General features: G+C 37.2%; 3 protein-coding genes across 13 annotated transcripts; 2 read left to right on the forward strand and 1 right to left on the reverse strand.

The window, feature by feature from the left end:
* Window positions 1-30293: 30293 nt before the first annotated feature.
* On the forward strand, window positions 30294-81605 carry C9H2orf88 (chromosome 9 C2orf88 homolog). 2 transcript variants are annotated; one of them, XM_037850659.1, is made up of 2 exons: window positions 30294-30380; window positions 74706-81605. In XM_037850659.1, exon 2 carries the CDS (start codon window positions 74876-74878, stop codon window positions 75161-75163), a length of 288 nt encoding a protein of 95 aa, XP_037706587.1. In that variant the 5' UTR covers window positions 30294-30380; window positions 74706-74875; the 3' UTR covers window positions 75164-81605. The 2 variants fall into 2 exon arrangements, with proteins under 2 accessions (XP_037706587.1, XP_037706586.1); XM_037850658.1 differs by lacking the exon at window positions 30294-30380 and adding an exon at window positions 53006-53345.
* On the reverse strand, window positions 78352-219435 carry HIBCH (3-hydroxyisobutyryl-CoA hydrolase). Of its 2 annotated transcripts, XM_037850656.1 has the most exons (15): window positions 219169-219429; window positions 207509-207551; window positions 202459-202599; window positions 200900-200984; window positions 196706-196786; window positions 181825-181877; window positions 166032-166110; window positions 144230-144375; window positions 136416-136502; window positions 133783-133841; window positions 132983-133064; window positions 94645-94764; window positions 82809-82842; window positions 80211-80327; window positions 78352-79134 (listed from the first exon to the last, which is right to left on the reverse strand). In XM_037850656.1, exons 1-14 carry the CDS (start codon window positions 219201-219203, stop codon window positions 80212-80214), a joined length of 1161 nt encoding a protein of 386 aa, XP_037706584.1. In that variant the 5' UTR covers window positions 219204-219429; the 3' UTR covers window positions 78352-79134; window position 80211. The 2 variants fall into 2 exon arrangements, with proteins under 2 accessions (XP_037706584.1, XP_037706585.1); XM_037850657.1 differs by lacking the exon at window positions 80211-80327 and having other exon boundaries at window positions 219169-219435.
* An 18872-nt stretch (window positions 219436-238307) lies between these two features.
* On the forward strand, window positions 238308-271507 carry INPP1 (inositol polyphosphate-1-phosphatase). 9 transcript variants are annotated; one of them, XM_037849765.1, is made up of 8 exons: window positions 243384-243870; window positions 244123-244174; window positions 245078-245124; window positions 255782-256049; window positions 258354-258414; window positions 267170-267370; window positions 268973-269147; window positions 270722-271507. In XM_037849765.1, the coding sequence occupies exons 4-8, from the start codon at window positions 255846-255848 to the stop codon at window positions 271281-271283; spliced, it is 1203 nt and encodes a 400-aa protein (XP_037705693.1). In that variant the 5' UTR covers window positions 243384-243870; window positions 244123-244174; window positions 245078-245124; window positions 255782-255845; the 3' UTR covers window positions 271284-271507. The 9 variants fall into 9 exon arrangements, with proteins under 9 accessions (XP_037705700.1, XP_037705698.1, XP_037705693.1 ...); XM_037849770.1 differs by lacking the exons at window positions 243384-243870; window positions 245078-245124 and adding an exon at window positions 238319-238463; XM_037849764.1 differs by lacking the exon at window positions 245078-245124.
* The last annotated feature ends 16851 nt before the right edge of the window (window positions 271508-288358 follow it).

The following is a 288358-nucleotide window of genomic DNA, read 5'->3' on the forward strand; positions in this document are numbered from 1 at the left end:
ATTTTTAATTATAAGTTTAAATTATAGAGTTAACTTCTTCAAAGTTGTAGGATTATTCATACTTTCTTTTTTTTATGGAGCAAGTTAGTAATTGTATTTTTCTAGTAATTTGTCTAGTTCATCTAAATTTTATAATTTAGTGGCAAGGAATTGTTTATGATATCTTCTTATGATCATTTGAATATCTGAAAACTCTGTAGTGATGTTCCTTTTGCATTTCTGATACTAGTTTTTTTGGTTTCTTCTTTCATTTTTTTCTTGGCCACTTGCAAATTTTATTGATCTTTTCAAAGAATCAACTGTTAGCTATATTGAGTAAACTATTAGCTATATTGTATTCTGTGTTCAATTTCAATAACTGATAATTTTACTATAAAGTTTCCCTTTTTAATCTCTTCTAATACTTTTTTAATTTAAAATCTACTTTGTCTGATAGTAATATGGCTTTACTTTTAGGTTAGTGATGTGTGGTATATATTTTGTATCTTAATTTTCAACTTTCTACTTCTTCCCAGAGGAAAAGAACCTTTGAACAATTTGCCTGTATTTACCACCTTCCTAACGCATATGGTTTTTGTGGTATAATTTAATTCTCTCTTTATAATATGTGTGCATGTATGTGTATGCATGCATATCCATTTAAAAGATATTACTATTATGTTTTCTGCAGTCAATTTTAAGTTATTTATTTAATTTTACGAATATATTTATTACATATTTTTTTGCTTTTCATTCCCTCCTGCATTCCCATGCTTCCATCTGGAATCATTTTTCTTCTGTGTTTAGAACAAGTCGTCTGGTGACCAGTTCTCCCAGATTTATTTATCTGAAAATGTACTTCTTTGACCATCATATTTTAGCAGTTTTGTTGGTTATAGATTTTTCCTAGCACTTCTATTGTCTTCTGGCTTCATTTTTTTCTTTCTGTTGAGAAGACAGTTGTGAGTTTTAAAGCTTTTTGGTTTTTTTTGTTGTTAGGTAATCTGTTTTTAAGATTATTATACAACTCAATGTGTTTCCTTTATGTTTACTCAACTTAGGGGTCATAATACTTTTGAATCTGTGTTTTAATGTCTTTAACCATTTTTGAAAATTTATAAATCATTATCTCTTCAAATATAGCTTCTATCCAATTTTCTTTCTTCTCTTTTTGGGACTGTAATTACATATATATCCCTTTCTCACTGTATTTTCTTTTACACTGTTTTTTTCTATTTTCCATCCCTTCTCTCTGTCCTTTATTTTGGATATTTTCTTCTGATATGTGTTATAATTCATAACTTCTGTCTTCAACTGTGTCTAACCTGCCTTAAATCAATCCATTGTGTTATTAATTTCAGTTGTTTTACTTTTCAGTTTTGGAATTTCTATTCAGCATTTTTGTATAGTTTCAAGTTTTTTGCCAAAATTCTAATCTTAAATTTAATTCCTTTAAGATACTGTTATTATTTTAATTACCCATATTGGATAATGTCCTATCTCTATCCCTTGTATGTGTCTTTGTGTTTCTATTACCTGTTGTTTCTCTTAGTCTTTAGTATGTCATTTTTGTCTCCTAGTATGCCTGAGTGCTTTAGACTGAATGCTGGAATTGAATATGAGAACTTGTAGAAATATTTTGAGGACCAGGATGATGCTGTTTTTCTTCCAGAGAGGATTTGGTTTTGCTGACAGGTGTCTAGGGGCACTAGCAGTTCCAGATTATTTTAATTCAGTCTGTTTATTGAGGTGATTTGAAGTTGGCTGATCTAATTTAGTTCACTTTCCTCCTAGAGTGTAGCACTTTGGGATACCTGAACCTAGTGGTACCACCAACCCCACCTTACCACTTAGTTGGTCCTGAACTCCAGTTTTTGCTCTGCTTACCCGATGAGTCTGTGAAAAGCCCTGCTCAGCTTTTAGTCTATCAGCTGATTCTTCAGGAATCAATAGATATTCTGAGGAGTAAACAGTCCCAAATATCAGGCTCACCTATTGTTTCTTTCTTCTCCTGGACCTTGGCCCTGTATTTCTTCACAGGCACTCTGATACCAGTTTTACCACTTGTTCTCAGCAGGTGAATCGATTGGAATTACCAGGTTCACTATTACTGGATATATGTATAATTTTAAAACCATACAAGATATTATTATTAATGTTTTATATAGTCAGTTGTTTATATAGGTTTACATACGTATTTATCATTTTCTTCATTCTTCATTTCTTCTGTAGATACTGTAGGACTTTCTTTACTGTGAGTATGCTGGTGGCAAATTCTTTCATTTTTGGTTTGAAATGTCATTATATGGCCTGTATTCTTGAAAGATACTGTTGCCAAATCTAGTTTTGCTCTTACTTTTTAGCACAGCAAAGATACTATTTCACTTACTTCTAGCTTAATATGTATCATTGCTGTAGAGAAATCAGTTGTCAGTCTGTTTTCCCTAATTAAAGATAATCTGTATTTTTTCTGTTTGTTTTTCAGATTTTCTCTTTGTGTTGGTTATCTGTGGTTTTATGATAGGTATAAGTGTGGGTTTCTTTATATTTATCCTGCTTTGGTTGTTTTGTTATGTTTTGTTTTAATTTATAGAATTATGCTTTCATAAATTCCGTAAAATTTTCAGCAATCTTTAAAAATATTGGTATCTCTTTTCTTTTCATCTGAGACTGCAGTTAATTATGTTAGAACTTCTAATCTCATCCTCTAAACCTTTTACCCCCTCTTTTATATATTCCGTCTTTTTATCTCTCCATGCCACATTCTGGATATTTTCTCCTTATTATCCTCCACTACACTAATATTCTCCTCTGGTGTATGTAGTCTACTATTTAACCTATCCATTGACTTCTCAATTTGGGACATTGTACTTTTCATTTTTAGAGGTTGTTTTTTGTTCATGTATATGCTATCACATTTATAAGTTCTTGTTCACTGCAGAATTTTTTCAAATTTGTCTTTTATTCATTCCCATGGTTGATAACTCTAGTATCTGAAGGTTTGCTGGTCTGTTTCTTTTGTCTGTTGTCTCTGCCAGCTGGGTGATAGGTCATTGTGCATCTGTTATTCACATCACACACAGCAAAGCGTGTAGCTTTGTGGCCTGCTTGGCTTCCAGAGATGAATCCATGCAACATTTTACAAAGGTGGAAAATCAAAAGAGGAAATTGCCTAAAAAGGTGAAGTGCAGCAAAGAAACAAACAAATAAAAAAAAAAATGGTAATGCTGGAAGTGAAATTTGAATTGAACGTGGAGTTATAGAAGAAATAGCTGACCGTGGGAATGTGGACACTGCTGCCATTCGAGAGACTCCCAAGATGCAGCCAGAGGAACTTAATGAAAGCAAACATCAACACAAATGAGGAAAATAGTTGTGATGAAACAATTAAGATGTCCAAGGAGAAGTGGTGCCAGTGAAAATCTTCACATTAAAGTTGCTCTTGGAGATAGTTCATGACACTGAAAGCTCAAAGGATAAAATGTTGTAAGCAGATCAAAATTTAGAAAGGAGTACAAATTGTCAGGGCATAGAAAAGATGCTGGCTCTGTATTGTATGTTAAATGATGAGATGAGAAGGAGGCAAGACTTGTTCAAACTACTATTGATAAAATTTTTTACAAGGAAATAAAAACCCTTTAATTATCTGTGCCTCTAATGTTTTAGATTATAGTATACTAACTTAATAGTATTGCTAGTTTTTATTACCCTATAAATTTATAATCAACAAGATTATTTTCAAGGTTTTAATAAAATTTTTAAGTAATAGAATGATTATCATTTTTCCCACTGATTATTAGGATATCTTTGCACAGAAACACTACAACATTTATGGCACTTCTATTAGAAAAGTATTCAAATGCATCACTAATAAGACATTATTGTTTCATTTCCTTATTTTATTTTTGTCTATCTCTGGGTTTTCCCTTTAAAATTAAAAAGTGTTAAGTTCCTTTAAAAATATGCCTTTGGGGATTAAAGAATGAATATTACATGAACCTCGTTGGGGGAATACTAGTGAAGATGCTGACAATGACAACCGAAAGGTAAACTTTTCAAAGGAATCAGTACAGCAAGAGCTGATTCTGACATGGGGATTTAGGATCCAAGAAATGCAATGGACACGAAGAGAAAGGTAATTATGTACTTATTTTTTTTAATATTGATCTTGTATTAAAACTATAGGCTTAAGAAACCCAAAGAATGTTTTTGTTGTCCACATGATCATGTGCTCTATAATAGAAGAAAGCTCTTAAGAGGCTGCTTGCTGGTGAGTGAGACCTTTGAAGGGCAATTTTTGAATTTGGGTGCTCTTGAAAAACACTGTATTTGCTGTGGAATCTAAATAGGCTAATGAAATGATTCATAAACTGAATATGGCTTGGATCAGCTCTTGTCAGAAGGGAGAAGTACAATTTTTGTAACCATTAATAACATAAACTGCTTTTGAATAGATGCTTTTAAAGACGCAGTTAAACTAAGACTGCAACCTAGTGGTGAGTTTGTTATTGGGAAAAAAATTTTTTTGTTGTTGTTCATTCTAAGTCATTGATAAGTGCTGCTTTCAAATTCAACATAAGAATAAAAATGCAAGAGAAGTGTGCTTGTGCCTTCAGATAATGTTGGAGGTGAGCTAAAAATGGAGAGGATGGCTGTAACTGGATCCCTGAAGTTGTTAATTTTATGTAGTATTTTCTACCTTATTGAAGCTTCTGCTCTTTTCTCTCAGTTGCTTTGCCTTTTAACAAGCCCACTGTAGCTTATTTTTTCACAATAGTTGCACTAATTCTTTTTGTTTACTTGTTTAATCAGTTCCACTGTAGGGCATAATTTACTTTTATTTTTGTGATTGAAGCGTTTCATATATCACACTATTCTTTCATCTAAGTGTATTTTTCGTATAATGTGATTCTAAATATCATTCTCATTATTCTTTGCCTTGAAATTTGCTCAAGAATAGTGTTCAGCTTTTTTCACTTTGATGTAGCCTTTATTCATTATAGCTGCTTATTGCTAATTAAATCGATTGCTCTTTCACATTATATTGTATTATATAGAAAAATATATTGACAAGGTAATACTCAGCTTTGTTCTTTTTCAGATGAGCACCTCTCTTACACAAAATATAGAATATTCCAGAAATACTTCTGCATAAGTATTCAAAGCTCTTAATTACTGTATATCTTAATCTGATTTTTAAAATTTACTTGTAACTCATCTCAGTTTTCCTCATTTCTCATCAATCTTGTTTAAGGCAAACACTTAAAAATTACTGTAATCAATGTTTCTTAATTTTTGTTGTGAAATCATCCTTGTTTCTAATACTGTAATTTTTAGTTAACTTATATTAACTTTCCTTTTATATAATCTTATTTTACTTGCAAAATGTTACCTGTGATTTTTGTTTCTTTGCTCCTCACATATCTATATTCCCTGGTGAAACTTGGTATTTGAGTGTGGAGTCTGGTTATTCTGTATGCAGTAAAATCGGTCTTGGACTTTCATAAGGATTACAAAAATAAAATACCATTAGCTTTTAAATTGTCTCTTCACTTCAGGTCTCCCACATTGATTCAAGTTCATTTTCAGGAAATGTCTTAATTCTCTCAAGTTTACATGCTTCTAAATTTTGGAGTATGTGAATACATAACATTGCCGGGTGCAGATAGTTCATGATTACAAAACTTAATGCAATAAATTGACTGCAGGAAGCCCATCCCTGTCAGTGAAATGATGCCCTTTACATCGTTTAGGAGATTGTTTTTGTCCCCAGTGTCACTCTAATGAAACTGTTTTGGATTCTCTTATACTCTTCCAAACAGCTTTTTACAGATGAATTTGGACTTGATCTAAATGGGGTGAACCAAGAAATCAACCAGTCTGGAATCAAGGCAGAAATCAATGCTTAAATAGGAAATCATCTGAGAGAGCTTTTTCTTTTCCTACCACTCCATCTATGAAAACAGTTCGGGAGATTTGTTGGGAAACCTGTCACACAGTGATCATGGTGGCTGATATGACACTCTAAAGGTAATTTATACTAAAATAAATGTTCACAGGGCCAAATGCCTTTCTATAAATCCATGAATGTAATACTGAGGGAAACAAAATAAATCTCCTACATAAATACAAACACACGTAATTAGATTTTGGACAGAGGAAGCAAATTAATGAAACAGCATGGCAAGTCTCAGAGATAGATTTTCATCAGATTACTTATATAAAGTTATGAAAAAGAAATAACACGAAATATTTTAATGACCCTTAAAATCTTTTTAAAATCACTAATGTCCTTACATTCAGATTTATTCATTACTTGAGAAGTGAAGTAATGTATTGAGATTGAGGATACATTTATACTTGTAACTATCATTAAATAATTAAAATTTTATGAACAGAAAATTGTTATGTAAATATGTATAAAATACTGTAGTGATCTAAAAGTATCCTTTACAGTATCTTTGAGAAATAACTTAATCCTTGAATAATGCCTTGATTCGCACATTTGAGAGAAACCTACAAGGTTTATTTTTCAGATCTCAAAGAGCTGTTTTATGTGACATTCTAAATATATCTAAAAGAAATATAAAGATTATTGTTTTATTTTATGTCATTCTCTAACAGGAAAATATCTTCTGTTGGTGGTTACTATTACTTATAATCCATTATAGAAACTCCTGGATACATAATTCTTCAGGAAGGGCACATTAAATTGCAGAATTAGGGCTTGAAGCTAAGAAAAGATAAAGTATATAGATTTAGGCCCACAGAATCACAGATTTGTGGAGAGGAAGCGTGAAAGGAAAAGAGAAAAAAAAATGGATGGTTTTTACCTACAGTGATAGACATAAATAAAAGACATCAAAATAACTGGCATACTTTTTTTTTTTTTTTTTTTTTTTACTTTATAGGTTTAAATAGACTATAGATGGATGGAATGAGAATGTACACACTCACCACCACCACCGCCCTACCACCCCACACACAAGTTTCTGCTGTATTTGGCCAACAACACACAGGCTTTGTGGACGCCAGCTGGCCATAAATCTCATCAAATCTCTGCGCAGCTTCCCTTGCCATCAGAGCCTCCAAAGAACGTTATAGAGCAGTTAACCCATATCACAAGGTAAGGTCTTTCTAGATTTGAGAAACTTAATATCCTCTACTTTTTATAGTATGGACATACATCACTGTTTAGAAATAACTTAAACAATATATGTCCTTACTGGAAAAAAAAGTTAAGACATTTGGGAATCTTCTGGTTCTCCAGTCAAATTTGGCATTTACAAGCTCATAAAGAGGAAAAAACAGAATGGATGTCCAGATTTTCATAAATGGTGTCCTACCCAGCTTTCTGGGATCTTGGTAAGCTTGTTTCTACCCACTTACTCTTTCCTTCCCAAATCCCATACCTCCCAATCATACCCAGTGCAATTAGCCAATAGGATATAGAGAAGTAAATAATTAATTTATGGATGATAAAGCTTGGACAAGCTCAATATTTGTGCAGATTTGATAGAGGTGGCAACACGTAGAGCCATATAAATGTAGCTCTTATTTAACAACAAAATAAAAATATGCAATTAAAAAAAAAGCACCATAAAGTTTATTGGCCACTGAAGATCTGCAAGAAGAGGTTGTATTTAAATATTAGTATATCACTAATCTGTGAATCTAAACTTGAGTCAAACCATATCAAGGAAATAATGCTTATTGCCACTGGAATTATTTTTAACATCAAGTTAGAATATTTTTGTAAACATATCAGTATCATTTTTGTTTTCTGTCTTTTTCATTGAGTCCTTCTCTAGCCACTCCACCAGTAGCCCCAGGTGGTCTTAAACAATGTTTCCCAAAGTGTAGTGCATACACTGCTAATAGCACATGAGAGGCTGGTTTTATGTCATCCCATTTAATTACTTTAAAGTGAATTTAAAACAATATGTTATGAAACACATCTGCCTGTGAAACACATAGATATAAAATTTAAATAAGTGTTTTTGGTCAGTTGGAATAAAATATTAAAGAAATAACGGGGTGGTACACAGAAGGGGGAAATGTGAAAGTGGCACTCAATTTATAGTGGAAAATACTGCTTTACATTTTAAGGAAAGAGAACTCTGATTCTTAATATGAAATACTCTTTTGTGTCTTTTTTCTCCTGTGGAGAGAAGTGGAATAGCAATTTGCATTGGGGTTTTAGAGAACATTATTTAGGGATTTCACAATCCTTATCAAATGAGACTGGTAAAAAAACCACCTGGAGTTCTAAAAAGAAACCAGTTAGTCTAAGGAAACTAAAAATGTTTGGAATGTGCAGAGGGTATTTTGCAGAAAAACTAGACTTGGTGATAACCAAAAGTGTTTGATTGGCTACAGAGTAATCAGGAGTCCATTCAGAAAGCACAAAAAGTGTCCAGCCTCCTTTGGGCCAGTCTGTCGTCTACATACAGGCAGGTGCTACAGGGTTTAAGACAGGGAAGGAGAGTGGAGTGCAATGGCACTAGAGTTCCAAAGCTGGCTCTGCCAGGTCATAAGGCCTAAAGCAACCTGTTTAAGTTAGAATATTTTAAAGGCACAAATGATAGATTTTTAAAATTACTTACAGAGTGCCTTCAATGATTACTGTATAATTGTATTGCTTTCCTTCCCATTCAAATTTGCCATCATGGATTTTTTTTAATTAAATTCAGTTTTATTGAAATATATTCACATACCATACAATCATCCACAGTGTACAATCAACTGTTCACAGTACCATCATATAGTCATGCATTCATCACCCCAATCTATTTTTGAACATTTTCTTTACATCAGAAAGAATCAGAATAAAAATAAAAAATAAAAGTAAAAAAGAACACCCAAATCATCCCCCCATCCCACCCTATTTTTCATTCAGTTTTTGTCCCCATTTTTCCACTCATCCATCCATACATTAGATAAAGGGAGTGCAATACACAAGGTTTTCACAGTCACACTGTCACCTCTTGTAATCTACATTGTTATGCAGTTGCCTTCAAGAGTCCAGACTACTGGGTTGGAGTTTGTAGTTTCAGGTATTTACTTCTAGCTATTCAAATACATTAAAACCTAAGAGATGTTAGCTATATAGTGCATAAAAATGTCCACCAGAGAGACCTCTCAACTCCATTTGAAATCTCTCAGCCACTGAAGCTTTATTTTGTTTCATTTCGCATCCCCCTTTTCGTCAGGAAGATGTTCTCAATCCCACAATGCCGGGTCCAGATTCATGCACGGGAGTCATATCCTGCATTGTCAGGGAGATTTACACCCCTGGGAGTCAGCCATCATGGATTTTTGATTTGTTTACTTGCTTACGTATGTGTCTATGTGTGTTCATAAAGTTTGCATGATATATGCTTTACCAAAAAACCAAACCACCACCAACAAAAAGCCCTCAATATAGAAATGTGTAAAGCCCAAAGTAAGTCCTTAATAATATCACCACCTAAAGATAGTGTACTAACCTTAAGAGTATATGCGTCTTTATAGGATTGCTGTGTTGCACATCTCCAGGGATGTAACTCACATGGTTTATCACGGTAGACTATTAATGGTATCTCCTTGAGTTGTACAGTAAACAGCCTACCATGTATGGTGGCTCTGTTTCTGAACTTGGACTTTTTTAATTTATATGACAAGTAATTAAATTTGTAGGTACGTATGTAAATTTGCCACAATTGGAATCAAATGATGCATAGTGTTCTGCACCTGGCATCTGTTTTGGTTTCTGCACAAGTCAGTTACATGACTACCTCAGAGTAGTCCATTTTAGGATGTATCATAATTTGATTAATTCCCTATTTACAGACTTCTGGGTTATGTCTAAATTTGTGCTATAATAATGTGGTTGCAACATTGAAAAGGTGTATGTGACAGTGTTTCCCTTTTTCATGCAGAAAGACTTCTATTAGACAATTGGATCCAAAAATTATTTGCCCAACTAAAATATGTTCACTGACAAAATAGAAATGATTTCCTGAATATCTTTATAAAACATCTGGTAGTCACAGTCACCCCCAATCCTCAACATACTTATTAGAGAAAAGAGAAGCTTATAAAATGGTTTTAAAAATGATTACTTGCTATGTGTCATGCGTTATGGCATATATTTAAATATATTAGCCCATTTTAATTTGTCTTTTTATTCTTTCAAAAAAAAAACAGCCCAAACTCACAGTCATCTACACAGTGCTGAAAAACCAAAGGCTTTCTAAGGTAATAGGGAAGAAAGTGATTCATGTATTCATAGTATATTCTAATTTTAGTTGGTCTTGATGAGGTGCTGCATCTGTTAGGGAAGAAAACAGAGACAGTAATGTTAGCAAGTAGCCAAATCAGAAAAGAGGTGGGAAGATGTGAGTCGTGTAAATCACCACATTAAAAAAAGCCTATAGCTAGCAGTCCTGTCGGAATGACTACACAAATAGTCTCATAAAGAGAGCCCTGTCCCTGAGGAGAGCTGGCTCTAAATAAGGTTGTAGAGCTGGTGAAAAAGGTCATCTCTGCCCTCCTTTCTCCCCCTTAGAGTCCTGCCTCCTTCCTGAGGCACCTCTTGCCATTCGTCCTAGGATATGTTTTCTCTTTGCTGGTACTTAGCTCCTAGGAGCCCTCGTCTACTTTTCTACCCCTTCATGTTCTTTTAGTCTAGGGCCTGGGCTCTGGGCTCAAGAACAGTGTGTGTCAGAACAGGAATGGACCTCTAGTCGAATACTTTTCTTTTACAGATGAGCAAACTGAGACTTAGGGAATTAAATGACTTGCCCAAGCTCACACAGAGAGATTTTTTAAACTCTTTTACAACTAATACTCCATCACCTATGCCAGATAGTTGTTTTTCCTCTCCCCTTTCTACTGAAATCTCTTCTCAGCTAGCTGTTAAAAGGGAATGGAAAGATTCATAACTAGTTCTGAATTAGTTCTTAATTGCTATTTGTAGTTGTTAATGACTAGTAGCATGATGCTTTGTATCTCTCTAGGATATTTGAATTTTAACAGGGAAAAATACCTTAACCTGAAAATTATACAATGTAATGAACAAAAAAGAAGGGAGAGATCTTGAGGAACAGAGACCATCAAATTCTCTGTCTTCATTCATCACACCATACTTGAACATAATAGTATTATTTTGGTCAGATTCAAGTTTCTAATCTATTTTTCATATTTTATTAGATTAATATAGCAGATGCAAAGTGAAAAAAAATAAAGCCTGCTGACTTCCTTCTCCTGCCCCGTGACATCTAGGTTTATGGAGAGCCACATGACCTTGGCATTGTCCTCTGGCAGCAAGCTGTCAGATAATTTACTTGGCTCTGTGGCTTACTCGGTGTGTGTAAAAGGTAAACACGAAGGAATTTTCATCCGTTTGTGGACTGACCTGACCCAAGCTTTTTTCAGGTTCTTCTGGGGTGGATTGTTTCAAATCTGACTCCTCAGATCTTCCTTACAGGTCAGGACCATTTCAGATATGACTTAGTAGGAATATTTGAAGCATACTTGCCATTTGTACTGAAGGTTTTCATGCCTCAAAATACAATAAATTGTTTTAACCACCGCCTGCTCCCCAAAATATTCCTTGAAACCAGACCGTGCTTATGCTGAAGGTTTCAAATAAGAGTTCCAGAAAATCAGAGGACTGTTAACAATTGATGCCACGCCATTTCTGATTGTCTTTTTCCATTTCTATCTTTTCTTCTTCCCTATTTCTCTTTCATGTACCCCTGCTTTCTTCTCATCTCAGGGGTGGGGGTGGGGCAGAGTAGGGCTGAAATCATGTGATGATTCCAGATCTCAGCTGGTGAAAGAAAACCAGTGTAGTACTGTTTTTGTAGACAGTTGAATGATTTGCAGCATTTTGAAAGGAAAGCAGGGGAGAACAAGTTTAAAGCTCCTACAGTAGCATTTTTTTATGTTTTTAAGGGAAATTTAGAAAATCAGAGAGAAGGAAAAATTTTATTCTTTGGTCCGTCAACCAAGCCATGTAATGTAAAGCTTTTGGTGATTATTTTAGTGGTCCTTTTTCTTATGCATAAATTCATTTCTTCAAAGTTAATTTAACTGAGAAATGTGATAACTAAGAAAAAATGAAAAGCTTGGCTCTTAGTCTTTTATTTTTAAAATGGACTTTCATCCTGTTTTCATAAAAATACTACAAGTTAAAAGTCAAAATTGATTATAAGATGTAAAGGATTGTCACCCTTTGATGACAATCTTAAATTTGCATCAAAGGATGCGAAGTTTAGAGTTTAATATATTAGCATTTAGTTATTTCTAAATATAAAAGAAATAATTTGGGGAAAAAAATTTTAATTTGGTAGAAACTGAGCTATATTTAAAAGCTACAGGTACTCTTTAAAAGCTATATTAATACTCTTTCAAGTTGTTAAATGAAAGCAGGATTCCTTGACCAAAATAAATTTTTATTTTTAAATTACAAATCATGAATCAATTTTCCTCTAAAACAAGAACATTACACCTAAAGCTCAAGTCCCCTTAACGAGTCTGGCGTGCCTGCTCCCTCCTGCGTCCTCAGAAACCACTATTAGGAGTTGGTCTTGTCTTCTTCCCAAACTCTTTGTATTTCAACATCATATGTGTACCCATAGAAAATACATTAGTATTGATTTCTCACAATTGTATCTTGCTTTTAAACATTGCTAAGTACTCCATTATATTCCATTACATGAAAAGACTATATCTTATCAATTCCTCTAAAACGGGTATTTGGATCATTTGAAATTTTTTTCTATTACAATGCTACAAAGAGCATTAATGTGCATGTCCCCTTAAACATGTGTGATTTTTTCTCTAGGTAGTATGCTGGAATGGAATTCTGAATCACAGGATATTTCCGTTTTCAATTTTAATAGATTACCATCAAATTGTGCTCCACAGCAGTAATTCTAGTTTATATAGCTAACAGCTCATTTGAGAATAGTTTCCCCACAATCTCACCAACACTTGATGTTATCAAGTTATTTAATTTTCTTTCAATCTGATGGGTGGAACATAGTATATTTTATTTTGCAATTCCCTAATTAGTAGAAAGGCTGAGCATCTTTTCATGTATTTATTGACTTTTTTGTATTTCCTCTTCTGTGAATTGCCTGTTCATATATTTTGCCATTTTTTTTTCATTGTAAAGTGTTTCAAACGTTTTGCCCACTCTTCTATTGGGATGTTCTTATCTTTTTCTTATTATCTGGTTAGAGTTCTTTATATTTTTTAGATATTAATGCTTCATCTGTTGTGTCTGTTGCAAGTATTTTCTCTATGCCTGTCACTTGTATCTTAACTTTGATTATGGTAAATTGCATCATACAAAAGTTGTAAATTTTTATAGTAAAAAAGAACAGGCTTTTAATTTATGGTTTTCACTTTTTGTGTTTGTCTTGTTGAATATGGCCTACACTACCCCAACTCTCAAAGGTCTTAAGGATATTCTCTAAAATGTTTTTCTAGGAAGTTTTTAAAAAGTTTACTTAAGGCCACCCAGAATTATGAGTTGGGGATTTCTTAGTTTTTGCTTCATTACCAATCACCCCAAAATTTAGTGGCTTAAAAAACCAACACTTTTATTTTTTCACAATTCTGCAGGACTCCTACAATCAATGAGAATGCTATCCACTTAGTCTCTCATCCTCCAGTAGGCTCGCCTGGGCTTTTTACTTGCTGGCCTCAGGGCTCTCAGCAGCAAAACAGAGCAAGTTCCAAAGTGATAGCACTTTTCAAACCTCTGGTTGTGTCACTGTTTGTTAAGGTCCCTTTGATCAAAGCAAGTCATCTGTCCAAGCCCAGAATTAAGAGGTGGAAAAATAGTCTCATCCTCTTATTAGGAGGAGCAGCAAAGGCACATTGTTACAATATCAAACTTACAGCTAAGTTGCAAATACATTACAAATAACTTTGTGTGTGTGTTATTTGTGAACCATTTGAGAGTATAGTTGCCTCATCACCCTGAATACCTTAAGGTGCAATACTACAAGAATATGCTTCTGCATAACCAAAATACAACCATTAGCATCAGGATATTGACACTGATACATTACTAACAACCCCATCCAATTTTTGCCAGTTGTAACAAAATGTCCTTTATGCCATTTAGTTGTCCTACCTGTTTAGTCTCCTTCATTCTGGAACAATCCATCTCTCTTTTCTTTACTTCCATGATCTTGGCACTTGAAGAATACAGACCAGTTCTTTTGTAGAATGCCCTCAATTTAGGTTTATGTCATGTATCCTCATAAATTAAATTTAGGTTTTCATTTTTGTTGCCAGGAATGTCACAAAATGATGCTGTGTTCTTCTCATTGCATCCTATCAGATAGTACATAATGTCAATTGGCCCCATTACTGATGAAGTTAACTTTCGTTAACTGTAAATTATTCTTTTTTTGTTAACTGTAACTTTCTTTAACTGTAAATTATTCTTTTTCATTTGTAATTATTTTCATTTGTATTTTGTGGGAAGATACTTTGAGAATATGAAATATCCCTTTGCTTATCCAACTTTTTATGTATGTATGTATATATGTACATCAGTATGGATGCGTGGCTTCCAAATTATTCATTGGAATATAATCATCCATTATTATCACTATTTTAATGCCCAGATTTTGCCAATGGGAGCCCCTTCAAGCTGTCTCTGTGTCCTTTCAAAATGTCCCCATCATTCTTTAGCATTTCCTCAGCTTTCTGGCCCTATAAGAAGTTCCAGCCTATTTTATACTTGCCCTGCCCCAGCCTTGAAATAAGCCATTTTTACAAGGAGAGCGGTATTAAAGACCAAGTTCTGAGCCCTATGTGTATGAAAGTGTGTGTGTGTTTGTGTGCATAACACATGCACACCTGTATTTCTCTCTCCCTCTCCCTCTCCCTCTTTCTCTGTATATATGTATGTATCTCCAATTTCAATACAGCACCAGGCATTTCATTCCAGTTTTCTCCCTTTCCATATTTATAACATTCTTTTCTGATAGTGAAAAATCTAGCTCTCATTATTTTTCAAAGTATTTACTTATTTGACCTGGATATAACCAATTTCCCTTTGCCACTATTGCCTCCTTCCCTGCAAAGATGCTTCTATACAGACACCTTCGTCACCCCACTTGCACCAGGTCACCCTTCTGTTAGGACTCCTCAGGCTCCTACATCCTGCACACATAATGAACACACTTCTACAGTTTTGCACAACGTGTGGTAAACACTGTTTTAAAAGGCATGAATTTGAATTTTGCAAACCACAGGTGAATGACCTTTGGATTTCAAGAATCCCCTTGATTTGTTTACTGAGAATTTTAGAACATGAATAATCCTCTATTGAAAACATCTGCAATTCTAATTGTCCAAGTATATAAAGATTCGAATGTAATGCCACAAAATAATGCTGATTTGATTTCACTGAGTATCAGGAATTATATTATCACCATTCCACAGTAATAATGTTTAGAGTACCTATTTTCATTTTAATCTATATATAAATGGTTTCAATGTTCGTTGTGTATCCATTCATTGCATAACTTTTACATCCCATGAGGGTAGGTATTTGTAATATATATTTCTCCTTCTCATTAGTATATACCCTGGGCCTTATCCAGGGTTCAGAAAAAAGAGATCAACACATATTTTTAAATGACTGAAATTATTTGTTGGATAACTAGAATATATCTTCCAGAATTTCTTAGGAAATACTGTATGGTTGTTATGACTTATAAATCCTTGCGTACATAAGATCTTTTTGTTGCTTTGATAGATACAAGACAACTTGGTTGTTACATGTGTTTTAATTTCTCTTTCTGTAAAAGATGAATAAGAAGATCTATTTCCTTAATCTACCATTTTCCCAAAAAATTAAGTTATTTCACTTCTAGTTTTCATTTCTTGAATCTGTGAAATAGGAGTAATAAAAATATTAATAAGTATAAATATAGGATTGAGGATTGAATAATACATTTGGAAATTTATGATAGTCTCAGATGTTAGCTGCCATTACCACCATTGCAACTGCCATCATCATTACACAGCTACTAGTAAAGAGACCCTCCCTCATATAGGATTTTGAGACTTCAGAACATGAGGTTATAATTTAGATAAAATCTTACTCTGTTCATTGCTTTAAGTTCTTCAATTAGGTTTATTATCATTTAAGATGCTGAAAAAAAGCAGAAGCTTCCCTGTACAGCCTGCTGATTACATGATCCTTGGCTTCAACTTGTTTATCATTTGCCTTCACTCTTATTTATTATCAAATTTTTACATTTTTATTCAAAATAAAAATTTAAAGTCATCACTTATATTACTATGCATACAAAGATATCTTGCTTTTACTTATTTTCTTCTCTATATATAAATGTTTCAAAAATAATTTCAATCATAGCATACATATTTGTTTATTTAATAAACACCTCCCCTTTTTTTGTATGACTTTATAATTATTTTAATGATGGAAAAAACTCTGTTATGTTGCTAATTTATTAAACCATTCCCATAATGTTGGATATTCAGGTTCTCAAAATTTAATTTTACACAGTGCTGCATTGGGGATTTTTCCACCTGTACCTTCTGCTTCTGCTGAATTATTTCCTAAAAATCATTCTTAAGAGTGCAACTAGTCAAAGCATATGGTTCTTAATAAGCATCTGTATTACTTTTTGAAAAGGTCTGAAGGTAATTTATTTGAAAAAATGAGTAAAATAAAAATATAAAATGGCTATAAACATTCTTATACATGTCTTTTTGTGGATTTTTTTTTAAGTCTCTTGTTTGACAGTATAGATGTAGTTTTACTCTATAAGAAACTGCCAAACAGTTTTCCAGAGTGGCTCTACCATTTTGTACTCCTACTAGCAACATACAAGAGACCCAGTTGTTCCACATCCTCAGCCACTTTTGGTATCAACAGTCTTTTTAGTTTAACTTACTCTACTTGGTGTGATTAGTATTGTATATTATTTTAATTTTCATTTCCTTGATAACTAATGATGTCAAGCATCTTTTCATGTTCTTATTGGATATAGGTGCGTCTTCTTTGGTTAAGTGTCTGTTACTAATTTTCTAATCGGTTCATTTATCTTACTGACTTGTAGAAGTTCTTTATATATTCCAGATACAAGTCCCTCATTATTGTATTTGTTTTGTTTTTTAATTGTGGTAAAAAATATGTAACTTAAAATTTACCATTTTAACCATTCTAAGTGTACTATTCAGTGACATTAAGTACTTTGATGATGTTGTGTAACCATCACCATTATTTCCAGAACTTTTTCATCATAGCAAACAGAAACTTGTGCCCATTAAGCAATAATTCCCCTGTCTCCTCCACCGCCAGTCCCCAGTAACCTCTAGTCTACTTTCTGTCTCTATGAATTTGCCTATTCTAGTTACCTCATGTAACTGGAATCATACCATAATTGTCCTTTTGAGTCTGGCTTATTTCACTGAGAACTCTGTTTTCAAGGGTCATCCACATTGTAGCATGTATCATTTATTTCTAGACTCTCAATTCCATTCCATTGGTCTATGTGTCTATCCTTGTGCCAGGACCACACTCTCTTAATTCAAATTGCTTCATAGTAAGTTTAGAAATCCGGAAATGTCAATCCTCAAACTTTGTTCGTCTTTTTCAGGATTATTTTGGCTATTCTGGGTGTCTTACAAGTCCATATGAATTTTACAATCAGCATGTCAATTCTATAAGGAAATCAGCTGGGATTCTGATAGGGATTGCACTGACCTTGTAGATGAGTTTGGGGAACATTGCCGTCTTAACAATGTCATGTCTTCTGATACATGAACCTGGGATATTTTTCCATTTATTTAGATCTTCTTTAATTTCTTTCAACAACGTTTTATAGTTTACAGAGTGTAAGTTTTGCATTTTTAATGTTAAATTTATTCCTAAGTATTTTATTCTTTTTGATGCTTTTATGAATGGAATTGTTTTCTTAATTTCATTTTCAGATGTTTCATTGCAAGTGTATAGAAATATAAATGGACTTTTGTAGATTGATCTTATAACCCACAACCTTACTGAACTTGTTTATTGGTCTTGATAGTTTTTTAGTGGACTCCTTAGGATTTTCTCTGGGCCCTTGATTTCCTCATTTGAAAAACAGGGATAATAATAGTCCCTACTTTGCGGAATTGTTATGAATAATTAAATATATGTATAGTACTTAGTTTGCTGTTTGGTATAGAATAAGCACTATATCAGAATCACTCGTTATGATTTAGGATTCTTGATTGACTAGCATTTTAGAATACATGGAGATGCCAATTGACTGACTTGAAAAATCCTAGTGTGTTTGAAAAATTGAGGAAAGCTTCATGAAGGAAGTGGGAGTTTAAAATAGTTTTATGGTATAACCAAATTTTAGAATGACTGGAGGCAAACACATTAAAAGCATTGGTGATACAAGACTTAGAGGCAGAAATAAATAAATATGTGGGTGTCTACTATGTGTTAGGAATTTTGAGGAAGGCATGTGGTGATTAGAGCAGAGGCTTGTATTAGGCAGTTAGGGACTAAGATTGGATATTCTTAATTCCAAACTGAGAAATTCAGCTTTAACTGTGGGAAATAGAAAATAATTTTTTTGTTTTTTTTGTTTGTTTGTTTGTTTTTTGCAGGAAAGTAGAATAAAGTAATACAGGAAAGCATTGATGGATAGGATAGCTTCAGAGAAAAGAGAGTTTTGAAAGGAACAGTAACCAAGATTTAGTGATTAGATATTGGAGATTATGAAGGCAAGAAGGCAATTATGGATCCAGGATTTTAAGCCTGAAAGAACTTGGATTGTGATGGTGCTTTTGATAAAAATGGGAATACTGGCAACAGAGCTGCTTTGAGGAAAGCATAAATTTGCTGTGGCGGAGTATTGAGTGTAGGTGATGGCAGTACATACAATAATAAATGATTGGCAGATGCAGCAGAAAGAGCTCCATCCAGAAAAGGGTCAGTCATACTTTGCATTCTTTAAATTACTGAGCAGAGGACTCACACCAAGCTTTTTAAATTATCGTTGTGTGTAATTCATATTATCAATAAACTAAGAAACCCAACTTTGCTGAGCCTATTAATGTCAATTTAGTGCAGAAAATAGTTGATGGTTAATTTAGTGCAGAAAACCATTAAATGAGCCTCAAATCTATGATGAGCAATAAGAAAATTCATAAGAAAATTCTTAAAATTCTGAAATGATAGGATCTTGATTTCTTTTATATATTTTAAATTCTCAGAATCCTTCCACTAAACATTTTTTAAAAATCAATTAAATTAAATGAATCGCACTATTGGGTTTTGATGAATCGATGAAAGAACTTAAAAGAGAATAATTCTCAGTTTAATTATTCCATATTCTGGTGCCTGGCATTTATACTCGACTTGAAAGAAAATAAGAAAGAATGAAATGCGTAGCTTTCAGACGTTTCAGACCCAAAAGGCAAAGATCTTCATCTTTTTGTCCAGGAATAGCCTAGCACAATTTGTTGTTCATGAGAGATTAGGAAACTTCAGTAAATTTTGCTAGTCTCTTGCCTTTACATGAAATTGGTTGGGAAGTGGCATGTGTGTTATCATAATACTGATCATTGAGTAAAAAATTGCATTTGTGAGCTAATCTGGTCCTGCCTAGCAACTGTTTCTAGGCAAAGGGTGGCTGGGAGTCAGCTGCTGTTGCCTTCAGGAGTCATAAGTCTATTGCTACAAACTTTATAGGATATCTGTTTGGGATTATTTGGATTCCAGTTTTAAGGTACAGTTTTTCATAGCCACTCCTAGTACTAAATATTTTGGTTTTAGTGATTGACAAAATAAACCTAATATTATTGCTTTTTTATCTATCTCTGAATATAAGTATACAAATTTTTAACTATAAAGGAATGTATAAATTCTGAAGTAAAAGCTTAAACAATTCCTGTCCATTCATTTCTGGCCTGAGCCCTGCCACATTCTTAAGTGGTCATGGACTACACCCAGATGTGTCCCCACTGCTGAGTGCATAAGATGTGATATTAAACATACCCTAGAAACTTAACTTTTACCTCATCTCCTGAAAAATATATCCCTGGGCTTCTTGGTGTTGTCACTATTTATATCAACACTACTAATCCTGACTTTCTTGCCCCTGGCCCTTAAAGTAGAACCTAGCTCATCTAATAGCCGTGAGGCTGGAGTTTCTGGAGTAACTAGAGGTTTTGCGAGAACTCAATGAGGGGCAGAATAGGCCTTATTAGTGGAGTCAAAGTCTCTCCAGGGAAAATGGTGCTCAGAAAAAATGGGTGAGGGAGTGTGGGATGTAATAACAACCAGAGCACACTTGTTAAGTACTCCTGAGCCATTCAGCCCCTCTAATCCTGTCCATGCTTCTTGTTCCCAGAGTCCCCAAATACTTCTCAAAGTATACACTTGCATTCAAACAACCAGCAATTTACTCTTTTATCCCCATGGCTGCTTGGAAGCTTCATCCCCTTTCCTCACTCATTTTCTTACTGCTGTCCAGTCTCTTTAACTCATTCCACTGGGTCCTCTGGAAGCCCCATTCCTTTGCAAACCCACTCCCTCCATATTCCCAACCTCTTTAGAGAATGTTCCTCCACATATTTAATTGAAACCCAAGGACCTCACTTCATTTTCAGACCCTGCAGATAGAGCCTGCTCTTTGTCCATACTTCATAAACCAGGCCAAGAGATAACTTGTCATCTTTAGATTCCTCTGCCACTTTAGGACCTTTCATCCATTTTAATGACATACCCCTCCTCAATTAAAAGACAATCTAGCATTTTTAAAATTTAAGAACATGGAATTTTGATTCAGGCTTAGATTTTGGGATATGGCTAGATCACCCAACCTTTCTGAACGTCAATTTGCACATCTGAAAAGAGGAGATAATATCATTTTACAGAGTTATTATGAGGATTAAATTTGTTCATTCTTTTCATGAATCTTTACTGGTTACTATGTATCAAACATTTTTTAAGTACTGAACAAAACAAACAATTACTACTTTTGTGGTTTTTGTAGTCTCATGGGGAAGAACATCTTTAAGCAAGTAGATACATAAACATAATTGCAAAACCTGATATAAAAGAAATAATGATGCTGTAAAAAAGGTTTAATTGGAGGTATAATTTAAATGGTAGACAAGTGGGGGGGTGGGGGCAGCAGGAAGTCCTGAGGAAGTGACATTTAAAGTGAGAATTGAAGAATAAGTAGGAATTAGGCAAAGGAACAAGGAATGGTGAGGGCATTCCATGCAGAGAGGCAGCTTAACACATTCCAAAGGCTGAAAGAAGGCCAGTTTGAGAGGAGGTGTGTGTCACAGAGTGTCAGTAGAGATGTAGGCCAGGGACAGAACTTGTGAGGTCTGCATATGAAGGTCGGATTAGGGAGTTTTAATTTCATTTTAAATGCAACGAGAAGTAATGGTTTAAGCAAAGGTGTAACATGATTTATATATTTAGAAGCTCTCTCTTAAGACAGTGCTTGGAACACAGTAGTTACTTGGTAAATGGAGTTATGTTCATCTGGGCCTTACTCTCCACCATTTGTCAAGTTTCATGCACCTGAGTCCAGTTTTTCCTCTGCCCCAAACTCTTGCTATCTCCCTTTGATTAGCTCAGCCAACACTCCTGCTACAGAGTTCTTTGACATCCACAACTGCATGGGCCACTCTCTGAAGTTTCTCTGGACTAGGAGCCATATTACCTCTGAAATCTTGTAAGCCAATAAACTTCTCTTTGACCACAATTTCTGCCCTCGTTCCTACCACATTATTCCTACCTATATAGTTTAGGCCTCCAGAGTGGTAGGAGTGGTAGGAGATGAAGGTGAAAGATAGGCAAAAGCCAAGTTGTGAAGAGTTGCATTGAAGCTAAGGAATTTGAAATTTATCCTGTAGGAAAAGGGAAGGAACATTGAACATTTATAGTTCACTAAACACACCATGGAGCATGCTGTTCTGAGTACTTGAAATACCTTCTCTTCCCAGGATCACCTCCTCAAGTTTCTGGTCATCCTTCAGAGTCTAACTCTGCTCTCATTTCTTCTAGGAAGGATTCCTTGGCAATAGAAGAAAGCCAATCACATTATGTATTGCATATAGCTCTTAATGTTCTTATGCTATATAATCACATGCTTATTTTTTTTTTTTTTTTTTGACCTCTATTACTTGGAACTCCTTGAAAGCAGGAACTTGTATCTGAGGGAGCCACAGCTTTAGGCTAAATTAAGAGAGGAGAGAAGAGCCCCAACCATCAGAGTTAATGTATTCTTGATGGTTGAAAATGACTGAATGGCCATAGAAACTGACCGAACCTCTACAGAACAGGAAAGAGGTAAATTAACAGAGCACAGAGTATAGATTTAGGGGAGAAAAAGCAGAAGCAGGAGGAGGATGCAGGAGAGAAGGGTTCATGACTAATGGAGCAAGGTCCTAGAGGGAGCTGATAGGATTGCCATCAATGGAGGCTGGTCTTAAATGGGGGGGGGGAATAAACGTTATCCTCTAAAACGGGAGGAAAAGGAGTTAAGAATGGGTATGATCATAGGTGAGTGTGCAAACAGGCCTCTGGAAACCTAACTTCATTTTTTTTTATGAAATAGGAAGTAAGGATGTCTGCTGAGAATGAACGGGACTTGTATAGTGAGAAAAGTTTAGAATGGTCATTGGAATTCTAATGTTGAAATTGAACTAAGGTGGATAGATAAAAATGAATTGCTTTTTTTCTGTACTAAACAAACAAGCTATGAAAGAGAAAATTAATACTAAGGACTACATTAAAAATAATACTGTTACAAAAGAACATTAAATAAGATCTGTCTTTGATAAAAAGATTAATATTATAAAACTTGAATTATCCCAATTTTAAGTAAATGTAATCTAATTTAAATTTGAATCAGATTTTGGAGGAACTGGGATAAAGTGATCTTAAAGACTGCATGAAATAATAAATGAAAAATAGAAGACTCATGAAGAATGGCTTGTTTTACCAGATTAAAATATATCAATGACCTCCTTACTGGCTATGGTTTTGGCTTAGGAAAAGACAAGTCAGAAGTCAATAGAGAGCTTGGAAATAGATCCCATTAATATATGGATATTTGACATATATCAAAAATGGTATTTCAGCTAAAAGGTAAAAAGATGGGTTATGTTTTAAATTATTCTGATTCAACAACCTATTCATCTGGGAAAAAAAAGGTATAGCAAGATAAATTCCAGATCAAGGAAAAGAAATAAGAAAAAAATAGGTCTGATATACACTCAAACATCTTCCAGTTGTTGATTAACCAAGATTGGAAACCTAGATGCTGTAAAGGAAAAGATACACTTAATGGTAAAAGAGTAGACAAAAATCAAAAGGAAATGGTGTTATGCTTCGATTAAAACTTTACTTTGAAAAAGAAAATGATAAATTAGGGGAAATTATTTGAAAAGCCTGATAGAGAAGATTTGAACTTTCAAAAAGAGTTTACAAATTGATAAAAACATAAATAGCTCAAAATAAAAAATGGGCAAATGCAACTTGCAGAAAGCAAATCCAGATGGCCAATAAACATGAAAACATGTTCAACCTTGCTAGAAGTTAGGGAAATACATATAAAATAATATTTTATAACCATTAAATTAGAAAAATTTGCATGTGAAAATACCTGTTGCTGAAGAGATGTGGAAATGTTCATTGTGTCAGCCTTTTTGAAAAGTAATCTGGTATTATCCTTTGAAATTAAATATACATTTACTTACCTCATTCTAAGGAATCTACCCTCGGGAATAAAATCACTAGTTGGTAAGGTATACAAAAAATTGTTTATTGTAGCACTGTTTGTACTGGCTGAAGATGGAAAACAAAGTAAATGCCTCTCCATCAGCAAATGGCTGAATAAATTATGACACACCCATACTTTGTAGTAGTATGCAGCCATAAAGAGGAAATGAGTTTGGGTTTTTATTAAGCACTGCCCCTGAGCTAGGCACTCATTTGATCCTCACAACAACCTTTTGAACTAGGTGGTGGTAATTTTGCAGGAAAGGTAAAGGAAACCTTGAGATTTTTTTAAGTTACCTGAGGTCACACAGAACCTGTACTCCAAATCATTATATTTTCTCTCTCTGATGTGGAGTGATTTTCATACTATACAGTTCAATCTGAAAAGCTTAATATAGAGAAGTATATAAAAAAAGATCATATTATTATAAAACAAATGATCCTCTAAAGTTTGTTTAACATATGACACAGCATGCTATATATCTAGAATCTATTTGTATTCCAGAAAAGGGGAGGTTATAAATGAGGTTGCCACCTTTATTACTTAGAGGAGAGGTAAATTTACTATTCGTTGTAAAAAAAATATGTAGGAAATAATCTCATATAGCCATGAAAGAATGGCCACCTTTCATGATAATTTGGGGGCAGGGGTGGATTCTACATTTTTATTTTTATCTTGGTTTTTAATTGTGTTATTTTTTAATGAGCATGCATGATTGAGGAAAAGGGAATCTAAATCCATTGTGGTAAAAAAAATTAATGGAGACAGAATAATGATGATAATTCAATAAATTTACCTTGAGGTGATTTCCCCATGTCTCTAGAACTTAAAAAATAATGCTAACAAGAGAAGGAATAATGATTACCTTCAAAACTTAAAATGTAAGACTCTAAACATAAAGTCATGATAGCAGGATATTTTAGCAAAAGTAAAATGTAGTCCACATTTTAGTATATGTGCAGATCCCTCAAACGAGGAGTGTCATTTAAAAATTTGGTGACATACTGTTTCTCACATAATTAATTTGAAGTAAACTAAACAGTGTGCTTCACTTGTTGAATAGGAAATGGTAAGAATTTGTCTTTAGAATCTTATATAAATATTTATGTATTTTAAACTTTTATATTAAAATTATATATTTGAAGTGAACTTTAATCACATGAATTTTAATGTTATAGAAAAATTACAAATTCCTAAGGGAATTCATAGTATTATATCATCACTAAAGAAGTTTATTGTCTTTTTATTCTGCTCTCCAGCATTATGCAGACACTGAGGTAAAGAAGTAGAGTACACTCAGGCCCGAAGTTCTCAGTGAACAAGGGAGTGCTTTAAGACATCGATCCAAAAGGGAGAAAGCCTCAGAGGAGCAGAGGAAACACCCATGTTTGGAGCTATGAGAGGGATGGAGAAGAATCTTACAGTTGCTATCAACTTTGGAGGGAGGGCTGCAGGAGAAGGGCTATTCTAGGGGTGGGCCAGGTTTCCATTAGGACCTGGAAGCAGAGAGATTTCTGTGGCGAGGTGAGGTTGTAGGAGATTGATTAGAATGAGATTAGGATTCCAAAGGCCACAGTAGAAGAGCTGAGATGCAGGATAATAGTAGGACTCACCATAATGAGAAAAACAGAGAAGAAAAAACCTAAGGGGAACTAGAGAAGGTAAGCAGTCTGAGTTGAGATTTAGCACTTGCCTTTCTCCTTGTGTGAAATTATGATTGGCAGTATTGGCCTGAACATAATTTGGTACAAATTTTATTAGTGCTATAACTGTCTAAGGGTCCCAGGCAGTTTGGCGTGACTCAAATATTTGTGCATAGGGACCGGACAGGTGGTGGTGGAGCTGAAGGACAAGGTCTTCTGGGAGGCTCATGATCATTCTGGGTTGATGGGCACTGTTGTGCTGAACTTTGTTTTTCTACTTTCTATATAAAGCACTATTAATCATGGCATTTGGGGGAGTATAAAATACTCATTTTGGTTAGAGACTAAACTGTATATACTCAATTTCTGGGGATGTTTGATTTTCTTCATTGAATTCAGGACATGCCATATTTTGATTTGTGAAGTAGCACTGCTAGAGTGTTGTGGTTCTGTCATAATTGACTGTAAGTGGGACTCATTTCTTTAAACTTCTTTTGTTTTGTGATGCTCAATGTTCTGAGTTCTTTTGTCCCTAAGGTCCTTGGCAGATGACTGTTTTGTAATCATATTCTTCTAGCCTACATGATGTAAAGTAATAGAGCACGCAAGTAGAATTCAGTTTCTCAGATTGAGAGATCACTCAGAAAAAACGGCTCAATTCATTGACTCACAAAATCAGACTTTTGGCATACCTGGGAGGGAAATATACCAACCAAGTCAATAAAGAAAGAGTGCACAAAGGTTCAAGTTGCAAAAATCTATTCTTAAGAGCCATTGTTGCCCCCTTCCAAACTTCTGATCTTTAACTTTTGAAACTGCCGTCTTTTTATCTAAAAACATTAAGTTGTTATAAATTAGAATATGCCAATGCCAACTGGAAGTATTTTATGAGTTTAGAATTTCATTGCAGATAAATGGTCTCACTTTCTTTTAAAGCTTCAGTTTAGAAAGTTGAGACATTTCTTCAGATCCAGGCAGTTACACTGGAAGTGGAAATTCATTTTCAAAACTATAATTATGAATTTTTAAGAGTGACAATCAGGAGCCAAACTGAGCTCTTTCATGGATCTAGCTTTGATGTGATTTTCACTCTCAGGTTGCTATGATCTTTTTTGGTTTCTTTTTCTTGAATCAAGTTGCTTTGCAAACAACTACATATTCAAAGGTAGTATCCTCATAGTGGGTTGGTGAAATGGTCATTTTATGTACTGCCATTGGACATTGTTCTATTATCCCCGAGCTTTATTCCCATCCAGTTTTTCCTACTTGCCTGGATGGCAGTAGACCTAGAAGATTTTTTTCTAAGCTGTGGTCGTAAGCACATCAGTCCATTTCCTTCTTTGGGGATTTTCCCACCTCAAAATGCCAGACCCAAAATATTAGTTACTTGGTCTTTTATTTACAGTTCTTGTGTAAACTGCGTAACCAAGTATATCCTGTGCTGAAAGGACATACTCTGAAATTTTTTTTCTCTCATGATGTTTACAAAATTTGACTAAATAAAGCCTGTGTTTTGACTCAGAATGGGATATACTTCTTTCTCATTTAATACAAGTATGACTAGGCTTTGTATTTGACTTACACTGACCACTTAAAGTAATGTTAAGGCTAAATGTTTTATGCAGTTAGCCCTCCTTTATTTTGGACTTTTAAAAGAGGAATAGGCTTTGAAAAATTAGAAGTAGACATTAAATATTAACCACAAAAGGATTTCAACATGAAGAATGAATGGTAAGTGTTTGGAAGATTCCAAGACAGATAAAGTGAATTAGCTACATAGATAACTAATTTTTAACTCAGTGCCATTTTCTTAATGATGCCATATATCCATTTGCAGTTACCCAAAAGACTAGTCGTGCCTACCTTAAATAAGAAAGAAATATATCATATTCCAGATTGTTTCCCTGAATGAAAGCGGTTTCATGCAGTTAAATTCTGTAAATTTATATTCAATAATCATAGAAAAAAATGAATCCTATTTAATGTTACAAAAATAAAAATCAGGTGATGGAACTGTATACATAGTCTACAAACTATATAAAATATGAATGTATTTTATATTTACTATAAAATATATAAAAGATTGAAAGGAAATGTACAAAAATGTTAATAGGTTTTATCTTTGAGAGAAAGACATACCTATTTAAAAAATTCTGTTTCATCTTAAAAGAACCAATTGTTAGTAAAATTAATTTAGCTTCTGGTCAATCATTTATAGTCTTAAATGAAACGTAAGCTAATAAAGTGTCAATATATGAAAGATACTGAAATGGTAACCTTATACCAGTGTTAAATGCATTCCTCTGTTCTGTCCAAATAGTACACCTATTAATTTAGGAGACATTTCATCTAAAATGATACCAGATTTATTCTCCATAAACAAATCTAACTTCACAGGCCCATATTCTAAACAAATAAAAGTGTACTCTAGACGTAACAAGTCCAGATTTAACTACTGTCATGTCATATTGCAGAGAGGTCTGTTAGGCTAAATATAAAACAGATTATTATTTATTGTTGTTGACCTTTCATCAGCCTTTGACTCCTGGGGTAGGAATCAGCTATAAGATGAAATGATCAGCCCAATATAGATCCCCCAGTTACAGATGCTGTTGCAGAAGCAGGAGTCGGGGAGTAGAAATATATATATTTTTGATAAGAAAATATTTGCCTGTACATTAAAATAGGAATGTGTTCTGGACTGACTTTTTGGATAAACTGGTTACTTTTTTCTTTCAACCATCAAAAAGACCTATTATCAGATGATAGGGGTTTATTATCAGGAATCAATAGAAGACTGTTGATTCTATTCGCTAATCACTGTCAGAAAAACAAACAAAAAAACGATGGCTTCAGATCAACTATTCCAAAACCAAGGTTCTTATTTTTGGTAGACATCTCACTTGGTTTGTACATGACAACCTATTTATCAAGTTTCCTCAAATTTATTGCTACCTGAGATACTCCTTTCTGGTATAGAGGATGTGAGATTTAAATCCAGAGCATACCTCTAGTTCAAGATGGCTTACTAAGTACACATGTTCACTTCCCAAAATCCCACTGGAAAGCAGTAAAATTAGGAATAAATCCAAAGAAATCCTGGAAAACTGAGAAGGATATCAGTAGTAGATCAGAATATTGAAGGATTACTAGTGGCATTAGATTATCAGCAGAATTCAGTAGCGCTTAACAACTCTCAGTTTACTAAAATGGAAAAGATAGGACTTTGGAAAAAGTGGGCTTTCCCAAAAGGATCACGAAATTACCCAAGAAACAGGGGCAGAAGAACCTGAGAGTTAGTCTTGGAGCTATTGGTAAGAGAACTTAAGGACTACATAGCAGCTATGCCAGTCCTGATCTCAGAGCTTCACTGTTACAACCCAGTCCCAGAAAGCAAGCTCCCCATACCCTCAAAAGGTATGGTACTCAGCCATATGCTCCCTGCCTTCCAGGTCTACTCCATCCCTTCTATCCAAGCAGAATGTAATCAGAAGCTACACTTATTACTCTAAGAACATAGTTCTTCACTGGTTCTGAGGAAGCACCCATCTACCAACCCTGATCAGTCCCCGCTATTGATACATGAGCAGATGACAAAGAATAGCCAGCATAGCTGATAATTAAAGTAAATGGTTCCAGACTTAATAAAATATCCATCCTCTAAGTACCTATCAGTAGGTAATTTTTGTGTCTTCTCTAATTTGAAAAGCCAGTTACTCTCCTTATACCCTACTATTAGGATTCCAAGGAAGAGAGCAAAGCAAATGCCTTCTCAGTAAGGAAGAGGCTGTAATAGGAAAAAATAGAAATCTTGCTCTTTTGGTCTCTGGCATATTGTGAGAAGGAGATAGACAAGAAGATCAAATATCAGTGTCCTGATTCTTCTTTTTTCTTGGCGTTAGGCCTGGACATATAGGGACTAAGCTGCAGAACTGTGATAAAGGAATGCAGGCTCCCTGAGAACATGGGAGCTAGTCCCTGAGAGAGATTTCGGGCCTGTAGGAGCCCAGCATTTTCATTGGCCCCCAAATCTAACATAGTACAGAATGCCCACAAGTAAAAGTGGAGGAAGATGGCTAGAGAAATATACCTGGAAGAGCTCCTGGCTTACTGCATTCTGCATGAGACATTTGGGAGATCCTGAGGTTTCTACTGGCAAGGTTAGTGGACTAGCAAATACCTGGGGTTAGGACTAAGAGACTTCTGTGTGCAGGGACTTTACAACTAGAGGTAAAATCCTGTGTTGGCTGGTGGTATGTTACCTCAAAGGCCAGCAAAATGAGTCATGCCTTAGCAGTCACCAGGTCAGGGGCCAGTCCAGGTCACGAACTCCAGCAGAGACCAGTGAAGAAGCAAAATAAAATGTGGGGGTCTGATACCCTTCTCCCCTGCTGCCACAAGGACATACAGGTTCAACACCATCTGGCAGAGGAGCAGGTGTGGTAAAAACCAGAGGAAAAAATGTGAAAGAGCATTTACCTAAGATTCATTCAAAAGAGATTTAAACTGGAAGAGCAGACACCTTAATTGACAGGTTGAACTTCACCCTCACTTTTTCCCTCTCTCTGTCTTCTACCCAATGGAGTAGAGAGTTCAGAAACAAGTTAAGGGAAACATAAAAGTTATTTTCTTTGCAAAGCTGAGTTAACAATATGATTAAATTTTTTATTCTGCTATAATATTTTTTTAAAAAATTGCTTGTGCACCTTTGGTTTTATGATAACTTTTCATTTAAGCAGAATATTCTTCTCCCCAACCACTCTAGGTAATAGAAGTGGATGGGGAAAATGGAGTGGAAATCTTTTGAAGAAATAGAAGCCCTCAATGTGGAACATATACAGAAGAGAAACTTGTAAGAAAAAAAAGCTTTGGGAAACAAAAAAGAGAAGTGCAGATAGAGCCACAAAAGCAACATCTGAGAGAAACAAGTTCTACTATAATCATTACTGCTACATTTATGACTAATTAGGTAAGGGAGTAAGACTTTATACCTTTTGTTTCTCTAATAGAAAAATTAAGATGGTAATATTCCCGGGTTTACTTAACAAAATACCAGGAAAATAAATAAGCTTACTATACAAAAAGCATTTTAATGCTTTTTAAAAATGGGAGCAATTTTTTTAGGAGACATTTTGAAGATATTTCTTGCCTAGAACAAAATGAGGGTAAATCTGTAAATGTGAGTAGTTACATATTTGTCTATATATTTTAGGGTAAATTTATTTTTTCGTATTCCACCAGAAATAAAAAATTCTTATCCAGACAGTTACTATTAGAAAGTAGGCAGAAGAGTGCATTATAACAAATATGCCCCAGTATGACTGTGTCAGGGTCAGCCTTATCAGGATACTGGGTTATCTTGAGGTAAACATCATCCAAGTAGTGTCTTTCTCAACTGCAGTTTTATAAATTTGATTTTTATGAGGTCTTCCAGGAGTGATCAAGTCCTATAAATTGAGTCTTGCCCTATGATTTACAAGTCTGAGGTCTTAGCCTGGGATTCACAGGCCTCCTTTACCTATTTACAACTTTCTTTTGTTTTCATCTATTTAACAGACCTATCTTGAGTTCCTACTAGGTGCCAGGCACTCAACCAGGAATTAGGGATACAAAAATGAAAAGAATATTTCTGCTGTTCAAGTGAGGATACAAAAATGCAACCATTCATTACAATTATGTATTCACTATTTTGGATATATATACAAAATATAGTGGGAAGATAGAGGAACCATCTTCTAAATCAGTGTTAGACTATGACTAGATCTCTCGCCGTAACTAAAAAACTCCTGTTTTTCCATTTTCAGAAAGAACATGTATGTATTTCAACCAATAACATTATAGACAAGTTTCATGAATACTTGCATGTGTATATGTGTAATTTTTTTAAAAACCTATGCTTTTTAGGAGTAGGATTGCATTTGTTAAATATTTCAAATGAGGCTTTGAAAAAGTCCAGTAACTGTATAAAAGCCATACAGTTGGGTTCACAACTACTAACTGAAGATTGGTGGTGATAATACAACTGGAAATTTCAGTGTTTTTTTTTTAATTTTTATGTATGAGAGAGAATGGGTTAATTGGTAATTCATAGTGAAATAATAAAAAGCTCACTTTGTCTTCTTGCAAGATATTTGAAAACCTCGTTCTGCAATTTAAGAGAAGGTAGCCTTATTCCAATATAATAAGTATATAATTAGCATATAATTTATGTCTATTCTTAGAATTCTGGTACTTGAAAGTTAAAACAAAATGTCACTGATCAAATCTGTACATTTTTAACAATCTCTTAAGTAAGAGTTATTTTATTTAGATATTTAAATTATATTTAATTAGATATTTCTGGGCAGAGTTTTGGAATCTTCAAACTATGAAAAGACTTTCATAGGCTAAAAAGAGTAATAAAACTTACATCCATTGAGTACACAATATTTGCCAGATTTGATTCTAATGTAGATGAATATTTGAGCTGTTCCCAGTTTGGAGCTACTATAAATAATGATGCTTTGAATATTCCTGTCTTGTGTGCATTCATTTTTGTTGAATATATAGCTAGGAATGTAACTTCCAAGTCATATAATAAGCATATATTTAGCTTGAGGTGATAATGCCAAACATTTTCCAAAGTGGTTGTATAATTTCTGCCGTTTAAGTGAGGATATATATATACAACCATTTGCAGTAAATGAGAGTTCCAGGTGCTTCTCATCCTAACTAACACTTGGGTTTTCGCTTTTCTGGTGAGTGTATAGTGGTGTCTCATTTTGGTCTTAATTGGCACTTCTGTGGTGACTAATAAGCTTCAGCATCTTTTCATGTATTTATTAGGCATTTAGATATCTGCTTTTGTGGCATGCTCATTAAAGTTTTATTCCTCGTTCTCTCTGTCCTCTCCTTTTAGGACTCTTAATTTCACCTATGATAGACATTTTCATCTAGTCCGTATGTCCCTCACACTTTTAAAAAATTTTATGATTCGGTCTGGATGTTCTGTTGTCATATCTTCTTCAGTATTCCTCTCCTTAGTTGTATTTAGTTTGCACTCAACCTATCTGAGTTCTTAATTTGAGTCATTGCATTTTTTAGTTCTCAAATTTCCATTTGATTTTTTTAACTAGATTCTATGTTTTCTAATTTTTGGACATATTAATCAGTTATTTTATAGTTTGCCTTTGAAATTCCAGTATCTAGATCTTCCATTTTCCTACTAGGTGCCAGACACTCAGCCAGGAATTGAGGACACAAAAATGAAAAGACATCATTTCTGTCATTACTATAAGGATTCATAAATATAAACTATTCATTACAATTAAGTAGTCACTGTGATGGACACATAAACAAAATGTAGTGGTCTCCAGAGTACATGCTGTAATTTTTGATTGTGTGCCAAATATTGTGAATTGAAAATGACGGCAATAATTTGAGATTCTGGATAATGCTTTTGCAGTCTGTTAGTTTGGAGGGATTGAGATAATAAGAGATTGGGCTTCAGTCTTTGTGAGAATTGATCTACTTGGAGTTTGTTCCAACCACCCTTGGAGTGTACCTCTTCAGTGGTTCCAACTGAAAGTAGGGGTGTTTGCTTGGGCCTCTCCACTACGGTGGGCCCTGAATTCATTTTTTTCTTTCCACATGCCAAGAGATGGCTAAAAGCCCTGTTCAGCTTCTCAGCTTCTTGGCTGTTGCTTGCAAATTGACAAAAGCCTCAAGATGAAATGCTGCACAAAATATCAGGCTTAATTCCCAGCATTTGTGTTCTAGTCAGGATCTTGGCTCCTTCATTGATGCCTTCAGTCTCATTATTTTTTAACATTCTATCCAAGTTTTATACTTGTTCTGATTGGGAGAGTTGGTGTGTACAAGCTGGTCTTCTATAATTGGAAATGGAAATATCTTGTTATTTATTTTTTCAAGAAATATTTTTAGTGCCTGCTGTATACCAGGAAATCTAGGCACTTGGCGATACAGTGATTAAATGCTATATAAAGTACTCTTTTTGTGCTCAAATTCTAGAGAAGGTAGATAAAATATAAACAAATAAGGTAATTTTAAGTTGTAATAAAGGCTGTGAAGGAAATAAACAGTGTGATGTGTAAACAAGAGAAGCTGGTTATGGGGAAAAGGCTACTTTAGATAGAGTAGCCTGGAGAGTCTTTTACAAGGAGGTTTTTTACAAGGTGGCATTTGAACTGAGACACAAAAGATACGAAGGGGCCAGTTGTGAAGAACTAGAGAAAAATCAGAGGAAATAGAAAGTGCAAAGAGGCAAGTGTGGGAGAGGGAGCTAGTGGTATGAGATGAAATGGAAGATGTGGTCCAGGTAATAGCTAGTGAAATATATATAATAAAAGAAGGGAAAATTTAAATGGGAGAAACTAAAAATGACTCCTAAGTTTCTGAGTTGAGTCACTAGTTATTTTTATTAAATTGGGGAAGACCAAAGGAGGAGCATATTTGGAGAATGGATATTTAGAGTTCTATTTTCAGCATGTTAAGTTTGAGATGCTCGTTAGGCATTCAAGTGGAAGGATCAAGGCAGGAGATAGAAATTTTGGAGTTGCCAGCATACAGATGATATTTAAAGCAATGCAAATGGATAAGCTCATCTGAAGAAAGATTGTAGAGAAAGAAGAGAAAAGAAGATAACCTACACCAGAATCCGAGGATGACACTATTTAGGGATTAAGCAAAAGAGTAGGTACAGCTAGAGACGTAGGAAGAAAACCAGGAGAATGCAGCGTCCTTTAAACTAAAATTGGAAAGTGTGTCAGGAAGAAGCACTCATGTCAGTCCTCATGAATGCACTAAAGAGTAAAATATGAACTGAGAAGTGTCCATTGAATTTGATGGTACAGAAATCACTGGTGACTTTGACAAGAACAGGCGTCTTTGAGTGGCAAGGATGGAAGACAGACAGGAGTATACTGAAGAGCAAATGGGACTTCCAGTTCTAGAAAATGTGGATTGAACTAATACACAGTTCATCACCCTCTAAACTCATAGACATGGTGAATTCAAATAGCAAATTAAAATATTGTTTCTTTTGCAAGGAAAAAAGTAAAAATTCCCAGATACCTCCAAAAGGAAGAAACTGAAAACTGGAGGAGTATGTCCAGGAGCTGACCCCAAGGAGGGCTAGGAGGCAAGAGGGCAGGGGGTCACCACAACCAGAAGTAGACTCTAAAGCCTAGAGGCTTCGATTTTAATTTACTCACCATAACAGATATATCTCAAGCACATATTTGAGTGAAAAAAAAAAAAAAACGAAAAGTTTAAGTACACTATTGTAACAAATGCTTTAGTTTTAAAATCACACGAAGTACAGATCCAAAATCCCTAATCTGCCATTCTGACTCTAAAAAGATGTGAAACTAATTTTTTTTTTCCCAACTCATGGTAAAAGCCAACCTGAACTTTTATGACATGAAGCTATTTTATAGTCTGTGTTCCTCTTTATGTAAACATTGTTGCAGAAATATTAATGTGTTAGATTACAGGGCCTGACTCATTCCCTGCTGAAAAATGTTATGATACACAACATAGGCTCCCATATTATTTTCTAAAATCTGAAAAACTCTGAATACTAATACACATCCAGCCCCAAGGGCTTCAAGTAAAGGATTATGGGCCTGTAGTATTAATTTATGGACATATAGACATGTAATGAAAGAATAAAATCATGCAAGGGAATTGTTTACAAACACATCAAGATAATGGGTACCTCTTGATTAGGGAGGAAAGGAAAAAGGCATGGAATGGTGGGGAGAGAAATGGGACTCTAGATACATCTTAACATATAGTTTCTTTAAAAGAGAGAGAGAAAGAGATACTTGAAGCAGATTTGGCAAATTGTTCATGTATGTTAAATCAATGTGGTAATCAATGTGGTGACTACTTAAGAGTCTGTTGTATTATTTTCTTTATGTTGAAATTGTTCCTAATGTTAAAAAAACAAGTTGATTGGTAATAAAATGAAGACAGCAAATATCAATACCTATTTGAAAAAGTTTTGCCAAGAAGTGGACAGGGAACAGGAACTGGAGGAGATGTGAGGTCCGAGTAAGTTTTCTTGTTTGTTTTTTGTTTTTATTTTTGTTTTTGTTTTTAAGATGAAAGACCCTAGAGATATTTGTGTGGTGATGAAAATGATACAAAGAAAGAGAGAAAGTAATGATGGTGCACAGAAAGGGGAACTTCAGAAGTCAGTCCTTGGAGGCAAGAAGGCAGGGAATGTAGAGCTCAAGTCAAGGAATAGGTGTTTATTGGGTGCAAAGATTCTTCTTCTATTGCTGTAGGGTGAAAGCCAGAATTTGGGTACAGAAGCATGTCTGTTAAATGAAGAAGGTGGTCTTATTTTCCATAGTTTCAAATAGGAGACAAGGTCACTAACAGTGAAGTGATCAAGGGAAAGAAGTAGGAGGTTTGCAACCTTCATTTCTGAAAGTGGGAAAGTGAACTTATTAGAGACATACTATAGTTTTGAAACATACTGAATGCAAATTAAATGTTTGTGAATAAACATTTAAAGGGAACTTTTCTCCTCAGTTGTGGGCTTTTATCCAACATATTAGATGAGTTGGGAGAAAGCAGCCATAATTTTGACTACTGAATTTTAACCATAATTGAAGTTTTGCCAGACAAATAAAATGGAATCAAGAAGGGCAAGGGAATTGAGGGTTTGTTAAGGAAGTGACTTAGAATGATAGAGCATGTAATTTAGACTGTCTAAAGGAAAAAGTGATTGGAGAATGAAAAAAGTGGTGAGGTCAATGGATTCAAGGTGTCAGAAGTCATAGAATTGTTTGAGTAGGGGTAATAGAGTGAGTGATCTGAAGGGATAGGAGATGGAGAGGTTTAAGAGTGAAATCTAGATTTCAGAGGATGTGCAATTACTGGTAATGATAAAAATCTAAAGTGTTTATCATGGGAGTGGGTGGCTGAGGTGTGGGGCCAAAGAAAAGATGGTTGAAAATGAGGATAAAGGGAAGGAGATGGGATTAGTTTGTAATGTCATCTAGAATGGTGGCTTTCAAGCTTCAGGTCAGAATCTGTTAATGGATTTTATTATGTAACAGTTTACACAATAAAACATATTTATTACTATGGACTGTGATCAAAAGTTTGAAAAACATTGTCCTGGGAGCAAGTGGGCAATCAACTAAAGTTCAAGTCCCAGAACGGGGCCTCAGGTAGTATTTCCTCTTGCACCTTGGAATGGTGTAATTGAAGCATAAGAGGCGGTGAGATCCTATCTCAGGCAGTTCAGGGTGGAAAGGCAGTCTCACTATGAGCATAAGGCACCTGATAAAGATGCAGAAGATCAGGGCTGGGCCAGCGTTCTCAGTTTCACTGAAGACAAAGTGCTGATTAACACTTGCTGTGATTTAAAAATGGAGAAAATGTCTTGAGGTTTAAACATTGGAGAATTAAGTAGCCAGTCCTCTGGTGAGCAGATAATGTGGAAGCCAGATTGGAGAGTTGCATTTCCTATCCTGCCACATTCCAGGAGAGAACATTTAGGCGTTAAGAAATGTGATCCTCCCTCAGCGAGGTAATATACAGTTGCCTTTGGGGACTTGGGTTTGCTTGACAGTGCTGTGCTAACACTTGTCAGGCGTAGCTTGTTTTGGGATAAGATGCAACATATTAGCTGGATAACCTAAGAGGAGGAGAAATGGTTTTCAAGTGGTGAGACTGTGATCAGTTGAGGCTCCGTGGGAGGAATATTAATAGCTATCAAGATGACAGTTTGTTCTGAAATATATCAAGCCTGCCAAGGACACTCTTGTTTGTCTTAAAAACGAGAACATAAGAAGATGGGAGCTATTCAAAAGAAAAGTGTTAGTCCTAAAAACTGAATCCTAGCTTGGTTATTTATGATGATCAGATTTGATGTGTTGATTTTTCTCCACCAATTGTATTTTGGAAAGAGCATTGACTTTGGAACTTGGCAGAGACTTATTTATGCTCTCTAAACAGTTTCTTTATCTCTCTAGATGCGTATCTACCTACTTCCCAGGATTTTCAGGTTTTTGTTGTGAGAGGTACAATTCAAGCAGTATTAGTTTCCTTCCGTTTCTGTGTCATGTCCCCCCCACCCCCACCCTACTAGGATCCATAGATGGGGCTATGCCATACTAATGAGTTTTATTTTTGCTTTTAGAAAAAGGAAGAGAACTGATATTAACTATAGAAGGGTCCCTGTAAAACTTTGCTTTTGATGAAAGAGCAATCTAATTGTACATATCTAGTTCAGAGGTGAGATGTTGTAATTGGAGCAAAGTTGTCCTTTTGTACCTTAGCTTCCTTAGACTCACTATTTTCTGATCCCTTTACTTAAATTAGACTTACAGAGGCAATTTCAGTTCTTAGATCAGATTGGTCAGGGGTCTAGGAAATTGACAGGAGACTACTGAACTTCCTTGTACATAAAGACTGGGTAGTCTTTCATCTGATAAAGTAACAAAGTTCTAGTAACTGAGTTATCTAAATTCTAGGATTCCCAGTAAGTATGCCTTTAATTGGAGGCTAGTCCTTTAAATATTGAGATGGGCATTTTTAGTTCAAAAGTGGGAATCTTGAAGACATAATGGTGAATGAAATAAGCCAGACACAAAAGGAGAGATATTGTATGTTATCACTCTCTGTGAAAAATATAAAATAAGTGTCTTATATTGTAGAATATAGTGGACCTAGAGATAGACAGCAGCTAGTGAAGGGCGAACGATAATCTAATAAGGACAAGATATTGAGGCTAATCTTAATGACAAGGGAATGCTCAGGTATGGTTCATTAATTTTCTTTTGGTATGGTAGGAGTATATTGGAAGGAATGAAGTTATTTCAGGATATTTCTTTTTCCCATTACTTTGCTTTGTTTTGTTTAGAAATGTTTGTTTGTTTGATAAATAAAGTAATTTTTTTTTAAAGTGGGAAGTATATTTAGGGATCTTAGGTCACCCTGTGGGAAGCCAGTGATTTATAAATCACCTTGTCTCCTTTTGTTTAAGGCATGGATTATCCATAAATTGCCCTTGTATCAGTAATTCCAAATCTCCATTGCAAAATGCAAATAAAATAAAATAAAGGTAAAAAGAGAGAAATTCTCATCCTGTCTACAGTGTTTTACTGACGGTCAAGCAAGGCCTGAAAATAAGAGTAAAGTAGGTGGTAAAAATGCATTAGTAGCTAATTCCTGTCCAAGGACTCCTTGAAATTATGATGAGTTCTTAAAAATATTCCAAAACCTTTCTATTTTATCTTTCTTTTCAAAATGGAAATCATTTTGTTTTTCACTCTGATTACAAATAAAGTCAGTTCATTGTAAATTTTTTTTTTAAATTCTAACAATATAAACTTCTCTCTGTAAATTCTTACTTCCCTCCATCTCAGTTAATAACCTTGCCTCTTATTTTGCTGAACAACCGAGTGTATTAATCAGGGTTCTCCAGGGGAAAAGATATATATATATTATGAGATTTATTATCAGAATTGGCTCATGTGACTGTGGGAATGGGCAGGTCCAAATTCTGTAGGGCAAACCGCAAGCTGGGAATTCGGATGAAGGTTTTCGATGAATTCCCCAAAAGCTGGCTGGCTGAAGTAGAGATGGAAATTCTTCCTTCTGGCTGCTGAAATCATCAGTTCTTCTTTTAAAGCCTTCAGCTGATTGGCTGAGACTTTGCTCATGGTTGAAGACAATCTCCTTAGTTGATTGTAGATGTAATCAACCATAGATGCAATCAACTGACTATTTAAATCCATGAAATGTCCTCACAGTAACAGTAAAGCCAGTGCTTGCTTGACCAAACAACTGGACATCATAGTCTAGCCAAATTGACACACGAACTTAACCATCACACTGGGGTAATTCAGCTTTTCCTCAATTCGACTCCCCTCCAATGTAACAATTTTTTTAAAAATACCTTTGTCCCTTCTATCTCTGAAGAGTATATAACCTTCTTCCTGTCAAGTATTAAGCATTTTATTCATTGTTTTGTTCCCTTCCGTTTTTTATCTGTTAGGCAATGTAAGTATAGCCTGCAGCCCATAATATTTTTAGAAGCCCATAAACATGTTTTACTTTCTTTTGAATTCAGAAGAAAAAATGAAGTTTCAGATTAAAGAAAATGTTTTAGTATATAATATTAATATATTTGTCTTTGTATCAACAGAGCCAAAAATATAATTTTTAATATTTTTTAATAGAAAAAGGGGTGCACATAGACAAAAGTGCCTAGGGCCTATGGAAGTCATGTATTATGGCCCTGCTTTTCACCTCCTCCAGACCTCTAGACATCATTTATCCCCATCTCATATCTTTATTTTCCCCTCTCCTCTTATTTCTTCCTTTTAGCCTAAATATAGATTCAAAATAAACTCCTCTTAAAAACAAACTTTCCACTGCCCCTATTTCCTCCTTTCTGAATGACTGGACCTGACGCCTCTCCTGAATAATAGGCCTAAACAATTGTGTTGATGCTCCACTAATGCTACAAACAGCTTGTCAGTTGTCATAACCCCAGGCCATCGTTCATGCTCCTTTCTCAGCCCAGATTGTACAACAGCCCTGTTTGTCTAATACCCAAAAATCCTGTATGTAGAGTCTTAATTTCCAATCATTTGGGGCTTTTCTGGCTATCTTTTTGTTACTGATTTCTAACTTGACTCCACCCTGATCAGAAGACATACTCTGTATAGAATCAATACTTTGAAATTTATTGAAACTTACTTTATGATGCAGAATGTGTTCAATTTTGGTGAATGTCCCATGGGTATTTGGGAAAAAAAGTATCCTCTAGTCATTAGTTGTTGATGCTGAGTCATGTTTATTAAGTATTGTGCTCCAATCATCTAAATCCTTAAAATAAGAAGACAGAAAATATTCTGTCAGCTGTTGAGAAAGATATGTTTAAGTCTTCAACTATGATTGTGGATTTTTCTATTTTCCCATTTGAATTCTGTCAATTTTTGCTTTATATACTTCAAACTATATGATTAGGTACATATAGACTTATAATTGTTATCTTCCTTGTGGATTGACCTCTCTACTGTTATAAAAGTTCCTCTCTACTAATTCTAATGGCCTTAAAGTCTGCTTTGATATTAATGTGGCTACACCAGCTTTTTATTTTTTACTGTTTACATGATACAACTTTTCCCATCTTTTCGCTTTCAACTTTCTTTTGTCCTTGTATTTAAGATGTGTCTCTTGTAAATGGCATGTACTTGGGTTTTGGTGCTTTTTGTTGTGATGTTTTTTAATCCAGTCTCATGGTCTTAGACTCTTACTTGGAATATTTAGTCCATTTTTATTTAATGAAAATAATATATTTGGCTTTATATATATAGGCACTCTTCAAGGTTTGATGTCTGCTTATCAAAGTTTTTGGATGTCTGACCACTAGAAAATTAGAATGTAACCATAGATGGGTTGCTTAATCACTTATCATTTCTGGTGACCATTGCTTTCATTGCTAATATTAAGTTATCAATTCATATGTCAATGATATAGAGCTAAAGTGTTAGGGAAAAAATACCCCTAATGCTACATTTTGAGAACTTGGGTTATCTTAACAGAAATTACTAAGTTATTTTACACTAATGTAAAAGATTGCATTATAAAATGATTGTTTTGCTGTTTAAAAACATTTCCTTTGGTATTTATAATCGAGAGTGTTGTTGGAATAAGACTAATGAGCAAGTCAGGTAAAGGCCGTAAGTTATGAGGGACCTGGAGAATTGGAGAGATGACAGGAAACCAAAGGATGCAGAAAACACAAGCCCCTTCTTCAGGTGCCTGGTCCTTGTTAAAAGTGCTTCCAGGTGTCATAAACAGAAGGGGCTCACCCAAAGCTATGGAAAGTGAAGGTTATGTGCTGCTACAATATTCATTGAAAGATATCAGAATCCATCTCACTTCCTCTGTCTCTCTTTTAGTAATGAACTATAAATACCTAAGTGATAGGTAGTTCTTTCTTTTTTATTTTTTTTCCACAACAAATTACTTGAAATACTTAAACTCAACATACTATGGTGCTATTAAGTTCTAAAATCCTCAGATTTTGGTTGGTGATGGCAGACAGACTGAGTTTATCGGGGGGGAGAATTAGCTGCTGGCGGTGAAAAACATCTTATATGAATCATTTTTCATTTCCTCAAGAATTACACTAGAGGAGGTCATTTTGTCCTTTCATCTGGATTTATGCAGCATATGGTTGGTTTGTGCCACCAGTCTCTACCCACATGTTCAGAGTTGCCAGATGAATCCTAATTGTATTCTATTCAGGAACAATTTTTATTACATTATTATCACAATTTGAGCACATAAGGCTGTTTTCCATTACTTGTCTAAACAAATCATCCTAGCTTGGCACTGGTGGGCCCCAAGCCTTGCTACCTTATTCTCTCACAGATTCAGTCCTTTTCTTGTCACCCTTATTTGCTCCATGCTCATTGCCACCTGTTCTTTAGCATAGGCTATACACCCATCCCCCTACTTTCAACAATTTAAATCTATACTTGTCACATGTGCCTTGTGATTTGCATTCTGTATTATATTCTGTCTTCTCCCACTATTAGGCAATTACTGGTTGATTTGCTTATAACTGTTCTTTAGTTATTTCTTGACTATCTTATCTCTAGAGCTGGTCCTATTAAGTACTACTTATGTCAGGTGAAATATACTCCATGGAATGGACTCTTGCTCAGATATACAGAGGCTACAGAAAATATCCTTGCTCAGAATATTGTCACTATAAAACTGTTCAAATCAGTTATATCACCAGAGGTTCATAAGTTTTGGTAACAAACCATCTTCCTTCCAAATCTTGATATTCTTGGCATTCTGTCTATCAGTGTAAAGGGATTAGGACTGCTGCCTGAGACTAGGGTAAGATTTAAACAACCACTGTGTGGACAGCTGAGACTTTGGAAAGCAACATAGAATAACAGAAGGAGCACTTGCTTTGGACTCAGGCCTGGGTTCAAATTCAAGTGTTATCCCATATTGGCACTCATCGTTTACATTTCCTCATAAGTGAAACAGAAACTGTACATTCTTAACAGTGCTATTATGAGGATTAAATCAGATAGTGTGAGAAGGGCAGTTGTGCTTCCCAGCTCAAAGTAGGTGCTCAATAAATGGTACTCTGAACTGGAGTAGCTCCCCACTTCATTAGATGAGGTTAGCAGTTAGGTGGAATATCACAAGCCATAAAATATTGCTATATGGATACACAGTTTCTTATGTCGAATTAACTGGAATTCTTCTTTGCCTACCAACTTCTTCAATCTTTGGAACAATCTGCATTGCATGATAAAGACAGAGAACTGTCTCCTCAGCCAAGGACCACAACAGCAAATCTCTCTGTCTTTGCAGAGGGCACACAGAGTAAGACATCAGTGATGCCTGAGTGCTGGAATGGATGCAGTCCAAAGGCCAAGCTCTTATGTATTCATATTACAAAACAATTTCTAAGATTGTAGAATCTTGACTTTGGAGAAATTTTCTTAGAGAGTATGGAATTTTACCATTCTTTTTAAAAATCACCATTATAACATTCTATATAGATCACCTAACTTCTGGTTGAAATTTTCATGAGAAGGGGAAACTCACTGTTTCACAAAGTAGTCTGTCCTGTTGTAGGCTCTAACCAATAGATCGTTCTCTCTTAATTAAGTCCAAATCTGCCTGTTATGATTTCTTCCCTTCTAAGTATAGTCTTTCATCTGTATGAATACCTCTTCAAATATCTGTTGATTCCCCTTTACTTCAGAATAAATATCTTAATGTCTTTAATTATGTAGCTATGCCCATTTTCAAGTTCTTTGTCAAATATTTTGCTTTAATTTAAAAATTATAAACTAGTAAATAAATACATGAGAACCTAGAATTCCAATGACAAGCTAAGCTATTTTGATCAAATTGGGACAGATTGTTGTTAACAACCAGGATAGTGAGATGATGGAAAATGAGTCATAATGAAAGTCACATATGCCCTAAGTAAAAAACAAAACATGCAATACAATTTGATATGTGCAATAATAAACTTCAAAGCTTATTTGTGCTTATGATTATTGCAGTGTTTATCTGCTTTTTACTTAAATCTATTGATGCAAATTTGCATAACACCAAGCATATCCATTGTAAGTATATGATTTTTAGAAAATTAATAGAGCTGTGAAATGATCTCCACAATCTAGTTTCAGAACATTTCCTTCACCCCTAAAAGTTCTTTCCTACCCATTTGCCATCAGTGTCTGCTGCTACCTCCAGCCCCAGGCATCCACTGAGCTGCCTGCTGTCTGTGTCTATAGACTTTCCTTTTCAGAATGGCATGATATGGTATGTAATCTTTTGTGTCTGACTTCTTTCAATTAGCATAATGTGTTTCACGTTCATTGATACTGTGGAAGCATCAGCACACTCATTTTTATTGCTGAATAGAATTCCATTTCCTATATATATCATACTTTTCTTATCCATTCACCAGATGATGGGCATTTGGATTGTTTCCAGTTTGGGGTATTATGAATTGTGCTGCTATGAACATTCACATGCTTTCATTTCTGTTTGGTAGATATCAAGGAGTGCAATTGCTTTCTGGAATTGGACGTTTATGTTTAACTTTTTCCGATATTGCCAAACTGTTTTCCAAATTGGCTGTTCCATTTTACTTCCCCTCCAGCAATTATATGAGAGGTCTAGTTTCTCCACATTCTTGTCAACATTTGATATTGCCAGTAATTTAAAATTGTACTCATTCTAGTAAGTATGCAGTGGTATCTCATTGTGGTTTAAATTTACATTTCTTTAGTGACTTATGATGTTGAGTATGTTTACATGTGCCATTAGCCTTTCTTTTGATATGTTGCTGGATTTGGTTTGCTAACATTGTTATGGATGTTTCTGCATCTGTGTTCATGAGGAATATTAGTCTGCGGTTTTCTTGTGACACCTTTTTCTGGCTTTGGTATCAGGATATTTCTGGCCCTATAGAATGAGTTGAAAAGCATTTACTCCTTATACATTTTCAGGAAGTGTTTGTGTAGAATTGATCTTAGTTCTTTAAATATTTGCTAGAATTCATGGTTGAAACTATCTGGGCCTGGGCTTTTCTTTGTGGGAAAAATTTAAGTACTAACTCTATTTCTTTTCTTGGTATAGTCTGTTTAGATTATCTGTTTCTTCTTTAGTCATTTTGGTAATCTGTATCTTTCTAGGATATTGTCCACTTGATCTAAATTGTTTAATCTATTGGTATGAAGTTTATAATTTTCTCTTACAATGTTTTAATTTATGTAGGATCATTAGCTATGTCCCTACTTTCATTCCTGAGTCCGGTAGTTATGTTCTCCCTCTGTCTCTAAACCAGCCTTGCCAAAGCTTCATCAATGTTGTTGATCATTTTAAAGAGCCAGCTTTTTGTTTGTTTTGATTTTCTTTTCAGTATTTCTCTTTTCTATTTTATTCTTGTCTGTCCCCATCTTAACTATTCTCTTCCTCTGCTTGCTTTGGATTTAATTTGCTCTTCAGTTTCTAGTTTTATTAAGGAGGAAGTTTAGATTATTAACTTGAAACTTTTCCTTTTGTCTAAAATAGGTATTGATGCTTTAAATTTCACTTTAAGCGTTGACTTACTTGCATCTCGTTAATGTTTACTATGTTGTTTTGTTTTCATGAAGTTCAAAATTTCACATTTTCCCTGTGATTTCTTCTTTGACCTATGGGTTATTCAGAAGTATGCTATTTAACTCCAAGTATTTGGAAGTTTCCGAAGTTTCTCTCGTGTTGATTTCTATTTTTATTCATTTTTACTGAAGAACATAATTTGAATGACTTTTAATCCTTTTAAATGTATTGAAACATATTTTGTTATGAGTTATACTGGAAAATGTTCTATGTGTCTTGAAAAGAAAGAGTATTTTGTTTTTGTTGGGTAGAGTGTTTCATAACTATCATTTAAGTCAAGTTGGTTGATAATGTTCAAATTTTCTGTATCCATGGTGATTTTTGTGTAGTTGTATTATTAGTTTTTAAGATGAGTTATTGAATCTCCAGCTGTAATTGTTTAATTATCTATTTTCCTTTCAATTTTGTCTGTTTTGCTTTGTGTGTCATGGGGCTCTGTTTTTAATTATTTATAATTTATAATTATTGTATTTTCCTGATGTATTGATTTTTTATTATTATTAAATTTTCCTTTTTAATCTCCAGTAATATATCTTTTGCCAGACTCCAGCTCTTTGATATGCAAATATGTAAACCATAAAGTTTGCATAGTATATCTTTTTCCATTATTTTACTTTCAATCTAGCTGTATCTTTGAATCTGAAGTATTTCTCTTAGACTAGCATATAGTTGAATCATGCTCTTTTTTATAGTCTGACAATTTCTGCCTTTTGATTGGAATATTTAGTTCATTAATATTTAATGTGATTATTAATTTGGTTGGATTTATGTCTTTCTTTTGTTTTCTATATGGCTCTTGTTATTTTTCTTCCTCCCTTCCCCCTTTACAGCTGTCTTTTGTATTAAACAATTACTTTTAGTGTTATATTTTAATTCCCCTGTAGATTTTTTTTTTTTTTGCCTATTCCTATCCCTGCCTCAACAATGCCCAATCAAACCCCTTTCTCCCTTTCTCCCTCCACTCCCCTTGTTGATTTTTTAACTATATCTTGGGGTTACTTTTTATTGCTTGCTCTGGGAATTATAATATACATTGTAATTTATCACAGTATACTTCAGATTAATACTGACTTAACGCCAACATTGCTATAACATAGTTCTAGTTCCTTGTGGTATAGTTTTCAGATGTATTATGGTAAGTATAAATCCAAAATAGAGTGTAATAATTACTGCCTTATACAATATTGTGCCTTTTAAAATTTTATAAGAAAAGAGAAAATATATTTATGCATTCTTTTATATTTACCTTTATCTGGTTTTTAACAATTTCTTATATCCACATTGACAGCAAAAAAAAAAAAAAAAAAAAAATATAGAAATCAACACAGAGAGAAACTTGGGAAATTTCCAAATACTTGGAAATTAAACAGCGTACTTCTGAATAACCCATAGGTCAAAAAAGAAATCACAGGGAAATCTGAAATTTTGAACTTCATGAAAACAAAACAACATATTAAAAATTAATGGGATGCAAGTAAGTCAATGCTTAAAGTGAAATTTAATGCCAGAAATACTATCAAAATAAATTTAGATAATGAAGACTTACAGAAGCTCAAACTTATGAGCCCAAACTATAATGTTTTAATCTTGTTAAATTGGGATGAAATAATATACATCATTAAATAAGAGAAATAATGTTTGCTTCAACAAATATTTTTGCCTTCTATATGCCAGGTTCTAGAAATAAGTAGATAAAATACATAAAAGTACATGGTTCCTACCCTCAAGACACTCAGAATCTAGTGGGGAAAACAAATATAGGCAGCCATAAATGACAACAACACTAACAACAAGAAGGCCAAATACTCATTTATTTCTAGACATTTCTACCTCTTTGAGAAATGTTAAATCTACTTATCTAAGAGAAATATAGTGTTGATGGTGATTTAAAGAGTTCAAAATGTATTTCAGTAGAGGTAAACATCAAAACAAATTGCTTTAGACAGACCTTGTATAGATAAGATGAGGCTTATGCACTGACAAATGAAGATCAGTAAATTTAAAGACCAAAAAGTCAACACAAGTATGGAATACAGAACTTTAAGGAAAAGAGTATGAAAAGATGAAATAGACTGATAGTATAGTTGACCAGATACATGTGAGTTAATATAATGGACCAAGTTGGATTATACAATACATGGTCAGGAAATATTTTTCCATAATGCTCTAAATTCTTTTTTAGAACTTTTTCCTAGTTTAGGTTGCCAGGCATTTAATTACATCTGGAGAACCAGAATGGGTCTAGAGAAGCCTGACAAATGTGAATAAAAGAGATTCTGTGAACATTGTGAATCTGGCTAATCCCACTGGATGGTATGCTTGGGAGTGGTTGAGATGGAAACATTTATGTTGTATATATGTTTCAACGATTTAAAAAAGAAAAGAGTAACTAAAAAGATAATAACAATTAATTGCAATACATGATCCTGAACTGAATCTAATAATGGAGAGAAAAGTTCCGAAAGGACATGATTGGGACACAAAAAAATTGACATATAAACTAAACATTTTATATCAATGTTAAAGTTCTTGAACTTGATAACAGTACTTAAGGTGATTAAATAAGTAAATATGTAATCTCATGATGTATATACAACCTACTCTCAAATGTTTAGAAAACTGTTAAATAGATATACATAGATGAGAGAGGGAGAGAGGAAAGACAGAATGATACAGCAAATGTGGCAAAATGTAAAAATTGAGTATGCTGGAGTTCTCTATTATTTTTGCAACTGTCCTGTAAGTTTGAAATTATTTCAAAATAAAAAGTTAAAGGGGACAAAAAAGAGAACCTGTGAGAAAAAAACTTTTTCCCCCAAGAAAAATATTTGAGGGGTGATTTGATTCTCGCTTTCCACATGAGGAAGATGTTAATCGCTTCTCTTTTCAGGGACATAATGAGTATGACTAGTATGGCCTCAAGCACAACTTGAAAGTTTTGGGTATAAGAACTTTTAAACATATCGTGATAAACGTTAAAATATAAGAAACGGAAACAGTCATTCCTGGTAGGTTTAACATTTTTACCTGTATGACTGATCAGATAATCTGATGATTTGCTCTGTGATTCTGGGAAAAATTCAAATGAGAAAAGGTCTTTCACAACAGCGTGATCAAGGCTTACAACAAGGTTCTGAAGCCTTTTATGGTGTAGGAACAACTGGGTGTAATACAAAGGGTGTGGGAAGAGTTTCAGGAGCAAAGGATAATATGCCATTTTCATACCTACAGCTAGTTCTTCATCCAAAAAATATGTTTAGGTGTTTGGACTACAGAAAATGTTAAAGAATCAATATGCCATTTCTGCTAATGAATTTTTTAAAGTGTTGTATCCTACAATCCTATTCTAGGGCTTTACATGAAAATATGTCTGTAGCTTACTCAGAGAAGATATCTGGGTCTCGCAGGCAAAACTAAAAGAAATCTTAGCAGGTAAAAGTTTTGGAGAGAGCGTTTCAGCCTGAATACATTAAAAAAAAAAAAAGCACATAAAACCTGGAGCAGTGAAAAATATTTGTGAGACACAGCCATGTTTTTCAATAACCATGAAAAGGTTCTTTTACTAGACCAGTGGGTTAATTATCAGAGAAATGAGAAGGTGGAATCTCAATTTTTAATATACATAAAAATTATCTTTTTATCTTAATGTGGCTTTACTATTTAGAAAGTCAAAATGTATTTTTTCATAGGTCAGACCTATATGCTATTATATCAGGGTTCACACCCCCAACTCCATCATGATATTTTGTTTTGTCTCCTCAGTAAATTTGCCTTGTTAGTATTTAAATTTTCCTCAACCTGCCCAGCTAACTTTGACTTCTTTTTCATGGCCTGTAATGCTGTCAGTGGGTATATGTGGTGAGGGAGAAGGGTCATATTCTATTCTTAGTAAATCTTTTCTGTGACTTTATTTCATTTCATTACTTAAGACTTCTTTTAGAGAGGAGGTTCCTATGGCCTTGCAGGCATATCCTCCTTTGCTTATCCCAGAAATGCAAGCCTGGACTGGTCTGCTGAATCAGAAATGGAAGTTAGAGGTATTCAGTGTTTATGTGGAGAAATCAGGGGGAGAAAGTCTGGAACCTACATCTTTCTGACCTGTCTTTCTGAAGTTTAGTGGAAGTTTTAAGGATCATGGGGTCGAAATGGGAGTTCTCTATGAGGGAGAGGGCATGGCAGTGACTTAATTCTATTAATTTAAAGTTTACTATTTGGCATACGCTCCTCAATCCAGCTCAGTTCCTCTTTCCTTCATCAGCATGGACTCTCAGGTCAGGTTATGTTCAGATTTCTGCTCAGCCATTTACTACTTATAATCCTGAATGTATTCATCTATTTGTGCCTTCATGTCCTTAACTGTAAAATGGAGGATATTACCTGCACCTTACGAGTTGTGGGGAATTCAAGAGTGTGCAAAGTGCTTAGCATGCATGGTGCTTCCTACAAAAGCTCAAAAATTTGTTTTTTATCATTACTATTTTTATTATTTTTACTTTCCATGTCCTTTTGGCAAAAAGAAAACCCACTAAACCTTAATTATAGCCCAGGCACCCTCACCCAAACCAGGGGAGAGTGAGTTTAACACTTCCTAGGGGTTTTTAGTCTCTGGGGGTCCCTCCTCCTCTCTCTCATTCCATTTCCCAGCTTTTAAAGTTGTATTAAGCACTTTCAAAATCCTACAGTGGTTCTCTGCCACCACCAGTTTGAGAAGCTCAGGGTTCCTGGCCTCCTCCATGCTTGTTCAAGCCAGGAAGGCAGAAATGCTAGGCCGTGACTAACAGTTACAGGCTGGGGTGGCTGTTAGGAAAGCAAGTCCTCCCGAGCCCGGCAGCAGAGGGCGTCACGTTCGCCGGAGGCAATTTCCCTTCCGGCTTTAGGATGGTGCCATCTTGACCAGAAGTATGGCCGGCTACGGTACTGAGACGAGGCCAAGGCCCCGCTCACCTTCTTCCTTGTCTTCATGCTGGGGCAGGTTGCCCCTCGAAGGCGCCTGGAAAAGCAGCTGCTCCGGCGGTGCCGGGCGTGCGTGCAGGACGGGCAGCCGCCCTAGGCTTCTCTGGGCTGAGTCGCGTCTGAAGCGCCAGGTAAGCCCGTCCGCGCCCGGCAGCAGCAGCGGCCGCACGGGCAGGCCACGAGGACCGGCCCAGACAGGATTCCGGTGACAGGCCGGGTCCTGAGGGAGAAAGGGCTGCTCTATGGTTGCAGGAGCCCTGCGCCACGAGGGTCTCCCGGTGAGCCCCAGGCCTGTGACTCCTGGCGGGCCTCTCCAGCCTATACCTGTGCGGGCATTTGGCGGAGGCCTTGGTCTATGTTTGGCCGACATGGCGGAGGGAGGCACGAGCCTGAGTCTGGCCAACCTAGCAGAGGAAAGTCCCAGGCCGACTCTGACCCAGACGGCTCTAGACTGGGTCTAGTCAAGATGGCAGAGGAAAGCCCCTGCCAGGGTCTGGCCAAGATGGCGGAGGGAAGTCTCCAGTGGAATCTGGCGGAGCCGCCGTCAGAGTCAAAGGTGCTGACCACAAAGAGCAAGTGGGGCCCTGTAGAGTTGCTCCAGGTTGTTTCCCCGTCGCCTGCTTATTTCCTCGTCGCCTGCTTCATTCTTTAGAGGAAAGGGGCACATGGAAACTGATGCTCCATAAAAATGATCCAGATGTTCTTGATCAGCATGAAACAAACGAATGTTAAATGTACCTAGGTTGTTTCTCCTCTGGTTGCGACCAGAGACTGATTCTTCGCCCCTTTTTCTTTACCTTTGCTCTGGTAACTGAGAAATTTAAACACTCTTCTAAGTTTCTCCTGTCTTGCCTTGAGCGCATCAAGGACGGACACTCATCTCTCAGCGTGGAACTCAGTCTCTTTGGGATTATCATCCCAGCACTAGGGTGGTAGGACCTTAAAGCTGGGGAAGGGAGCGGGCAGGCAAATGACAGAAATTAGGTGAAGAATTAGGCCTAAAGGTGGAAACTTGCATTTGATCATAATTATTTAGTATGATATACCTCAGTTACATAGCACTAAGTATTTGCTTTATTTAGGTGTAATCAAATACCATACCCTAAAGATTGATACTTATTAAAATCAGTTGATATCAGTAAATACAGTCACATTCTATGATTGTCAGAATGTACCACTTCAGAAAAATAAATTACATTTCTGGGCTACCGTATTTGTATATAAAAGTTGCCTTAATTTAAGCATAGTAAAAATTAAGAATGTTTTATTCATTTAAAATCTAAGATGCTGAGCTTAATTTTCTATAACTTTTCTTACGTTTCTTAACTCCTCTTCTATGTAGATATATTTTTTACCGTGTAATACCATCAAAGAGCTAAAACGTATGTTAGTCTGCAGATTCTAAGCCTTTTGAGTTCCAATCCTTCTTTTTCACTTTTAGTTTTGTAACTGGATTCTAGGCCTCAGCGTCCTCCTCATCTGTTAATGTGGAGTCAGTCTCGGTTATAACTAAGGTCTCCGTAGCACGAATTTTACATTGACTAATGCATTGTAGAACATAACTAAAATAATGGAGCGTTCAACTTGGCAGATGAAATCACTGCCCTCCCCTTTACGTGGGATCCGACACCCAGGGGTGTAAATACACCTGGCAACGTGGACTGTGACTCCTGGGGAGGAATCTAGACCTGGCATAGTGGGATGGAGAACATCATCTTGACCAAAAGGGGAATGTGAAAGGAAATGAATTAAGTTTCAGTGGCTGAGAGATTCCAAAAGGAGCAGAGAGGTTACTCTGGTGGGCACTCTTAACGCACAATATAGACAACCCTTTTTAGGTTTTAATGAATTGGAATAGCTAGCAGTAAATACCTGAAACTATCAAATTACAACCCAGAACCCTTGAATCTTGAAAACGATTGTATAAAAATGTAATTTATGAGGGGTGACAATGTGATTGGGAAAGATGTGGATCATACTCCCCTTTGTGCAGTGTATGGCTGGATGACTAGAAATACGAGGGAAAAAAAAAAACAAAAACACTAGTGTTCTTTTTTACTTTAATTGTTCTTTTTCACTTTAATTTTTATTCTTAGTACTTTTGTGTGTGTGGTAATGAAAATGTTCAAAAATTAATTTTGGTGATGGACGCACAACTATATGGTGGTACTGTGAATAATTGTATGCTTTGTATGACGGCACGGTATATGAATATATCTCAATAAAATTGAATTATTAAAAAAAAATGGGGCTTTAACTTCCTGGAAATCATGCTGGACAGATGCAGGCATCACATGGAATGTGTGGGTAACTATAAATAATGGCCATGCTTTGAGATTGTGGCATTCAGTGCTTTCAAGGAGAAGATGTCCTTTAGGATGTTTTGTTTTGTTTTAAGGAGAATATACGCTTAGAAAAATATTCGTATTTTTGAGTAGAGAGGTACAAACGTGTAAGTACTTCAAGCAGGTTTTTTTTTGTTGTTTTGTTTTTTTGGTCTGAATACTCACGGTGCAAGCGAGTTAGGAAGGGCAGAGGCGCTACAATGTGAGGTTTGAGTTCAAAGCTGGTTTGGGACCGCGAGCACCTGTTCTCTTCAAGGCATCCCCGTGAAGGGGCTGTGGAGACCGGTAAGGCCAGCCCCTCCTCCTAGCTGGGCAGAGCTCAGCACATTTCTTGGCCCAGGTGGGTCGGCTGAGGAGTTTGTTGCCAGGGGCCAGACAAGTGAAGTCACTTGCTCGCGTTTCTTATCGTCGGGCGTTTTGGGGTCCAATTTCTGATGGGGCAGCGGCAGCATTTTGGGCTGTGTATTGGTGGTGGGTAGAGGGCGTTGGCCGGAAAAGATCGTTTCACACCCCCGCTCCGCCCTTACCCGACCTGGCGCCTGTGGAAGTGTGGGTGGTGCCGCCCGGCACTCGCGCGTAGCCTGCGAGGGCGCGACCCGCGGCTGCCACCTGCGGGGCTGGCCGACCGGGTGCGGGACGCGATCCCGCGCGGCGGGCACGGCGGCGGCGGGAGGAGGGGCCCCGAGCGTGTTCGAAGGACGCCCTGTCCTCCAAATGCTGGCACTTGGCAGGGCGCTGGCGAGAAGGCGGCGCTTTGCCCCTGCAGGACCTCAGCTCCTACCCGGCCTTTACGCCAGCTAGGTCCCTCCCAGAGCAGCGCCGTCCCCTGGAGCTGAGCTTCGGGGACCGGCCCGGAGCATGCAGCCTGCCAATCGCCAGGTGCTTCCTTGGCCCCCAAGGCTGTCCGGATGTGCGAGAGAAGTGCAGCTGCCCCGGCGGTGTGTTGTGTAAGTGAGCATCTGGAAGGTGGGAGCGTGTGTGTGTGTGTGTGTGTGTGTGTGTGTGTGTGTGTTGGGCTTTGCTAGTCAGCTTTGCCCTTTTGATTTTTCAATGACAGAAACCCATGGGTTACAGGCGGTTTTAATTGAACCAGACCTTTCTCAGCCGGCTGCCTCTTAACTCTGTCCCCTACTTGAGGAAAGTTAGCCCCCACCCCCTTCCATTTTGTTGTGAGTCCCCAAATTAAAGGTGTTTCATTGTGAGTTGCAGTTTTACCCTCTGTTTCCTTCCTACCTGCAGAATGAATGAAGATTCTCAGGTAAAAGACTGGCCCGTGAACATTTTATTTCTGTGCCAAGATGTCAGGCGTGTGCTATGAATAGCATATAACGAACAAAATACTCGCCTTTGTGCTTTTTTTCCCCCCCGTGGGAGGCTGTTTTTTGAGGTGAATTATGAGAAAAACGGTAAATAAGTGGAGTAGATAGAGAAGATCCTTCAGCCATTAGGGAAGAAATTTGAAAAGCAAAGCAGAACAATTGGAGTTGTTTCTCTTGTGTTTCCCCTTCACTATCGTCTCCCCCCACCCCCTACCCGCATTTCTTTATGGAGATAGGTTAACATAAAACTATAGACTAGTAAATGTTCTTATCAAAGACTCCCATCTTTTTAGGATCTGGTGTGTTTGGTGTTTATCTTAGGGAAATTTCCAGTTAAAGATTCAGAGGATTAAGGAATCTATCTTTATTATGACAAAGTAAAAATCACATGAAGATCAACAGTTGGATGTTCCTTCTTTCCTTTGGATGGAGTTGTTTTCGAATATCTGATATAGCTATCATATGTAGAGGGGAAATAACATTATTAAGGTTTACTGCTTGATATATTCAAGCTTGATATATTCAAGCAGTACGGTCTGGAAAAAATACTTGTTTTTTACTTTTGTGTTTTACCATCAAACAAATATTAATTTATGTAGGCCCACAGTCTTACAGCACAAGGGTACTTTAAAATCATAGACAAACCCCCAACCCATTTTAATATCTTCTCTGTAGCACTCCTGACAGACCAGCCACATTTTGATTGAACATTTCAATGACAGGGAGCTCACTAGTTTTGAGATTTCCTCTTCTCTGTTATTGTTAGCAAGGCCTTGTTTACACTGAACTGTTGAACTGACAACTGCTTTTTTGAACTGATTTCTGTTAGCCCTACTTTTGCCAGTAGTCCTCTAACTTATGAATTTTATGCAGGATTTTTCTGCAGAGAAGATCATAAACTTTGATGTGCCTGAAAAGGGTCCATGACCAAACATAGTTAAGAAATGAAAAATCTAAAGTGATACAAAGTAAAACTTTTGTCTTTTTTTCTTTACTTGGCAGCCTTTCAGAGCCCTGAGCCTCAGTTACCTCCTCTGTGTAAAATGGGAATAATAATATTCTCAATCTCATTTTGTGAGGATTTAAGGGGATAATCTCCATAATGTATTTAGTTTAGTTACTGTTTCAGTTTCTTGGCTGCTAAAACAAATCCAATACGATAGTTTGGCTTAACAACAGGAATTTGTTGGTTTACGGTTTCTGAGGCTAGAAGTCTTGCCCCCTCCTGGGATTGGTATCTTTTGGTTGGCCAGCAATCTTGGGGTTCCTTGGCTTTTCTGTCACTTGGCAATGACAGAGGTGACATCTTCTCCTTTCTCTTCTGGGTTCTGTTGACTTCCAGCTTTTGGCTGCTCCCTGTAGCCTCTCATTGTGTGCACAATTTTCCTTTGCTTATAAGGGCTTCAGCTATATTGGATTAAGGCCCACCCTCATTCTGTGTGGGCACATCTTATCTAATAACATCTTTAAAAGTCCTATTTATAAATGCATTCACACCCACAGGATCAGGGGTTGGGACCTGAACATCCCTTGTGGGAAACATGATTCAATCCTCAACAGTTGCCTAGAAATCAGTAAATGTTAGTTATTTTCAGTAGATAATAGCTTTTATGTCTCATCCCTTACCTAAGACCTTTCTCTTTGTTAAAAATCCTTAGTCCAAAATTGAGTTCAGTAATTCAATCTAATTTGACAGTGCAGAGTGTAATGAGTTCCTATTTCCAAATGAAATTGCATACTACTTATTTGATTTTTGTAGTAAACATACCAAAGTTGACAGAAACCCCACCTACCCACCCACACACGCGCACACACTTTACTGCAATTAAACTTTTCTTAATCTTAACATTGTTTCCTGTTGACTTGTATTACTTTAAGCCTTTCTCCAATATCCACCTTATTAGATATGTTTTCATCTTGATTGTGGCATTCATCATGTTAATTCTACCTTATGGTTTTGTGTTAACCTGCACATTTGGTGAGTTTGTTCACCAAACCTGCAAATCACTGATAATCTATAGGACAGTCCTGTTGCCATCATGGCACAGCTAGAACTGTGGCAAACTAGAAATGGCCCTGAAGTTTGGGAGCCTGATTTTGTAGCTTGGCCCTGAAACTAACTAGTTTTGTGATGTTGAGAAAGTTCTTTCTCCGTATCAATAAAAGGGATTAGTGATGGTTACCTTCCAGGGTAGTGGTTAGGTTTCAGAAAGTGCCAAGTACAGTACTGGCTGAGAATCTAGTTGGTCCTTGTATCTATTGCTCAAACAAATGAATAAATCAACTGACTTTAGTTAGCTCTGTCCTTCCTGTTTATCAAACTATTATAGCCCATAAATCAGTCTTCTCCATAAGCACAGCATGAGATTTTAATGAAATACCTTGCTAAAAGTAAAGCTCTTCAGTATTCCCTGATCTATCACAAAAGTAAATGATATTAGTTTTAAAATGACTATTAGTGAACTGCTAGTTCTTAGAAATCTCCAATCTTTTTTTCCCTAATTATAAGTCTTGAATTCTGCCAGAGATTGGGGTTAAACTAACTGGTCTGTAATGCCTGTGATTTCTGTTTTTCTCCTTCATTTAAAAATACTTTAAAAAATTTTTAAACACTGGGGGAAAAAAAAAGTTGTGGTTGAGTCTCTAGCCTCTTGAGATGTTTTTCCCAAAGTTGTCAGGTTATATCTGTGCTCACATCTGTGGGTTCCCTTGGTTTACCCTGGTATATAATTCACCAGAATTTGACTGTTAATCCTTTTAAACTAACCTCTTCTGCTTATAATTTGGTTCTCTCTTAATAAGGTTTCTTCTATCCTTTCCAGTTTGAAGATAATTTGCTTTAAGAAAGCAAAACAGTTGCTGAGCAGTTCGGTTTTCTTTCTCTAATTAATTAATATACCATCTGCCCTTGGAATTGGGAATTTTCTAACTTGAACCTCTTTTACATTGTAAATGTACTACAAACAGCATGCACCAAGTCAACGGTGGAAAAATAAAACCACTAATGGTATTATAATACTGAAAGTTTGGAGAGTAGAAATAACCCTACGTAGTCAGTATCTGATATGGGAAGAGTCTTGTATTTTAAGCATTCATTTATTCCTTAAAGAGCTGTGAAATTAAGGATGTTTCAGGGGCTAGAGGTAACATAAATTAGCGAAGCTGGAAGGGTGTCATACACAAGGGATGACTGGAGCTAGACCTGTGAACTGGAGAGTGAATGCCCAGCTACATAGTATCTAATTCAGAACAGTTTATTGCCCTGGCCAAACAAAATACTGGCCCACTATTGTACCATCAATTTGAAGCCTTTGGTTATAAGCTCCTTGAAAGAGGTAGTACTATGTCTATATAGTTCACTGTTTTATTCCTATCTAACATACTTCTGGCATATGGCAGGTAAATATTTGATAAATGACCACACTTTAATAAGCCTTTGTTAAGTGCCTTGATGGGGAAAACCATTTTGTGCAAAATAGAAGGAAAGGATTCTTGCCCCTGAGAAACATTTGATCTCATTTGGAAAGACAGCATTTATAAATTAGATAGATTGAAACTCAGTTCAAGAAGAGAATTCCAAGTAATGGTTGAAAGAATTCTGGAAAGTCTACAGAAAGATGAGGCTTCCCTTGCCCTTGGAAATACTAGAGACTTAGGTTAAGCAGGGAACAAGGTAAGGGTGTGTCTTAGTTTTCCAGGGCTGCTATGACAAATACCACCCAATACATTGGCTTAAATTACAGGAATTTATTGTCTCATGGTTTTAGAAGCTAGAAGTCCAAAATCAAGGTATTGACAGTCCATGCCTTCTGCCAGATTCTGTAATTCTGATTGCTGACTTGCCACCATCCTTGGGGTTCCTTGGCTTATATAGCTGCCGCTCCTTCTCTGGTTCAGTCTTCTGTGTCTCGGTCTAGATTTCCTCTCCTTATAAGGACTTCAGCCATATGGATTAAGGCTTACCCACTCTGATTCAATTTGGCCTCATCTAGATAGGATCTTTGAAGATCCTATTCACAAATGATTCCACAGGTTAACAAATAGTAACGTCTTCAGAGGTCCTATTTACAAATGGGTTCACCTACAGGAACATGGATTAAGATTTGAACATGTCTTTTGTGAGGTACGTGACTCAGTTCCCAACAGGGTGGTTGGTGGAGATAAGGGATAGGTGGTGTGTTTCAACAGAAATGAGGACTAGAAGGAGGAAATGAGCGTGGGTGTGGTAAGGAGAACAGCTTAATGGGAGAGGAAATTTTCTTGCAATATTGAGAAATTAAATCCAGTGGGTAAAAATAATGTTTAAATTAAATGTACCCCTTCTCCCCTCAAAATACTATACCGTGAGCTACAGAGAATAAGAGTTCTATAATAATCCTTAAGGAAAGGAGTGAGGTATACATAGGTATCATGAAAGAATTATTAACATTTAAATAGCAACCCTTCTTGAATCCTTGGTCCTTTGACCTAGAATCCAAATGGATTTGAACACTGTTGTACTCCAGCGTTTTTTGATCCTTTCTCTGATGCTTTTAATATGACTCCATAGTAAAGTGACGGTTCTTTTCAATGTCCAAACATACATGTACTGCTACTTGGAATTTAATTCAATGCATAGCACTTAAGAGTCTTTATTTTTTGTGCCTCCTACTTGTTCCAAAATATTTGAAATGGCTTCAGTACATAACATAAAGATTAACTACACTTGAATTCTGTAATGATACTTGAGGTAATTAAAGTTTAGTGGCTCAAAAATGTCAATTAAAATAATTTGATCAATTAAAATGATTAAGATTTAGGTATTTAGATCAATCTAGAATTACAAACTACTTATTCAAGTTCAGGTTTGGGTGAGACAAAGTCTCTACCCTCCATTAACTGACAATATGCCATCTCTCCCAGTGGAAGGGGATATGCATTCATATTGTAATGTAATTACAAAAGGATCTACACATTTTTAGGATTGTTTTGGGGGTATATGGCTCCCCTCTTTGGGAAGGATTTTTAGATTGGGGGTATGTGATATGTTTCTTGTGGGCTAGATTTTTATGAAGGGCATTGGGAGAACTGTTCAGTACCAGAGAGTGTGAACTACCAGAGATAATCTCCAAATGTCACCTTTTCCTCCCTTTTCACAGGTTTTTCCTTTGTCCCTTACCTCATTATCAGTTTAATAATGGTCATGTAATAACAGTAGCAGTGCAGTTCTAGTGGTGCTTCATGGTTTTCCTTACCACTGTTCAAGGAATAATTTTGGACAGGCATGTTACCCTTATTTTAGAGGAAATGGAGTCTCAGAGAAGCAAAGAAAAACACAAATGTCACATTGCTAACTAAATTCCAGAGCTGAGATGAGCAGCCAGGTCTACCCTTATCTACTCAAAAACTGTCTGCCTTTGACCTTGTTGTGTCTGAGTCAGTTAGCCTTTGAAGAACTCCCTTTGTGCAATCTATTGGGATTTCAGACTTTGAGCTCTAAGTGATGCAAGTTTCCTGTACTTATTTGTCCATAGGCCCAGTGTAGTTAAAAGCAAATACTATGAGAAGTTTAAAGATTTCATGCACTTGATTTTGACTATAAAGTCATTTTGTTTAGCAGAGCCTTCTGAGTTCAGTTTTTTATATCAAGGTGTCATTTTTAAAAAGAGCCTTGATCAGAATGTTGGATGAACTACAATACAAATATGCAATCAAATGAGAAATGACTTGACAAAAAGTAGTTTTGTTTACCAAATCCTACAATCTGACACACACAATTTTTCCTGTCTTCATGCACATGTAGTTTCACAATTAATAAAATTTTGTAGAAAACCCTGTCCTCAAAGTTGATATAGGCTAGAATGTACATTCCAGAATATTTAGGTAAATCAAAGGTGATGAATAATGGGTTTATGGGGAAAACAAGAGTTTCTCAGCTTTTTAATGTTTTATCATTATTTGTAAACTCTTACCTTTTGAAATCATTGCCATGGAGGACATCTACTGTATCCCCTCAAAAGTTAATGTTAGTAACTGTTGTTGTATCATGAACTACCCCAAAACTTAGTATTTTAACAAACATATTAATCTCACAGTTTCTGTGGGCCAGGAATCTGGGCATAGTTCAGCTAGGTACCTCTGCCTCAAGGTCTATCACAAGATTGCAATCAAGTTGTCGGAGAGGGTTTCATCTTATATGAAGGCTCAATGGATGAGGCTCCAGTTCCGCACATTACTGCTGTACAGAGATTTTCTTAGTTCCTTGTCCCATGGGTCTCTCCACAGGGCAGCTCAGAACAGGCAATTGGTTTCCATCAGAGCAAGCAAGAGAGAATGTGCAAGACAGAAGACATAAGTCTTATTAAAGCCTAATCTCAGAAGTGACATCCCATCACTTTTGCTATACTCTATTGTTAGAAATGAGTCATTAGTCCCATAGTCAAGGGGTGGGGTTTATGCAAAGGGCATGAATACTAGGATGTGGGGATTATTGGGGCCATTCTAGAGGGGACCTACCAGAGTTATTTAGCAGTTCCATATTCCAGGATATAGACATCTAAATAACAGATCTTTTAGTGTCGGACATTTAGGTTATTTCCGATTTTTCCTATTACAAAAATGCTGCAATGAACATTTTTATATAGAAGTCTTTTCTGCAACTCTGATCATTTCTTTAGAATAGATTCCTGGAAGTGGGATTTTTGTTTAGGACGTTCAACATAAACTGCTATGATACTGTCCAAAAAACATTGAACCAAATTACAGTGCTAACAGCTGTGTTTGACAGTGCTCATTGTATCTACACCCTTTAACACTTAATTCTTTGTAGAATAATTTTGTAAAATAAACTAATTATGGAATCATTCATTTGAAGTAGCAAGAAATGAAATTTGAAAGGGAGGTAGTGGGATGTAGCAGCAAGATCCCTGGAACTGAATCGGAAGATGTGGGTTCCAGAACAGGCAGTGCAATTAATCTTTCATGCAGTGCCAGCAAGGGCACATACTTGCCCAGGCAGGATATTTAACCTTGTTATATATCAGTGTATTTTTTTCATATGGGGGAAAATTATAGTTTATTGTCTAAAATAATATGAAAACCCTTTTAAAAGAGAAAGCATTTTACAAATGTGAGGTAGGAGTTTATCATTTGGCTTAGCAGATAAGGATGATTCAATCATGATTTTCAGATTGCAATAGGGAGTAGGGTGTATATATCATGTTCCTTGAACACATAATACTTCCATGTACATTTCCTAAGAAAAGGATATTCACTTATGTAATCACCTTAAGTACAGTTATCAAGTTCAAGAACTTTAACATCGATATCAAGTTTTCAGTCTGCAGTCCAGTTTTTCATTTGTCCCAGTAATGTCCTTTGGGGCCTTTTCTCCTCCATTATTTAATCCAATCCAGGGTCATGTAATGCATTTAACTGTCAGTGTCTCTTTCGTTGTTTTTTGTTTTTTTTTTTTTTAATTGTGGAAATGAGCATTCATTTCACATTAGTTTTGGTTTCAAATCCTTATTTACTCTCAGACTGCTACTTTCAGCTACAGGATTTGTAGTACAGTTGTAACAAGCTAAACAACAAAGACAATACTATGACTTTGTTATCCAGTTCTTTATTTTTTCCGTCATTGAAGAGCAGTAGCTTAAGGAACATATACAAATGGCCACCTCACCTATCAGAGCAAGGATAAAATAAAATAAAGACCCTCTTCTGGTATCTACGCTACTTATAACTGATTTTATTTTCTTAAATAAAATTTGAAAGCATGTATATTCTGATGGAATACACAGTTGGGACTTAATATACACAGTTGGGACTTAAAGACTGAATACACAGTTGGGACTTAAAGACTGAATGGTTAAGAGATGTTTTCACGAATAGCTCTTTAAGTATCTTGAGATTTTCTTCGGTGGTGCACAGGTTTGGATTATAACTGCCTTTTATGATGTCTATCAAATATTTGAACAGCTGCTATTATGAACAGTAGATGCTACGGATAAATACTTTTTTTGGCACAGACTCCTTTAAGAATCACATTTCCTTTTTCATAATAAGTTTTAAGGGGCTTCTGTGGGATGGAAACCACAGAGTTAAAATCTGATTAATAAAAATGTGGAGCAGTTTACCAGTCACATTCTATCAGTCAGGGCTGTACATCTTCTCTGAGCATGTGATGAGCAATTCCATTAGACAGTTACTGGACCACTTGGTTACCTAATGACATGAATATATCAGTGTCCTTTTACCAAGGCTGGACCTGAAGGCCAGAGTTGACAGCTAGTGCTGGAGTAGTGACCACACAGACCTGTTTGGAGCCTAGGAAGGAAGGTGGAGGCCAAAGTGTCCCTGCTGGTGGTCTGGAGCCAGGTTGAGGACTAGGGCAGTGAGCAGCAAGTTCCTGGGAAGGAACTGCCTTCGTCTTCACTGGCAGGAATTAACTTCAAAGCTGAGGTTGGGAGAAGCCCCATAAATTAAAATTTAACACCTAAAATAGAAGCTATGATTGGAAAAGTATTGTTGGCACAATTATTCCAGGAAGAGCCTAGAGTTAAGAGTAGGAGCTCCATGCTTACTGGCCACATGACCTCTCTGTCAGTTTCCTCATCTGTGAATGGGACTAATAAGGCCCTATCTGCCTGTTTCACCTTTTAGTGGGGAGGAGGTGGTAAACATGGAATAAATCAGTAAACTGGAGTGATGAACAACTGAAGGACAGTATCCTTGCTATCCTTGATGAGCAGCTATTCACCCAAGCCAGCTGGAGGTTGACTGACGTAAACATTTTAATATCTAGGTCCCATAGATATGGCCATCTGACACCCTTAGCAAACAATCTAGAATGTGGTTGAACCAAAGAAAGTGTTGTGGTGGATGGATTTTTACTAATCTACTTTGGGAAGGGTTGTCTATTCCTTTTCCCACTCCTAACTGTTCTGTTTAACTACAAGTTCAGGAATATCATGGGTAGGGACCAATGACATATCCAGTTTCCAAACTGATTTCTCTTTTATTGACAACACTCCACATTAAAGTAGTCTACAAGTTTCCAAGGGAACAGAGAAATAAATTAAAGTACTTGAACTGGCAGCAAAAAAAAGTTTCTTGCTCTTCCGGAGGACCAGAAGAATATGGCCAGTGAGTTTGGGCTGGTTTTTAGGTCAGTGTAAGAAGAAAGGAAACAACAGCCTGGTGTTAAGAGGCATATAGCACTAAAGGTGGCCCAACCACTTAAGAACTGGAATTTTAAACTGATTTTAAAGACTTGGTGTGTTTGATTAAGATGGGCAGCCTTTTTCAGGAATAAAAAATCAGTCTTATGTTTCCCAGAACATTCTCAAAAACTGTTTTGTATGTTTTTACTGAAGTCAGAATTACTATGGTGAAATACACAGATCTTAAGTATACAATCTGACAAGTTTTGACAAATGTATGTATCATGTAATCATCACCCTAGTTGAAATATAGCTTTTCATCATCCAGAAAGTTCTCTCATTCCCCTGCTTGGCAGTTGTTACCACCCAAAGGGAACCCATTTTGCTTTCTGTTCATGGAGTAAATATTGTTTGTTCTTGAAATTCATATAAATACGATCATTCTTTTGTACTGGCTCAACATGTTTCAGAGATTCATCCATGTTGTTGCATGTATCAGTAGTTCATTCTCTTTGAGTGCTATTATTTCCATTTTATGGATATCCTACAATTTTTTTTTTTTTTAATCCATTCTCCTGTTGACAGCCATTTGGGTTGTTTTTAGCTTTCGCTATTGTGAATAAATATGCTTTGAACATTGGCACACAATTTTTGTTGTGGATATGTTTCAATTTGTCTTAGGTAAATACTTAGAAGTAAAATGAGTAGGTTCATAGGTTAAGTACATGATGAATTTTATAAGAAACCACCAAACTGTTCTTTAAAGTTATACCATTGTATATTTCCACCAATATATGAATTCTATATCCTTGCCAATACTAGGTATTGCTGGGCTTTTTAACTTTAGCAATCATAGTGGGTATGTAATGGTATTGCATTGTCGTTTTTGAAAATACATTTATTTTTAATTTACTTACAGGGAAACTGACTTTATTTTGGTGAACAGTTCTGAGTTTTAGTTCATGTATAGATTTGGATAGTCCCCACCAGTCAGGATACACAGAACAATTCCATCACCCAAAAGTTCATTCCTGCTGCTCTTATAGTCAGTCACAATCTTCCCCTACCCCTTCACACTGATCTCTGTCCCTGTAGTTTTGACTTTTCCTGAATATTTCATAAATGGAGTCATACAGTATGTAACCTTTTAAGACTAACTTCTTTTACTCAGCATAATGCCTTTAAAATTCATCCATGTTTGTGTGTATATTCACTCTCTTTACTGTTATTTGCAACTTTTTGGTGTTTATAAATAAAGCTGTTATAAACATTTGTGTATAGGTTTTTATGTGAGCATAAATTTTCATTTCACTGTAGGGTAAATACCTAAGAGTGGGGTGGCTGGGTGGGTCATAGATAATTGTATGTTTAACTTTATAAGAAACTGTCAGGCCATTTTCCAGAGTGGCTGTGCTGTTTTATGTTCCCACCAGCAATGTATGAGATTTCCAAGTGTTCTGCACACTCACCAGTACTGGTATTTTTTTTTTTTCCCCAACCCATTCTAATAGTGTGAAGTGGTATCTCATCATGGTTTTTAATTTGCATTTGCCTAATGGCTAATGATATTAAGTATCTTTTCATGTGCTTAGTTGCTATTTATAGCTTCTGTGGTGAAATGACTTCAAATTTTTTGTCCATTTTAAAAACTGGGTTCTTATTTTTTTCCTTGAGTTTTGACATTTATATGTTCTAGATATAAATAATTTGTCAAATATATGATTTGCAAATATTTCCCCCCAGTCTGGGGCTTGTCATTTCATTCCCTTGAATGTGCTTTTCTCCTAGCAAAAGTTTTTAATTTTGAGGCAGTCCATTTTATCCATCTTTTTCTTTTGTGGATGCTTTTGGTGTCATATCTAAGACACTTAACCCAAGATCATGAAGATTTCTTGTGTTTTCTTGTATATTTTTACAGTTTACAACTAGATCTATGATCCATTTTGTATAAAGGTAAGGAGTAGGTCTGTGTTCATTTTCTTATAAGGTTAATTTTTTTAAATTCAGTTTTATTGAGATATATTCACATACCATACAATCATCCATGATGACCATACAGTCATCCATGGTGTACAATCAGCTGTTCACAGTACCATCACAATCAATCTATTTTTGAACATTTTCTGTACACCAGAAAGAAACAGATTAAGAATAAAAAATAAAAGTAAAAAAGAACACCCAAATCATCCCCCCCACCCCCACTCTATTTTTCATTTAGTTCTTGTCCCCATTTTTCTACTCATCCATCCATACACTGGATAAAGGGAGTGCACTCCACCAGGTTTTCACAATCACACTGTCACCCCTTGTAATCTACATTGTTACATAATCATCTTCAAGAGTCAAGGCTACTGGGTTGGAGTTTGGTAGTTTTAGGTATTTACTTCTAGCTATTCTAGTACATTAAAAAGCGTTATCTCTATAATGTGTAAGAATGTCCACCAGAGTGACCTCTCAACTCCATCTGAAATCTCTCAGCCACTGAAGTTTTATTTTGTTTCATTTCGCATCCCCCTTTTGGTCAAGATGTTCTCAATCCCATGATGCCAGGTCCAGATTCATCCCCAGGAGTCATATCCTGTGCTGCCAGAGAGATTTACACCCCTGGGAGCCAGGTACTACGTGGGGGGTGGGGGGGATAGGGAAATCACCTGCCAAGGCGGCTTAGTTAGAGAGAGAGGACCACATCTGAGCAACAAAGAGGCACTCGAGGGAGACTCTTAAGCACAATTATAAGCAGGTTTAGCCTCTCTGGATAAGGTTAATTTTTATATGATATAGTTGGATTTTTTTTTTTTTTTTTTTTTGCATATGGATTTCCAGTTGTTCCAACCCCATTTGTTGAAAAGACTATCTTTTCTCCATTGAACTGCTTTTGCACATTTGTCAAAAATCATTTGACCATAGTTGTGTGGGTCTGTTTCTTGACTGTAATTTGTTCCATGTATTTATGTCTGTCCATCCTTTCACCATTATGGCACTGTCTTGATTACTGTAGTTTTATATTCATTCTTTAAATTCTGTGGTTTGAGTCCTCCAACTTTGTTCTTTCTCAAAGCCGTTGTAGCTATTCTAGTTTCTTTGCATTTCTATACAATGGTTCCTATACAATTGTTGAAAGCTTTCTCTGCATCTATTAAGATGATCATTTGGTTTTTCTCTTTTTTGTGTGTGTTGGGGAGGCAGATAAAGCATAACCAAGTGGCATTTATACCTAAAAAAATACAAAAAAAAAAAAACAAAAAAAAAGAACAAAAAACCCCACCAATAAATCCTACTTGATCATGATGTATTCATGCTGGAATCAATTTGCCATTTTAAAAAATGATTTTTGAATCATTTTTAAATTTTAAATATTCAAAAAGGATATTGGCCTTTAGTTTTCTTGTACTGTCTTTGATTTTCATAACAGGGTAATCCTGCCCTTATGTAAAATGAGTTTGGAAGTGTTCCCTCCTCTATTTTTTCAGAAGTGTTTGATAGAATTCTCCAATGTAGCTCTTTGGGCCTGAAGATTTCTTTTGGGGAAAGTTTAAATTACAAATTCAATTCCTTTTATTGACTGGCCCCTCAGATTTTTTATTTTCTTATGCCATTTTTTTTGTAGTTTGGTATTGGCATACAGTTGTTCATAATGTTCCCTTGTTAGCCTTTTAACATATATAGGATCTGTGGTAATGCCTCTTTTTTTAATCCCATAATTTGGTTATGTGTATTGTCTTTCTTTTTTCTTCAATTGTCCAGATAGATTCATCTCTTTTATTAGATCTTTTTAAAGAATTGGTCCCATTGATTTTCTCTGTTTGCCCTTTTTGTTTCTTTTGTTGATTTCTTATCTACTTTATGTCCCTCTACTTTGGAATTAATTTTAACTTTTTCTTCTTTTCTGTTACAAGCACTTAAATCTATAAACTTTCCTCTAAGCATTAAATGCATTCCAAAAATTTTGCTATGCTGTGATTTTATTATTTACCTGAAAATATATTCTAATTTTCCTTGTGATTTTTTCTGTCCTGTAGATTATTTAGGATTGTGACATTCAATTTCCAAATAGTTGGGTGGGGCTTTTCTGTATATTTTATTGTTGCCTATTTATAAATTAATGCTGTGGTGGCTGGAAAAGTCTGAAATCTGTTGATTATTTATGGTCTGACATGTACTCTGTCTTAGTGAATGTAAGAATGGGAATCCTATAGTTATTAGGTATAGTATTCTGTGAATGTCAGTTAACTCATGTTGAATCATACTGTTGTTCAGAACTTGTATTCCTTATTTTTTCTTTTGCAATTCAGAGCTTGTATTCCTTATTCTGTCAGTTACTGAGAAAGTAATGTTGAAATCTGTAAAAATGATTGTGACTTTATTTCTCCCTTTAGTTCTGTCAGGTTTTTTGTTTTTGTTTTTACTAGTTATTTTTAGTAGTAAATGGTATATATTATTTATACTTGTTTAAATTCAATTTTATTGAGGTATACTCACCATATAATCCATCCAAAGTATACAGTGGCTCACATATCATATAGTTGTGCATTCATCTCCACAATGAATTTTAGAACATTTTCATTACTCCAAAATAAAGATAAAAAAGAACACCCAAAACATACCATACCCCCTCTCCAGCCCTATTATTTATTTATATATTTTGCCATTATTTTATTACTCATCTTCCCATACACTGGGTAAAGGGAGTGTCAGTCACCAGGTTTCACAATCACATGGCCACACAATAAAAACTATATAGTTATAAAATCATCATCAAGAATCAAGTCTACTGGATTACTGTTCAACAGATTCAGGTGTTTCCTTCTAATACACTAGAAACTGAAGAGGAAAAACTATATAACGCGTTTAAGAATAACCACCAGATTGATCTCTTGACTCTGTTGGAGATCTCTCAGCCACAAATTTTATTTTGCTTCATTTTTTTTCTCCTTTTGGTTAAAATGGCATTCTCAATCCCATGATGCCAGGGCCAGGTCATCCCTGGGAGTCCTGTGCCTTGTTGCCAGGGAGACTTACACCCCTGGGAGTCATGTCCCATGTAGGGGGGAAGGTATTGTGAGTTTACATACAGAGTTGACCGAGAGAAAGAGGTCACATCCAAGCAACAAAAGAGGTTCTCTAGGGTGACTCTTAAGCATCATTATAAGTAGGCTTAGCTTCTCCTTTGCAGGAGTAAGTTTCATAAGGACAAGCCCCAAGTTGGAGGGCTTAACTTACGAGAATATCAGGAATTCCCCAGGTAAGGAAGTTTAATATTTCCACATTTTTCCCCAGTCCCTCAAGGAGACTTTGCAAATACTTTATTTTCTGTCCAAAGTACTCTGGGGTGCATCAGGGTATCACATTAACCTGCACAGAATAACAAGACCTCATTCCCCATTCTAGGTTTCATGCAACCATGTTGTTTAATAAATTGAATTCTGTCAGTTTTAAATACACACTTATGATTGTCATGTCTTCTTCATTGATACTTTATTATTATAAAACATTTCCCTATGGTGACATAACTGGGCTTTATGTCTCCTTTGTCTGATATTAATATAGCCAAAACAGTTCTAATGCTTTCTGTTTCCATGGTATATCCTTTTCTATCTTCTTTTGCCCATCTGTGTATTTGTATTTAAAGTGCATCTCTTTTATAGATACCATATAGTTGGATCTTATTTTTTAACTAGTCTGATCATCTCTGCCTTTTCATTGAAATTTTTAGTTCCCTTCCTTTCAAATAATTTTTTTTTATTATGGATGGGTTTGTTTCTGTCACCTTGTTGTTTGTCTTCTAATCATCCCATTTCCTTTTTAGTATTCCTGTGTTCCCCCTTTACTGCTTTATTTTGGGTTAAATGTATCTACTTTCCTTTTTTTGTTTTTTTAAGCCATACTCGTTTTTTTTAGTGGTTGCTCTAAGTTTTTAAAATTATTTTCCCCTCCTGTTCTTCAGATTCGATAAATCTATGTTTTGTTCAAAACCCAGTACCATTTAAAAAGGAAAATGACATACTCCAGACTACCTACAAGGTATCCACAATTTCCATTGTACAAGAAAAAACTACTAGACATGAAAAAATGTGGTCTAGAATCAAGGAGAAAAAAAGCAATTTTTAGAAACAAAATGACCTGATACTTGAAATGAGCAGACAACAACTTTAAAGAAGCTGTTTAAATATGTTCAAGGACATAACATGGAAAAGGAAAAGAATGAATCATAAAGACTGAAAAGAGAATCTCATCAGATAAATAGAAAACTGTAATAAAAATAAAAATTAAAAAGAACCAAACAGGAACTCTAGAACTAAACATACAATATCTGAAATGAAAAAACTGCATGGGCTAAAAAGATTGTACATTGACAGAAGGGAAAAAACAATTTTTAAAAATTTAACAGAGCAACCACTAAAAAAATTATACAAAGCTGAGTTTTGTTCTTTGTCAGAGTAGGGCGATATATGTTTCAGCTTAGTACAAGAGAATATAACTTTTACTCTAGGGTAGGGGTAAGACAAATGTCATCTGTGAACTGCCTGCCTGTTTTTGTAGATGAAGTTTTATTGGAACACAGCTGTGTCCATTTGCTTTGATATTGTCTAAGGCTGCTTTTGCATTACAACAGCAGAGTGGTTGTGACCGAGGCCATATGGCTTGCAAGCCTACAATATATACTATCTAGCCCTGTTTAAAACATTTGCCAATCCCTGTGTCACTTTTTTAAGTAGAAATTAAATGCCTAGAATTTTCAGTGAAGTCTGTCTAATGTAGCTGATCTATTTTTACTTCAAGGATTCCCAGAATATATATTGGTACCACCATTCAACTCTAGGCCCTTGAGCAGGTAATCTTTTGCTAGGTTTTATAGATCCTCATCATGCACATGTACATCCCAGCACTTAGACAAAGACACTTGAGGAGCTCCCATGCAAATTTCTGCATCCTTACCCACAGCCTCTTCTCTTGAACTCTGTCCCATAAATTCCAGCTGCATCAGTAACCCAAACCTCTGTGCCTCCTCAGCTTAGTAGAACTTCACTGTGCTTGGGCTCAACGTCTCCATAATGCTGGCAGATGCCCCCAGCAGAAACCCTGGATGATCCATAGTGGGGCTGAGCATCATGTATTTCCCTTCTCTTAAGGATCACAGTCTTGTGCTGCCTATGTTTCGAAAGAAAACAGTGGTGGCTTTGACAAGAATAACCTGTGTTTTTTTGCTGTTTTTATTTGGGGGGCTTGGGATTTTTTATTATTTTTAATTTTGAAATAATATGAAACTTACAGGACAGTTGTAAAAATACAAAAACCATCCAGAGAACTCCTACTTGCCCTGCCCCCACCAGACACCCAGATTCACCAATTTTAACATTTTGCCATTTGCTGCATAATACTTCATGTACATTTCCTAAGAACAAGAATATTCACTTTGAACCATGTTAACATACAATTTTGTAACCATGTTAACATACAATTACCAAGTTCAGGAACTTTAACATTGATATAAAAGTCTATATTTCAGTTTTTTCCACATATCATAATGTCCTTTTTGGACTTTTCTCCTCCACTATTAGATCCAGTCCAGAATGATATATTGCATTTAACTGTCATTGTCTCTTTAGGTTTTTGTCTTTTTAATTGGAGAAACACATATACAACATAAACTTTCCCGTCTCAACCACTCCCAAATGTACATTGTTTGATTAATCACTTTCACTATGTTGTACTACCCTCACCACCTTCCATTACCAGAACTTTCCCACCACCCCAAACAGAAACCCTACACCCAATATACATTAACTCGCATTCTGCTCCACCCATGTCCTTAGTAACCTTGTACTCTACTTTCTGCCTCTCTGCTTTTATATGTTCCAGCTGTTACTAATGTAAGTGTATCTGACCCTTTGTGTCTGACTTATTTCACTCAGCATTTCTTCAGGGTTCATCCATGTTGTTGCATGTATTAGAATTTCATTCCTTTCTACAGCTGAGTATAGTCTCTAGTATGTTGTTTTAGCTTCTTAGGCTGCTCAAAGCAAATAAGATGAAATGGTTGGCTTAAACAATGGGAATTTATTTGCTTATGGTTAAAGTCTAGGAAAATGTCCAAAACAAAGCATCATCAAGGTGATGCTTTCCTCTCAAAGACTGGCTGTTGATGATTCTTGGCTCCTTTGCCACTTGGCAAGGCAGAAAGCAACATCTGCTGGCTCTCCCTTCTCTTCTGGGATTTGTTGATTTCAGCTTCTTGCTTCTATGGCTTTCTCTCTGAATTCATTCTGTTTATAAAGGACTCCAGTAATAGGATTAAGACCCATCCTAAATGAGGTGGGTCACACCTTAACTGAAGTAGCCTCATCAAAAGGTCCTACTTTATAATGGGTTTACACCCAAGGAATGGATTAACTTTAAGAACACTTTTTTGGGGGACACATACAGCTTCAAACAACCACATTTGTTTATCCATTCATCTGCTAATGGACATTTGGGTTGCTTCCACTTTTAGGCTATGAACATTCATGTACAAGTACCTGTTCAAGTCCCTTTCAGTTATTTTGGGTATATACCTAGAAGTGGAATTGCTGAGTCATAGGGTAGTTTTATGATTAACTTTTTGAGGAACTTCCAAACTTTTCCACAGTGATTGCACCATTTTATGTTCCCACTAACAGTGAACAAGTGTTCCTGTTTTCCCACATCTTCTCTAATAATTTATTATTTTCTGTTTTTTAAATAGTAGCTGTTCTATTCTAGTGGGTATAAAATAGTGTCTTGTGGTTTTGATTTATACTTCCTAATGGATAATGATGCTGAGCATCTTTTCATGTACTTATTGACTGTAAATCTTCTTTGGAGAAATGCTATTCAAGTCTTTTGTCCATTTTCAGATTTTTTTTTTAATTGTTGAGTTGTAGGAGTTCTTTATATATTCTGGATATATGTAATTATTCCTTATCACACATAGGGTTTCCAAATAATTTCTCCCATTCTGTTGATGGTCTTTTCATTTTCTTGATGATGGACAACAGATTTTTAAATTTTGATGAAGTCAAATTTATTTATTTTGTTTGTGCTTTTGGTGTAAAGTCTGAGAACCTGCTAATTACAATGTCCTGAAGGTGTTTCCCTTTGTTTTCTTCTAAGAGTTTTAAAGCGTTAGCTCTTAAATATTTAGGTTGTTGATCCATTTTGAGTTAATTTTTTATATGGTGTAAGGTGTAGGGGTCCACTTTCATTCTTCTCCATGTGTTTCCTGGCACTGTTTGTTGAAGAGACTATTCTTTCCCCATTGAGTGGACTTGGCTCCCTTGTCAAAAATCAATTGACCATACCAAAAGGCACATGAAAAGATGCTCAGCATCACTAGCTATTAGGGAAATGCAAATCAAAACCACAATGAGGTATCATTTTACACCTACTAGAACGGCCACTATTAAAAAAAAAAAAAACAAAGCTACAAGTGTTGGAGAGGATGTAGAGAAATAGGAATACTCATTCACTGCTGGTAGGAATGTAAAGTAGCACAGCTGCTGGAAGACAGTTTGGTAGCTCCTCAGGAAGCTTACAGAATTGCCATAAGATCGGGCAATCCCACTACTAGGTATATACCCAGAAGAACTGAAAGGACCCCAACGGACATTTGCACACCAATGTTCGTAGCAGAATTATTCACAATTGCCAAAAAGTGGAAACAACTAGAGCATCCATCAACCAATCAATGGATAAACAAAATGTGGTATATACGTATGATGAAATATTATTTAGCATTTAGAAGGAATGAAGTCTTCATGCATGTGACAACATGGATGAACCTTGAGGACATTATGTTGATTGAAATAAGACACAAAAGGACAAATACTGTATGATTTCACTTAATATAAACTTAAAATAAGCAAACTCAGTAAAGTTAAAATCTAGAATATAGGTTACCAGGAGATAGAATGGGGAGCTGTGCTTAATTTGTACAGAATTTCTATTTAGGGTGATTATCAATGTTTGGAAATGGATAGAGGTGATGGTAGCACATTATGAGTATAATTAACAGTGCCAAATTATGGATGAAAGGAGTAGTTTTAGGTAATGGACGTTACTAGAAGGAAAGCTAGAGGATAAAACATGGGACTAAAACATAGTGAACCCTATGGTGGACAACGTCTGTGGTGGTAAACAGTATAAATATAAGAATGTTTTGTCATAAACAATAACAAATGTACTAATACAAGGTGATTATAATAGGGTGGTATATGGGGAAAAATACACATCACAAACTAGAAACTATAGTTAACAGTAATATTCTAGTATTATTTAAATATAAAATCTATAGAGACAAAATTAGATTAATGGTTATGTAGGGCTGGGGAAGGATAGAGGAAGGGGTTGAGAGGTGACTACTAAGGGGTTTGGGGTTTTTCTTTTTTGGAATAATGAAAATGTTCTAAAATTTGTGATGATGAAGGCACAACTGTGATTGTACTAAAAGTCAATGATTGTAAACCTTAGATGGATTGTATGGTATATGAATATAGTTCAGTAAAACTACAAAAAAAAAAATGACCATAGATGTGTGGGTTTATTTCTGCACTCTCAGATCTCTTCCATTGATCTGTACGTCTATATTTGCACCAAACTGTTTTGATTACTTTAGCTTTGTAATAAGTTTTGAAATTGGGAAGTTTGTGTCCTTCAGCTTTCCTCTTCTTTTTTCAAGATGTGTTTGGCTATTCATAGTCCCTTGCCCTTCCATTTCAATTTGATGATTAGCTTTTCCATTTCTGCAGAGGTTACTGGAATTTTGATTGCTTTGAAACTGTGAATGACTTTGGGTTGTACCAACATCTTAATGCTATTAAGTCTTCCAATCCATGAGCATAGAATATCTTTCCATTTATTTAGGTCTTAATTTCCTTTAGTAATGATTTGTAGTTTTCTGCATTACAAGTCCTTTACATCCTTGGCTAAATTTATTCCTATTTTATTCTTTTAGTATAAACGGAATTGTTTTCATTTCATTTTCAGATTGTTCATTGCTAGTATATAGAAAAGACCATAGATTTTCGTGTATTGCTCTTGTACACTACCACTTTGCTGAATACATTTATTAGGTGTAGTAATTTTTCTTTAGATTCTTCCAGGTCATCTGTGGTTAAGGATACTTCTTCCTTTCCAATTTGGATGGCTATAATTTCTTTTTCTTTCCTAATTTCTCTGGCTAACCTGTATTTTTTAGAGTTGGCAGTAATGTAAAGACCATCATTTTCTGCCACTGTTTGTAAACATTTCACCAGGAAACAAAGCCTGACTCTGATAGCAGCCCAACATGAGTAGGCTTCTGAAGTTAGTTTGAGGCAGGATCAAATTTTGATAGGCTTGTTTCCCTTGGGAATATAGGTCAGAAGTTGGCAGCATTTTCTGTAAAGAGCCAGATAGTAATTATTTTAGACTTTCCAGGTCACAGGGTCTTTGTCCTACCTACTCAATTCTGCCCTTGTAGCACAAAAGCAGCCATAGACAATACATAAATGAATGAGTGTGGCTGTGTTCTAATAAGCTTTATTTACAAACCAGGCAGCTGGGATTCAGCCAATAGGCCATAGACTGCTGATTCCTGGTACAGATAAATTAATCTAATTTAGCAAAAGTTTAACTGTATATTCAGTTTTATAGAATTTTCAAGATAATAAATATTTGTAAATTGCCATTTTTATTGAGTAATTATCTTTTCCTTTTTTTGCTAAGATAAAACTGTTTCCTTGAGGAAATATGAGATAACAACAAAGTGTTAACTGTTTCTACATGCCACCTAATCATACAGTATTTTGCATTCTGTAACTTCAAAACAAAACCTCCCTTCTCTTGACAGATAAACACTGCATGTGAAGAGTAGTGAAAGGGAGCATTGATTCCTGACGTGGCCTAGAGAAAAAAATTACCGGTCAACATCGCGTGGATGGACTCTTCGTGTTTTCCAAAGATGCTCCTGAAGTAGACTTTACTATTGGTTTCCTCTACTCAGTTAAAGCTCTTTATACCATGGGCTGCATGAAATCAAAGCAGACTTTCCCATTTCCTACCACAATCGACACAGAGAAGCGACATGCAAGTGAAGAAAGCTTTATGCCAGAAGAGAGATTTCTGCCTAGGATACCTTTTCCAGTTAATGTCAGAGAGGAAGTGAAGGAACCATCAGTGCCCAATATTGTAGTTTTTGAATATGCACACCGCCTGTCCCAGGAAATCTTGAATGATGCTCTCCAGCAGTGGGCATGCAATAACATCAAGTACTGTGATATCCCATACATTGAGAGTGAGAGGCCCTGATGCTGTAGGATAATGACACTTGAACTGTGGATATAGTTGGTGCTAGTTTAAATACATGAAACAAAAACAAAAACTGATGTGAATAAGTACAGATAACTCCATCTGGATGTAAGTCTATGATAACTTTACTAGTATAGAAATACCTAAGAAATTTCTAATGTGTTTTAAGCAGCTTTATGTTAATAGCAATTTCTGTCTGCTTGGTCTCAGATTTTAGTAATTTAAAGGGCTGAATGGAAGTTCTCTGACACCACAGTAATCAGCTGTATGTGACACCACTTTTGTCTTGAGGCACTAGCAGCATCACCAAAGAAATTAAGAATAAAAAGTGTTCCCAAGTTCCAAATGGTTATTTTAAAGGCACTCCTTTAAAACAGCAATTTCTATTAATTTATACAAAATAGCTAAAGATGTGAAAGGACGTTTTTCAAAACATTCTCTTACCTTGGCAAGAGAATGGCACTCGAGTCATAATAATCAACAGTGGGTCTTGTTTGTCAAAATCACTGTGTGTCTTTTGTGTAAAGGACTCCCACTTGACACAAAGGATCAAACATTAGAAAGCAACCCGTTTAAAAGAGGTCCATCTTAAACCCTTTCCTTAATAAGATACTTATTTTTGTAAATGAAAAGTATAACTACCACCTTGAACCTCAGGGCCCTAACCACAGCTGTTATTGGATGACTCAGACTTTGTGTTTAAAGGCATCTTAAAAAGCTAAGATTTACAGAAGCCATGACATTATATCCGCGTTGAAAACAAGTATGAGTACCTTTTATAAATAGCATTCCAGAAAATCTTAAAATAACAGAAGCCTAATATGCAAGGTAGAAGGCAGAACCTGGTCTTTGTGCTAAATGTGTATTAAGTCTAACCGTCTCAGAGATGCAGAGGGCTGGTATACTAAGCCTTGTTCCCAGATTTTTTGTTGACTAGTGGGCAGTCAGTCACCATTGAACCTACATTGGCCCAGATAATGCATGAAGATTTATGGTTGCATTACAAAATGAAGAAATAGAGTAATCCTGCCAGGAAACAAAGTAAACACAATGGCCACAGGACTTTATAGTCATATACTATACAACTTTTTAAATAAATTTGGCTGCTTTTGAAGCTTTTTTTTTTTTTTTTTTAGTGTCTCTCACACTTTTTTCTTTTTTTTTAAGATTAGTACTGTTTGAGAATTCAATAACAAATTTTGCGGGAGAAGATACTGAGGAGACAATTTATAGGAAAATTGGGACTGAATCTCTAGATTAGAATTATCTTTTCATTAAGATTTGCTATACATGGAGTTTAATTGGAAAGGAAGTTATTTAAGCCCTAGTATGTTGGATTCTTTCATTAAAATACAGTAGATCCTTATCACTGAAATCTAAGGGAAGACAGAAAAAGACTTCTGACCTCTTTGATGAGATAAATATGCATTTGGCCTTGTAAGCTGGCAGAAAAGCTACCTCTAAATTTAACCATTATACTTTGTAACTCACAATTAAACAGAGTGAATTCTCTAGGTTATATCGGCAAAGCAGCAGCTCTTTAAAGAGAATGATGTGCCATTTTCAGTTGCCTTGGGAAACCTGGTCTTCAAAATGACTTTCACCTACTGCCAGGATCTGTGCTGTCCTACTGTATTTATAATCGAGCAACTTATGAAACAGAAAAGCAACCACTCCTGTTCGTTCAAGAATCTGAAATTGTAAGGCTGAGGGCAGAAAGTTTCACATAGGTATAAAACATATTTCCAACTCATGAAGAGAAGTTTCAGTTTTTGAGTGTATATTCTAATAACTTGAACAAAAGCCTTACCTGTTGCTGTTTTTTCATTCATTTTACATCTCATTTTAGGATATTTTCCACTAGGTCAATTGCTATTTAAAAGCTTACATAGTTAGTAGGAGATGTAAAATAATACATCCTATGGTGAGAAAACAAAGCCATATAAAGCAGCCTGTCACTAAATTTTTCAATATACACAGGGATATAGACTAGTGGGCTTTGGTTACTTCTAAATATTTTAACCTCAGGTTCCTTCTTTTCCATGGACTCCTGTTTCCCATGGGTATAACAGGAATGCCTTCCAGATCCATATCTAGGTTGGAAATGTAGCCTAATCTGTCACTACCCTGTCAGATACTATGCGGTACAGTTTTGTTTGCCACTGAGCACCACCCCCTCAACCCCTGGATCTCATTTCAGTGCAGCACAATATCTTGTGACGTAAAGAGACTTAACTGGGAAATATATGTCAAACCATGGATGAGAGACAGAAGACCTGCATATAATACAGTGAGTCAGTGGATAAACCAAGTTGGGAGCAGTTGGGAGAGAGAAGGGGGCTAGATAAACAAATTTGTACTGTAGGTGATAGTTATCAACATACAGTTTGGCCTTGATAACAAGAGGAAGGAGAACATCTTTGATAAGCTAATTAGTCTTCTTTCATGCCTTCAAATTGAAATACTGGCTTTACTTCATTTTGAAGGTCTTTCATGAACAATAAAAGAGAATACTGACTGTTTGAGAGAGGAAACACCACAGAGCAGAAGACTGAAAGAATTATTAGCTACCGAAAAGGGAAACATCTGGTGCCAATTTGTGCCATGAATACCAATGATGCAAGGATAGTGGCCAGACGATGAGAGAGGGAAAGTGGAGACAAGGGGGGAACAAGAAAGAGCACTAATGTCAGACTCCATCAGAAGAAAGCATTGCAAAACCAAGTTTCCAATGTTTTAATAAACACAGTAGCAGTTTCTTTTCTTTACCATATTGATATGTGCCAAACCACTGAAACTTCCCTTAGGAATATCCAGTGTAGGGGCAAATGAGCCCCAACCAGTGACAAAGAACCTCCAGGTAGCAAATTGGGGAAGCAGCAGAGTAGTAGAGGAAATGTGCCAATTCTTTACTTAGCAAAACTCACACAACCCTACAAATATACTTCACTGATGCGTATTTGTTAAATGTATCTTACGTACTATTATCCTCTGGTTTCATGCCTTTGATCTTACAAGTTCTCTACTTTGGGTTGCCTTATCACTTCTTTGCACACTGCCTATGGATGTTATTAGTACTTAAAGCACAATTCTGAAGGGGACAGAAATGATTACCATCTTAGTTCCAAAAGAATAATTCATGTCAAATTGCCTTATCAGTATTATAAAGAGACACTGAATGAATAAAGTAGCATGATACTCATACATTTATTCAATTATCATTGGCATTTTATGAGATGGGAGGGAGATACACGTTTGTATTACATAGTTTTAGAAATCAATTAGAGACTCTATAACATATAGTGTCATGGAACAGCAACTTAAAAACAAATCTGAAGACTACATTGTTTTCTTAATGTCCTCATACTGTATTTGTGTGACTAATAGGATAAATCTTCCTTGGAGCTGTGGGCTTGGCTAAGAATGGTTCACTATATCTTAATTTGCAGAACTCAAATTGTGTTAGCAAATTCTCTTCCTTATTAGACTTAGCTATGAAATGGTATATTTTTTCCATATATTTTTGTGAAAACATTTTTGTAACTGCACAATAAAGTCCAGTTGCAATTAGCTAGCTGTGAGTTCTTATTTAAAATAAGCAAATGCTTTTCAATCTTAGGTATTTAAAAATTTTTAATACAAAGGAATTCAACATTTTCTGCATTTCTAACAAATAAAAAGTGAATAAAAATCAACTTACACAAATAATTTCTTGGATCTTTCAGACCTAATTTTGCTGCTTCAAGAATATAAATGTAAATTGTCCATTATCATGCCATCTTTATTCCAGATCTGTTCTCTGAATTCTTTGGAAGGAAGATGCTTCATCCCAATAGATTAAGAACTGAGAAAATGTAATACCTTTTGGACTGCAATTTCCTCATCTAGGAGAAGGGAGATAATCTTTGTCTTTTGTGGTCCTGCCATTTTGTGTTCTTAGAAACCTGAAGTTTTCTTAGTATCTGAGGAGTCTGGAATGAAGGAGAAATTATGCCAAGCTACAAAATAAATGATAAGCTAACATTTAATTAAAAATTATTCTTACCTAAAACATTAAGGTTTCTGAGTCTAGAATACCTCACAGTTCCTACATACCTTAACAAAGTGTTTTGTCAGTAGTGCCAATTACTGAAGGCATTTACATTTTGAACAAAAACCCTCTTGTTTTCCATTATTTTTTTCCTCCTGTTTTGAACCTTCTGTAAGGACAACTGATATCACACAAAAGTATTTTATAAATTGTAAAAAGTGGAGCGTCCCTGTCTTAGAGATTGGAGTTTCCTAAATCCTCATTCTTCAGATTAGCAAAAATTGCAAATAAAGAATAGTGCTTGCACCAGAGGATGGGTTATGACTACTTTAGGGAAGGCTAAGGCTGCATTGATAATACTGGATAGATAATTTCATAAAAACCTTCTCTCTTTGCCTTAAATTTCTAATATTATAAAAGGAATACCTGTGTTATAGTAACTCATTTTAAAATAGATTAATATGTGGAGAAAATTCTGACACTAATATCTAAAAACATTTTCACTGTTTTTATTTTTGGTAATCTACACATAAAAGTTATTTCATAAACATATAAACCACTACCCAGGGCCAAAACAAAGTTCCTACTTCAATTACATATACTTAAGAGAATTCTAACATCCTTCTAGGTTTTCCCATCTTCCGAATTCTAACATCCTTCTAGGTTTTCCCATCTTCTAAATCAGAGGTTGGCAAACTTTCCAAAAAGGGTCACACAGTAAATATTTTAGGCTTTGCAGGCCACGTGGTCTCTGTTGCAACTACTCAACTCTGCCATTATAGCGCAAAAGCAGCCATAAGTGATATGTAAATGAAAACAATGTTTTTTATGTTCCAATACAATTTTACGAACACTAAAATCTGAATTTCATAATTTTCATATGTCATGAAATATTAGTCTATCATTTTTTCAACCATTAAAAAATGTAGAAACAACTCCTGTGGGCTGTATAAAATCAGGCAGCAGGCTATAGTTTGCGAATCACTGCTCCAAAGTAACACCTTAAAAGACCATCACCTCAAAATTTTAGATCATTGCTTCCCAGAGATTTAAAGTGATTATTCAAATCTTCATCTGTAACTTCTTTTAGATCAGCTGGTTTCCACTTCGGACTCTGGTCTTTATCTATTAAAACTGTCAAGAGAAGACACAGATGTTGGGTACATGTCTTCCTAGTATTACTAGATTTTATTTACTGAATTGACAGAAACTACCTTGTATTAGGCATATTTTTCTATAGCACATTTTTTCCCAAAGTTTAAATTTTAGCATGTGCTCAGTTTTCTAAATTAAACTCCAAAGAATTTGTATTCTTAGATAGCAATACACTGATGATGACTGGGGTGGATATTTTCTAACCATCTGATTGACTCTAGCTTTAATAAAGCCTACTGAACTAATCCAGTGGTTTAAAGAGAACTTTTTTCTTCAAACAGAATCATAAATGAAATCTCCATGGTATAAAACATGTGATGTCGCTTAAAGAGAAGGCAGAGGAAGAATGTAGAAAGCCCAGATCTGCCTCCTTGACCTCCACATTGAGTTTAGAGAGGAAAATTAATAGCTCAAGGTAGAGGGAAGGGGGCTTTATGCATAATGAAAAGTGGATATTGCAGTTCTGCAGAATCTTCTAGTTCAGACAGCTCTGAATTAAAAAACAAGACTACCTTCCAGTTATCATGAAACCCTCTACTTTTCCTGTTTCAATGTAGTCATCACTTAGTGTAGTCACACAGTATCCCCACAGGATTGTAAGTATGAGGCAATCTAACCTCTCTTAAAAAGGGGGAGAGGATGTCAGTTTCTACTTGAGATATTGTAGTTACGTAAAATGTTACCACTGGAACAAACTGGGTGGAGGACAAATAGTATCTGTATTATTTCTTATAACTGCATGTGAATCTATAATTATCTTTCAAAAGAGAGAAGAGGGATACTTGGTATGGTTGTGATAGGGAATTCCAACCATGCTTAAAATAATGCATAATTCTTGTGAAGAATGGAAATATTTAAACACCAAACTATATAGTGAACCTTAAATGTAATTTAATATAAAAAGGCAATCTGAGAACAAAAGAAAGACTGCATAGGGACGTAATAAGTACCCATCACTGGAGGTTTTCAAGGTTTGCTGCCTAAGTATGGGATTCCAGTATCAGATTAGTGGTGACATAAACACTGATTAATGTTCTATACTTGCCTATTCAAAAAGCTTTTTATTCTTTGGACAGCATAAACAATGAAAATGGGACTTTTTTCCCACAAATCTCTTCCCCTTTAAGCCTGGCCAATACTGTCTACCTCCTGAGATACCACTGAAGGGCAAAAGGAGAGAGAATATGAATCAAATTTGTGTGTTATTTTATTCCAAACTAAAATTAAAAAAAAAAAACAAAACAAAACACCAAAACCCCAGAATAGATGTAACTTAAGTTCTTGCCATGTAGGCAGCTCAAGTTTTTCAGAAGACCTCTTAAGGTACTCCCTTTTCCATTAGTTCTCTAGCTCTGCTGAGATAATCCTTTTTTTTACTTCTATAACCAGGAAGAAGTTTATTCTGGATGTTAGAGTGAGAATTTAACAAAATATTTCCCTAATTTGCTAAAACATTTTATAATTAGAAAATTATAGCAAACATTCAATTATGCAAAAATACTAGTTATTACCCAGTATGTATAGAATCTATAATATAGCCATCCAGCTCAACCCCATGTGAATCAAGTGCTTACTTCTGATGATTTTATACCATGCCAGAAATTAGGAAGATTCTAAAACAGTGGTGATTGGTCTTTATCAAAGTTTAGAGCTTAGATAAGAAAATAATGTTTTACTCAGTTAAAGCATATCTAGGGTATACTTAGGTTAAAAGAATTAATAAAAAATTATATATGCAAAATACACAGAGATGGAAATTCACTGTATACAACACATAATGGCTATTGTTCTTAAGGATAAGAGATTATATATATATTATATATATATATAAAAGGATTTGTTGCATTTCTGCTAAAAAAAAAACAAAAAAAAACAACTATTCCACTTGCTTTTTCTAAATATGCTGACTTTGGTGACGGTAAGCAAAAATGGAAAGTATTAATAAGAATATTAGCAGATGTTACTAATTAAGTCATGGTTTATCTCCAGCAATGTTTAACTCCTTGGGTACAGGAGAGGAGGTGGATGGTAGGATATGGCCACAACTGAATTTTTGCCAGGCAAGTACAAAAGGGAGAGGAGGATGAGGGATGAGGGCTTTTTGCAAGGGAATGAAAGCAGGTTTCAAAGGATTCAGCAGTAAGATAAGTTTATAAGGTCATATTGCATTTACCAGGGGCAGACCATATGACTTTAGGAGCAGGATTACCTCTTACATATAAATTAGGGAATAGTGACCAAGTTATGTAAATTTTTTAAACAATGTTAGTTTCAAAGATTGACCTCCCCTTATATCCCAGTTGGTAATATTTTTAAAAAACCAAAAACAACAAAAACCCTTCGCAATCTTTATAAAAGATTTTCACTAGTAAAACAACTATTTTTGATTAACAAGAATATACTCTCACAAATCCTATTCCCATAATAGCCAAGAAAGAAACATAACTATTTGTCACTTACCTGCTCTAACACCTTCATCAAAGTCATGACCTCCCTGAAAAAAAAAATCGAGATTAAATGGGATAATTTCTGGCATCCTTACTCCCAGTGATGTCTCCACTCCATCCTTCCATTTCCATGGCCATAACCTGAACCATGACATTCAGAGACTGCACCATTTCTGAAAATTCACTCTGATCGCCACCTTCCATTCTTACTTGCTCAAGTATCTCTACTGCTACAATCACTTGATCTTACTGAGATACAATGATTCTACACCTTGCTCCCCATCTGTGCTGGCCTCACTTCCGACTTCCCATTTCATCTGGCCCAGTTTCCCTAGGGCTTTATTTTGGTCACTCTCCTTTAGAATGCCCTCATTTCCCTCAAACCTTTCTCCCTTCCTCATACTACCCTGGCAAAATCTCAGCACTAACTGAACCCTACCATTTACCCTACACTTGAGAAGCTCTGTCTTGCTGCAGAAAATACTACTAACATGACTGGTTTCATTTAAAATTCATTATCATAAACCTCAAACAGGTGTAGAAAACTGCCTAACAATTCATGCTGTCTTTCCCACTCCCCAAGATGATTTCAACTGTCTCCTGTCTCCTCGACTTCTACCCCACCACACACTCTCTTCTCGCTACATTCTAGTGAATAATGACTAGTGCTAATAACTTCACCTCCTACTTTATTAAAAAAAGAGAAGCCCTCCAGAATTAACATCCTCATTTTCACACCACTAAAGCCTGCATCCATTTGCAACTGTCTTCCCTTTCATGACAATAGAGGAAGGGTCATTCCTGTTCAAAGGCTGGGTCTCCCCTTCATTCCAATTCACATTCCCTCCTGCCTTCTCAAGGACTTTGAGAAGGTTATCCACCTCTCTTTTCCTGGCATCACCAATGTAGGCAGTTTAACTTGAGGGCATGCAATTCAACTGTCTGGGTTGAACTGTCTTGGTTCTACTACATAGTAACTATGTAACCTTGGGCTAGTAAATTCTCTAAACCTCAGTTTCTTCATATATGAAATAGCAAGATCAATACATGCATTATAGGATTATTTTAACCCACATCCCAGCACAATGCCTGACATGTAAGTGTTCAGTATTTATTAGTAGTATTATCAATATTATCTTCCCTATTGGATCTTTCCCAGTCACTTATAAACACGCTCTAGTATTTTCCATCTTAACAAAATAAAAAAGAAACCTCACTTGATTCCAGTTATAGCTTCTACCCTATTTCTGGTTCAAGAAGAAAGGGTTGTGAACACCTACTGTCTCCACTTCTGTATATCCCATTTACTCATTTCCTCTACAAATTACTACAATTTCTGTCCCCACTACTCTCTTTGAAACAACTCATCAAAATCACCCATAACTTCAATGTTGCCAAATTTAAAACATGCTTATATCCTCATCTACTAGACACTTTGGCAGTATTCAACACTGTTCATTACTCCCTCCTCCCTGAAACTCTCCTCTCTTGCTTTCATGACTCCATTCTCTCCTGGTTCTCCTACCTCTGTGGCCGTTTTTCTCTTCCCACTGCTTTCTCCTCTAGCCCACCTGGAAATGCTGGCGTTCCTTTGGGCGGTCTTTTATTTTCTTTCTATATGATCTTATCCATTCTATGTTCAGTATAACAACCTGAATGATCAATACTTTAATATAAAATCATGTCACTCTTCTGCTCAAAACCATCCAGTGGCTCCCTATTTTACTCAGAAAAAAGCCCAAAGTCCTTATAAAGACCTTTAGGGCCCTATATGTTCTGCACAGCCCCTCCCTACCCTATTACTTCTGACCTCACCTCTCACTGCCCCCACCCCAACCCCACTCCATCCTCTTGGCCTCCACGTTGTTCCCAGAGCAGGCAGGCACACTCCGGCCTCGGGGCTTTGTACCCTGCGCGTCCCTCTGCCTGGGATGCTCTTCCTCTAGAGACCTGCGTGGTTCGCGCTCTCACTTCTTTCAGGTCTTCACTCAAAGAACATCTCAGTGACATCTTCTCCAGTGATCCTATCTATAATTTCAACCCCCTACATTTTCTATATCTTCCTGTCCTCCTTCCTTGCTTTATTTTTTTCTCCTTAGTACAGATAACTCAAATACTATATATTTTATGTATTTATCTTCTTTACGGGCTATCACCCCCATTATAAGGTAAGTTCCACAAGGGGAGGAATTTTTGTCTGTTTTATTTACCTCTGTATTCCCAGTACCTCTAACAGGGTAGGCGCTCCTATTTTTTAGTAAATAAATAAATCTCCAAAGCTTTTTTAAAAACGTTAGTGCTAATATAATTCAGACTTAAATCTCAAACCCAAGCCTCAAAGCTCTAACTCCTAAATGCAATCTTTCCCTCATTTCCATCAAGTCCTGGAAATTCTATCTCCACAACTGTCTCAAACTCATTTACTTTTGTGTATCTCCACTACCCTAATGTAAGCCACTATCATTTCCAACCTGGATTACTATAATAAACTCCTATCTAGTCTCTATATCCATGTTTGAAACCCTCCAACCCTGTCTCCATTCAGCAGCACTCATTTCCTTCTTAAAACAAATCAAATTGAATTAAAATCAAATCACCTCCTGCTTAAAACCCTGAGAGACTTTTCAAGAAACTCATTTCTCATTCTTCAGGTCACAGATTAGGTGACATCTCAGATATGCCTTCTCAGACTTACTTATTCAAAGTAGGTTTTCCTTTGCTCCCCCCACCCACCATTCCTGCATCATTCTCTTCCATCACCAACTCTGTTTCCTTTAGAGTGCTGTCTACAATTTTAATTGTTTTGTTTATTGTGTTTACTTGTTCTTTATAGTCTCAGGAGACTATAAACTCCATGAGTAGAAGGGCTATGTCTTCTTATTCAACAGTGTAGCTCTAACACTTGGCACAGTGCCTGACACATAGCTAATGCGTTTGCTGGAGAGAACAGAAAGGAAGGAATCAATCAAATTTCACTAAGTGTATGTGAAAAATATGGACCCTGTGAGGTATACAATAGGGTGGTGGTCAAGAGTGCAGGTCCTGGTGTGAGACTGCCTAGTTTCACAGACCATGTCTCTGCCACTTAACTAGCTCCATGACTTTAGGCACGTTACTATTCTATGCCACAGTTTCCTTCTCGAGTCAGTGTTAGATTTAATGGAGAGAATGTATGTCAAGTGCCTAACACAGTAGTTTCTCACAGGAGACATTCAACAGATGTTAGCTGCTATTTATATCCATAAGGAGTCACTTTAAGATACAGCTAATGGAGCTTTATTTCTGGTTAAATGAACTACTTTGAATATATCAGTAACTATTTTAAGATATTAACACCTATTAGTAATTTACTACTTTCTGGTCATTAAATGAAATATTCCCTAAAAGTGAATTTATTCACTCTATAATATGAGGTTTCTTGATGCTCTGAACATAACAAAAAGGGGTGATTTTTCAAGAATTAATCATCTGGAAAAAGAAATCACTAACGCTCTGAAATGTTTCATTAAATCAATTATATGGCATGTGATTACTGTCTAATTTAAGTGTATCTACAATTGTACTTACAATGCTAATTAATTAAAACATTTAAACAACTTTCATTTGTGCATTTATTGTATGTCGAGCACATACTAAGCACTTTATATCTGGTGGTTCATTTAATTCTCACAACTACTTGATAAGTGATATTCCTCATCTTAACAAAATGAAGGAATTTGGATTCAGAGCTTATGTATCTTGCCAAGGTCACAAAGACCATGCCTGAAAAATGGTTTGTTTTTATTTTGGATTCCAGGTGAAGTTAGAGATCTTATACTTACATGCAAATGTAACTGCTTGTTTCATAAAGACTTAACAATATAGGGAGCAGTATTTCCACACATCTAAAGGTACTATCCTGTTATGTTTTCATAGATAGGTTTACAGGTAATTTTAATTTTCTTCTCTGTACTTTTCTACAACATACACATTAGTTTTTTTTTATTCATTTTATTGAGATATATACACATACCACACAGTCTTACAATTTGAATGTTCACAGTACCATTACATAGTTGTACATTCATTACCAAAATCAATCCCCGACACCCTCATTACCACACACACAAAAATAACCAGAATAATAATTAAAGTGAAAAAGAACAACTAAAGTAAAAAAGAACACTGGGCGCCCTTGTCTGTCTGTCTGTTTCCTTCCCCCACCTTTCCACTCATCCATCCACAAACTAGACAAATGGGAGTGTGATCCCTATGGCTCCCTCAGTCCGACTGTCCCCCCTCATAAGCCACATTTTTATACAATTGTCTTCAAGATTCATGGGTTCTGGGTTGTAGTTTGATAGTTTCAGGTATCCACCACCAGCTACCCCAATTCATTAGAACCTAAAAAGGGTTGTCTATATTGTGCATAAGAGTGCCCACCAGAGTGTCCTCTCGGCTCCTTTTGGAATCTCTCTGCCACTGAAGCTTATTTCATTTCCTTTCACATCCCTCTTTTCGTCAAGAAGATGTTCTCCATCCCATGATGCCAGGTCTACATTCCTCCCCGGGACTCATATTCCACGTTGCCAGGGAGATTCACTCCCCTGGGTGTCTGATCCCACGTAGGGGGGAGGGCAGTGATTTCACATTTCAAGTTGGCTTAGCTAGAGAGAGAGGGCCACATCTGAGCAACAAAGAGGCACTCGGGAGGAGGCTCTTAGGCACAATTATAGGGAGGCCTAGCCTCTCCTTTGCAGCAACCGTCTTCCCAAGGGCAAATTCCGTGGTAGAGAGCTCAACCCATCAAACCACCAGTCCCCTATGTCTGTGGACATGTTAGCAACTATCGAGGTAGGGCAGGCCAATACCCCTGCATTCTCCACCAGCTCCTCATGGGGGCTCTGCATATTTTTTTCCTCATTTTTTTTTTTTTTAAACTTTTTTTTTCCTAAATCAACTGTATGAAAAATAAACAAAATTAAAAAAAAATTAAAACAACATACAATAAAAGAACATTTCAAAGAGACCATAACAAGGTAGTAAGAAAAAGACAACTAACCTAAGATAACTACTTTACTTCCAACATGTTCTTACTCTACCCCAAGAAAGTAACCTAATATAGCAATATTTCTGTGAACTTGGTCCTACTATACCCATCAGAAATTAACAGACCATAGTCATTCCTGGGCATTCCCAGAACATTAAATTTACCCATGATAGCTTATCTGTTCTTCTTGGTTTATTGTTCCCCCTTCCTTAATTGCTCTCTATCGCTAGTTCCCTTACATTCTACATTATAAACCATTTGTTTTACATTTTTCAAAGTTCACATTAGTGGTACCATATAATATTTCTCCTTTTGTGCCTGGATTATTTCGCTCAGCCTTATGTCTTCAAGGTTCATCCATGTTGTCATATGTTTCACAACATCGTTCCTTTTTACTGTCGTCTAGTATTCCATCGTGCGTATATACCATATTCCATCGTGCGTATATACCACATTTTATTTATCCATTAATCTGTTGAAGGACATCTGGGTTGTTTCCATCTCTTGAAAATTGTGAATAATGCTGCTATGAACATTGGCGTGCAGATACCTGTTTGTGTCACTGCTCTCCATTCTTCCGGGTATATACCGAGAAGTGCAAACGCTGGATCGAAGGTTATCTCTATATCTAGTTTTCTAAGGAACTGCCAGACAGACTTCCAGAGTGTCTGAACCATTATACAGTCCCAACAACAATGAATAAGAGCTCCAATTTCTCCACATCCCCTCCAGCATCTGTAGTTTCCTGTTTGTTTAATGGCAGCCATTCTAATTGGTGTGAGATGGTATCTCATTGTGGTCTTAATTTGCATCTCTCTAATAGCTAGTGAAGCTGAACATTTTTTCATGTGTTTCTTGGCCATTTGTATTTCCTCTTCAGAGAACTGTCTTTTCATATCTTTTGCCCATTTTATAATTGGGCTGTCTGTACTATTGTCATTGAGTTGTAGGATTTCTTTATAAATGCAAGATATCAGTCTTTTGTCAGATACATGGTTTCCAAAAATTTTTTCCCATTGAGTTGGCTGCCTCTTTACCTTTTTGAGAAATTCCTTTGAGGTGCAGAAACTTCTAAGCTTGAGGAGTTCCCATTTATCTATTTTCTCTTTTGTTGCTTGTGCTTTGGGTGTAAAGTCTAGGAAGTAGCCACCTAATACAAGGTCTTGAAGATGTTTTCCTACATTATCTTCTAGGAGTTTTATGGTACTTTCTTTTACATTGAGATCTTTGGTCCATTTTGAGTTAATTTTTGTGTAGGGGGTGAGGTAGGGGTCCTCTTTCATTCTTTTGGATATGGATATCCAACTCTCCCAGCCCCATTTGTTGAAAAGACCTTTATGACCCAGTTCAGTGACTTTGGGGGCCTTATCAAAGATCAGTCGGCCATAGATCTGAGGGTCTATCTCTGATTCTCAATTCAATTCCATTGATCTATATGTCTATCTTTGTGCCAGTACCATGCTGTTTTGACCACTGTGGCTTTATAATAAGCTTCAAAGTCAGGGAGTGTAAGTCCTCCCACTTCGTTTTTCTTTTTTACAGTGTCTTTAGCAATTCGAGGCATCTTCCCTTTCCAAATAAATTTGATAACTAGCTTTTCCAAGTCTGCAAACTAGGTTGATAGAATTTTGATTGGGATTGCATTGAATCTGTAGATGAGTTTGGGTAGAATTGACATCTTAATGACATTTAGCCTTCCTATCCATGAACATGGAATATTTTTCCATCTTTTAAGGTCCCCTTCTATTTCTTTTAATAGAATTATGCAGTTTTCTTTGTATAGGTCTTTTACATCTTTGGTTAAGTTTATTCCTAGGTACTTGATTTTTTAGTTGCTATTGAAAATGGTATCTTTTTCTTGACTGTCTCTTCAGTTTGTTCATTTCTAGCATATAGAAACACTACTGACTTATGTGCATTAATCTTCTATCCTGATACGTTGCTAAATTTGTTTATTAGCTCTAGTAGCTGTATCGTCGATTTCTCAGGGTTTTCTAGATATAAGATCATATCATCTGCAAACAATGACAGTTTTACTTCTTCTTTTCCAATTTGGATGCCTTTTATTTCTTTGTATTGCCGGATTGCCCTGGCTAGCACTTCCAGCACAATGTTGAATAACAGTGGTGATAGCGGGCATCCTTGTCTTGTTCCTGATCTTAGAGGGAAGGCTTTCAGTCTCTCAACATTGAGTACTATGCTGGCTGTGGGATTTTCATATATGCTCTTTATCATATTGAGGAAGTTTCCTTCAATTCCTACCTTTTGAAGTGTTTTTATCAAAAACGGATGTTGGATTTTGTCAAATGCTTTTTCAGCATCTATTGAGATGATCATTTGATTTTTCCCTTTTGATTTGTTAATGTGTTGTAATACATTGATTGATTTTCTTATGTTGAACCATCCTTGCATGCATGGAATGAACCCCACTTGGTCATGGTGTATGATTTTTTTAATGTGTCTTTGGATTCGAGTTGCAAGTATTTTGTTGAGGATTTTTGCATCTATATTCATTAGGGAGATTGGCCGGTAGTTTTCCTTTTTTGTAGCATCTTTGCCTGGTTTTGGTATTAGACTGATGTTAGCTTCATAAAATGAGTTATGTAGTGTTCCATTTTCTTCAATGTTTTGAAAGAGTTTAAGTAAGATTGATGTCAATTCTTTTTGGAAAGTTTGGTAGAATTCTCCTGTGAAGCCATCTGGCCCTGGACATTTATTTGTGGGAAGCTTTTTGATAACTGATTGGATCTCTTTGATTGTGATTGGTTGGTTGAGGTCTTCTGTTTCTTCTCTGGTCAGTCTAGGTTGTTCATATGTTTCCAGGAAATTGTCCATTTCCTCTACATTATCCAGTTTGTTGCCATACAGTTGTTCATAGTACCCTCTTATAATTTTTTTAATTACCTCGGGATCTGCAGTAATGTCACCTTTCTCATTCATTATTTTGTTTATATGGGTCTTCTCTCTTTTTGATTTTGTCAGTCTAGCTAGGGGCTTGTCAAGCTTGTTGATCTTCTCAAAGAACCAACTTTTGGTGTTATTTATCCTCTCTATTGTTTTTTGTTCTCTATGTCATTTATTTCTGCTTTAATCCTTGTTATTTCTTTTCTTCTACTTGGTTTAGGATTGGTTTGCTGTTCATTTTCTAGCTTCTTCAGTTGATCCATTAGTTCTTTGATTTTGGCTCTTTCTTCCTTTTTAATATATGTGTTTAGTGCTATAAATGTCCCCCTCAGTACTGCTTTTGCTGCATCCCATAGGTTTTGGTATGTTGTGTTCTCATTTTCATTCGTCTCTATACATTTAGCAATTTCTCTTGCTATTTCTTCTTTAACCCACTGATTGTTTAGGAGTGTGTTGTTTAACCTCCAGGTATTTGTGAATTTTCTAAGTCTCTTAGGGTTATTGACTTCTAATTGTATTCCATTGTGGTCAGAGAATGTGCTTTGAATAATTTCAATCTTTTTAAATTTATTGAGCCTTGTTTTATGCCCCAGCATATGATCTATTCTGGAGGAAGTCCTGTGAGCACTAGAGAAGTATGTGTATCCTGGTGATTTGGGATGTAATGTTCTATATATGTCTGTTAAATTCACTTCATTTATCAGATTGTTTAGGTTTTCAATTTCCTTATTGGTCTTCTGTCTGGTTGATCTATCTATAGGAGAGAGTGATGTGTTGAAGTCTCCCACAATTATTGTGGAAACATCAATTGCTTCCTTTAGTTTTGCCAGTGTTTCTCTCATGTATTTTGTGGCACCTTTATTGGGTGCATAAACATTTATGATTGTTATTTCTTCTTGTTGAATTGCCCCTTTTATTAGTATGTAGTGGCCTTCTTTGTCTCTCAAAACATCCCTGCATTTAAAGTCTATTTTATCTGAGATTAATATTGCTACACCTGCTTTCTTTTGGCTGTAGCTGGCATGAAATATTTTTTTCCGTCCTTTCACGTTCAGTTTCTTTGTGTCCCTGTGTCTAAGATGAGTCTCTTGTATGCAGCATATTGATGGTTCATTTTTTTTTGATCCATTCTGCAAATCTATACCTTTCAATTGGTGAGTTTAATCCATTTACATTCAACGTTACAACCGTGAAGGCATTTCTTGAATCAGCCATCTTATCCTTTGGTTTATGTTTGTCGTATATATTTTTCCCTCTTTCTATTAATATCCTTTAATGTACCCATACCAAATCTCTTTAGTACTGAACCTTTCTCCATGTCTCTCTCTCCTTTCTTTGTTTCTCTGTCTGTAGGGCTCCCTTGAGTATCTCCAGTAGGGCAGGTCTCTTGTCAGCAAATTCTCTCAGCATTTGTTTGTCTGTGAAAAATTTAAGCTCTCCCTCAAATTTGAAGGAGAGCTTTGCTGGATAAAGTATTCTTGGCTGGAAATTTTTCTCACTCAGAATTTTAAATATATCGTGCCACTGCCTTCTCGCCTCCATGGTGGCTGCTGAGTAGTCACTACTTAGTCTTATGCTGTTTCCTTTGTATGTGTTGAATTGCTTTCCTCTTGCTGCTTTCAGAACTTGCTCCTTCTCTTCCGTATTTGACAGTATGATCAGAATATGTCTTGGAGTGGGTTTATTTGGATTTATTCTATTTGAAGTTCGCTGGGGATTTATGATTTGTGTATTTATGGTGTTTAGAAGATTTGGGAAGTTTTCCCCAACAATTTCTTTGAATACTCTTCCTAGACCTTTACCCTTTTCTTCTCCTTCTGGAACACCAATGAGTCTTACATTTGGACGTTTTATATTATCTATCATATCCCTGAGGTCCATTTCGATTTTTCAATTTTTTTCCCCATTCTTTCTTTTGTGCTTTCATTTTCCGTTCTGTCATCTTCCAGGTCACTGATTCGTTGTTCAACTTCTTCTAGTCTTGTACTATGAGTATCCAGAATCTTTTTAATTTGGTCAATAGCTTCTTTAATTTCCGTAAGATCATCTATTTTTTTATTTAGTCTTGCAATGTCTTCTTTATGCTCTTCTAGGGTCTTCTTGATGTCCTTTATATCCTGTGCCATGGTCTCATCGTTCATCTTTAGTTCTTTAATTAGTTGCTCTAAGTACTGTATTTCTTCTGATCTTTTGATTTGGGTGCTTGGGCTTGGGTTATCCATATCGTCTGGTTTTTTCATGTGCTTTAAAATGTTCTGTTGTTTTTGGCCTCTTGGCATTTGCTTAACTTGGTAGGGTTCTTTTAGGATTTGTAGACCAATCGAAATCCTTATCTCTAATTTGTCAGGTCTACAGCTTCGTGGAGTACACTTTCTGTGACTAACCAGCAGGTGGCTTCCGTGAGCCACCTGTTCCCCTCAAGCCAGTTCTCCCCCGCTTTGCCTCTGTGGTGAGTGGGGGAGTAAGTCTTGTGGAGTCCAGTTGGTGTACCAAGCTTGCATGTGTCGTTGGTGTTGCCCACCCTGTATAAGGGGCGTGTCTAGGCAGTCAGGGAGGGGGGCAGCTCTAACAACCAAATCTCCCTGGTGTTCCTGGAGTTTTAAAGCTGCTGCAATAGTCTAATCCTTCAGTTCAGTCCTGCCACAGTTTGTCTCTGCCACTGACCCACAAGTCCCTGGTATTGGCGTGTGGCCCCTGAGACTTGTGAATGGGTCCCTCTTCCAGGCCTTGCACCCCCTGGTGCTCTGTTGAGGGATGACTGTGCTGTGTCACAGGTGAGTGCCGTCCCCCCAGGGTGGTTCTGGGCTGCCGGTCTGTGTAGGGAGGCTCCCAGTCTGCTGAAATGATGGCTGAATGGGGCTTGTTAATTCCCACTGCTCCACCTTCCCAAGTCTGGGACAACCAGCTGAGGGTGCAGGGAGGCTAATGTCCACGCCCAATTTTGTGGTGTATGCGTGTTATTGTAAGCACTTCCGTCACATTCGGTTGTCTGGGGCAGCTCTGGGCTATGGGGCCTGTGACGGGCAGGAGTGTTTCCTGTCCACCAGGATGATGGCTGTGAGAGGACACTCCCCTTTTCTTGGGAAGTTGTGGTGTTTAGTGAATTTTCTCAGCCACTGGATTATTGCCTTTTGTCTCAGAGCTCTCAGTTCTGCTCTTGTCTTGACCTGCCCAAATTGCAAGTCTTTGAGGCTTTCTATATTGGGCTTCTTAGAGTAATTGTTTTAGAAAATGAAAAAAAGATTAAAAAAAAAGAAAAAAAAAAGGGCCCTCCCGGCAGATCTAATGCATTATTGAAATGCTAAGAGACAAAGCAATTAGGGCTATTAAGGAAAGATCCGGGGGGCAGAGCGATCAGTTTTTCTTTGGGTTTTGCAAATGAGCCTGCGGGCCTGAGCTCTGCCCTTCCCCTTTCTAAGTTCACCAGAACTCCAAAAAGCATCCACTTTTATTTTTGAGTTTGTCTTGCTGTTTTTTTGCTATGCCTATCTCCTCTCTGCTGGGCTGGCTGCTCCCAGATTCTCTGGTGGCTGGTCTCAGTCTATGTATGGTTGGAGTTTGAATCAGCAGAATGAGTTTCCGATAAGAGCTACCACTGCAGTTCTCCCTTCTCCTTCCCGGTGCTGATGGCCCCTCCTCCCACGGGACTGAGCCTGGCAGGGAGGGGCGCAGGTCCCCTGGCTGCAAAAACTTACAGATTTCGCTGATCTCAGCAGTTCCACGTCTTCATGAGTGTTGTATGAAGTATGCCCAAAGTCAGATTGCTCTGCGTTGTCCAGTCCACGCAGTTCCTGGCTTTCTACCTACTTCCCTGGAGGAGTAACTAAAACATACACCTCACCAATCCACCATCTTGCCCTGCCTCTACCTACTTTTTAACTAGAAGATAACAATAATTTTGTTTTTTAATTCTTACCATACAAGCTTGACTTAGCCGATATTCCATAGTGAACACTTCTTGCAAGGATTTTGAAGATCCCTCCATGAGTTGCCTTAATGTGATCTTCAGGGATGTTGGAGACATTTTATTAATTACCTATTGGGGAAAAATACTTTATTAGTTTCAGCCCAACAGTTCTTTTACTGTTTTAGCCTAGTTTTGATATATAAAACTTTCATATGCCAGTGTCTCATGTAAGTAAGAGTATACCTTAGCCTAGTCCTCCCAAAGCACCAAAGTTTCTAATCTATTACAAAACAAAACAGAGCATTCCACAGGTGGAATAAATTCTATATTTATAAATTAAAAGTAATAAAATAAGTCTACATTTGTAGCTTTCCTAGCAAGAATTACATCCTAACTAGGTATGCAAACAGCAATTACACTTGGATAAATTTAATATACATTTTCAAACAGCTAATATACCATAAAGGACATTTCATTTTATAATATAAAGGAGAGATGATAGAGTAGAAATAGAGTAGCTCTCCCTTCCCACTTTATGATGCTAGAGAAGTGTCTTAACTGAACTATAGTCTTCACCTATAAATAAACCTACTTACCTTGGAAATAAGGGAAGAAAACAATTCATTACTATAAGACACTCCTTTAAAGTATTTAAATATTTAATAAAATGAGAATTACAGACCTGACTCCCTGGTAACAATGCTATTCCTTTTGAATTTAAAGATGCTATTTCTAATGTTCCAGTCTATGTTTATGACGACTGTGACAACCATGTTTGTTTTAGTAGGTCCAATGCATGCTGTATACATGTGGTACCTGCCCTTTCCTTTGTAATCACAACATACAGTTTCAAGCTCTGTTACTGAATGACTGTCTCAAGGGTTTAACCCATCTTTTTTGAGTTCAAAGGATTCCCAGACTGCTTCTGGACTCTCTGTAGCATCCTCAAGTCTAGCAAAGAGATTCAGAGAATAGGCTGAATGGATAGACAGTATCTTATTTAGCAGTTTTAAGAGACTACTGCACAGGAGAAGGTCAAGGAACATAAGTATTTTACCTACAGCCATAATATTGCTGAAAAGAAAGAAAAGATGGGAAGAAAAGATAAATGATTAAGGGCTTTTATGAAACTGGGTCTTCATGAGAACTCACTCTTCTGCCTTGGGTACTTTCTGGACATTATTCCACTTAATACCCTGATGGCAATCCTACACCATGCCTTTCTGGTTGCAGGCAGTAAGGATGATGGCATGTCTATAGCAGTCTGTATACAGTGCTAAGAGGTCCCTTCTTCCCATAGGCAATGAGACAACAGGTACATCTTGCTAACCAAACCACTAATTTCCGGCCAGAAAAACACCCACGCCATCACAGGTAAACATCTAAAACTTAATGCACAATGTGAAAAGCTGAGTGTGAGGAAGTGATGAAGCAGCTTCTCTAGTCTGCAAGGTCAATGAAGGTACAGTTCCCTTTTCAACAGTGCTGGGGTGTGCAAGCCCACAATCATTCCATAACCAGGCCATAATCATGATGGTTAAGTGACTATGGTTTTCATTTCTTGGTCTAGCACTTTATGTGCAATCTGAACTTCTCAAAACACAAAAAATCTCTCTCTCACTATACTTCTGCAGCTGACTAGCATTAATTTCATAAAAAAGGCCACTTAAGGGCCCATTTATTTATGCTGTCATACACACACACACCCCCCCACACACGCACACACACGAATAAAATAGGAAAAAAATTTTCATTCAAAAAGCTCTATTGGTGCAGCATCTCATAAAATATTATTTAAAGATATTTCATAAGATAGGCATCATATAATAAGAAATAGGTATAATGACAACCCAAACAATCCCTATGGTTTCCAAAAACCCTCAGTAAAAACAGGGTGAGGGTTTGAACTCTAAGGTCAGATAGCTCCAGGCTGGAATCCCAACTCCACCACGTCCTAGATGATTCACCTTAGTTTCCTCATTTGCAAAATGGAGATAATATTACCACACATTTCCTAAATGGTATGGCAGTGTAGAATAATGCAGTGTGTCTGAAGTCAAGCAAAACAGGGAAAGAATATTTATTGAGCACATTTCCTTAGCTCTCAAGTAAATACTTTCACACGTTTAATCACACCTTGGGAAAGGGGGTAGTGGTATGCCCTTTATACATAAGAGAACACTCTCCCCTTCCCTCCCTCCCTCCTTCACTTCCTTCTTTCAGGGTAGGAAAAGCCTTGAAAATAATAACAGAGGAAAATGTACCACTAACTCAAAAAGGTAAAATTGAAGACAATGAAAGATGACTGATGTAATTAGTGCCTAGAGGAGGCAGAAAAGGATAGAATTGAGAAATAATTGGGGATGTTCACCTTGGCAAGTAAGTATGACCCATCTTAGAGAAATCAGAGAAGGAAAGATGGACAAGAGTTAAAGGAGCACATATAATATGGCTTTAATCATTAAAAAGGGAATATATAGATTGTTTTAGAAAATTTGAAAAATGATATGAACTTGTATCTTTAGCTATGCCAGAAATGTACTGATACGATCCTGCACTGAAATGACCTCAAGCACACATTTTTACTTCTTTGGAGAACACTGATCAGTGTTCCAACCAATTCTGACGCTTTAAAGATTGTCTTCTGTATGTCAAAGAGCCAACTTCTTTTTTCCTTTACTTTAATCAAATGATTCCTCTTCTTGTCTCAATTCAACAATACTACTGAGAATCTGTTATGTACTATTGTATTAGTCAGGATTCCCTAGGGAAACAGAACCGACAGAAGATATCTGCAAATATTATGAGATCTTTATAAAAATTGCTCATGTCACTGTGGGGATGCACAAGTCCAAATTCTGTAGGACAGACTGTAAGCTGGGAACTCTGATGAAAGTTTTAGATGAATTTCTCAGCAGAAGCTGGCTAGATGAAATAGAGATGGACACTCTTCTCTTCTGACTGCTGAATTCACCGCTTCTATTTTTTTGTTTGTTTGTTTTTTAGGTACAAAGAGACTTATTAGGAATGAGAAAATAAATCAAAACACATTTGTAGAGACTTAGATATTGACATTCCATTTCTTTTGAGATCTCTGTAAGCAATTAATCAGAAATGTGAACCTGGAGGTGCTTCATTCTTATTTTTTTAAATTCAGTTTTATTGAGATATCTTCACATACCATACAATCATCCACGGTACACAACCAGCTGTTCACCATCATATAGTGCATTCATCACCCTAATCAATTTTTGAACATTTTCCTTACTCCAAGACAGAATAAAATTAAAAGTAAAAAAAAAAAGGAAAAAAGAACAACCAAAGCATCCCATCCTCCCCATCCCACTCGTTTTTCATTCAGTTTTTGTCCCCATTTTTCTACTCATCTGCCCATATCCTGATAAAGGGAGCGTGAGCCACAAGGTTTTCACAATCACACCGTCCACACCGTCACACCATATAAGCTACATAGTTATACAATCATCTTCAAGAATAAAGGCTACTTACTGGGTTGCAGTTCAACAGTTTCAGGTACTTCCTTTTAGCTATTCGAATACAATAAAACCTAAAAAGGGATATCTATATAGTGCATAAGAATGCCCTCCAGAGTGACCTCTCGACTCAGTTTGAAATGTCTCAGCCAATGAAACTTTATTTTGTTTCATTTAGTTTCCCCCTTTCGGTCAAGATTTTCTTAATCCCACAATGCCTGGTTCAGGCTCAGCCCGGGAGTCATATCCTGCATTGTCAGGGAAATTTACACCCCTGAGAGTCAGGTCCCACGTGGTGGGGTGGTGGGGGGGTGGTGGTGGTAATTCACCTGCCGAGTTGGCTTAACTAGAAAGAGGGCCACATCTGGGCAACAAAGAGGCACTCTGGGGGAGACTCTTAGGCACAAACACAAGTAGGTTTAGCCTCCCTTGCAGTAACAAGCTTCATAAGGGCAAGCCTCAAGATCAAGGGCTCGACATACCAAACTATCAGTCCTTAATGCTTGTGAAAATATCAGTAATAACCCAGGTGGGGCTGTCCAACATTTACACATTTTCCCCCAGCTCCTCCAGGGGGCCCTGCAAATATATTTTTATTCTCTGCCCAAATTACTTTGGGATGTATCACTATTTCACACTAGGCTGTACAACATACCAGGTCTCACTTCCTATTCAAAGTTCCAGGTGATTATGGTATTTGAATAAACCAACCATACAAGTTGAATTATTTAGTGTGCTGCAGAAGATATATATCCTGCACCAAATAAACATCTCTTCCCTTGGTCTCACACAGAAGTTGAAGTTTTAAAACACAGTCAATATTATCCTTTACCCTTTGGCCTGATTTGCCTTAGTCCTAAAGATCTGCTTCATTCATATCTCTAATCAAAGTCTGGACTCTTTTTCAGCTTTTTTAAAATAGATGCTTTATGTGCTAATACATTCAGAGCTGCCAAGCTCTAGCTCTGAGTTTCAGGTGTCACACAGACACCCAAAGTTCCACGCTTCTCCTTTTAAAAAGCTTTCAACTGATTGGATGACATGTCTCTCACTGTTGAAAGCTATTTCCTCAACTGAGTGTAGATGTAATCAGCCACAGATGCAATCGACTTACCAATCATTTAAGTTCACGAAATATCCTCACAGTACAGTCAGGCCAGTGCTTGCTTAACCAAACAACTAGACACCACCACCTGGCCAAGTTGATACATGAACCTAATCATCATGACTATATACACTTCAGGGGAAACAAAAATAAATATGACACAGTTCTTGCCCACCAGGAGCATTATCAAGGCTTCAGTCGCTGCCTATTGGGTAAGTATCCTAGGAACTCTTCTTCTGAAGGAGTGTATTATGTCCTTGGGCATTGCCAACAAAAGGAAAATTCAGAAGGCTACCTCTGCCCTTCCCATAAGGGTTCTAGCAGACCACCCAATAATATACTATGTGACACACTTTAACAAAAGAAAGCAATATTCTATAACCTTACTAACAGAATTAGAAGAATTCTACCAAGTAAGACTCAGGATTGACTGAAGTACTATAAAGAAAAACCCCAATTCTTTCTCTGATTCATTATGTGATCTAGAAAATTACCTTTTGAGTTTTTGCCTTTATAAAAAAGACATCGATGAAACTGGAAGGTAGGAAGAAATGGCATAGAGAGTAGTGGAAGTTAGTCCCCCTGGAGCAACTAATAAACAACCAGGAACAACTAGTAAATGATCTGGAATAACCACTGGGGGACAACCATGACTGTCCACACATCGTGCATCAACCTGGATTGGGAGGAATGCCTGAGATCGCTGCATGGAATCTGTGTGTAGAAACTGCGGATCCAAGCTGGGAGCCCCCTCCACCAACAGAAGCCTGACCAGCAAAGACTCACTGTGATAGACAGCAGCACTCTCTGAACAAGTGAATAAACCTCAGTCCAGCTCCAACTGGGGTTTTAATTGGCAAACGTGGACTGGTCAATGCAAGCTGCACATCCCTAACAGGCAGACAGAGGCTTTTAGTGACAACTGACCTTGAAGAGCCAGGAGACTTCCCTGTTTCGGGAGGGGGAGACCAGAGGACCAGGTGCTATCTCTGGCTGATGGGTGAAACTGGGAGTAGTGGACTGACCCTAAAAGGGGGCTTTGTGCCCCTTTTTCTCTCTCTCAACTTGAGCAACTCAGTGGAGAAGGCCTCAGCCATTTTCAGTTAGCAGCGCTCTGCAGTAGAGAAAGCCCCGCCATTTTCAGCTGGCAGCACTCTGACCCTGACAGGGGTAGAGATAGCAGAGTCAGAGAGACAAAGAACCTATTTAAATGTAAATGAAAACTTCCTAGGGGGTGTATATTCCCTAAGAGGAAAGAGGTGGTGCCCAGCTCCACTACCAGCCTTCCATTCAGAACCAGACTCCAGAGGCTGGGGGAAAACAGCCACGGACCACACATCCTTACACCAGTCACGAGCTACAGACTGACAGGTGCCACCTGCTAGGCAGGTTAGGAAAAGCACAGCAGCTTGAGGTCTCACAGGGTGTCTCAATCTCCTAAGACACCCTCAGGAAAACCGCAAACTGAATATATCCTCGTTCTGGGACCTGAGCCTGTTCTGGTCTGGGAAAACCTGATTGGGGTAACCAAGGAAACCAGATGCCTAGAGAACAGAAAACTACAACATACACTAAGAAAAATGAAGTTATGGCTCAGTCAAAGGAACAAACTTATACTTCAACTGAGATACAGGAATTGAAATTAATGCTAAATCAATTCAAAAAGTTTAGGGAAGATATGGCAAAAGAGATGAAGACTATAAAGAAAACACTGGACGTATATAAGGTAGAAATTGAAAGTTCGAAAACACAACTGATGGAATCTATGGAAATGAAAGGCACAACGCAAGAGACGAAAGATACAATGGAGACATACAACAGCAGATCTCAAGAGGCAGAAAAAAACACTCAGGAACTGGAGAACAAGACACCTGAAAGCCTACACACAAAAGAACAGATAGGGAAAAGAATGGAAAAATATCAGCAATGTCTCAGGGAACTGAATGACAACATGAAACGCATGAATGTACATGTCATGGGTGTCCCAGAAGAAGAGAAGGGAAAGGGACAGAAGCAATAATAGAGGAAATAATGAAAATTCTCTTATGAAAGACATAAAATTACAGATCCAAGAAGCACAGAGTACCCCAAACAGAACAGATCTGAATAGGCCTACGCAAAGACACTTAATAATCAGATAATCAAATGTCAAAGACAAAGAGAGAATCCTGAAAGCAGCAAGAGAAAAACGATCCATCACATACAAAGGAAGCTTGATAAGACTTTGTGCGGATTTCTCAGCAGAAACCATGGAGGCTAGAAGGAAGCGGTGTGATATATTTAAGATACTGAAAGAGTAAAACCACCAACCAAGAATCCTATATCTGGTAAAAATGTCCTTCAGATATGAGAGAGAGTTTAAAAATTCTCTGACAGACAGACAATGAGAGAGTTGGTGAACAAGATACCTGCTCTACAGGAAGTATTAAAGGGAGCACTACAGACAGACAGGAAAAGACAGGAGTGAGAAGTCTGGAACACAATTTTGGGTGATGGTAGCATAGCAATGTTAGTACACTGAACAAAGATGACTCTGAATATGGTTGAAAGAGGAAGGTTAGGAGCATGTGGGACACCAAAGGAAAGAAGAAAGATAAAGATTGGGAGTATATAATTCAGTGAAACCTAGAGTGCTCAACAACTGTGATAAAATGTACAAATATGTTTTTTCATGAGGGAGAACAAATGTCAACCTTGCAAGGTGTTAAAAATAGAGAGGTGTTAGGGGAAAAATACAATCAATGCAAACTAGAGACTAATTAACAGAAACATTGTATCATGCTTCCTTTACTGTAACAAAGGCAATATACCAAAGCTAAATGGCTGTAAGAGGGTGGCATAAGGGAGACACTGGTAATGTCGTCTGACTCTTTATTCTACCTTAGTTTAATGCTATCTTTTCTTTTGTTGCCTCCTAGCTGTCATGTTTTGCTTTTTGGTTGTTTTTTTTTCTTTCCCTTTCTTTTTTTTCTTTTGTCTCTCTACCTTCTTCGACTCTTCCTCCTGCTTTGTGGAAGAAATGGAGATGTCCTTATAAAAAAAGTGGTGAGGGTGGTGAATACATAAATACGTAACTATACAGGGAACCATCAATTGTTTACTTTGGAGGGAATGCATGGTGTGTGAACAAAAACGTCCTTAAAACAAATGGGTTGATGAAGAAACCCTGAAGGCCCTATACTGAGTGAAATAAGTCAGACACATAAGGACAAATATTGCATGAACTGATATGAACTAATTATAATATGCAAACTCACAGACATGAAATATAAGTTACCAGGATACAGAATGAGGCTAAAGAATGGGGAGCAGTTGCTTACTATGAGCAGAATGTTCGACTAGGGTGAACTTAAATGTTTGGAAATGGACAGAGGTGATGGTAGCACATTGTGAGAATAACTAATAGTGCTGAATGGTGCATGAATGTGGTGGAAAGGGTAAGCTCAGATCACATCACATATGTCACCAGAAGGAAAGTTGGAGGTTAAAAGATGGGAATGAATAAAACAGTGAACCTTGTGGTGGGCAATGTCCATGATTAACTCTACAAATATTAGAAATCTCTTTCATGAACCAGAACAAATGTATGACACTATAACTAGAAGTTAATAATAGAGATGCATATAGGGAAGAAATATACGTATTGCAAACTATATACCACAGTTATTAGTATTTAACGTTCTTTCATCAACAGTAACAAATGTATTATACCAATACTATGAGTCAACAATGGAGCGGGGGTGGTTAGGGGTATGGGAGGATTTCAGTTTCCTTTTTCTGTCTTTATTTCTTTTCTGAAGTCATGAAAATGTTCTAAAAATTGAAAAAAAATATTAAGTGTGGTGATGGATGCACACCTGTATGATGGTACCGGGGGCAACTGATTGTCCACTTTGGATCTTTGGATAACTGGATAATTGTATGGTATGTGAACAATCTCAGTAAAAAAAATAAGACATCATTTATAACAGCTTCTCTAAAAGTCTAGATTCTTCCAGATTTAATCCCCAAAGAAGGGATGTATATTTAAATCATTTTACTTTTTTAAAAAATGTGTAAATAGAGCTTCTACAGTAAGGGTAATGACAAAAAAAAAAGAAGGCTTAATAAACTAAATATTAATAAACTAAATGAAACAGATTGGCTTGCTCCAGCTCAAAGGTGTAGGATAAATGTAGTTCTGTGTGATTTTCTCTTCTCTGAAGAAAAGCTACAGCATATTTCAAATCTGCTAACATGCTGTGAGATGCCTCCACCCAGAAACCGAAATTCACTATTCTTAAAAAAAGTTCTTTGAACTGCTAAAAATGTCATTGAGAATAACGTGTAAGCAAGCCACAGACAGTTAACCACTTAAGAAATGTTCAGTGTGGTTTCTACATTAGAGAAGTCAGACAGGAAGGATCGATCATTCGCTTATATTATACTACAGAAATTGTATAATTTGAATAACAAATATTTTTAAACACTTGCAAGGCATGAGAGAAAATATTCAATGCAAAACAGGTTAAACCACAAATGACCTGAAACAGTATCAATATCATTTTGAGTAGAAACGTTTTCTACAAAGGCAAATGATACTTACAAAAGAACAAGAAACATACTAAATGGTTGGATTTTTCATTTTAATACTTTTAAGAAAAATCTAAAAGTCTATCCAATTACTTTTTAAGAATGTCATAAAAAGATAAAAGTTAATCCAACAGATATCAGAAACTCAAAATAACAAACTTCTGTTTTACATTATAGTTGGCTAATGTAAAAAGTTTGTAATGAATGTCTCTCATTTATGGCTCCCCAACATGTTCTGAAGATTTTTTCCACATTTCAATAGTTCCCTTCAATTTAAGTTCTCGTCTTCTAATGGGAATAGGTAAACAAACAAACAAGCTGTTTCTTGAGGTCTCCCAAAGCTTTTGTGAGCTATCTATCTCTAATCTTTAATCTTTAAAGCTCGAAGATGAAGGCTAGGTGAGACAGGGCAAAAAAACACCTCCGTGAAAAACACTAGATAAAAAACAGAAAGTGACCCAGAATACTGGTTACAGCAGTGCGCCAGCTGGATGAGGTCTGCTAGTTCCACAGGGGCTGTATACTTGGTGAAACTGGGAGTCTGCATTCTGAAACTAGTGAGTAAGCTGGCTGGAAGACCCGCAGCCGCGCGGCGGTCTGCGAAAGCCAGGGTTTGGCGTTTGGAGACCAACTGGCTCTTTTAAAAAAAAAAAAAAAAAGGAAAAGAAAAATCCAGGAGCGGTTGCAGTTGTGGGAGTGGGAACCACACACTAAAACACAGCAAGAGGGGGCTGGGCCGGCCTCTCGGTGTCTGGCCTGGAGGATACTCCGCTGCAGATACCCTCGGGGCCGGGGGAACGGAGGGGAGAGCCGGAAGCAGAAAGAAACCCCGCGGCTAGCAGCTGGCTCCCTGGAGGGCTGGATAAACTCCGCAGCCCAGAGCCCCGCCAGTTGTCCCGGAGCTGGGAAGGAGGAACTGTGCGAGGAGGGGGGTGTTGAGACGCCCTATTCGGCCATCTTTGCATCAGACTGAAAGCGCCCCTGCACGGCCCGGCGGCCCAGAGCTTCGCTTGAGGGACGGCGCACACTGGTGACGTAGTACGGCATTCCCTCGGCAGAGGTCCTGGAGGATTGCGGCTGGGCAGGGGGACCTGCTCGGAGAACCCAGGGACACTACGCCAAGTCTGGTGGTTTGTGGGACAGCGAGAGAGAGGGTCTGGGGCTGAAATGAAATGAAGGCTTAGACTCTTGCGGCAGCCTTGAATCTCCGGGAACCTGGGGGATTTGAATATTAAAGCTATCCTTCCTCCCTGCCCACCCGTACACACACCCCACATTCAGGGCAGACGGCTCCAGCAACACACCCTAACTGAGTTCTCCAACTGAATCCCACAAGAATCATTTCCCCACACCCCGTGGGGACAAGGTGGAGAACTGACTTGAGGGGTATAGGTGACTCACAGACGCCATCTGCTGGTTAGTTAGAGAAAGTGTATGCCACCATACTGTGTTTCTGAAAAATTAGATTGGTATTTTTTTTACAACTTGAAAGAACCCTATCAAGCAAAGCAAATGCCAAGAGGCCAAAAACAACAGAAAATCTTAATGCATATGATAAAACCAGACAATATGGAGAATCCAACTCCAAATACACAAATCAAGATATCGGAAGAAAGACAGTACCTGCACAATTAATCAAAGAACTACAATCGAGGAACGAAAACATGGCAAAGGATTTAAAGGACATCAAGAAGATCATGGCCCAGGATATAAGCGACATAAAGATGACCCTAGAAGAGCATAAAGAAGACATTGCAAGAGTAAATAAAAAAATAGAAGATCTTATGGAAATAAAAGAAACTGTTGCCCAAATTAAAAAGACTCTGGATATTCATAATACAAGATTGGAGGAAGCTGAACAACGTCTCAGTGTCCTAGAAGTCCACAGAACAGAAAATGAAAGAACAAAAGAAAGAATGGAGAAAAAAAACAAAAAAATCAAAATGGATCTCAGGGATAAGATAGATAAAATAAAACGTCCAAACTTAAGACTCATTGGTGTCCCAGAAGGGGAAGAGAAGGATAAAGGTCTAGAAAGAGTATTCAAAGAAATTGTTGGGGAAAACATCCCCAACCTTCTACACAATATAAATACACAAAGCATAAATGCCCAGCGAACTCCAAATAGAATAAATCCAAATAAACCTACTCCAAGACATATTCTGATCAGACTCTCAAATACTGAAGAGAAGGAACAAGTTCTGAAAGCAGCAAGAGAAAAGCAATTCACCAAATACAAAGGAAACAACATAAGACTAAGTTGTGACTACTCAGCGGCCACCATGGAAGCGAGAAGGCAGTGGCATGACATATTTAAAATTCTGAGAGACAAAAATTTCCAACCAAGAATACTTTATCCAGCAAAACTCTCCTTCAAATTTGAGGGAGAGCTTAAATCTTTCACAGACAAACAAATGCTGAGAGACTTTGCCAATAAAAGATGTGCCCTACTTCAGATACTAAAGGGAGGCCTACAAACAGAGAAACAAAGAAAGGAGAAAGAGATATAGAGAATCTTAACAGACATATATAGTACCTTACATCCCAAATCACCAGGACACTCATTTTTCTCTAGTGATCACGGATCCTTCTCCAGAAGGGACCATAAGCTGGGACATAAAACAAGCCTCATTTAAAAAAAAAAAAAAAAAAAAAATTGAATATACTCAAAGCACATTCTCCAACCACAATGGAATACAAATAGAAGTCAATAATTTCTGAACTGTAACTCCACTATTTACTTCCTACATGATATAAAATACACAAACTCTAATGACAAATCAGTGGTTTTGAACTCAATGTAAAATATGTAATTTTAGACAACTATATAAAGGTGGGGGAATGGAGAAGTACAGGAACACAGTTTATGTGTCCTATTGAAGTGAAGGTGGTATCAAAGAAAAACAAGATTGTTATGGATTTAAGAGGTTAATTTTAAGCCCCACAGTAAAGACAAAGAAATGATCAGAGAACATAACCATAGAGATGAAAAGTAGAGTATGGGTTAAGAGAAATGGGGGAAGGGGCAATGGGGAGTCAAGAAATGAGTGTAGGGTTGCTGTTTGAGGTGAAGGGAAATTTCTAGTAATGGATGGTGGGAAAGAGCATTACAACATTCTAAATGTGATTAATCCCACTAACGGAAGGCTAAGGCAGGGGTAGAATGGGAAGATTTAGGATGTATATATGTTTCCACAACTGAAAAAAAAAAGACAGTCTAAACAGATGACAACTGAATGCCAAGGATGAACTTGGATGGGATTGGAGGATCGAGGACAGGTGGCTCAAAGGGACACAGTTTGAGACATAAGGAAAAGGAAATATAGAATGTAAGTTTTGTATCATTGTTGAATCTCTTGTACTTCTTAGCTGCGCTTAATGGGACTGCATAAAAGAATGTTCTTGTTCATGGGAAGTGTATACGTGAATTATAGTGTATGTTCAAGGATGTGTGCAGCTAGCTCTCATATGTTCAGAAGACAGCAACAGGTGATGGATGATAGGGAGGAAGGGAGGGAGGGAGGGAAAGAAATAGCGATATGACAGCATGTTAAAGTTGATGGACTGAGCTATCGGGAGGGGTGTCAGGGTATGATGGAATTCTGTGTATGGGGTTAGTATTGTTTTTGCAACTGTTCCTATAACTTTGAATTTATTTCAAAATTAAAAAAAAAAAAAGAAAATCTTTAAAGCTCTTTCTGCTTAGAGACCTGGTGTGGACACTTGTTTTCTACAACTAAGAATTCTAACCAAAAAGAGACTCAAAATATGTAAAAGGAAAAATAAAGTATGGGGATAGTGGGGGGGGGGGGAGGGAAGAGGAAGTAGAAGTAATTTAAAAAAAAAAAAAAAGGAAGTCATTACAGACCTTAAAAGAAAAGATACTATGAACTACTTTGCCAATAAATTTTACAATTTAAATGAAAGTGACATATTCCTTGAAGAACACATAATACTTAAACTGATTCAAGAAGAAAAAAACATCTGAATAGTACTATAACTATTACAGAAATTTAATCCATAATTATAAGACTTCTTACATAGAAAATTCCAAGCCCAGATGGCTTCACTGATTAAGTCTCTCAAACATTAAAAAAATTGAAGTCAATTTACATGAACTCTTACAGGGAACAGGAAATAAACAAACACTTCCTAGTTTGTTTTAAAGGTGTAGCATAACCTTAATACCAAAACCTGACATGGAAATTATAAGAAAAATTATAAGCCAATGTCTCTCATAAACATAATGCAGAAATCTTAAGCCAACACAAGCAAGCTGAATTCAGCAAAATGTAAAAAAGATAATATAACCAAATGGGGCTTATTTCAGGAATGCAAATTTAGTTCAATGTTCAAAAGTCAATCAACGCCCCTAAAATAAACTCTTACCTTTATGGTCATTTAGTTTTCAACAAAAAGCACCAAAGCAGTCCAGTAAGGAAGAAGGAAGTCGGTATAAAATGGTGCTTGAATAGTATAACAATATGGAAAAAAATTAATTTGGACCCCTATTACTCACAACATAAATAAAAATTAATTTCAGATGGATCTAGAGTAAAACAGTCACAAAGTTTGGTTATAAATTAAGTCACAAAGGAAATATTAATAAGTTCCATGAAGTAAAGATAGTACAAACAACAATTTCTAATCATGATGCAATAAAATTAGAGACACTATTAAAAGGAGTTAATAATAGAGGGGTATATGAGCAAAAATGTACCTATTGTAAACTATGGACTATAGTCAGTAGTAATATTTTAATACTCTCATCAATAGTAACAAATGGACAATACCAATACTATGGATCACTAATGGGAGAATTTGGGTTCCCTTTTTTATTTTTATTTCCGTTCTGGAGTAATGAAAATGTTCTAAAATTGATCATGGGGTTGTATTCACAACTATGTTATGATACTGTGAGCCTGTGATTGTATATTTCAGATGGTTTATATAGTGTCTGAATATATTGCAATAGAACTGCATTGAAAAAAAGAACTGTAAGTGGATACTATGAAACAACTGTAAGACAATAAAGCAGATAATCTCAATGAAATGGAGAAAGTTTTAAAAACACACAAACTACCTACACTGACTCAAGAAGAAACAGAATATCTCAATCACTAGTAAGAGAATGAAGGAATCATCAAAAACTTCCCAACAAAGAAAAGCCCAGGACCAGATGGTTTCACAGGGGAATTCTATGAAACATTCAAAGAAGACTCAACTCCAATTCTGCTCAAACCCTTCCAAAACATTGAAGAGGAGGGAACACTTCCAAACTCATTCTATGAGGCCAACATCACCCTCTACCAAAGCCCAAAAAAGATACTACAAGAAAAGAAAACTACAAACCAATGTCTCTTAGGAATATAGAAGCAAAAATCCTCAACAAAATACTAGCAAAACTAATCCAACAGTGTATTAAAAGAATTATACACTATGATCAAGTGGGATTTATCGCTGGTATGCTTCGTTGGTTCAACGTAAGAAAATAAATTAATGTAATACACCACCTTAACAAAATGAAAGAAAAAAACCACATGATCATCTTAATTGACACAGAAAAGGCTTTTGACAAAATAAAACACCCTTTCTTGATTAAAATACACTTAGAACACTAGGAATAGAAGGAAACTTCCTCAAAATGATACAGGGCATATATGAAAAGCCCACAGCTAACAAACTATTTAATGGTGCCAAGACTGAACACTTTCCCTCTAAGATCACAAACAAGACAAAGATTCACACTGTCACCACTGTTATTCAACACTTCACTAGAAGTTCTTGCCAGAGCAAATCGGCAAGAAAAAGAAATAAAAAGCATCCAAATTGGCAGGAAGAAGGAAAACTTGTCCTATTTGCAGATATGATCCTATATACAGAAAATCCTGAAAAATCCACAACAGAGCTCCTCGAATTAATAAATGAATTCAGTAAAGTTTCAGGCTATAAGATTGTTCTAGTTTGCTAATGCTGCTGGAATGCAAAACACCAGAGATGGATTGGCTTTTATAAAAGGGGGTTTATTTGGTTACACAGTTACAGTCTTAAGGCCATAAAGTATCCAAGGTAACACATCAGCAGTCAGGTACCTTCACTGCAGGATGGCCAATGGTGTCCGGAAAATCTCTGTTAGCTGAGAAGGCACATGGTTGGTGTCTGCTCCAAAGTTGTGGTTTCAAAATGGCTTTCTCCCAGGACATTCCTCTCTAGGCTGTAGCTCCTCTTCAAAATGTCACTCACAGCTGCACTGAGTTCCTTCTGTTTGCCAGCTCATTTATATAGCTCCAGTGATTTAATTTAGACCCACCCTGAATGCGTGGGGCCACAGCTCCATGGAAATGATCCAATCAGAGTCATCAGCTATACTTGGGTGGGGCACAAAGAATTACAATCTAATTAACACTGGTAGTTCCGCCCACACAAGATTACATCAAAGATAATGGCGTATGGGGGACGTAATACATTCAAACTGGCAAAAAGATCAACACCCAAAAATCAGAAAGTGTTTATATACACACACAATGAACAATTGTAACAAGAAATCAAGAAAAAAATTCCATTTACAATACAAACTGAAAGAATCAAATATCTATGAACAAATTTAACCAAGGATGTAGGGGACTTGTACACTGAAACCTACAGAAATAGCTAATAGAAATTAAAGAAAACCTAAATAAATGGAAGGATATTCTGTTTTCATGGAATGAAGACTAAATATCATTAACAAGTCAATCTAATCCCAATCAATATTTTAACAATCTTATTTGCAGAATGGAAAAGCCAATCATCAAATTTATATGGAAAGTAAAGAGCTCCAAATAGCCAAAAATATATTGAAAAAGAATGAAGTTGGAGGACCCACACTTCCCAACCTTAAAACTTATTCCAAAGCTACACTGTAACAGTGTGGGACAGTGTTCCGGTTTGCTAATGCTGCCATTATGCAAAATACCAGAAATAGATTGGCTTTTATAAAAGGGGTTTATTTGCTTAAAACTTTACAGTCTGAAGGCCATGAAAATGTCCAAATTAAGGCATCAACACAAGTATACCTTCACCGAGGGAAGGCCAATGGTGTCCAGAAAACCTCTGTTAGCTGGGAAGGCACATGGCTAGCATCTGCTGATCCCAAGTTGTGTTCCAGCTCCTCTCTCAGCTCCTGTGCATTCTTCAAAATGTTGCTCTTTGGGCATTTTGTCCTCTCTTAGCTTCTCCGGAGCAAACTCTGGGCTAGCATAAGTTTGCTTTCCATGGCCGTCTCCAAAATGTCTCTCTCATTTGCTCTCCAAAATGTCACTCATGGCTGCTCTGAGGTCCTTCTGTTTGTGAGCTCTTTTACAGGACTCCAGTGATTAAATCAAGACCCACCCTGAATAGGTGGGGCCCATATCTCCATGGAAATAATCCAATCAAACATTTCACTCACAGTTGATTGAGTCACATCTCCATGGAAACACTAAAAAGATTCCAACCTAATCAACACTAATACGTCTGACCCCACAAGATTGCATTAAAGAACATGGTGTTTTGGGGGACATAATACATCCAAACTGGCACAGACTGGCACAAGGACAGACATATAGACCAGTAGAATAGAACTGAGAGTTCAAAAATAATCCCACCCATCTATGGCCAATTGATTTTTGACAAGGGTGCCAAGTCCACTCAATGGGGGAAGAATTTTCTCCACATCAAAATGTGCTGGGAAAACAGGATCTCCATTTGCAACAAAAAGACCCCTACATCACACCATGTACAAAAATCAACCCAAAATGGATCAAACCTAAACATAAGAGCTAGAACTATCAACCTCCTAGAAGAAAACATAGGAAAGCATCTTCATGACCTTATGTTAAATAATGGTTTCTTAAACTTTATAGCCAAAGAAAAGCAAGAAAAAAATAGATAAATGGGACATCACAAACACCTTTATCATGAAAGTAAAAAAACAATCTACACTTTGAGAGAAAATATTTGGAAACCAGCTATTTGATAAAGGATTAATATCCGGTATATGTAAAGAAATCCTTCAATTTAACAACAAAAAGACACCTAATTAAAAAGTGGGCAAAAAACTTGAACAGATATCTCTCCAAAGAAAATATTCTAATGACCAGAAAGCACAAGAAAAGATGCTCAATATCATTAGCCATCAGGGAAATGCAAATCAAAACCACAATGAGATCCCATTTCACACCAATTAGAATGGCTGCTATTCAAAAAATGGAAAATAACAAGTATTGGAGAGGATGTGGAGAAATAGGAACACATTCATTGCTGGTGGCAACATAAAATGGTGCAGCTGCTGTGGAAGACAGTTTGGCGGTTCCTCAGAAAGCTAAGTACACAACTACCTTATGAACCAGCAATCCCAGTACTAGGTTCTAAAAAAAAAAAAAAAAAAAATGAAAGCAGGGGCACAGAGAGATATTTTCTCACTGATTTTCCTAAGTAATATTCACAATTGCCAAAAGATGGAAGCAACCCAAGTGTACATCAACCAGTGAATGGATAAATAAATGTGGTATATACATACAATGGTATGTTACTCAGCCTTAAAAGGACTGAAGTCTTGATACATGCGACAACATGGATGAACCTTGAACTCACATTGAATGAAATATGCCAGACAGAAAAGGACACACATTGTATGATCTGCTTTAAAATAATCAGAATAAGCAAACTCATAGAGTCAGAGTCTAGAATATGGGTTACCTTGGGATGGGGTGGTGGTAGGGAATGGGAAGTTAAGGCTGAACATGTACAGGGTTCCTATTTGGAATGATGGAAATGTTTTGGTAATGGATGGCGGTGATGGTAGCACAATATTGTGAACACAATTAATGGCAATGAGATATTTATCTGAATATGACTAAAAGGGGAAATGTTACATTACATATATGGTAACAGAATCAAAATTTTAAAAAAATTCATGGAACTACATTAGACAGCCATGGAGTTTAATGAACAGTACAATTATGAAAATGTGCTCTCATCAGTTGTAACAAATGTTCCACACCAATGCAATGTGTTGGTGGTGGGAAGTATGGGAATCCTGTATTTTATGTACAAATGTTCTGTAAACCCATAACTTCTCTAAATAAAGGAAAAACAAAATAATACACTGGTTATCCTATGGGAGAGGTAGTGACTGGGAGGAGAGACTTGGGGTGCTCTATAATTTATTCTGGGTGTTGGTTTTGTTTATTTTGTGAAAAGAAATTTTAGGCTATCTGTGATTTCTTTGTTTTTCTGTAAGTTATACTTCAATAAACTAATTTCTTAAAATAAAGACATGAGGTCTCGGGCAAGATGGCGGCATAGAGAGGAGTGGAAGCTAAGTAGTCCCCCTGGAACAACTACAAAAAACCAGAAACAACTAGTAAATAATCCAGAATAACTGCGGGGGGACAAACAAGACCATCCACTCATCATACACCAACCTGAATTGGGAGGAATGCCTGAGAACACAGCATAAAATCTGTAAGTAAAACCTACAGAACCAAGTCGTGAGACCCCCTCCCCCATAGCCCGAGCTGCAAAGCCTCATGGTGCCAGAGAGAAGCTCTCTCCCAGCAAGCGAACACAGCTCAGCTGAGCTCCAACTGGGGTTTTAAGTAGCGAGTGTGAACTGCTCAGTACAGGTATGCATCCCCAAAAAACAGACAGAGGCTTTGGGTGACGACTGACCTGGGAGAGCCGGAGGGTCGCCTTGGACTGGGTCTGAAGGGGACTATCTGTTTCTTTTTTGGCTCAGTGGAGAAAGCCCCAGTCATTTTCAGTTTCCAGGGCTGTGACTCTGGGAAGGGTGGAGACAGCACAAGCAGAGAGAGAGAGACCATTGAAATGCTAATGACCTCCACCTGGGGGGTATGTCTTCTCTACGAGGAAAGGGGTGGGGCCCTCTCCATTCAGAACCAGACCCCAGAGCCTGGGGGAACACGGCCACACCTCCTCACACCAGTCAAGAATTATAGGCTAACAGGTATCACCCGCTGGACAGAAAAGCACAGTGACCTGAGGCATCACAGGGTGGAGCAATTTTCTAAGACACACCCACAGGGAAACCAGATACTGAATATTTCTTCCCTCTGGGACCTGAGCCTGTTCTGGTCTGGGAAAACCTGATTTGGATAACCAAGGAAACCATGCCTAGACAACAGAAAATTACAACCTACACTAAGAAAAACAAAGTTATGGCCCAGTCAAAGGAACAAACGTACACTTCAACTGAGATACAGGAATTGAAACTAATGCTAAATCAATTCAAAAAGTTTAGAGAAGATATTGCAAAAGAGATAGAGGCTGTAAAGGAAGCACTGGGCATGTATACGGCAGAAATCAAAAGTTCAAAAAAACAACTAGTAGAATCTATGGAAATGAAAGGCACAACACAAGAGATGAAAGACACAATGGAAACATACAACAGCAGATCTCAAGAGGCAGAAGAAAACACTCAGGAACTGGAGAACAAAACACCTGAAAGCCTGCACGCAAAGGAGCAGATGGAGAAAAGAATGAAAAAATATGAGCAACGTCTCCGGGAACTCAAGGATGAAACAAAGTACAATAATGTATGTATCATTGGTGTCCCACAAGGAGAAGAGAAGGGAAAGGGGGCAGAAGCAATAATAGAGGAAATAATTAATGAAAATTTCCCATCTCTTACGAAAGACATAAAATTACAGATCCAAGAAGCGCAGCGTACTCCAAACAGAAGAGATATGAATAGGCCTACGCCAAGACACTTAATAATCAGATTATCAAATGTCAAAGACAAAGAGAGAATCCTGAAAGCAGCAAGAGAAAAGCGATCCATTACATACAAAGGGAGCTTAATAAGACTATGTGCGGATCTCTCAGCAGAAACCATGGAGGCAAGAAGGAAGTGGTGTGATATATTTAAGATACTGAAAGAGAAAAACTGCCAACCAAGAATCCTGTATCCAGCAAAGCTGTCCTTCAAATATGAGGGAGAGCTCAAAATATTTTCTGACAAACAGACAATGAGAGACTTTGTGAACAAGACACCTGCCCTACAGGAAATACTAAAGGGAGCACTACAGGGTGATAGAAGACAGGAGTGCGTGGTTTGCAACACAATTTTGGGAGATGGAAGCACAACAATGTAAGTACACTGAACAAAGGTAACTATGAATACGGTTGAGACAGGAAGGTGGGGAGCATGTGAGACACCACAAGAAAGGAGGAAAGATAACGACTGGGACTGTGTAACTTGGTGAAATCTAGAGTATTCAACAATTGTGATAAAATGTACAAATATGTTCTTTTACAAGGGAGAACAAGCAAATGTCAACCTTGCAAGGTGTTAAAAATGAGCAGGCACTAGGGGAGGGATGCAATCAGCATAAACTAGAGACTGTAACTAATAGAATCATTGTATTATGCTTCCTTTAATGTAACAAAGGCGATATACCAAGGTAAATGCAGATAAGAGGGGGGGATAGGGGAGGCATGTTAGACACTTGACATTGGTGGTATTGTCTGATTCTTTATTCTACTTTGATTTAAGGTTATTTTTCCTTTTGCTGATTCCTAGCTGTCATTTTTTTTTCCTCTTTCTTTTGCCTCTCTACCTTCTTTGACTCTCCCTCCTGCCTTGTGGAAGAAATGTAGATGCTCTTATATAGACAGTGGTGAAGGTGGTGAACACATAAATGTATGACCATGCAGAAAACCATCGATTATTTACTTGGGATGGAATGTATGGGGTGTGAACAAAACCATATTTTAAAAAAATGAGTTGATGACAAAACCTCGAGGGCAATATACTGAGTGAAGTAAGCCAGACACATTAGGACAACTATTGCAGGGTCTCACTGATAGGAACTAATTATAATATGTAAACTCATAGACATGAAATATAAGGTACCAAGATATAGGATGAGGCTTAAGAATGGGGAGTGGTTGCTTAGTATGAGCAGAATGTTCAATTAGGATGAACTTAAATGTTTGGAAATGAACAGGGGTGTTGGTAGCAAGATGGGAGAATAACTAACAGTGCCGAATGGTGTGTGAATGAGGTGGAAAGGGGAAGCTCAGAGTCATATATGTCACCAGAAGGAAAGCTGGAGGTCAAAGATGGGAATGTATAAAACCAAATCCTATGGTGGGCAATGTTCATGATCAACTGTACAAATACTAGAAATCACTTCCATGAACCAGAACAAATGTATGACAATACAATTAGAAGTTAATAATAGAGGGGCATATAGGGAAGAACTATATACTTATTATAAACTATATACTACAGTTAGTAGTATTTCAACATTTTTTCATAAACAGTAACAAACATGCTATATCAACACTACGAGTCAACAATTGAGGGGGGTTGGTTAGGGATAGGGGAGGATTAGAGCTTCCTTTTCTTTTTTTCTTTTTTCATCTTTCACTTTATTTCTTGTCTGGAGTAATGAAAAGTTTCTAAAAATTGAGCAAAAATTAAGTGTGATGGATGCACAGCTGTATGAGGGTACCCAGGGGCAACTGATTGTACACTTTGGATCTTTGGATAATTGTATGTTATCTGAACAATCTCAATAAAAATGAAAAAAAAAAAAACAATAAAGACATGAGCACATGTACAGAGAATGCTCACTGAATGCAAATTCTTTAATATAACATAAGACCCCTCATAATCTGACTGCTATCATCTCTCTGACCTTATTTTCTGAAATGTTACTCCTTGTTCCCTGCTCTGCATTCTTCAAATATTGTCCTTTGAATATGTGGTTGGTTCTGTCCAGAATACTCTGTCACTTGGCAAACTCACTCCGCTCAGATGTCACTTTCTCTGTAAAGCCTTTCAAATTCCTTCCATCATTTTCCAGATACCCATGGTAATTTTGTGCCGCTATTTTAGCAGCGCTTACCATATTGTATTATAAGTATTTATTTACATGTCTATCTGTTCCACTAGATTTTGAAATCCCTGAGGACAGGTAGTGGATCCTCGCTTTTGTACCTCAGTGCCCAGTATAGCACCTTACCCATGAATTTATTCATTTATTCATCATACCCACCATGTGAAATACACTGTGATAGGTTACTGGAGATACAGAGGTAAGTTTCTTAGGAGCTTATGGCCCGCCCTAGATAGCACTCACTAAAGGAAAAGACAGAAGCCACGAGGAAAACGAAACATAATGGGACAGGGCCAAGCAGACAGAGGAGCATACAGACCTTTATGAATGATATTGACATTTTATGGTGTTTTATAATATTGCCATTAAAGATTGAAACTGTTGCGTGGTGTTTGGCTTAAATAGGAAACTTCTCAGCATTTTTCCTCAGGACTGAAGGAAATTAAATAGAAGGTAGAGTTTAATCCATAAGTTAGAAGTCACATTATCTGTTATTTTAAAACCAAGAAGCATAAGACACTGTTATACCCTGTCAGTTCAATAGGTCTTTATTTAACTAGTTTCAATCAACCATGGTTAAGAGTTATGTATCGCTATATTCTGTGAATATTTTTCTAAATAGTTATCTTATATTATTTACTTATTATCTACAAATCTTTCAGACATATTCAGATCAAAATAAACTAATACAAACAAAAAATACCTAAACCAGAGCGAGTCAAAGTCCACGTACTAAATAGTGCAGTTTCACAAACATTTTTATTTTTTAATGTATTTTCATCATTTCTGAAAGTTCTTATTAATATACAGACTAAATAGCCTTTTACTTAAACAAATGGCACCAGTATTTCTTTTTTTCCTATCTACAGTAAAAGGCTTTCAATCAGACCCAAAGAGTGTCATATTCTTGCACATTAATAGGTTTGGTGACCTATTAGATCCCTTTCCTTGGTTTAGTGTCCCTGCTGAGGACAGGATTGGGGGTATCTCAATCTTTTCTATGCATAATCCTTGGTTGGGACATCACATATTCTGGGGCACCATGAACAATCTACACCAACAGAGGGATTAAAGGAAGAGAAAGGTTTGAGGAATTCCAACATTAAGCATAAAATGAACAAAAACAAAGTATACTGGGACTTTCAAGGAAAACCTAAGAGGGGACATGAGAAGCCATAAAATAAGTTTCTATAAAAATTCAATTTGTTACTTTCCTTAACCCCATATTCTTTCCTATAGTGATTAACCTTAAAAATCTCAAAGAGATTTTAAAAACCTGTATTTTAATTTAATGATTAACAAGTACTATATGTTAAAAAGATTCTGTCCTTCTCCACACAATCTTGGAGAGAAAGGAATCCCTAAGAAATAGAGTAGATAGCTGCAACTCAGAACAGAGACATAAGACTAGATTTTGGGGGACATGCAGAAGCTAGACAGGAATTCCTAAAGAGCCCACATGGGTTGGAACAAACCCAAGGGCTTACTGGCAGAGGCTTCTAAGAACATGAAAGTCTTCCTTAAAATCTGTTCAAATATCTGATCTGCAAATCTTTCAATGAAGTTTTTTTGGTGTGTTTCTAGTTGGCACTCTTAAAAGCAGCCCTGTATGTGGGTTTGGTATGGCGAGCCTTCTATCATGGAACTTGCCCTTATGAGGCTCATTACTGCAAATGAGAGGCTAAGCCTGCTTATATTTGTGCCTAAGAGTCTCCCCCTGAGTACCTCTTTGTTGCTCAGATGTGGTCCTCTCTAAGTGGGATCTGACTCCCATGGGTGTAAATCTCCCTGGCAACTCTGGATATGACTCCTGGGGATGAATCTGGACCCAACATCATGGGATTGAGAACATCTTCTTGACCAAAGTGGGATGCAAAATGGAACAAAGTTTCAGTGGCTGAGAGACTCCAAATGGAGTCAAGAGGACACTCTTGTGGGTACTCTTATTTACTAGATAGATAAAGTTTTTAGGTTTTAATGTATTGGAATAGCTAGAAGTAAATACGTGAAACTATCAAACTGCAACCCAGTAGCCTTAACTCGAAGACGAATGTTTAACAACATAGCTTGCAAGGGGTGACAGTGTGATTGTGACAACCTTGTGGATCATACTCCCTTTATCCAGTGTGTGGATGGATGAGCAGAAAAATGGGGACAAAAACTAAATGAAAAATAGGGTCGGGGGGGGATGATTTGGGTGTTCTTTTTTACTTTTATTTTTTATTCTTATTGTTACTTTTTCTTGTATAAAGAAAATGTTCAGAATAGATTGGGGTGATGAATGTACAACTATATGATGGTACTGTGAACAGCTGAATGGACGCCACAGGAGACTGTATGATATGTGAATATAGCTCAATAAAACTGAATTAAAAAAAAAAAAAAGGAGCCCTGTATGTAAGCTTTGTCAAGGGAGAGTCAGTGGGAATTGTTTGATCCCTGTATCATGTTATTCCCAGCACATATTAATATTTTACAGCTGCATTCACCAGAACTGTAAGATCAACTGAATACAAATGAAAACTTGTCCTTTCAATAAAGTGCTTATGATATTTCTAGTGTGGTCAGTAATGTGCCAAGTATTCTTTTCTGTACAGAACAATCATATGGCCAGAGAAATGGAAGCAAAATTGAAAGATCATTTGGATCCTGACCCTCAGTTCTGGGGCAGGCCAGTGGTTTTAAAAAAGGTTAGCTGCATATCTGTATTGCTTTAAAGTGACATCATAAAGCCTATGAGGCAATGTGTTGACTCTTTGCAATGAAATTGCTAAATGCATACTTTATTGGGCCCTATTGCTGAAAAAACTAATAGTAACATTAGTTTCTATATGGTTTTGGAAACAAGAACTAATTTAAAGTCAGAATCCTTGAAATATAAAATGAATATCTATGTTTACACAAGCATCCCTAAAAGTTAATAACATGAATCAACTTCTGTGAGGTAGGGAAATATACGGCAGGTCTACCTAAATTGATGCCCATCCATGAGAAAGTTACTAAAATTCTAATACTGAATAAGATCCTAACTTCCCCTCTAAAGAACAGAGTAACAAAGGGAAAATGTTTTCATCTCCCTAGGTAAGAATTTATTTTTTTATCAGTAAGTTTCCTGACATATGAAATACTGTGATTTTAACTACAGATTAGCAAGATGGCAGCATAGAGGAGTGGAATTTAATTAGTCTCCTGGAACAACTAGTAAACAACCAGGAACAACCAGTAAATAATTTGGAATAGCTGCTGGGGGACAACCGTGACTGTCCACACATCATACACCAACCTGGACTGGGAGGAAGGCCTAGATCACAGCATAAAATCTGTAAGTAAAAACTGTGGAACCACACTGGGAGCCCCCTCCCCTCATGGCAGGCTGAACCGCAAAACCTCACTGTGGTAGGAAACAGCACTCCACTAGCAAGCAAATAAAGCTCAACCGAGCTCCAACTGGGTTTTAATTAACAAATGTGGACTGCTGAATACAAGCTACAAACCCCCAACAAGCAGCAGAGGCTTTTAGTAATGAAAGACCAGAAGACCAGGTGTTACCTCTGGCCAACAAGTGAAACTGGGGAGCCATGTACTGGCTCTAAAAGGGTGCTTTCTGTCCCTTTTTCTCTCTCTCAACCTGAGGAGCTCAGAGGAGAGAGCCGCAGCCATTTTCAGTTCGCACTGACGCAGACAGAGGTGGAGATAACAGAGTCAGAGAGACAACAATCCAAATGCAGATGATAATTCCCTAGGGAGTCTATCTACCCTAAGAGTAAGGAGGTGGGGCCCAGCTTTCCCTTCAGAACCAGACCCCAGGACCTGGGGGAAAACAGCCAAAACAGGAACTAAAGAAGCCACACCTCCTTACACCAGTCGGGAGAGACAGGGTGACAGGCACCACCTGCCACGCAGGTTACAAAAAGCACAGTGGCTAGAGAACTCATGGAAAAGTCTGTCAAATTCTAAGACACCCACAGGGAGACTTGAAACTGAATATGATCCCATTCTGAGATCTGAACCCTTTCTGGTCTGGGAAAATCTGATTGGGGTAACCAAGGAAACCAGATGCCTAGATAACAGAAAACTACAATCTACACAAGGAAAAACAGAGATATGGTCCAGTCAAAGGAACAAACTTACACCTCAATCAAGATTAACTTGAGATTTTGTCTCACTTTAAAGAAACAATCAAACATTTTCAAAGAAATATGCTAAATCAAATAAGAAAACCAAATCAATGACTTCAGGGAAGATATGAAAAAAGAGATGGAGGAGGCGGGGCAAGATGGCAGACTGGTGAGCTGTATGTTTTAGTTACTCCTCCAGGAAAGTAGGTAGAAAGCCAGGAACTGCGTGGACTGGACACCACAGAGCAATCTGACTTTGGGCATACTTCATACAACACTCATGAAAACGTGGAACTGCTGAGATCAGCGAAATCTGTAAGTTTTTGCGGCCAGGGGACCCGCGCCCCTCCCTGCCAGGCTCAGTCCCGTGGGAGGAGGGGCTGTCAGCTCCAGGAAGGAGAAGGGAGAACTGCAGTGGCAGCCCTTATCGGAAACTCATTCTACTGATCCAAACTCCAACCATAGATAGACTGAGACCAGACACCAGAGAATCTGAGAGCAGCCAGCCCAGCAGAGAGGAGACAGGCATAGAGAAAAAAAAAACAACACGAAAAACTCCACAATAAAAGTGGAGGATTTTTGGAGTTCTGGTTAACATAGAAAGGGGAAGGGCCCTGAGGCGCATATGCAAATCCCGAAGAAAAGCTGATCTCTCTGCCCTGTGGACCTTTCCTTAATGGCCCTGGTTGCTTTGTCTATTAGCATTTCAATAACCCATTAGATCTCTGAGGAGGGCCCTTTTTTTTTTTTTTTTCTTTTTTAATCCTTTTTTCTGTTTCTAAAACAATTACTCTAAGAAGCCCAATACAGAAAGCTTCAAAGACTTGCAATTTGGGCAGGTCAAGTCAAGAGCAGAACTAGGAGAGATCTGAGACAAAAGGCAATAATCCAGTGGCTGAGAAAATTCACTAAACACCACAACTTCCCAAGAAAAGGGGGGTGTCCGCTCACAGCCATCATCCTGGTGGACAGGAAACACTCCTGCCCATCGCCAGCCCCATAGCCCAGAACTGCCCCAGACAACCCAGTGTGACGGAAGTGCTTCAAATAACAGGCACACACCACAAAACTGGGCGTGGACATTAGCCTTCCCTGCAACCTCAGCTGATTGTCCCAGAGTTGGGAAGGTAGAGCAGTGTGAATTAACAAAGCCCCATTCAGCCATCATTTCAGCAGACTGGGAGCCTCCCTACACAGCCCAGCAGCCCAGAACTGCCCTGGGGGGATGGCACTCACCTGTGACATAGCACAGTCATCCTTCAACAGAGGACCCGGGGTGCACGGCCTGGAAGAGGGGCCCACTTGCAAGTCTCAGGAGCCATACACCAATACCAAGGACTTGTGGGTCAGTGGCAGAGACAAACTGTGGCAGGACTGAACTGAAGGATTAGACTATTGCAGCAGCTTTAAAACTCTAGGATCACCAGGGAGATTTGATTGTTAGAGCCACCCCCCCCTCCCTGACTGCCCAGAAACACGCCCCATATACAGGGCAGGCAACACCAACTACACACGCAAGCTTGGTACACCAATTGGACCCCACAAGACTCACTCCCCCACTCACCAAAAAGGCAAAGCAGGGGAGAACTGACTTGTGGAGAACAGGTGGCTCGTGGACGCCACCTGCTGGTTAGTTAGAGAAAGTGTACTCCACGAAGCCGTAGATCTGATAAATTAGAGATAAGGACTTTAATTGGTCTACAAATCCTAAAAGAACCCTATCAAGTTCAGCAAATGCCACGAGGCCAAAAACAACAGAAAATTATAAAGCATATGAAAAAACCAGACGATATGGATAACCCAAGCCCAAGCACCCAAATCAAAATATCCGAAGAGACACAGCACCTAGAGCAGCTACTCAAAGAACTAAAGATGAACAATGAGACCATAGTACGGGAGACAAAGGAAATCAAGAAGACCCTAGAAGAGCATAAAGAAGACATTGCAAGACTAAATAAAAAAATGGATGATCTTATGGAAATTAAAGAAAATGTTGACCAAATTAAAAAGATTCTGGACACTCATAGTACAAGACTAGAGGAAGTTGAACAACGAATCAGTGACCTCGAAGATGACAGAATGGAAAATGAAAGCATAAAAGAAAGAATGGGGAAAAAAATTGAAAAAATCGAAATGGACCTCAGGGATATGATAGATAATATGAAACGTCCAAATATAAGACTCATTGGTGTCCCAGAAGGGGAAGAAAAGGGTAAAGGTCTAGGAAGAGTATTCAAAGAAATTGTTGGGGAAAACTTCCCAAATCTTCTAAACAACATAAATACACAAATCATAAATGCTCAGCAAACCCCAAATAGAAAAAATCCAAATAAACCCACTCCGAGACATATACTGATCACACTGTCAAACACAGAAGAGAAGGAACAAGTTCTGAAAGCAGCAAGAGAAAAGCAATTCACCACATACAAAGGAAACAGCATAAGACTAAGTAATGACTACTCAGCAGCCACCATGGAGGCGAGAAGGCAGTGGCACGATATATTTAAAATTCTGAGTGAGAAAAATTTCCAGCCAAGAATACTTTATCCAGCAAAGCTCTCCTTCAAATTTGAGGGAGAGCTTAAATTTTTCACAGACAAACAAATGCTGAGAGAATTTGCTAACAAGAGACCTGCCCTACTGGAGATACTCAAGGGAGCCCTACAGACAGAGAAACAAAGAAAGGACAGAGAGACTTGGAGAAAGGTTCAGTACTAAAGAGATTCGGTATGGGTACAATAAAGGATATTAATAGACAGAGGGGAAAAATATGACAAACATAAACCAAAGGATAAGATGGCTGATTCAAGAAATGCCTTCACGGTTATAACATTGAATGTAAATGGATTAAACTCCCCAATTAAAAGATATAGATTCGCAGAATGGATCAAAAAAAATGAACCATCAATATGTTGCATACAAGAGACTCATCTTAGACACAGGGACACAAAGAAACTGAAAGTGAAAGGATGGAAAAAAATATTTCATGCAAGCTACAGCCAAAAGAAAGCAGGTGTAGCAATATTAATCTCAGATAAAATAGACTTCAAATGCAGGGATGTTTTGAGAGACAAAGAAGGCCACTACGTACTAATAAAAGGGGCAATTCAGCAAGAAGAAATAACAATCGTAAATGTCTATGCACCCAATCAAGGTGCCACAAAATACATGAGAGAAACACTGGCAAAACTAAAGGAAGCAATTGATGTTTCCACAATAATTGTGGGAGACTTCAACACATCACTCTCTCCTATAGACAGATCAACCAGACAGAAGACCAATAAGGAAATTGAAAACCTAAACAATCTGATAAATGAATTAGATTTAACAGACATATACAGGACATTACATCCCAAATCACCAGGATACACATACTTTTCTAGTGCTCATGGAACTTTCTCCAGAATAGATCATATGCTGGGACATAAAACAATCCTCAATAAATTTAAAAAGACTGAAATTATTCAAAGCACATTGTCTGACCACAATGGAATACAATTAGAAGTCAATAACCATCAGAGACTTAGAAAATTCACAAACACCTGGAGGTTAAACAACACACTCCTAAACAATCAGTGGGTTAAAGAAGAAATAGCAAGAGAAATTGCTAAATATATAGAGACGAATGAAAATGAGAACACAACATACCAAAACCTATGGGATGCAGCAAAAGCAGTGCTAAGGGGAAAATTTATAGCACTAAACGCATATATTAAAAAGGAAGAAAGAGCCAAAATCAAAGAACTAATGGATCAACTGAAGAAGCTAGAAAATGAACAGCAAACCAATCCTAAACCAAGTAGAAGAAAAGAAATAACAAGGATTAAAGCAGAAATAAATGACATAGAGAACAAAAAAACAATAGAGAGGATAAATATCACCAAAAGTTGGTTCTTTGAGAAGATCAACAAGATTGACAAGCCCCTAGCTAGACTGACAAAATCAAAAAGAGAGAAGACCCATATAAACAAAATAATGAATGAAAAAGGTGACATAACTGCAGATCCTGAAGAAATTAAAAAAATTATAAGAGGATAGTATGAACAACTGTATGGCAACAAACTGGATAATGTAGAGGAAATGGACAATTTCCTGGAAACATATGAACAACCTAGACTGACCAGAGAAGAAATAGAAGACCTCAACCAACCCATCACAAGCAAAGACATCCAATCAGTCATCAAAAAGCTTCCCACAAATAAATGCCCAGGGCCAGATGGCTTCACAGGGGAATTCTACCAAACTTCCAGAAAGAACTGACACCAATCTTACTCAACCTCTTTCAAAACATTGAAGAAAATGGAACACTACCTAACTCATTTTATGAAGCTAACATCAATCTAATACCAAAACCAGGCAAAGATGCTACAAAAAAGGAAAACTACTGGCCAATCTCCCTAATGAATATAGATGCAAAAATCCTCAACAAAATACTTGCAAATTGAATCCAAAGACACATTAAAAAAACATACACCATGACCAAGTGGGGTTTATTCCAGGCATGCAAGGATGGTTCAACATAAGAAAATCAATCAATGTATTACAACACATTAACAAGTCAAAAGGGAAAAAATCCAATAATCATCTCAATAGATGCTGAAAAAGCATTTCACAAAATCCAACATCCGTTTTTGATAAAAACACTTCAAAAGGTAGGAATTAAAGGAAACTTCCTCAATATGATAAAGAGCATATATGAAAATCCCACAGCCAGCATAGTACTCAATGGTGAGAGACTGAAAGCCTCCCCCCAAGATCAGGAACAAGACAAGGATGCCCGCTATCACCACTGTTATTCAACATTGTGCTGGAAGTGCTAGCCAGGGCAATCCAGCAAGACAAAGAAATAAAAGGCATCCAAATTGGAAAAGAAGAAGTAAAACTGTCATTGTTTGCAGATGATATGATCTTATATCTAGAAAACCCTGAGAAATTGACGATACAGCTACTAGAGCTAATAAACAAATTTAGCAAAGTAGCGGGATACAAGGTTAATGCACATAAGTCAGTAATGTTTCTATATGCTAGAAATGAACAAACTGAAGAGACACTCAAGAAAAAGATACCATTTTCAATAGCAACTAAAAAAATCAAGTACCTAGGAATAAACTTAACCAAAGATGTAAAAGACCTATACAAAGAAAACTACATAACTCTACTAAAAGAAATAGAAGGGGACCTTAAAAGATGGAAAAATATTCCATGTTCATGGATAGGAAGGCTAAATGTCATTAAGATGTCAATTCTACCCAAACTCATCTACAGATTCAATGCAATCCCAATCAAAATTCCAACAACCTACTTTGCAGACTTGGAAAAGCTAGTTATCAAATTTATTTGGAAAGGGAAGATGCCTCGAATTGCTAAAGACACTGTAAAAAAGAAAAACGAAGTGGGAGGACTTACACTGCCTGACTTTGAAGCTTATTATAAAGCCACAGTTGCCAAAACAGCATGGTACTGGCACAAAGATAGACATATAGATCAATGGAATCGAATTGAGAATTCGGAGATAGACCCTCAGATCTATGGCCGACTGATCTTTGATAAGGCCCCCAAAGTCACTGAACCGAGTCATAATGGTCTTTTCAACAAATGGGGCTGGGAGAGTTGGATATCCATATCCAAAAGAATGAAAGAGGACCCCTACCTCACCCCCTACACAAAAATTAACTCAAAATGGACCAAAGATCTCAATATAAAAGAAAGTACCATAAAACTCCTAGAAGATAATGTAGGAAAACATCTTCAAGACCTTCTATTAGGCGGCCACTTCCTAGACTTTACACCCAAAGCACAAGCAACAAAAGAGAAAATAGATAAATGGGAACTCCTCAAGCTTAGAAGTTTCTGCACCTCAAAGGAATTTCTCAAAAAGGTAAAGAGGCAGCCAACTCAATGGGAAAAAATTTTTGGAAACCATGTATCTGACAAAAGACTGATATCTTGCATATATAAAGAAATCCTACAACTCAATGACAATAGTACAGTCGGCCCAATTAAAAAATGGGCAAATGATATGAAAAGACAGTTCTCTGAAGAGGAAATACAAATGGCCAAGAAACACATGAAAAAATGTTCAGCTTCACTAGCTATTAGAGAGATGCAAATTAAGACCACAATGAGATACCACCTAACACCGGTTAGAATGGCTGCCATTAAACAAACAGGAAACTACAAATGCTGGAGGGGATGTGGAGAAATTGGAACTCTTATTCACTGTTGGTGGGACTGTATAATGGTTCAGCCACTCTGGAAGTCAGTCTGGCAGTTCCTTAGAAAACTAGATATAGAGTTACCATTCGATCCAGCGATTGCACTTCTCGGTATATACCCGGAAGATCGGAAAGCAGTGACACGAACAGATATCTGCACGCCAATGTTCATAGCAGCATTATTCACAATTGCCAAGAGATGGAAACAACCCAAATGTCCTTCAACAGATGAGTGGATAAATAAAATGTGGTATATACACACGATGGAATACTACGCGGCAGTAAGAAGGAACGATCTCGTGAAACATATGACAACATGGATGAACCCTGAAGACATAATGCTGAGCAAAATAAGCCAGGCACAAAAAGAGAAATATTATATGCTACCACTAATGTGAACTTTGAAAAATGTAAAACAAATGGCTTATAATGTAGAATGTAGGGGAACTAGCAGTAGAGAGCAATTAAGGAAGGGGGAACAATAATCCAAGAAGAACAGATAAGCTATTTAACGTTCTGGGGATGCCCAGGAATGACTATGGTCTGTTAATTTCTGATGGATATAGTAGGAGCAAGTTCACAGAAATGTTGCTATATTAGATAACTTTCTTGGGGTAAAGTAGGAACATGTTGGAAGTTAAGCAGTTATCTTAGGTTAGTTGTCTTTATCTTACTCCCTTGTTATGGTCTCTTTGAAATGTTCTTTTATTGTACGTTTGTTTTCTTTTTAACTTTTTTTTCATACAGTTGATTTAAAAAAGAAGGGAAAGTTAAAAAAAAAAAAAAAAGAAAAAGAAAAACAAGGAAAAAAAAAGATGTAGTGCCCCCTTGAGGAGCCTGTGGAGAATGCAGGGGTATTCGCCTACCCCACCTCCATGGTTGCTAACATGACCACAGACATAGGGGACTGGAGGTTTGATGGGTTGAGCCCTCTACCACAGGTTTTACCCTTGGGAAGACGGTTGCTGCAAAGGAGAGGCTAGGCCTCCCTATGGTTGTGCCTAAGAGCCTCCTCCCGAATGCCTCTTTGTTGCTCAGATGTGGCCCTGTCTCTCTAGCTAAGCCAACTTGAAAGGTGAAATCACTGCCGTCCCCCCTACGTGGGATCAGACACCCAGGGGAGTGAATCTCCCTGGCAACGTGGAATATGACTCCCGGGGAGGAATGTAGACCTGGCATCGTGGGACGGAGAACATCTTCTTGACCAAAAGGGGGATGTGAAAGGAAATGAAATAAGCTTCAGTGGCAGAGAGATTCCAAAAGGAGCCGAGAGGTCACTCTGGTGGGCACTCTTATGCACACTTTAGACAACCCTTTTTAGGTTCTAAAGAATTGGGGTAGCTGGTGGTGGATACCTGAAACTATCAAACTACAACCCAGAACCCATGAATCTCGAAGACAGTTGTATAAAAATGTAGCTTATGAGGGGTGACAATGGGATTGGGAAAGCCATAAGGACCACACTCCACTTTGTCTAGTTTATGGATGGATGAGTAGAAAAATAGGGGAAGGAAACAAATAGACAAAGGTACCCAGTGTTCTTTTTTACTTCAATTGCTCTTTTTCACTCTAATTATTATTCTTGTTATTTTTGTGTGTGTGCTAATGAAGGTGTCAGGGATTGATTTGGGTGATGAATGTACCACTATGTAATGGTACTGTAAACAATCGAAAGTACGATTTGTTTTGTATGACTGCGTGGTATGTGAATATATCTCAATAAAATGAAGATTAAAAAAAAAAAAAAAAAGAGATGAAGGCTATAAAGAAAACACTGGGTGAAAATAAGGTAGAAATCGAAAGTTTGAAAAAACAACTAGCAGAAACTATGGAAATGAAAGGCACAACACAAGAGATAAAAGACACAATGGAGACATAACAGCAGATCTCAAGAAGCAGAAGAAAATACTCAGTAATGGAGAACAAGACACCTGAAATCCTACACACAAAAGAATAGATACGGAAAAGAATGGGAAAATATAAGCAATGTCACAAGGAACTGAATGACAACATGAAGCACATGAATGTACATGTCATGGGTGTCCCAGGAGGAGAAGGGGCAGAAGCAATAATAGAGGAAATAGTCAATGAAAATTTCCCATCTCTTATGAAAGACATAAAATTACCGATCCAAGAAGCACAGCATACCCCAAACAGGCCTACACCAAGACATTTAATAATCAGATTATCAAACGTCAAAGACAGAGAATCCTGACAGCAGAAAGAGAAAAGCGATCCATCACATACAAAGGAAGCTTGATAAGACTTTGTGCAGATTTCTGAGCAGAAACCATGGAGGCTAGAAGGAAGCGGTGTCATATATTTAAGATACTGAAAGAGAAAAACCACCAACCAAGAATCCTATATCTGGCAAAAATGTCCTTCAGATATGAGGGAGAGTTTAAGTATTCTCTGACAGACAGACAATGAGAGAGTTTGTGAACAAGATACCTGCTCTACAGGAATACTGAAGGGAGCACTATAGACAGGAAAAGACAGGAGTGAGAGGTTTGGAACACAATTTCAGGGGTTGGTAGCACAGCAATATAAGTACACTGAACAAAGATGACTGTGAGTATGGCTGAAAGAGGAGGTTAAGAGCATGTGGGACACCAAAAGAAAGAGGAAAGATTAAGACTGGGACTGTATAACTCAGTGAAACCTAGAGTGCTTAACAATTTTGATAAAATGCACAAATATGTTTTTACATTCAGGAGAACAAATGAATGTCAACCCTGCAAGGTGTTAGAAATAGGGTGATATTGGGGGAAAAAACACAGTTAATGCAAACTAGAGACTATAATTAACAGAAACACTGTATTATGCTTCCTTTAATGTAACAAAGGATATATACCAAAGCTCAATGCCTATAAGAGGGAGACATAAGGGAGGGGTATGGGACTCTTGGCATTGGTAATGTTGTCTGACTCTTTTATTCTACTTTAGGTTAACTTTATCTTCCCTTTTGTTGCTTTTTAGCTGTCTTTTTTTCTTTCTTTCTTTCTTTCTTTTTTCTTTTTCTTTTGTCTCTCTGCCTTCTTTGGCTCCTCCTCTTTCTTCCACAAAAGAGGAATATATATATATTCCTTATATAGATGGTGGTGATGTCCTTATATAGATGGTGGTGATGGTGATGAATACATAAATATATGGTGGTGAATACATAAATATATGATTATACAGGGAACCACTGATTGTTTACTTAGGATGGAAAGTATGGTGGGTGAACAAAACTGTCTATAAAAAAAAAAAACAAAAAAAAAAAACGGTTGATGAAGAAACCATGAGGGCACTACATTGAGTGAAATAAGTCAGATACATAAGGACAAATATTGTAGGGTCTCACTGATATGAACTAATTATAATATGTAAACTCATAAACATGAAATATAAGTTACCAGGATATATAACGAGGCTAAAGAATGGGGAGCGCTTGCTTATTATGAGCAGAATGTTCAACTAGGTCAAACTTAAGAGTTTGGAAATGGACAGAGGTGATGGTAGCACATTGTTGTGAGAATAACTAACAGTGCTGAAAGGTGTGTGAAGGTGGTAGAAAGGGGAAGTTTAGAGTCACATATGTCACCAGAAGGGAAGTTGGAGGTTAAAAGATGGGAATGTATACAACAGTGAATCCTGTGACGGACAATGTCTCTGATTAACTGTACAAGTATTAGAAATCTATCTCACAAACTAGAACAAATGTATGAAAGTATAACTAGAAGTTAGTAATAGAGGGGTATATAGGGGGAAAATATACCTATTGCAAAAACTATGTACTACAGTTAGTAGTATTTTAACATTCTTTCATCAACAATAACAAATGTACTACACCAATACTATGAGTCAATAATGGAGGAGGTGGTTAGGGTTATGAGAGGATTTGAATTTTCTTTTTTCGTCTTTATTTCTTTTCTGGAGTAATGAAAATGTTCTAAAAATTGAAAAAAAAAATTGTGTTGACGTATGCACAGCTGTATGATGGTACTGTGGGCAACTGACTGTGCTTTCGGATCTTTGGATAATTGCATGGTATGTGAACAATTTCAATAAAATTAAATTTTAAAAATACTATCAGATAAACAAGCTAAAACACCTTTTATATAGTTTTTCATCCCTTTTTACTCCAAGTTTCATGAGCATAGGATAGATTCAAGTATGTCACTATCCAATACATGTTCATTTATACAAAAACAGCTTTACTTCTTTAATCAAATGCACTGGTATCATCAAATGAGTTATGTTGTAGAAAGACCAAAGTGTACTTAACACTGAGAAACACTGCTAAACATTCAGCTACCATTATAGATGGTGCCTCTGCTAGTTTAAAAAGGGATACATTTTTTACCCCTCCTGCTCAGAAAGACTATAATTTTAACCTGTTGCATACTGTGCTGATTTGGATATATTACGTCCCCTCAAAAGCTATATTCTTTGATGCAATCTTTTGAGGGCAGACATTAATCTTTTGATTGTTTCCATGGAGATGTAACTCAGTCAACTATGGGATAGACCTCTGAGTAAATTATCTCCATGGAGCTATGGACCCCACCCATTCAGGATAGGTCTTGATTAAATCACTGGAGTCCTACAAGAGAGGGACATTTTGGACAGCAGCTGAGAGAGACATTTTGGAGAAGGCCATTCAAAGCTTGGAGATGCAGACTGAAGGACAATTGGAGATGCTAAGCTAAGAGATACTATCCCAGAGTTTGCTCCAGAGAAACTAAGAGAGGACCCCCAAATGGTTAGATGCATAGGAGCTGAAGAGGCTAAGAGAGACAAACCCAGAGACATTTTGGAGAATGCTATTTTGAAACCTAACCTGGGAACAGCAGACGTTAGCCACATGCCTTCCTAACTGATGGTAGTGTTCCGAACGCCATCAGCCATTCTTCAGTGAAAGTATCTTCTTGTTGATGCCTTAGTTTGGACACTTTTTATGGCCTTAGGACTGTAAATTTGTAACCAAAAACCCCCTTTATAAAAGCCAATCCATTTCTGGAATTTTGTGTAATGGCAGCATTAGGAAACCAAACATATTAGTAAATAGAATCCACAGATTAATGTTTACAGATTGTCACAATTGCAATATATTATAAAGTGACTATTTTCCAACGATCCAATCATTCTAATACAAATTTACCTAAAAATTTCTCCTATGGGACTGTGCTGGTTTGAATCTCTTCCTTACCCCAGAAAAAACTATGTTCTTTTAATCCATTCTTGTAGGAGCAAACTTATCATTGGGTGGGACCTTTGGATTAGGTTGTTTCCATGGAAATGTGACCCAGCCCATTCAAAGTAGTTCTTAATTCCCTTGCTGGAGTCCTCTATGAGAAGACAAAAGACATATGAAACAGAGAGAGAGCTCAGAGAAGCTGAGAAAGAAATGCCCAGAGACATTTGGAGATAGCCATTTTGAAACCAGAGCCCAGGAGAGAAGGACAAGTAGACGTTGCGACGTGCCCTCCCATGTGACAGGGGAGCCCTGGATGCCAGTAGTCTTTCTGCAGAGAAGGCATCCTCTTGTTGATACCTTAATTTGGACACTTTCATTGCCTTAGAATAGTTAACTTGTAACATAATAAATTGCCATTGTTAAAAGGCAACCCAATTTCTGGTATACTGCATTCCAGCAGCTTTAGCAAACTGAAACAGGGACAAAGAGAACTCTTGAAAATGAAGCATGGTTACTAAAGCTTTTCTATGACCTTCAGAAGACCTTAAAAAAAAAAAAAAAAAAACAGTTTGGCTTTGCTCTCAACATCCAGCAGGTAAAACAAGGTACTTGGGTTTGGATCAAGGCTTTGTAAAACTGTTTCCTGAGGCTCACCTGAGTTCAGAAAACAACAATGCAGTGGACTATGTCACCACCAGAAAGCAATGATGCCCCTCAGAGAGGCTTCCTTGTCACAAGAATTCACCACGTTTAGGGTACAAACAATCCATATATTACCTTCAACTGCTCTAGGGCAAAAGATGAACCATCTTGCTGTAAATTCTCAATAATCTGTTCCATGGTATTGGCTGAAAACCAACTATAAAAAAGCAAATACATGATTTCACCAATGTGCAACTGATTTCCTACTTCTAAGATACCAATGAACCTGAACACAGGTTTCCCCTAATACCATTTCAGTCATGAATATTTTTCCAAACTATTTTACAGAATGACAAAATAGAACATTACTTCCCTGAAAAAGTATCTGTCATCTATCTTCACTAACGTGAAATAAATCCTAAATTTTCTTTTGCTTTCATGCATCAATTTTATTTAAATATAAATAAATGAAGTCTCAACTGTGGAAAAATGATGCTTCCAAACTAGAAATGGTTATCTTATTTTCCAGTAATTTTCCTCTTTTCTTTAAGTCAATCTGTCAATCTCTCAAGTCACTGCACAAAACTGTTTGCTAATTGACTTAAGACTTCTATAGAAGATGACTTTATAAGGATAAAAGATAAGTTAATTCAATGATTATTTTCTAGCCTCTTTTCCCCTCTTTAAAAAAAAAGGTTTTATGTTAAAATGGATTAGAATGGTATATAACTTAAGTATAATCAATTGACTTCCCAGTGAAAGAGTGGGCAGGAACCCACTTTCAAAGGTGAGTGAAAATAAAAGCAATGTGTTATCTCAGAATTCAGGGCATTATTTAATTATTTTATAAAGTTCAAACACAATGTAATTTTAATGTTACCAAATTTAATTTAAGACAGTCCTTTAAAAAGGAATAGAAATCTATTTTTAAGTACCTGTTTATTTTGTCCATGTGTTCCTCAAGTATGAAAGATTTGTCTTGATCAGTCTTGGACTGTTTGAAAAGAAAAATCCTTTAAACAATTTGAATTAACAAATCTTTTTAAAATCCTCAAAAATCTTGTCATATTCAATGACACACTTTGTGACAAAATTATCCCTTTCAAAATACATCTAAGGGTCTCTTATAAAGAACTACCACCCTATGTTCAAGGTTCAGACAGTATGTATTACAAGACTGGCTCTCAAAAGTGAAGACAGAAAAACGTTCTTAAATTTTTATATATATGTATTTAATGATATATCTCTATACAGATATATCATTAGAATGTGTCAACAAATTTAAGGATGAGAAGACATTCTGCCCAAATTTCCATCCAATATAGAAAGTCCTGCCACATCCCTGCAGCACTGACCTCCATGGAGGGAGAGAAAATAGTATCTCCAGAACTCACAAGTGCTTGAATAATTGTAATAATTAGTTTTGCTGTTGACTGTTTTAAAATTCTGGACCAAAACTCAGTCCTCTCATGTCTGTAGTTCTAGGTAATCCCTCTTTCATGTTAATCATTTCTGACATGGTACAATTTTGAGTGCCCTCATAATCCAGATCCTTCTAATGCACAGGTTCTAGTTTATCAGGGTCGTTCCTAAAGTGTGGAGTAAGTACCTTAGCTGCAGGTGTGGTTGGATCATAGCAAAGAACAGGGCTACAAATAACCTTGTTTGCTCTGGATACAATGCTTTTATTAATAGGAATAACTCTGGATTAGTTTGGGGCAATCCTATTATGCTGCTGATTTAAATAATTAAAACTACCTCTTCTTTTTTAAAAAACCTATGCCATTGTATGCTACATTTCTCCCACCCTGTACTTATAAATTTAGGACTTTGGACTTAAGTACAGAGTTTTCACTTCTCCCTATTAAATTCATACTGTTACTATAAAACAGCACTCTAAACCCAAAGGGATTTTTTCAGTCCATATTCTTTTATCTAATTTAACTTATTTTTCTCAGTTTCAAATCAATTTGATCAAAATGCTATCTACATTCTCATCCAAATCACTAAGAAAATTACTTACTAAGACAAGGCCAAGATGACTTTCCCTGCAGACTAGTATCTACACATTTAACAGAACTCTTTCAAAAGGTCCTTCGACCTCCATACAGATAATCCAATCCCATATTTACCCAACTTGATAACATGAGAGACTGCCAAATGCTTTGATAAAATTTGATAGATGTAGTCATATTCACTGTGCTGAGCACTCAGTGGGCCCTATCAATCTGCACAGTCATGTTTTTCAGTTCTAGGTAGTTTTCTTGTACTGTTTCTCTAAATATTTCCTTCCTTCTATCTTCTCTCTTTCTGTCCTTCTGAGTTCTTAATAATTAGATATTGTACTTCCTGGAATAACACCTTCTAATTTTCTCTCCATTTTCCATCTCATTAGCCTTTTCTTACTCTTAGCATTTTTGTCAGGCATCTATTTTAATCTGATTTTTTTTTCATTTTTACTATCATTTAAAATTTCTTATTTTAATTCTCTTTATAACATATGTTTTTTCACAGGTGAAATATTTTTCCTTTCTGAAGATAATTATAAGGTTTTTGTTTCTGTACTTTAAAGTTTTCGTCTTCCTTCACTGCCTGCTTCCTTCAAGTGCCTTTTTTGTTTGTTCTGGCTGATCTCTTTCATATAAAAGACTTTGCTCAAATGCCTGGTGATCATTCCTTTAGTGTGAAGCACTAAAACGCCATAGGAAGTTTTGTATACAATATCAACTGCAATTGTAGGGCTGTCAATTGCATGACAGAATAGGCTAGAAGGGGGTAGCTGCTCTTGGTTGTACAGGAGGAGGACGTGAGGAGGTCTAACTGCTCCTTATAAAAATTGGCACTCCATATCCTAGTCTCCAGAGGCAACCAGTGCCTTTCTGAGGGTCTACAGCAAGAATCAGTTTGCTTATTATTGGCTCCCTGCAGTGAAGGAAAAGATTTTAGCATTCTCAGGTCCATCCTTCTAATTTCAAGCTTCCAAAGTGTGGACGTCTCATGTCCAACACTGTCCCCTCTTTAGATCTGTTTATCTTTGTGGATTTATGGGTTTTAAAAATTTATTATAATTTTAGAGTGGGGTTTTAGGAGAACCATGTATTCAATCTATCACGTTTAATCCGAAGTCTTATAGCATTTTTACAGATTTTTCACTCCTGCAAGAAAGTTTAAGTTATATAACAAGAAATTAAAGCAAATACTAGAATATACTTTTTAATTATACATAAACTGAACCAGAGTGTTACTTCAATAGCTCCACAGAGTGTCCACATTGAACCTCCATTACAGAGTTGCCATATAGTATTGTAAAAAGCCCTTGCAAAGACTGATCATAAAGCTACCCATGGTAATTCTCTAGCAGTGACAAGACAAGTCGTGCAGTTCCACAGTAAAGAGGCCATTATATTAGATGGTTATCCTAACAACTGTGAAGCACTGGTCCTCCCACAAGCTTTAAAGTAAAATATCCACATTACACACACTATAATATTTGCCAAATGTTAATTTTTCCATTGCTTCCCTTTCCCCAGGAATTAAAATCTGAGGTTAGAATATTAACTAGAATTACCTTTGTATGATAAGTTTCCAAGACATCTGCAATCTTTTCTTTTGAAGGAGACTTCAGGGCCAACAAATCTTCTTCTAATGAGCCCAGCTAAAGGAAAAAGAAAAGAAAAAAAAAAAGGTAAGCAGACTTGAAACCCTATACAAACACAGAGAGCCTTTTTAAAAATCTCATGTTCTTTTTCAGATTATGAAGCTCTCTTTTCAGCTGAGTCAGTGAAGGAAATTTTTTAATGATGTTAAATGCACATACATTCCTACACAGCAAATGTTGCCTTTCAAGGAAGGGATACAGATGGAAGAAATTAAGAAGGAGAAAGAGATATTCATCTCAGCTTGTTTTCCATCAAGCATTTGAACAAGCACTTGAAATGTGTTACTGCAACCAAAGATCTAGATTATAAATTTTAACTAATGTTAATTAAAATTGCCACATATACCTAGTGGCTACTGTATATAGAGAATGCCCAGCTCTATAATATACCTTTCCATCTATATCCTTCACATACCTACCCTGTGCGTAGCCACATGGAACTTCCTACTTATTAACAAACAGCGTTAATGCTTTCCTGCCCTACTTGCTTGCTCATTAAATGTTTCCTCTATCCAGAATGCCTTTTGCTAATAATCCCTGCTATAAAAATCCTGTCTCACCTTAGGCCCAGCTGAACTACAACCTCTAAAAAACTTCCAGTCAGACCTTTTTTTTTTTTTAACTTTTTATTTTGAAATACTTTCAAAGTCATAGGACATTTACAAATGTAATAAAAATCCTGTACGGAGAACTCCAGCATACTCCAATCCTCCTAGATACCCAGATTTACCTATTTTAACATTTTACCAGATTTCAGGATCATTCTATTAATCTATTAATGTATACATCATGCTCCTTGAAAACTTAACATTGCCACGTACAATTCCTTAGAACAAGGATATTCACTTATGTAACACTTGAAGTGCAATTATGAAGTTCAAGAAATCCAACATCAATATAAACTTTATAGATTATACTCAGTTTTTTCATATATCAATAATGTCCTTTTCAGCCTTTTGTTCACCCTTCCTAGATCCCACCTGGGATCAAGTGTGGGGAACTGAGTCTTCCATGTCGCCTGAGGCATATCTGGGGTGGTGGCTTAGAACGCTGAGCTGCAGGCCTGCATAGAATGCCATGCAGGCCCGCCCTGTAAAGATGTGTGTCTTGTGACTACCATTGTCTTAAACCTAGATTGTATGCACCTGATGTAAACATAAGTATTTGGCGGGCTCTCCCCCACCTGAGCACCTTTAGCATATACACCTGATCTTCTGAAATAAATAGCTGGAGCAAGGCTGCATTGTCGTCCACTTAGCACGAGATGCAAGTGGGCCCCCTGCTCCCTTAATTCTTAGCTTTGTGTCCGTGTCTCATTCCTGCATTGCCCTGTCAGCAATAATCAAGTATTGTTATTTAGTTGTCATTATCTCTTTAGTTGCCTTTTCTTTTTAAATTTGAGAATACATACAACACAAACTTTCCCATCTCAGCTACTCCCAAGCACACCATTCAGTGGGATTAATCACATTCATGATATCACAGTACCCTCACCATCCTCCATGACTAAAACTTACCCATCTCCCCAAACAGAAACCCTATACCCATTATGCATTAACTCCCCATTCCCCGTGCACCCCCTCCCCTGGAAACCTGTACTCTAACTCTGTCTCTATGAGTTTGCATAATCTCTGATATTTTCTTTGTAGTTGCCATGGGACTTAAATTTAACATCCTAAATCTATAACAATCTTCCTTGGCTTTGATACCAACTTAACTTCAATAGTATACACAAACTATGTTCCTATACCACTCTATGCCCCAACTTTTATGTAGTTCTTATCACAAATTACATATTTATATATCATAAGTCCAAAGCCATTGATTTATCATTACATATTTTTCATTTGCCTTTTAGATTTTGTATGTAGTAAGAAGTAGAGATACAAACATAAAATACAGTAATACTGACATTTATATTTACCCATGTAGTTACCCACACTGAAAATCTTTATTTCTTAATGCAGCTTCCATCTATTGTCTATTGTCCTTTTCTTTCAATCTGCAGAACTCTCTTTAGCATAAACTCTTTAGTTTATGGTGACAAACTCTCTCAGCTTTCGTTTATCTAGGAATGACTTAACTTTCCCCTTAATTTTTGAAAGACAGTTTTGTCAGATACAGAATTCTTGGTTGGCAATTTTTTGCTTTCGGCACTTTAAGTATGTTATTCTACTGCCGCCTTGTCTCCATGGTTTCTGATGAGAAATTGGCATAATCTTACTGAGGCTCCCTTGGACATAAAATGTTGCTTTTCTCTTACAGCTTTCAGAGTTCTCTTTGGCATTTAACAGTTTGATTGTAATATGTGGTGATATGGATCTATTTGGGCTTAACCTGTTTGAGATCTGTTGAGCATCTTGGATGTGTATATTCATGTCTTTTGATAAATTTGGGAAGTTGCAGCCATTATTTCTTTGAATATTCTCTCAGCCCTTTTTTCTCTTGCTTCTTCTTTTGGGACTCCTCCAATGCACATATTGGTATGCTTGATGAAGCCCCACAGGTTCCTCAGGCTCTCTTCACTTTTCTTCATTCTTTCTGCCCCTCAGACCTAATGATTTCAATTGTTTTATCTTCACATTCACTGGTTTTCTTCTTCTAGCTCCAATCTACTGTTGAAACCCTCTAGGGAAATTTTAATTTCTGTAACTGTGGTCTTCAGCTCTGCCTGCTTTCTTTTCATAATTTCCATCTTTCTATTGATATTCTCTGTGTTCATCTATAATTTTCCTGATTTTCTTTAGTTCTTTGTCCATGTTTTCCTTTAGCTCTTTAAGCTTATTTAGGACCATTTTTTAAAGTCTCTGTCCAGGTCTGGTCCTCTTCATCAATGGTTTCTAATGTTTTAATCTTCTCCTTTGCCTGGGCCATTGCTTCTTGTTTTTTGGTATGTTTTTAAATCCTTTGCGGAAACCTGGACATTTGGATATTTTAATGTGTTACTGTTGGAATTTAGACTCATTGGCATCTGTTTCTTAAGCTTATATCAAACTAGTTTTATGACTGAGCTTTCCCTGAATGCCTGGAGCTAAAAAAAAAAAAAAGGAAAAAATAGACAACTTACCCAGTCTTTACAGATTGACCTGTGTGAGTGCTCTCCTTCAGATCTTAGCCATGCAATCAGTTTAGAGATTAGCTCAAGGCTAAAGTATAGGCCTCCCTGATTCTTCCTCTGAATGTGTCTTATCTTGGGCGTGCACGTGTGGCCCTAGAGATTCCCCATTTATACAGATACCACTGTCCCCTCTTACCTAGGAAATAGTTTTCTCATGGTCCTGGGCACTGTACAGCAATCCCTTGCCCCAGGCCACTACAACTTAACTGCTCTCCCATTGTTCTTTCCTACTGTTTGGTAGGAAAGCTCTGGGAGTTGCCATCTACATAAACAGCAAGTTCTGAGACTGCGAGCATTGATTTGGTTACCTCAATTTGTCACGATACACACATGCTCCCAGTATGTGCACAAAGGTTACTCTGTTCCCTCCAGAACTAGGACCAGGGACCCACACTGGGAGTGCAGGCTGGCTCCATGCCAAGTTGGTGAGAGGAGGGCCATCAGGGGTACTGGGAGATCCTACTGTTTTTAGGCCACCTTTTCTTGATTCAGCACTCACACTATACTGCAATCCTTTAACTATTTTCTGGAACTTTGAGAAAGATATTTTGTTGCTAGTTCTTGCTAGTTGTTCAGTTTCTGTGGGGGGACTGTTCAGTTTACTAATGTTGCCTTTTTGTAAAAAACCAGAAATGGATTGGCTTTTATAAAGGGGGTTTATTTGGTTACAGTTACAGTCTTAAGGCCATAAAGTGTCTGAGGTAAGGCATCAACAATTGGGTACCTTCACTGGAGAAAGGCTATTGGCATCCGGAAAACCTCTGTTAGCTGGGAAGGCACGTGACTGGCATCTGCTTGCTCCTAGGTTACGTTTCAGCTCCTCTCTCAGCTCCTGTGCATTCTTCAAAGTGTCCTTCATGGCTCCAGCAGCAAGCTCCTTCTGTCTGAGCTCTTATATAGGATTCTGGTAAACTAATCAAGGCCCACACTGAATGGGTGGGGCCATACTTCCATGGAAATTATCTAATCAGATGTATCACCTTGGGTGGGTCACATCTCCATGGAAACAACCTAATCCAAAGGTTCCGACCTAATCAACACTAATACGTCTGCCCCCACAAGACTGGATTAAAAGATCATAGCTTTTTCTGGGGGATATAATATATCCAAATTGGTATAGGGACAGAGGCCTAAAGTTTCTCAATCTGCAATCTCCATGAGGCCAGTCAGTCCTTTCTCAATTAAAGCTCTTTCTCCTTTGAATCCTTTGAGTACTTTCTTTGTATTCTATTTTCACACTTCCATACAATTACACTGTCAGATGAGAAAGACGGTGATTTATCTTTCGTACACACCTCCAACCCCACCCGCAACACATATTACTCATTTCTGTACACTTTACAGAACCCCTGAATGGCTATCAACCCACTGCAGATTTTATTGGGCAAGCTGACAGAGGGAAAGAGACTGTGAATCAGCTCTCTCTCCCATCCTTGACTAAATTCTACTATAATCAAAAGTGTCCCTCCACAAATAGACATTTGCACACAGATGTTTATGGCAGCATTATTCATGATTGCCAATGGATGGAGGTGGCCTAAGGGTCTACTGACTGATGAGTGGAAGGGCAAAATGTGGTGTTTACATACAATGGAATATTGTGTGGCTGCAGAAAGGAATGAAGTCATGAGGCACGCAACAAGGTGAATTAACCTAGAGGACATTATGTTGAGAAAAATAAGCCACAAACAAAAGAACAAATATTGTTTGGTCTCACTAATATGAACTAACTAGAATGAGCAAACTCTTAGAATTAAATTCAAGAGCATACGTTACCAAGAGATAGAAAGTGGGGAGAAATTAGGCAATCATTGATTAAGGAGTAGAGAATGTTCAATAAGGTTCACTGTAAAGGTTTGGAAATGAATAGCACAATACTGTGTGATGATAGCACAATACTTTGTGTAGTAAACAAAGCTGAGTGTGCATATGGTTGAAAGAGGAAGGCTAGAGTAGTGTATGTCACCAGAAGGAAAGCTAGAGGATAAAAACTAGAACTGTATAACTTAGGAAGCCTACAGTGGACAATGATGGTGGTTAACTGCATAAATGTAAGAGAGCTCTCACATGAACTAGAACAAACATGTAACTATTACAAGGTGTTAATAGGGTGTTATATGGGAAAAAAATACAATTAATGTAAACTAAGGTCTATAGATAATAGTAACATTGTCATATTCTTTCATTAATCGTAACAAAGGCACTATACCAAAGCTAAATATCAATAATAGGAGGATGTCAATAATAAGGGGTATGAGGTTTTTTCCCTTTGGAAGAAATGAGAATGTTCTCATATTGACTATGGTGGTGAATGCATAACTATGTATTTATACCAAGAGCCAGTGATTGTACACTTAGGATGAATTGTATGGTGTGTAAATAAAACTTAAAAAAAAAAAAAGTAATGAAAAAGAAATGGGAATTTTAGGCTAACTGAAGCCATATCTATGCTAAAATAGGACACCTTAATTGATAAGCTTATAACCTATTTTTAAAGAACGCCATTAAATATGTTAGAGTAAATTATATTCTAACTTTGATCATTTCCTTATGAAAAGTTTATAGTCATTTACAGACTTTATAATATTCCAAAAGGAAAGCCTTATTCACGAATACACAAAAAGGCAAAACACAAGAAAGCACTGTTTTGATTATAAATTTTCTTTTACCTATCCTTTTCAAGAGCATAATTATTTTCTTAATTAGGACAAATAATATAAAGCAACAACATGTATAACCTTTTAGCAACATCACATTAGGTTCTGAAAAATTGTTTAAAATAATGTAAAATAGATAAACAAAGCAATCACTGAGGGGCAAAAAAATATACATTTTTCAGAGTAGTTCGTATTGATAATAAATTTGATGTAGCAAGTGCTACACATTTACCCATAAAAATCATTACTATATAATTCTTTTGAAAAGTTATTTTGATGATATGCTACTATATTTGAAGTTTAAAGTCATTTTCACCCTAAATTAATGTGTCAACAGCAGTTTGTTGTGGGTCCTTCACAAACTAACTAGAATTTTGCCCTTCTCATTATATCATGCATGCCCCCCCCATTCAATATCATAAGGCCCCTAGTAAAACAGAGGTATTAAACAGTCAAAAAAACAAAACAAAACAAAACAAAAAGTATCCCTCCAGAGTGGATAATGAACTGCCCACATTTGCTTCCTATTACAGATCAAGGGAAAGATGAGGTAGCTATCTATTCAATATGACTGAGGATACCCAGAACATAGAACTCAGAGAAAAATCTGAAACTACAGGATCTATAACAGTGTGACTTAACAACATAAAATTTTCATAGCCAATTAATAAAGTTTGTGAAGCAAATTCCAACAGCATCCAATCAGCATACATACGTATTTATGCTATAGAGTTATCTTACTTTGTTGACTGGTAGGCCAGAGGGGACAGCATTAGAATAAAGTATCATAATTTGTTAACAGTTTTTAGCATTTCACATGATGGTCCAACTGTCAATGCAATCTGATATTACTTTCCAAAATGGAAGAATATTATGCATGGACATATGGATACAATGGGCCATCCAATGCAGGACAACGTAAAAGAGAAGCTCAATGAAAAATTTGGTCATCTCTAAGTAAATACATATAAACTGCTGTGTTTATAGTCATAATATTTAAAAATTGAGTGCTTACTATATGTCAGTTACTGAGCCAAGCACTTAACTTGAATTTTCTAATTTAATCTTTATAATATTCCTTCCCCTACCCTAAAACACCCCTCCCTCAAGATGAGATATCCATTTGGAGATCCATGTGGTTCCTGGGAAGCTGGCATTACTCTGCAAGACCTAGGATGGGCCAGTCGGTATATTCCACCCACCTCCACATGGTGTGGGAGTGATATAAGCCACTCCAATAAGAGGTATTTGGGCCAGCTGAAGCTGAAAAAAACCCCAGATCTCTTGATGAGAATTCTGGAGCAAAACCATCTTGAAGTGGACTTGCTGTTATATGTAACACAAGGAGTTCCAACAACTATGTAATGCCATTCCCGTTGATTCAAGCTAGTATTTAAACCCAGGCTGGCTGGCTGCATATTCTTTGCCATATACTATCCAGTGCTAAGAAAAATGGCCACACTGTTAAAAGAATTTTTAAAAGACAAAGATAAGTAAGATGTGTCTCTTGCAACAGACATGCTTTAGAAAAGTTGTAAGACTATATTTTACAAATGCAATTATTTTAAATGCACTAGGGAAACTCACAACCAAGAGAAGTCAAAAATGTTTTATAAAAGTCTATCTCTCTGTACATATAAACTTAGAATTTTATATATTAGACCTTCATAAAGTAGGCATTACTTTTTTTTTCATTAAAAACTACTGAGTACATAATATGTGGCAGGCAAAACAGCCTTGAATACAGGTATTATTATTTCCATTTTACATATGAGAAAATTGAGGATTAGAGAGCTTAAGCAGCTCCTCAAGGCTACAAAGCTATAAGCAGTAGGTCCAGGATTCACACCCAGGTCTACCAAAACCGTGATCTCAACCACTCTTTATAGTGCTTCCCCAAATAATATTGGTTATCCCAAAAATACAAAAGTAATCCTTCAAATAATTACCTTTTCAGAATCTACAAAGTGTGTAGCAATTCCTGCTCTGTGCACATCTCTTCCTTTTAGTCTAAATCCTGTTAACCCAAGAAAGTAACCAAGTTTTCCTTGCAGCCGTGGCAAAAAATAACCTCCACCCACATCGGGGAATAGTCCTGTAAATATAACAAAAAGATACACCAATAATTCAAATGAAAGAGTTGAACACAATAACTCTCTTTACTTTAGCTCAGACAGCCATTTCTCTGACGCTAAATCTATTTTTAAAAATATTATTTAACTAAGTACTATATAATACAATCAGCATCACAAAAGACTTGCTATAAATTTTGCTAACTTAATTTTGAAATATTTCAAAACCTTATTTCTAAAGAAGTCAGTAAAGTATGTGATGACACAGTATTTTGTATATTAGAAGTACTCAGTACTAAATTTTCTCACCATTAATTACTTTTTAAGAACCTATGAACTACATTGAAAGATCCAGGCAAGCAACTACTTCCTAACAAAGAAGGGCCATGAAAAATCCTAAAGGTGAGCCAAAGATGTGCAAGAAGTCATGGTGCACCGCCTTATACCATTACCAGCCTAGAGATTAAGTCTGGCTCCACACCTGAAAGGACCAGCATCTCCAGGTTCAACTGAATTCTAAAGGAAGGATCTTGGATCCTTCCAAGAATGATCCATTCTCCTCCAAAGGAAATCAACAATATACAAATTATGAATCAGAAATTCCACCAGATAGCCCCTTAACTACGTTGCCCTATTTTTCAACAGGAAGTAGCCAAAATTAATGATGGCCCAATTCCCAAGATTGGAAATAGATATTGTTTTAAGGGGGAAATTGTAACAGTAACTTTTAAAATATAGTCTTAAAACTGTAAGCAAGTGGAAATTGTAAAGTAGCGTTAAAATGTAATTTTCAAAGCTGGAAACAGGCTATAATGACAGCTCTTAGTCTCACGGAGGAGCAATTTGTAAATGTAAAGTCTGCACCCAGAACTGAATAAGCTTAAATCTACTGCCACAAATCTCCCAGAAGGACGTTTCCCAGATATCACAGGATGTAAATCCTGAAGGAAGTAGGATAAACTACTGAAATTCTCCAGACGTCTGTTACCTGTTAACTAAGATGATGATCTCTGTCTCTTCCCCCCATCCTCCTGTGTGAGTAAATAAACCCTCTTTTCCACCTCACACACACACACAAAAATAACCAATGAAGTACGTTTGTAAAAAAATTGAAAAAATATTTTCTTTTCAAGTGATAAGTATGAGATAAAATATACATAGTCCAAGGGTTGTAATATTATGGAAAAGTTCACTATTCCATTCAAATTAATCCCTACACCTAATCAACTATTTACTTCCCAGCTATTTAAAGATTGATGCAATAAACAGAGTCCTACTGAATGAACAAGTTTGTACATAATAAAATCACTTGCATACACTCTCTTCTTAACCATTAGAATTTTTAAAAATTCTCTTATTACTTCTACTGGCAACATTTGAAAATAGCATTCATGCAAATAATTGCCTGACAATACTTTTGGTGTTTATGGGCTCCTTAAACAATTGTGATCCTCTAGTTTTATAATCCATAGATCTATACTAAGGTTACTTCATTTAATGTAGTTACGATGAAAACATAAGCACTCAAATTCCTTCCAGTTCCTAGAATTAAAAAATAAGCAATGTTTTGGGGATGAAGTTCTGATACATACTACAACACAAATGAACCCTGAAAACATTATGCTAAGTGAAATATGCCAGACACAAAAGGACAAATACTGCATAATTCTATTTATATGAAATATCTAGAATAAGCAAATTCATTGAGACAGAAAGTAGAGTAGAAGTTACTGGGGACTAGGAGTGAGTATTAATGGGCATTATTGCTTAATGGGTAGAGTGTTTCCATTCTAGTTGATGAAATGTTTTGATAATGAATGGTTGTGGTGGTAGCACAAAATTTTGAATGTAATTAATTCCACTAAATTGTACACTTAAAAATTATTAAAATGGCAAATTTTATGTTATATATATTACACAATAAAGGGGGAAAAAAGAAGTCTACTCAATGGCAAAAATCTTCCAAATTTGACAATAGCTATAAACTCGCAGAACTAAGTAGTTCCATAAACACAAAGCATAAGAAACATGAAGAAAACGACACCAAGGCACATCATAATCAACTTGCACAAAACCAGTGATTCAAAAAAAAATCTTAATAGCAGCCAGGGGAGGGCGGGGAAGACACCTACAGAGGAACAAAGATGAGGATGGCGGCAGATTTCTCGTGGAAAATAAAGTAAACGAGAAGGCAGGAAAACAGTATCTTTAAAGTAGTAAAACTTAAAAATCTGTCAACGCAGACTTCTATACCCAGGTCTCAAAGCAACTTGCCATCCATAAACATACTTAATCCATACTTACACCAGACTTAATCTCTAAATAAAGACAATAATATAATCATATTTCCACAGGAAAGGCAAATCTATATCTGATGTGTCTATTCCAGTAAGCACAAAATGCTAGCCCTTCCATGATGGAAGTGATCCAATATAATTAGCCTGCCACCAGATAACAGGCTGACCACTTTGGAGAAAGGTGATTCTCCAAATCAGGGACTGACTGTAGTCTCTGCTGCTGGCAGACTGGGTACTCAGCAATGGCTGTAGACAGGTTGGCCTTGGTGAGTGGAAGTCCATGTTACTGAGCTGATGCATAATCTCCATCCCTATCACAATGACGACTTTATTCATGAGCCTATTGGGCAATGACAGGAGTGGCTGGGGAAAGAGGTTGACAGGAATCCACAGAACAGGCCATCCTATTCACTTGATTAAAATCCTCCTCTGCTTAGACTGTGGTGATGAACGCATAACTATATGATCATACTGTGGACAGTGGATTGTATACCATGGACAATTGTATGGTGTGTGAATGTATTTCAATAAAACTGAATTTAATAAAAAAAAAAATCCTCCTCTGCTGAAGTCAAACTCTGGTAAGCATATAAAGGGGATGCAAATAACTTCATTTTTTGGCCCATTCAGAAAGGTCTAACCCAAGGCATTTTTGTCACCAATTTTCCAATCATGTTCCTTTCAAATCCCTGACCACCTAGCCAAACTTAATCACATACAACCCATGAATCCATATACAAATGCACCTCTGGTCATTTTTCCTTCTGAGCAAAATGAAAACTAGTTGCACTGTTTGAAGTTCTTCCCTTCACCACTGCCCTTCAAGGATGACCCATAAAGGGGCTATAGTGCTGCAACTGTCCAATTTCAGGAGTACCTACATATTATGTAGAATCTGTGAACAAGGCCTGAGTTTTCTTTTCCTCAGTCAAATGATCATAGGGAACTTCCCATGAGGCCACAGCTGTGGGCTGAGAAAGAAAAGGTAATGTGGCAGGAATGGGGACCACAGGCATTTGGGCCACTTTCTCTTGTAACTTATCTATGCCTTCAGGGCCTGCTCAATCTTCACCATATATATCACTCCCATTTGATGGAGTGCTGCTGTGTAAACCCAGCCTTGAGGCTTGGTGGACCAGACAACACCCAGTTTATGATAGGCAAACAGATCTCATGGTAACTTGGTGGCCCATAGTTAAACATTTGGTCTCTACTAAGGCCCAAAGCTGTTTCTCAAAAGGAGAATAGGTATCTGCAGAGGACGGAAGGGCTTTGCTCCAAAGTCCTAAGGATCTGTGCTGTGATTCTTCCATGGGGGCCTGCCAAAAGCTCCTAGGAGCATATCTAGTTGTCACTGAAAACTGCAGCATCATTGGTTCTGCTGAATCATTATGACCCAAATGGCAGAGTATCTGGCCAGCAGCCTGGGCCTGTTGCAGAACCTTCTTTTGTTCTGGTTACCAATCAAACTAGCAGCTTTTTGGATGATCCAGTAAATGGGCCAGAGTAACACACCCTAATAAGGAACATGTTGCCTCCAAAATCCAGAGAGACCAACTAGGCATTGTAGGAGGGGCCAGATGCAACAGTTTATCCTTAATTTTAGAAGGGATATTTCAACATGCCCCACACCACCAGATGCCTAGAAATTTCAGTGAGGTAGAAGGCCCTTGAGTATTTGTTGGATTTATCTCCTACCCTCTGACAGACAAAATGCCTCATCAATAACACCAGAGTAGTTACTACTACTTGTTCACTAAGGGTAATCAGCATGATGCCATCAATATAATAAACTAGTGTTATGACGTACAGAAAGGAAAGGTGATCAAGTTCCCTGTGACGGTATACTGCTGGCTGTGCCAGCTGAAAGCAAACTGCTTCTGGTGGTCTTGACTAACAATCAAGAAAAATGCATTTGCCAGATCAACCTGCATAACAGCTACCAGGTGATTTGTTAATCTGCTCAAGCTACAATACAACATCTTGAGCAGCAGCTGCAGCTGGAGTCACCAGCTGGTTAAGTTTATGTTAATCCACTGTCATCCTCCAAGATACATCTGTTTTCTGCACAGACCAATTAGGAAAGTTGAATAGGGATGTGGTGGGAATCACCACTCCTGTATTTGTCAAGTCCTCAATGATGCACTAATCTCAACAATCCTCCAGGAATACAATATTGCTTTTAGTTTACTATTTTACTAGGTAGAGGCAGTTCTAGTGGCTTCCACTTGGCTTTTCCTACTGTAAATAGGCTTAACTCCACAAGTCAGGGAACCAGTGTGGGGATTCTGCCAGTTGCTGAGTATATCTATTCCAATTCTGCATTCTAAAACTGTGGAAATAACCACAGAATGCATTCAGGCACCTACTGTGACATGAACTGGAACTAAAACTCCATTAGTCACTTGATCTCCTTAAAACTCTACTCTGGTAGACCACAATGACATTTTGAGTCCTGGAATTAATGTCAATACAGAACCATGTCCAGTAATTTCTAAAACGTCTAATCAGTTCCTTCTCCCCAATACACAGTCACTCTAGTAAAAGGCTGTAGATCACTTTGGGGAAGGCTAGGGAAGTATATATTTTTGGCAGTTGAGCAGAATCCTTCCCCAAGTGGACAGGACCTTCATCTCACTCAAGGGGTTCTGGGTCTGGAAACTGTCTTATGTCCGGGAATTGACTGAAGGGCTGTGACTCTGTGCCTGTGATTCAAGTCAAACATTTGTTCACTTGACCTAGAATTCTCCTGCTTATACAGATCAAGTAAGAATTCAGCATAGGATCCAAGATGGAAGGTTAGGAAAGAAAGAGCAAAATTCTCCTCCATGAAAAACACTAAATAAAAGACAGAAAATGCTCAAGGATAGTGGTTCCAGGGTTCCACTGGCTGGAAGGGACTTATATATCCGTAATGATTGAGCACTTGGAGAAACCAAGAGACTGCGTTTGGAATCATGTAAGTCTTTGATCCGGAGAGCTGCTGGGAAAACAGCAGCCAGACTTGCGTGGCAGTGAGGAGAAACCAAGAGTCTGTTTGGAGGCAGGTCGGAGTGGGACCTGTGGAGTAGCCAGGGAGACGGCAGAGGGAGTCACGGTCGATCGCAGCAGAGAGTGCCTTCCATGCCCAGGGCACCCGCCTAGGTATCAGGTGTGGGTGACAGCCCTTTGCACAATCACAGCTGAAGTCCTCCGACCCAGGAACAAGGCACTGCAGCAGGCGGACAATTGCAGAAGTGAGCAGCTTCCATGCCCTGTGTAGCCATCTTTGAAGTGGGCTGGGAGAAAACCCCAACACAGTGCCGCGGGCAGGAGCTTCCTCAAGGGAACTCGGGATTTGGCTGGCTTGTGACGGTGTAATTCCTCCTCCACAGAAACCTGCAGGGTGCAAAGCCTAGAGGCAGGTGTGCCGCTCAAAAGTGCCAGGAGCCCTACACCAAGCCCAGGGACTTTTAGGCCCATGGCAGAGAGGAACTGAGGGGAATCTGAGCTGAAGGGTTGGAGGCCTGCCAAAGCCCCAGGGTATTCCAGCCTCAGCCCTGGGAACAGCTGGAGTACTGGGTCTGAAAGACCTTGTCCCTGCCAAACTGCACAGGGCACACCCCCTACCCACAGGGCTAGTGGTCCCCACTGCACACAGAAAATTGGTGCACTGATTGTACATCCAGATGGTTTGGTTCCCCAGTCACTGCATAAACGAACCTGGGGAGAACGGATTAAGGATAAGAAGTGGCTCAGGAGCGCCATCTGCTGGTAGGTCAGGGAAAGTGCACCCCAGCAAGCTGTAGCTCTGTCAAATTATAGATAATTGTTTAAATAAGCCTGCATATCCTAAAAGAACCTTATCAAGATAAGCAAATGCCAAGAGGTCAAAAACAACAGAAAATTATAGAGCATATGAAGAAACCAGAAGATACGGATAATCCATAATGCCTAAATTAAAAACTCAGGGGAGATACAAAACTTGGAAAAATTAATCAAATAAGTAATCACAAATACCAATACCATGGCTCAGGATATAAAGGACATCAAGAAGACTGTAGAAGAGTATTAAGAAGAATTTGCAAGAGTAAATATAAAAATAGAGGATCTTATGGAAATAAAAGAAACTGTTGATCAAATTTAAAAGATTCTGGATACACATAGCACTAGATTAGAGGAAACTGAGGAACAAATAGCAACTTGAAGAAAGTAGGCTGCAAAGTGAAAGCACAAAAGAATGAATGGTGAAATAAATCGAAAAATTTGAAATGGATCTCGGATATAATGGACAAACATGAAGCACACAATGTAAGAATCACTGGTGTTCCAGAAGGGGAAGAGAAAAGTGAAGGACTAGGAAGAATATTCAAAGACATTGTTGGGGAGAACTTCCCAACCCTTGTAAACAACATAAATATGCAAATCATAGATGCACAATGAATTCCAAACAGAATAAATCCAAATAACCCCACTCTGAGACATATTCTGATCAGATTGTCAAATGCTGAAGAGAAGGAAGAAAGTTCTGAAAACAGCGAGAGAGAAGCAATTCACCACACACAAGGGAAACAATGTAAGACTAAGTAGTGACTACTCAGCAGCCACCATGGAGATGAGAAGGCATTGGTATGAAATATTTAAAATTCTGAAAGAGAAAAATTGCCAACCAAGAATTCATTATCCAGGAAAGCTCTCCTTCAAATTTGAGGGAGAGCTTAAAATCTTCACAGAAAAACAAATGCTGAGAGAATTTGCTAACAAGAGACCTGCCTTACAAGAAATACTAAAGGGAGTCCTTCTGGCTGAGGAAAAAAAAAAAGGAAGGAGAGCGAGGTCTGGAGAAGGACACAGAACTAAAGAATTTTAGTAAGGATACGGCAAAGGAAATGAAGAGATGGGGGAAAAAATACATCTGACAAATAAAAACCAATGGATATGATGGCTGATTCAAGAACTGCCTTCACAGTAATAACACTGAATGTGAACGGCCTGAACTCCCCAATTAAAAGATATAGATTAGCAGAACGGATAAAAAATATGACCCATCAATATGTTGCTTACAACACACTCATCTTAGACACAGAGACACAAAGAAATTGAAAGTGAAAGGATGGAAAAAAATATTCCATGTAAGCTACAGCCAAAAGAAAGCAGGAGTAGCAATATTAATTGCAGATAAAATAGACTTCAAATGCAAGGATGTTATGAGAGACAAAGAAGGCCACTACATACTAAAAAAGAGGGGCAATTCAACAAGAAGAAATAACAATCATAAATGTCTATGCACCCAATCAAGGTGCCCCGAAGTACACGAGACAAACACTGGTAAAACTTAAGGAAGTAATAGATGTTTCCACAATAATTGTGGGAGATTTCAATACATCACTGTCTCCTATAGATAGATCAACAAGACAGAGGGCTAATAAGGAAACTGAAAACCTAAACAAAGATGATAAATGAATTCAACTGAACAGACATATATAGAGCATTACATCCCAAATCACCAGAATATACATTCTTCTCTAGTGTCCAAGAAACTTTCTCCAGAATAGACCATATGCTGGGCCACAAAACAAGCCTCAATAAATTTAAAAAGATTGAAATTATTCAAAGCACATTCTCTGATCACAATGGAATACAACTACAAGTCAATAACCATCAAAGATTTAGAACATGCATAAGTATCTGGAGATTAAACAACACACCCCTAAACAACCAGTGGGTTAAAGAAGAAATAGCCAGGAGGCGGGGCAAGATGGCAGACTGGTGAGCTGTATGTTTTAGTTACTCCTCCAGGAAAGTAGGTAAAAAGCCAGGAACTGCGTGGACTGGACACCACAGAGCAATCTGTCTTTGGGCATACTTCATACAACACTCATGAAAACGTGGAACTGCTGAGATCAGCGAAATCTGTAAGTTTTTGCGGCCAGGGGACCCGCGCCCCTCCCTGCCAGGCTCAGTCCCGGGGGAGGAGGGGCTGTCAGCTCCAGGAAGGAGAAGGGAGAATTGCAGTGGCTGCTCTTACCGGAAACTCATTCTACTGATTCAAACTCCAACCATAGATAGACTGAGGCCAGACACCAGAGACTCTGAGAGCAGCCAGCCCAGCAGAGAGGAGACAGGCATAGAAAAAAAACAACACGAAAAACTCCAAAATAAAAGCAGAGGATTTTTGGAGTTCTGGTGAACACAGAAAGGGGAAGGGCGGAGATCAGGCCTTGAGGCGCATATACAAATCCCGAAGCAAGGCTGATCTCTCTGCCCTGGGCACTTTTCCTTAATGGCCCTGGTTGCTTTGTCTATTAGCATTTCAATAACCCATTAGATCTCTGAGGAGGGCTGTTTTTTTTTTTTTTTTGTTTTTTGTTTTTTGTTTTTTTTAAATCCTTTTTGCTTTTTCTAAAACAATTACTCTAAGAAGCTCAATACAGAAAGCTTCAAAGAATTGAAATTTGGGCACGTCAAGTCAAGAGCAGAACTAAGAGAGCTCTGAGACAAAAGGCAATAATCCAGTGGCTGAGAAAATTCACTAAACAACACAACTTCCCAAGAAAAGGGGGGTGTCCGCTCACAGCCACCATCCTGGTGGACAGGAAACACTCCTGCCCATCGCCAGCCCCATAGCCCAGAGCTGCCCCAGACAACCCAGTGTGACGGAAGTGCTTCAAATAACAGGCACACACCACAAAACTGGGCGTGGACATTAGCCTTCCCTGCAACCTCAGCTGAATGTCCCAGAGCTGGGAAGGGGGAGCAGTGTGAATTAACAGAGCCCCATTCAGCCATCATTTGAGCAGACTGGGAGCCTCCCAACACAGCCCAGCAGCCCAGAACTGCCCTGGGGGGACGGCACTCACCTGCGACATAGCGCAGTCATCCCTCAACGGAGGACCCGGGGTGCACAGCCTGGAAGAGGGGCCCACTTGCAAGTCTCAGGAGCCATACGCCAATACCAAAGACTTGTGGGTCAGTGGCAGAGACAAACTGTGGCAGGACTGAACTGAAGGATTAGACTATTGCAGTAGCTTTAAAACTCTAGGATCATCAGGGAGATTTGATTGTTAGGGCCACCCCCCCTACCCGACTGCCCAGAAACACGCCCCACATACAGGGCAGGCAACACCAACTACACACGCAAGCTTGGGACACCAATTGGGCCCCACAAGACTCACTCCCCCACTCACCAAAAAGGCTAAGCAGGGGAGATCTGGCTTGTGGAGAACAGGTGGCTCGTGGACGCCACCTGCTGGTTACTTAGAGAAAGTGTACTCCACGAAGCTGTAGATCTGATAAATTAGAGATAAGGACTTCAACTGGTCTACAAACCCTAAAAGAACCCTATCAAGGTCAGCAAATGCCACGAGGCCAAAAACAACAGAAAATTACAAAGCATATGAAAAAACCAGACGATATGGATAACCCAAGCCCAAGCACCCAAATCAAAAGACCAGAAGAGACACACCTAGAGCAGCTACTCAAAGACCTAAAGATGAACAATGAGACCCTAGTACGGGATATGAAGGAAATCAAGAAGACCCTAGAAGAGCATAAAGAAGACATTGCAAGACTAAATAAAAAAATGGATGATCTTATGGAAATTAAAGAAACTGTTGACCAAATTAAAAAGATTCTGGACACTCATAGTACAAGACTAGAGGAAGTTGAACAACGAATCAGTGACCTGGAAGATGACAGAATGGAAAATGAAAACATAAAAGAAAGAATGGGGAAAAAAATTGAAAAAACTCGAAATGGACCTCAGGGATATGATAGATAATATGAAACGTCCGAATATAAGACTCATTGGTGTCCCAGAAGGGGAAGAAAAGGGTAAAGGTCTAGGAAGAGTATTCAAAGAAATTGTTGGGGAAAACTTCCCAAATCTTCTAAACAACATAAATACACAAATCATAAATGCTCAGCGAACTCCAAATAGAATAAATCCAAAAAAACCCACTCCGAGACATATACTGATCACACTGTCAAACATAGAAGAGAAGGAGCAAGTTCTGAAAGCAGCAAGAGAAAAGCAATTCACCACATACAAAGGAAACAGCATAAGACTAAGTAGTGACTACTCAGCAGCCACCATGGAGGCGAGAAGGCAGTGGCACGATATATTTAAAATTCTGAGTGAGAGGAATTTCCAGCCAAGAATACTTTATCCAGCAAAGCTCTCCTTCAAATTTGAGGGAGAGCTTAAATTTTTCACAGACAAAGAAATGCTGAGAGAATTTGCTAACAAGAGACCTGCCCTACTGGAGATACTAAAGGGAGCCCTACAGACAGACAAACAAAGACAGGACAGAGAGACTTGGAGAAAGGTTTCAGTACTAAAGAGATTCGGTATGGGTACAATAAAGGATATTAATAGAGAGAGGGAAAAATATGGCAAACATAAACCAAAGGATAAGATGGCCGATTCAAGAAATGCCTTCACGGTTTTAACGTTGAATGTAAATGGATTAAACTCCCCAATTAAAAGATATAGATTCGCAGAATGGATCAAAAAAAATGAACCATCAATATGTTGCATACAAGAGACTCATCTTAGACACAGGGACACAAAGAAACTGAAAGTGAAAGGATGGAAAAAAATATTTCACGCAAGCTACAGCCAAAAGAAAGCAGGTGTAGCAATATTAATCTCAGATAAAATAGACTTCAAATGCAGGGATGTTTTGAGAGACAAAGAAGGCCACTACATACTAATAAAAGGGGCAATTCAGCAAGAAGAAATAACAATCGTAAATGTCTATGCACCCAATCAAGGTGCCACAAAATACATGAGAGAAACTTTGGCAAAACTAAAGGAAGCAATTGATGTTTCCACAATAATTGTGGGAGACTTCAACACATCACTCTCTCCTATAGATAGATCAACCAGACAGAAGACCAATAAGGAAATTGAAAACCTAAACAATCTGATAAATGAATTAGATTTAACAGACATCTACAGGACATTACATCCCAAATCAACAGGATACACATACTTTTCTAGTGCTCACGGAACTTTCTCCAGAATAGATCATATGCTGGGACATAAAACAAGCCTCAATAAATTTAAAAAGATTGAAATTATTCAAAGCACATTCTCTGACCACAATGGAATACAATTAGAAGTCAATAACCATCAGAGACTTAGAAAATTCACAAATACCTGGAGGTTAAACAACACACTCCTAAACAATCAGTGGGTTAAAGAAGAAATAGCAAGAGAAATTGCTAAATATATAGAAACGAATGAAAATGAGAACACAACATACCAAAACCTATGGGATGCAGCAAAAGCAGTGCTAAGGGGGAAATTTATAGCACTAAACGCATATATTAAAAAGGAAGAAAGAGCCAAAATCAAAGAACTAATGGATCAACTGAAGAAGCTAGAAAATGAACAGCAAACCAATCCTAAACCAAGTACAAGAAAAGAAATAACAAGGATTAAAGCAGAAATAAATGACATAGAGAACAAAAAAACAATAGAAAGGATAAATATCACCAAAAGTTGGTTCTTTGAGAAGATCAACAAGATTGACAAGCCCCTAGCTAGACTGACAAAATCAAAAAGAGAGAAGACCCATATAAACAAAATAATGAATGAAAAAGGTGACATAACTGCAGATCCTGAAGAAATTAAAAAAATTATAAGAGGATATTATGAACAACTGTATGGCAACAAACTGGATAATGTAGAAGAAATGGACAATTTCCTGGAAACATATGAACAACCTAGACTGACCAGAGAAGAAATAGAAGACCTCAACCAACCCATCACAAGCAAAGAGATCCAATCAGTCATCAAAAATCTTCCCACAAATAAATGCCCAGGGCCAGATGGCTTCACAGGGGAATTCTACCAAACTTTCCAGAAAGAACTGACACCAATCTTACTCAAACTCTTTCAAAACATTGAAAAAAATGGAACACTACCTAATTCATTTTATGAAGCTAACATCAATCTAATACCAAAACCAGGCAAAGATGCTACAAAAAAGGAAAACTACCGGCCAATCTCCCTAATGAATATAGATGCAAAAATCCTCAACAAATACTTGCAAATCGAATCCAAAGACACATTAAAAAAATCATACACCATGACCAAGTGGGGTTCATTCCAGGCATGCAAGGATGGTTCAACATAAGAAAAACAATCAATGTATTACAACACATTAAAAACTCGAAAGGGAAAAATCAATTGATCATCTCAATAGATGCTGAAAAAGCATTTGACAAAATCCAACATCCCTTTTTGATAAAAACACTTCAAAAGGTAGGAATTGAAGGAAACTTCCTCAACATGATAAAGAGCATATATGAAAAACCCACAGCCAGCATAGTACTCAATGGTGAGAGACTGAAAGCCTTCCCTCTAAGATCAGGAACAAGACAAGGATGCCCACTGTCACCACTGTTATTCAACATTGTGCTGGAAGTGCTAGCCAGGGCAATCCGGCAAGACAAAGAAATAAAAGGCATCCAAATTGGAAAAGAAGAAGTAAAACTGTCATTGTTTGCAGATGATATGATCTTATATCTAGAAAACCCTGAGAAATCAACGATACACCTACTAGAGCTAATAAACAAATTTAGCAAAGTAGCGGGATACAAGATTAATGCACATAAGTCAGTAATGTTTCTATATGCTAGAAATGAACAAACTGAAGAGACACTCAAGAAAAAGATACCATTTTCAATAGCAACTAAAAAAATCAAGTACCTAGGAATAAACTTAACCAAAGATGTAAAAGACCTATACAAAGAAAACTACATAACTCTACTAAAAGAAATAGAAGGGGACCTTAAAAGATGGAAAAATATTCCATGTTCATGGATAGGAAGGCTAAATGTCATTAAGATGTCAATTCTACCCAAACTCATCTACAGATTCAATGCAATCCCAATCAAAATTCCAACAACCTACTTTGCAGACTTGGAAAAGCTAGTTATCAAATTTATTTGGAAAGGGAAGATGCCTCGAATTGCTAAAGACACTTTAAAAAAGAAAAACGAAGTGGGAGGACTTACACTCCCTGACTTTGAAGCTTATTATAAAGCCACAGTTGCCAAAACAGCATGGTACTGGCACAAAGATAGACATATAGATCAATGGAATCGAATTGAGAATTCAGAGATAGACCCTCAGATCTATGGCCGACTGATCTTTGATAAGGCCCCCAAAGTCACCGAACTGAGCCATAATGGTCTTTTCAACAAATGGGGCTGGGAGAGTTGGATATCCATATCCAAAAGAATGAAAGAGGACCCCTACCTCACCCCCTACACAAAAATTAACTAAAAATGGACCAAAGATCTCAATATAAAAGAAAGTACCATTAAACTCCTAGAAGATAATGTAGGAAAACATCTTCAAGACCTTGTATTAGGAGGCCACTTCCTAGACTTTACACCCAAAGCACAAGCAACAAAAGAGAAAATAGATAAATGGGAACTCCTCAAGCTTAGAAGTTTCTGCACCTCAAAGGAATTTCTCAAAAAGGTAAAGAGGCAGCCAACTCAATGGGAAAAAATTTTTGGAAACCATGTATCTGACAAAAGACTGATATCTTGCATATACAAAGAAATCCTACAACTCAATGACAATAGTACAGACAGCCCAATTATAAAATGGGCAAAAGATATGAAAAGACAGTTCTCTGAAGAGGAAATACAAATGGCCAAGAAACACATGAAAAAATGTTCAGCTTCACTAGCTATTAGAGAGATGCAAATTAAGACCACAATGAGATACCATCTAACACCGGTTAGAATGGCTGCCATTAAACAAACAGGAATCTACAAATGCTGGAGGGGATGTGGAGAAATTGGAACTCTTATTCATTGTTGGTGGGACTGTATAATGGTTCAGCCACTCTGGAAGTCAGTCTGGCAGTTCCTTAGAAAACTAGAGATAGAGCTACCATTCGATCCAGCGATTGCACTTCTCGGGATATACCCGGAAGATCGGAAAGCAGTGACACGAACAGATATCTGCACGCCAATGTTCATAGCAGCATTATTCACAATTGCCAAGAGATGGAAACAACCCAAATGTCCATCAACAGATGAGTGGATAAATAAAATGTGGTATATACACACGATGGAATACTACGCGGCAGTAAGAAGGAACGATCTGGTGAAACATATGACAACATGGATGAACCTTGAAGACATAATGCTGAGCGAAATAAGCCAGGCACAAAAAGAGAAATATTATATGCTACCACTAATGTGAACTTTGAAAAATGTAAAACAAATGGTTATAATGTAGAATGTAGGGGATCTAGCAGTAGAGAGCAATTAAGGAAGGGGGAACAATAATCCAAGAAGAACAGATAAGCTATTTAACGTTCTGGGGATGCCCAGAAATGACTATGGTCTGTTAATTTCTGATGGATGTAGTAGGAACAAGTTCACTGAAATGTTGCTATAGTATGTAACTTTCTTGGGGTAAAGTAGGAACATGTTGGAAGTTAAGCAGTTATCTTAGGTTAGTTGTCTTTTTCTTACTCCCTTGCTATGGTCTCTTTGAAATGTTCTTTTATTGTATGTTTGTTTTCTTTTTAACTTTTTTTTTCATACAGTTGATTTGAAAAAAGAAGGGAAAGTTAAAAAAAAAAAAAAAAGAAAAAAGACAAACAAGTAAAAAAAAAAAAAAAAGATGTAGTGCCCCCTTGAGGAGCCTGTGGAGAATGCAGGGGTATTCGCCTACCCCACCTCCATGGTTGCTAACATGACCACAGACATAGGGGACTGGTGGTTTGATGGGTTGAGCCCTCTACCATAAGTTTCACCCTTGGGAAGACGGTTGCTGCAAAGGAGAGGCTAGGCCTCCCTGTATTTGTGCCTAAGAGTCTCCTCCTGAATGCCTCTTTGTTGCTCAGATGTGGCCCTCTCTCTCTGGCTAAGCCAACTTGAAAGGTGAAATCACTGCCCTCCCCCCTACGTGGGATCAGACACCCAGGGAAGTGAATCTCCCTGGCAACGTGGAATATGACTCCCGGGGAGGAATGTAGACCCGGCATCGTGGGATGGAGAACATCTTCTTGACCAAAAGGGGGATGTGAAAGGAAATGAAATAAGCTTCAGTGGCAGAGAGATTCCAAAACGAGCCGAGAGATCACTCTGGTGGGCACTCTTACGCACACTTTAGACAACCTTTTTTAGGTTCTAAAGAATTGGGGTAGCTGGTGGTGGATGCCTGAAACTGTTAAACTACAACCCAGAACCCATGAATCTCGAAGACAGTTGTATAAAAATGTAGCTTATGAGGGGTGACAGTGGGATTGGGAATGCCATAAGGACCAAACTCCACTTTGTCTAGTTTATGGATCGATGTGTAGAAAAGTAGGGGAAGCAAACAAACAGACAAAGGTACCTAGTGTTCTTTTTTACTTCAATTGCTCTTTTTCACTCTAATTATTATTCTTGTTATTTTTGTGTGTGTGCTAATGAAGGTGTCAGGGATTGATTTAGGTGATGAATGTACAACTATGTAATGGTACTGTAAACAATCGAAAGTACAATTTGTTTTGTATGACTGCGTGGTATGTGAATATATCTCAATAAAATGATGATTAAAAAAAAAAAAAAAAAAAAAAAAAAAAGTAAGTGAACAATGGTGGGAGGGGGGAATGGGATGTTTTCGATGTTCTTTTTTATCTTAATTTTTATTTTATTTTTTGGAGTAACAAAAATGTTCAAAGTTTGATTGTGGTGATGAAAACACAACTATATGATGGTAACTGTGAACAACTGATTGTACACTTTGAAAGATTGTAAGTTATGTGATTATATCTAAATAAAATTGCATAAAAAAAAAAAAAAAAAAAAAAGAAGAAATAGCCAGAGAAATTGCTAAATATCTAGAGACGAATGAAAATGAGAGAACAACTTATCAGAACTTATGGGATGCAGCAAAGGTGGTATTGAGGGGGAAATTTATAGCTCTAAATGCATAGATTAAAAAGGAAGACAGAGCTAAAACCAAAGAACTAATGGAACAACTGAAGAAGCTAGAAAATGAACAGCAAACTAATCCTAAATCAAGTAGAAGAAATAAGGATTAAGGCAGAAATAAATGACATAGAGAACAAAAAAACAATAGAGAGAATAAATAAAACCAAAAGTTGGTTCTTTGAGAAGATCAGCAAGATTGACAAGCTCCTAACTAGACTGACAAAATCAAAAAGAGAGAAGACCCAAATAAACAAAACAATAAATGAGAGAGGGGGCATTACTGTGGATCCTGAAGAAATTTTAAAAAATCATAAGAGGATACTATGAACAACTGTACACCAACAACCTAGATAATGTAGAGGAAATGAATATTTCCTGGAAACTCATGATCAACCTAGACTGTCCAGTGAAGAAAGAGAAGACCTCCACAAAACAATTACAAGCATAGAGATCCAATCAGTCATCAAAAAGCTTCCCACAAATAAAAGCCCAGGGCCAGATAGCTTCACAGAGGAATTCTACCAAACTTTCCAAAAAGAACTGACACCAATCTTATTTAAACTCTTTCAAAAAACTGAAGAAAATGGAAAACTACCTAACTCATTTTATGAAGCTAACATTATTTTAATACCAAAACCAGGTAAAAATGCTACAAGAAAGGAAAACAACAGGCCAGTCTCCCTCATGAATATAGATGCAAAAAATCTCAACAAAGTACTTGCAAATCAAATCCATACATATTAAAAAAATCATACACCATAACCAAGAGGGGTTCATTCCAGGCATGCAAGGTTGGTTCAACATAAGAAAATCAATTATAATACAACACATTAACAAATCAAAAGGGAAAAATCAAATGATCATCTCAATAGATGCTGAGAAAGCACTCAACAAAATCCAGCATCTTTTTTTGATAAAAAAACTTCAAAAGGTAGGAATTGAAGGAAACTTCCTCAATATGATAAAGGGCATATATGAAAAACCCACAGCCAGCATAGGTACTAAATGGTGAGAGACTGAAAGCCTTCCCTCTAATATGAGGAACAAGACAAGGATGCCTGCTGTCACCATGGTTATTCAACATTGTGCTAGAAGTGCTAGCCAGAGCAATCCTGGAAGATAAAGAAATAAAAGGCATCCAAATTGGAAAGAAAGAAGTAAAATTGTCATTTGCAGATGATATGATCTTATATTTGGAAAACCCTGAGAAATCGATGACACAGCTACTTGAGCTAATAAACAAACTGCTTAGCAAAGTAGTGGGCTACAAGATTAATGTACATAAGTCAGTAATGTTCCTATACACTAGAAATGACCTAACTGAAGAGACACTCAAGAAAAAGATCCCATTCTCAATGGCAACTAAAAAAATCAAGTACTTAGGAATAAACTTACCCAAGGATGTAAAAGACCTATACTTAGAAAATTACACAACTTTACTAAAAGAAATAGAAGAGGACTGTGCTGGTTTGTATATATTATGTCCCCCAGAAAAAGCCATATTCTTTATAAACGCATTCTTGTAGGGGCAGTTACATTATATTAGTGTTGATAAAGTTGGAACCTTTGGATTAGGTTGTGTCCATGGAGATGTGACCCACCCAATTGTAGGTGATAACTCTGATTAGATAATTTCCATGGAGGCATGGCCCCACCCATTCAAGTGGGCCTTGATTAGTTGACTGGAGCTCTATAAAAGCTCAGACAGAAGGAGCTCACAGCTAGCTGTAGCTGAGACAGACATATTGAAGACAGCTGTGGGAACCTGATGTGGACGTTCTGGAGAATGCCATTTTGAAACGCAACCTGAAAGCAAGCAGATGCCAGTCACGTGCCTTCCCAGCTAATAGAGGTTTTCCAGACACCATAGGCCATCCTCCAGTGAAGGCACCCGACTGTCGATGCATTACCTTGGATACTTTATGGCCTTAAGACTGTTAACTGTGTAACCAAATAAACCCCATTTTATAAAAGCCAATCCATTTCTGGTGTTTTGCATTCCAGCAGCATTAGTAAACTAGAACAGGGACCTAAAAAGATGGAAAAATATTCCGTGTTCATGGACAGGAAGGCTAAATGTCGTTAAGATGTCAATTCTACCCAAACTCATCTACAGATTCAATGCAATTCCAGTCAAAGTTCCAACAACCTACTTTGCAGACTTGGAAAAGCCAGTTGTCAAATTTATTTGGAAGGTAAAGATGCCTCGAATTGCTAAAAATGTCCTAAAAAAGAAAAACGAAGCATGAGGACGTACACTTCCTGACTTTGAAGCTTACTATAAAGCCACAGTAGTCAAAACATCATGGTATTGGCACAAAGACAGACATATTGATCAATGGAATCAAATTGAATATTCGGAGATAGACCCCCAGATGTACAGCTGACTGATCTTTGATAAAGCCCCCAAAACCACTTAACTGGGACATAACAGTCTCTTCAACAAATGGAGCTGGGAGAGGTGGATATCCATATCCAAAGAATGAAAGAGGACCCTTACCTCACACTCTACACAAATATTAATTCAAAGTGGATTAAAGACCTCAATATAAGGGACAGCACCATAAAACTCCTAGAAGATAATGTAGGGAATCATCTTCAAGATGATTAGGAGGTCACGTCTTAGACCATACACCAAAGCACAAGCAATGAAAGAAAAAATAAATAAATGGGAACTCCTCAAAGTTAAAATATTCTGTACCTCAAAGGAACTTGTGAAAAAAGTGAAGAGGCAGCCAACTCAATGGGAAAAAATATTTGGAAACCATGTATCTGACAATCGACTGGTATCTTGCATATACAAAAAAATCCTACAACTCAATGACAATAGTACAAACAGCCCAAATATAAAGTGGGCAAAAGAAATGAAAAGACATTTCACTGAAGAGGAAATACAAATGGCTAAAAAACACATGAAAAAAAATGTTCATCTTCCCTAGTTATTAGGGAGATGCAAATTAAGACCACAATGAGATATCATCTCACACCAATTAGAATGGCTGCCATTAAACAAACTGGAAACTACAAATGTTGGAGAGGATGTGGAGAAATTGGAACTCTTATTTATTGCTGGTGGGACTGTATAATGGTAAAGCCACTCTGGAGGATAGTCTGGTGGTTCTTAGAATACTTAGAATACGTTACCCTTCAATCCAGCAATTTCACTTCTTGGTATATAACCAGAAGATTTGAAGGCAGTGACATGAACAGATATTTGCACACCAATGTTCAAAGCAGCATTATTCACCATTGTCAAGAAATGGAAACCAAATGTCGTTCAACAGATGAGTGGATAAACAAAATGTGGTATATACACCCGGTGGAATACTATGCAGCAGTAAGAAGGAACAAGGTCGTGAAACATGGACAACATGGATGAACCCTGAAGACACAATGCTGAGTGAAATAAGCCAGACACAAAAAGAGAGTATATTACCACTAATGTGAACTGTGAAAAATGTAAAATAAATATTTTATATTGTAGAATGTGGGGGACCTAGAGATAGACAGCAACTAGTGAAGGGGAAATGATAATCTACTAAGAACAGATAAGCTATTGAGGGTAATCTCAATGTTATGAGAATTCTCAGGAATGACTATGGTTTACATATTTTCTTGGGTATGGAAGGAACATGTTGGAAGCAATGTAATTATTTTAGGTTATTTGTTTTTCTTATTCCTTTGTTTTGTTAGAGTTTGTTAATTTTCTTGGGGTATGGTAGGGACATGGAAGCAATGCAGTTATTTTAGTTTATCTGTTTTTCTTATTCCTTTGTTTTGTTGAATTTTTTTTCCTTTTTTGATCAAGTACAAAAAGCTACTGCATTTAAAAAATTAGCTTCAATTAGTTATTTTAGGTTATTTGGTTTTTCTTATGCCTTTGATTATGGTTTGTTAATTTTCTTGGGGTATGGTAGGAAAATGTTGGAAGCGAAGTAGTTATTTTAGGTTATTTGTGTTTCTTAATCCTTTGCTTTGTTTTGTTTGAAATCTGTTTTTGTTGTTGCTTGTTTGTTTTTTAATTTATCAATAAATAAAATTTAAAGAAAAAAAGGAATTTAGTAGACTACCCATCTGTTTCACTCCCAGGTAACCAGTGATCAACTAGCAAACACTATAAGTCTCTCTGAGTAAAACTATTCTGATTACTGTTCTTACTGTTGCCCATTACAGTAGCCACAGCCACCTTTTCTTTGGAGATTAAGTGCCACAACTTGCCTCTAGCCAACCTGGATCTGATCATCCCTATTATATTTAAGGATCCAAGTTCAGTGGCAGTAGGTCCCACAGAACTATCTGATCTATAGAGAAAAGTAACCACTGAGCTCTTCAGGGTAGATGGAACTGCTCTTTTACTCCTCACAGTCCTGGTGAACTGTGTGTCCTCTGGACATTTCTAGGGTGAGTATGCACCTCTTACGTGGTTGAAATTAACATATTCATGCTAAAATTCATATGGAAAGCAGAGGACCTTGTTTTGGTTTGAATCTGTTATGTACCCCAAAAAGGATTGTTCTTTTAATCCAATCTTGTGGGGGCAAACCTATTGTGAGTGGGACCTCTTGATTAGCTTGTTTCCATGGAGATGTGATCCTGCCCATTCAAGGTTGGTCTTAATCCCCTTCCTGGAGTCCTCTCTGAGGCGATAAAAGGCAGAGACATTTTAGAGAAAGCCACTGAAACCAGAAGCTAAACCCAGGAGAGAAGGATGGGCAGACCTAGCCATGTGCCTTCCCTTGTGACACAGGAACCCCAGATGCCATCAGCCTTTTTTCAGAGAAGGTATTATCCTGTTGATTCCTTAACTGGGACATTTTCATGGCCTTAGAACTATAAATTTGTAAACTAATAAACCCCCATTGTAAAAGCCAATCCATTTCTGGTATATTGCATTCTGGCAGCTTTCACAAACCAAAACAGACCTATATAGCAAAAATAACTTTGAAAAAAAAGGGACAAAATTAACATTACCTGATTTCAAAACAATATATATAAGGTAACAATAATCAAAAGGGTGACACAGACAACTGACAAAGGAGTAAAGGAAATTCAGTAAGAACCAATAGCCTTTTGAACAAATGGTGCCAGAATGATTGTACCCCCATTTGCAAAATGAGCTTTGATCCATACCTCATACCATATACAAAAATTAACTCAAAATGATCATAGATGTAAATTTAAGAATATTTTCCCCTAATCTCTTTTATCTAAAGTAACTACAATGTTAGTATCTCCAAGTAAATATTCTTACTTTTGTGTTTTCAGATAGTTATTGAGCTAATATAAACTTTTAGATATCTTCTGATTCCAATTTCTTTTTAAAAGTTCTTTCATGCCTACATGGCACAAAAGATACCATCAATTGCTTCAACAAGAAGATGTAATTTGAAATGTATCAAAAGAAGATAACTCTAAAAATGCTTACGAAATATTTTGTTTTTTACCTATTGATGTTTCCGGCATTGCAAAAAGAGTCTTTTCGGTAGCCACTCGGAATTGCCCATGTACTGAAAGACCAACTCCCTAGAGAAAAAAGGCAATAATTTTGATTTTAAAAATACTGTAACATATAAATACCTAAACAAATTCACATACATACATTATAGAAAACAAGTAAATTATCTGTATATTCCACATAATTTTAGAAGAACTTATTGGAGAAAAAATATATGGGTATCCCTAATATGTGGAATAAATTTATTCTAGTTAAGATAATTTCAATCAAGTATCCTATGTTATACTTCATATCCTACTTCCCCAACTCCCTCACATTTCAAAATAGATGCATGATCATAGAATAGTGACTCCTTCCTGAACTACTGAGAACTGCTTAATAGAACCAATAATCAAAACAGAAACAAGCCCACCCATAATCAAGCTAGAAAACTCCAGTAGTTTTGAATATAATATGAATACATTTTATTTCATCAAATAAAATTAGGAATGTCATTTTTCTCACATACAACATTTAATGGGGCCAATGATATAACATCTAAAAGTTGCTTACTAAACATAAGTTTTGGAAGCTAAGATTTAGTTGAAAGAATATCTCTGACTTACTGAATGTCATTGAGAAGGGCAAACACAGTCACCTTTTAAATACTAAAGACATATTTGAATAAGATGAAATGACAAGTATGTACATGATGACAAAGTTTATGACAGTGCTCACATTGTAAAATACATTTCCTTTATTATGGTCTTTTCACATTACTCAGAACTTCTGCTCCTTTTAGTTCTTCTCATTCTTAATCCTTTTTAATCAGTGTACTCTATCTTTGTCATCATAGAGTTAACTGAGTTAAAACATGTCAAGTATTTGGAACAATGTCTGGTCCTTAGCAAGGTTCTGTAAGTGTCAGCTAAACAGAAAGAGCCTCATTTCTATTTGAGTTTGATTCTTCTAATTTTTCATTACAATTTCCTTAACTCTTTCAAAGATCTTGAAAGACTCAGTTCAGTCATTTAAAAGTTCTTAAAACTTTTAAAACTTTGGTTATGAAAATATTTGGAAATGTGCAATTTACCATAAATTTTGTGTACTGTATGCTAAACTTAAATTTTAAGAGGGTATATAAAAATATGGAAATGAATAAAATTATCAAGCACCAGCTACATCAACATTTGTAAATTAAAGTTACAATGATAGATATTCTCTATATAGGCAAATATGATTATTTATGTTACAGGTATTCTATTAGGACACAGTCAACTGGAAATATTAACTAAAGTAGATTGTATAATACTTCACGACTGTATAAAGTCTTACAAATTCTCATAAAAATAAAACATTACTAGTTATATTAATAATTCCTTGTATTATTTAAGAGTCCTTGCCTCATATTCTATTTAAAACTTTCAGTTTATCATAGTGTAACTGAAAGTTATTAGTGTTCAGGACCGTCTTCCTAAGAACTTTAAAAGAGAAAGACTGAATTAGCAGTTTTCAGACTATGTTTTGTTGAGCCCTAGGATTCAGAAGAGCTGCCTCAGTCTGGGGATGCCCAACAGGTAGATCTCCAGGCCTCACTGACTAAGCCTGTTTCAATCAGAACTTCTCTGGTTATTGCCCCCTCCCTTTTCAATTAACCTTGAATTCCACAAACAGCATATGACTATATCCCTCTTTATTAATCAACCATTTATGTATAAGGGTAAAGTCCTCTCTGACCAGTAGCTAGTGGTCTTGTACCTTCCTCCCCAGAGACACACAGTTATTACCAATTTGGTATGTAACCCTTCAGATTGTTTCCCTATGTATCTCTAATACATATTTGAACAAATTTGTATATTTATCTGCATATTTAACATACACACATATAAAACCCAAACTCTATTCTATGGCCTGCAAGGCCCTACATGATCTGGACTAGCCTCTCTCTCTGACTTTCTCTCCCACCACTCTTCCTCATGCTCATTCCACCAGTCACAGGGCCTTGTTCCATTCCTCTGAAACTTCACAACCTTACAATTTCAATTAATCATATAATTTTAAAATGAGAAAAACATACTAGAGATGGTCATTGCCTGCTCCATCCCTGCCCTTTCTCTCAAGGAATCTGCCCTGTCCAGAGACTCTGCCAATCCTCCAGAAGGCTGAACTAAGGAAGGGCTTTGGAGTCAAGAACAGCTAATTGAGGCTGACCAGAATCCTAAGGCCTGGGGAGCAAAGAGAGGAAAAAATTCAACTAGACAAGAGTCTCACTCTTAGGTATTTAGACTAAACAACAGTGGAAGCTAATTGATGATAGCCAATGAAGTTTAAAGGTCATGTGAAATTTGAACTGAAGAGGCCATGACAGCCAAGTGAAAGTTGAAATTATGTGAGGTAGGGACCAAAAAACTGAGAAAGATGAAGACTGTACAACACAGAAAACAAAGCAAACATACAAAAAGAAGCAAAGAGATGATGAGAGAAAACCACACTACTTAAATCTGCCTTAAGTCCATACCTGCAGTCCAATTCTCAAGAAGACAAGCTACGCTGTGGTTTTTGTCTTTGGATTCCCATTTAAGCCCTGCACTTGTTCAATTCATTTCTAAATTTGTAACTTGTGTTTTACTTTTATCATAATCATTTTCACTAAGGATTTACCAGTTTCATTAGTCTATAAAAACAATTTTTGCCTTTGTTGATCTTCTCTACTGTATATGTAGTTTGTGAATTATTATTTCTACTCTAATCACTCCATTATGATGTCATACAAACTTAAGTTTCAAACATTTGGAATTTTCTAATTATCTATTACTGACTGCTATCTTAATTCCACTGGAGCCCAAGAACATATTCCATAAACTTAATCCTTTGAAATATGTTGAGACTAACTCTATGGTCAACTTTGGTAAATAATCCATGTACACATGAAATGAACATGAATTTGAAGTTACTGAGGTGATGTTAATTCCATCAAGTTTATTAAACAATGCTCCAATCATGTGTTATAGGTTATATATATATTTATATATACATATACTGTATATGTTTGTTTCATCTGTTACTGAAAGAGATGAGTTAAAAATCATTTCCTATGATTGTGGTTTTCTTTATTTCCCCTTTTAGGGTTTTCCATTTTTGTACAAGATGAAACAATTAAAAATGCTTAAAAATATCATACCAGTAGCATTATTTCAGATAGGCAGAGGTTGTCCCCATAGTTTTAGTGTGTCATACTGTATGCTATGGACCTCATTTGGTAATTCAGTTCAGCTTGATAATCAGTTATAAACTGAGTTTTAGACAAATACTTGAATCTTCCTGCACTTGATACAACAAAGTAAATTACAGAATCTGACACTAGTAATCTTAAAAGGGTAAAAAGATGAACAGAGCTTTCAAAAGATTGAACTAAGCCTTACCTGCTAGGGGAACAAAACTTGGAATTTAGGGCTTGCCAAGAAAAGGCTTTGGTTTGAGCCCCTAAATGCTACATCTAACGAGTTAGATGGCCTGTGCTCAGACAGGCCCTCACTTGACTGAAGCCCAGCTTCGAATCCTCTTACTCCTGGTTGGATTAAGATATTTGGGATTTTACTAGTGCCCTTAACCTAGACGCATCCCAGATAGAAAGGTATATTGTCTGTGGAGAAAGATAACATCATCCTAGGGCACAAATAATCTCTGCATCTGTAAAACTCAATTAGAAACAATCAAACGTGAGAAAAGATCACATGACTAAAGCCAAAGGGAAAATACACAATAGAAGCAGATTCACAGAGCGCACAGTTATAGATTCATTATATCTGACCATTTTATACTTATGAAGTGTCCTTCTATCTCAAGTACAAGCTTTTTGCTATAAAATTTACCTTGTTTGATATTAAACTAATTATACCAGCTAGTTTTTTGGTGTTGATATGGTTTCTTTTTCTATCCTTTTACATTCAACCCTCTGTGTTTCACATTCAAGATGTATCAAGCACTTGGACATTCCTTGTGTTTCACTTGGATTATTATTTAACAATTATTTTTGCATTACTGTGTTGATATTGTTCAGATAAAGTAAAATGAATCCGATCCTATTTTAATCTACTATAAAGAATGCTAAAAGCATAAATAACTAAATGAAAACTGAACAAGTATATAAATGTAGTCATAGTCATACTCTGTCTCCATAAGAATGACCAACACACTTATTTTAAAATTTGGCATCCTTAAGAGCAAAAATTAGGCAATCTGAAGTGAATCTCCCTGGCAATGTGGAATATGACTCCCGGGGAGGAATGTAGACCCGGCATCGTGGGACGGAGAACATCTTCTTGACCAAAAGGGGGATGTGAAAGGAAATGAAATAAGCTTCAGTGGCAGAGAGATTCCAAAACGAGCCGAGAGATCACTCTGGTGGGCACTCTTACGCACACTTTAGACAACCCTTTTTAGGTTCTAAAGAATTGGGGTAGCTGGTGGTGGATACCTGAAACTATCAAACTACAACCCAGAACCCATGAATCTCGAAGACAGTTGTATAAAAATGTAGCTTATGAGGGGTGACAATGGGATTGGGAAAGCCATAAGGACCAAACTCCACTTTGTCTAGTTTATGGATGGATGTGTAGAAAAGTAGGGGAAGGAAACAAACAGACAAAGGTACCCAGTGTTCTTTTTTACTTCAATTGCTCTTTTTCACTCTAATTATTATTCTTGTTATTTTTGTGTGTGTGCTAATGAAGGTGTCAGGGATTGATTTAGGTGATGAATGTACAACTATGTAATGGTACTGTAAACAATCGAAAGTACAATTTGTTTTGTATGACTGCGTGGTATGTGAATATATCTCAATAAAATGATGATAAAAAAAAATTAGGCAATCTGAGACTTATTTTATTAAGAGACACAACTAGATGAATTTTCAGATTGTTCAATCAGGGTGGAGGGAACTGGCATGGCTCTATTTAAGGCTTTGAAAGATCTAATTAAAATAACTTAAAAAGGATAATTAAATCCATCAAAAATGCAAATATGCTAATCAGTAACTAGAAACACACATTCACTTCTATATTTCAAGATATTACTATTCTAGAACAAAAAGCAACTTTGTTAATAAAAATCAATCATTTGTAAGAATATTTAAAGTTAATTTAAGACATACTCCATGCTCCATAATTTATATTACTGGCAAGATTAATCAGAAGAGATGTAATATATATGAATCCCACAATGCACAAAACAAACAGAACAATTAAATCTGGTGTTTGAAAAATAAATGTTCCAAAGTAAACAGAGCAGACAACCACAGTTCAGAAAACAACAAACCCAGAAAGACATACAATGGGTTATGTGACTGAGGCTTGCACAGTCATGGATTTAAATTCTGATCAGAGAGAATGAGTAAGCTTCTGCCCAAAATGAACACTGCATCACAGTATCTGAGATTATGAGAGAACCTTCTCACTATTTATTCAGGCTTATAAATGATGGTTTGAAATAGGTGTGTATTGTCTTCTATATGTTAGAAAGTCATATAGATTTTTCATCACATTATTTCACTATGGTAAAGTTAGTATCGTAACTATAAATTAAGTTTCGTAATGTATCTTAGGGACCACATGCATCAGATTGGAGGTTAAATGAACAAGCCCCCAGTAAAATAAAGACACATTAATATAGTAATAGGCTAATGTTGTATATTAATGTACATGAATATACTGATTATATTAAAGACTGATGCATTTTAATTAAGACTAAGATACAGATACCAGTACCAATTTTTTTTACCCTGCAATTGGATGGATAAATGTAAATTTTGGATGAAAATGATATTTAACAGAAATAATTGAAGGAAAATATTTAATTTAATTGTGTATTAACATTCTACTATACTTAGAAGTATAGTGTTACTTTAAATTAAAAAAAAAAACAGTAGAAAATGTCATACTTTAAAATATCAATTTAAAATAACTCTTAGAAATATACACACACACTTCTAGGTACATACTCAAGGTTTTTACTACTAGAGTACATTCCCCCCATATAGGTATACTTATTTATAAATTATATATGTGTCACCAGACTAACACTATACGTATTTAATCAAAATTTAGAAGATTTTTAAAAATGTAAGTTCTAAGAAATCACTGCCCTGTATCATATACTCAAACAAGGATTATTATAATAGAATGCTTTTAATTAACCTTTGATTTACCAAGGATACCCATTAACTCTGCAAAACATTAACTACTGATTTAGTCCCCCCATCAGGCAGCTCAGATGAAGGAAGACTGCCACAGCAGCAGATATTAAAAATGCACAAAACTAGAGTGGAAAGAATGGCAGCACTATAATTAGAACAGGATTGGCAGGTGCTGGTACAATACAGATGAAGTGCAGCTATGTGCCAGTGAGGCTGCCATTAAACACCCCACATGCCAAGTGTTGGGGATTCACTTCATGGTGGAGGGCACCCCAAGAAAAGGCATGTTTGTTTATTTTTAAAATCTTCTTAAAATACAAACAAAAGAATTCCTATTTGCAGTACAGCAACTGAGCTAAGCATTTTTTTCCTTCCTAGCTGAAGATTAGACACCTATTTCACTACTTTACTTCCCTTTGCCTAGGGAAAAACAAAAAAAAAAAAAAAAAAAAAAAATACATTATGAACCAATACAATGACTTCTGCATTATTCTGTCATTCCCATATTTACCAACTGCATATGCAATAACTCATGTTACAGAAGCATGCACAGTAAAGCATACTGTAACTACACGAGTCCCAAAGTTTACTTCTTGCCCAAGCAGCAACCTGAGTTTCAGATCTTCATAACCAACCTGAGACAAAAAAAATCCCACATGGATAGCCCATAGGCATCTCACACTTCCAAGCCCAAAATTAAACTCACCTTCCTTCACCCTCCCTAACTTACCTTCCAGACACTCTTCCTCCCAAATGTTAGTAAATAGTATCACCATTCATTCCATCACCCAGTCTAGAAACCTGCAAGTCAACCTTGCCTCCTTCTCCTCTTTATCCCTCACATCCAATCCAACACCAAATCCCAAGTCTCCTCCTACATCTCTCTTAAATCTAATTTTCTGTCCCTTTGTTACCTCCTGTACTTCAAATCAGCATCATCTCTCACCTAGATCCCTGTAATAGCTTAACTAATCTCCTTAACCCCTATTCTACCCTCCTCCAAACACAAAAGAATTTTCTTTCAAAAACGCAAATTTGTTCAAGTCATTACCCCTGCTAAAAGCACTTAAGCAAGATCAATATGACTTTCCATATCAATCTCAGGATAAACAATTTAACATCTTATTTATAAAGGGGAGTAATTTGACTTCTTGCTTATTTCTCTGGTCTCAGAATTTATCAGTCTCCTTCATACTCCAAAATCTAGGCACATTGAAATTTCCCCAAATATGCATTCTCTTTCTCATCTCATTTTCACGTTATTTCTTCTCATTCATAAATTGTTGTTTTTACACTGCATCAACCTCTCACACACTTGCACCACTTCCCATTTCTACTCCCACCCCCCAACTTGTTTTTCCCTGGCTAAATCCCCCTTCTTTAAATCTCAGCTTAAACGTAACTTCCTCCAGGATGCTTTCCTTCCACTAAACTACTCACACATACACAAATGGTTGAGGCTAGCACCCTTTTATGTATCTCCAAACCACCCTGTACCTGCCCCTATAGATATTATGTTCCATGAGGAATGAAAGCCTGTTCATTATTTTATCCCAGAGCCTAACCAGTATCTAGCACATTATGGGCAACGATAAGTTTTGCTGTTTGAGTGAAATAGCTGCAAATAATCTCAAATAATAACTAAAAAAAAAAATGAACCTCTAGTTAATCTCAAACCTCTTATGTCCATACATCCTCAGGGGAATGAACTCATTTTATGAAGGCAAGAGGAGTTCCCTCCCCCTTTCTTCTCTGTGAAATAGTCTGCTGCCTCAGTAAGGAATAGAGCTCTCTAGACACAAATCATTAAGGTAGGGAGGGGATGGGGTGGGCGCAGATAGAAGAAGGGGTAAAATGGCACAACCCAGGGGGTAGTAAACCTAGGGTTCTTTCAGTTAAAAGCAAACAAAAAGAACAAAAAAGCCTGACCAATATAACCAATAGGAAACAGCCAAAGGAAAAGGAAAAGGACTCCCTGTAGATCTGAAAACCCACAAGTCTGGGAAAGTTGCCAAGAATACCCATATTCCTAGAAAATCAAAGTTCTAGTTCCCAGAACTCAATACCTGAAAATGGAGAAGGGGGGCAAGGCAGTGAAGCCAAGTTCCTGGTAAGGAAATGAAAGCCCTCTCCAATTCTGTACTCAGATATCCCTGGGCTAAAAGATAACAGAGAAAAAGAAAAAAGGGATGGTATGGAATAAAGGGCTCTATCTAATATGAGAGACAAGGGATGAGATAGAGTTAAAACACCTAAGGAAGACTGCCAAGTGGCATAGGAAAAGCTCTTAGAAATAATCCACTGCATCTTTGAAAAATTAATATAACCCAATGCTTACCTAGAAAAGAGACTTGTGAAGAAATTAACAACCCCAAAAATTTACTATGAGAAATTCTGGAACTGAAAGCCATATTAACGGACCCCTTGATAACAATCAAAAGTGGTGGGTTCTCTGCCCAATGCGCTCAAATGACAAATTCCTGAGACACCGGGATTTCAAAGAGAGAGTTTATTGCTAGGTGCGAAGCAGGAGATCAGACAGATGGCTTATCGGCCTAAAAATCTGTCTCTGACTGCAGTAACTCTGATGATTGTATATTAACACAAGACGGGCAGGTTTTAGGATAATGAACACAATGGCTAGAGATGACAAGGCTAGAGATAATCTGATTAATGAGCATGCACAAAATGATTACATGTTTAGTCACAGAATGTATGTAAGAAAATGGCCTTAATATGATGGGTGCGCTGGTTGGAAAGATGTTATGTACTGCAGAAAAGGCAATGTTCTTTTAATCCATTCCTGTGGGTGCAGACCTGTTGTGGGTGGGACTTTTATGAGTACTTTATGAGGATAAAAGACAGAAAAAGCCCAGAGAGCTCAAAGAGAATCACCTGCAGAGAGCTCGCACAAAGAGAAAAGCCCCAGAGCTGCTAAGAGAGGACCCACAGAAATTCAGAGAGGAAGACACTGGAACCAAGGAGCTGAAAGCAACGAAACCCAGGAGCAAAGAATCAGCAGCACACGTAGGCCATGTGCCTTGCTATTTGATGGAGAAACCCTGGATGCCAGTGGCCTTTCCACAGAGAAAGTGCTGTCCTGTTGATGCCTTAATTGGGGCATTTTCATGGTCTTGGAACTGTAAATTTGTAAACTAATAAATCCCCATTGTAAAACCCAAACCCATTCCTGGTACACTGCATTTCTGGCAACTTTAGCAAACAGAAAAAATGGGGATGAATTTTACTATTATAATGAGGTATATGTCACTTAGAGGTTAAAGTTTAAGCAATGGCACTTATCAGGCAGTACAATTTTGGTTAGATCCAGCTTCATCTAGCAAGACAGTTTTGGAATTGGGGTGGGTTAGTTCTGGGCTGACTCAAGGCCTTCCATTAATAAACATCAGGGGCTGTCTTTAATGATCATAAAACTCTAAAGTTGAAAAACAGGATAAGAAGGTAAAGTGAGGGTCAGTCACAAGGTTTTTTCAATCACAAGATAAGGATTATATAGTTATACAAACATTATCAGAGATCAAGGCAGCTGGATTTCAGTTCAGGTATTTTCCTCTGTCTATTCTAATATACTAGAAAGTAAAAAGGAATATCTATATAATGATTGCATAATCATAATCATCCCCTAAGTCCTAACTGCTCGGTCACAACCTAATAAGACAAAAAAGAAATCTGAGAAGACGGCGGCTAGGTGAGACAGGGCAAAAAAACACCTCCGTGAAAAACACTAGATAAAAACCAGAAAGTGACCCAGAATACCGGTTACAGCGATGTGCCAGCTGGACGAGGTCTGCTAGTATCACAGGGGCCATATACTTGGTGAAACCAGGAGTCTGCATTCTGAAACGAGTGAGTAAGCTGGCTGGAAGACCCGCAGCCACGCAGCATTGTGGGGAAGTCAGGGCTTGGCATTTGGAGACCGACTGGCTCTTTTACAAAAAAAAAAAAAGGGGTGGGGGGAACCCAGGAGCAGCTGCAGTTGCGGAAGTGGGAACCACGCAGTAAAACACAGCAAGAGGGGGCTGGGCCGGCCTCTCGGTGTCTGGTCTGGAGGATAGTCCGCCGCAGATACCCTCGGGGCCGGGGGAACAGAGGGGAGAGCCAGGAGCTGAAAGAAACCCCGCAGCTCACAGCTGGCTCCCCGGAGGGCTGGATAAACTGCTGCCTGGGGCCGTGCCCACAGCCCAGAGCCCCACCGGTTGTCCCGGAGCTGGGAAGGAGGAACTGTGCAAGGAAGGGGAGTTGAGATGCCCCGTTTGGCCATCTTTGCTTCAGGCTGAGAGCGCAGCTGCACGGCCCGGCGGCGTGGGGCTTCCCTTGAGGGGAAGCATGCACTAGTGACGTAGCACAACATTCCTCGGCTGAGCTCCTGGATGATCGCGGCTGGGAGGGGGGACCCACTCGGAGAACCCAGGGGCTACGCCAAGTCTGGTGGTTTGTGGGACAGCGAGAGAGAGGGTCTGGGGCTGAACTAAAATGAAGGCTTAGATTCTTGTGGCGGCCTTGAATCTCACAGAACCTGGGGGATTTGAATGTTAAAGCTGCCCTTCCTCCCTGGCCACCCGTACACACGCCCCACATTCAGAGCAGATGGCTCCAGCAACACACCCAAACTGAGTTCCCGAACTGAACCCCACAAGAAGCATTTCCCCACACACCGCGGGGACAAGGTGGAGAACTGACTTGAGGGGTACAGGTGACTCACAGACGCCATCTGCTGATTAGTTAGAGAAAGAGTATGTCACCAAACTGTGTTTCTGAAAAATTAGATTGATATCCATTCCTTTTTTTTTTACAACTTGAAAGAACCCTATCAAGCAAAGCAAATGCCAAGAGGCCAAAAACAACAGAAAATCTTAATGCATATGATAAAACCAGACGATATGGAGATCCAACTCCAAACACACAAATCAAAAATATCAGAAGAGACAAAGTACCTCGCACAATTCATCAAAGAACTACAATTGAGGAATGAAAACATGGCAAAGGATTTAAAGGACATCAAGAAGACCATGACCTAGGATATAAGTGACATAAAGAAGACCCTAGAAGAGCAGAAAGAAGACATTGCAGGAGTAAATAAAAAATAGAAGATCTCATGGAAATAAAAGAAACTGTTGGCCAAATTAAAAAGACTCTGGATATTCACAATACAAGACTAGAGGAAGCTGAACAACGTCTCAGTGTCCTAGAAATCCACAGAACAGAAAATGAAAGAACAAAAGAAAGAATGGAGAAAAAAATCAAAAAAATCGAAATGGATCTCAGGGATATGATAGATAAAATAAAACATCCAAACTTAAGACTCATTGGTGTCCCAGAAGGGGAAGAGAAGGGTAAAGGTATAGAAAGAGTATTCAAAGAAATTGTTGGGGAAAACTTCCCCAACCTTCTACACAATATAAATACAGAAAGCATAAATGCCCAGCGAACTCCAAATAGAATAAATCCAAATAAACCCACTCCAAGACATATTCTGATCAGACTCTCAAATACTGAAGAGAAGGAGCAAGTTCTGAAAGCAGCAAGAGAAAAGCAATTCACCACATACAAAGGAAACAACATAAGACTAAGTTGTGACTACTCAGCGGCCACCATGGAAGCGAGAAGGCAGTGGCATGACATATTTAAAATTCTGAGAGAGAAAAATTTCCAACCAAAAATACTTTATCCAGCAAAACTCTCCTTCAAATTTGAGGGAGAGCTTAAATTTTTCACAGACAAACAAATGCTGAGAGACTTTGCCAATAAAAGACGTGCCCTACTTCAGATTCTAAAGGGAGGCCTACAAACAGAGAAACAAAGAAAGGAGAAAGAGATATAGAGAATCTTAACAGACATATATAGTACCTTACATCCCAAATCACCAGGACACTCATTTTTCTCTAGTGATCACAGATCTTTCTCCAGAAGGGACCATAAGCTGGGACATAAAACAAGCTTCAATAATTAAAAAAAAAAAAAAAAAAAAATTGAATATACTCAAAGCACATTCTCCAACCACAATGGAATACAAATAGAAGTCAATAATTTCTGAACTGTAACTCCACTATTTACTTCCTACATGATATAAAATACACAAACTCTAATGACAAATCAGTGGTTTTGAACTCAACATAAAATATGTAATTTTAGACAACTATATAAAGGTGGGGGAATAGAGGAGACATAGTTTATGTGTCCTATTGAAATGAAGGAGGTAACAAAGAAAAACAAGATTGTTATGGATTTAAGAGGTTAATTTTAAGCCCCACAGTAAACACAAAGAAATTAGTAGCGAATATAACCATAGAGATGAAAAGTAGAGTATGGGTTAAGAGAAATGGGGGAAGGGGCAATGGGGAGTTAAGAAATGAGTGTAGGGTTGCTGTTCGAGGTGAAGGGAAATTTCTAGTAATGGATGGTGGGAAAGAGCATTACAATATTCTAAATGTGATTAATCCCACTAATGGAAAGCTAGGGAGGGGGTGGAATGGAAAGATTCAGGCTGTATATATGTTTCCACAATTGAAAAAAATAAAAAAAAAAGATAGTCTAAATAGATGACAATTGAATGCCAAGGATGAACCTGGAGGGGATTGGAGGATGGAGGACAGGAGGCTCAAAGGGGCACAGTTGAGACATAAGGAAAAGGAAATATAGAATGTAAGCTTTGTATCATTGTTGAATCTCTTGTACTTCGTAGCTGCGCCTAATGGGATTGCATAAAAGAATGTTCTTATTCATGGGGAAGTGTATATGTGAATTATAGTGTTTGTTCAAGGGTATGAGCAGCTAGCTCTCATGTTCAGAAGACAGAGCAATAGATGATGGAGGATAGGAAGGGAGGGAGGGAGGGAGGAAGGGAAAGAAATAGCGATGGGACAGCACATTAAAGTTGGTGGACTGGGCTATCAGGGGAGGGGGGCCAGGGTATGATGGAATTCTGCGTATGGGATTAGTATTGTTTTTGCAACTGCTCCTATAACTTTGAATTTATTTCAAAATAAAAAAAAATAAAAAACGAAACAAACAAACAAAAAAAGAAATCTGAGTAGGGAATCCCAGTAGGGAGAAAAAGAGGGGTGGGAAAAAGTACCCCACTCTCTTGAAAAAGAAGATATCCATATTTGGAGAAAATTTAATTATAAACAGAGAAAAATGAATGCATATAAACACATACCCCTACTCACTTAGAAATCCAAGGGAAATTTTTTGTTTTTTCTTCTCACTGTTCCCTCTATGTTACTAACGTTTCAGTTTTGAAGGAGGTTCTTCTTACGTTCTTCTAGCTCCTTCTTTGTCCGATCACCCTTCCTTTCTTAATACATAGTATTACTTTCCCCATGTAACAAGTTTACCTGCCAATACAGTCCTTTTATTTCTACTTCTCAGTGCAATTGCACTGCAGTTCCTATCTTTAGTAACAGACTGGTCTTCCTTTATCTTTGCACATCCACTTCAAGTTTGGCTTCATCACATTTGAGATTGGCTGTTTTCACCCTAAACTTCCAATAGACGAATAAAAATCACAAATAAAAGCTCATTTTGTGTATGTCTTACTTACTGTGTCTAAAACAAGGTCACCTTAATCTAGAGGGATAGGTTTAGGTTTAGCAATAAGACTATCAGCAGAAGTTCCCATTCACCAGGAAAAGGCTGATCATACTAAAATTGTTCTCATTTTTTCTATACAGAGAAAAAACTAACTCATTTTGTCCTTGAAGTTAAAGGGAACACCACTAACAAATTGTGTGCAGGAGCAAATAAACAGATCAATCTTCTAAGCACAGTTCTTCCAACCTTTATTGTATGAAAAAAAGAACATTCCTTTGCTGGCAGATTGCAGCCTTTACAATTTCAGCCGTTTCAAACAAGGGCAAATGAAATGGCAAAATGTAAATTTAGAATTTTTTTTCAGGCTTAGTTAATAACTTTATATTTAATCTTTTTAAAGTTTCTTGGCTGATTTTCTCATTTAAAATTGGCATGGCCCATCTCTGCACTGTTATTACACCATGTAGGCTCATCAAGAAATTTTACAATGATAAAAAAAAAAATCTGGAGATTTTAAATGATGTGGGAGGTGGGAAGAAATGTACCAAAGTATGCTGAACTCAAAAGTTTCCCTAAAATTCTTCTTTAACCTAGTTAATAAAATTATTTCATTTCTTCTTTCATAAGTTCAGACACCATTAAGTGACTGGATGCTGTGAAGAAAAACCCAGCACTTTATTGTAATAAAAAAATGGTTTCTTGAAATGCCATCTATTCAACGGTCACTAACAGCACAAAAAACAGAATACCTTTCAAAACCACAAAAAGAAGTTACCTATTATGTCTTATAGACCTTTGCAATATAATAACATAATGCAATCTTTTGAGGACTGTTACTTCTTTTCAAATAAGAAAAGGACATATCTCAATGTCATATGGCTAAATAGTGCTTCTATACCATTCCAATTCCCACTTCTTCCCTAGTCATTGAAACATACTCCTTCTAAAATATGCTTTAGAACTTTTAAATTTTTATTGGTTGATTACAAAATCCTTTTACCAGCAGCATCTTAAAAGACAGGCTACATGACACGCTTTGAGAAACACAAAAAACAATACCATATTGCAACCATATTTTGGGTTGGCTAACTTTGTTTTTCCTGTAAAATGAAAAGAGGGAGAGGAGTGGTTAGGAGAAGAGAAACTTGCAAGTTCTTCAAATCCAATTCAGTTCAGGAGAGACACGGCAGTGGCACTACATACATGGAATAAAAATGAAGGACTTTTCTCTATTCTATATCTAAAATTAATTTTATTTTTTAAAGCAAATTTGCTTTTCTCTTATATATTAGCTCGAGAAACTTCAGCCTCAGATGTTTAAAATAAACAGTAAAGAAAATTAAAAAAAGGACTTCCTAGGCAACAGACCGAACAATTCCTTTAAAGCTCTATTCATAAAAAAAATTGTGTAACTTTCATAAACACTGAAATGACATAATTTGACATAATTTTGATCAAAGAGGAGAACAAGTCAGAAAAATCCATTTTTATTTTACTGTATGCCAAAATATTGAGTAAACATTTGAATTTCCCTAACATACACACAATGGAATATTATTCAACCACAAGAAGGAATGAAGTTCTGAGACATGCTGCAACATGGATGAACCTTGAAAACATTATGCTGAGTGAAATAACCAAGGCACATAAGGACATATATTGTTCGATGTAATTTATATGAGATACCTAGAAATAGCAAATTTCATAGAGAAAGTAAGTAGATTAGGTTACCAGACGATGAAGGGAAGGGACAAAAGAGAAGGCTTTTTGCTTAGTGGATACAGAGATTTTACAAATAACTCTCTTTAAAAAACAGCACATAATATAATTAAGAACATAAGACATTCTTTTAGGCTGAGATAGTCTAAAAGTGCTATAAGCAAATATTATATATCTAAATCAGCAATGATCCAAAATCCGTATGATTTTGTTTCAATGAGTTACACAAATTAGCTTTTGCTCTACTGTATTACATTCATCACCTCATTCCTGTTTAATAATTTTTATTTTTAATACAACCGACATATCAATTATGAAAATGAAACTGTATACTCACTCCACCCATTGTAATTCCATGAATAAAGGCAACATACGGTTTCCGACAGGAATCTAAAAGAAATAGAGCAGTAAGTAATTTTGATGTTTAAAGTACATTCACTTTTTACCAAAAATCACAGGTTACATGACTTCTGAGTATGTTCCCATTTTACAATAAATGGATGGCTTATGTTATTATTTTTTTTATTGATCCATAACATTTTATTTTTCAAAACAACACACTGTACGTCATAACAGCTTTTTTTGTTGGAAATGAATTTATAACAGAAAGACAAATTATCCAAATATCTGCCACATATCTGAGTTCTAAATAATTACCACCTTTTTAATGTGCTAATGTTCATTCTCCAGGCTGCCAGTATATTACTGATTTCCCAAAAGCCATATCTTAAAGATATCTTTTAAAGTCCTAAAGAGATAGACCAAGGCAAACTAAACATGTTCCAATTTCAAACCAATAAACACATTACCATTCAATACACGTATGTCATTTTATCTATTAAATGCTATTCACATCATGGGGAAAATGTAAACTGAAAATAATCCCACCAGATCACTAATATTTAGCAGGTAAAGTAACAAGAATATAAGTTCTTATAATAAGTAAGCCAAATGCATTTAGAATGTTTATTAGTAAATGTAAGGTAATAATGTTTGTTATGATTATCAGTTATATTCTATATATTTGTTTTATAAATAGAGATTGTTGGGGGGGAAGTTGCTGTCTGTAAAATACTAAAAATAAAATGTAAGTTCTAATCAGATGTTACATTATAATGGTATCTAAACATCATCTGATAAGATGTTTCCTAAATAACATTTAGAATATGTGCTGTCTGTAGTTTCAATGGCTATTACTCAAATTTACTTTATAAAATGTATTTCTCATGTCGAAATAAGTATTGGTATTTTCTCCCTTGATAAAGATATTTTCTCACCAAAGCTTATTTTGTGATGCCCTATTAGCTTTTTTTTTATCTTCATTTTATTGAGATATATTCACATACCACGCAGTCATACAAAACAAATTGTACTTTCGATTGTTTACAGTACCATTACATAGTTGTACATTCATCACCTAAATCAATCCCTGACACCTTCATTAGCACACACACAAAAATAACAAGAATAATAATTAGAGTGAAAAAGAGCAATTGAAGTAAAAAAGAACACAGGGTACCTTTGTCTGTTTGTTTCCTTCCCCTATTTTTCTACTCATCCATCCATAAACTAGACAAAGTGGAGTGTGGTCCTTATGGCTTTCCCAATCCCATTGTCACCCCTCATAAGCTACATTTTTATACAACTGTCTTTGAGATTCATGGGTTCTGGGTTGTAGTTTGATAGTTTCAGGTATCCACCACCAGCTACCACAATTCTTTAGAACCTAAAAAGGGTTGTCTAAAGTGTGCGTAAGAGTGCCCACCAGAGTAACCTCTCGGCTCGTTTTGGAATCTCTCTGCCACTGAAGCTTATTTCGTTTCATTTCACATCCCCCTTTTGGTCAAGAAGATGTTCTCCGTCCCACAATGCCGGGTCTACATTCCTCCCCGGGAGTCACATTCCACGTTGCCAGGGAGATTGACTCCCCTGGGTGTCTGATCCCACGTAGGGGGGAGGGCAGTGATTTCACCTTTCAAGTTGGCTTAGCCAGAGAGAGGGGGCCACATCTGAGCAACAAAGAGGCATTCGGGAGGAGGCTCTTAGGCACAACCATAGGGAGGCCTAGCCTCTCCTTTGCAGCAACCGTCTTCCCAAGGGTAAAACCTATGGTAGAGGGCTCAACCCATCAAACCACCAGTCCCCTATGTCTGTGGTCATGTTAGCAACCATGGAGGTGGGGTAGGCGAATACCCCTGCATTCTCCACAGGCTCCTCAAGGGGGCACTACATCTTTTTTTTTTTTTTTTTTTAACTTTCCCTTCTTTTTTAAATCAACTGTATGGAAAAAAAGTTAAAAAGAAAACAAACATACAATAAAAGAACATTTCAAAGAGACCATAACAAGGGAGTAAGAAAAAGACAACTAACCTAAGATAACTGCTTAACTTCCAACATGTTCCTACTTTACCCCAAGAAAGTTACCTAATATAGGAACATTTCTGTGAACTTGTTCCTACTATATCCATCAGAAATTAACAGACCATAGTCATTCCTGGGCATCCCCAGAACGTTAAATAGCTTATTTGTTCTTCTTGGATTATTGTTCCCCCTTCCTTAATTGCTCTCTATTGCTAGTTCCCCTACATTCTACATTATAAACCATTTGTTTTACATTTTTCAAAGTTCACATTAGTGGTAGCATATAATATTTCTTTTTGTGCCTGGCTTATTTTGCTCAGCATTATGTCTTCAAGGTTCATCCATGTTGTCATATGTTTCACGAGATCGTTCCTTCTTACTGTCGCGTAGTATTCCATCGTGTGTATATACCACATTTTATTTATCCACTTATCTGTTGAAGGACATTTCGGTTGTTTCCATCTCTTGGCAATTGTGAATAATGCTGCTATTAACATTGGCCTGCAGATATCTGTTCGTGTCACTGCTTTCCGATCTTCCGGGTATATACCGAGAAGTGCAATCGCTGGATCGAATGGTAACTATATATCTAGTTTTCTAAGGAACTGCCAGACTGCCTTCCAGAGTGGCTGAACCATTATACAGTCCCACCAACAATGAATAAGAGTTCCAATTTCTCCACATCCCCTCCAGCATTTGTAGTTTCCTGTTTGTTTAATGGCAGCCATTCTAATCGGTGTTAGATGGTATCTCATTGTGGTCTTAATTTGCATCTCTCTAATAGCTAGTGAAGCTGAACATTTTTTCATGTGTTTCTTGGCCATTTGTATTTCCTCTTCAGAGAACTCTCTTTTCATATCTTTTGCCCATTTTATAATTGGGCTGTCTGTACTATTGTCATTGAGTTGTAGGATTTCTTTATATATGCAAGATATCAGTCCTTTGTCAGATACATGGTTTCCAAAAATTTTTTCCCATTGAGTTGGCTGCCTCTTTACCTTTTTGAGAAATTCCTTTGAGGTGCAGAAACTTCTAAGCTTGAGGAGTTCCCATTTATCTATTTTTTCTTTTGTTGCTTGTGCTTTGGGTGTAAAGTCTAGGAAGTGGCCGCCTAATAGAAGGTCTTGAAGATGTTTTCCTACATTATCTTCTAGGAGTTTTATGGTACTTTCTTTTATATTGAGATCTTTGGTCCATTTTGAGTTAATTTTTGTGTAGGGGGTGAGGTAGGGGTCCTCTTTCATTCTTTTGGATATGGATATCCAACTCTCCCAGCCCCATTTGTTGAAAAGACCATTATGACTCAGTTCAGTGACTTTGGGGGCCTTATCAAAGATCAGTCAGCCATAGATCTGAGGGTCTATCTCCGAATTCTCAATTCGATTCCATTGATCTATATGTCTATCTTTGTGCCAGTACCATGCTGTTTTGGCAACTGTGGCTTTATAATAAGCTTCAAAGTCAGGCAGTGTAAGTCCTCCCACTTCGTTTTTCTTTTTTACAGTGTCTTTAGCAATTCGAGGCATCTTCCCTTTCCAAATAAATTTGATAACTAGCTTTTCCAAGTCTGCAAAGTAGGTTGTTGGAATTTTGATTGGGATTGCATTGAATCTGTAGATGAGTTTGGGTAGAATTGACATCTTAATGACATTTAGCCTTCCTATCCATGAACATGGAATATTTTTCCATCTTTTAAGGTCCCCTTCTATTTCTTTTAGTAGAGTTATGTAGTTTTCTTTGTATAGGTCTTTTACATCTTTGGTTAAGTTGATTCCTAGGTACTTGATTTTTTTAGTTGCTATTGAAAATGGTATCTTCTTCTTGAGTGTCTCTTCAGTTTCTTCATTTCTAGGATATAGAAACATTACTGAATTGTGTGCATTAATCTTGTATCCCGCTACTTTGCTAAATTTGTTTATTAGCTCTAGTAGCTGTATCGTCGATTTCTCAGGGTTTTCCAGATATAAGATCATATCATCTGCAAACAATGACAGTTTTACTTCTTCTTTTCCAATTTGGATGCCTTTTATTTCTTTGTCTTGCCGGATTGCCCTGGCTAGCACTTCCAGCACAATGTTGAATAACACTGGTGATAGCGGGCATCCTTGTCTTGTTCCTGATCTTAGGGGGGAGGATTTCAGTCTCTCACCATTGAGTACTATGCTGGCTGTGGGATTATCATATATGCTCTTTATCATATTGAGGAAGTTTCCTTCAATTCCTACCTTTTGAAGTGTTTTTATCAAAAACGGATGTCGGATTTTGTCAAATGCTTTTTCAGCATCTATTGAGATGATCAATTGATTTTTCCCTTTCGAGTTTTTAATGTGTTGTAATACACTGATTGTTTTTCTTATGTTGAACCATCCTTGCATGCCTGGAATAAACCCCACTTGGTCATGGTGTATGATGTTTTTAATGTGTCTTTGGATTCGATTTGCAAGTATTTTGTTGAGGATTTTTGCATCTATATTCATTAGGGAGATTGGCCGGTAGTTTTCCTTTTTTGTAGCATCTTTGCCTGGTTTTGGTATTAGATTGATGTTAGCTTCATAAAATGAGTTAGGTAGTGTTCCATTTTCTTCAATGTTTTGAAAGAGTTTGAGTAAGATTGGTGTCAGTTCTTTCTCGAAGTTTGGTAGAATTCCCCTGTGAAGCCATCTGGCCCTGGGCATTTATTTGTGGGAAGCTTTTTGATGACTGATTGGATCTCTTTGCTTGTGATGGGTTGGTTGAGGTCTTCTATTTCTTCTCTGGTCAGTCTAGGTTGTTCATATGTTTCCAGGAAATTGTCCATTTCTTCTAAATTATCCAGTTTGTTGCCATACAGTTGTTCATAATATCCTCTTATAATTTTTTTAATTTCTTCAGGATCTGCAGTTATGTCACCTTTTTCATTCATTATTTTGTTTATATGGGTCTTCTCTCTTTTTGATTTTGTCAGTCTAGCTAGGGGCTTGTCAATCTTGTTGATCTTCTCAAAGAACCAACTTTTGGTGATATTTATCCTCTCTATTGTTTTTTTGTTCTCTATGTCATTTATTTCTGCTTTAATCCTTGTTATTTCTTTTCTTCTACTTGGTTTAGGATTGGTTTGCTGTTCATTTTCTAGCTTCTTCAGTTGATCCATTAGTTCTTTGATTTTGGCTCTTTCTTCCTTTTTAATATATGCGTTTAGTGCTATAAATTTACCCCTTAGTACTGCTTTTGCTGCATCCCATAGGTTTTCGTATGTTGTGTTCTCATTTTCATTCGTCTCTATATATTTAGCAATTTCTCTTGCTATTTCTTCTTTAACCCACTGATTGTTTAGGAGTGTGTTGTTTACCCTCCAGGTATTTGTAAATTTTCTAAGTCTCCGATGGTTATTGACTTCTAATTGTATTCCATTGTGGTCAGAGAATGTGCTTTGAATAATTTCAATCTTTTTAAATTTATTGCGGCTTGTTTTATGTCCCAGCATATGATCTATTCTGGTGAAAGTTCCATGAGCACTAGAAAAGTATTTGTATCCTGGTGATTTGGGATGTAATGTCCTGTATATGTCTGTTAAATCTAATTCATTTATCAGATTCTTTAGATTTTCAATTTCCTTATTGGTCTTCTGTCTGGTTGATCTATCTATAGGAGAAAGTGATGTGTTGAATTCTCCCACAATTATTGTGGAAACATCAATTGCTTCCTTTAGTTTTGCCAGTGTTTCTTTCATGTATTTTGTGGCACCTTGATTGGGTGCATAGACATTTACGATTGTTATTTCTTCTTGTTGAATTGCCCCTTTTATTAGTATGTAGTGGCCTTCTTTGTCTCTCAAAACATCCCTGCATTTGAAGTCTATTTTATCTGAGATTAATATTGCTACACCTGCTTTCTTTTGGCTGTAGCTTGCATGAAATATTTTTTTCCATCCTTTCACTTTCAGTTTCTTTGTGTCCCTGTGTCTAAGATGAGTCTCTTGTATGCAACATATTGATGGTTCATTTTTTTTGATCCATTCTGCGAATCTGTATCTTTTAATTGGGGAGTTTAATCCATTTACATTCAACATTCTAACCGTGAAGGCATTCCTTGAATCAGCCATCTTATCCTTTGGTTTATGTTTGTCATATTTTTCCCCTCTGTCTATTAATATCCTTTATTGTACCCATACCGAATCTCTTTAGTACTGAACCTTTCTCCAAGTCTCTCTGTCCTTTCTTTGTTACTCTGTCTGTAGGGCTCCCTTGAGTATCTCCAGTAGGGCAGGTCTCTTGTTAGCAAATTCTTTCAGCATTTGTTTGTCTGTGAAAAATTTAAGCTCTCCCTCAAATTTGAAGGAGAGCTTTGCTGGATAAAGTATTCTTGGCTGGAAATTTTTCTCACTCAGAATTTTAAATATATCGTGCCACTGCCTTCTCGCCTCCATGGTGGCTGCTGAGTAGTCACTACTTAGTCTTATGCTGTTTCCTTTGTATGTGGTGAATTGCTTTTCTCTTGCTGCTTTCAGAACTTGCTCCTTCTCTTCTGTGTTTGACAGTGTGATCAGAGTATGTCTCGGAGTGGGTTTATTTGGATTTATTCTATTTGGAGTTCGCTGAGCATTTATGATTTGTGTATTTATGTTGTTTAGAAGATTTGGGAAGTTTTCCCCAACAATTTCTTTGAATACTCTTCCTAGACCTTTACTCTTTTCTTCCCCTTCTGGGACACCAATGAGTCTTATATTCGGACGTTTCATATTATCTGTCATATCCCTGAGGTCCATTTCGATTTTTTCAATTTTTTTCCCCATTCTTTCTTTTATGCTTTCATTTTCCATTCTGTCATCTTCGAGGTCACTGATTCGTTGTTCAACTTCCTCTAGTCTTGTACTATGAGTGTCCAGAATCTTTTTAATTTGGTCAACAGTGTCTTTAATTTCCATAAGATCATCCATTTTTTTATTTAGTCTTACAATGTCTTCCTTATGCTCTTCTAGGGTCTTCTTGATGTCCTTTGTATCCCGTACTATGGTCTCATTGTTCATCTTTAGTTCTTTGAGTAGCTGCTCTAGGTGCTGTGTCTCTTCTGGTCTTTTGATTTGGGTGCTTGGGCTTGGGTTATCCATATCTGGTTTTTTCATATGCTTTATAATTTTCTGTTGTTTTTCGCCTCTTGGCATTTGCTGAACTTGATAGGGTTCTTTTAGGATTTGTAGACCAATTGAAGTCCTTATCTCTAATTTATCAGATCTACAGCTTTGTGGAGTACACCTTCTCTAACTAACCAGCAGGTGGCGTCCACGAGCCACCTGTTCTCCACAAGCCAGTTCTCCCCTGCTTAGCCTTTTTGGTGAGTGGGGGAGTGTGTCTTGTGGGGTCCAATTGGTGTACCAAGCTTGCGTGTGTAGTTGGTGTTGCCTGCCCTGTATATGGGACGTGTTTCTGGGCACTCAGAGAAGGGGGGGTGGCTCTAACAATTAAATCTCCCTGGTGATCCTAGAGTTTTAAAGCTGCTGCAATAGTCTAATCCTTCAGTTCAGTCCTGCCACAGTTTGTCTCTGCCACTGACCCACAAGTCCTTGGTATTGGCGTATGGCTCCTGAGACTTGCAAGTGGGCCCCTCTTCCCGGCTGTGCACCCCGGGTCCTCTATTGAGGGATGACTGTGCTATGTCACAGGTGAGTACCATCCCCCCAGGGCAGTTCTGGGCTGCTGGGCTGTGTAGGGAGGCTCCCAGTCTGTTGAAATGATGACTGAATGGGGCTTTGTTAATTCACACTGCTCTACCTTCCCAACTCTGGGACAATCAGCTGAGGTTGCAGGGAAGGCTAATGTCCACGCCCAGTTTTGTGGTGTGTGCCTGTTATTTGAAGCGCTTCCATCACACTGGGTTGTCTGGGGCAGCTCTGAGCTATGGGGCTGGCGATAGGCAGGAGTGTTTCCTGTCCACCAGGATGACGGCTATGAGCGGACACCCCCCTTTTCTTGGGAAGTTGTGGTGTTTAGTGAATTTTCTCAGCCACTGGATTATTGCCTTTTGTCTCAGAGTCCTCTTAGTTCTGCTCTTGTCTTGACCTGCCCAAATTGCAAGTCTTTGAAGCTTTCTGTATCGGGCTTCTTAGAGTAATTGTTTTAGAAAAAGAAAAAAGGATTTAAAAAAAGGGCCCTCCTCAGAGATCTAATGGGCTATTGAAATGCTAAGAGACAAAGCAATTAGGGCCATTAAGGAAAGGTCCACAGGGCAGAGAGATCAGCTTTTCTTCGGGATTTGCATATGCGCCTCAGGGCCTGAGCTCTGCCCTTCCCCTTTCTATGTTCACCAGAACTCCAAAAATCCTCTGCTTTTATTTTGGAGTTTTTCGTGTTGTTTTTTTCTATGCCTGTCTCCTCTCTGCTGGGCTGGCTGCTCTCAGATTCTCTGGTGTCTGGTCTCAGTCTATCTATGGTTGGAGTTTGGATCAGTAGAATGAGTTTCCGATAAGGGCTGCCACTGCAGTTCTCCCTTCTCCTTCCTGGAGCTGACAGCCCCTCCTCCCACGGGACTGAGCCTGGCAGGGAGGGGTGCGGGTCCCCTGGCCACAAAAACTTACAGATTTCACTGATCTCAGCAGTTCCACGTTTTCATGAGTGTTGTATCAAGTATGCCCAAAGTCAGATTGCTCTGTGGTGTCCAGTCCACACAGTTCCTGGCTTTCTACCTACTTTCCTGGAGGAGTAACTAAAACATACAGCTCACCAGTCCGCCATCTTGCCCCGCCTCCCACAATAACTTTTATTGCCCTCAAGTTTGACCTGCAATTCTCTAGAAACTACAGAAAGAAATTTCTCTATTTGCTAGGATAGAGACAAACCCATGCATGTGTACCCACTCAAATATAATTTCAGCGATAAACACATATTTCAGATATAAATTATTATAAAGTTAATGCAGAATGTGAAGCAAAATATGGTCAAATTCCTTATTGACTATGTCACTGCAATGTATACAAATTATACGTTGAAGACTTTCTCTGTATAAACAGTTTTTACAAAACTCTTCTCAAACTGCTTAAATGTTTTCTCCTATCTCCTTTTATTTAAAACTACCCTGTCCAATATGGTAGCCATAAGCCATTCAGATTAAAATAAAATTTAAAATTCAGTTTCTTGGCAACACCAGTCACATTGCTGGTTTGTCTATATTACATCCCTCAGAAAAAGCTATATTCTGTGATGCAATCTTGTGGGGGTAGATGTATTAGTGTTGATTAGGTTGGAACCTATTGGTTCTGTGTTTCCATGGAGATGTGACTCAATCAACTGTGGGTGAGAACTTTCATTGGATTATTTCTATGGAGGTGTTGCCCCACCCATTCAGGGTGGGTCTTTATTGGATCTCTGGATTACTTTAAAAAGAGCCACACAGGCCCAGATTCAGAGCAGCTGTGAGTGACATTTTGTAGAGCAACTAAGATGACATTTTGAAGAGGAGCTGCAGCTAAGAGAGGACAAAATGCCCGAAGAGCAACACATTTGGAGAACGCCATTTTGAAAAGCAACCTGGAATCAAGCAGATGCCAGTCACTTGCCTTCCCAGCTAACAGAGGTTCGATGAATGCCAATGGCCTTTCGCCAGTGAAGGTACCCTTTGTTGATGCCTTACTGTGGACACTTTACGGCCTTAAGACTGTAACTGTGTAACCAAATAAACCGCCTTCATAAAAGCCAATCCATTTTTGATGTTTTGCAAAAGGGCAGTATTAGCAAACCAGAACACATGACCAAATGTAATGATGGCTATCATATTAGACAACAAAGATACAGAATATTTCCATTGTTGCAGAAAGTCCTATTAGTCAGTGCTAGTATAGAACATTAGAATGAATAAAACATTCTACATTTAAGTTTTAGACTTAAAGAATTGACAGATGTTCTTCAATTTGGCTCACTGAGCTAAAGTGGGAAGTTGCTGCCTTTATCCTCCCCTACTTGAAAGACAGAGATGCTAGAAAATGTCTTAGATGTATAGCCAAGTTCAAAGCCAACAAAGGGAAATTCCCAAGTGTAGAAACAAATAAGAAAAATCAAAAGCCAAGTGGAAGCTACCGCCAAAAAGGTCATGGACATGAGTGTGTGTGGTATATTGCAAGGGGGAGTAGGTTAATTCTGGGCCACATATCCTATGCAATGAGCTATCTGTATAAAACCTCAAGTTAGGAAGCGCTATTCCATTTGTAAAACCAGAATAGAAAAGTCTATCTGCCAATATAGGGATTCAATAAGGAAGCTTGCTGCTACCTAGGAGAATAGAGGGGAAAAGAGAAATTAGATGTTCACACACTGGATAACAACTGCCACCATTAAAACTGAGCAACACAGATATTGGGGACTGGTGGTTTGATGAGCTGAGCCCTCTACTACGGGACTTGCCCTTGGGAAGACTGTTGCTGCAAAGGAGAGGCTAGGCCTGCCTATAATTGTGCCTAAGAGTCTCCTCCTGAATGCCTCTTTGTTGCTCACACGTGGCCCTCTCTCTCTAGCTAAGCCAACTTGAAAGGTGAAATCACTACCCTCCCCCCATGCGGGATCTGACACCCAGGGATGTAAATCTCCCTGGCAACGTGGAACATGACTCCCGGGGAAGAATCTAGACCCGGCATCATGGGATGAAGAACATCTTCTTGACCAAAAGGGGGATGTGAAAGGAAATGAAATAAGCTTCAGTGGCTGAGAGATTCCAGAAAGACCCAAGAGGTCACTCTGGTGGGCACTCTTATGCACAATTCATTAGAACCTTTTTTAGGTTCTAATGAATTGGAATAGCTAGAAGTAAATACCTGAAACTATCAAACTACAACCCAGAACCCTTGAATCTTGTAGACAACTGTCTAAAAATGTAGCTTATGAGGGGTGACAATGTGATTGGGAAAGCCATATGGACCACACTCCCCTTTGTCCGGTGTATGGATGGATGAGTAGAAAAATGGGGCAAAAAAAAAAAAAGGCACCCAATTGTTCTTTTTCACATTAATTTTTATTCTTAGTATTTTTGTGTGTGTGGTAATGAAAATGTTCAAAAATTAATTTTGGTGATGAACACACAACTATATAATGGTACTGTGAACAACTGAATGCATGCTTTGTATGACTGCATGGTATGTGAAAATACCTCAATAAAATTGAATTAAAAAAAATTCAACCAATGGAATTCATCACACTTACAAAATGAGAAGATATTTGATTGTGTCAATGGATTAGAAAGTATTACATAAAAAGATATATCATGCAAATACTAAGCAGTGTTCCCATATCATTATCTGAGTAAAATGTCAGGCAACAAATATGACTAAAGACAGAGGACCCTTGAGAATGATAAAAGGATCAATTCAGGAAGAAGATACAGCAATTCTAAATTTGTAAGCACCTAATAACATAGCCTTAAATATACATAAAGCAAAAAAATGTTAGAAATACAAGGAGAGATAGAGAAGGGCCCTAATAAGAAAGGAAAGAATTTTGGAAATTATGAAGATGGTTACTAGAATATGGCAACCATAGGAGCAAAAGAGGAAAAAAAAAAAAAAAAAAAAAGTCCACAAAAAGATTATATTTAAGAGTGAAAATTTAAAAGCTTTCCCACTGACATCAGGAACAAGACAACACCACAACCATTCAACATTATAATAGTGGTCTTAGTCAAAATATAATACAATGAGAAAAGTCATAAAAATAAGGATTGGAAAGGAAGAGATTTTAAAAACTATGTGCACACGATAGAATTGGCTATGTAGAAAACTCAAGAGAATCAATAAAAATACCACTAGAATTCTGTTGCAGGATAGAAGAACAAGATATTAAAATCAAAAGCATTTCTAATATGCCAGAAATAGTCAATTGGAAAATATAGTAGGAAAAGCATTATCATTAAATTTAGTTAACAAAAGCCACAAGCTATATGTTCCAGTTTGCTAATGCTGATGAAATGCAAAACACCAGAAATGGATTGACTTTTATAAAAGGGGGTTTATTTGGTTACACAGTTACAGTCTTAAGGCCATAAAGTGTTCAAGGTTAATGCATCAACAATCGGATTCCTTCACCGGAGGATGGTTAATGGCATCCGGAAAACCTCTGTTAGCTGGGAAGGCATGTGGCTGGCATCTGCTCCGGGGTTCTGCTTTCAAAATGGCTTTCTCCCACAATGTTCCTCTCTAGGCTTCAGCTCCTCAAAAATGTCGCTCTTAATTGCTCTTGGGGCGCTTGTCCTCTCTTAGCTTCTCCGGAGCAAAAGTCTGCTTTCAAAGGCCATCTCCAAAATGTCTCTGAAAGCTGAACCTCCTCTCAGTTCCAGTGCATTCTTCAAAATGTCCCTCTTGGCTGTAGCAAGCTCGCTCCTTCTGCCTGAGCTTATATAGTGCTCCAGTGAACTACTTCAGACCCACCCTGAATCGGCAGGGTCACACCTTCATGGAAATTATCCAATCAAGGTCTTGTCCACAGTTGATTGAGTCACATCCGCACAGAAACACTCAATCAATAGGATTACAATCTAATCAACACTAATAGGTCTGCTCACACAAGATTACATCAAAGATAATGGCATTTTGGGGGTCATAATACATTCAAACCAGCAAACTATCTAATAAATCTTTTAAAAAAATCAAACAAGATCTTAATGGGGAAAATTATAAGACACTGAAAGACATGAAAGCTAATCTGATGAAAATGTTCTACACTGCTTGATAGTGATGGTTGCACAACGTGATAACTTTACTAAAAATCATTGAATTGTACATTTGATATGGGTGAAGTCTATGGTATTTAAGTTATAACTTCATGAAGCTTTTTTTTAAGTCTACATGAAAAAAATGAAGAGATTTGCCACATTCATGGATGAGAAAACTTAGTATCAAAAGATGTCAATTCCCTCCAAATTAACCTATAATTCATTGTCATGCCAATCAAAATCTCAATAAGATCTTTTATGGAATCAGACACGCCAATTCTAAAATTCATAAAGAATATCAAAAGGCCAAGAGTAGTTAAGACAATTCTAAAAGAAAGTAAGAGTAATTTGCCATTCCACGTAAACACATATTTAAAGCTATAGTAATTATGACACTATGGTTTCAACATAAGTACAAAGAGACCAATGAACAAAAGACATGGGAACATACAAGAACTTGGTATATGACAGAGGTGTCATTAAAATCAGTGAGGAAGGGATGGACCTTTCAATAAAAGGAAATGGGATATCTTGCTTTCCATCTGGAAAATAGAAGTTAGATGATACCACATGAAAAAAAAAAATTCCAAGTATATTAAAGACCTAGAGGGTAAAGTAACATCAAACTAATAGAAGGAAATATTAGAACATCTTAATGACTTCAGCATAGGAAAAGTGTTTTTTTTTTTAGACACATGAAAGTAGAAATCATAGAGGAAAAAATTAGATCTATTTCAATGCATCAAATAAAGGCTTGTATATACCAAAAGATAACTTAAACAAAATAAAGTAGCAGGCTGGAGAAGTGTTTTATATATATAACCAACAAAAGCTAAGCATCCACAATACAATAAAGAACTTCTACAAAATCAGTTAGGAAAAGACAAGCAATCCAACACAAAGATGGACAAAGGATGAAAACAAAAAAAGAAAACCTGAATAAAATTAAAATAAGAAAGTATCTCCTACCCCATTGGTGCTCAAGGAAATGCAAATTAAAGCCACAATGAGATATTATTACAAATGCAAAGTTTAACAAAAAAAAAATATGGAAATGAGTAGAAAAAGAAAGTCTTGTACTTGAGAGAACAATTTGGAAACAAACTTTATGATATACCATAAATTCTATGATAAACCAATTCTGTTTGTAATACTTCTGGAGAAATTTTTGCACATGGGTCCTAGGAGGCATATACAAGGATGCGATAATCTACGCTAATAAAAATTGGAAATAACCTAAAATATTAATGTAGCATAAATAATTCAAGGTATATTAATAATATTGAATAATATAGAACAGTTACATTCCATAATGTTAAAAGCAAGTTATGAAATGGTATAGAGAGTAAGAGTATTTATGCTAATTTCAAAACCACAAAATAAGACTAAATAGCTCATAAACATACAGTAAAAATATAAAACACAGACCAGGAAGATACACTACAAATTAATAATAATAGTTATTTCTGGGAAAGGAGTAGCAGTAAGGAAAGCAACAAAATTGACTAAACTGCAACTTTGAAACTTGTATTATACTTCTTTTAAATACATTTATTTTAAAACATCAAGCAAAAACAAAATATTAATGTCTGTTAATTCTGGGCTGGTAGGTATATAATCAATTATTATGCTACTCTCTGTAATTTAACTTTTGAAACACATGCTTGATGAAAGTACAGCTTTACTTCCAATGAAAGGTGGAACCTCAACTATAAAGAAATTTTCTTTCCAGAGTTCTCCAAAAGTTAGGAAAATTTCATTTTATAGAGAAAATTGAGACACAAGATTTTGTTTCCCAAGAAAGACAGTCATGTGATCAGAAATCCATGTTTTCATAATGACTTTGTGACAAATAAGTAATTAAATATAGCCTACTAATATTAAAATGTGAATTGTTTTGGAATAAGCCATCAGAATAATTTAATCATCTTTTTTTATACCAAATCACTTATAACTTTAACTATTTGTATTATTATTTGTTTAATGTCTCTCTCGCCACTGGCCCTTACAATCTATGAGGGCAGGAACCATGTCTATCACCCCAACTATCCTTTACCATAGTGACTGGCACAGAGCCTGGCACACAGTACAAAAGGACTAAAGAAGAGTGCCCATTGATGACATTTTAAAATAAATCACACTGCATTTATTTCTTCATTCAATTCTCAAAGCTCTTAGCAGAGCACACATACCAATGGCATTGTTCAGTATATATTCTTCTCTAAAGAGATCTTGAGGTAGCTTCTGTTTTGCCTTTTTTGCTTCTGAGATCTCTACAAAAAGAAGGGAGGAAGAAGAAAGGGAAGAAGGGAATGGGAGGAGGAGGGAAGGAAGCGGGAAGAGAGGGAGAGGAAGAGGGGAGGAAGGGCAGAAAGAGTGTGGGGTGAGGGAAGGCGGGAGAAAAGGACAATTACAAATCACAAAAGGTATTTTCCAGTGACTATATCAAACAATAAATTTAAAGTATTGTGATATTAAGGAACTGGAGGGAAACTCTAGAACAGCTTGTTAAAGTTTTGAAGTTGCCCATGCCACAAACATATAGTTAGCCACAGATCCATAGTCTGATCTCAAAGTTTCAAGGCAAAAATTCCTATTAAGAACATCTTATAAAGTATTATACTTAAATTGGAAATTATGTATTGCTACAAACTGCATCTTCTTTTGACAGTTTTCTCTAGCATCTAGAAAAATATTTGCTGGATATACCTTTGGTTTAGTAATACATCTTAATGCAATAAAGTACATCATATATATTACAAATACACACACACATAGTGCTATTCCATCTAGTTAAATATTCTTACTGCATTCGTTTCACCATGAAACATTTATTGAGGATCTGTTATGTACCATACACTATTTCGGGTGTTAAGATAACAAGACAGCTTTACCCTGGAGTTCAGACTAATGAGAAGAGACACACTACAACAACACACTTTGTGCTATGCCCATAATAAGAATGGAGTACTATGGGAATGGGAGCAAGAGAACTGTAATTAAAAGAAGGCTTCTCAGAAGAAGTAAGCCTGAGCCAAGTTTGAAGAGATGGGTAGAGATTTTCTGCCCATTCCAGTTCTAAGTAGAGCTAGTAGTAGCTACAAAGGTATGCAGGCAAGAAAGAAAAAAGAAAAAAGAAAAAAAAAAAGAGCAAATATCAAGAAACCACAAGTAGTTTTAAAAGGCTAAGGGGAAATGATAAAAAGTGAAGATAGAGATGTAAATAAGATACTAATATTCTTATTTATTAATAATATCAAAGACATTGCTACAGCATACTACTATCTGGCTTAATAATCAGGTGCTCAGTAAATACTTCCTGATAATGAATACTATCTGTGTTGGTTAAGTTCATATGTCTACTTGGCCAGGTTATGGTATCCATTGTCTGGTCAAGCAAGCACTGGTTTGGTTGTTACCATAAGGATATTTCATGGATTTAAACCATCAGTAAGTTGACTGCATCTGTGACTGATTACATCTACAACCAACTGAGAAGACTGCCTTCTACAAAGAGCCAAGTGTCATCCAATCAGCAGAAGGTTCAAAGGAGAAGTGATTTCTCTGACTGCTGAGCCAGAAGGGAGAACTTCTATCTCTACTTCGCCCAGCCAACTTCTCCTGGGGAATTCATCAAAAAACTTCATCGGAGTTCCCAGCCTGCCTACAGAATTTGGACTTGCCCATCCCAGTCATGAGACAATTACGAAAATCTCATAATATTTAATATATATATACACACACACACATATATACACACGCACACACATATATATATATCCTCTTGGTTCTGTTTCCTAGAGAACCCTAATACATTATCAGATGGTTTTATTTCTACTGCAATCTCCTATTTGCCAGAGTCCACAGTTCCAACTGTGCCTCTACTCCAGTCAATCTCAAGACTGCTGTCAAGGCTTTCTCTTCCATATACCGCAAGCTCATTTTAAGTAAAGCCAAAGCACGTGTATATAATACATTTGATCTGTATTTTAGTAGGCAATTCCTATGGGAAATAAAGATAGGAGAAGAGTTACATAAGAATTGTTGACTATTTAGATTTTTAGACTGTCTAGAATTCTGATTTATCTCCCTTCAAATTGTTCCAAATGTTGACTTCTTTTCCTGATTTTTAAAAGAAAGTTTTGATATCTAATTTCCTCATTCTATGGCTTTCACTGATATATACAAGAAACAAACCCCTCATCTGTTATCTTTTTATTCAGTACTTATCACTGCTTACCAATGCTAAAAGAGGAGTGAAAGTTGTATCAGCTTTGGATTGAAGCTCTTTTACCTCAAAAATCTTCTTAGATTTCTTTGGAATCTTATTTTGAATTAGAATTATAAAAACAATGTAATTCTATATACATTAAAATCAAAAGACATTCATAATAATTTTTTTTAATTTTACAACTACTCACTTATTGTTTGTTCCTTTAAAGAAACTAAATTTCCTAGAATTGAAATCCAATCCTTTATAAATTTAAACTAGAATAATTCTAGAATTCATAACTGTATTTCCAAACATCAATATAAAATTAGGCTGATAAGCAGAGATAGCTCACAGTCAAAAGAAGCAATGCATAAGGCTCTGCCCTTCTGTAAACTGTTAAGATCTAGGCCCAGCTCCAGAGAAAAGGTTGATACCAGGCTGAAAAACAAGTTTCAAAAATATTCTTGTTGTGGGCAAAACAAATTTAAAAACAATTCAGTTAACAAATCGGTCTAAGTAATCAAGGTTTCTATTAAACTGCAATTTTAAAACTCAGTTTAAATTTAATAGATATTTGAAATTATGTCCTGAATCAAGCTTGTTTCTTCCTATTCCAAATGTAATGGTTTACATAAACTTGTAAATTGGGTGAACAAATCAACCCAAAAATTGTTGTGTTAACATAATACAAAAAAATAAAAAATATATACAAAATCAAAACACAAGGAAAAACGAGCCCTGAACCCAACCAATTCCATAAGAAACAAAATACAAAATGTAAGAAGTTTTCGGTATATCTAAAATACTGATAACCAGTGGTGATAAAGATAAGTACATAATTTTAATCCTGAGAACAAACATTTATTTTCTGTCATTTGTCTAATTTAATAGTTTAGCATGTAGACAGGTTTACCCGAATAATAAGACAGAGAATTAATCAGTTTATAATGTTATAATACTACTTCCTTCAAAAAGGTATTAAATAATTAGAGTCCAATCCCTCGCATTTGAAATTATTCCCCCTAAAAATGGGAATTCAAAGTGATTTATTAAATACTAAGTATATAAGGGTAATTAAGGCATAGTCCTTGTTTATTTAAACAAGCATAAAATATATCAATATAACAGGATAAATGCTATAAAGTGGGTTCTTGCTTTAGGATGATGGAAGGAAAGATGTGATATCAGAAGACATGAGTTAAGTTTTACAGGAAAACAAGGAGTTCAGCAGAAGAACAGAAGACATTCCAAACAGTGGGAAAGCATGTGCAAAATCATAGAAATATGTCATAGCATGTTGTGCTGGTTTGAATGTATTATGTCCCCCAGAAAAAGCCATATTCTTTGATGCAGTCTTGTGGGGCAGACGTTTTGGTGATTAGATTTGCATGGAAATGCGCCCCACCCAACTGTAGGTGATAACTCTGATGAGATATTTCCATGGAGGCATGGCCCCACCCATTCAGGGTGGACCTTGATCAGTGGAGCCATATAAATGAACTGACTGGCAGAGGGAACTCAGTGCAACTGTGAGCGACATTTTGAAGAGGAGCTACAGCCAAGAGGGACACTTTGAAGAATGCACAGGAACTGAGAGAGGAGCTGCAGATGATGAGACAGTTTGAAGACAGCCATCGAAAGCAGATTTTTGTTCTGGAGAAGTTGAAAGAGGAAAAACGCCCCAAGAGCAACTAAGAGTGACATTTTTGAGGAACTGCGGCCTAGAGAGGAACATCCTGGAAGAAAGCCATTTTGAAACTAGAACACATGTCATATTTGGAAAATGGCAAGTCATTCAACATGACCAGAGTATAGGGTTATGTTGACAAGCAGAATTGCTTAATATCAGTTACTCCAAAATAAAATTCAGTGGATTCACAAACCATAACCGGACATTTCTATTATAATTATTCAGGGAGAGAGACAAGATATCCAAACTCAAAAGGGCACAAATTAGTTTAAAAAATTCACTATTCCCTTCATTGTTCTAATATTAACTACAAAAGATAAACCTTTAAATTTTTTTTCTAAGATAATTATATAAGAATGTACTAACTTTATGACAAAAAATTTCTAAAAATTAAGGAAATCACAAATTAGTACAAAAATCTGTTAATACTTTATCAGATCTACTGGAAAATAAACATTTATGTCGGGGAAAGTAAATTCTTACCTCGGATATCACCCCCAGCACAGAAAGCTTTTCCTCCAGCTCCCTTTATAATGATCAGGAAAGTTTCAGGATCTTGCTCCCACTTCTATTCAAATGTAAAAGAAGATGGTATAAGCATATTATAAATACAAATGCATTAAAGTTATATATGTGTACATATGCATATACATGTATATATACATGTATGTGTGTACATTCTTTTATAAAGTATATCCAGAAGAATGGTTCCTAATTTTGTTTTCTATTCTGTCAGATATTAGGTTATTCCAACAAGTTTACTGGATGAGAATAATGGGAAAAAAGAGATTTTGTGATCCAAATTTAATGATGGTATCTGAAACCCCTGCCACAATAACTTTGAGAACAAGGTAAAATAAACATGGGCTTAATAATAATATTTTACATAAATTGTTAAATTTGGTGAACAAATCAACCCAAAGATCATTGATGAACAGAGCAACAACCTTTCTAGATGGTAACAGAGGGCTCTGTCCTACTGACAAATTTATAAGTAACAGAGTAAAACCACTTAGGATACTGATCAAATCTGCAAATGATTTGGGATTGGTAAGGACAGCTAAGTAGGATGAAAGAATCAAGACTGATGGATATTCAAAAGTCTACAACAATGGATCAAATTAAAGATTAAACAGGGACAGAAAAATTAACAGAGGCTCTATAAATATCACACTCAAAAATAAAATGAAAACACACAAATAAGAAATACCTATAAGAATGTGGTTGTCCAAGAAGTTTAGGTAATACTGGACTATATTAATAGAAATATGGTATTCTAACATTTTAGTTCCTACTCTCTTCTACCCTGGTCCCATCTAACCTAGAATGCTTGGTTAGTTTCTCTGTGTCATATTAGGACATTAGGACATAACAGAGGGTGTCTCAAACACATACAACAAAATGAAAGAGTGCCTCATCAAATGAAGAAGGGTTTTAGGAACTGGTGGTAGAAGGAGAACTAGCATTTGTTCAACATCTACATGGCAAACCAAATGAGGTACTCACATTATACAGAAGAGAAAAGTGAGGCACAGAGATTAATTTTTCCAACCTACACAGTTAATGAATACAAATCCAAGTTTCAAAATATAAGCAGTATGATTTTAAGGCTTATGTTTTTCTACTGCACCATGTAGTTTCACTTAGAACAGAAAAGCTCATGGCTTTGCTAAGAAGAGGCTGGGCATGTTTGTTCAAAAACAGTTGTTTTCCAACCTAAAAGCTGCCATGTGGAGGCAGATTATATTTGTACCCTCATGCTCCAAGTATAACTGGTTAGAAGATTATAGAAACAAAGACTGGCAGAACACAAGAAGAAAGTTCTTAACACATAAGAGCTATGTGAAATTGGAAGGGGCTCCTTCATGAGTCAATGAAATCCCTATCAGTAAGGATGCTCAAGGACAATCTCATGGGAAAAAAAGCCATGAGGATACCCAGAGAGAGAGTCCCAATGATTCTATGGGAAAGTATACTAGAAATGTTTTATTAACATATACTTTTAAAGGATCCATATAATTGCTTTAAAGAAAACTACAAACCTTTAACTGTGGATAAATTTGCCGAATCATATTAAGAGTCAGTGCATTTAGAAACTTTGGTCTGTTTAGTGTTATCACTCCTGCACAACCTTTTCTTTCCAATAGTACCTCTTCTGCTGCAGCTGTGTGGTTGGACATACTCTGTATAAAAAGAATAATTTTGATAAGATCCATTAAGTTTTCATCACAAGCCAGTATCACATACACAACAAATAAAATTCAAATCTTTGACACAATGTTAATGATAACTAAGTGAATGGATAACTAGATATACTAACAGTGTTCTAAAATTATTTAGACTCTTTAGATAGACAATTCCAAAGTATACTATTCATATCTCTTACGTATGTACAAGAATAGTCACTACAGCATCATTGGTTAATACCAAGAGAACAGAAGTGACCTAAATATTTATCAGTGAGAGACTGCTTAAATAAATTGTGCTACATTCATACAATGGAATGCTATGGAGAAATAAAAAGAATGAGGCAGCTACCTTTCCATACATGATTATGAAACAATCTTAAAACTTGGCATGTGAGAGACAGGGGTGGAAGACTTATTTTTCACTGTTTACCACTTTGAGCTTTTTGAATTAAGTGATTTTTAAAAATAATGATACATTAAGCTAAAAAGGTACTAAGCTGAATGACTTAGAAAACTCTGGTTTTCTTTTCTTGTTAGTACTAGAGAAAAGTATACATAAATATCACAAAAGAAACCAGACTTCCAAATACCTAATTTCATTTTGGGTAATGTTGACAAAATTCAGAGCCAAGGGTATTAACTAGCTAAAGGAGAATTGGTATATATTCAAATATAATACAAGATACAAGGAACTATAATTAATGTCAAAAAAATACAACTTAGTGGCCACATAATCGAAAATGAATAATCTTTGAGAGTGTTCACAGGAGAAAATGTAAAATGGAAAGCAACGTGGCAATATATATCAAGACTCTTTAAAATATTCATACTTTCAACAAGTAATTCTACTTGAGAAGTTTATCCTCAAGAAATAGATGTATATGAGTGACATCACCAAGATGGCAAATGACACTCCAGGCTTCTGTCCCCCCACATAAGTTTTAAACGACAAGCAAAAACTGGTAGAACAATTTGTCTCAGAGCTCTGGAAAACAATAAAAGGGTTGCTGGGCAAGTGCTGAATCAAGAAAAAAGCAAATTAAAAACAGTAGTATGGAAAGTAAATCAAGAGAGGTGGGGCAAGATGGAGGCAAAGGGAAGTGTGGAATTTAGTTAGTCCTCTGGAACAGCCAGCATATAGCCAGGAACAACTAGTAAATAGTCTGAAACATCTGTTAGGGGACATCTGTGACCTGACAAACATTGTACACCAGTCCAGAATGGGTAGAATGGCTGAGACTTCAGCATAAGAACTGTAAGCAAAGCTCCTTCAACTGGTGGAGCTGGCACCCCTCCCCCACTGGCACTGAGGCTGAGTTGGAAGACTTCCCTGTGGGAGAAAGAAGAAGTCTACTAGGAGAAAGGGAAGGTAAATAAAGCAAGCTCCAACTGTGGTTTTAATTAACCGATCTGACTAATGAATACAAGCTATAAGCATATATAAACCCAGAGTAAACAGGAAAGGAACTCGAAAATTCCTCCTGGCAGAGAAGAGGTGGGGTTGATGGAAAAAAAAAAAAAAAGTGTAAATAAATAAAAACAGAGGCTTCTGGAATTGGCTGAACTCAGAATACTGGAGAATGGCTGCGTCCCAAGAAAAGGGGCACATGGAACTGTGCACCAACTCTGGTTCTTGACGGTAATACTCTGAAAAGGGGATCTCTTTCTTTTTTCTTTTTTTTCTCTCAGTCTAAGTAGCTCAGTTGAGAAAGCTTCAGGCATTTTCAATTGTCAGTGCTGACCCCGGCAACAGTGGAATTAAGATAGCCAGAGAGTCAAAGGAAGAAATCAAGTGTAGGAGATAAATCCCTAAAGGGCTTACCTGCCCTAAGAAAAGGGGAAGGCAGGGCCCAGTTCAAGCGGCTGCCCTCCCTCAAAGAACTCAGACCCTACGGCCTGGGGGTGGGAGTGGGGGACAGAAACAGCTTAAGCTTGGCTTCTAACACTCTCTGCCCATGGCAGGGACAAGGGTCTACAGAGAATTAAAGGCAACACATCTCTTTACACCAGTGGGGAGCCACAGGCTGACAAGCACCATCTGCTGGGCAGGATAGGACAAGCACAGCATCTAGAGGCCTCACAGGAAAGTCAGACAACTTGCTGGGTCTCATCCTCGGGGAAACCTGATACTGATTACACCCTCTTTCTGAGACCTGGGCCCATATGGTCTAGGAAAATCTGACTGGGGTAATCAAGAAAACCAGATGCCTAGACAACAAAAAATTGCAAATCACACTAGAAAAAAATGAAGATATGGCCCAAAGGAATAAACTTAAACTTCAAATGAGATATTGGAATTGAAAGAACTAATTAAAGATCTTCAAACAAATACGCTACATCAATTCAAAAACCAAATCAACGAGTTGAGGGAAGATATAGCAAAAGAGACGAAGGATATAAAGACGACACTGGGCGAACATAGGAAGAACATGAAATTTTGAGAAAACAATTGGCAGAACTTATGGGAATGAAAGGCACAATAGGAGAAATGAAAAACACAATGGAGACATACACCAGCAGATTTGAAGAGGCAGAAGAAAGGATTCAGGAACTAGAGGGCAGACCATCTGAAATCCTATACAAAAAAGAACAGATAGGGAAAAAAGGGTATCAGGGATTGAAATGACAACATGAAGTGTACGAATATACATGTCATGGGTATCCCAGAAGGAGAAGAGAAGAGAAAAGGGGCAGAAAAAATAATGGAGGGAAGAATCAGTGAAAATTTCCCATCTCTTATGAAAGACATAAAATTGCAGATCAAGAAGTGCAGCATACCCCAAAAAGAACAGATCCAAATAGACCTACTCCAACGTACATAATAATCAGATTATCAAATGTCAAAGACAAAGAATTCTGAAAGCAGTAAGAGAAAAGTGATCTATCACATACAAAGGAAGCTTGATAAGACTATTTGCAGATTTCTCAGTAGAAACCATGGAGGCAAAATGGCAGTGATATAATATATTTAAAATACTGAAAGAGAAGATGGCCAACCAAGAATTCTACGTCCAGCAAAACTGTCCTTCAAAAATGAGGGAGAGTTTAAAATATTTTCAGGCCAACAGACACTGAGAGAACTTGTGAACAAGAGATCTGCTCTACAAGAAATACTAAAGAGAACACTACAGACAGATAGGAAAAGACAGGAGAGAGAAGTTTGAAGAGAGTAGAAATGAAGACTATCAGTAAAGTAAGAAGAGAGAGAAAATAAAAATAAGATAATGATATATGAAATCCAAAAGACAAAATGGTAGACAGTAGATATTACATTGAATGAAATCAGCCAGAAAACAAAAGGACGGATACTCTATGAACTCACTAATATGAACTAACATTGATGAGCGAAATTTGAGAGTTAAAGTTGAGAACAGAGTTTATCAGGAGATAGAAAGAAGTTAGAAAATGGGCATCTGATACTGAAGGAGTCCATAAGGTTCAAAAGGATTGATTGTATAGATCCAGAAATGGATAGCACATTACTGTGTGATGGTAGCACAATATTATAAGTACTCTGAACAAAGATGAGTGTGAATATGGTTGAAAGTGGGAAGTTAGGGGCATGTATGACATCAGAAGGAAAGATAGAAGACAAACACTGGGATTGCGTAATTTATGGAAACCTAGAGTGGTCAATGGTGGTGATTAACTATACAAATATAAGAATGTTTTTAAAAGAGGGAGAACAAATGAATGTCAACATTGCAAGCTGTTGAAAATTCGATGGTATAGGGGAAAAAACACAATCAATGCAAACTAGAGTCTATAGTTAACAGTAACACTGTAAGATGCTTCCATTAATTGTAACAAAGACAATATACCAAAGCTAAATGTCTATAAGAGGGGCATACAATGGAGTGATATGGGATTCTTGGTGGTAGTGGTGTTGCCTGACCTTTCATTGTATTTTATTTTATTCTTATTTTTCTTCTTTTATATTTTTATTCTTTTTTTTTTCTCCTTTTCCTTTTTCTTTGCAGAAGAAATGGAAATGTCCTCATACAGATTGTGTTGGTGAACACATAACTATATGATTATACCAGGAATCACTGATTGTTTACTTAGAATGGATTGTATGATGTGTGAAAAAAATGGTTTAAAAAATAAGCAGAGGGATACAAGTGCTGTAGAAAATGTGGAGACAGGGATGTACCTATTCACTGTTGGGAAGGAAGCAGAATGGTGCAGCCCATCTGGAGGTCAGTGTGGTGGTTCCACAGGAAGCTAACCATGGGGTTTGCCATATGGTCCTGCAACCCCATTATCGGGTATATTAGAAGAACTGAGAGCAGGGACATGAATGGAAATTGCACACTGTGTTTATGGTGGCAACATTCATGATTTGCAATGGATGGAGGTGACCTAAGGGTACATTGACCAATAAACAGAATGGTGAACTTGCTAGGCCCTATAAGAGATATAAAAATGAATAAAAATTCCTTCTTCCTTGCAATTTGGTAAACTAGGGTCCTCTAAACTTTGGAAGGGTACTATTAGTAAAATAATAGCTAACATATTTTAAATTATTATATGTCATGCCCTATGCTGGATATTTAAGTGCATTATTTATGATTCCTAAGTACTCTAATATGGATACTATCATTATCCCCATTTTATATATAATCAAAAGGGAGGCTGCAAGAGACCAAAAATTCTGCCCCAAAATCTTAAGTAGTGGATCTATTATTTAAACCAAGGCATTCTGACTTAAAGATACATACTCTTAACCATAACCTTAGCCACCTCCCCAAAAGGTATGTGTGTCAAGTCTTGGCACTATAACACTGGGAACTATTATGTACCGACATTAACAAACCTGCTACTTTGGTATTTCTCTACTTCCCCAACAATGACTCTAAAGTTATATATTATAATAATACTGACAAAAATAGTCAAAACTTACCAAATGTTGAAGTACGTTATGAGTTCTTTTGAATGAATTAAACCTGAAACAAAAAGTAGAATACAATAAACACAGTAATGTGGGTAGTCTTGTCTCAATTTACGAATACTATATCCCCTTTCTTTTAGCCTCTTCTAAAAGGTATTAGAACAAAAAGTTTTGCATTTCTATTTTTTCATTTCAGTGGTTGCAGATTTACAGAAAAATCATGCAGAAAGTGCAGAATTCCCATATATCCCCCACAGACAGGCAGTTTTCATTACTATTAACACTTCGCATTAGTGTGGTACCTTTATTACAACTGATGAAACAATATTATTATAATTATATTATTAACGATAGTCCATATGTTATACAGTTCTATGGTGTATTGGTCAGATACTCAAGGGAAAAAAGAACCAATAGGAGATATATATATATACAGTGTAAGTATTATGAAATTTATCACAGATATTGGTTCAAGAGATTGTGGGGACTGGCTAGTCTGAATTCTGTAGAGCAGGCCACAAGCTAGGAACGCCAATGAAGGTTTCTCTGAATTCCCCAAGGGAAGCAGCTGGCTGGGTAGAGATGGAAATTCTTTCTGACTGCTGAAATGATCAGTTCTCCCTTTAAGGCCTTCAATTGACTGGATGATACTTCTCTCATTGCTGAAGGCAATCTCCTTTGTTGATTTTACATGTAATCAATCATACATACAATCAACTGATGATTTAAATCCATGAAATATTTTCACAGTAACATTCAGGCCAGTGCTTGCCTGACCAAATGACTGGACACCATAACCTAACCAAATTGACACATGAACTTAACCATCACAGTCCACCCCTTGTCAACTTGGCAACCATATGCATATCCTTCAACCATAATTAATCTCTAAATAAAAACTGTAAGTCATATTTTTACCTAACATAATTCAACTGTCCTGCAAACATCCAGAAACACACTAAACTCCACAGAAGAGGGTACAAGTCCTTGGGTAATATTCACTCTTGAACTTGATATCTTGTAACTTAAATATTAAGACATAAAAGTTAATACAACTGATGATATATGATAAGGTGTTAATAGGGAAGAAAAAGATATTTGTTTTATTTATATGCAAACATAAAATAGATTTATCACAGAACAAGGAAGAAATACCCATAACCATTACAGTCCTCATTGCTATAACTGGTCACTTGGTTGTAGCTCATATTCATAACCACCTTCTTCCACTACTCATTCCATATTCCCTTTACCTTCAGCAAGCACCTCAGTTTGTTGTAATTCTTTGCCTGTGGGGTGACCCACACCTTAATTCCTGAAGTTTCTGGGCCATTATAGTTCTGTCTAGATTGGGATGTTACAGTTTTCCATCGACTTTAAGCACAGAGCATGGTAGCTCTAAGAGACACCCTAGGGTATCTCTTTTATTCCAAACAAACTCTTTACTCTCCATTGTGTAGCAGTCCTCTTTGCCCTTGATAATTAGGATCGATCACCCCAGCCAGTATAGTAATTCCCTTCTTTGCCTGCTGATTCAGAGGCATGAGAAGCCCAGTGTAACCAGGTGGCAGCGTTAATTTCCAATTCAATGGACTCATTATTGTGTTCCTCCTTTTGGAACTAAGATCTGAAGACTAGCAGAACTTAAAGATGTGGGGAAAAGAAGTAAAAAATTTTCTAGTGGATCACTAACGGTAACAGTGAGTGGTGCCACGTTCATTTCCATCGCTTGATTCCTGCACCCATGAATCCTGGCTGTGGGAGAAACAGCAGCATAGAGCTGACACTGATTTACAGCACATACAGCCTCCTGAAGAACACTGCTCCAGCCCTATAAGGTATTGCCATCCAGTTGGAACGGTAATTGAGTCTTCAAAAGACCATTCTGCCGTTCTATCAATTCCAGCTGCTTCAGGAGGATGGGGAACAGGGTAAGACCAGTGAATTCCATGAATATGTTCCCATTTCCACAGTTCATTTGCCATGAAGCAGTTTCCTTGATCAGAAGCAATGCTTTGTGGAATATCATGATAGTGGATAAAGCATTTTGTAAGTCCACAGACAGTAGTTTAGGCAGAAGCACTGCATGCAGGGAAGGAAAACTGATATCCAGATTATGTGTCTATTCCAGTTAGTAGAATAATTGCTTCTTCCATGATGGAAACGGTCCAATATAATCAACCTGCCACCAGGTAGCAGGCTGATCACCTCAGGAAATGGTAACATATCAGGGACTGAATACTGGTCTCTGCAGCTGGCAGACTGGGCATTCAGAGTGTCTGCAGCCTTGGTAAGTGGAAGTTCATGTTGTGAATCCCATGTATAACCTCCATCCCTACCACCACTGCACTTTGCTCATGAGCCCCTTGGGCAATGACAAGAGTGGCTGGGGAAAAAGGCCAACTGGTGTCCACATAATGGATCATTTTATCCACTTAATTAAAATCCTTCTCTGCTGAAGTCATCCTGGGGTGAGCATCTACATGGGACATAAATATTTTCATGTTTTTCTCCCATTCAGAAAGGTCTATCTGCATACCTCTCCTCCAGATCTCTTCATCACCAATTTTTCAATCATGTTGCTTCCAAGTCCCTGACTACCCAGTCAAACCATCAGGTCACAGGCCATGAGTCAAGAAACATACTTCTGGCCATTTCTCCTTCCAAGATAAATGAGCAACCAGGCTCATTGCTCAAAGTTTTGCCCACTGGGAGGATTTCCCTCACCACTGTCCTTCAGGGATGTACCAGAAAGAGACTGTAAACCTGCAGCTGAAATTATGCAGGTATACCATCTGTAAACCAGGCCCAAGTTTTCTCTTCCTCAGTCAACGATCATAGGGAACTCCCCATGGGAATAATGATTGGAAGGGGCATTAGCAGGGCTTCTGGAAAGGGGGTACTGTCCTTCTTTATCTAGGGGCCAGTGATATGTGTATGTTCAGGTTGTAAAAATTCATCAAACTGTATCCTTGTGCTTCTTGACTTTTTTAAAGGTTCCTAAGAAAGACCCTTGAGAATTCACAGTATAGTGAGAAAGATGTATATATAAATACTGTATTAGAATTTACTAGCATGCATGCTAAACAAGAAGTTAAATTTAAAATATAGGAGATTGTGGGAAGATGGCAGCATAGAGAGGAGTGGAAACTGAGTGGTCCCCCTGGAACAACTGAAAAAAACCAGAAACAACTAATGAATGACTCAGAATAACTGTGGGGGGGCAAATGAGGCCATCTACTCATCATACACCAACCTGAACTGGGAGGAACTGCCGAGATCACAGCATAAAATCTGTAAGTAGAACCTGTGGATCCAAGTTGTGAGACCCCCACCCCCATAGCCCGACCTGAAAGCCTCGTGGTGCCAGAGAGAAGCTCTCTTCCAGCAAGTGAATATAGCTCAGCTGAGCTCCAACTGGGGTTTTAAGTAGCGAGTGTGAACTGCTCACTACAGGTACAAATCCCTAAAAAATAGATGGAGGTTTTGGGTGACGACTGACCTTGGAGAGCCAGAGGTTCGCCTTAGACTAGGTCTGAAGGGGACTATCTGTTTCTTTTTTGGCTCAGTGGAGAAAGCCCCAGCCATTTTCAGTTCCCAGTGCTGTGACTCAGAGAAGGGTGGAGATAGCACAAGCAGAGAGAGAGACCACTGAAATGCTAATGACCTCCCCCTAGTGGGTCTATCTTCTCCAAGAGGAGAGGGGTGGGGCCCTTTCCATTCAGAACCAGACCCCAGAGCCTGGGGGAACACGGCCACACCTCCTCACACCAGTCAGGAATTATAGGCTAAAAAGGAGAAAAAAATGCACGACTTGCAGCCATCTCCCCAGTGGGTGGGGGCACTCCTGCCTGGGGCAGAACCCACAGCACAGAGCTGCGCCAAGAAACCCAGGGTGACAGGGAGTCTTTCCCGCAGCACCGCTCCCACGCCACAATATTGGCCATGGACAGTAGCCTTGAATACACCCACGGCTCACTGTCCCAGAGCTGGGAAGGCAGAGCTGTGCGGAAGGGGGAAGTTAACATGTCCCATTCAACCATCTTTGAAGTGGGCTGGGAATGCCCCTGCACAGCCCGGCGTCCCAGGGCTTCCCTGTAGGCCAGTGCATACTTGTGATGAGGCACAGCCCTCCCTCCAGCAGAGGTCCTGGAAGAGCACAGCAGGGAAAGGGGAACCACTCAGAAATCCCAGGGAACCTATGCCAATACCAAGGACTTTTGGGTCAGTGGCAGAGAACAGCCTTAAATCTCCAGGAACACCTGAGAGGTTTGATTATTAAAGCTGCCCTTCCTCCCTAACCGCTCAGACGCATGCCCCTCATTCAGGGCAGACAGCACTGACAGCACACCCAAATTAAGTGCACCGAGTGGACCCCACAGGAGTCAGATCCCCACACACCACAAACACAGGGTTGGGGAGAGCTGACTTATGGGGAATTGGTGACTCACGGACGCCATCTGCTGGTTGGTTGGAGAGAGTGTACGCCACCAAGCTGCAATTCTGACAAATTAAAGACCAAGTAAAGCAAATGCCAAGAGGCCAAAAACAACAGAAAATCTTAAAGCTTATGATAAAACCAGACGATTTGGAGAACCCAAACCTAAACACCCAAATCAAAAGATCAGAAGACACACAGTACTTGGCGCAATTAATCAAAGAACTACAGACAGGCAACGAGAGCATGGCACAGGATATAAAGGACATGAAGAAGAGCATGGCACAGGATATAAAAGACATAAAGAAGACCCTAGAAGACCATAAAGAAGATATCACAAGAGTAAATAAAAAAATAGAAGATCTTATGGAAATTAAAGAAACTGTAGGCCAAATTAAAAAGACTCTGGATACTCATAATACAAGATTAGAGGAAGCTGAACAACAACTCAGCCTCCTTGAGGACCACAGAACATGAAATGAAAGAAAAAAGGATGAATGGGGAAAAAAATCGAAAAAATCAAAATGGATCTCAGGGATATGACAGATAAAATAAAACATCCAAATCTGAAACTCATTGGTGTCCCAGAAGGGGAAGAGAAGGGTAAAGGTCTAGAAAGAGTATTCAGAGAAATTGTTGGGGAAAACTTCCCCAACCTTCTACACAATATAAATACACAAAGCATAAATGCCCAGCAAACTCCAAATAGAATAAATCCAAATAAACCCACTCCAAGACATATTCTGATCAGACTGCCAAACACTGAAGAGAAGCAGCAAGTTCTGAAAGCAGCAAGAGAAAAGCAATTCACCACATACAAAGGAAACAACATAAGACTAAGTAGTGGCTACTCAGCGGCCACCAGGGAGGCGAGAAGGCAGTGGCATGACATATTTAAAATTCTGAGAAAGAAAAATTTCCAACCAAGAATACTTATCCAGCAAAACTCTCCTTCAAATTTGAGGGAGAGCTTAAATTTTTCACAAACAAATGCTGAGAGATTTTGCTAATAAAAGACCTGCCCTACTTCAGATACTAAAGGAAGCCTTACCGACAAAGAAACAAAGAAAGGAGAGAGAGATAGAGAGAATTTTAACAGACATATATAGAATATTACATCCCAGGTCACTGGGACACACATTCTTCTCTAGCAATCATGGATCTTTCTCCAGAATGGACTGTATGCTGGGACATAAAAACAAGCCTCAATAAAAAAAAAAAAAAAAAAAAAAAAAAAAAAGAATTTGTTCAAAGCACAATCTCTGACCACAATGGAATACAAATAGAAGTCAATAACCATCAGAGACTTGGAGAATTCACAAACACCTGGAGGATGAAAATGAGGGGCAAATGAAAACATTCATGGATAATCAAAAGCTGAGGGACTTCATCACCAGTAATCAGTCCTTTAAGAAATGCTAAAGGGAGTTGAGCAGCTGAAAGGAAGGGACACTAAACAATTGACTGAAACTACATGAAGAAATTAAGAGTTCCAGTAAAGATTACATGGTAAATATAAATACTAATACTACTGTATTTTTTATTTATAGCTCCACTATTTACTTCCTACAAGATCTAAAATACATAAACTGTAATGATAAATCAGTGGTTTTGGACTCAATGTAAAATAGGTAATTTTAGACAAGAACTATATAAAGGTGGGGGAGTGATGGAATACAGGAACATAGTTTATGTGTCCTATTGAAGTTAAGTTGGTATCAAAGAAGAACAAGATTGTTATAGATTTAAGATGTTAAATTTAAGCCCCACGGTAAACACAAAGAAAGTATCAGAGAATATGACCATAGAGTTGAAAAGCAGAGTAGGGGTTCTGAGAAGTGGGGGAAGGGGCAATGGGGAGTTAAGAAATGAGAGTAGGGTTTCTGTTTGGGGTGAAGGGAAACTTCTAAAAATGGATGGTGGGAAGGTGATAGCATTGCAACATTCTAAATGTGATTAATCCCACTAATGGAATGCTGGGGAGGGGGTGGAATGGGAAGATTTAGGCTATATATATGTTTCCACAATTGAAAAAAAAAAAAAAAAAAAAGACAGTCTAAATAGATGACAATTAAATGCCAAGGACGATCCTGAATGGGATCTGAGGATGGAGGAGAGGAGGCTCAAAGTGACACAGATGGGACACAAGAAATAAAAAAAAAAGAAAAGGAAATACAGAATGTGAGCTTTATATCAATGTTGAATTTCTTGAACTTAGCTGCGTTTAATGAGATTGCATAAAACAATGTTCTTGTCCATGGGAAAGGTATATGTGAATTATATTGTTTGTTCAAAGATATGTGCAGCTTGCTCTCATATGTTCAGAGGACAGAGCAATAGATGATGGATGATAGATAGGGAGGGAGGGAGGGAGACAGCGAGGGAAAGAAAGAAAAGGTGTGACAGGATGTTAAAGGTGGTGGATTGGGGTATCGGGGAAGGGGGGTCAGGATATGATGGAGTTCTGTGTATGGGGTTTTTACTGTTTTTGCAATTGTTCCTGTAATATTGAATTTATTTCAGAATAAAATTTATTAAAAAATAAAATAAAATAAAAATAAAATATATAGGGAGGTCAAGGCCAGAATCAGTAGCCACAACAATCTCATAAGGACTGTGCACATGTGTAGATATATATACTATCTGACTAAGATTATTTGAGGAACATAGCTTAGCTAAGGGTTTAAAAAAATAGAGGCAATATGATCATTGTTACTACTTGTAACCACATCTCAGATGTCTAGATTTATAAAAATATTTGTAATCCAACTTATTTTTCAGAATTTATATTACTTTCCTTTTATATCCCATTCAAATTGAATAATATTGCAGAAAAGGGAAACATTACAAATTTGTTTTAAATCAGTCACACTTCACATTCCTGGTCTAGCATTATTTTTAATCTCTTAGTATAAGTAAAATATTCTTATCCTAGTGCACTGATTCCACAAGTTGTCTGCATATTGGAATCACCTGGGAAATCTTGTAAAAATTCCAAAGGCCAATCCACATCACAAACCAATTAAATCAATCTCTGGAAGTGGGATACATAAGCTCTCTCATATGATTCCAAAGTGCAGACAAGTGTGTGACTCACCACCCTGGTCATAAAAATCAATACTCAAAAAAAAAAAATTCGGTACTCGTAAAACTGAAACTGAAAACACTGATCCTAGCTTATTTGAGGATATTTTCTAAATAAGGTTTTCATACGGATTTTTAAAATCTGAACTACACTTACCCTCAAGCACCATTTCTAAATTTTTTTCAACTTGACTCAATTTTATTTTGGGGGGAGGTCTAAGTACCAAAAAATTCAAGAGTTTATTTCTTTAGATACAGAATGACTCTGAATTCCTTCATGAGGCCAGCACACAAATGCCAGTACAAAGTTAAAGAAGGTGATGCTAGATTGGTAAATCTTATATAGCAGTTTAAGTATTCCTGCAGCATAAAGAGTAAACAGAGAGGAATACAGGCCTATGTTCAAGTCCCAGTTCTATTTGCAAAACAAAATTTTATTTCACTCAAAGAAAGTTAACGTAAATCTACTAAATCAAGTTTAAGTTCCTTGTCAGACTCAATATAATCATATTGCTTTCATTTGTTCCAATTCATATTAAACTGTTACTTAAAATTTGATATTATTTCCTTTTATATCTCAAAAATGTATTTGAAGTATTCAGACCCCAAATATTCTTCATTACTTATGGTTTTCTCTTTCCTTTCTATTGGCTCCAAAACTGTGTCTGGTGGAGGAAAAGAGAAGCTGCAAATTTCAGCTACTCCTAATTTCCTAACTTATTTATCAGGCTTATTTCCTTCAGGTGATGGTCAGCTTGGCCTCTTAGAAGAGTTGGTCTTAAAGTGTGGTTCCAGCATCAGCATCACCGTCACCTGGGAACTTGTTAGAATTACAACCCACACAGCCCCAGGCCACCTCAGCCCTACTGAATCAGAAACTGGGGATGGGACCCAGAAATCCATATTTTAACAAACCCTGCAGTACTAAACTGGCACATGTTAAAATTTTAAAAATCAATCTTAGAAGGATCAAAACCTTTAAGGGACTTTTTGCAATTACCCAACAAAACAACACAGGCTCACAAATTTAAACAACTTCTCATGGAACTGTTTAAGCAAGAAGATGATATAATGAAAGTAATGCAAAATGAGATTATTACACCAGAAGTAGGCAAGGTAGGATGTTGAATAGAGAAAAAATTAAGTGCAGGAGGTCAGTGATCCAGGCATGAGCTGATGTGCTATGGAAATAGAAAGAAATGATTTGAAAGTTATTACAAAATTAACACTCAATGGAAAAGAAAAGAATTATATCAAAAACAACCTGAGATTTCAAATCAGTATAGCTAGGAGAACATAGGTACTGAAAAAGTCAGGAAGGAAACCAGCTGGTTTGTAAGATGAAACATGAATTCAATTTTGAATTTCTTGAATTTGCAGTGACATACTGCCGACATTCAACAACAAATGGAGAAAAGATATTAGAGCTTGAAAGAAAGGTTATGACTAAAGACTTATCAGAAAATTATACACAGAGACAATCACTGAGGCATAAGAATCTCTCAGCTCTCTTTAAGGAAAGCTGGGGTTGAAGGCTAATGGCCTGAAAGCTGCCCCGGTCAACACATGTGTTTTGTTTGGTCAGCACACTGTTTTAAAACTACAACATTTAAAAAATGCAGTCTTCTGGCTTTTCTAGAAAAACTGGTACTTAAGGAAACTCTGGGTCTACATTCCATTATGGCAACTACAGCTGGGGATGAGAAGCTGCCTCCTTTAGAAACAGCTCACTCACAGCTCACCAATCCCTAGCGAGTCCCCAGTGCTGCCATAGAGCCAGCTTCACTCAATGCTTTCCTCTAGCTCCTGCAAGCATAGAGAAAACAGAGCAGAGAATCAAAGATAAAGCCTTTAAGAACACTTAAATGGAAGTCAAAGAAATGCAGCCCATGAAGCAAGAATCAAAATAACGTAGTTCAGCTATAGAGCAAATGAAAAGAATGAATACTACTAACAGCCTCTTGAAGAGTCTGACCACCTCCCCCCTATTTAAATTGGATGCCCTCAATTCTGCTCTCACATAACTGTACTTTTCCTTTAACGCACTTAGCACTGGTAACTAAATATTACTTTTTTCTAAATACATGTTTCATATCTGCCCTCCTTTCAGACTTCAAGGTCCCATGAGGCACAGTAAGAACATCAAGTAGTCCACCTTGGCTACAGGATAACAGAATAGTGCCTCCCAGCACTTGGTACAGAATAAGTATTGATGAATTCATGAAGTACATTGGGGCCAAATTTTTGAAACCTAAGCTGGGACATTTTTATTTAATACCATAGGCAGGAGGGGACCTATGAGAGCTTCTGGGCAGAGGAATGGAAGGCACTGGAGTACATTTTAGGAAGACTAATTTACAGCCATACCTTTCAAATTGGGGAGAAAGGAAATAAGTCCATCTAACAAGCTTCTGCAAAATGGACAAATGACAAACTTGAGAGTACTGTTCAAATCTGAATTGGAAGAAAGAGATAAAGTATGAGAGTCTGGGAGGACTAAGGCAACTTTAGGAATCTAAAAGGATGATAGTGCCAAGAGAAACAGAAATTGAGAAAAAGTACAGATGAGGAGTAAGGTTTGCACATAAATTTGAGGTGAAAATAGACATTCAGATGATGTTGATTAGCACTAAGGCTTAGGATAAATCAAGGTTAGATTGAGGAACTTAGGAATTATCTTCAGAAAGATGAGAAGTAATTTATTTGGGAAAACACAAAAGTTCCAAGGACTGAACTGGCACTGGGGCAAGATAAATAGTACAGAATGGTAATAGGAAAGCAAGACAGTGCAGAGAAGCCAAGGGAGGCTAGAATTCAAAAAGAGGGCTTGCCCAACAACATTAGCCAGGGCAGAGTGGCTTTTTTTCTTCTCAGAAATAATCCTTGTGGCACCCTTTTCCTTTATACATTTGTGGGTTGGGAGGTTGAAAACTGGGTGATCTTTGCCTCAGGTCTCTGCTTCAACAGGTTTACACCCACTCCAGAGCAGGCCAAGGAAGACATCTTTGATCAAAGCTTCAAAACTATTTCAGGCCTCACCTGATCAGTCTGCATTTTGAAATATGGGATGGAATAAAACCACACTGAATTGTGGGAATAATATTCTTTCCCAAGTCAGTTAACCTTACTATAAGGAACACATCTTCCTAATTTGATTCTCAAATATTTGGTGTTTGCTCACAACTTCAAAAAGGCAGAAACAATGATAAAATGTACTAGTTTTCTTAGTTTTTATTAAGTTTCTCCATGAGCTGGTACAGGAACAAGTAATTTCACGGTATTAAAAACAAGAAAATGCCTCTCTTCATTTGCATGACAAACATTTACTGAGAACGAGGTCTGTGGACACAATGTTAAATAAATAGCCGCCTTCCTTTTAAGCAGAAACTATTCTTCCTACCTCAAAGAAACACTACCATCCCCATACAAGAAACATCCAAACAAACTAAAAGGCGCTAAAGAAATCAGGAATTTAAGTTGTCGAGCTAATGCACTAATGCACGGTTTCCCCACAAGTGTGCACAGCTGCTACTTGATGGTGTATGGGAACAGGCAATAGACTTCAGAACTGAAGCAGTTTAACTTCCTAGGATGACTGCTACCAGATTTCTTCTACTGAACTTGAGTTACACTGCGTAGCACTTTAAAAAATTAAATATAATGTTTGTACGCAACTCCATTAAGCCACAGTAAGCGTTCGCAACACTAGCCTGAAAGTTACAGGATGCCGATATTAACTGCTGGAGCCACCGGATAACGCTGAACCAGTCACACCGTCTAAACACGATCGCAGGTGCAAAACATGTTGTTTCTTAGAGGCAAACATGCCACAAGATAGATATGTTCCTTTAAGCTGAATCCCCACGGGTCTCCAAACAATACTCAACGGTTAAGAAAGGAAAGAAACGGGAGAAAGCCGTGTGGGTGAGGAAGCGCCAGAGTGGCAGAGAACGAAGGTGTCGCGGCAAAGGGGCTGGAGGGAGAAATGGCGAGTCACGGAGGTGGGCCGGGGAACTCGGGACGGACCCGGGACCCGAGGCGGGCGTCTCAGAACTTCCAGTCCAGGCAGTCCCCATCCCCGACCCTTTTCCCATCTCGGCAGATGCCGGTGGCGTGAGGCCTTCGGCCGCTAGCTGACTCCCTCGCTCACCTAGACATGAGCCTCCACACCTCCGGCCGCTGCATCGCCAAAACACGCAGCGCTCCTCAGGCCTCGCGTCAGACACCGTCCAGCGCTGCGGGGCAGAGACGACAAGTCCTCCAAGCGGCCAGAGAGGCCCACCGCGGGCTTTTTCCGCTACGCGGCACCAAGGGGCGGGACGAGAACAGCTGCTGAGGAAATGGGCTGAGAACGTAGGGAGGGGTCGGGATCTGGGTTGGGGCTGGAGGCGGGATCGGACCAGGAGAGGCCGAAGGCGGAGGGAGAGAGGCACAGTAGTGTGGGTGGGGCCAGTGGGGAGAGGCAGACCCGGCAGGTTGAGAGGAAAAGAGATTGCCCTCTAGGGGCCGTGTTGGAAAAAAGCCCAACCGGTCTTTCCCCCATCCGCACTACGGTGCCTCTCTCCCTTCGCCTTCGGCCTCTCTGGGCCAGACCTCGCCTCCAGCCCCAGCCCCAGCTTGGCCTGCCTAATTTGACTAGCAGCGATTGATACGAGTTTTCTGGAATTTCAACGTTTTTAAATTAAAAATGTAAACTTAGTATTCTTTTCTCTGAGAATCGAACATGAAATATAAAGAGAACACTGATGGAGCTCACTCCTTTCACTGTAGGATTGGGATATTTTCAATTTTCTTCTAAAAATCATAGGAGCCTACACTCTGTCAACAACAAAGAAAGATTTGTCTCATTAAGAGGTGATATGATGAATGTACAACTATGTAATGGTACTGTGAACAATCGAATGTACAATTTGTTTTGTATGACTGCGTGGTATGTGAATATATCTCAATAAAATGAAGATTTAAAAAAAATTTTTAAATTAAAAAAGAGAAAGAAAAAAAGAAAGAAAGAAAAAAGAGGTGATATGTCTTCATCAACAAAACTAAACTAATTGTTCCTAATTGTTTAAGATGAAAGCATAATTGCATTCAGAATTACTCATAAATGAAACCAAGATTTAACTCAGCCAGTAGGTTCCACTGTTGGTTCCAAGAGTGTTCCTCTGCATCCAGGCCCACCCAAATACCCACAGCAAACATTTCATCACCACTAAAGTACTGACACAGTTATCAGAAGAAAGGAATTCAGCAAAGAATTTCAGGGAGAAGGAAGTTAAAAGAATTATTCTTAGCTCCCAGACATTTAAGATGATACTCTGTAGTTATTTTAGGTTGTTTTTCTTATTCCTCTGTTTTGGTTTTGTTTGAAAGGTAGTTTTTTTATTATTAATAATAATAAAAAAGATGATACTCTGTCAATCCTTTAATGAAAGATCACTTCTCTAATGTAGGTCAAATATGATAACCAAATGCCCACTGACCAGGAGAAGACAAACAACAGACATTACAGAAGGAACACCTGACCTGCAGCTGTTACAGGAAGTCACCATTTGACATCTCTATCATGTCACATTCAATGGGTACAAAAATGAAGCTGGTGTTTCATGAAGTTATGCATTTTTTTATAAGCTTGTTGTTTCTGTAAATGTCTGATTCTTTTGCCCATGTTTTAATTTCATTGTCTTTTTAGTACAACTTGATGTAGTAATTATCTAACACTGTTACAAATTACTCCAAAACTTAGCTGCTTTAAATATCAAATACTTATTATTTCTCACTGATTCTGAAGCTCAGGAATCATGAAGAGGCTTAGCTAGGTGGTTCTGGTTCAGGAGTGAGGTTGTAAGTCAAGCTGTCAGCAGTGACAGCAATCAGCTTAACACTCAGCTGAGGCCTGAGGATCTGCTTCCAAACTCACTCACATGATGGTGGGCAGGCCTCTCCACAGGGCTGCTCATGACTCTGCTGCTGGCTTCCCCCAGAGAGAGAAAAACACTCAGACAGAAGCCACAGTATCTTTTATAACTTAATCTTGGTAGTGACATACCATCACTTCTGTCTTAACCTCTTCATTACACAGACCAACCCTGATACAGTGTGGGAGGGAACTAGGGACTGTAGGAGGTAACGATCATCAAGGGTCATTTTGGGGGCTGAACACGACACATTCAAACTTTTTTTCTTCTCTTTATTGCCAATCAGTCATTGTCATACCAATTAATTCTTTGAAACATCTCTCAGATTCACTCTATTGTCTATGGAAGCACATAGTAGGGCCATGTGTCATAGTCAGGAATCAGACAAGACTTCCCGGAAGAAGTGACTGTTTTGGGCATAGAAGATCTCTGTATAGGTGGGGCATAACATGTGACTTCCGGGTTTCTGATGGTAGCACTGAAGAAGTAGGGAGGGATCAGGTCACAAAGGGTCTGTGAAATTACCTTAAGGGTATGTAAGCAGGAATACCACATAATATTTGAATTCTGTCAGTATCACTTTGAAGCAGGCCCGGAGGGTAGCACATCTAGCTCCCCACACTCCTCCCTTTATCATTTCTGCACCTTCATACCAACTTGGCTTGCAAGTTGCTTTGACTTGTCCTGACTTGTCTGATCCCAACTCTACTTCATGACATCTCACAATATCACTTTAAAAATAGTTATTTACTTATTTATTTTGCTTTTCTCACTTTTACTAACTGGCCAGTCTCTCTCAATTTCTGATCTCAGCAGAAGGATCTGATTAACCTAGTTTACCTTTTTGAGCTATGCATGAAAGAGGCTGTGGGGCCCCAGGGCCCAGGCCCCCTCCCCTCCACAGTGATTTCATGTAGCCGCCTACTTGACCCGGACAGACAGTTAAAAGTCATCAGACCTTCCCGGGGAGGCAAAAAATGTATTGTAAACAAAGCATTGAAACTCCCCTCCCCTGATCACTGTCGATTACAAATCTCCACACAGTTGTGTCACAAGACCCTGCTGAAACTCTGCTCTCACAAACCACCATCACCACCCCCGTTCTCCTAACCCTTATAAACTACTCCCTGGCACCCCCTGCTTTTGCAGAGCACCAACTTCCATCTTTCCAGGCCAGCTGCTACCTTGGAACAAACCATAACTCCTGTAAGTAAGTCTTATTAAACTCAAGTCTAACACTATGCCTGGCGTGTTCTTCCGTGTTGGAGCTAAGCTTTGTTGGAACAGAAGCCTTGGATCAAGAGGGATTAATAATCTGTTTGTAGAGTGGGGTGTTCATAGGTTCCAAGAATATGTTGGTTCAGCAGGCAGTGATGGCTTATTTCTCAGATCATCAACCAGCATTGATACTCAGAGTACTGATTCAAGTAATAACTGATAAAGAAAGCAGAGTTATTAAGATAGGAGATTTTTAAAACAATGATAGTTTCTGTAAGAAAAAAAGAAAAGTGTGTTTATATGCACAGGAACATTCTAGAAAAATCTCCACCGAAGTGTTGATAGTGATTATCCTTGGGTGGTGATGCAAATATGGGTGCCTCATTTCTCTATAATTATTTATATTTTGTGTTGTTTCAGCTAAGAATAGATAGTTGTTTTGTAACTTTAAAAAAAAAAGTGTTTTTTAAGGCAATAAGGGAGTATTACATAAAGCCTCCCTTTTTTTTATGGGTAGTTTCCCAAATATCCTTTGAATAACTTTTTCTTTACCACATGCACTGGGTTTATGGTGAATTGCTACCAGGTGATGAATATATCACATCAAAGAAGATTAAAAAGCCTAACTTTTTCCATCAGTTTCTCAGAATCATATTTTTTAGAAATAAAAACTTTAGTACAATGCTGGTTTTGATATATTACATGCCAAATTGTACACCTATACTAATTAAAACAAAAATGCATACCTAACACTTTTATACCACAACATAAGATATAACACTGACATTATAAAGACTGCACTGTATTTTCAAAGAACATCGCCTTAGTACCTAAAAAGCAAACTAGAATAAAAGTGTAAATTTATGAATATTTAGCAAACCATGTTAATGTAAACAATTTTGAAGATATTGAAGTATAAGTTGAATATCTGGAAAAATAGAGTATAATAAGCACAAGATTATAAACTTCATAATTTCCATTGGCTAAGTACTACTCAAATGTTGGTGTTATTTAATTAGATTTCACATTTAAAATGTAACTGAATAACAATAGTAGACAAAGTCCCAAATTCCTATCCCCTGCATGCAGCATTAAACAAGCTAAGTGAAAAATTACCAAATTATCTTCTTTAAAAATATTCCATATTATACATATGTATAGATATGCATATTATACATGAATATGTACATTATGTAGATACAATCTTGAGGACCACAGCTTTACAATAAATATTACCACTAAAATCTCCTGTCCTACGAAGTTTGGTAAATTGGGTCACAAATTTTGTCTTACAGAAAATTTTGTAATCAAAAAATTCCTTTGTAAACATTTGGCCTTTAAACTCTTCTGGGTTTCTCCAGAACTGTATGTATGCATGCATACACATCAATAATAATATGTAAGTATGAAATTTTTTTAAAGTGTGCATATACTTCCCTCTGGTGAACATTAGTTTCCTTAATATTTGATGTTTCCTTGGGAGAGGATAAATAAATTATTGAGTGTTGAGAGAATATGTTTTTCTATTCATATGGAAAACAGAATCCTTTTCAGAGTCAATCATATTGTTCTGGTATTTGTTGGCTGAGGTTTTCTACTATTTTTTTTTTTAAACTTGACCAGAGGTCTTTATTTCTTTACGCCACTTTGAAACACTGTTTAGTGTCCTTTCTTTTCAGTCTGAAGAACTCCCTTTCGCAATGCTTGTAGGGCAGGTCTAGTGGTGATGAACTCCTTCAGCTTCAGCTTTTGTTTATCTGGGATTGTGTTGATCTCTCTCTCATTTTTTCAAATATATATATTTTTTATTGAGATTGTCTATCCAAAACTCCAAACTGTACAATCAGTTGCCCATGGTACCATCATACAGCTGTGCATCCATCACCACAATTAATTTTTTTTTCAATTTTTAGAACATTTTCATTACTCCAGAAAAGAAATAAAGACAAAAAAAGGAAACTCAAATCCTCCCATACCCCTAACCACCACCCCCCCTCCATTATTGACTCACAGCTTTGGTATAGTCCATTTGTTACTGTTGATGAAAGAATATTAAAATACTACTAACTGTAGTATACAGTTTGCAATAGATATATATTTTTTTCCTATATGCCTCTCTATTATTAATTTCTAGTTATAGCATCATACATTTGTTCTAGTTCATGAGAGAGATTTCTAATATTTGTATAGTTAATCACGGACATTGTCCACCACAATATTCACTGTTTCATACATTCCCATCTTTTAACCTCCAACTTTCCTTCTGGTGACATACATGACTCTGAGCTTACCCTTTCCACCACCTTCACATACCTTTCAGCACTGTTAGTTATTCTCACAACATGCTACCATCACCTCTGTCCATTTCCAAACGTTTAAGTTCACCCTAGTTGAACATTCTGCTCATAATAAACAATTGCTCCCCATTCTTTAGCCTCATTGTATATCCTGGTGTTCTAGTTTGCTAATGCTGTCAGAATGCAAAACACCAAAAATGGATTGGCTTTTATAAAAGGGCATTTATTTGGTTACACAGTTACACTCTTAAGGCCATAAAGTGTCCATCAACAAAGGGTACCTTCACTGGAGAAAGGCCATTGGCATCTGGAAAACCTCTCTTAGCTGGGAAGGCACATGGCTGGCATCTGCTTGTTCCTAGGTTGCGTTTCAAAATGGCATTCTCCAAAATGTCTGCATGAGCTTCCAATGGCCATCTTCAAAATGTCAGTCTCAGTTCCAGCTTGCTATGAGCTCCTTCTGCCTGAGCTTATATAGTGCTCCAGTAAACCAAACAAGGCCCATGCTGAATGGGCGGGCCACACATCCATGGAAATTATCCAATCAGAGTTATAGCCTACACTTGGGTGGGTCACATCTCCATGGACACTGAACCAATAGGTTCCAACCCAATCTACTCTAATACGTCTGCCCCCACAAGAATGCATTAAAGAATAAGGCTTTTTCTGGGGGACATAAATACACAAACTGGCACACCTGGTAACTTATATTTGATGTCTATGAGTTAACATATTATATAATTAGTTCATATCAGTGAGACCCTGCAATATTTGCCTTTATGTGTCTGTCTTATTTCACTCAATATAGTGCCCTCAAGATTTCTTCATCAACCCATTTCTTTTAAGACTTTTTTTTCACACACCATACATTCCATCCTAAGCAAACAATCATTGGTTCCCTGTATAGTCATGTATTTATGTATTCAGCACCATCGCCACTATCTATATAAGGACATTTCCATTTCTTCCACAAAGAACAAGGAAGAGTCAAAAAAGGCAGAGAGACAAAAGAACAAGAAAAGACAAAGAGGGAGAGAGAAAAAAAAAAATGACAGCTAGAAAGCAACAAAAGGAAAGATAGCATTAACCTAAAGTAGAATAATGAGTCAGACAATATCACCAATGCCAGGAGTCCTATACCCTTCCCCTACCCGCCCCCATATGCATTTAGCTTTGATATATCGGCTTTGTTATATTAAAGGAAGCATAATACAAGGTTTCCATAAATTATAGTCTCTAGTTTGCATTGATTGTATTTTCCCCCAATACAACCCTATTTTTAACACCTTGAATGTTGACATTCATTTGTTCTACCTCATGTAAAACCATATTTGTACCTTTTATTACAATTGTTGAGCACTGAGTTTATTACAATTGTTTTCCTGAGTTACACAGTCCCAGTCTTTATTCTTCGTCTTTTGTTCGGTGTCCCACATGGTCCCAACCTTCCTCTTTCAACCATACTCACAGTCATCTTTGTTCAGGGTACTTATATTGCTGTGCTACTATCTCCCAAAATTGTTTTCCAAACCTCTCACTCCCGTCTTTTCCTTTCTGTCTGCAGTGCTTCCTTGAGTGTTTCCTGTAGAGCAGGTATCTTGTTCACAAACTCTGTCATTTTCTTTTTGTCAGAGAATATTTTAAACTCTCCCTCATATTTGAAGGACAGTTCTGCCAGATATAAGATTCTTGGTTGGTGGTTTTTCTCTTTCAGTATCTTACATATATCACCCCACTTCCTTCTTGCCTCCATGATTTCTATTGAGAAATCCACAAATAGTCTCATCAAGCTTCCTTTGTATGTAATGGATTGCTTTTCTCTTGCTGCTTTCAGGATTCTCTCTTTATCTTTGATGTTTGATAATCTGATTATTAAGTGTCTTGGTGTAGGCCTATTCAGATCTATTCTGTTTGGGGTACACTGAGTTTCTTGGATCCATAATTTTATGTCTTTCATAAGAGATGGGAAATTTTCATTGATTATTTCCTCTATTGTTGCTTCTGCTCCTTTTCCCTTCTCTTCTCCTTCTGGGACACCAATGACATGTACATTCCTGCTTTTCATTTTGTCCTTAAGTTCCTGGGATGTTGCTTGTATTTTTCCATTCTTTTCTCTATCTGTTCTTTTGTGTGGAAGCTTTCAGGTATCTTATTCTCCAGTTCCTGAGTGTTTTCTTCTACCTCTTGAGATCTGCTGTTGTATGTTTCCAGTGTGTCTTTCATCTCTTGTGTTTTGCCTTTCATTTCCATAGATTCTGCCAGTTAGTTTTTCGAACTTCCAATTTCTACCTTATGTACACCCAGTGTTTTCATTATACAGTTAATCTCTTTAGCCATATCTTCCCTAAACTTTTTGAATTGACTTAGTATTAGTTGTTTCAATTCCTGTATCTCAGTTGAAGTGTAAGTTTGTTCCTTTGACCTGGACATAACTTCCTTTATCTTAGTGTAGGTTGTAGTTTTCTATTGTGCAGGCATGGTTTCCTTGGTTACCCAATCAAGTTTTCCCAGAACAAAACAGGCTCTGGTTCCAGAAGGAAGAACTATTCAGTATCTGGTTTCCCTGAGGGTATGTCTTAGAAAATTGGTACACCCTGTGAGGCCTCAGGTCACTGTGCTTTTCTGCCCAGCAGGTGGCACATGTCAGCCTGTAACTCCAGACTGGTGTAAGGAGGTATGGCCCATGGCTGTTTTTCCCCAGGCTCTGGGGTCTAGTTCTGAGTGGAGGGCCGATAGTAGAGCTGGGCCCCACCTCTTTCCTCTTAGGGAATATAGACCCCCTAGGGAGAGGTCATTAGCATTTCAATGGTCTCTCTCTGCCTGTACTATCTCCACCCTTGTCTGGTCAGAGCTCTGGGAACTGAAAATGGCTGAGGCTTTCTCCACTGAGTGGAAACAGGGACAGAAAGCCCCCTTCAGGGCCAGTCCATGGCCACCTTCCAGCTCTCCAAGGTCAGTCATCACCCAAAGCCTCTGTCTGCTTGTTGGGGATTTGTAGATGTATCGAGCAGTCCACATTTGTTTAGTAAAACCCCAGGTGGCAATCAGCTGAGCTGTATTCACTTGCTCAGAGAGAACTGCTCTCTAGCACCACAAGGCTTTGCAGCTCAGGCCATGGGGGGAGGGGGCTCTCAGCTTGGATCTGCAGTTTTTATTTACAGATTTTATACTGTGATCTCAGGCATTCCTCCCAATTCAGGTTGGTGTGCAATGAGTGGACAGTCACATTTGTCCCCCTGCAGTTATTCAAGATTATTTATTAATTGTTCCTCATTGTTTATTAGTTGTTCCAAGGGGACTAACTAGCTTCCACTCCTCTCTATGCCACCATCTTAGATGACTCTCTACTATTCTTAATGCTATGTTCTCCTTCCCTATGGATTATAAAGAGGTAAGGGAAAAAAAGTTATGAATATTGGTATTTTGTGCAGCTAATATGCACAATACATAGTCCTTTGAGACATTTGCCTCCAAATCCTAAATTAAAAAAGAAAATGACTAATCCCACAGATCATACTGTTAAATAGTAAATAATATGTATATAGTCAATCAATCATCATATATATAATTTCTGCCTATATTTAGGAATCAAACAGAGTCACTTAGAGCAAAAAACCAGTGAAAGGCAAGCCAGCAGTTTCTGATATGTGTTTTTAAGACTCAAAGTGGATGAAATAGGAAATAATTTGCAGTTGATGACAAATTTATGGTTATTTCAAAGATTTTTGTTTTTCAAGTTTTTAGGTTTGGCTTCAACAACAACATACAAATTAGAGACAGCCACTGCTATATGCTGATCTCTTCTTAGAATCTGGAGTATATTGAGGTATCAAAACCTCCACAATCACCCAAAAGGTAAGAATATCTAAAGGGATGTAGATCAGGAAACCAGAGACAGCTGGATGGCAGTGGGCAATAAGTGGGGACAAGAAATTGGCTTCATTTTTCTCACCTTAGTGTAGAACAGTGGTCTACAACTTTTGTATTTGTTGCTATTCCCATGACAAAATTTAAAGGAATATGTCAGGAATATTTAAATTTTCTTCATAATCTTGTGGAAAAACTAAAGGAGGGAAGACATGTGGATGAAGAAAGAAACAACGTGATACAAATACGGAAATAACAGTAATCATGTGTGTTCTGGTTTTCCAATGTTTTCTTTCCATTTATAGCATTTCTTTTGTGGAAACTCTACTTTAGATTAACCACAATAGGCAAGCACTTCCGTATCAGTGCATCCCATAAAAACACTTGTGAAAAGCATCAAGGATCAAGGCACTCCAAAAACTAAAATAAATTTTAAAATATAAGGTACTGTTTCATAGAAACACTCTACACAATGGCCAAGAGAAAGAAACAATACAAATTTCCTTGGTATATACCAATGTGGTATATACATACAATGGAATACTATACAGCAGTAAGAAGGAACAAGGTCCTGAAATATATGGCAACATGGATGAACCTTGAAGATGTAATGCTGAATGAAATAAGTCAGACCCAAAAGGAGAAATATTGTATCTTACCACTTCTGTGAACTCCCTTAACAATATAAAATCAATGTCTTACAATGTAGACTATTGGGGACCTAGTAATAAGACAGAAGCTAGTGACAGGGAATGATAATCTAATATGTTCAGATAAGTTAATGATGGTGAATTCAAAGGTGTGGGAATGGATAGGGCTGATTACTGTTTGTAAATGGGATTATAAGTATCAAAGCTGTCTTGAAGGTAAATAGGATTGAAGGAGGATGTTTAAAGTCATGTATCCCACAGATCAGCATTACAAAAAAAGATACGTGCTTTCATGATATACTTCTAAGGCATGACACTAGTACACAGACTTGACAACAGAATGGTATATGGGGAAAATATACAATTGAGTAAATATACTTATTGCATACTAGGGACTATAATTAATAGGAATACCATACTAGTATTATACAAATACTAGGGACAAATAATTAAGGATTGACAAGAGCTATGAGGTGTTTTGGGTCATGAGAATTGTTTAAAATGTAGAGTGATAAGGATTGTACAACTAAGTGATGATAATGTGAGATATGGATAGACTGTGGACATAACATATGCTATGTGAACTTAGGAACCCCCCTACATAATAAGTCAGTCCCTCAATCTTGAGGCTTGCCCTAGTGAAACTTATGGTTATAAAGGGGAAGTTAAGTCCACCTATAATTATGCCTAAGAGTCACCTGCAGAGACCCTCTTTTGTTGCTCAAATGTGGACTTTCTCTCTCCAAGCCTAACTCAGCAAATAAGTTCATCACCTTCCCAGATGAATGAGTCTCCCCAGTGACATGGGACATGGATTCCAGGAATGAGCCTGACCCTGACATCAAGGGGTTGAGAATGCCTTTTTGACCAAAAGGGGGAAAAGAAAGGCAATAAAATAAGATTTCAGGGGCAAGATGGCAGAGAGGTGAGGTGTGGAATTTAGTTACTCCTCAAGGGCAGCTGGTGAATAGCCAGGAACTGTACAAAACAGCCATTTCTGGGACTTGTGTGACCAGTCACACATTGTACACCAGTCTGAAATGGGTGGAACAGCTGAGTTCACAGTAAAGACATGTAAGTTTCCCCAACAGGCAAGGCAAAAAGAAACAATCTGTGCTGGGAACAAGGAGGGGGACTCAACCAGGTCCAAACTGCAGAAGTAATTAATAAACTTGGATGGATGAATAAAAGCTCCAAGTACAGATTAACCAAGAGCAGGCATGGAAGAAACTGGAAGGAATCAGTCCAGCAGAGGGGAGGCCAGACTGCAAATGAAAATACAACACATCAAAACTTATGGGATGCAGCAAAGGTTGTACTGAAAGGGAAATTTACTGCCTGAAACACCTATGTTAAAAGAGAAGAAAGAGCAAAAATTGAGGAATTAACTGTTCACTTGAAGGAACTAGAGAAGGAACAGCAAACTAACCCCAAAGCAAACAAGAGGAAAGAAATAACAAAGATTAGAACAGAAATTGAGAACAGGAAAACAATTGAGAAAATTAAAAAAAAAAAAAAGTTGGTTCTTTGAGAAAATCAATAAAATTGATGGACTCTTAGCTAGGCTAACAAAAGAGAGACAGAGACAGAGATAGAGACAGAGATAGAGAGCAGATGCAAATAAATACAATCAGAAATGGGAAAGGGGTCATAACTACTGACCCCACAGAAATAAAGGGGATAATGAGAGGATACTACAAGCAACAATATGTTAATAAAGTAGACAACTTAAACAAAATGGACAACTTCCTAGAAAAGCATGAACAACTGACATTGACTCTAAAAGAAGTAGATGACCTCAACAAACTAATCACAAATAAAGAGATTGAGTCAGTCATCAAAAAGCTCCCCCAAAAGAAAAACCCAGGACTGGATGGCTTCACATGTGAATTCTACCAAGCACTCAAGAAAGAATTAGTACCAATCCTGCTCAAACTCTTCAAAGAAATTGAAGAGAAGGGAAAGCTACCTAACTCGTTCTATGAAGCCAACATCACCCTAATAGCAAAGTCAGACAAAGATACTACAAAAAAAGAAAATTATAGACCAATCTCTTTAATGAATATAGATGCAAAAATCCTCAACAAATCAAATCCATGACAAGGTGGGATTCATTCCAGGTGTGTAAGGCTGGTTCAACACAAGAAAATCAATTAACGTAATACACCACATCAATAAATCAAAGTGGAAGAACCACACGAACATCTCCATCAATGCAGAAAAGCCATTTGATAAAATTCAGCATCCTTTCTTGATGAAAACACTTCAAAGGATAAGAATAGAAGGGAACTTTCTCAATATGATAAAGCAATATATGAAAAACCCACAGCTAACATCATACTCAATGGGAAAAGATTGAAAGCTTTTCCTCTAAGATTAGGAATTAGACAGAGATGTCCACTGTCACCACTGTTATTCAACATTGTGCTGGAAGTTCTAGAAGGGCAATTAGGCAAGAAAAAGAAATCAAAAGCATCCAAATTGGAGAGGAAGAAGTAAAACTTTCACTGTTTGTAAGTGACATGATTCTATATGTAGAAAATCCAGAAAAAATACAGCAAAACTACTAGAGCTAATCAACGACTACAGCATAGTGGCAGGCTACAAGATCAACATGCAAAAATCAGTAGTGTTCCTATATACAAGTAATGAGCAACAGGAGAAGGAAATCAAGAAAAAAATTCCAGTTACAATAGCAACCAAAAGAATCAAGTATTTAGGAATAAACTTAACCCAGGCCACAAAAGACCTATACACAGAAAAGTACAAGAAACTGCTAAAAGAAATAAAATTGGACCCAAAAAAAGGAAAGAAAATACCATGTTCATGGATTGGAAGACTAAATATAGTTAAGATATCAATTCTACCTAAACTGAGTATAGATAAATTGCAATACCAATTAAAATTCCAACAACTTACTTTGCAGAAATAAAAAAACCAATAACCAAATTTATTTGGAAGGTCAAGATCCCCCGAATAGCCAAAAATATCTTGAGAAATAGGAATGAAGTGGGAAGTCTCACACCACCTGACTTTAAAGCATACTACAAAGCTACAAAACAGCACGGTATTGGCATAAAGATAGATATAGTGACCAATGGAATCAAATTGAGTGTTAAGAAGTAGACCCTCTCATCTACAGACAATTGATCTTTGATTAGGCAGTCAAGTCAATGCAACTGGGACAGAGCAGCCCCTTCAATAAATGGTGTTTGGATAACTGGATATTCATATCCAAAAGAATGAAAGAAGACTCCCATCTCACATCTTATACAAAAATTAACTTGAAATGAATCAGACCTAAACATCAGCAATAAGACCATAAGACTTTTAGAAGAAAATGTAGGGAAATATCTTAAAGACTTTGTGATAGGAGGTGGCTTCTTACACCTTACACCCAAAGCACTCAAAATTAAACACTTTTGCACATCAAAGGACTTTGTCAGAAAAGTAAAAAGGCAGCCTATGCAATGGGAGACAATATTTGGAAACCATATATAAGATAAGGGTTTAATATCCAGAACATATAAAGAGATCCTACAACTCAACAACAGAAAGACAAACAACCCAATTTAAAAATCGGCAAAAGACATGGGCAGACACTTTTCCGAAGAGGAAATACAAATGGCTCAAAACCATAAGAAAAAATGCTATCAGGGAAATGCAAATCAAAACCACAATGAGATATCATCTCATACCTACTAGAATGGCCATAACCAAAAAAAAAAAAAAAAAAAAACACAGAAAATTACAAGTGCTGGAGAGGATTTGGAGAAAGAGGCACACTTAATCACTATTGGTGGGAATGTAGAATGGTGCAGCCACTCTGGAAGGCAATGTGGCAGTTCCTCAGGAAACTAAGTATAAAACTGCCATATGATCCAGCAATTCCATTACTAGTTATATACTCAGAGGAACTGAAAGCTAAGACACAAATGGAAATTCGTAAACTGATGTTTATAGCGGCATTATTCACAGTTGCCAAGAGACGGAAACAGCCCAGATGTCCATCAGCGGATCCGAGTGAATAGACAAACTGTAGTATATACACACAATGGAATATTATGCAGCTGTAAGACAAAACAAAGTCAAGGAACACATAACAACGTGGATGAACCTTGAGGATGATATGTTGAGTGAAGTTAGCCAAAAACAAAAGGACAAATATTGTATGGTCTCACTGATATAAACTAACATTAATGAGCAAACTTTGAGAAATAAAGCTGAGAACATAGGTTATCAGGAGATAGAAAGAGGGTAGAGATCAGGCATTTGATGCAGAAGGAGTATTGACTGTTCAACAGGATTGATTGTATAAATCCAGAAACAGTATAATACTGTGTGATGGTAGCACACTGTTGTAAGTACACTGAACAAAGATGTCTGTGAGTAAAGCTGAAACACGAGGGCTAGGGGCATGTATGATACCAGCAGGAAAGATAGATGATAAACTCTGGGACTGTATAACTTAGTGAAACATAGAGAGGTCAATGATGGTGCCTAAGTGTACAAATATAAAAATGTCTTTACATGTAGTAGAACAAATGAATGTCAACCTTGCAAGGTGTTGTAAAAGGGATGGTATTGGGGAAAAATACAATCAATGCAAACTGGAGACTATGGTTAACAGTAACATTGTAAGATGCTTCCATTAAATGTAACAAAGGCAATATACAAAAACTAAATGTCTATGAGAGGGGAATATAAAGGAGGTGTATAGGATTCTTGGTAATAGTGTTGTTGTCTGACCTTATTGTATCATATTGTAATTTTTTTAATTTTTTATTCATTTTTAAAATTTATTTTGGGAATCTATAATATGTTCAAGTGCTGATTGTAGTGATGAAAACACACTATATGATGATACTGTAAACAAATGTACATTGTGGATGATTGTATGATATGTGAATATATCGCTATAAAATTGCAGGGAAAAATATAAACAGAGGGATACAAGTGCTAGAGAACACATGGAGAGAGGGATGTACCTATTTACTGTTGGTGGGGAAGTAGAATGGTGTAGCCTTTCTGGAGGACAGTGTGGTAGTTCCACAAGAAGCTAAGCATGTGTGTGCCATAAAGTCCTGCAACCTCATTATGGGGTATATACGTGGAAGATTTGAGAGCAGTGACACAAGTAGACATTTGCATTCTGGTGTTTATGGTGGCAGTATTCATGATTTGCAATGGATAGAGGTGGCCTAAGGGTACATTTACTGATGAACAGAATGGTCAACTGTGGTGTATGCATAGAATAGAATATTGAGCATCTGCAAGAGGGAATGAAGCTGTGAGACATGCAACTAGGTGAATGGATCTTGAAGACAGCATTTTGAGTGAAATATTCCAGAAACAAAAAGACAAACATTATAATGCCTCATTAATATCGACTAAGTATAATGTGCAAACTCTGAGAATTAAATCTTAGAGCACAGCTTATCGGGGAATGCTTATTGTAATGAATGGTCCCTAGACTGTAAGCTCTTACAGCAGTCACATCTATTCCTATGTTGTGATAGTAATCTCCAAATTCTGTGATGCTGAGTTCTTTGTATATAACCTGGTCAGTGTCTGGAACTTTGGGTATCTGTGTAACACCTGAAACTCAGAGCTAGAGCTCGGCAGCTATGAATGTCAGTATTACCTCATATAGCAAATGTTTAAAAAGCTGAAAAAGAGTTCAGACTTCAATTAGAGGTATGAATGAAGCCGATCTGAAAAGGATCCTCCAGAGAACCTCTTTGTTGCTAAGATGTGGTCTCTCTCTCTGTCTCTCTCTCTCTCTCTCTAAGCCCACTTGGCAGGTGAACTTCCTGCCCTCCCCTCTACATGGGACATGGCTCCCAGGAGTGTAAGTCTCCCTGGCAACATGGGACAGGACTCCTGGGGATAAGCCTAGACCCAGCCTTGTGGGATTGAGAAAATCTTCTTGACCAAAAAGGGGAAGTGAAATGAAACAAAATGAAGTTTCAGTGGCTGGGAGATTTCAAATGGAGTTGAGAGGTTGCTATGGAGGGCATTCTTATGCATTATACTGATATCCCTTTTTAGTTTTTAGTGTATTGGAATAGCTAGAAGGAAATACCTGAAACTGTGGAAATGCAACCCATTAGCCTTGATTCCTGAAGACAACTGCGTAACTATACAGCTTACACGATGTAACTGTGTGATTGTGAAAACCTGGTGGCTCACACTCCCTTTATCCAGTAATGGACAGATGAGTAGAAAAATGGGGACAAAAACTAAATGAAAAATAGGATGGGATGGAGGGGATGGAATGCTTTGGGTGCTCTTTTTTACTTTTATTTTTATTCTTACTTTTATTCTTTTTGGAGTAATGCAAATGCTCAAAAATTGATTGTGGTGATGAATGCAAAACTATATGATGGTACTGTGAACAACTGATTGTAAACTGTGGATGACTGTATGGTATGTGAATATATCTCAATAAAACTGAATTTTAAAAAAAATAATAAGGTTTCAGTGGCTAAGAGAATTCAAATAGAGTCAAGAGGCTGTCCTGGAGGTTATTCATAGGCAAGCTTCAGCTAGATATGCCAAATGACCACAGTATGATAAGTCCAAGTTAACAGTAATCCTGAAAACCCTAAAGAATACCTGGATCCCTATCTGAGACTCTATAAAAGTTTCACTCGCTAAGTTTATTCTTCAGAAAATTAAATACTTCAGAGAACTCCTATGCCAGCTAAGTCCCTAAACCCATAGGCAATAGCCTTTTCAAGAACATCAACCAGATGTATCCCCTTTTCCCGTAATGTCGACACCCCTTCTCAACATGAACAAGTTAGGTTGGTCACTGCCTAGACATCCTTGAAGATGGGGAAAGTGATTAAACTAGAAGAAGGGGTAATGGAATTTAACAAGATAGAATTTAACAAAGGATTATGAATACTGAATCTCTATATAATTTTCTTATTATTATTTGCTAGGGTACTAGAACAGCTAGAAGGAAAGAACTGAAATGGTGGTACTGTAACCCATAGCAGCCTTTGAAATTTGTTCTATAGCTACGTGTAAAATTGTAATTTGAAAGCTATCACCTTTTTGTATATATGTTATATTTCACAATAAGGAAATAACTGAAACTGGGGAACTGTAACCGTAACATTCTTTGAAATTTGCTAACTACTTATTAAATTGCACTTGGAAAGTTATCACTTCTATGTATATATGTTGTATTCTACAATAAAAAATGATTAAAAAACACAATGAGATACTATTACACACCTGTTTGAAGGGCTAAAATTAAAAAGACTGACCATATGAGATGTTGACAAAGATATGGAGGAACTGGAACTCTCGTATACCACCGATATATCATACAACCACTTCTGGAAAACAGTTTGGCAGTTTCTTAAAAAGTTAAACATATACCTACGATATGATCCAACCATTCTACTCCTGGGTGTTTACCCAAAATAATGAAAGCAGTTGTCCATAAAAAGACTTGTACATGAATATTCATAGAAGCTTTAATTTTAGTAGTTAAAAACTGGAAACCATCAAAATGTACATCAGCACATAAATGGCTAAGCAAATTGTGGTATACCCATGCAATGAAATACCACTGAGTGACAAAAAAGGGGGAGTGGGGGGTGGGGAATGAAAAATAACAAGGAAAGAATCTCAAAATAAATAATACGCTAAGAGGAAGAAAACAGATTAGCACCCCCACCCCGAGAAAAAGATTAATATATTATTCTATTTATACAAAATTCTAGAAAATGTGAACTTACCTATTGTAACAGAAAGGAGATCAGTAGTTGCCTGGGGATGTTGCGGGTGGGGGTGGGACAGAGACAAAGCTGGGAGGGATGTGTGGGAGGGATCTTAATGGGCTATGAGGAAATTTTGGGGAGTGATATATGGTTTCACAATGTATATACATGTCAAAACAGAAAATCATTCACTTTAAATATATTGTTTTTGTATGTCAATTATACCTCAGTAAAGCTGTTAAAAAATAAACAAAAAAAAAAAATGTAAGGTACTAATACCAAACAAATGTGGGGTTCTCTGCCCTCTGCACATCACTGCCAACTCATGACACTGGGGTTTTCAAAGAGAGAAAGTTTATTGCGAAACACAAAGCAGGAGATCAAATGGCCTATTGGCCCAAAAATCTGTCTCCCCGAGTCTAAGGAGACTGGTGTTTTTATGGATTAAAACAAGGGGCGATGGAGTTGTTCCCATTACAATATCAAGTATAAACAGGGCTGAGACTAGGCTAGAATAACCATTACAATAGTAAGTATATACAGAGCTGAGACTAGTTGAGTTTCAGTACTTTCAGGTATTAACTTCTACCTACTCTAAAATATAGAAAGAAAAACATCTAAATAATGATTCAGTAATCATAATCATTTGTTAATTCTTAATTTCTCAGTTATAGTATTAGGAGTCATAATATAGTACCATGTGTCCAAATATATATAATTTGGCTTCAAATACTACCTAAATAATGAGGCATTTTATGTTTCACAGAAGAAAGTTACCTGACAGATTAAAAACATAGTTTTATCAGTAGATGTGGGATCCACTTCTTGTCTCTTCTTGCAGTTTCCTGTTGGCTTACATTTTTACCAGAATGATTTGGTAATATGAGGTGTGGAGGTACAATGGGTGTGGTTTAGGAAAAGAATTTGATTATGTATATTAAACATTTTAAATAAGACTCAAAGTTCTATTTTTGAATGCTTATGAGTTAAAAGATTTTTAATGCACTATTCCATAATAAATTAATTTTGCATTCATTCTTGTCAAAAAACATCAGAAGATCAAAATATCAAAAGATAGATTATCCTGAGTTAAATCATGGACTATAGTCAATAGTACAATTATAAAAATGTACTTTCATCAGTTGTAACAAATGTACCACACCAATGCAAGGTGTTAAAAATAGGGTGGTATTTGGGAACCCCGTATTTTATGCATGATTTTTTTCTGTAAACCCACAACTTCTCTAAAAAAAAAAAATTACCGAATTGTTTACAGTTCTAAAAATATAACTAGGCAAACTTATTCCAAAACAAAATATGCAAGAGAAATAAGCAATCAGGATGTAAATATTCTAGACAACATAATATGCAATAAAAAGATTTTACAAACTAAATTGTGTCAGAGGAAATCCCACAATTGATTCTAGAATCTCCAGATAAAGCTCAAGTAAACAAAAAAATGTTCAGGGAAGTTTAAGAATTAAAGGAAATGACTCATTGATAATATGTTCACCCCAGAGGATAACCTTTGTACCTAACAGCAAAGAACTCAACACCTAATCAGCTGGGACTGGGCTGGGCAGTTTACTAAGGAATGTTCAGATGAAGAGAGGGGATAGGCAATCCAGTGTCCACTTCCTGAACATTTTGCTCTAATTCCATAAGGGAACTCAGATCCTAAGGGTCCAGATACTTCAAGGCTTTGGAACTTACTGTCTTTTACATCTGGGAATTCAGTAAGCAACGCTTCTGTGGAATGGTAAGTATTGGAAAAAAAGATCATTCCCATCTTATGAAATTTAACATATATACACCGTTTGTGTGTGTGTGTGTGTGTGTGTGTACAGAGTGTGGTAAACTAAAAGATAAATACTCAGGCCCAGTGAAACTATGTAAGAGAGAAGCCCATATTCCTGCGCACGGGGAAATGACTATAGATACATCTGCTATGACATGTTCTAGAAATATATTCTTTGCTTTTGATATCTCAGCTTTTTGCAGCCCCCAATATCACATTCAACTCCCTCTACTTTATGTAATCTAGTAACCTTGCACTGTACCTTAAGCAAAACTCAAGGAGTTGTTAAGGATTCCTCCCCCAAATCTTTAAAAAAACATAAATATGCTTTGCTTTCATGAGAGTTATTCAATCTTTTCTAAGGCAGGTATAAATTTATTACATTAGTTAATGATTTAAAGGGAACTCAAAAATAAGATTGTGCAATATGGTGCTAGGAGTCACAAATCAATGCAAACCTAGCTCTTATTGTGGGTAACCCTCATTTCCTCCAAATTGTTAACTACCTAATTTCCTATGGTCAAATCATCTTTATATGGATGTCTAACAGAAGAGACATAGTTGGCAAATGCTACAAAAGTCATTATAATCCTGTAACCTTTAGTCAAAACCAATTTTGAGTTTCCAGCAGTTGAATTCAAGTGATGAGGTATAGCAGTGGCAGGAGCACAATGTTGACCTATGGGAAAACAATTGGTGATTTCAAGGTCAGTTTACTAAGACCCACGAGCTGATTTAATATGATTAAATAAAGGATATGACTGAGTCCAGAAAGGCTGTGAAGGCTCTCTGCTGACACTGCTACTACTGACTATTGTTTTTAGAGGCCTTGCCAATGTGGTATTAACATCATATTTTAAAGAATATTTAATGACAGATAAAAACAAAACAATGGTGTTGAGTCATATTTGTAAAAATAATACACACAGAGAGAAGAAAGTTATACTTCAAAATGTTAACAGTGATATTAGGGTGAGTTTTGTTTCCTTCTACAGACTTTTTCATGTTTTTCTGCTCCCACAAACTCTTCTTCATGATGCATTACTCTGATAGCCAGAAAAAAAGCCACTTGAAAACAGTAAATAAATGGCATCAAAAGCATAAACAGTAAGTGTATTTTGAAAAAGTGAATTTTGGTTGGGAGTCAACCTGTTGCCACTTAAAAGCTATGTCACTGGCATAGTCATCTAAAAAAAAAAGGATAAATGGAACAAAATAGAAGACCCAGAAACATACCCTAGTGCACAAAAGTTGGAACATAGAAGAGAGAGAGCAATCAACTCCAGCTGGAGGAGTGATTTTAGGAGAGATTTTCTCAAATTGACAGCTGTGGTAGTTTGAAGCTGTTATGTACCCCAGAAAAAGCAATGTTCTTTTAATCCATTCCTATGGGTGCAGACCTGTTGTAGGTGGGACCTTTTGATTAGGTTATTTCAACTGAGATGTGACCTACCTCACTCAAGGTAGGTCTTAATCCCCTTACTGGAGTCCTTTATAAGAGGATAAAGGACACACAGAAAAAGCCCAAAGAGCTCAGAGAAGCCCCAGAGAAGCTAAGAGATGAAATTAAGAAAAGCTCACAGAGAAATGTCCCAGAGAAGCTAAGAGAGGACCCAAAGAAACTCACAGAAGTCACTGAAACTAGAAGCTGAAAGCAACAAAACCCCGGAGCGAAGGACCAGCAGATGCTGGCCATGTGCCTTCCCATATGACAGAGGTGTCCCAGATGCCAGCAGCTTGTCTTCAAAGTCCAGGTATCATCCTGTTGATGCCTTGAGTTGGACATTCTCATGGCCTAAGAAGTGTAAATTTTAAGTTAATAAATCTCCATTGTAAAAGCCAACCCATTTCTGGTATATTGCATTCCGGCAGCTTTAGCAAACCAAAACAACAGTTGAAGTGCTTTTTGACCCCCAAAGTTCTTGTGTGTTTGTTTAATACAAAAGCAATATACATTCACTATAGGAAAAACACACATATACGCACACACCAAAAAAACAGTATCTATATCTATAATCCCCTCCCACCCCCAAAAACCACAATAAACATCTCGGAGTGTTTATTATCTTTCCAGATTTTTTTCCTATGCTTATATACACATATGGTTATGTCGTGTTTGGAATACCACAGATAATCTTTTGTACACTGCATTTTTCTGCTTAATAAGTCATGAATACCATTTCATACAATAGATATCTGTCTGCGACTTTAAAAAATCTTGCTTCCTTGTATCCAATTGTAACCAATTTCTATTCTCAGACATTTAGTTTGGATTCTACTTTTGGCTGTTACCAAATGACCTATAATGAACCTTCCTGTAGTCTACTCTTTGCACACATTATGAAGCTGGATTAGCAAGCTTTTGCTTTTGGGCCAATTTCAGCCCAGAGACTATTTTTCTACAGCCCTCAAGCCAAGAATGGCTTTTACACTTTGTAAAGGTTGTAAAGAAAACACACACACACACCCTCACGAAGAATATGTGACTGAGACATATGTGGACTGCAAAGCCTAAAATATTTACTTTCTGGCCTTTTCCAGAAAAAAAATTGCCAACCACTATCATAAAGCATTTCTGTATTATAAATTCCCAAAAATGTAATTTGGGGGCTAATTAAAGGGTGTGAATATTTTTGAGGACTTTACTACATTCTGCCAAATTTCCCTCAAAAGATTGAACCAATTTATGCCCTTCTCAGTAATAATACAACCTTGTTCATTTGCCGCACATCCTATACCAATGGTCACTGCCCTAAATAACTAGCTCTGAATATTCTTTTATTTCTCAGTCAGCTTGATGGTGTATCATAGTTTTAAAATTTCACGTCTCTAAAAAATATTTCTGGCCATTTGTATTTTTCTTTCATGACAGTTTATGTTTTTAGCCCATTTTTAAATGGGGTATTTTGCATGTGTGTGTCAGACCTCTTTATTCAATAAGAATATTACTTTCACCTTTCATTTATATTGCAAATTTTTTGATATTTTTCATTTGTTAATTTTATCCTAAAGGGTTTTTTGATGAAAGAAATAATATAGTCAAATCTACCACATTTCCTTTGTAATTTCTGCCTTTGTTCCATATTTAGAAAGACTGCTTACTTTAAGATTTAAAGTAATCCATCTATATTTTCTTCTTGTACTTTTTTGACTTTTTAATCTAAATCTTTTAATCTTGCTTAAAAGTAGTGTCTGAGGAAGGTTTTAAAAGGATGAATAGGAAATGTGATTGCTGGAGTCAGATTGCTGGGTTCAAAATTGGCCTTACAACTGACTATATCTGAGTAAATTACTTAACCTCTCTATGTCTCAGTTTTCTTTTTTATAAAATGGAGGTAACAGCAATACCTACTATAGGGTTGATAGAAGAATTAACTGCTATAAAATACATAAAGCATCAATACTCCAGGCAAAAGCAATAACCTATATTGAGGTACAAAGGTATGAAACCAGTTGGTGCATTTAGGAAACTAGATGTGCACAGCAAGATAGGGTCTAAGGTGTGAGTGGCAGGGTTGACAATCAGGAGGGAGAGATGGGCCTTGAATGCTGTGCTCAGGGGCTTGCTTTTTATACTATCAGAGATTGGGAACCAATGAAGGCTTTAAGCAAACAAGAAACCTATTGTGATATTTGACATAGATGATCTCCGTAGTAGCAAAGCAGATAATGGACTAGATTCATATTAAAGAATAAACTTCACAAAAACAGCCATTTCCTGCTCTGCTTTTCCACTCCCCAAATTCCTCCTCCCAGAAGCAACCTCGTTCAGCTTGCAATTAGTTCTTCTAGTGTTTGCCTCCTTACTTCTGAATATCATGCTTAAACTATTTCTTGATTTTGCCACCATAGATGCTTTTATGAAACTAATAAACAGCAGCAATGGGGTTGGAAAGAAGGGGTGGACCTAAAGATGTACCTGAGAAAGAAGGCAGAATCAACAGGACTTGGTGAGTGGAAGTGGGGAAGAAGTTGAGTCTCAAGTTAGGGACCACAGGAGCAGAAAGATGAGTCAGTTTGGGACACGTAAAATTTTAAATGCCATTCCCTGGAGTATAACTCAAGACTATTGTGCCAGGCCTCCTCCTCTTGATGGCTTTTCGCTCCTCTGAAGACCAAGTGTTGATTACTCAGGGAAACAATCTTGAATGTTTTAAGGAAAATGTAGATAATAAAATCTGCTCACCAGAACTTTAAAAAGAGCTTCCCAATTATATGTCATGGAATGGATTACAGGTGTGTGGAGGCTGGTCTCCTCTGCCCTCCAGGTGGGAGAGCCCATTCACCTCCTGCTAGAGTAGCCTCTTCTATTTGCCCCAACATCTGGCCTTCCAGGCATTACTTTGGGTGGCAAGAAGTGAAAGGGTGTGAAAACACTGCTTTAGAAGGCCCAGTGCACTCACAAAAAACGCTCCCATCCTATGGCCACCTACCACTCAAAACTACCCGTAATTTACATTGACTACCACAGTTTAAAGGATTGAAGAAAGAGGAATTCCCTACCCATGAAGTGCTTCCGGTCAACGTGGCCCTAGACCCATACTCTGTAAGGCAAGCACCCAGAAGACACTGTTACGGTTTGAAGACCATCCAACATTCGTCATTCTATTAGAACAATGGGACCCGATTCCCTCTGGGAAGAAGTCCATTTTTGCAACTGCCAACTTGTGTGTCAAACCCTTAATCCCCAAAAAGAGTCTGGAAGAAGTGAGAGGAGGATTTTAAAAAGTGAATTTGAGAGCAGCTACAAATAATAATAATAATAAAAAAACCCAGAAACAGTGGATTAGGTAACCCTGGAGCCCTTTTCTTCCTGGCACTCCCCTCTGAGTCATCACGCTCCATTTGTGACGTCGCAGTCTCCTGGCTCCAGCAGGCGTGGGATGCCCTAGCCAACCCTGGCGGCCTCGAGGCGCCACCGCGCTCTTCCTCGCCGCGGGCCTGGGGGAGACGAGGGGGCGCCGGCCTGGCGGATGCTAAAGGCTGCGAACTAGGGCCCAGCGAGGCTGCGCGGCGCACTTGGCTTCGCCTCACCCTCTGATGACCTCTGTCGTCCTCCCCGCCCCTGGCCCTCCGGCTGAGCCGCGGCAAGACGCCCGGCACCCCTTTTCTAGCCTCCCACGCTCCAACCTCCTCCTCCTCCGCTGCTTTTTCCTCCTCCTCCCTCTCTCCTCCTCCGCCTCTTCCGTTTCTTAAGGGAAAGGCTGCAGCCTTCCTCTCCACTCCGCTCCTCCGCATCCCCGGCTTAGGTAATACGTTTTCCTCTTTACGCGCCACCTCCCCACCCCCCACTACCTCCCTCCTCCTCGGAACTGGGTCACCCGCCTGGGTGAGCAGCGCGTACCTCATTGCCTCTCCGGAAGAGTAGGTAAGTAAATGTGGTCCGGGAGGGCTCCTAACCGCTTCACCTCGGCCTGTGATGACCTCCGTCCTCTGCAGCGAGGCTGCCACCGGCCCGGCCCTCCCCGCAGCGGCGTGGCTGCTGCAACGAGCGGTGCGGAGGAGCTCTCCGGTCCTGCGGCTTCCTGGGCTCTGCAGAAATGATCCCAAAGAAATGGGCGGCTAGAAGAGAGAGTAGGAAACAACTTTTTCTTTTTTATTCTATCATTAACATTTCTAGGTCGAAGAAGCCGATCTGACTGTTGTCGAGAGCAGGGGCCCTGGTTCAACAGGTAGGTAGCGTAATTGTCAGTGCCCCTTGGCCGCGGGGATTGCTCTGAGAGATGCTCAGAAGTGCCTATGAGCTGCTGGCTGTCGCTAGTGACCCATAGATGCTGTAAAATAGGCATGATGGGACTATATTTAGAAGTCTTTACCTCCTTGCTTTTAATTGACTGCATTTTGAAATGCAATTTTGTGAGACATGCAGTTAGTTGGCATGGATAAAGTGGTACGTGGAAAAAGATACTTAACATAGCTTTGGCCAAATTATGTGTACTGTTAACACAAAGAGCATGGAAGAAAATCTCTAGAAAGCATACATCCATGAAAAACACAAACAATCAAGGTGTCTGTTTTGGAGATTTCCGGTTTTAAAGCTAACTTTAAGCCGTTGAATTAGCAGAATTTGCCCATTGTGAATGGTAGTCACTTCAAAAGAACAGTGGATTAAGGCTGTATGGCAAGACCACGTTAAGTGCATCCCATATGTTGAGTAAAACATCCTTTGGCCCTTTCTGTTTGATTCTTAGCTTTGAAATTAAAGCCGTTAATAGGGAATCAGCTCTGCTCAGCCAGATTATAATAGTCTAATGATGAAAACAATCCATTGAACTGTTGACTGATGAATTATCTAAATGACCTCATTTTTACCTATGAAAGGATTGGTGTGGTGTGTTTTGTTTTGTTTTTTGATGCATTTTTACTTAGCACCTACTCTATTTTTAAATGTTAATTTTTTACAACTTTTGAAGTTAGTTTTTAGTCATGAAGAAAGAGGATTATGTAAGTTGCAAAAAGTTACACTTTTTGCTTAGAATAAGCTATCATTTCTTTTCAAGCTTTTGGACTAAACCAAAAAGCTTGGATTTTGCAGCTTGAATTCATGCCATTTAATGTGAAATATCTTATTACAGATTTAAATTATAGCTATACTTGGGGAAGACCTGAAAAAAATGAAAAGGTAATTTCTTTTTTGATTATAAGGCCTACGAAACAAAAGTTATGTAGATAATACATTACATATGTATTTCCACTTTTTATTTCTGTCTGTAACAACTAGAAAATGTATCTTATTCTACTTCATCTTAAGAACTGCCTGAAATATAATTACATTATATAAAGTGATTAAGTAAAAACAAAAGTCTTTTTCCTTTATTAAAAGGTGAGATGCTGTACATGAGAACGTTTCTAGATATGAGCCCTTATAAATGTCCTTGCTAAAATACTTTGAGTCTTGTGATGAAGCTAATAAAACCCTCTATACTAATGTTTTGCTTGGTTTAGATTTTAGGTAAAACTTTGTTTTCCATCTCCCATGATTAGTATAGAATAGTGTTTTCCAAACTCTCCTGATTATGAAACTTAGCTAGGGGGTACGGGGTAGTGTTAAAAAGATTCCCAGTTTGCAAATTGGGACTTCTTGAATCAGAATTTGTAAGGGAAAAAAGATACTTTACAATGCTTTAAAAAAAAAAAAAAAAAAAGGTGGCAGTAAAAAAATAGGCAGGTTTGGGAAACAGGTGGGGAATAACTGGTCCTTGAATGACTGGCTGAAATAACTTACCAAGATTCCTGTATATAAAATGTTCTTAATTGGAAGCTATGGTTTCCCTAATATGATGATTCCACCCATTTAGGAAACCTGAAACTTTTATATCTTTTTCTAGTCAAGCCTTCAGCTGGTGAACTCTTAGTCTCCTATGTGGTATGCAATGATAATTCAAGTTATTTAATGTTATAGATCATTTTATTAGTGGATGTTTAAGCAGATTACTGTGACAAGTAGTATTTCACAGGAAAATATTGTGTCTGATAATTTCTCTTTCATGTAACATCCTCTGTGCTCTTCATTAAATATAGAAAAGACAAGCATTCAAATTTGAGTAACTTCTTTAAAGCTTTTATTAAAATGATTTCCCAACCCCATCTGAAAAAGAAAAACTGAGCAAAAAACATGGGCAGTTATGTATAAAAATAAATTAACAAAATGGAGTATTAACACTGTACAGAAGAATTCAATCAAGGTGAATTAACTGAATGGAAAGTGTCCCAGTTTATTCCCTTCCCTTCCCTACTTAATTCCTAGGAATTTGCAAGAATCCCCATATAATCCCAGTTTGATCTGGAATAATGAAAGGCCTATATGGCTAATTGTAAATCTTTTAATAGCAAAGAATGGGGAATATAAATCAAATCAAGAAGATAAATATTAACCCAGCTGAGACATTGATCTGTGGTTGCAGGATCAGCAAGAGTGCAAGAGCATTTAGTATATTTATATATTGGTCTAGCTTAATGAGCCATTTATATCTGTTTCAGTACTTTGAACTTTTCCAATAAAATGTACTATACATATTTATCAGCTCATGTCCTTTTAAGGCAAATGTCACATCCAGTATTCTGTATTTTCTTTTTTTCAACATTTTGTAAATATTTATAAAAAATCAACATTTACTTCTACAAAGTGGAATTAAATAGAATGCTAAGAGATTTGTGCTAGGCCTAATCTGTCAAAATAACACATAACATGACCTATGACTCTGCTTTCTTACTATAACATTCAGGAAATATATTTTACATTGTGTAATTTATTTATTATTGCAGAAATAAACATTAATAACCATCTTCCAGAAACCTCTGTAAAGAGCTCCTTCAAATATGGTTTTAGATCTACATCATATTGTTTTCTAACAATTATAATCCTAAAATTTGCATAATGAATAATCCTTTACAGATTGATTTCAGTGCAAGAAAATCCTTTTAAGCATGTTTATCGCTAATGGAATGAAAATCAGTCAATTAACTTATAGAACTCCCACTGTGTTTCAAGGGGAAATGCAAAAAATGTGTATCTTGCTCTAAAGGAATTTACAGCCTTTTGGAGAGATAACCATGGTGCCCCAAGGCATGGCTTTGTAGCAGCTTTAGGCCATAATGTCCATTAACCCCTCAATCTACACCCAAACCACTATATATAAACATACAATCTAAAAATATTAAAAACTAGTGTGCTTGCTGTGCAAAATCAACTTCATAACAAGTTGATAATAATAAGCCTAGTGCCCTTATTTCAATCTAATTTTCACACATTCTGCAATCTGTCTTATAGGGAAAGTAGATGTAACAAAATAGGGAAGTTTTGAACTGGGACAGACTACAGAAATCATCCCATTCAACCGCTCTCTGCCCTCTCTTTTCATTTTTTATTTTTACAAAAACAAGGGAAACAAGTCTGTGAGAGCTTAAGTCATTTGGCCAAGGTTACACACCTGGTTGGCTAATGACAAAACAGAACCTAATAACCAGCTCTCCGGTGGCCTAAACAAGGGCTCATTCTACCACATACCCACAGGGCCACATGTATGAAAAAAGGCAAATGTTAAATGAATTGATGCCTATGCAGTAAGTGTTGCAAAAGTTCAGAAGAAAAGATAAATTGGCCTGGAAGTCTTCCTTAATGACTGAAACATGTCACATTCAAAAAGAAATATTCAAAATGGACTTTAGGATTAATAAGACTCTAGATTCTGATTGACAGTTTTCAAAACTGTAAATAATATTCTACTAGAAAAGATTCTATAAGCTGTACATCTTTTGTCTTTTTTTTACTTTGAATTATGCACTACACTGATATTTTTTATATTTCTTCTTTCCTGCAGTTAAGATAGTTACACTTGAATCTGCCTTTATTTTTAATATTCCATCAGATTTCAGGTTTCTTTTGTGAAACCATAGTTGTTCTAAAAACATCTCTTAACATACAAAAGTTTAAGTAGAAAGTTGGAAAACAGCAGATAAAAAAATATCTAAATGAATAAAGTTTCTATTTAATGAAAAGTTTCTAGAAATGGAAAAGAGAATGGCAAAGGTCACTATCAAATTTAAAAGTATTTCTAAATGGACTATTTTTTCATAATTTTCAAATGAGTTTTGGGAAATCTTTGAAATCCATTTATCCTATTAGTATGCTAATGTGGAATACTTATTATGCAGATCAACTTGTATTTTTTGTTATGAAAAAGGCAATGTAAGTTGACATCCCAACAGTTATAATACCAATGGGTTTCCCTGTTCTTCTAAGTAACCACTGAGGGACAAAGTTGACCTTTGCTTGTGGTGTTTCCATAAATTGCCAGGTAAAAATCATCTGGGGAACATTCCCTGTCCTCACTCCAGGTCTACTGAATCAGGATCTCCAGAGAAAAGTCCAAAAATCTGTATTTTTAACATGTCCCAATTAATTCTTGATCTAACATATTTGGAAAACACTGCTATAGCACAAGCTCCCATTTACAAACTACTCAAACAGTATTTGAGAATAAGGGACATCTCTGTGGCCAAAGAGCAAAACTGCAGGCTAATGTGGTCGGTTGGTAACCTCAAAAGAGCTAGGGTGAAGTACACTGAACTGCTTAGAAAGGCAAGCATGGTATGTCAACACTATTTAAAGGTTAGGGAAGAGAGAGGGAGAAATGTTAAGGTTAAATAGGTGGCTTTACATGTCCCCATACTTGAGGTCTTTTCTAACATAACCAAATTTAACTTCCTATTTTTGGTAATTTAATGGACTAAATTAATCTTGTCAAGGATAGGTCACCTCTAGATGAGTGAGTATAACAGATTCTCATTTGGTGCTCAGAAAATGCCATTCAGTTGCTAGTCATCCAGATACAGCTTTGGCTTGAAATGTAAATGAATATAGAATATATGTAGACTTTTATGTAAATAAATAAGGGCTCGTGTGCCTGAAGACACCTGGATAATGCTGATAAAATCCAAGTACAATAAACAGCATGACAAGGATGAATTCTTTATTTACAAAGCTAAGAGGAAATTCATCAGCCAACATTTATTGAACACCTCTGAGGTATGCACTAAGAGTCATAACAAAACCACACACATTTAAGTCTTGTGCCAGACAGAGCATAGACAAGTAAACGAATGTACTGTACAACAGAGAGCTGGGATGGAGACTTTGCCTGCCTCCATGATCCCATGGCCCAGGTGCCTAAGATGAAGGAGAGGTCAGGTCCTGGAGGAGCCAATACTGATTCTCTGCACACCCCCTTGCATTTTTTTACAAAAAAACTTTTAATGAAATAGAAATGCAAAAAAGTATGCAAATCCTAAGTGTACAGCTTGATGAATTTGCACGAAGTTAATCCACTCATGTAACCATCACTCAGATCAAGAACATTACCAGCACCTAAAAGCCTCCCCAAAGCCTCCCACATGCCCCCCATCAATGCCCTCTCCTTCCTCAAAGGTACCCGCTCTTATGACTTCTAACACCATAAGTTAGTTTTGCCTGTTTTTCAACTTCATAGAAATTAAACTGCACAGTACGTATTCTGGGTGTCTGACTTCTTTCACTCAGCAGTATGTTTTTGTGAGATAAAGCCATGCTACTGCCTGTAGTAGAAGTTCATTCATTTCCTCTGTTGTGTAGTATTTTGTTGTGTGAATATGCTACAAGTCATTCAATTTAATTATTGATGGCTATTTGGGTTATTTCCAGTGTTAGGATATTACAAATAATGCTGCTCATAAACATCATTGTACATGTTGCATACTGCATATGTGCATGAATTTCTGTTGAGTCTATGTATACAAGTGAAATTGCTGGATCACTGCTTATGCTTATATTCAACCTTATTTTTCCAAAGTAGTTACACCAACTTTCACTTACACCAGCCGTGTGTAAGAGTTTCCATTGCTCCATATCCTCACCAAAACTTGACATTTCCAGTTTTTAAAATTTTCGCTATTCCACTGGATGTGGAATAATATCGTGTTGTGATTTGAAGTTGCATTTTGCTGGTTACTAATGAAGTAGAGTATCTTTCCATGTGTTTATTGGCAATTAGGATATCCTCTTTTATGAAGTACCTGTTCAAGTTTCTTGCCCTTGAACACTGTTAATACACTGGAAGGACAATTTCGTTTCCACTGAGCTAAGAGGTAGTATTACAAATCCCTAGTGATCCTTGTAGTAGTTTCCCTCTGGCCAAGATAACCAGGTGGGCAGATGAGCATCTCATAGGAGTATCAGGGGAGGCCGCTGCTAGCAAGGTATATGTTAGCATCCCTGGTTGCCCCAGGAGCTGAGCAAATTGAGAACCCCTCCTCCAGCTTTGTGTGGGTCCACTTCTCCTTCCATGTCCCTTCTGCCAGGGCCATGGTGGATGATCAGGCAGCCTCCAAACTATTACTGGAACAGTCCTAAGTATGGTGCAAAGGGGAGGAAGAAAGAGATCTATGTTTCCCTTTCAACAGCCATGCAAGCTAAATGGAGCCTTGGCCACCTCCTCAGCATGAGCAAGTGCCCACCAGGGGAGACTCCTGGCCAGCAGCTCCCTTGAGAGAGGTCAGCACAAACACCTTATAAAATACCCCGGACTTCATGCAAGCCAAGCCCTTTATGCAAAAAGCAGTAGCTTTCAGGCAAGGCCACGGCATAATAGCTTCAAATTGCCATTCCTCAAAGGTTGCATGAAAGATGGAATTCATGATATGAATGGAGGGGGTGGAGAGTGGGGTCAATGTAAAATGGGCAAAAATGTGGGCTTTGTAGAAGTAACGGATTATCTGCAGGAAGAAGGGAATGTCAACAGAAATGATTTGACTCACTTACCTATTCGCTAGAGAGCAATTCAGTTTTGTTGAAGCCGTTATCTGTGTCATCACACTTCTGTCACTGGACAACACCACAAGCACATGGCCAAACCCTCTACACAACACAGACTACCTCGCCATAAAATCCCCACAAGATGTCCTTACAAGAGATCTCTCTAGGCAGAATAATGGCCCTCTCAAGCCATCTAGAGATCGTCTGCCATGAAGCCAGAGTACTCTCATATCCTCTAGTAGCCAAAATTTCCACCCAGATGCCCAGAAACTGAAGCAATCAGATCAGACCTGCATAAGGAACTTTATTCTGTGTCATTCAGAGAATTACAAGTAGTTCCCAGGCTTATGGATTTAATGGGCTAGGAAATTTTCAGAAAAATTTTCAGCAACCTATATAAAGTTGGCAACCTCTTATTTTCTCAGGTAAGAACACATGACCGTGATTTCTGTGAAGTTTTATTGATCAGTAATAGCTCTCACTTATTGTCTGTGATATGCAAGGCTCCGTGCTGGGTCCTTTCCCAGAAATATCTTGTTTGATCATTACAATGTCCCTTCAAGGTAAGTATGATCTTCATATTACAGATGAGGAGAGAGGCTCAGATAAGGTAAATTACTCGATGCCTCACAGCTAGCTAGTAGCAGAGTCAGCTTTTGAACCTAGGTCTACCTGACTCCAAAGCCAGTGTCTTTCTCACTATACTGTTTATCACATCTGAAATATATACAAATTATTCTTAAATGATTTTCAAACCTCTGATGATCTGATAAGATGGTAGAGTGGTCAGAAAGTAAATTTGAGTTTTTGTCTTTGTAGAGAAGTTTGGGTTTCCAGGTTAAAAAAAAAAATATATATATATATATATAAAATAAGGATTAGTATATATTATATGTATATATATATATATAAGGAATTGGTTCATGTGACTTTAGATGCTGGCAAGTCTGAACTCTGTAGGGCAGGCTACAAGTTAGAACCTATGAAAAAAGTGATGGTAAAGTCCTTAGTCCAAATTCCCCAGGGGAAGCTGGCTGGCTGGAAATTCTGGCAAAAGCCAATGCTGAAATTGAGGCAGAAATTCTTCAGCCCTCTGAAATCCTCAGTTCTGGCTTTTAAGACCTCCAACTGTGATGGTTAGGTTCATGTGTCAACTTGGCTAGGTGATTGTACCCAGGTGTCTGGTCAAGCAAGCACTGGCCTAATTGTTGCTGCAGGACATTTGTGGCTGCTTAATAAACCAGAAGGCTGGTTTATTAAATCATCAGTCAGTTGGCTACAGCCATGACTGTTGACGTCAACAAAGGGCATGTCTTCCACAATGAGAGAATGCAGTCAGCTAGATTTAATCCAATCAGTTGAATTTTAAGTGAGACAGATAGAGGACCTGCAGTACTTCTTTGGCTGACCAGCAAAGCGTTTCCTGAGGAGTTCATTGAATGTGTTCGTCGAAGTTGCTAGTTCACTGCCTGAGGAGTTCATCGAACATCTTCATTGGGGTTGCCAGTTTGCTGCCTGCCCTATGGAATTTGGACTCGTGCATCCTTCCAGTTGCATGAGACACTTTTATAAATCTTATATTTATAGATATCTCTCTTTGATTCTGTTTGCCTAGAGAACTCTAACACCAACTGGTTAGATGAAGAGACTCACCACATTGCTTAAGACAATCTCCTTTGTTGACTGTAAATGCAATCAACTGATTATAGATGCAACCTACAATCTGATTATAGATTCTACATACATTGTATATAGATTATCTGATTATAGAATCTACAAACTGATTATAGATGCAAATCCCCTCTATGAAATACCCTTACAGTAACAAGCAGGCCAGAGCTTGACCAAACAACTGGACACTGTTCCCTAAATGGTGAGGAATATATTATGTAATTTCTTTAAACTTGTTTTGTTTAAATATGACTTGAAATAGGTTGTCATTATTTCAATGCTCACTGCATCATTAATGATTTGGCTGATAAAGGGAGCAGCTCCTAGTTGGAAAGATTCCCTCATAGAATTAAATGTATAAATAAATGTTTAAATAAAATTTTAGAATTAAATAAATAATTTAAATTAAATTATAAATAAAATTAAATGCATAAATAAATACGGGAAAGAACCCTATCCCATTTTCATTATTTGGCCAGAAAACAAAAGACAAAACAATAGGTTTTGCTAACTTTTGCTAAGATTAGGAGAGAAAATAGATATTAGGCATGAGCTGAGTTCTACCCATGACCACCAATTAACAGAGACATCATTGGAACATGATAGAAGAGCTTTTACCATTCAGCAGAGTGGTTTACTGTGAGGCTAAGGATAAACTGGGGAAAGTTTTATGGAGAAAAGAAGGGAAAGTCAGGTGTCAATTGAATGGTGATTTTTAATGGTCAAATTAGTGACAGCTATCAGCCAGGCGTATAATGCTTTCTTTTTGCTTTATAATGTGCTTGCAGCTATTTATCCAGTAACTTGATCTTTTTTTTTTAACCCTTAATTAAGAGCCAACAACTTATGACAAATTTCATTGGTTAGAGTACTGATTAGGAGTGTGGGTTTCAGTGCCAGGTTGCCTGGGCTTGAATCTTGGCCCTGTCCCTTGCTAGTTCTGTGATTTTGGGCAAATTACTTAATCTCCTTGTGTCTTGGTTTCTTCATCTGTAAAATGGAGATAATAATAGGACTTACTTCTTAGGATTGTGTGAGGATTGAATAATGAGTTAATATGTATAAAGGCTTAAGAAAGATGTCTGTGCAAATAGTAAGCACCTGATAAATGTTAGCTATTATTATTTTAACTTTGGCCTATCTGCACATGGATAACTGATAACAAAATCATTGTACCTACATGGTTCCACCAAGATTCCTGCCACCCCTGTAGTTTCCAGCATGAATAAAGAATATGTAGGCCTGAGAGAAGTAAATATTGTTTCAGTATTTATGGAGACACCCAGGATGCTCGTTAAAAATGGAGATTCTGGGGCCCCACTCCAGAGATTCTAGACCCTGGGAGAAGGTAAAAAAACAAAGAAGTGCTGGGTTCACTAGAATGGCTGGAGAAAGTATAATGGCAAGCTAAAATCAGGAGACTCATCCTGTTGTTTGAACAGTTGCCTCCAGGAATTGAGGAATTCTTTTACTTTCATACTTAATTGCCCCAATATTTTAAAATGTAATTTCTTATTATAAAAGCGCTTTATATTTAATGTACAAGATTTGGAAAGAATAATGAAGAAATAAGTCATCTACAATTCTACTACTCAGTGATAATTACCATTAAAGCACTGCCTGCTACTCTTTGAATTAAAATCTCTGTGTCTGTCTCTCTCTCCCCTACTCTATATATACATACTTATATATGTAACATACTATCCTACTATGTCTATAATCATTTATTGTTCCACTTAAAATTATAGCATTAATATATTTCCTTATTAAATATTCTTCAAAAACAAGATTTTAATGACTGCATATTACTCTGTTTTACCAATGTTAAGATTATTTTCAACTTTTTGCTACTGTAAATAACATTAATCTTCCTTGTACAGAAATATGTGAACTCAACTCTGATTTCCTTAACACAGATGAAGGAAAGACTAGAGTTATTAGCTAAAAGGTAGTGACATCTATAGGTTGATAATGTTTTGCCAAATTGCCCTCTGAAAATATACAAGTTTACATGCCCATTAGCAGTGTGAGTGCCTGTTTGACCACAATTTCTCCAAGAATGAATGTTAACTTTGAAAACAGCTTTGACTATCAAAGTGAAAGAGGATGCTTTATTGTTTTTATTCACTTTTCTTTTATTACTGTTGAGGTTAGACATAGTTTCTTATGGTGGTTGGCCCATAATCTTAATAAGAATGCAGCATATTTTTTTAGCTAACCTGTTTGAGACAAACCATGTCAAATTCACAATTAGCTCATTTATATTGACATTTTCATTGTTGTATTAATTCCCAGCTTCCCAGAGGCCACTGAGGAAACGTTTTTGTTGAAGGAAACTATTATGATAGTAAAGGGCGGCTTCTATGTAAGGCTGCTTCCAAGCCTGTCGTTGAATCTTGTGTAATCCTGAAGAAGTTACTTAACCTCTCCAAGCTTCAATTTCCTTGAGTGTGAAACAGGGCTGCTGAATCCTCACAATAATTCTCACGCTAATGAGATAGATATTATTAAAGCTTTTACTAAAACGTAGCTACTATTAAAAAAATGAGAAGTATTTCCCTCCAAATTGCAAGATGGATCCAACAGGTATATCAAGGTATGAGTAGCATATCACTCCTAGAAGCCAGAACTTTTCAAGTCCCAGCATGTTACATGTTTTACTTCCATTTTATTATTCAAACATTTGACTTACTCAGTAGAAGAGTAGCATGGATAAATGGAATCTTTTTCAATTAAAAAACACAAAATACAAAAAAAAAAAAAATTGGCTGGGAGATTGACTTGGGCTGCATAACTCAAGAGTGGCTGCAGTCGCTGGCAGGAAACAGTACTTGCTGGTATGGTATTTAGTACTTCTAGAAAGTTGTCCCGGAACTGATAGAATAAATCCTTTTCCATTCTTCCTCCCTCCACCCCCACAGGGTGAAAGAAAGAGCACTATTTCAATGCTCTCATGAAATTAGCTTATAAGACAATTCTAAGGTTGTTTCAAACATTTGTCTTTTAACATTGTGCTGTGTGCCCACTGCTTGTCTGTCTAGAGATTTATAAATATAATGAAGAATCCCATTCAAAGAATTTCTTTCACTAAATCAGTTTTTGTGGAATGTATTTTTTTAACTGCTAATATTATTTTAAGTAATTTTTTTTAAGTTTCAAATTTTAGATTATATCTATAATCTTGCTTCCACACTGAGGATGTGAATATAATGTGTACTAGCTGCTCAGCCGGGCTGACCTGATTGACTGCCAAATGGGTTGTTAGTACTGACATCACTCTCTGAACTGCTTTCTCTTTCACATTCTTGTTCTCTACCAGCTGACAGCCCAGAGGGTGGGTGCAGATTCCACCAGAAGTTACAGCTGAAAAGCAAGGTTCAGAAATGTCAGATATTCTCCAGGCGCTGCTCTGTGTCTCTGAGAAAGCTGCCAACATCGCCCGGGCATGCAGGCAGCAGGAAGCTCTCTTCCAGCTGCTGATAGAAGAAAAGAAAGAGGGAGAAAAGAACAAGAAGTTTGCAGTTGACTTCAAAACACTGGCTGATGTTCTGGTTCAGGAAGTTATAAAACAGCATATGGAGACCAGGGTAAGAAAGGTCACACCAAGGCAACTGCAAAATATCTGCCCTGTGGTTTCCCCCTTCATAGGATAGCATGCTTTTTACTTCTTTTCCCCACCTCAGAATACCAGCACCTTGGATTCAAATAAGCATCTTGTACATTTCCCCCCTTGTTTTGATTATAGGATTAACAAAGTCTTCATTGCAGAGTATTTTAAAAATATAGGCAAGCAAATAAGACAATCAAAATCACTCCTAATTCAGACACCTAGAAATAAGCATTTTTGTATAGAATTTTTATTTATTAATGACATATTTAAAAAAATAAATAATAGATATTTTTGGAAAATAAGCAAAAACAAGAATCCTCATAATCACATCTACTAGAGAAAACCACAGCTATATTTTGTTAAATGTTGTTAGAATGTTTTCCTTCTGTGCACCTGTGTATGGCACATATAATGTATTTCAACAGAAATGAGAACATACTGTTTTATAACCTTTTTTTTTTAATTTGATATGTTAAGTCCCACCTTTTTGACTTAATCATTTATCTAATGGTTGGCTTGGTTGTGGGCTAGTCCTGGAGATTTTCAGTCCTCCTTTATTCCAGTAGAAAAACATTTTTACAACTAATAGTGATTACAATTCTGGATATTTTGAGCTGGGAAAAACTTAATTTATAAGTAGTAATAATAACACTAGCAGACACTTGTAAATGCTTACTGTGTGCTAGATACTGTTCTAAGAGATTTATATATATTAATTTATTTAACTCATAACAATTTTATGAGTCAAGAACTATTATCCCAGTGTAATGAATGAGGAAAGTGAGGCACAGAGAGGTTAAGTAACTTCCCCAAGATTACACAGCAAGCAAATGGCAGGGGCCAGTTTTTGGGCATAGACAAACTGGTTCTATAGTCTGTGTTCTTTGTAATATCATATTGCCTCATATGATAATCTGATAATTACATATTTTTTTTAGGTTTGTGGAAGATAGAAATTTTTGACAGCGTTATAAAATATTGGAATAGTTTCTGTGAAATTCTAAAAAAATTGGGGATTATTTTGAATTATTTAAGTGAAATCTTGACCACAGCCAGGACCCCTTGAAATCTCTACAAACTTTAAGCTTTTTCATGTTGTATAGTATCTGGCTCCAGTAAACTACACAAAGCTAGTGTATTTTTGTTTGTCACTGATCATGAGAATTGCAAGGGATGGTTGAGTTAACTGGATTAGAAATGTATCAACATTAATTTTTATGGGCTAATATTTGTCCCAAAGCATTATAACAATTTCAGGCAATTGTTCATTCATGAGATATATGTAGAACTTATGAACAAATAAGTGATACTCAGTTTTGGCTATATAAAATATCTTTGTTTCATGACCCTTATGTCCTGTAGTTTAGAACGGATCTTTAAGTAGGCTGGGAGACTGAGCTTCAGCCCTTGATGAACAGGCTGGTTGCCAGTTCTTGTTGACTTATACTGAGAAAAATGAGAAAAAAATGAGAAATAACACACAGTTGTGGGCACTATTAAAGCTATTAGCCATCTAAAAATGACTGAGTTCAAATATTTTGAATCATTTTCTTGCTTTTGTTCTCTGAGAACATCATGTATATCATAACTCAGCACATATTTTGAAAAAATTTATCTTTACTATAGAAAGGATCAGAAGCAAATGTATATTTGGAAGCTTCCTGGTAAGAAATTAGAGAAGATTCTTGCTTGACTCCATTTATTCCCTCTTTATTGATGCATAAATTACTTTCAAGGTTATAATATTATCGTCTTTGTTTCCTACATCACCACATTCTTCTGACCTGAAGGCTAATAACACCTCTGACAGGTGTCACAAACACACCTGTAAGAAAACAAAATCTTACATTATCTTTCAATCCCTTCCATCCAGCCTCAAGTAATAATTTTAAGTGTTGAACAGTATATATTATAATCTACTAGGGTGATTTTTAAGAGCAACAATTAAAATAGCTCAGTTGCAATCACTTGAGTACAAAGGCCTTTAAGTAGAGTGAAGAAGTTTCTAGAAGTACTTCTGCAAATTGAAGAGGACATAAGAAAACCTAGACCTCTGTGATAGGGACTTTCCAAAGGCGCAAAGGAACAGAAAAATATTAGAAAATTAAGCATTGAGCCAAGCTGACTTTGTTTTTTTGTACTTGGATTGATTTCCAGCGTTTGTAAATTTCTGAATTTCAGATGTAATAGTCCAATTTAATTTGAAATAGAAAATGGATATCTGTTGTAGAACTGAACATGTGTCATTCTTGTTGTTTTTTTCATACTCTGAATCATTCAGTTTCCAGGCTTGGGAAAAAATATTTCTGGAGAAGAATCCAATGAGTTTACTAATGATTTGGGTGAGTATAAGACTCTTAATGTGTTTTGTAACTTAATTATTATATGGTATTCTAATCTCCAACTTTCACCATGAAATAAATGCATATTTGGAAACATTTCAACGTAAACAACGTACTTTTGAATTAAGATCAGTTAATCTCTACCTCAAATTATCACATCATTTGAAGTAAACAGATGTGGTATCGTAGAATAATTTAGAAAGTCCACATATATTTATTTAAGATAGATATAAATCTGTAGCATTTTAATAATTTATGTTTTAAAAAATTATTTTTTAGAGAAGTTGTAGCTTTACAGACCAATTCTGCATAAAATACAGGATTCCCATACACCACCCTACCACCAACACCTTGCATTGGTGTGAAACATTTGCTACAATTGATAACACTTTTTTGTAATGGTACTAATTTTTTTAACTTTAGTTAGTTTTGTTAAGAGTTGATAAAAAATTACTAAAATACATCCATAGGTGTATTTTTTCCCATCTACCACCCTATTATTAACACCTTACATTAGGGTCATACATTTGTTATGATTCATGAAAGAACATTGTTATGTTTGTACTATAAACTATAGTTCGTTGTCTATAATAGGGTTCACTGTGTTATACAATCCTGTGCTTTATCTTTTAATTTTTATTCTAGTAACATATACAACCTAAAGTTTCCCTTTTTAACCACATTAACCTATATAATTCAGTGCTGTTAATTACACTCACAGTAATTTTCTACCATCACCACCATCCATTTCCAAACCTTTACAATCAACCTAAATAGAAATTCTGTACAAATTAAACATCAGCTACCCATTCTCTAATCCTAGTCTATCCTCTGGTAAACTATATTAATAGATTCTAACTTTATGTGTTTAGATAAAGTTATTATATAATTATATAATAACTTATTATAATTAGTTCGCATCAGTGATATCACAGTATTTGTCCTTTTGTGTCTGGCTTATTTCACTCAGAGTTCATCCATGTTGTTGTATGCATGAGGACTTCATTCCTTTTTACGGCTGAATATTATATTGTATGTATCTACCACATTTTGTTTATCCATTCATCTATTGATGGACACTTGGGTTGCTTCCATCTTTTTTGGCAATTGTGAATAATGCTGCTATGAACATTGGTGTACAAATATCTGTTTAAGTCCCTGCTTTCAAGTCTTCTGGGTATATACCTAGTAGTGGGATTGTCGGATCATATGGTACAGGGTGTACCATTTTAGAGTCCCACCAGCAATGAGTGAGTGTTCTTATTTCTCCACATCTTCTCCTACACTTGTAGTTTTCAGTCTTTTTAATGGTAGCCATTCTAGTGGGTGTGAAATGATATCTCACTGTGGTTTTCATTTCCATGTCCCTATTAGCTAGTGATGATGAGTGTCTTTTCATGTGCACTTTAACTGTTTGTATATCCTCTTTGGTGAAATGTCTATTCAAGATTTTTGCCCATTTTTACATTGGGTTGTTGTCTTTTTATTGTTGAGTTATAGGATTTCTTTATATATTCTGGATATTAAACTCTTATTGGATTTGTAGTTTCAGAATATTTTCTCTTATTGAGTAGGTTATCTTTTCACTTTCATGACGAAGACTTTTGATGCATACAATTTTTAATTTTGAGCAGGTCCCACTTACCTATTTTTTCTTTTGCTGCTTGTGCTTTGGGTGTAAAGTCTAAGAAACCATTGCTTAACACAAGATCCTGAAGATGCTTCCTCACATTTTCTTCTAGGAGTTTATGGTTAGGGTTATAAATTTCCCTCTCAGCACTGCCTTCACTGCATCCTAACAGTTTTTTTTTTTTCAGGAAGGCTTTACTTTTTTTTTTTTTTTTCCTAATAAATTTTATTTTGAAATAAGTTCAATCTTACAGGACCAGTTGCAAAAACAGTACAAACCCCATACATAGAACTCCATCATACCCTGACCCCCCTCCCCCGATACCCCGATCCATCATCTTTAAGATCCTGTCACACCACTGTCTCTTTCTTTCCCTCCCTCCCTCCCTAACACCCATCATCTATTGCTCTGTCCTCTGAACATAAGAGAGCAAGCTGCACATATCTTTGAACAAACAATATAATTCACATATACCTTTCCCATGGACAAGAACATTATTTTATGCAGTCTCATTAAACGCAGCTAAGAAGTTCAAGAAATTCAACATTGATATAAAGCTTACATTCTATATTTCCTTTTTTTTTTTTTTTTTCTTGTGTTCCATCTGTGTCCCTTTGAGCCTCTTCTCCTCCAACCTCAGATCCCATCCAGGATCATCCTTGGCATTTAATTGTCATCTATTTAGACTGTCTTATTTTTTTTTTTTTTTCAATTGTGGAAAGATATATAGAGCCTAAATCTTCCTATTCCACCCCTCCCTAGCATTCCATTAGTGGGATTAATCACATTTAGAATGCTGCAATGCTATCACCTTCCGACCGTCCATTTCTAGAAGTTTCCTTTCACCCCAAACAAAAACCCTACTCTCATTTCTTAACTGCCCATTGCCCCTTCCCCCACTTCTTGGAATCCCTACTCTACTTTTCATCTCTTCGGTCATATTCTCTGATACTTTCTTTGTGTTTACCATGGGGCTTAAATTTAACATCTTAAATCTATAACAATCTTGTTTTTCTTTGATACCAACTTGACTTCAATAGGACACGTAAACTGTGTTCCTATACTCCTCCATTCCTCCACCTTTATGTAGTTCTTGTCAAAAATTACATATTTTACATTGAGTCCAAAACCACCGATTTATCATTACAGTTTATGTATTTTAGATCCTGTAGGAAGTAAATAGTGGAGTTATAAATCAACAATACAGTAGTATTGGTGTTTATATTTACCATGTGATCTTTACTGGAAATCTTTATTTCTTCATGTGGTTTCAGTCAATTGTTTAGTGTCCCTTCCTTTCAGCCTGCTTAGGACTGATCTACTGGTGATGAAGTCCCTCAGCTTTTGATTATCCGGGAATGTTTTCATCTCCCCCTCATTTTCATCCTTCAGGTGTTTGTGAATTCTCCAAGTCTCTGATGGTTATTGACTTCTATTTGTATTCCATTGTGGTCAGACAATGTGCTTTGAACAAATTCATTTTTTTTATTTTTTATTTTATTGAGGCTTGTTTTTATGTCCCCGCATACAGTCCATTCTGGAGAAAGATCCGTGATCACTAGTGAAGAACGTGTGTCCCAGTGACCTGGGATGCAATATTCTATATATGTCTGTTAAAAGTCTCTATATCTCTCTCTCATTTCTTTGTTTCTCTGTTGGTAGGGCTAGCTTTAGTATCTGAAGTAGGGCAGGTCTTTTATTGGCAAACTCTCTCAGCATTTGTTTGTCTGTGAAAAATTTAAGCTCTCCCTCAAATTTGAAGGAGAGTTTTGCTGGATAAAGTATTCTTGGTTGGAAATTTTTGTCTCTCAGAATTTTAAATATGTCATGCCACTGCCTTCTCGCCTCCATGGTGGCCACTGAGTAGTCACTACTTAGTCTTATGTTGTTTCCTTTGTATGTGGTGAATTGCTTTTCTCTTGCTGCTTTCAGAACTTGCCCCTTCTCTTCAGTATTTGAGAGTCTGATCAGAATATGTCTTGGAGTGGGTTTGTTTGAATTTATTCTATTTGGAGTTTGCTGGGCATTTATGCTTTTGTGTATTTATATTGTGTAGAAGGTTGGGGAAGTTTTCCCCAACAATTTCTTTGAATACTCTTTCCAGACCTTTACCCTTCTCTTCCCCTTCTGGGACACCAATGAGTCTTAAATTTGGACGTTTTATTTTATCTGTCATATCCCTGAGATCCATTTCAATTTTTTCAAATTTTTTCCCCATTCTTTCTTTTGTTCTTTCATTTTCTATTCTGTGCTCCTCGAGGAGGATGAGTTGTTGTTCAACTTCCTCTAATCTTGTATGATGAGTATCCAGAGTCTTTTTAATTGGCCTGCAGTTTCTTTAATTTCTGTAAGATCTTCTGTTTTTTTATTTACTCTTGCAATATCTTCTTTATGCTCTTCTAGGGTCTTCTTTATGTCTTTTATATTCTGTGCCATGCTCTTCTTCAAGTCTTTTATATCCCTTGCCATGCTCTCATTGCCTGTCTGTAGTTCTTTGATTAATTCTGCCAGGAACTGTGTGTCTTCGGATCTTTTGATTTGAGTGTTTGGGTTCAGGTTCTCCATGTCGTCTGGTTTTATCATATGGTTTAAGATTTTCTGTTGTTTTTGGTCTCTTGTCATTTGCTTTACTTGATCTTTAATTTGTTAGAATTGCAGCTTGGTGACATACACTTTCTCTAACTAACCAGCAGATGGCGTACGTGAGTCACTTATTCCCCTCAAGTCAGTTCTCCCCAACTTTGTGGTGTGTGGGGATCTGATTCTTTTGGGGTCCAATTGGTGCACTTAATTTGGGTGTGTTGTCGGTGCTGTCTGCCCTCAATGAAGGGTGTGTGCCTGAGCGGTTAGGGAGGAAGGGCAGGTTTAATAATCAAACCTCCCAGGTGTTCCTGGAGATCTAATGCTGTTCTCTGCCGCTGACACAAAAGTCCTTGGTATTGGCATAGGTTCCCTGGGATTTCTGAGCAGTTCCCCCGTCCCTGCTGTGCTTTCCCAGGACCTCTGCTGAGGCGGGGAGGGCCGTGCCACGTCACAAGTGAGCGCCGGCCTCCAGGGAAGCCCTGGGCCGCCGGGCTGTGTAGGGGCGTTCCCAGCCCGCTTCAAAGATGGTTGAATGGGACGCGTTAACTTCCCCCTTTCCGCACAGTTCCACTCTCCCAGCTCCGGGACAATCAGCCGTGGGTGTATTCAAGTCAACTGTCCACAGCCGATACTGTGTTGTGTGAGCGGTGCTGCGGGAAAGACTCCCTGTCAGGCTGGGTTTCTTGGCTCGGCTCTGTGCTGTGTGTTTGGCCCCAGACAGGAGTAGCCCCTCCCGCTAGGGAGACGGCTGCAAGTCGTGCGTCTCCCCTTTGCTCCCCTGGACCCGAGACAATCAGCAGTGGGTGTGGGAAGGGGTATCCTCCACCCCAGACACCGAGGTGTTAGTCCAGACCACTCCCGTCTTATCTGCAGCTGTTCCCGGGGCTCTTTTTTTTTTTTTTTAAAAACGCCAACCCACCGTTTCCCCACACTGCAGCGTGGCCAAGGGACTCAGCCAACTCACTCACTCGTTTCAGAATGCAGACTCCTGGTTTCACCAAACGCACGTTCCCTGTGGCTTTAGCAGAACTTGTCTGGCTGGTGCTACTCTGGAAGTGGTGTTCTGGGTCACTTTCTGGATTTTTAGCTAGTGTTTTCCACAGAGGTGTTTTTTCTCTGTCTCACATAGCCGCCATCTTAGGTTCGGCTTTCCCTATCAGTTTTGATATGTTGTGTTCTTGTTTTCAGTCATCTCAAGATATTTACTGATTTCCTTTGGAATTTCTTCTTTGACCCACTGAGTGTTTACAAGTGTGTTATTTAACTTTCATATATTTGTGGATTTTCTAGTTCTCCACCTGTTATTGATTTCCAATTCCATTCCATTGTGGGACAAGAAGCAGCTTTGTATAATTACAATCTTATTAAATTTCTTGAGACTTATTTTGTGACTCAACACATGGTCTCTCCTGGAGAATGATCCATGTGCACTTGAGAAGAATGCATATCCAGCTGTTATGGGGTGCAATTTTCTGTATATGTCTATGAATATTTTCATAATTTTTTATGAATATATTTCATAAAAATATATGTATATTTTGTGTATATGTTTATTTATAGTATTATTCAAGTTCTTTATTTTCGTTTGATATTCTGTCTAGATGTTCCATATATTGATGAGAGTGATATATTGAAGTCTCCAACTATTATTGTAGAAGTGTTTGTTTCTCCCTTCAGTTTTGCTACTGTTTGCCTCATGTGTTTTGGGACACTATGGTTGACTGCGTAAATATTTATGATTGCTATTTCGTCTTGGTGCATTGCCCCATTTAATTAATATGTAATGTCTCTTATAACAGCTTTTGACTTAAAGTCTATTTTGTCCAATATTAGTATAGCCACCTCAGCTCTTTTTGGTTACTATTTGCATGGAATATCCTTTTCTAACCATTCATGTTCAACCTATTTGTGTATTTGGAACTAAAATCATTCTCTTGTAAATAACATACAGTTGGGTCATGCTTTTTTTAACCATTCTGCCACACTGTGTTTTTTGATTGGGGAATTTAATTCATTAAATGTTACAACTATAAAGGCAGTACTTAATTCCGCCACTTTGTCCTTTGGTTTTTATATGTCATATCTTTTTTCTCTCTCTCTTTTCCTTTATTGCAACCTCCTTTCTGTATAGTTAATCTTTTGTGATGTATCTGACTGATCCCTTCCTTATTTCTGTTTCTGTATATTTTTAAAATAAATTTTTGGGGTTTTCCTGGGGTTCATATTATACATTCTACATCTATAACCTATTAATTTGAAAAGATACCAATCTAGCTTCAATAGCATACATATTCTCTACTCCAATATCCCTATTTCCCCTCTTTATGTTGTTTTTGTCCCACTTTACCACTTTATATTTTTCATGCTCATTATCAGGAAATATACCTTTTTCTTGTTCAATTGTATTCTGACTCTTATTACAGAAATTAAAGAGTAGAGTTTTATATTGAGGATACAGTGCTACTACTGGGTTTTGCATTTATCCTTTTAGTTACCCTTACTGATAATCTTCATTCTTCACACTACTCCAAGCCACTCTCCTGTCTTTTCCTTTCAACCTGCAGAACACCCTTTAATAATCCTTGTAGGGTAGGTCTCTTGTTGACAAACTCTCACAGTTTCTGTTATCTGCGATTATTTTGAACTTGCCATCATTTTTGAAGGACACTTTTGCGGGATAAAGAATTTGGGGCTGGCAGTTTTTCCCTTTCAGTACCTTAAATATATCATAACCTTAAATATATCATGCCGTCTTACCTCCATAGTTTCTAATGATAAATTGGCACTTAGTCTTATTGAGGCTCCCTTGTATGTGATGGATCACTTTTCTCTTGCTGCTTTCAAGATTCTCTATCTTTGGCATTTAACATTCTGATTTTTATGTGTCTCAGAGTAGGTCTATTAGTAGTAGTATTTATTCTGTTCGGAGTACACTGTACTTCTTGGACTTGTGTGTGTGTGTATGTATATGTATATGTATATATATATATGTATATAGATAGATATATATATGTCTTTCATAAGAGTTAGGAAATTTTTGGCCATTATTTCCTAAAATAGTTTCTGTCCCTTTTCCCTTCTCTTCTCCTTCTGAGACATCCATGACATTTATGTTTGTGCACTTGATGCTGTCCTAAAATCCCTGAGACACTGCTCAATTTTTTCTATTCTTTTCTCCCTCTGTTCTTCTGACTATATGATTTCAATTGCCCCATCTTCTATTTCACTGATTCTTTCTTCTGCCTATTCAGATCTGCTGTTATATGCCTTGAGTGTATTTTTAATCTCTACTGTTGTGCCTTTCATCCTCATAATTTGTTAGGCTTTTTTTTTAAAACTTTCAAATTATTCTTTATGCTCACACATTGTCTTCTTAATATCCTTTAGCACTTTATTCATATTTTTCTTCATCTCCTTGAATTGATTTAGATTTATTTGAACTTCTTTGATTAGATGTTCCAAATTCTGTGTCCCCTCTGAAGTTTTCATTTGTTCCCTTGATTGAGCTATAGCTTCCTGTTTCTTACTATGACTTTTAATTTTTTTGCTGATGTCTAAGCATGTGATTATTGATGAGTTAACACTGAAGATCAGTTTCTCCTCTTGTCTAGGGTTTTATTATTGACTGGTTTTGTGTTAAGGTTCTTCTTTGACACTTGGTCCAACTTATTCTAGACCTTTGGAATTTTCCGTGTTTAACTGATCATTTTTTTTTTCAGCTCTTTTCTCATATAATTCTTGCCCTGGATATGTGGTACAATTTTTAAGATTGCCCTTTTTGTGTAATTCTTTCACCTCCAGAAGAAAATTTCCTTTCCTCTGTTTCTTTTCCAGGAATCTTAATCTGCTCTGTTTGCTTTTGTGAAGAATTTTCTCCCTAGCTCCTATGATTTATTTCAACTCTCTCTCAGTCAGTGCTGCATTTTCCTTATTCTTTTCAGTTCTGGCACCGTCCTGTGTTACAGCAGTTCAGTTTAAACCCTGTCCCTCCACCCTCCATTTTTTCCCTCTTAGAGGCTCTTCTGTTTCCAGTTGCTTCCCCATTAGCATAGCCCACCCTTGGGAGCCAGATGGGGTGCATGCAGAAAGGTGGACATCTGTTTTGCATTTAGGTGGTCCAGTCAACAGAAACTGGACTGAATGAGTTCAGCACTTTCCAGGTGCAGTTTTACTGAGGTCTCTGTCACCGCCCTTGCACCCTTTTGTATGCAGCACTCCTCAGTGACCTGGGCCTCTGTGGATCCCTGTGCCTGGATATGCATGGGGTTCTTTTGCTGTTGCCTTCTGGGGAGAAGGTCCTTTGATTCATGGAGCCCATCTCTGGCTAGTCAGAATAAGTGTGTGAGTGATCACTAGGTATATGTGACTTCATGAAGCCCCAGTGATTCTGGCATTCTGCTAGGTTTAAGAACCACTGGTATGGATTTATTACCTTCAACTAATTTAATTTTTGCCCTCTCCTGCTCCCTCCCCCTTTCTCTTTTTTTCCTTCTTCACTGAAACTCTTGAAATGCAATAGCATTTAGTTTGTGTTTATTCTAGGGGAAAAGATTACTTTGAGGCTGTGTTCCACAGAGGAAGAAACAGGAGCACTTCTTAGCAAAGTCCTTAATAGTAACAAGTTGGCATCTGAGGCATTAGCCAAGGTTGTTCATCAGGATGTCTCCTTTACTGACCCAACTCTGGATTCAATGGAGATCAACATTTCACAGGACATTTTGGGAATATGGGTGGATCCTATTGGTAAGTATAAGAGAGTATATTTGCTTTCATTTATTTGTTCTTACTAGGAATGCTTTTTTCCTTAGAAAAATAAAAATCATTGAGAGTATATTTAGTGTCATTTAAAAATTTTTTAAGTTTTAAAATGATAGAATTGAGGTGTGTGTTATGATGTGTTGTGTTATAGATGTGTGTTTATGTGTGTGTATGTGTGTGTATACACATATGTACACATACAAAGCTAAATTAACTCATTTTTGAAAGACTTTTCATCCCAGGTGTCTCAACTTCAAATGCCTTCAGGGGCCAGCCTGGTAAATGAGTCAGAGATGGACAAAGTGATAGCAGTCATGACCCACTGAGCACATATGTCATCTAAAGGACACTTAGCTCCAGCAGATTTTTGCCATATGGGGGGTATAGGCCAGATCTTCAGATTTTTAAAGAGAAAGCAAATTTTTAACCACTGGCTATTAATTCAGTTACATAAACAAAAACACAGCTAAATGTGACCCCTGAGCAGTCACTTTGTGAGTTCTGTTTAAACCTCACCACTATTTTCTTTATTATTCTTGTGGTAGAACCATAATCTACAACTCATTGTTTGAAAAGTGTAGCCTTTATCTCGATGATGCTATTAACAGAGTCGTAGTTATTAATTTTTAAAAGTTCCCTCTTTTATTCTTTTCCACCTTGCTGGCAGATTCCACCCAACATAACAGGGACCATTCATTCATTATACTGAACAGGTAAAATCCCTCCACCACACCCCACCCTTCCCATCCTATAAGCACATTAATTCAACATTATAGAAATGGGTTTGGTTATCAGAGAATTACATAACATTTAGCCAATGGGTTACATAATGGAAATTAAGAATATTTCCCAAAATCTTTTATCATTTAAGGGTAAATCAGCATCAGTTATGGTTTTAGCATCAGTTATGGATTTCCTATTTCATGGTGTCCCTGAGTAGATTCATTTATCCAGCTCTCTGGATCTTAGGCCTAGCACATCCTTAACTTCTTGTTAATGTACTAGATGAGTTAACAGCAGCTACATGTACACTGTTTAAGGGAAAAAGTAGCTCCTTGGCTTCTTTTTCACAAGCGCACCATTAACTTCTTCCTTTTGTACCACCATTTTTGTTTCTTTTCTCCTTCTAATTAGTGGAACCAAACAACAACATCAACAACAAGATGGATAATTTCAACCCTGAGAAATTCCTGAAATGAGGCTTTTCTATCCCACATTGCACAAGTCTTCTGATTAGTAACTGCTCTAAAGAATCCCACTAGTTATCCTGAGTTATTAGTTTTGTTATGAATATTTGAGTGATGTACTATGCAAGGTGCTATGCTAGGTCTTGTTCCTTGCCACACGTGCTATAAACATGTCCTCTCCCATCAAGAGTTCCCTTTTAGTTGGGAAAGTAAAACACAAGCAGCTTAAAAGTGAAGCATAAGAGGATGTCACAATATGAGTGAATCCAAAGATAAAACTTGATTGGTTACCAAATTAGTAGAAGAGAGAAATGACATAGGACATAGTTTATGGATATATTCATCATTATCTTCTAAATAGTCCTTACCTGAATCCAAACAATTTTGCTTCATTTTTCAGATTCAACTTATCAGTATATAAAAGGCTCTGCTAATGTCAAACCCAACCACGGAATCTTCCCCTGTGGTCTCCAGTGTGTCACCATTTTAATTGGCGTGTATGATATTCAGACAGGGGTGCCCCTGATGGGAGTCATAAATCAACCCTTTGTGTCACAAGACATAAACACTCTCAGGTAAGAGATGAATCTTTTTGGCATATTAAGATTTTCAGAACTTTGTCCTCAGCTTTACCTCTTCTCATGACATTCACATAACTCGATACATTGGAGTGTTCCCACTGAAAGTCTGCATGTTGTAACTCTTTCTATTTCTAATCCTGGATTTTGCATAATGTTATTTGGGACCAGGCACATGCTGGTAGAAACTTTTACAAGAAATGCTGTCTTGGAGAATGCATGGTGTTGCATTTGAAATGTAGCATTCTTGTTCTTCCCTGTTTTCTAGAATACACTCAAAACCCAATTAATAAAATGATGGTAACACTGTCTTCCAACACATTTGAAACAAGACAGGTGTCATGGCTATGTAGCCTGCTGAACTTTGGTACAATTTTAAAATAAAGAAGAAATTCAAAACAAAATGTGAAAATTATCCTATTAATAGATTGGTAGGTAAGGCCAGTTTTAGAATGTGATTATGGAGTATCTCTTGCATCAGTGCTTTCAGCATCACTTCCTCTTCTGCCTGTTCCCTCCCCACCCTTTCTGTGGACTCCTGCATAGAGCGTAGAGGGTGGCCCAGATCTGATCCATGGCCTTTCCTTTGGGGTTGACTCCAGGGAACAGCAAAGACCAAGTGCAATCAAGCAGCTTTTCTCCTGTGGTTTCACTTTTAATTGTAATGTCACATTTTCCATTTATATCAGAAGGTATATTTTTATTGAATTGTTTGCTCTTTAATAGTCATAAGCTATACTTATAGAATTTTCATTTTTTTCCTTCACCCTTCTCCCCTCCCATACAAAAATATGTTTTCATCATCTTTAAAAGGTCATTAAGAAAGTTGAAAGAATTGGGGCTGGGTGAGACATAATCACGACCTAGAAATAGAGGTGGTTGGCAAAGTAGCTAGTGGCACAAATTCCAGAGTCTGACTGCCTGGGATTGAACCCAGATTCTACCACTGATTGGTTGGGTGGTCTTAGACCACTGATGACCTGGGTAGTCTTATACAAGGTATTTACCTTCTCTAAGCTTCAGTTTCCTCATTGGTAAATAATAACCCAAAATACATATAGTACGTCAAGCATTGATAAATAACATGTTCTGTTACTATGTTGCCAAAAACAGTATTTTAGAAGCCAAAGTGGAGCTAGTGAATAAGAGAATGAAAAGAAGTCACCAAATGGAGAAAAATGTTATATGAATTATAAAAGCTTTGCAAATTAGAAAGAGATATTCCTTATCTGTCCTTTTCCCTTATTAAACCAAAAGTGTCAATGAAATTTTGTAATGTTCCTGGAGGCCTGAAATCTCATGAATATTTTAGTCTTGTCCTAGATTGATGTAAAATAATGCCTTAAAATTGAAAGCATTCTTAGTCTGCAACAACACAGGCAGCCACGTGCACCTGAGTAACTTTTAGAAAAGAATTAGCTATTTGATATCCATTTCTAGACTGAAGGTGTTAAGACTCCTTACATTACGTTGAATAATATATTTTTTATATCTTAAGTTTGAAACCAACAGGGGTAATGACAAACAAATGTGATAATCTACCTCCATAAACTGAAATTACTCTTCTGCAGGTGGAAAGGACAGTGCTTTTGGGGCCTTTCTTATAATGGGACCAATATCCATTCACTCTCCAACCTTAAAAGAAACAACACTGAAACACCCAGCCAACTGACTGAAATCACAAACTCTGAAGCGGAATTCTCCCACTGTTTTTCAGCTGTCATTAGTACAAGTGAAAAGGAAAATATCAAAGCTGCACTGACACGTGTATGTGGAGACAGCATATTTCGGGCAGCTGGAGCTGGTTACAAGAGCCTTTGTGTTGTCCAAGGCCTTGCTGACATTTATATCTTTTCAGAAGACACCACATTCAAGTGGGACACTTGTGCTGCTCATGCCATACTGAGGTCCATGGGTGGGGGAATGGTGGATTTAAAAGAATGCTTAGAAAGAAATCCAGAAATGGGGCTTGATTTGCCACAGTTGGTGTACCATGTAGAAAACAAAGATGCCACTGGAGTAGATCAGTGGTGCAACAAAGGAGGACTAATTGCATACAGATCAAGGAAGCAGCTGGAGATGTTCCTGAGCCTCCTCATCCAAAACCTTGCACCTGCAGATATAAATACATAGATGAAGTCTGACCTCTGATACATTATAACTGAACTGTGAAAATATTTCCCATATCTCTTTTGAAGATAGCTTTGTACTATTGACAGTTAACATTCATTTTCCTCTTTTGAGGAACATTTTTACATTAGGTATTAGAATAACTTTAATTTCAATAAATGAATGACATTTATGCAGGAATTAAATCCATGTGTAAAATTCTCATTGTAAATGTTGTCTTATTAGTTTTGCATGAAAACTTCAATAAAATATTGATGAAAAAATCCTGCTTGATTAGTAAAACTACTTGAAACATCTAAGTGATAAGTGAAATATCACTGAAATATTAAGAAGAACCTAGGATAGAGTTGTGCTTGGGTCTGGTCTTGTTTCCTGTGTCTTGAAGGAAAAATCTGCAGTTTAAGCCCTGTTTGGGTTTGCTAAAGTTGCCAAAATGCAATTTACAGAAATGGGTTGACTTTTAACATTGGGGATTTATTAACTTATAATTTACAGTTCTTAGGCCATGAAAATGTCCAACACATGGCATCACAGAACGATACCTTCTCTGAAGACAGGCTGCTGGCATCTGGGGCACCTCTTTCACATGGGAAGGCACATGGCAACGTCTGCTGGCCCTTCTCTTCCGGGTTTTGTTGCTTCCAACTTCTGGCTTCAGTGGCTTCCTCTCAGTTTCTGTGGGTGTGTCCTTGTCTCTCAGCTTCTCTGGGGCTTCTCTCAGCTCTCTGGTTTTTTGTTTTGTTTTGTTTTTTGTTGTTGTTGTTTGTCTTTTATCCTTTCAGCAAAGACTCCGGTAAGGGGATTAAGACCCACCTTGAATTTGTTAGGTTATCAGTTGAAATAACCTAACAAAAGGCCCCACCTACAATAGGTCTGTACCCACAGGAATGGATTAAAAGAATATGTCCTTTTCTGGGGTACATACCAGCTTCAAACTACCACAAGCCCTTTGGCAGAACATTTAGAACTGTGAATTTGATGCACAATTTAGCTAAGTTTATGTACTTCCAACAGTATCTTGTATTGCCTGTGGTTATAAATTAAAGCTTGGAGCATCTGCCCCTTACCCCCACCCGCCCACATACCAAACTACATTTATGTAGATGAGGCAGAATGCGCTTCTGCAATTTTTGTATATATATTACCCTTCACCAAAAACCAGAGATAGGCTTTAAATTTATACAATCTTTGTGTCTACTGGCATCTCGTATTGAATGTTCTCTGAGGCAGACACAGAAGACCACTTTTTCTATTTTCCTTAGCAGCCCCTAATAATGAGACAGTGCAATCAGGAGGGCTCAAGCCCTCAACTCTGACTTCTGTCTGCTCAGCGCCCTCTAGGGGCTAAAAGATGTTTCTGCAGCATCCTCTATTTCTGCAATTACAAACTTAATGGGAAATAACAGTAAAGCACTTTTTAGTAGTATTTTGGTGCATACAGCAGTTTCAACAATTCATTTAGTGATATGGATATAGTTTTTAAAATTCTGCATTGTGCTCTGTGATTTATTGTGGACTCTAAAGCTGTGTATTCTTTCCACTTACAATCTAATTTTAGAAGTTGGTTTAAAAATCTAAGTGAATTCATTCATCCCAAAACACATTAGAAATGAAAACCAAGAAACTCGTCCCCTTCCCTGATATGCGCCAGAATTAAGAAACAGAATATGGTGCAAGAAAAACCTTTATCATCAACATCATGATTTTTAGATATGTAAATTATCAGTAATAAAAGAACTTGAGTTTATCTGACTTTTATATCAAAACGCAGTGAAAACAGTCATCTTCAATGTGACCTGAACAGGTAGTTTGAAAAGAACGCTGTATAGAAAAGGGAATCCAATGATGAAGCATATATCCTGTGAACATCTATTACACATTTACTTTCAATGTTTTGCTGGCAAGCCTAGGCCCTGCCTTTGAGCATGCAGATGCTTGTAGGAGGTGTGAACTGTCTGTCTTCCATAAGCCACACATTCACATGAGTGTGCTTTCTCGTTTTGATTGATTTAAAATAGAGGAAAACTTAAAATTATTTGCAAAGCAAGGTATAATTGTTGTAGGTTTTTATAATTTCCCCATTTTAGTTTCCTAGGCTGCTGAAAGCAGATGCCATGAAATTGGTTGGCTTAACAATGGGAATTTTTTTTTTTTTTTTTATTTCTTTCCATTTTTTTTTTTTTAATCATCATTTTATTGAGATATATTCACATACCACGCAGTCATACAAAACAAATTGTACTTTCGATTGTTTACAGTACCATTACATAGTTGTACATTCATCACCTAAATCAATCCCTGACACCTTCATTAGCACACACACAAAAATAACAAGAATAATAATTAGAGTGAAAAAGAGCAATTGAAGTAAAAAAGAACACTGGGTACCTTTGTCTGTTTGTTTCCTTCCCCTACTTTTCTACACATCCATCCATAAACTAGACAAAGTGGTGTTTGGTCCTTATGGCTTTCCCAATCCCATTGTCACCCCTCATAAGCTACATTTTTATACAACTGTCTTCGAGATTCATGGGTTCTGGGTTGTAGTTTGATAGTTTCAGGTATCCACCACCAGCTACCCCATTTCTTTAGAACCTAAAAAGGGTTGTCTAAAGTGTGCATAAGAGTGCCCACCAGAGTGACCTCTCGGCTCCTTTTGGAATCTCTCTGCCACTGAAGCTTATTTCATTTCCTTTCACATCCCCCTTTTGGTCAAGAAGATGTTCTCCGTCCCACGGTGCCAGGTCTACATTCCTCAACAATGGGAATTTATTAGCTTACAGTTTTGAGGCTAAGAAATATGTCCAAATCAAGGCATCGTCAAGGTGATGCTTTCTTTGCTGCTGGCAATCCTTGACTTCTCTGCCATCGGGCAAGGCACATGGCAGCGTCTGCTGTTCTCTCTCTTCTCTTCCTGGTTTGGTTTCCTTGCTTTCAGCTTCTTGCTTCTGTGGCTTTCTCTCTCTTTTCCTGTATTCATCCTGTTTATAAAGGACTCCAGTAAGAGGACTAAGACCCACCCCAGGCCACACCTTAACCAATGTAACCTCATCAAAAGATCCTACTTACAATAGGTTTACACCCACAGGAATGGATTAGCTTTAAGAACTTGATTTTCTGGGGTACAGTTCCAAAACACCCCCCCCCCCATATTTTTATAGTTGTCTCAATACTCAAAAGTAACTTTAAGACTCAGCTTCATCAACCCTTTCCAAACCCTTCATTGTTTCTTTTCAAATTCATGTTCCATTATTTTACATTCTATTTAATTAAAGCATTTTAGTTATAAAAAGTACAATTGGAATATAGAGTTTTGAAAGGAAGTCAACTCCTGGTCAACATACAGATTCAACTAATGGGAGCAGGAGTTGGGGGTCTTGATGGAAGGGGATCCTAAAGAGGAGCCTCTTAGCCATGAAGATCAGTCACTGCGTTTTACAAGGGAATGGATAGGTTAATTTTCAAGATCACTTAGATGGAGGGTGGTAAAAAGAGCATTTTAGCAGCACATTAGTAAGAGCAGTCGTCTGGGATTCCAAGTCAACATTGGTGCCTCTTTCTCTGACAGCCCACATCCAATCAAAATTTTTGTTATTCCACCTTCAAAATATATCCAGAACACAACCATTCCCCATTGCTCTTATGCCCTCCACCCCACCCCAGGACCTCTATCTTTCACCTGAATTATTGCATTAAACCCCTAACTTGCTTCCATACTGTCCATTCTCAACACAGAAACCAGAGTGATCCTTCTAAAATGTATGTCAGATCATGTCTCTCTTCTGCTCAAAACCTTCCAATGGCTCCTCAGCTCAGAGTAAAAGCCAACATCTGCACATAGGCTATAATGCTGAGAATTAGTCTTATAGTTCATTGCTTAAATTATCAATGCCAAACAACCACTTTAATGCTTGAAGTAACCTATGGAGTCCTGTGTCAGAGAGAATATGCACTGACACATTTTCCAAGCTAATATCCAATCCCTATTAAGAGCTAAGGGGGGGAAAGTAATGGTAAAGTCACTTTCATGTCTTTCTGATCCTCGGTCAGGAATGACAGCTTGTAGTACCTGGAATACAAGAGAAACTGGCCACCTCTCCCTACAGCAAAGGCTAAATGCCTTCAGCTGGGTTTGAGAATGAGTAGCCTAAGACATAATGCTGTTAAAATTCATCTACCTTAAGTTTTTCTAAAACACAGAGCTCTATGCCAGGTTGTCTTACCAAACTCACCCTTTTGAACAAAACCCAATTTTTCCTATAGTGATTTAAAATACTAGGATGGCTTGCTGTAGGGACAAACTCACCATACGGCTAAATTGTCATATGAAGACCTATAACAGTAGGCAAAATAATGAAAAGCCACAGAGAATTTATATATTCTTATCCTTAGGATATAGGAAGGAGTTCCATTAAAATGGGAAATTTGTAGCTTTCATATTCTTTTCCCCTAGGGCAGATATTCTAATCAAGTTATCATTACTAATTACCACAAGATAGATCATACATTTGGCAAGTTAGTTCTATGGTTATTTTTTAAAATAAATTCTAAGTATTATGATCTGATTATCCAGATTATTTTGAGAATCATGATCCAATCTGTAGGTAATCTACACCTGTGCTGGCCAGATGGTAGCCACTAGCTTCAGGTGGTTACTGAATACTTGAAATGTAGCTAGTCTGAATTGGGATGTGCTTCAAGTGGAAACACACAGTGGATTTTTATAAAAGAATGTAAAAGATTCATAATTCTCTATATTGATTACAATGTGAAATTTTTTAGATACGTAGGGTTAAATAAAATATATTACTACAATTCATTTCACCTGTTTCTTTTTACTTTTGTTAATGTGGCTATTAGAGAATTTTAAATTACACATGTGGCTAGCATATTTATATTGGACAGTGCCAATCTAAACCCTCCAAATTTTCTGTCTGTCAATGCCTGACTGATGTCCATTTCACTTCTTTTTGGTACTTTCAATAAACACTTCAACAGTTAAAGAGAAGTGTAAAACCTAAATTACTAATATTTACTCATTTGTCAATAGCTTTGGTAATAAGTGTTTTTTTTTGTTTTGTTTTTTTTTTTGATTTTTTTTTAAATTAAATTCAGTTTTATTAAGATATATTCACATACCATACAATCATCTATGGTGTACAATCAACTGTTTACAGTACCATCATATAGTTATGCATTCATCACCCCAATCTATTTTTTTAAATCATCATTTTATTGAGATATATTCACATACCACGCAGTCATACAAAACAAATCGTACTTTTGATTGTTTACAGTACCATTACATAGTTGTACATTCATCACCTAAATCAATCCCTGACACCTTCATTAGCGCACACACAAAAATAACAAGAATAATAATTAGAGTGAAAAAGAGCAATTGAAGTAAAAAAGAACACTGGGTACCTTTGTCTGTTTGTTTCCTTCCCCTATTTTTCTACTCATCCATCCTTAAACTAGACAAAGTGGAGTGTGGTCCTTATGGCTTTCCCAATCCCATTGTCACCCCTCATAAGCTACATTTTTATACAACTGTCTTCGAGATTCATGGGTTCTGGGTTGTAGTTTGATAGTTTCAGGTATCCACCACCAGCTACCCCAATTCTTTAGAACCTAAAAAGTGTTGTCTAAAGTGTGCGTAAGAGTGCCCACCAGAGTGACCTCTCGGCTCCTTTTGGAATCTCTCTGCCACTGAAGCTTATTTCATTTCCTTTCACATCCCCCTTTTGGTCAAGAAGATGTTCTCCGTCCCACGATGCCGGGTCTACATTCGGTAATAAGTGGTTTTGATATGAAGGAATGTAGAAACGAATGTTATGCTTGGTCACCAGAGTAGAAATAAAATTTCTCTGCAGAGAATTCATGACACTAAATATTTTATGTACGTTTCAAATTATTTGTAGAATCAGTATATAGTCCCAGAATTGTGGTTATATAAGTAGCAAGTAATCTGCACCACTAAAAATAGTTCTAAATTAATTCTGAAAATAGTCTAGTAAATGACATTTAGCATCGTTTTTTTTTTTTAAATACAAGTTTTGGACTCCATCTGAACCAAGCACTTATTCCCCAGCCTCCAATAGTTCTTCTGTTATTACTGTGCAACCAGTGGATGTGAAACCAAAAGGTACTTAGGGTTTATAATTTTGCTTAGAGGATTTTACTATTTCCATCTTAGATTATCAAGGCCTAGAGTAGTGAGTGGGTCATGAGAACAATTTGGTGGGTGGTGATCTAATTTTTGAAAATTAAATAAAGTGCATCACACAATGTATTAGTCAGGGTTCTTCCAGAATCAGAACCCACAGGATATATTTATGTAAATATTAAGAGATTTATTATAGGAATTGGCTCACTTGACCAAGGGGAATGGCAAGTCTGAATTCTGGAGCAGACTGTAAGTGGAAACTTGATCAAGGTGAGGTTGAATTCCCCAGGAGAAGCTGCCTGGCTGAAGTAGAGAAAGAAATTATTTTGACTGCTGAAATCCTTAGTTCTTGCTTTTAGGCCTTCAACCGATTGGGTGAGAAGACTCCTCTCATTGCTGAAGGCAATCTGATTCCTTTGTTAATTGTAGACGTAATCAGCCATAGATGCAATCAACTGACAAATGATTTAAATACATCTGTGAAACACCCTCCCAGTAAAAATCAGGCCAGTGCTTGCTGAACCAAACAACTGACACCGTAACTGAGTTTTAAATTTTGGAGTAAAATATCTTAACTAGCAACTTGATCAGTATAGTGATATAGTTTGCTAAGGAATAAGTAAATATTTAATAATAGTTGTTTTTGTTTCTAGGTCCCGTCTGTAAGTTACAAATTTACATTTTGTTGTTTTGTTTCTCACATATCCCAAGTTATAACTACTGATTTATACCTTCTTTCATGTAATTGTATACTGCTGGATCTTCACTAACTGATTTAAAATTTGTTAAAAAATAACATCTTGTTGGAAAATTCTTGTCCACCATTTTGTCTTAATATGCCAAAGTGAACCAGAAATGAAACTTGGTGTATATCTTGCTACCAATGAAGGTGGTATAACAGAAAGCACATGCATGTTGGAGTTAAACATATCAGGAATCACCTCTACCTACTGGGTGATCTCAAGTTAGATACTAAGCCATGTAACATCTTCGAATCCCAGTTTCTTCATCTGTAAAATAATTTATGCCACCTTTCAAGAATATTGTAAGAAGCAAATAAATAATGTATGTAAAACATCTCTAACATAATAGATGCTATTAATATTTTTACTGTTAATGTATAATGTAGTCAACTTAAAAATTATCAGAAAACAAAAATATCATGAAATAAGTTAAAAAAGAGACCTCACCTAATTCAATAAGTAACTACAACAATTTGTTAATAGACTTAACTCTTTTTTTGTAATATAATATCATTTAACAGCTCACATATATTGAGCATTGTATCAAGTGCTGTGTTAGATGCTTACTTGCATTATTTAATTTAAAATAATGAGCTAAATTTGAGTATTTCTGGCTGCTGTGACATTTCCTCCTCACTAGATTTTTTTATTTTCATTTTAAAGATTGAAATAAACAATTAATAAAAGAATTTTTTCAAGATGTACTTTTTAATACATTTTCGACACATTCCTTTCTCATGTTACTCTCTACACCAGCCACTTGCTTCCATTTAGCATCACCTCTAACTCAGGTCAACTGTTCTTTAAGATTGATACCTACATTGTGTAGGATCCTGAAGATCATTAGCTTTTAATGCACTTTGTGGCCAATCTTTTGACCTATCTTCTGACCTCTTTGTTATAGGCTCCCTGCATGAGATTTTCAAGTGCCAAGGGATGAGTCTTCTGTAAAGGTCTTTTCTGCTGTGCTTTAATGATGGCAGCATAAAAATAGACCATTGTACCTATGTACAGAGTCCACATGATAGCCCTTCGGTCTGGAGAAGTCCAGTCAGAACAAGTCTGCAGAAGTACTCTATATCAGTAAGCATAAGGTTTAACTATGAGTGGAAAAAATGCAAAAATAATGACTGTGTAAATCAAACTATTTCTCTGTCACATAAGTGGAGTGGCAAGCGGTCTAGACCCAAAAGGTGGCTCTGCCCTAAAGCCCTCAGGGACTCAGGCTCCATCCATCTCACTATTCCTCCATCCCTAGATTATGGCCCTTGTTCTCATGATCTAAGAAAACAGGCAGCAAGATAGCAGACAAAGAAGAGGGAAAGGGTGGGTGATTTTTCATCTCATTGGTCAAAATTTAGTCTCATGAATATAACTAGCTCTAAGGAAAGCTGGAAAAAGCAGATTCCATTTTGGGAAGGCATGAAACCAGCCAAATACCATGGGTTACCATCCTGGAAGGTGGGACACAGGTTGTGGTGGTTTGAAGCTGTATGTACCCCAGAAAAACATCCTCTTAAATTTAATCCATTCCTGTGGGTGAGCTCCCATTATAAGTAGGACCTTTTGATGAGGTAACTTCAGTTAAGGTGTGGCCCACCTCAATCAGGATGGGTCTTAATCCTATTACTGGAGTCCTTTATAGGTGGAATGAAAATCAGACGGAATGTCATAGAGGGAGCAGCCAGAAGCAGAACATCAATGGAAGCCCAAAGAGAAGGTAAAGACCAGGAGATGCCACCATGTGCCTTGCCATGTGACAAATTAAGGACCAAGGATTGCCAGCAGCCAGCCCCAGAATGCCAATGTTCAAAGAGAAAGCATTGCCTTGATGACACCTTGATTTGGACTTTTCCCTAACTTCAAAACCATGAGCAAATAAATTCCCATTGTTTAAGCCAAACCACTGCATAGTATTTGCTTAAGCAGCCCAGGAAACTAAAACTCACGTATTGGAAGACTCTAGCACTCTCTATTACTCAGTCCAACTTTGCTATCCAGGCTTTGGCCTCAGCCTAAACTCTGATCACACACCCCGTGGTCTTATCACTATGGTCTCAGGACTGTCACAGATTACTCCAACTTTAGCCACACTCACTTAGCTATTTATGAAACATTTTATACCTCATCCTGCAATGAATTAAAAGTACCTTAATACTTGCATTCTTCCAGTTGAAAAACAAAGGGAACTTCCTGGAAGCAAAAGTATAAGTGGAAATATGACAAACACAACACAGATATTCCTTTCTAAATACCTGCAAGAAATCGCTGGGATTCTTGATCCTGGCAAGTGGCCAAGAGGGCTATTGCTCCCTCTTGTCAGGCCATACCTTCTGCTTTTGACTGTTGAGTGCTCAGAATGCAGAAAAACCTGTGTCAAGTCTGTTTTATACACCTTGCTTAGCTATCCCACTTGAGTCTGCGTGCTCAGCTTAGTCCACAGCAGATGATCATGACTCCTTGTCCTGCATCCGCAGCCCAAAGCATGTTACTGTAACCAGCCTTAAACAAATCTACTGTACAAAAGCAGCACTGCCCATTCCACAGTCAAAATGAAAATACAGATGCACAAGTTTGCTGTTTTCCCAAAAGGGGAAAAAGTAAACAAAAGTTTCCTACATTTCCTTCTTTTCTCCAAGTTTTTTCCTTTTATTTTCTGTAAGTACTAAAGGCAAAAATATAGGGTAGAAACAGTAGTTGTAACTTTCACACCTAGAGATAACACCTCTGATTGTATCTTGCTCGGTAGTTAGGTTGGAAAATATGATCATAAAGCAAACCTAAGAAACTGTAAATATCTCCTTCAAAAAGTAGGGAACTCAACTAGAGTTGGTATGTGCATAAGTAGACCTTTGAGACTGATACACGGGCAGTAGTCGTTTTGATCACTGACATCTTCTCAAAGGCTTTATTTTTTTATTATTTCCATCTGATACTCAGGCTAGCCAAATTTCTGATTCTGTAACAAAATGCCAGTAATTAATTCTAAATACGGTTTTTCTTTTCCAGGCTATATTTTCAGTGTTCCTGATCCTAAAGGAGACATGATTGCTCAAGATTCAGAATTCCTCCTTTAACCATAAAAAAATAAGCAAACCAGTCCAGGGCCAACTTCATGAGCTTGCAATCTGTGCAATCACGTAGGGCCCCACCCTCAGAAGGGCACTAGTGTGCTGTGCTATTGTTATCTTGAAATTCTTAAAAATGTTATCTTTGAACTTACATTTTGCAAGTTAAGTCGATGGGATAAGGAAGCACATGCATGAGCAGAGGAAACAATATATGTGTCATCTCCTTTCCTCGATGCCTCATTTGCATATAGTCTTTCCAGTGCCCATGAGCATGGAATTCCAGTGGAGTGTGATGTATGGGAGTTCAGTGTGACTTAAAGCAGGTATAAAATAAGCAAGTTACAAGCAGAGGCACTGACAGTCCCCTGAGAGGCCATGCTTTCAGTTCCAACTACAGCTTGCCTCAAATGCAAAAAAGAGGCAGTGGCATTCTAGGAAACATGAACAAGCAAGGAAACTTATCCTATCCTTTCTTATTTGTGTTATTATCTCATATTAGCAAATCACATAGGCTGAAAATGAAGGCATGGAAGGAAAGGAAAAGTTAGGGGCACCCACCCATAGTGCCTTTTCTTTTCAGCTCTTCCATACTCACCAGTAAGCCACAGGTAAAGAGCAATAATAGAATGTGTGCATGTCAAAAAATGAAATAAGAACAGATGAGTTAGTTGCATGCAATGTTTCCATTGTTCTGGTAAGAATTAAATACATATACCTGTATAAACTACAAAAAAATTAATTGTATAATTTTGGTGATTTCACATGGGAGTTAAATGCTTTTATATGTGCATTTAAAATCAGTGTTGCACAATATAAAGATGAATAGCAAAAGTCCTGCTAATAATTTTTTTATTTTTCTTAGACATTAAATAACATTAGAATGACATTAAATAACATTAGAATGACATTAAATAACAAAAACCACTCTGATAAGTTGTGAAAGAGACACTCTCTATATTTTGGGGCCTTTAATGGTAACTTTTCCCCCTAGTTTTTTAATGAGGGGACCCACATTTTCATTTTGCAGATTATGTAGTTGGTCCTTTTTCTACTTTTAATCTCATTGTCTCCTGTTGTATTTTTTTTTATTTTGAAATAAATTCAAAGTTATAGGAACAGTTGCAAAAACAATACTAACCCCATACACAGAATTCCATCATACCCTGACCCCCCTCCCCCGATAGCTCAATCCACCAACTTTAACATTCTGTCACATCGCTATTTCTTTCCCTCCCTATCTATCATCCATCATCTATTACTCTGTCTTCTGAACATATGAGAGCTAGCTGCACACATCCTTGAACATACACTATTATTCACATATACACTTCCCATGAACAAGAACATTCTTTTATGCAATCCCATTAAGCACAGCTAAGAAGTACAAGAGATTCAACAATGATACAAAACTTACATTCTATATTTCCTTTTCCTTATGTCTCAATTGTGTCCCTTTGAGTCACCTGTCCTCCATCCTCCAATCCCATCCAAGTTCATCCTTGGCATTCAATTGTCATCTAGACTGTCTTTTTTTTTTTTTTTTTCAGTTGTGGAAACATATATACAGCCTAAATCTTCCCATTCCACCTCCTCCCTAGCCTTCCATTAGTGGGATTAATCACATTTAGAATGTTGTAATGCTCTTTCCCACCATCCATTACTAGAAATTTCCCTTCACCTCAAACAGCAACCCTATACTCATTTCTTAACTCCCCATTGCCACTTTCCCCATTTCTCTTAACCCATACTCTACTTTTCATCTCTATGGTCATATTCTCTGATAATTTCTTTGTCTTTACTGTGGGGCTTAAAATTAACCTCTTAAATCCATAACAATCTTGTTTTTCTTTGATATTACCTTCACTTCAATAGGACACATAAACTATGTTCCTATACTCCTCCATTCCCCCACCTTTATATAGTTGTCTAAAATTACATTGAGTTCAAAACCACTGATTTGTCATTAGAGTTTGTGTATTTTATATCATGTAGGAAGTAAATAGTGGAGTTACAGTTCAAAAATTATTGACTTCTATTTGTATTCCATTGTGGTTAGAGAATGTGTTTTGAGTATATTCAATTTTTTTTTTTTTTTAATTTCTTGAGGCTTGTTTTATGTCCCAGCTTCTGGAGAAAGATCCATGATCACTACAGAAAAATGAGTGTCCTGGTGATCTGGGATGTAAGGTACTATATGTGTCTGTTAAAATTCTCTATATCTCTTTCTCCTTTCTTTGTTTCTCTGTTGGTAGGGCTCCCTTTAGTATCTGAAGTAAGGCAGGTCTTTTATTGGCAAAGTCTCTCAGCATTTGTTTGTCTGTGAAAAATTTAAGCTCTCCCTCAAATTTGAAGGAGAGTTTTGCTGGATAAAGCATTCTTGGTTGGAAATTTTTCTCTCTTAGAATTTTAAATATGTCATGCCACTGCCTTCTTGCCTCTATGGTGGCCGCTGAGTAATCACAACTTAGTCTTACATTGTTTCCTTTTTATGTGGTGAATTGCTTTTCTCTTGCTGCTTTCAGAACTTGCTCCTTCCCTTCAGTATTTGAGAGTCTGATCAGAATATGTCTCAGAGTGGGTTTATTTGGATTTGTTCTATTTGGAGTTCGCTGGGCATTTATGCTTTGTGTACTTATATTGTGTAGAAAGTTGGGGAAGTTTTCCCCAACAATTTCTTTGAATACTCTTTCTAGACCTTTACCCTTCTCTTCCCCTTCTGGGACACCAATGAGTCTTAAGTTTGGACGTTTTATTTCATTTATCGTATCCCTGAGATCCATTTCAATTTTTTTTATTTTTTTCTCCATTCTTTCTTTTGTTCTTTCATTTTCTGTTCTGTGGACTTCTAGGACATTGAGACATTGTTCAGCTTCCTCTAATCTTGTATTGTGAATATCCAGAGTCTTTTTAATTTGGCCAACAGTTTCTTTTATTTCCATAAGATCTTCTATTTTTTTATTTACTCTTGCAATGTCTTCTTTATGCTCTTCTAGGGTCTTCTTTATGTCACTTATATCCTGGGCTATGGTCTTCTTGATGTCCTTTAAATCCTTTGCCATGTTTTCGTTCCTCAATTGTAGTTCTTTGATTAATTTTGCCAGGTACTGTGTCTCTTCAGATATCTTGATTTGTGTGTTTGGAGTTGGATTCTCCATATCGTCTGGTTTTATCATATGCATTAAGATTTTCTGTTGTTTTTGGCCTCTTGGCATTTGCTTTGCTTGATAGGGTTCTTTCAAGTTGTAAAAAAAAAGATACCAATCTAATTTTTCAGAAACACAGTTTGGCGGCATACACTTTCTCTAACTAACCAGCAGATGGCGTCTGTGAGTCACCTATACCCCTCAAGTCAGTTCACCTTGTCCCTGTGGTGTGTGGGGAAATGATTCTTGTGGGGCTCAGTTGGAGAACTCAGTTTGGGTGTGTTGCTGGAGCCGTCCGCCCTGAATTTGGGGCATGTGTACGGATGGCCAGGGAGGAAGGACAGTTTTAATATTCAAATCCCCCAGGTTCCTGGAGATTCAAGGCTGCCACAAGAGTCTAAGCCTTCATTTCATTTCGGCCCCAGACCCTCTCTCTTGCTGTCCCACAAACCACCGGACTTGGCGTAGTGTCCCTGGGTTCTCCAAGCGGGTCCCCCCTCCCAGCCGCGATCCTCCAGGGCCTCTGCCGAGAGAATGCCGTGCTACATCACCAGTGCGCAGGCCACCGGGCCGTGGAGGGGCACTTTCAGCCTGATGCAAAGATGGCCGAACAGGGTGTCTCAACCCCCCCCCTTCCTTGCACAGTTCCTCCTTCCCAGCTCCAGGACAACTGGCGGGGCTCTGGGCTGTGGGCATGGCCCCGGGCAGGAGTTTATCCAGCCCTCCGGGGAGCCAGCTGCTAGCCATGGGGTTTCTTTCTGTTTCTGGCTCTCCCCTCTGTTTCCCCAGCCCCGAGGGTATCTGCAGCAGGTTATCTTCCAGGCTAGACATCGAGAGGCCGACCCAGCCCCCTCTTGCTGTGTTTTACTGCGTGGTTCCCACTATCGCAACTGCAGCTGCTCCTGGGGTTTTTCCTGTTTTTTTTTTTTGTTTTTTTTTTTTAAAGAGCCCGTCAGTCTCCAAATGCCAAACCCTGGCTTCCCCAGACTGCCGCATGGCCGTGGGTCTTCCAGCCAGCTTACTCACTCGCTTCAGAATGCAGACTCCCGGTTTCACCAAGTATACGGCCCCTCTGGAACTAGGAGACCTCGTTCAGCTGGTGCATCGCTGTAACCGGTATTCTGGGTCACTTTCTGGTTTTTATCTAGTGTTTTTCACGGAGATGTTTTTTCGCCCTGTCTCACCTAGCCGCCATCTTAGTTTCTCTCCTGTTGTATTTTAATTTTTGTCATATTTGCTAGTCAAGTTCAAACCCCAGTGACAAACACTAGTGAGCTGGATTTACCCCAACTATGAATTGAGGTTCATTTTATTTATTTGAAAACTGAGACAATGAGAGAACTAGTGGTAAATAAGCTGGCCCTTTTTGTATAGCACCTCAAGCATATTAAGCATTTAGCACATTCAAACATTTGCTATAAACTTAACACCTTCCACTAGGTGTCTCCAATAGACTTGCTCGAGCACTTACATAACAATAAAGGCAAATTATGGTAAAGTTCTTGTCTTGGCTAACCTCTCCGATGGGCTACTTTTTTAAAAAAATGTACTTTTTATTGTGAACTTTAACATATATACATAAAATTATAACTTTCAAAGCATGATTTAATAAGTAGTTAGCAAATTTCAAAGAATGTTATGGGTTACATAAAATAAAACATATATTGTAATATAAAACATATATATGAAAGGTGTTAACTTTCAAAGTATAGCTCAACAAGCAGTTATATAGGCAATTTTTAAAAATGTTATGGGTTACAGTTTCACAGTTTCAGTTCTCTCCTTATTGCAAAATATAGGACATATAAAGCTAGGTGAAAACTTTCAAAGCACAATTCAACAAATAGCTATAGAGCAAATTTCAAAGAATGTTATAGGTTACAGTTCCACCATTTCAGTTATTTCCTTCTAACTATTCTAATACCCTAGCATCTATATCTCTCTATCTATCTATAATATATATATTTATTTATATAAAGTTTCAGTATTTGTAATACTTTGTTAAATCCTATCTTGTCTGTTACTACCCCTTTCTCAATCTTCAGGGGTGTCTAGGCAGTGAGCACCCTAACTTGTTCATATTGAAAGGGGGTGTCAACAGAATGGGGAAGGGGGCTGCCTCTGATTGTTGTTCTTAAAGAGGCTGTTGCTTCTGGGTTTTAGGACTTGTCTGGCACAGGGACACCCTGGTAGATTTACATTTCTGAGTTGAGTAATAAAACTAAGTGAGTGTATCTTTTATAGAATCTCAGATAAGGACCTAGGTATTTGGGGACTACTGTTGGTAAGGGCATGGCATACTGTGGAAATGGGCTACTTTTTAACTGCATCATCATGTTGGACCATTTAAAAATAAACTATCCTCCTTAAACTCATTCCTTTTATTGTGTTTTAAATTTTCTTTCCGTTACCTGCTCCTTAAAGAACTGGGAAATATGGAAAAGTAAAATGAAGGGGGAATATTAAACATCCAGACAAAATTACTGTTAACATTTTAATTAATTTAAGCAACTAGAGTTGTTTTTTTTTTTCTATGCATCAGAGAATGAAAATAGAAGCCACAGAGTGGAGAGGATATCTGTAGTATATTTCTGACAAATAACTTGTATTCAAAGGATAGAAAGAAGGCCTACAAATCAAGAAGAAAAAGACAGAGAGCCCAATTTAAAACTGGCCACAAATCCCTTTACAAAAGAAAATATTCAAATGGTCAATAAGCATATGAAACGGTGTTCAACATCCCTGGTCACCAGAAAAATGCATCAAAACCACAAAGTGATGCCACTATGCCAGCCAGAATAGCTAAAACAACAAACTATAATATCAAGTGTTGGTGAGAATTTGGAACAATTGAAATTCCTGTACATTGCTGGTGGTAATACAAATTTGAATAACCACTTTAGAAAACTGTTTGGTAGTATTTAATAAAGCTGAACATATGCTTATTATTTGGCCCTTTTCTAGGTATGCAGCAACAGAAAAGCATGTAATTATACATTAAAAGACACAAGAAGATTTCTAGCAGTACTATTCATAATTGTAAAAAACTGGAAATTAACCAAATGTTCAACTCAGTAGGATGAATAAATATATTATGGTAAACTAAACTAAAATGAAACAATATGGATTAATCTGACATACATAATATTGAATGAAAGAAGCAACACAAAGACGCATGATACCTTCAAGATCCCCTTCAGGAATGGCCTTATCTCTGTTACTGGAAGGGCTACCAGCAGACAATCCTGTTTCTGGTCCTCTTTGAGAAGTGCCTCAGCTGGGGAGATCTGCCTGGTCCAAGGTCACATCTCTTTCCAGAGGCTGGGTATAAAGGTCATCCCCCCAACTTGGGATAACTCTGAAGAGTCATCCCAGCTTCAGAGCTTCATGTGGAGTCAGTTGAAACCTTTGTTGCGATTGCAATTCAGCCCAGCTTCTACCTCTGCTCAATCAAACATCCTTCCTTTCCTTTCCCTTTCACAGTTGCTGGTCCCAACTGCACAGTAATCTCTGTCTCAGAGTCTCCTATTTAATCTGCAATAAGAAGTTGGAGCAATAGTTTGGGAGCAGTAATGCTGGAAAGGGCAACAGAAAGGCTCCTGAGATGTCAGCAATGTTCTGTATCTTTATGGTGAATATGCAAGAGTGTTCATTTTGTAAAAACTCATTGAGTTATACACTTAAGATTTGCATATTTTACAATATGTGTGTTATACTTCAATTAAAAAGTTTACAATGAGAAAATAAGCTAATGAATACACTTGGTGAATGTGCATATTTGCGTACTTCTCAAATGATTTTGTCAGGATAAATTCCTAGAAGAGAGAATGCTAGATCAAAAGTGCACATGCTGAATCTGGGTGCTTATTGACAAAAGATCTTCCAGAAAAATTGTACCAAGTAACACCTCATCAACAGAGGATAAGAATGCTCATTTCCCACCTCCTTGCCA

Source organism: Choloepus didactylus, chromosome 9, assembly GCF_015220235.1.
Source record: "Choloepus didactylus isolate mChoDid1 chromosome 9, mChoDid1.pri, whole genome shotgun sequence".
Classification (NCBI taxonomy): domain Eukaryota; kingdom Metazoa; phylum Chordata; class Mammalia; order Pilosa; family Megalonychidae; genus Choloepus; species Choloepus didactylus.

Excerpts from the sequence above, each read along its gene's own strand:
- C9H2orf88 (XM_037850659.1), top strand. The coding sequence starts at position 74,876 with ATGGGCTGCATGAAATCAAAGCAGACTTTCCCATTTCCTACCACAATC.
- HIBCH (XM_037850656.1), bottom strand. The coding sequence starts at position 219,203 with ATGCAGCGGCCGGAGGTGTGGAGGCTCATGTCTAG. Across the intron at positions 200,985-202,458 it reads AAATTTATCCACAGTTAAAG|AAGTGGGAGCAAGATCCTGA; the intron begins GTTTGTAGTTTT and ends ACATTTGAATAG. Across the intron at positions 166,111-181,824 it reads ATGGAATTACAATGGGTGGA|GGAGTTGGTCTTTCAGTACA; the intron begins GTGAGTATACAG and ends TTTTTTCTCTAG.
- INPP1 (XM_037849772.1), top strand. The coding sequence starts at position 255,846 with ATGTCAGATATTCTCCAGGCGCTGCTCTGTGTCTCTGAGAAAGCTGCC. Across the intron at positions 258,415-267,169 it reads TGAGTTTACTAATGATTTGG|GGGAAAAGATTACTTTGAGG; the intron begins GTGAGTATAAGA and ends TGTTTATTCTAG. Across the intron at positions 267,371-268,972 it reads AATATGGGTGGATCCTATTG|ATTCAACTTATCAGTATATA; the intron begins GTAAGTATAAGA and ends TTCATTTTTCAG.